Here is a 288358-nt window from a genome sequence, read left to right as displayed (position 1 = left end):
TTACTTCCTCAGAGAGACACTGGTGCATAATCAGCAGCTCATTTTGCTCCCTCTCAAATTTCAGTCACATTTAATATTAAGGTACACACAATCCCCATTAACTAGTTGCTTATTAGCATGCATATTAGTAGCATATATTTATCAATGCCTTATTGTGGGAGGTAGAGTTATTAAGGGTTAAGTTATTAAGATTGTAATTCATGTACAACAACTTCCTTCCTTCCAACTAGCAAGCAGGAACTTGGAGGTTATTGAGGGAAAACTTCATAGCTGTTGAATATATTCATGCAGAATAAGGCTTGATAAGTGCTTTATAAGGATTAATAAAGGGTCATTATGCTACTAATCTGCATGCTAATAAGATAATCATTAATGGTGAATATATTTTACTTTTTTTTTTCTTTTTAATTTTCTGTTACCAGACACAGTTTCTGATCTGTCAGCATTGCAAGACACCCTAGTTCACTGTAAACAGCCATAATCAGCTTCTGGATAAATAGGGACATAGAATCTCGACAAACATCTTCGTCAACATCATCAATACGCTAAAAAAAAACACTGTATGTTTTTTGTAGAAAAGGTGGCAGAAACTGAAAAAAATGACCTAGCATTAAACTTTAATTTCTGTGGCCACAGTCTGTGATGGTGTTGTACTGAACATTTCCTCCTCTTCGCCGATTTGCTGACCTTTTTCTGTCAGTTCCTAGCTTAAGTCAATATTTTAAGTCCGTTTTTTCAAAGATGAATGACAGGTGTTCTCATTCTGTCTTTTCCTCTGTAGATAAGGAGAGGACAGAGGAGCTGCTGAGGGCCATTCAGAGGAAGACTGTGACGTTAGACACACTCAGATATAATCCTTTACCTCCATGCAGCAGTCCTCCTGCTCCCTCAACTGGTGAGATACACACACCCACACACACACACACACACACACACACACACACACACACACACACACACACACACACACACACACCTTTATATGCCTAAAGTTGCAATAACTCTTTCTAAGGAGCTGTACCAATTTATTTTTAGGTGACTCCTCATCAGCCCCTCTGCCATGTCAATCAAATGGACATCCGTACCCAGACTCTCCCAGCCCCTCCCCTCCCTACCTACACAAACCTAAACATCTCCTCCATAACAACACGTTCAAACCCTCCATGGACACCCACGTGGCTCACATCCCTCCGCCCTTGGCCCTTCATCATGAACAGGCCGAATTCATGGAGGCTCAGCCAAACAGGAACCTCCCAGGCCTCCAGAACGACGTTGTCGCTTCTCCCCAGAAAAAGGAGCCCAGTCCCGTGCGGAATGGACGGAATCGGCCCCTTGAGAGGTTCACACCTGAGGCCTTTGCTCAGCACTTCCACCAGGCCGTGCTGCAGTCCACACAAAACACACTACAGAACAAAGGTTAGACGCTCATTGCGTTGGTGCATGACCATTAGACTTGATTGTGAAATTGAAAATGATTATTCTGCCCCCTAGTGGTGTTATAATGCAATAGCATATACAATCATTAACCATACTGGCTCTTTCTGAAATATTGTACTAAAAATGGCCTCAGAGACTGACATTACCTTTTTGTCTCTCACTCTTTTCTTCAAAGGAGTCTCGAATTGTGTCCCTGAGGCGGGCATGAAGGCTGACCGCTTGTTGCCTCACAGCATCTCTCAGCTGAAAAGTTCACATCTTAACCATGCCCCTCAGCATCCACACATCAACGGCCATCACTTCCATTTCCCTGTAGCCAGCAGGCACACTCCAGGAGCGCCGGAAAACCTGTCGGATGAGGACGAGGAAGAGTCTGGCCAGGAAGAGGAGGATGAGGAGGCGGAAATAGAAGAGGCTCCAAAGAAGTGGCAGGGTATTGAAGCTATTTTTGAGGCCTACCAGGAGTATGTGGATGGTGAGTCAGTCTTAAATTTTATGTATGTAGCCCAAAACTGTGACTGCATTTAATAATTAAAAGCCAGATAACAAGATATTGGCCAATGTTTTTTAATATAACATAAACATTTCTAGTAAGAATCCCTTAAATGTGGTTATCAAAGAACTGTGATGTCCAGTCTGGTTCAACAGTGGGTCCATTTATTCAGCATTGCTCACTGAGGTCCAACTCAGTTTCACAGACGCTGTGCAGGCATATATGGTGTCAGTGTTGTTGGTTAGAGTCTATTATTTTTGAGCATTTTGATTCTTGTAAGAGTAACAAGATGCAAATTTCTTGTTTTAGGACGCCAAATGAGTGCAGAAGTCATTTTTCTCTGTTGTTCAATTTGGACTAACAGTTGATAGTTAAGTCAAGTCAAGGTTGTTTGTGTGTAACATGTATTTGAATGGACATCACTTTCCCTCATCTGTGGTTTCTGTGTGTTTCTCTTTGTGCAGAATGGAGTATAGAAAGGCAGGTTCTTCACAGTCAGTGTAAAAGACTTGAAGCACAGAATTACAACCTGACCAGAACTGCAGAGCAGCTCTCTCTCACTATGGGGGTAAGTACCTGAGACCACACCTGCATGCCTGCAGATTTGTGTCTTGCAGATTTGTGCACTTTTCATCCTTTAATGTGTTCCCATTTGCACTCCTATTTGTGAGCGATGCAGCTTAGCGCAGAAAGTCTGGGTCCTGTAATGAGAGCCGTGTCCATCTTTCACTTCACAGGAGCTGGTGAGTCAGAGGCAGAAAGTGAGAGAGGAGAGGGAGAGACTGCAGGCCCAGCTGGAGCACTTCAGGAGGTGTTTGACACTACCTAACATCCACTGGGGCAGGGGGCAAGTCAACGGCCACACGCCGAGGTGACCTCTGACACCGACTCTCTGACAGATTCGCCTCTGACAGCGAAGGTAACAAGAACAAGACAGGCTGGAGCCACACCACTCTCTGCACTTGAAGCACTTGAAGGAGCCGGTCCTTGTCTTGCTACGCTTCTGGACAGTCAGTGATGTCACCTGACAGGGTCCAGATTTTCTGATTACCTGCCATGTTTGCCATGGCAACTGTAAACCATGTTGACCATATAGTCTGGGCATTCACACTCTCTCTCATTCTGCCCATGGATTGCAACAACACAGGGTACGTGAAACAGCATCTTCATCGGAGTAATGCTAAATACTCCCTCTACTAGTTCCTGAGACGGCTTTAAGGACTCTCCACCATTTAGCTCATATCATAGCATCTGTTGCATAAACTGTATTGATCCACGCTAACGAGATGTATCAGCACAAATCTGTAGCCTGTCTGGACAGCAATGAGAAGAGACTTAAAGGGACAGTTCATCCCACAGTCTGAAATGTTTTACTTTTAACTATTAGGGGAGTATATGCAGACTTCCTTCTGATACAGTCGGTTGGTGTAGTTCAGTAGAAAGAAAATATTTTTTTTTTGGTGCTTTGAGCAACACAAGCCGAGCGCCATCGAAATCTAGATGGATAAATAGCACTACAGCTAAGAGGAGAACCATATATTTTTGATGTGGGGTTGAACTGTCTCTTTAAAGTGGTCACTTGGTTAATACTCAGAGAATGAAAATCGAGGAAGGAGGAATCAAAGCACACCTCAGGCCTTAAACTTGACAGGATGCACTTGAAACAGAATAAGAGGAAATACTTGACCGTCCTCTGTGTCGCATGATGTTATAGTGTCTACTGAGCACCGTATCTGACGGATGATGCAGTCTGTGTGCTGGTAAAGGTTCTGCAGAGGATAGGAAACCTCAAAAAGATATTATCTATATAATGGCAAATGGGATCAGTGAGGTTTTTGAGGTTTAAGACATTTTCCATTGGTAAAGTCACTTGCGATAGACGAAGAATTTTGTATGTTTTGTCTTAACCATTTCTTGTGGGAAGCCATATGTTTTGTTTGAATTGCTGCTGGTCAGAATAAAAATGTTTAGAAAATGAAGGATGTTAGGACAGTTGTGTTTGAAAAATGTTATGTGATGTCAAAAATGTTTGGGAGGTGGGCCAAGATGCACTGGAGATAGATGACAACATGGCAAGTATCAGTCTTTGTCTCACATTGTCAAGATGTCATGATGATAGCTCAGATGGTTCATCCCAGACTCTGTGTCCGGAGGCCTCCACATGCCTATATTGACAAAACTTGAAGAGAATAAAAGTTGTGATTTTTTTTCTTTTCTTTTCTTTTCTTTTTTTCTTTTTTTTTTTTTTGGAAAAAGCCTTTTACTACATTTCTTAGATAACTGGCATCACTCGAGTGTAACCACAGTACTTTTAGAGATAATGTCCAAACAAATGTTTTCACCCGTCTGAAGGTGATTTATTGTGGCATTATTTTGAAAAACCAAGTTGTACTGATTTTATTTTATGTTGTTTTTTTTTTTTTTTTGAGGAAACGAAAAAGCCAAATTATTATTCAGTTCCATTTCAGGACAGTGTCAGAACTAATAAACGATATCATTTGTCTTGGTACTCTTGGAGCACTTCAAACAATTCTATAATTGTTTATAGGCGACATACAGACACTGTCCCTCTGTGGGTAACAATAAACTACACCCTCTCTCGTCTTTTGATGAGATTTATTTTTGTTCAAGCCAGACAAAACAGTGTCAGGAATTCATAATTTCTGCCTCTTTCTCTCTGAATAGTAAAATCCCAGGAGCCTGTTCCTATAAGTGCAAGCTACAGTAGCAATGTCCCACAATCTCCTGACTGTCCTGCGTCCCCTGTTCAGTCTCCTCTCCAAACTTTCTGTGAAATCCTGCATATTTGTTTCAATCAGTTGTTATGTAATGTATTATTTGGGATGTATAATTGTGATGAATTATTTATTAACATATATTGCTGTAAATTCGAATGGAAATTTACATTAAAATATTTGTAAAATGCCTTTTGTCTGTCATTGTCATGTACAGTATCTGTACATATCACAGTGGACTGTCTGCATTTACTCAGGATGAGATAAAAAACATTTAGCCATTTCTTCACCTGACATAAAAACAGGGTTATACATTACTGTATTCATGCAGATTCAACATAATTGGTTTCACGGCACCATGAAAAAGAATCATCTACAAGTAGATGAGTAGTAGTAGAAGTCCACTGGAGGAAAAAACACTGTTCCTCCTAAAGGTATTCTCCTCTTTTGGTGATATGACGATGGCAGTTGATGGTGCTAGCTGAGATGTCGCCCTAACATCTCTAATGGGTGTTTAATTGGGTTGAGATCCAGTGTCTGTGAAAGCCAGAGCATATGATTCACACCACTTTCACACTCATCAAATCATGCAGTGACCCCTCGAGTCATGTGGATGGGCATATTGTCATCCTGGAAAAGACTCACACGTTTCAACAAATGATAAAAGCAATGGTGGAAAGCCATTAGAACTTAAAGGCTTGAAAGAGTGGAGGCATTGTTAGGTTATCTGCCAGTAAACACAAAGGAGAGACAGACGAAGCCTCATCTGATTAGAGCATGACACTAGATGGGGTATGCTACATGTCTAAGGCTAAAAGTTGTGTGTGAGTTGTGCTATGTTTGTGTTGAACTATTAATAAAGAGCCCAGTAAGCAGAACAGGGTGAAACAAGGGTGAGGAAGATGTCAATCAAACAGCATGAATCAGACAGCAGAAATGAAATCACCTGAGTGAGTGGACCGTGTGCGTACAGGGCCTTTAAGATTTTACATGCAAATTAACGCCTCTATGAAATATGACACATTCCTATTGATACCAAACAGTATAAGCAGTTAGCATTAGCTCCATCTTGACCAGCTACAACATTAAAATACTGCTTATACTTGCATCAAGCAAATCAATTATATATAGTAATATTACACTGACAGGGTCCAGTGTGAATAAGAAGATCCTTTTCTTTTGATAATATGCAATTTTACTCAACTAATAAAATTAGAAAATTTGAATGCAGTACGTGATGATTTCACAGAGTTGAATGCAGACCCCCCCACTCTAGTCACTTTTCCAGGCACAAAGATTACTCAGCTTTGAAAGTCACTTAGATCTTTTCCTCTTGGCATCTTGATATAAAATCAAATCCAAATTAAGGCAAGTATGGCAGCATTTGTTATGTTCCCCCTCCCCCTTTATTCAGGTTTTTCATTTAATTTGTCACCCGTCTGCACATTAACAGAACGGAAAGGGATGATCGAGTAAATCCTGTACAATGACAAATGTATTCAATATTAACACAGAGACATAAAATGATCATGTAGATTAAGGATTAAGGCAACATGCTTGAGCTCTGAGAAGAAGAAAAGAGGGATTATGCAGCTCGTGGAGCAGTGTAACACAGTGGAAAAAGATGTTTTGCCTGGATAAAGAACCACCATGTGACAAAGCAAAGGCTGACTTGCATGGCGATGTCCAGAAGCTATTCACATGGGTTCTGGATGACTATCAGCAGAAAGTCATTCTCTGCAGGGACATAAAAGAAGACAGAGATACAGATGTAGTATAAATAGCAGAGCCAAAAGCATTCCTAATTTACAGCTGTGGGCTGGGATAATATTAAACATTTATCATCATAAAGTCAACAGTACTACATGCTCACCTGGTGCAACCAATATTTCGTGTTTCTTGGATCGGATGCGGAGGAAGGTGAGGTCATTCTGAGGGTCAATATCCCTCACTGTGCTCCGGGCCTTCATCGTGAGGTGGCGAAGAAGTCCTGAATACTGGACCGTTGTGGAGTTATCTAAAGTCGTTCTGATGGGAATGCCTGAAACGATAAAACCTTTACATTCAGCCTGTGAGCATGCTGTGTCAGAGAAAGCTGTTGTGCTGGATATTTATGCATGTCGGCTTTACCTTCTGCATTTACAACTATTGTTCCAATCACACCTTTATGGGCTTCGATCCTCTTCAGTGTTTCCTCAACTTCAGCCTGCAGGACAGAATGAAAAAAGACATAACAATAAAAAATATATATATATATATATATATGAAAGGTCTGTTATAGTAATAGCACACAAACAATGTTTGGTTTAATTTCAGTCAAGTCATGTTAGTTTGGGTTGCTGTCAGTAAAGTAAGTTACATGCCATGCCGAGAAAATATAATTGATGCACTTCCAGGGTTTCTGCTTATTTAACGTTAATATAAACATCAATAACTTTATCATTAAGTGACATAAAGGGACAAAATTTTTAGAAAACATTTCCTACACAAAACAACGTTAACTTACGTGCTCAGTTCCTACCATTTTGTCTTTGGACGGCTGTCTGCAACAACTCTTCTGCCTTCTCTCCGCGTCGCACTGTTGCCAAGAGAAACGGAAGAGACGTCAGGCGCAGGCGGAAGTGTAGCGTAGCCGTCATTGTGTGGAGTGGGCTTGCGAGCTGTGTATCTTTACTGAAAAAAATGCCGGAGTTAGCGGTGGAAAATGTTGTCGTTCATCCCCTGGTGTTGCTCAGCGTGGTTGACCATTTTAACAGGTCAGTAAATTCTATATTTGTTTTCTGTCTGTATAAAGGTTAGAAGTTAAAATGTCCAAAAGCGTAACGCTTAAGCTAAGCTAAGCTAATGTTAGCCCTGCTGAGTCAGAGCCCCGTTAAGAGTGAATGCAGACATGACCAGGCTAGTTAGCTCAGTGGAATCAGTTTAGTCCGTAATCTCGCCAGTGAAAACAATACGCGTTAAATTGTTAGATTAATCGCTAACACAGCAGGATTGATTAGTAATTGAACTCGCTAGTAGGCACGCTAATGACACAATCTTACCATACATTTCATTGGCCATGGAAAACATGAAGATCAGGGCATTAGCTTAGCTTAGCGTTCAGTGGCAACTTACTGAACGACTCGGAGGATGTTTATGAGTCATGGTGTTCAGTTTTGACAAACAACGATAAATTAACAAGATAATTTGTTCTGTATTTTTTATCTACAGGATAGGAAAAGTTGGCAATCAGAAACGAGTGGTTGGTGTCCTTCTGGGATCATGGCAGAAAAAAGTTCTTGACGTCTCAAACAGTTTTGCAGGTAAGTGTCATGTTTACAGTGTTTGGACAGTAAAAAGTTGAAAAAACCCACACACACACATTTTACAAAACTACAAAAGTATATCTTGTGTATACACACGTATATGTATACACAAGATATACTGAGTTTTTTTCCTGTGATATACAAGCTCTTAAAAGACTGGATCCTTCACTTCATAATAACACTAGTATCTTTCATTCGACCATCCCTGTCTGCTAAATACTCACCTTTCAAACTTCACATCCCATTTTGTAATTCAAGCTTTATGTTGCAAATTTGTAGTCTTCAATACTAAACCAAGTTAACCCAGATGACATCATCAGAGTTAGTTTTTTAGACTTAAGAAAGCTCCTTCCAGAGCACAGAAAACACTACACAACTTTGTGAACAGGGTGAGTAACTGGCTGATCATGTGCAGAATCAGGGCATTTATGCTGTTTATACTTGCATTAGACAGCATTTAAAGGACACAAAATTACTCTCAAAGTCAGTTTAAGTCTGTCACAGACAGATGCTGCCAGTACTTTAATGCATTGTCATTGTTCCTTTCCAGTGCCATTTGATGAGGATGACAGAGACGACTCAGTGTGGTTCCTGGATCATGATTACTTGGAGAACATGTATGGCATGTTCAAGAAAGTTAATGGTAAGGCATAGGTCTGAGTAATTCACTTGTGTTTTACATTGACTCTGTTAGCCTGATGTTATACTTGTGAATAACTATCTACCCTGGTTTGCAGCCAGAGAAAGGATAGTTGGATGGTACCACACGGGACCGAAGTTACATAAGAATGACATTGCTATCAATGAACTCATCAAGCAATACTGTACCAATTCGGTATGTAGCTACATTGCTTTTTTCCACTAATTAATGTGCATGTGTCTTGATATCACCTTGTTCTACTCAAATGTCTTTGTTATCCTGCCAGGTGTTAGTCATTATAGATGTGAAGCCCAAAGATCTTGGTCTACCCACAGAAGCATACATCTCTGTGGAGGAAATACACGACGTAAGTGAATCATGGATTGCACTGAAGCAGACAGAATACCAGCTGGTTCTGAAAGGGTTTGCACTGAACAGTGTTTCTGGGAAATATTTTTTTATTGCATTATAAATTACATAATAAATACATTTCCATGACTTTGGTGACAATGCATGCAGGGTTTCCTGGGCACCCTGCTGGTGATACGCAATTAAATTGATTTTTATGGCCACTCTTTATATTTAATATATCATAATGGTAAACTGGAAAGCACACTGAGTTGGAAGGCCTTTAAAGAGCTATAGTTTTTTCCCCTTTCATCTGATTTGTAAACATCTTTCAAACTGGACAAAAAAAACCCACAAACGCCCACTAACATCTGGCTTTTGTCCTTAGTGGGAAAGGGTACAATCAGCATTCATTCCCTGATCAAATGACTGCAATAGCTATGGGTATTTATCAGCTCCAGCTCCAATCAGCAGTGATAGGAACGTGTCACCCGTCAGGTTTCACCCCTTCTCTGGCACGATGATGATGCACCTTGAACTTCTGGATGTTTGGGTGTAAATATTGCGTGATATCAGAAAGAGTTGCCAACTCGTGATTATCTCATAAAAGATGAATAAAAGATAAACCATAACCACCATAATATTGTCACTGGCCTCCATACTGCTTTCTATTGTCTTTGTTCTCTGGTGTGTGTATTACGTTGAACGTGGCTCACCAGAAAGTAAACAGAAAGGCAATAGGATCAGGAGTGAATTGCCTATTTCTAGCGGGTTTACCCATGGATTAGGAAAAGCTGCATACATGGGCTAATTTAGATGTAAAGGTGGTGTTAGAAAGTCATTTTATGAAAGGTGGTGGCCTGTACAGCAGTGCTATCCTGTTACATCTGTTGGTTTCAAACAATGAGACTTTTCTTGTGAGCGGTTTTTGTATGTTTGTCAGTTTATACCTAACTTTGGTTTTGAGTACTGTTAGAGTTATTTTCATTGTTGTGATTTACCATTTCTAGGATGGCACTCCAACATCCAAGACATTTGAACACGTCACCAGTGAGATTGGAGCTGAGGAAGCAGAGGAAGTGGGTGTGGAGCACCTGCTCAGGTACTAAACAAAACTTCAGTTCACACACTTTGCTCTGCTGATAATTGCACAACAGCTGCTTTATACTGTATAAAAGGTGTAAAAACATTCATACCCATGCTCATTCACTATCTGCAGAGATATCAAGGATACCACAGTGGGCACGTTGTCGCAACGCATCACAAATCAGGTTCATGGCCTTAAGGGACTCAACTCGAAGCTGCTGGACATCCGCTCTTACCTGGAGAGAGTCACAGCAGGCAAACTTCCCATCAACCACCAGATCATCTACCAGCTGCAGGATGTCTTCAACTTGCTGCCAGATGTAAATCTACTGGTAAGTTGTTTGTGTTTGAGGCACAAAGACAAAGAAATCAACATATTTGTTTAAAATAATAATTGCAGGGAAATCTTTTGAATTGCAGTGAAGCTAATTTCACTTTCATTTTAAGTGAGATCTGCATTAAATTGCATTCTTTTACAATGAATTAAAGCTGCAGCAGTTAATTGTAACTATAATATTGGCACACTTACAATTACAGCAATTTTGAACTGAACCAAAGAAATGTGACGAGGAAAACAAAAGATTAAACTGAAAAAATAAACTCTTCATTTTTAGCTTTTGTGACTTACTGAGCTTCTCGTTTTATCCACTGGAGGGCAAACTGAGTCGCTTTAGAGCACATTGTGCTCATGTGTTGACCAGAGTGAACTGTGGTTCCTGACATAGAAACCTGTACTCAGTACTCCTCATTGGGGTTAGACTTAGGTTGAGATTTGCTGTAATGATTTTTTCCAAATTGAATTTTGTGAACAACTTTGAACTCTCAAAATCCATAAAAAATCAAATTCAGTCATCTGGAGTTGACTAATTGATAAAATATACCAAAATAATTCTTAATATTTTTTTTTAATATAATATGTACAAATGTACATATACATAGTTGCTTTTTCCATTCTGTATCTTGTATGCTTTTAGATTTTTACCGTGACCTCTTTAGGCCACTGCGCTTGCTCTTTGTAACTTGCTGCTTGTAGCTTGTAACGACTAAATTTCCCCGGTGTGAGATCAATTAAGTCTTATCTTATCTCTGTAACATAAACAAGACCTTGGAGATGAGTGCCTGCTCTTTGTTTAATCCATGGCTCAACTTTGATGGTTTCTTTTCATCTTTTCATATCACTTTTGGGTCCCTGCATAGAATTTGGTAACAGGAATCCGCTTGCTTCTAATCTCATTTATTATTATAGTTATTATTTAGCAACCCGACTCTTATTTATTTCATGCCATTTGAGCATGGCGTGTGCTGTATCGTTTAGACATGATTTGCGATGCTGAATGTTACATCTTTGTCTTTGCAGGAGTTCACAAAAGCCTTCTACCTTAAGACCAACGACCAGATGCTGGTGGTCTACCTGGCCTCACTCATTCGCTCTGTGGTGGCTCTGCACAACCTGATCAACAACAAGATTTCCAACCGAGATGCAGAAAAGAAGGAAGGACAGGAAAAGGAGGAAGGCAAGAAAGAGAAGAAAGATGAGAAAGAGAAAAAAGATGAGAAGGACAAAGACAAGGAGAAGGAGAAAGCGGATGGCGGCAAGAAAGACGAGAAGAAGAAAAAATGAGTGTTCTTCCTTTAAGGTCTTTTCTCAATTCACACCGTCTTCATCTGGATGGTGCTCTACTTTCTGCCCACACTCACAGCTCTGTATGTGGGTCTCAGGCTAAAAGTAGGACTCTATATGGGGAATGGTGTCATTTGAGATTTGGCCTCACTGTCACAAGTGGCACTCAGAAAGACTGTTATTATCGTGCAGAGATGATGATGTTTGCGTCTTTGGTGTTCTCCCGGTGTGGTACAACACCTGGTATCGTTTTTTTGTAATATGGAAAAATGTTTTGTTTCTGTATAACTCATTAAATTGGGATCACATTCAAAATTGGTTGTTCAGTTTTTACTGTTCTATCTTATCTTTCCAAATTTAAATTTAACGGTTGGTAAATTGGCATGTAATCAACATGCCTGCAGAAAGACGTACTGATAATGGTTGTGTCAAGATCACTGTGAGCGAGGAGTTGTGGAGAGAGGGTTAACTTGGGACACAAACATAGCAGTGAACTGTGTGTGTGAGTGTGTAAATATTCCCCACAGGATCGTATGAACTCAGTTATGCTCATTATACACTGAAGTGAAATTGAGGACGAGTTATGTTGCTAAGACCCTGCTGTAGATAGATCCTGTTAAAAGCAATGCACATCTGACACTGACAAAATGACATTCTAAATTGATGCTAAACAAACAACTCTGTGAAGTATTAGTACAGGATTGCTAAACATGCACTTGAAGGTAACAAGGATGAGATGTTTAAGAAGTTCAATAAATTAAATTGTAAAAAAGTGCCTACATGACAGCTGGACAGTCCACCTGCTGATGAAGAACACATTATATGATTGAAAGCTCCTGAATAGTTCCTCATTTGACCTTGAGGTGAGATTGTTGTCAACAAATTTTACAATACAATTATTTAGAAAATAAACACGTGCTGCACATTATACCACGATGGAAGTAAAAGAAATACTACAAAAATATAAGATTTTATTCAGCTGAATGTAATGTAGAAGTGAGTATATATCTCGGGACATTTGGGTTTTATACGTCTATAAAACTGAGTATAGTTCTTAACTGAGTCCACAGCACAGATGCAGTGAAACCACGCGCGCTGGGCTGCAGCGCTTCTGGTGAGGAGAGGCGTTAACTGTCCGTTTTATTTTTAAAACTGCGTCATCTGCAGCTTCTCCCAAACGCTCGCGGCACATCGCTGCCATACTCACCAAAACAAGCCGCAGCAGTAGTAGTAACCTCTATTGCGGGTTTTGAGCTCAGGTTGTGTCGCGTAAATCAGATTACTGGGAAGGTAAACTGGGTTCTGACGTAAGGTGCTTAAACCCCGGGCGACAGACAGAGGAGCATCGCATGTGCTGCTCGCGCGCGCTCACGGTCAGCAGCAGGAGGAAAACGGCTCGTGACACCTCCAGTCAACCCCCCCACCCACCCCCCTCTGGCTCTCTCTCTCTCTCTCTTTCTCTCTCTCTCTCTCTCTCTCTCTCTCTCTCTCTCTCTCTCTCTCTCTCAGGAACTGAGCATGACTCCTCAGACGTTTCACTGCAACTGAACAGGACGGACGACCGCTGGAAACATGGCTTCGTATTTGCAGGTGAGGCTGTAAACTGCCGTGCTTGCTGCTGCCTTGCTCGGGGGGGGCTTGTTTTGTATTATTGACAACTTGTTCACTTGTCAGGGTGTGGTTGTGCTCCGCGTCCTGTAGGCCTGCTCTCGCATACGGCAGGTGGCACGAGCTTTCCAATCAGTATTTGAGTGTTTGATGTCCGTTAACGTCCCTCCAAAATCTCAGTCACGTGTGTGCGGGTATAAACAGGTGGTTGAGAGGCTCGGTGTTGCCAGGGGCGAGAGGCGAGAATGGCTTCACTGTGAGCGGATACGTCTTTGGCGCACGTTATGTCAGTGCAGTGTGTTGTGCGCTGACTTGAAGAGATGGCTTCTTATGTTCCAGATCGCTGATGATGAGAAGGGCCACGAGCTGGACCTTTTCTGCGTCCCCAGACATTATGAGAACGATTTGGACAAGGTGATCATCCCCCATGGGCTCATCATGGACAGGTGAAGCAGTCAACAGCAGCAACAAACACTGTAATTTACTCGCCTGCATTTCTGTCAAGTCATCTGACAGGCTTACTTTCTGTTTCACTCTCGCACACATTCACCCTGGTTTAGGATCGCAGGAGTGCATTATACTGTATTTGTTTGACAAATCACTGAAGCCCACATCCTGAAGTGGATTTGAATGTGGATTTTGAAGGTAGTCCTTAAATGTCCAGTGCAGTGCTGTTGAATGGACTGTAAGCAATTATGTTTGAGTGCAATATCACATCAAGGTTCTCCTCCCCGCCCAGAAGAACTGGACTGTATCCACCATTGCGCTGTAATTTACGATGCCTCTATTTCCTCTCTCTCCCTCTCTTACCTCCTGTGTGTGTCCCACCTCTCTGGTCCAGGACAGAGCGTCTGGCCCGTGACATAATCCGGGACATGGGAGGACACCACATCGTAGCCCTGTGTGTGCTGAAAGGGGGCTACAAGTTCTTCGCAGACCTCCTGGACTACATTAAAGCGCTGAACCAGAACAGCGATAAATCAGTGCCGCTGACGGTGGATTTCATTAGGGTGAAGAGCTACTGCGTAAGCTGCCGCTTCTCACTTCGTTTCCAGGAATCCCTTGTGCTGATGTGAAGTGTGTGATATGGCGTTGACAAAATACGAATGAGAGCAGTCAGCAGTGGGCCGCTGTAGTGATCAAAGTGTGGAGAGTCTGGGTGCAACGTTCAGACATCTAATTTCTCTCGTGTTTCTAGCAAAACACATAAGACAAGGTTAATCCAAACTGAAAGTGTAACCGCGCTGGGATGGACAATGTCGTCTCCTCTTTGTGTCCCCTAGAATGACAAGTCAACCAACAGTGTCAAAGTCATCGGAGGGGATGAGCTGTCCAATCTCTCAGGCAAGGTTAGTCCGCTAGTGTTTGCCAGGCAGAAATGCATCAACCGCACGGTCTTTCACAGCTGCATTCTTCATCAAATATTCTTTCATTTCTCTCTGCAGAATGTTTTGATTGTTGAGGTAAGACTTTCTTTTTATTCTGCCTTATGTTTGTGCGATATGGATAAAGTCAGTATGTGTGAGTTTACGTTGTGATAATGATAGACATCATGATATTGTATGTTTTCTGGAAATTCACTTGAGAAACTGTTTCAGCAAATAAACTACCTGACAAATCAAGGTGCGTCATAACAATAAGGCAGAAATCCTCATTTCAGCCTGACCCAATAATGCCAACCACACTGACATCAGTCCTGCTCATTGATTTGCAATATTTATCACAGTGATATAAATACCTCAAAGGGATCACACCATTTTGTTCTAATCCTCAACCCTTGTTGTGATTTCCATGTTAATATTGCATGAGTCTGCACCAGGATTCATTCAGTTTGTTCATCTTTTTAAAATATCAAACATAATTTTTTAAATTTAAATCAAATTGGATATGAAACATCAAAGTTATCTGTGAGTTGAATAAATATATTTTTCTTTGTGTATGCCTCTACTCCATTATAAAAAGGACATTGTGGAGACGGGACGGACGATGCAGACGCTTCTTTCTCTGCTGAGCAAATGTAATCCCAAAATGGTTAAAGTTGTAAGGTAAGCACAGTCAGACATCTGTGTATAGTATGTGTGTATATACATTAGTCCTATCAATTCTGTATTCTCTACCAATCTTTACCTTTTTAACGTTCAGTATTTCTTGTCCCTGTTCTGAGCTGCATGTCTGTTCTATACAGTGAGAGTCAGATTGTACGTGTCTGCATGGTTGACCAATAAAGCCGATTCTGGGGAACATTTTACAATCCAGGAAACTTAATTGCAGACATTCCCTGTAACTGGGTATGTCACCAGGGAGAGGGAGAGTGCATATAACAGTGCTCTTAGCTAATGGACGCTCTCCTTTAGGACTGTATTAGAGATGTAATGTGATGGAGGGAGGGAGGGAGCAGCTTAAGAGTTAATCTGCCGTACTATTAACTGCACTGTGGAGGTAGAGGCGTTCTCTCTGAAGTATTTCAGAAAGCTGGTTGAAGCAGGAAATGAGCTGAAGCAATGTGTGTTTCCTCTCATGCTTGCATAACATACAGTAGTTTTTGTTTGACCCACTGTACATGGGTGGGGTCATTGCTATTGCTTTGATGTTGAGGCCATAAAGTAACTTGCTGCCAATATGTAAGCCTCCAGTGTGATTAACAATTCTTAACTGACCGATCTATTTAAATACAGTTATGACTTGAAGGACTGGTTTACCCAGTACACACACACACACACACACACACACACACACACACACACACACACACACACACACACACACACACATACAAACAAAACATTTTCTACTGCGTTATCAGGCTGTGCACAGAGTTCCTGTTCCTGCTGAGGTCTTGTGGTATCGACTGCTGACATTTCTGCTGCTACTTCAACACAACAGAACTGCATCTAATTTTACATGTGATGAACAAAGCATTAGAAAACTCAAAGCGCCCGTTGCTCAGATCAATTTGCAGACATTCTCATTTAGTTTTTTTTTTTTTTACATAAAGTAAGACAATTATAGTCTATACTGTATATAAAGGCACATCTTTATACAGCTCTTCATGCACAGTCTGTGGTAAAAAAGACAGACAGCGAGATTATTCTGAACAGTGTTTATAGAAAGTGATACGGCTGTTGAGGAAAATATTTTTGTCTGTAATTTCTCCAGAAGTGATATCAGCCCATCTGTTAGATGGAACCACTTATCCTTTAAAGGGTCACAGAGAGCTGGAGCCAATCCTGGCTGACACTGGGCAAGAGACCAACCATTCATGCTCACATTCACACATATGGGCAACTTAGAGTCGGCCGTTCAGCAAACCGAGGGGAACTAATCACTGCACCACTGTGCCATAACCAGACACAATGGTGGATGAATTGGTGAATTTGCCTGTAAGACAGTAGGCCTCAAAAGTGGACCTCAATTTACTGACACAAAGATTGATCTTGAACCATGAGTGAACATTTGTTTTGATCAAGGTGTTGTGCAGGTGTAACAGTACCAGAACAGCAGCATCAGTCAGAATTAAAACCTGCACTGAAAAGGTTGCGGTTACATTAGTGCTCTCTGTTTGGCATGTTTCTCTTTTGTTTCATATGTCCTGTATTGTCCTTGTTCGTCATTACAGCCTTCTGGTGAAGAGGACCCCAAGGAGTTCAGGGTACAGACCAGACTGTGAGCACCTCTTTACTCACTTTATACTAATGCTGCATTCACATGCATTCAAGCAGCAGATGGTAGACAGCAAACCAGAAAATGTCCAGTAAGGGTAAACAGCGTGAGTTAAAATGTTTTAACTTTGTACTGTCCTCCATGATGGAATTTACAACCGGCAGAGTTTACAAACTTAGTAACCAGGAATGATCTGGACAATGAGAAGTTAATAAATGATTTAACAATACATGTAATAATTAACAATTAAAATATCATCATGCGTGTTTCATTTTGCCGTCCTGACATTTGGTCCGTCTGCCTTCTACCATCTGCCTGAATCCATGTGAATGCAGCAGAAGACGCGTTGTGTATTAACATGCAGTAGTGCTCGTTTCATGCCAGTCACTCGCATGTGTGTCTGGCTCTTTGAAGGGTTGGCGAGCTGTTATTTAATAGAGCTGTGTTCTCCATGCACGATTAACATTCATTTCAGGTATATCTACTCCGAATGTAGCTGAGCCTGGCACTTACACACCAACCCATGCCTGATAACCCCCTGCTCACACCATCTCTGATTATGTAATGCTTTTAGGTTTGAGTTGGATAATCTCTTTAAGATTGTCCCTCAAGGACAGCTGTTACTGTAAGCGTTTTGACTTTCCACGACACAGCACTTACAGCTTAAGCACAGCCTCGCTCAGGCAGTAAAAGAGCAACATTTACTAGTTCACTACAGAGCCTCTGATAACAGTAAACGCTTCCTGATCTCCTTTCATGTCAGCCTGAGCGCTCTACTTTCACTGCACTTAGAAGTTGTTGTTTGGTTGCTTTATATGACTCACATTGATGGTGTCTGTGTATTCATTTCAGACATTGGTTTTGAGGTGCCTGATGCATTCCTGGTGGGTTATGCTTTGGACTACAATGAGTACTTCAGAGATCTCAGTGTAAGTTGGCTGCAGGTGATTGCTTCAGATGAAAAGTATGAGGACTGACATCTCATGAAACTATAGCTGTCTCCCAGTTGCATGCTACATTTGAATTGTCTGCAGTATACTGATATGATATATACATATTATGCAAATATAAACCATATCGAGGAAGTACATCACTGAACAGGAAATAATGCATTGCCTGCATTATGTCTGTCAGTCAAACTGTGACCTTGAAACTGAAAATTTCAGAATGAGAAAGTAAAATGTTTTCAATAATCTTCAGCCTTTTTCACAACCAGATGCAATTATTTTAGTATTTTGCCACTGTGACCATGTCCCCATTTTTGTTTTGCATTGTGTAAGAATAGTGCACATTAACTGCAGGCTCAGCAGTCAAGTGTTTTTTCAGAATGAATAGTGGCTGTTTTGAGTATACATTTTGTCACTGTTACAGTGTGAATACACTTAATTCACAAAAACCTGCCTACAGTTGCAGTTACAGAATTGGGACATGGCTCATATTTTGTAGCTTTTATATTTGACAAGAAATTGTTACTCAGATGCCTGTCAGCTCCCAAATTCTAATTAGATTCTGGGAAATGTTTAATATTTTTTTTATTATTTTTAACATTTTTAACAGCGACTGAATGAGAAGCTGCTTCAGTTTCAGGGTCATAATGTAATGTCATTAGTAACACCTGAGCATGATTACATGTCAAAATGTCTTTTCTGCCTATTCAGATGGACAAATGCTAAATTCGTCCTACTTTATTCAAATTAAACTTGTATTTTTCTTGTGATTTGTGCGTAATGAGCTCTGCAGGTTGTTAAAGCAGTCACATTTCCAGAACACAATACATGCCCTCAGTGTCTACAGTGATGGCTACAGCCCTGGAAAGAGCATATGCACTATAAAATGTCTAATTTAAACAGATGATAAAATTCCTGGACAATAGAAATGCATTAAACATCATTTCACTGTCCTCTCTTTATTTGTTTTTCACAGCACATCTGTATACTGAATGATCAAGCCAAGGAGAAGTACAAAGTGTGAGCAGGGGATGCGTTGCAGAGGCGAGGACTGAATCGATGAAGACTAGGACCACTGTGATGACCCTCCTTAGCTTTGCTGTGTTTTTGAATCTTATTTATTTTTCTACACATGAACCCACCAAATGTGACTTGTGGGTTGTAAATAACTTAAAGAAGAGCTTTCAATTTCTCCCCTGTTGAATAGGTGGGATCAATTCTGTATATTATGAATATTTTGGTTGTTAAATTTTAATTTATTTATTCACTTGTGTGTATGGACTTTACCTGTAAACTGCAGTTTTACCTTGGAGATAGAAAGATGCCATTCATTTATTCTTGCTCGTCCAATCACGTCTCAGGCTACTGCTTTATGTACAGTGAGCTGTCAGTCAGATTTAAGTAGCCTTTCGTACATGTTTCTTTTTGGAGTTACAGTACACATTTATTCCCTCATTATGCCATGAACTGACTGACTTGGAATGTACTGTGTGTTTTATTTAATATATTTTGTTTTCAGTAAGGACCTGTTTACAGCAATACAAATCCTGTTGAAACCCCTGAAATCCTGTTTTATTTTTTCTGTTGCACTTTTTTAACGTATCACGAGCTACTTTACGTCCATATTTAAGAAAATTCACCTTTTCCATTTCCTATCCTTTCATGTAATAACCTTCGCATTCCCATGTATGATACGTTGGGTCTTATTCTTGGGAAGCACACGCGTATTTGTCAATTCCGCGACTACTGCGCCTTGACAGCTAGCCGGCTAATTGTAGCTGACGCGGAAGCTCGTCGCTTAATGTGACGTCATATTTTCGCTTTGAGATTTTGTTGTCACGAAACCGCAGCCGAGCCGTCGTAGAAATTAACCATTCAAGTTACGTGAGTGATATTGGCCGCTAAAGCGAGTGACATGTTACGCTAGTTACCATACAAAGCTGCTAACATTAACATTAGCTTTGTGCTAAGGTTAGCTTGCCGTTGCACTTTGTGACGTCAATGCGTAGCTCCGTTACACTTTGTACTGGTTACCGAAAAGAAGTTAACACTCGGTGTACAAAAGACTTTGTCCGACCTGGAAATCTAGTTTTATTCTGAAGACAGGTTTTTTTTTTTTACTTGTATGACATAGGTTGGCTCCCAGTTTGATTATACTCGCTGCTATGCATATTAAAGAGAAGACGATAGCCACTTTAAAGCAGTTCGACATTGGAGACAAGCTGTCGTTTCTCCCGGTGCTGCCCAAAGCCTCAGTACTGATCTCACTGTTCGTGAGGGACGGAGAGCTGTTCACCTGGATGACCCTGCGCTCCAAACAGGTCACCCGAATGGATGATAACTGCGTGAAGGACTGAAATATCTTTGAGTCAACTTTTGATTGACTTGTGTGTCTGTAGCTGCGGACCAGCGGTGGTGAGGTGTGTTTCCCCGGTGGGAAGAGGGAGCCCAGTGACAGAGATGACGTGCACACAGCTCTGAGGGAGGCGGAGGAGGAGATAGGTCTACCTTCAGATGAGGTTCAGGTTGTCTGTAAACTCTTCCCTGTGATCAGTAAGGTAGGACAATACAAATCATTCTTGTCTTTCAGTGCATCAGCTGTGTTGGGTCCATCTCTTTCTCACGTTACCCCCTCCCACCTCCATCTCTTACCAGAATGGTCTGTTGGTGACCCCGGTGGTTGGCTTCATAGAGGAGTCATTTTGTCCCAGTCCAAACCCTGCAGAGGTCAGTTCTGTGTTCCCAGTCCCTCTGGATTTCTTCACCAGCGAGAGGGACCACTACGTTGCTCATGGTGCTGCTGGGATGGTGGGGCCTTTGCACTCTTTTCATTTTGAGGACCCTGATTCAGGAAGCCAGTATCACATATGGGGACTGACTGCCATGTTGGCCATTCTGGTTGCTGTCCTTGCTCTCAAGAAAAAACCCGAGTTTGATGTTGGTTTTAACTCCGAGGATCCATCAGCTTTCTTCCAACAAATTCTACACAGAATTAGTAAACTGTGATATTAGCAATCAATTTGTGCCAATATATTGTACTTGAAGCCAGATTTGTCATGTGATTACAGTGCATTGATTTACTACACTGATTGTGAGGAACACGCAGGATTTTTATTTGAAGAGATTAATATAAACACTTTTCAGGGCTTTTTGTAACTGGTGTATCTAGGACAAAAGAAGCAAATCAAGACGCTTAAGTTTTTATTAATTCATTTAATGTAGCAGCAGGATTACAGATATAAACAGAAGAGTATACAAATGTCCAGACCAAGGCAAAATACATGTTAATAATAGTTAAGATGTATGATAACACACTGGGGTTGACCTTTATCCCAACTGCAGGGTTTTAAGGCTAGATACTAAAGCTCAAGCTACACAGAACGGATACAACAGAACTGTTGGAGAATGTGAAATAGATAGCGAACTAGGAAAAGTGAGCAAACTGATTACACACAAGATACAGCTCACACTATTGGCAATTAACAGTTAATTTATCATGGTTGCTCCTTTTGATCAAGCATTTCACAGCAACAATAGTAATGTTGACAAGCACATCAACACAAGAAAGCTCTCCATAAAACAATCTCCACGGTCTCGTCCCTTTTACCTCACATGTACAAATCTCATGAGGCATGAAGAAAACATTTTCAACAGAAAATAACAAAGTTGACAATTCACTGGTGAAGCTGCACAATATTATGTTGAGAGTGCTCACTGATATTTCGCAATGGGTTTCCAAACAGAAAATGTTCAAAGTACGCTATGGACTGTGGTTTATGCTTGTGTTCAGAAATAAAAATTCAATCAATGAAAAGTGTCCTGATGTTAAACAGTCCTAGAGAATAAAAAGGACGTGGAGCCAAATAGCAGTGACACAAAAGGGACACCAGTAAACACAGCAGAGTAACAGTTAAGTTATCAAGGCACACAAAGTTCTGTTGAAAGCATCACAATTGAAATTCAAGATACCCCTGCAGTATATTTCACATTTAAATATACATGGATATTCATTTACATGACTGAAGGACAAAACCGATATTGTGTAAAGATTTGTGTGCTATCTTCACCGCCATCAAATTCCTGTTTCTCGTGGTTTCTTTCAGGTGGAAGTGGCTTTTCGAAGAGTCAGACTGAGCATCCTGGATTGCTCGAAATAAAAACAACTGGACGTGAAAACATGAAATTACACCTCAATCCAAGACAATCTGACAAACGTACAGTGATACAAATGACATTTGGTGCCACCCCACCCGCCCCCTCTGCCTCAAAATATATGTTCTCTAAAACTGTAATTGGTCCGATGTTAGATGTAGAGCAAGCTCTATGTCCACACCATGAGGTAAAACTTACATTCATGAAACTGAAGTCACAGGTTGGCTTTCTGTGTTGGTATGGCTTCAAGAGGCATTACTGTTCCGCACTTCTTCCACAAACATCGTGTGCTCTTAAACTCCCCTACCCAAGAGGAATGGAATGCTTGGAAACATCACTACTGCGCTCTAACCAGACCTACAGTTAATGGATGAGTCAAAGTGCCATTTGAGATGCATGACATTAAAAAAAAAAGAAAGAAAGAAGAAGAAGTAAAAATACACACAAGAAACCTAGCCCATGTATTATGTCATACAGGTTGGGTAAAGTCAACGTTAAAACAGTAGAATTAAGTTCTAACATATCTGCTTGATGTCCACTTAATTACATTTCTAAGTTCAAACACTTCACAATAAACCTGCACTTCATGTCAGGGAAGCATACCAGCAATGATATTCTGTGCTATGATGAACATCAACCAAAACGTTTAGTTTTACAAAAATACTCTACATTTTGATACATGGATACAAAAGTCTAAAAAAGATAAGTTACTTTAAAATGGATCACTAACAGCCGCAGGACAAAATAGTGTGACTATGAAAATGTAAACAAATGCATATGTGAGCAATGCTATTCTAACGTTTGAAATCTTCTCATAGGTTGGCGTTCTGATAATGCCAAATTGGCGACTGTTGTAGATATGGAAAGTACAGCAGTGTCATTTTGCATCAAAAAATAGAGCAATGTCATGAAAAATGTATCAAATTGGTGGAAATGTTAATGAGAGATTAACTGATCCATGAAACAAAGTACCTTTACGCGTCGTTTAGAAATGCTGTACTTGAACAAAGCAACGTGCTCAATTGCTATCCATGTAAGAGCTGCATAATTTAGACGACTAAATACAAATGAGTAAACATCATGTGGGCATTTGCAAGGACAAGTATGAGAAAAGATGACGACGGTTCACAACAGGAGCTTTGGTTATGCCTGGGTGCACTTCAGTCTGACCCCACAACAACAACAGCCCGCTCACTGGACTCCACTCCGCTTCAGAATGAACAGATAATGTCAGCGCGATTGATATAAGTATAAACTGTTACATACTGACCTCACACCAGAAGTGCCCATCACTCCTGCACATAGCACCATAGATAGAATCAAAATGGCGGCCTCTATGTAACAGAGATTTCATTTACCAGTGAGCCCCTGTTCACAACACAAGGGACGGGTACTGGATGCCAACTTCACATGGCACCAGCCTGCACACGGTACCAACACTGAGACAAAAACTTAAATATTTAACACAACACAAGGTAAAACAGTCTCAAGTGACAGACTGAACAGTAAAATAGTACAAATAGCATACAATGAAAATCCTTCATTTCAATGCACAAACTAAATGGATCAGTATTTTCGGTGTTTTGTCAGTGTGTCAAACACAAAAGGCCTTCTTACCACCCCAACACTGAAAAAATGACAATGCTTTAGTGGGAATGGCTTCTTTTTTTTTCTACTTTTGGACAGACTTGACTGGACCACTGAGACTGAATACAAAGAGGAATTCAACAGTGAGCAGACGTTCTATACAAAGTTGTCCTAGACCTCAAAAATATTCAGACATGACAAAATGTAAAAATGCTTGGTTAGGATGTATTTACCTTTACAAAGACAACTGCTTTATGTTTTTTTTTTTTTCCTTGTTTTTTAACTGGACTTTTCCGAGTACAAATTCAGCTGGGTCAGTAGAGAGCTGTGGACGGATATAAGGATTAGCTAGAGGTTATAAAGTGCTTGAGATAAAATGTTTATAAAACCACACGACACTCCATTTTCACTGGTGGAAAGTTTCTTTCTATCCACGTTAAATTGGTAAAGGTTACCAACTTCTTCAAAACATAAAGATACACACACTACATAGCTGAATGCTTCTTAAAATTTCACCAAGAAAAGCATCTGCAAACCCAGTAATGAGGCCTGAACGCATGAAAACACTTAGAGGTGCCAATGACGAAAGGCCGAGTCACATTATTCTCCAGGTTGAATCTCATTTGCGAGTGTTTAACGGTCCCTCCTCTGTCTGCACACGGGGGAATCCACTGCAATGCCAGAATGTACTGATACCCATTTTGGTGAGCGAGTTCATTTAATTTTTGTGGAGCTGATATCAATACTTAACTCTCCTCCTCCACACAAGAGTCTGCTCGGGTGCAGACGTCAGCCATGCCAACAGACACGATGGAGGCAAAACATTCTACAAATGTACTTCATTTAACGGTCTTTACTCTCAGAGTAGACTTAAGTCAGATTGTTGACATATGCAAACACATGGTTTAAATTAATTGCAAAAAAAACAAAAAAATTTACTTCGTCCAAGAAGTTTAAATTAAGTGGTTGAGACATTATGTCATCCCTGTTTGTATGCCAGCTTCCACTGTCGCTCCACGTGACGAACAGACAAAAACACATCTCACAGTCTCGGCCTCTCGGGATGAAGCGAAGGCTTGGAGTTCACACACTCACAAAATGAGATTCAGCCTATGTCTGACACTTATGTGCAATATGTTATTTACTCCATGGCTGGCTCTTTTATCTACTCTGCCTGCTCTTACAGACTCATCTCCATCACATTACTATTCCCCTGTTTCCCCGTCACTGACATTCTTTATCCCTTTCCAGTTTTTCCACCAAACCGGGTAGGTTTTCCTCATCATCATCTTTTAGGCTCACATTTTTAAAACACCAACAAAACACTGCATTTCTGAGACTGATGGATAAAGCAGTTATTACAGGCCTCTCTGATCCTGCAAGAGGGGTAATAACAAAGGCAGATTCATCAATTCAAGGACAATGAATGTATGATGACTAAAATTATTTATAAATATTCCATAAAAACAAGGAGTTATACGGGATTATAACTTGGGTTTTAGGTAAAAGGGGCATTTAATTCTTAATTGTTTGAAACTCTCTTAGTTTTGTGGAATTGGCACAAAAACACCACCTACCGCCACTGCTTGTTGGTGTAAGGACATATAACTTTCGGCTACATATCACTCCTTAGTGCCCACGTAGTCCACTCATTTATCACTGCTTTTGTAAGGTTTCCAGTAGGTCCTCAATTTTATCCATGTTGGATGATGCAGATATTGATGCCTGCAACTGATTCTGTAAGCTGCTCTGTATCTGTGTTTGTAAATTGGTCTGCATTGGAGTTGGCAGGCTTGTTTCTATGGTTGCCTGTAAACTGGATTGCAGAGCTGTTTGTGTGTTTGTCTGCAATGCATTCTGTAGGCTGGTCTGAATGGCGTTCTCTAAGCTGGACTGCATTTGTGCCTGAAGGGTGTTCTGTAAGCTGCTGTGCATGGAGGCTGGCATTGAGGGGGCAGCTTGGGCCATGGGCTGGTCCAACAGAGGCTGCATGTGGCTGGAGTTCTGGGGCTGGCTCTGAGCTGGCAGGGTGGGTCCAGAGGAATTGAGCAGCTGGGGCGAATCTGGAAGGAAGGAAAAATGGAAATAAATACTATAATCAAACAGTAGGTGAAGGCATTGGCAGCGACATTGGAGCAACTCAGGAAGCATTTGAACATGTACAAGAATTCAACAAATGATGACCAAAATCATCTTACCATTCTGGATGCCAAACACAAACAGGTTGGTCTGTCCTTGTGGAGCCACATTCCCACCCACAGTAGTCTGGAAAAGCTGCTCTGGAGGCTGCTGGCCAGGGTTGGCTACCACACCCACACCGCCCTGTACCACAAAGATGGTTGTGCCAGGGGCTGGAGCCTGGTTGTTCAGCTCCTGTGAGCCAATACTGCTCTGCAGGCTGGACAGAGATGTCTGTGGCAAGAACAGCTCCACGGGTTGACTGCTCGGGATGCTGCTCGAACTTGGGCCCACTTGCATTGGCTGCTGTTCCTGGAACAGGCTCTGCTGTTGGTTCTCAGTGGATGTCGAGTTGCTGCCTGAGGAGCTCTGGTCTTGGAAGGACATGGGCTCGGTTGGGTCTGGCTGGATTCCAACGCTAATGCTCCCCATAGGGGAAGGGCCTTGGGTCTGCGTGCTGAAGAGAATGGTAGGGGGAATAGCCTGTGGGTTTAAATCTGTAGTGCAGAGAAGCAGACCTGTCTGCTGGGGTTGGGAAAGCTGACTCTGGGGGACAGGGTTAGCCTGTGAGTGGTTTGGGATACTTTGGAACAAGGAGCCCTGCTGGCCCATTGGTAGCTGTGTTGTCTGTTGTTGGTTCTGCTGTGGAGACTGCTGCTGCTCCATGGGTGTGCTCTGCTGCTGTATTTGGGAAAGCTGAGCTTGGGGTTGGTTCTGAAACAGTGCAACAGACTGGGGCTGGTTGGATGTCTCCATGGAGGAGATGAATGCCAGCTGCTGTTGTTGCTGGGGCTGGGGCTGAGGATTTGGGGACAGGTAAAGAGTTGATCCCGTTGACTGCTGCTCTGAGTTGAGACTGCCACTAGTCAGGACTGTCAGTGTATTCTGGAGCAGGGCGGCCTGGACCTGCTGTTGGGAGCCCTGGGTCTCAGCCAGGGGCCTGGGTGATTGGAAGAGCTGCTGTGGGGGAGATGTGTGGGATGGGGGCTGTGTTGGGAAGCTGGTCTGAATGGTGAGCAGATCTCCAGCCTGTTGAAGGAGGGACACTGGCTGCTGTACCTGGGGGGAGGAGTGGATCTGGGGCTGAAGCAGCTCAGCCTGAAGGTGCTGCTGTAAATTCTCTAAGACCTGCTGCTCTTGCAGTTGTTGTTGCTGTTGTAAGTTGCTCAGTGCTTGATTTTGCTGCTGCTGTTGCTGCTGCTGCTGTTGTAGTTGATGTTGTTGTAAATTGGTGAGTATTTGATTTTGTTGTTGCTGATCCTGAAGTTGGATGTTGTTAAGGACTTGCTGTTGCTGATTTTGTTGCAACTGTTGCTGCTGCTGTTGAATATTCTCAATGATTTGCTGCTGCTGCTGTTGCTGCTGCAGTTGCTGTTGGTCTTGTGACTGTAATATAAGTTGTTGTTGGATCTGTATGGTGCCAAGAACTTGCTGTTGTTGTTGTTGTTGTTGTAAGTGTTGCTGTTGTTGATGTTGAAGATTACCAAGAATTTGCTGTTGTTGCTGCAGTTGTTGATGCTGTTGAAACTGTTGCTGTATTTGTTGTTGTTGTTGCTGCTGCTGCTGTTGTTGCTGCTGCTGCTGCTGTTGCTGTTGTATCTGTAGCTGTTGCTGTGTTGATAGTGAATTATCCGTGGTTCCCAATCTGAGGCTATTCATGTTCTCCTGGACGTGCTGTTGAAGGGAGTCTGCAGAGGGCGTGGGGCTGTACAGCACAGAGTTCAGCTGCTGCTGGGCTACAGCCGCCTCCAACACCTGCTGAAGCGTGGTGTTACCTCCAGCCTGTAGCTCCCTTACTGCCCTCTCCAGCTGGGCTACCCCTTCCTGTGGGAACATGGGAACCTGTGACTGTTGTGTCTGCGGCTGAGAGGGAGCTGCTATCTGGGGCATGGCCACGACCACGACTCCTCCACTATTACTGGTACTCTCAGAAGGCAAGCCGTCCTGAGGGTCTCTGAGGAACTGCTGAGGGACATCAGGGGTCACAGGGGGTATTGTAGTATCTCCTGGCACTGGGAAGGAGGGTGTGGGGGCAATGTCTTGCTTTTGTATGGTGCTGAGAGACTCTAGGCTAGGGAAGACAGGGGGCGCCTGAGGAAGCTCCACGTCTTCAGGTTGTAGGGGCATTGGGCTCTGAAAGGACTCTCCGCCTGGATGAGGACTAGAGCTGAGCTCCAGGGTCTGCTGCACTGAGACAAGAGGGTCAGGGGAAGGCTAGGAAAAGAGGGGAAACAAAAATGTTACTAACTGCAGTTCTGAAGTAGATATTTTGATTCCTCTGTCTTGAGAATGAACGTTATCTTACCTTAAAGACATCTGTGGGCGGTGGATTGCTGGACACTTCCATTGGTGTGTCCTCTTGCCGTTTGGAAGGCTGACTAGAGCAGTCAGTTTGCTCAGAAGATACAGATTTGACCTGGCCATCAAATATACATGTCTTGACCAGAGAAGGTCCCTCTGTTTTCACTGTCCGGGCATTTGAGTTATCACCTGAAGAGTGAAATGAAGTTTTCGCAATTTATTAACCGATGACGGTGTATTGTGATTTTGTTTCTGTGATTAGACAGTGAGACATTCTGGTATTTTAGCCCTGTTGAAACTTTTAAAATGCATCTGTTGTAACTACAGGTAGCATTTTCCTTCATATAACATGCCTGAAATTAAGTTATTTTTATGACAAGGCTTTCTCACTAAAATTTGTACTGGTTGGTGAATCAGAGACAAGCCAAATTAAACACTGACTCATAAAACAGTTCATTAACTGTGTAGTCTCAGGTTAAGAAATAGGTTGCATCCCCTGAACGCATCAATAGTGAATTTACTTTGTCCTTTCGGATTTTAACACAGGACGCATACCTATCAACATCACTGTTAATTGAAAATTAATGAATGCCGAATAAACTATATGTGCGTTCATAGTTAGCTATGCAGCAATGTGCTTATAAACTTTAGTACGTGCACTGCAGTATTTCGCTGCTTGTGCTTACAACTAGCTGTTAATGTTAAAACCTTGAGCTACAGTACTGTAGATATCCAGCGTGATGATGGAGACACTGGGAAACATGAGTTTGTTTATTTGCTGTGTCGCATGTAGTTTTAAGGGTACAGCGGCCAGTTCAAGACAGGATATGCTAAACTAGCCATGTCGTAGAAGGGGCATTACGGCCACACCCCAGGGCATCTAAGGCACTGGCCGTCTGGCTGTGGTATAATTCCCGCCCTGATATAATATGGTCACAGTGTCATAAAAATTGTATTACTATCTTAGCTATAATCATAAAGTCCTATCTACACCTCCTCATGTACCTGAGTCTGGAGTGTAGGTGAAGGTCTGGGCGTCATGTGATCTACCAGCATTGGTCATCACAAAGATTCCCACAGAAACTGGGGAAGTGATTGACTGGTTTTGGAACGGAGGAACTGTCACGATCAAATGGTTCTGGAAAAAAGAGATCCAAAAGGGCCATTTTAATAAAATCCCATGAAGAGTATAGTCAACAAAAGCAAGCAGGTTTAACACAGCAGATCATATTCAAGGAGAAACAGAAGGACATCATTCAACTGCATTTACCTGATGAAAAAGGTCCATGTCAATCTTTGCCTCGGCTTGCCAGGAATTATCATCTACAAATACAACAACAAATATTCTTTTATTCTTCCATCCATCAGAGGTTTATGCACAAACCCATATCCACATGAATTACACTGAGATACAACTAAAAACAACACAGATAACACAAATCTCGCTACATCACCTGCAATGTTCTCCTGAAAAATAACTTTGGTTCCTTTGAGGAAGTTCTTTCCAATGATAAAAACTTCCTCTCCTCCTCTTACTGAGCAGCTGTGAAGACTCTTCTTCAGGATCTCTGGGACTCCTGCTGGCTGGGCTGGAGAATGACAGAAGAGTCAAAGAATCAAAACTCACATTGACAGCTTGACTTGCGTTTGTCACAAAAATAAGGTCTGTTGAGATCAAAACAGAGCTCTACGGTCATCATCCTGAATGCTATGTTTGACGAAAGCCAAACACAACAGATCACTGGACACACCATCATTGTAGCTTTAAACTGATGTTGACTGTTTTTTTTAATTGATGTTGTGCCTGAACTACTCACTGCACAGGATGGGTGATGAAGGGACCTGCAGAGTAAGGACTGATCCATCAGGCTGGGGGATATTGACTCTGAAGGCCAGCCTGGCACGTGTGCTCTTCTTCTTGGACCCTGCCACACCGATACGGGCCTCCACATCTGCATTACGCAGCTTCAGAATTCCTACACAGTCTACCCTGTAGAAACACACAGGATGGGGAATAAATGACAAACATACTAAGTACTGAGACTACTAACTCATCCAAACTTATCAACAAAACACCATAACCCCTTACGCAAGTGTCATGTCGTTGCTGGGCTCCAAAGGGATCTCAATAACGGTGGTACCCTCTATGTCCACCTCCTTGCAGGCAGTGGTGTTGCGTCCCGTCACTCTGCACGCCTGGTAGAAGCCGTGAGGCTTCACTCTGCCTGCATCATTCGCTACGAACACCTGCAGCACAACTGGTTCACTCACACCCTCCAACTGGGGACAAGAAGAAATCATGCGTAAGTATCTTGACCTTCACCAATAATACAAAACATAACACTAGTAAATAATTAAGTTGTGTTAAGCTCAAAGTGCCCCGTTCATGGAGCAATTGTGTAATGCACACAGAGTGAGGTTTTCTTATTGAAGCATCCATGTTAGGCAATGAGAGTGCCACAAAAACTGAGAATACTGAGAAGTGCAATGTAATGTGTGGATGCTTGCCAGGGTTGCCAGAAAGAGTCAGATCTATTTTCTCTCCCTGCATGGATCTTACAAAAGCATACAAGGGAAATGCAATGCAGATGGCAAACCTTCGATTTCATCACAAAAAAAAGCACATGAATTTGTTCAAAAATGCACTAATATTTTTACTTTTGTTATTATACAATACACTGTGCACTTACGAATTTCAGGGTCATTTTGTTGAGTGCTTCACACTTTACTCGCAATAACAGCTGGAAGCTGCTCAGCATAGCCACAGTTTTATCTTCTGGCCACTAAGCAGCCCCAGTGGAGCAGTCGAGGGCTAAGCACCTTATTAATGAATGAAGGGAAGGCGCTGTTTCCTCAATTCCCTGCCCAAATTTATCAGTAAAAGGTAAAGTTGCTCTGGGATGATCTGGTTTTCAATTTTTTGCCCTTTGAAAATTGCTTCGGTTATTGATTTGTCAAAAAATGATGTGCTTATGGGTATTAGTTAACGAGTAAATGCTTCTGATGTGTCTGAACTGGTATGAGCATTCTCTTGTATTGCGCAGTACTCCGCACTGGCTGCCCTGCATATTTTGGCCTTATCGTCCAATTCCGCTTTGGTGTTATATTTTTCCTGTGTCAAACCTTGACGGTGGGGAATCCCTGCTGTGTGCGGTCTTTGACAGAGCCTCTGCTGCCCTCGGTCAGATAGCGAGCTCTGTGCTGGGTCTCTGGCTGCACCAGGATCTTTAGCTCCTTCCCATCACTCCTCTGGTGGAACTGAGCAGACAGTGACCCACCTTTCACTGCAGTCCCAGACTCAAGTGAGCTGCAGGGCAACAAAAATCACATGATTTTTATTTTCATTAATATGACTTCCAGAAATTCAATTACACCAAACAAATACAAATGAAACAGCCTTCAATGTATTCCTATAGAGGGATATGGGTGCTTGAGTTAAAATGTGGACAAAATGTATATTTGAAAAGGGTCACCCCACCTGGCTATGGGGCTGGTCTTGTCTGTGCTCAGCTGCGATAGGACAAAGTGCGGGGCCTTGGCGCTGTCAGCATCAAACACATCCATGCTGTCCTCCGGAGGAGCAGGCTTGGGGCCAGGCCGCTGGCGAGGGGTGCGTTTTCTTGACTTGCGCGGCACCTCTGTGTTGTCGTTGTAGGAGATGGAGCTGATCAAGCTGAAGTTGGAGACGGAGTCATCAGCCCACATGCTGCTGCTGTGTTCTGAGTCTGGACCCGTTGGAACTGATACGGCGGGCTCCTCCTGGCAAGACATCTGGCTGTCGTCAAATAGATCCTCAGGTGGCGGGGATATGCTCAACACAGGCCTTCGTTTTGATGGGGTGTTCTGAGGCTGCTGGACTCCTAGCCCTGACACCACTCCTGACCCTACGTCTCCTGTTGCAGTGTTTGCTCCACTGTTGCCTCTGCTGGGGGCAGATACAGCACCCTCCATGCTCTGCATCTCTGAAGCTCCAGCTCCATCCCCTCCGGTGGAGTGGACATGCTGGGGAACCTTGAGATGGTCTGAGGATGAGGTAGAGGAGCCAGTGGATGGGACTCCCATGGCCAGGGAGGAAGAGGCAGAGGGGCTGGAGGTGGAGGAGGTGGCATCTGTAGTAGTATATACAGATAAATACGTTATTACAAATGTTCAGCACAGAGCAGGCTAGCAGTCCCATTCAAGCAGCTGAATTTGTGCATGATTTGTATTGATTTCCCCTCTTCCCAACTCTAATTTCAACAGACTGTTGTGGGTTATATGCTCTCACTGTGCATGCGAGAGCCGTCAAGCATTGATCAAATATTCTGAAGTTAAAGTTGAGAAGGGTACTATAGGTCCCACAATGTTCTGATTCCTACAAAACCTTTCTCAATTAAAATCAATGTGACAAAACTGACATGCTTTGTTTACAAAAACAAAAGCAAGCTACAAATTGTTACATACACATTGCCAGAAAGAAACATAACAAAATCTGGTCAAACTTTCTTGTACAGCCAAATCTGCAAGCTGGTAATGTGGCGCCAAATTAAATTTGCCAGGGTTACAGTACAGTTTGTGCAATGTGCATTCAGTAGTAAACAGTAGTTTGCGCATGCCAATTGGAAGATTTGGTTGGGACTGAGCGTAGCCATGGAGACAGAATAAACAAGCCTCTGACCTATGGAGCAGTGAACTGCAGACCATTTTATATGCAGACACTCCCTGCCTCAGAGGGAACTTCCTGCAATAAAAACGAGACAGCCAATGAGCAACAAGAGAGCTGATCATTCAAGATTCAACTTCTGTCAATCAGTAAATTGGATGAGTTAATACACTGAAGGAAGGAGTAACTCTTGAAGTTGACCATTTATAGACACTTTGAAGCATGTGTATTTGGTTAATGATGATCTGAAGGACATCACAGTAGTCATGCTTTTGATCAGCACTGCTTAGGGCCAGCTGGGTCACACAGGACAGTTAACAGCGTTAACAAAAGCGCTCTCTTCAACATGACTGTTGACCAGTTAGTTTGCTGTCTGAATGAGACTCAAGACTAGCATCCTTCATAGTTAAAGCTGATGTTGGCTGCCCTGAACCATGATCCAAGATCAGAACATATTCGTTTGGTTTGCTAAATTATATTTAAAAGACAGTCCAACGATGTTAGGGGCAACTTCACTGTTTCGTAAAGAGACAGAACCTTCATAAATACTGAAAACCTCAGCTGCTTTGAAACATGGGAGTACATTAATCATTCAGCTGCAACCTCAAACATTTTGAAACGTCAATAAATTATCAGATGACCTACTGCTGTATGAGTGTGTAAAAGAGTATGCATCAGTGGCAAATGTACATAGGCTGTTGCTGCTTTAGGCACTTGTTAAGGCATTTAAAAACAAAACCAAAGTATACACCTTCAGAGAGAAAGTGCTAACACAGGCACAGGTACTGGAACACAATACAATGTCATTGCATAAGGGATGTCTGAGATGACTGCTTATGCCAAAGGACCATATCTGGATCAGCAGCACTAGTTATGCTGCATGGGGTTTTGCCGTAAATAGATTTCAAACTGTCTAAAAAGCCAAGTGGAAAAAAGCATGAAGCACAGGCATTACAGGGAAAAGAGCTGCTGAACAAATGTGTGAAATGAGAAAAAACAAGCTATGTTAGCATGCTGTTAATGCAAACTCAACATTACTTGGAACTGCTATTCAGAGTAAAGCTTTCCAGGAAAAGGGGACTGTGTATGACTTTCACTACACATAAGACATTGAGATTTCTTAATAACTGCCACTAGCATGGTATAGGTTAGGTAGATATTTATTATTATTATTACATTAGAAGAGGTCTAAAGCTATGTTTTTAACGATATACTATGCAGTTCTTTTGTAAAAACAATGTACAGGCTCACACAAAATCATCTTTTATGACCCACTGAAAGTGTGTGGTGGTGTGTTTATCTGCAGACATCCTGCCCGCTGCCCATATTATCTTATTATTTTGCTGTGTTCAGGGTGTTTCTGGGCAACAACCTTTGGGCGGTGAGTGTCTAGCCCACAGCCAATAAGTGCACAGGTCAAGGCAGGACTGCATAAAAAGGTAGTGACGAGGTGCCAGAACATAAGTAGTAAGCATCCTACAAAAATCGTGGTCACAGTGCTGAAAAACACAAATCTAGTGAGGCGAAACGCTGAGCAGACAGAGCCCGTTCCAAAGCGAGAGTGAATCTGGGGTTGGCTTTCACCTGCTGGTGAGCACTGAAGGAGACGATGGGGGTGAAGAGCAACACGGAGTTGGCCTGTTTTCTGTTGGACGGATGGGTGCCGGCGGTTAGCTTAATTTGCTTGCTAAAGTGTCGGCTTCATCATTAAGACAAATGTAACTTTCCTACTAGAGCAGCATGCAGTGTTCTGGTGTTGAGCTGGTAACCAGTAATAGTAACCATTTCCTCCTTAATATACCTTTAAATATCTCTTTTCAGTTAATTCGTTTTAGAAATTGTGACTATTAGGTGAAGAGCTGCAGGCACTTAATGCAGTCGCTGTGTGGGTGATTACTAAAGCCCAAACATCCTCTTCTCATTCTAACGCTGGGACTGCAATAAAGATGTTCATCACAAAAACATCTGAAGCGCCGAGCAGGTTCACCTAACACAGACAGGCCAGGTGGTTTCTTTAACACAGCACAATAATGGAAAAACCAATGCTCCCAAAATATATTTAAATATAAGTCCAACTGTAAATCAGCTTTAATACTCTGCCACCACCCCTCAACTGGTACCACCAAAGCTTTGTGGAACCCTGGAATACCCAAGTAAAATCTAAAATGACTCACCCTGCCATAAGTATTAGGTAAAATATAAATACTACACCAGCCCATAACAACTCAAACAGTCACAAATATTTATTGTCTCAGAAAATGGTGAAAGGGTGAAGTTGCCCCCAGACACTGATATAAGGCCATATTAGTTTCTTCACCCCTACTGTCTTGGGCAATATTTTATCGAGGGGAAACTGATCCCAGATCATGGTTTTCATGAACTGAGCAGGTAGCTCACCTGAGGCCAAAGCTGCAGAGGGGGGAGGTCCCGCCTCTCCCCCACTCTTCTGGCTCATGGTGGGTGGGTCTGTCTGGGTGGACGACGGCTGGAGCTGGAGCTCTTTGGGGAGGAGGTCATATACCGACTCTGTCATGAGGAATGAGCAGGAGAAGACATATTAGGTTCTGAGAAACACAAAGATTTATTGCTTATTACAGGAGCAAGTAACTAGAAAAGGTGGAAATTTTTTTAGAGCAGTTCTGCCATAAGTCTGTTCAGAAACGAGCAGAAACGAGCCCACGAAAATTATAAACCTTCATGGTAAAATTATTCAACATTTTTCTAGAAGAGGACAGAACAACATCTGCCTCCACTGTCAGTTAATTTGAAATGGTGCTTTCACAAGATAAACCCCTTAAGCACCAAGGATTCGTTATAATAGGAGGATACAAACATAATACCTCAACTGTTCCTTACCAAACAGCTATTATATCTTGGCCTAAAAAACCTAACCTAAAACTGAAGCTAATGCAGAATTGCCTTAAGATAAAGTACCACTACTGACAGCTAGACATGGGCTCCAAAATGTTCAGAGTAAACTAGCTGAATGTAAAAAGTCTCTTTTGAAATATGGTCAATACCTTTTCTTCCCAAAATGTAATGTGTGAATAGGTCATTCCACTTGCTCTAATGTAATCCTGAGGGTAATAACAAAACTGGAAACCTGTAATGGAACTGAAAGTAAACCCGAGGCTCAATTTCTTTCTACACATATGCAAAAAAAAATCTGCAGTCAACATTAACACAAGCTATCGTATGTTAAACTAAATTAGCCTCCCAAGGGGCTTAGCGTAATCAGACCCACTCAGACATTCCTTGATATTCGATGTTAAGGTGATTCCTAGAAGACTATAACCAACCACTGCAGCTACACTGGAGTAAACCACATTTGGTGGCAGATAAACACATGATTAGGGAGTCTGTTGCTAAGAAACAGGGATCCATCAACACCCTGACATAGATATTTCAGCTGTGCATCGGCAGCACCCAGCATGTGTAGTAGTCATCTGATACTCAGCTATGACTTTGCACCAGCAGAACGATGAAACTGTCAAGACACATGATCTCGCACTTCTGTGACGTCAGCGGCGCTGTTGAGGGAGTGACAACACAAAGTCACGACAGGTCACACAAAGAACTAACACAGTACTTTAGTTCAGACTGACAAGTTCAACTTAAAGCTCTGGGGCTTATCCACAGTGAATCTGTCTTTAAGGGACGGATCGCTCCGAAATACAATTGAACTTGTTTATCCATCCAGAGGGCTTCCAGATAAAGCCTTCAGCAAATCCCATTACAGCAGGGCTGAGTGGCAGTAGGTGCTCCAAGTGCCAAAAAATTACATTTGCCATCATCAGTGCTTCTTCTTAAATCCGACAGAGTTGTGATAGTTCACAGATCTTGTTGTGAACTGTGTCCTGTGCAGGTAAAAAACAGTGCCTCTCAGTTAAAGTGTTCACAATGACATTTGTAGACTACTGTCAGGAACCGTGTCATGTCGAGTGAGCCGTGCCTTTAAAACAGACAAACCATAACAGCGTATTTTACTCAACTTTTAAAATAGGATTCAAAACAAAATGAGGCTTGGACAATGGCTTGTATAATAAACTTTAATGAGTCTTGAAGCAAATAGCAAAGTCTGCATGATCCCCACTATAACCCTCCATCTGTGTCTGCTGTGCTTTGTTCATGGTGTGAAGAGAGAGGGTCTTTGTGTATGGATGTATTACAGATTGACTGGTAACCCTGCATGACCTCAGTCCTGACTATTACCCCTTTCACACAGGAGATGTGTGTATGATGTGAGTCCTCTGAATGTGTGTTCAATCCGCCTGGAACCCATTCATATGCGACGAAGAGCATTCACATATGAACCAATGTCATCACCATCCACAGACTCACACCACATCTGCAGCACTGGGCTATTACAACCCTGATTCCAAAAATGTTGGAGCACTGTCTTAAACACACTGTGGTCTGGTCTGTTGGTCTTGTCACTGTGATTTGATGGTAGCATTTAAATCTGTCGCAGCGCTGACAGACATGGCCACATGATGAATTTCCCATTTTTATGGAAATTTAATGGTCAATAAAGCAATCTGGATTTGAATGTGTGTTCTATGTTAACCAAATTCACTTTTATATTCTGTTTCAAATGAGGACAAGTGCCTCCTGATCATACAATATACAATCCTGTATAATTATATTACATAATAAAGATAACAGAAATGCCCATTCACTGAGCGGGGCATCTTCCGACTCAGCTTGGGTGGGGAGTCACATGATGTGCACTGATCAGGTCAAAATGAGTCAACGCTAAGTTAAAGCATGTCACTGTGCTGGCCTGAATAGGGAATAAGTCACTCGCTCTCCCCTGGTGCTTGCATGTCACAGAGTCCACCCCGTCAAAGGAATGAATACAGATCAGGGGCATGTTACAGTGTCAATATGGGAGTTATGTCAATAACTCCATGAAACTTATCAACCATCAAAGTCAATGACTGAGATGACTGTTTGCCTGCAACACATTCAGGATATTTGTTTAAACGGGCACTGACATATTTAGTTAAGTAATTAGTAACTCATAAGGCTGATAATCAGCACATGTACAAAGGTATTAACATAGATTGCTGCTGCATCATTCATGTTATTACGGTATGTAAACGCGCAGTCTGGATTTCATTCATTCTTGCATCCTATGGAGTGAACACTATGCAAATCAATGTCTGTGTATCAAAACAACACTCTTGGTAACATACTTTCCTGACTACAAACACATTTCCCAAAGTCAACCTTTTCAGCTTAGGAAAAAGCCAAAAATCTCATGCATGTGTGACTTGTCAAACAGCACTGGGACAGAATTGACAAAAGCACACAGGAAGAATCAGACTGTTGGGTGCTCACTCTGGCTGCTTGGTGGTTTTTGATGTTCCATCCTACCATCACATTTGTTTGGGACTCAAAAAGTGTTGAGCTTTGATCCAAAGCTCTATTCATCAACATGAAAACATCCAACGCTATCCAGGTCCTTTAATTTTCCTTAATTTGTGGACAGAGTAAGGTGCTTCCTCTCAGCAACCACACATCCTTGCATTACAACAGACCAAGCATCTGATAATTTGTGGTTACTGGAGAAATGGCCTTCCTGTGAACCATGTAAACACCTCAAACTGCTCAACGAACAGAGACCTTCAGAAAGCCTTACTTCACAGGAGAAAATAAAAGACTAGTCTTGACTCAGATAAACCTCTGCTGAAAAGAAACAAAAGTTTAACTTCCCGCTGTTCCCAGATGAATATTGGATACTGACAAAGTTCAGGGAGTGGACTTTGGTGTTGGTCTCCATTAGCGTTTATAGAAGTCAGATGACATCTGTATAAGTTTATGGGCACAGCTCTACAAGCATATGCCCAAAAGTAGGCTGCAACACACTAACCGACTAGGGAGCGGACTGGCTTTAACCTACACTTAGAACAATTAAATTACCTCATCTCATAGTTATGCACTGCTCACATTACACATGCCAAATGGCAAGGCCACCAGTCCATTTTTATTCTTTGCAGCTGGCTCGGGGCTAAGACGGGGGTTGACAGATGAATAGACAATTCACGAGGCAATGTTTTTGTTGCAAATGAAAAAATATGCATACCAAGAATGCATCTCAGTGCCCAATAACGACTGCTTTAATTACACTCTTGAACACATAACAATATGCTCATGCCAGCAAACAGACAAAGGACTCACTCACTGCACTCAAACCACAAAGAATGCCATTTTTGGCTATTCGCACCATCTTTGTTTACCTTGAAACTGAATTATACTGGCAAGGAATGGCTGGGTATTCTATTGGATTATTCATGCGCCTGCTTATGTAGATCAGATGAATAAACCAGGCCAGAGTTTTAACATAAGGTACCACCCAATTACTAGTATGTACATGTAGTTTACATATCCTTGACACTCTGATCTTTCCAAAACACAGGCTGTGTGGTAGTCATCCTGGCCTGAAATGATCAACTCTACTAGCTTACAAAGGTGCAATGGATAAACAAACACAAGCAGACATGGATGTGTCATTAAAAGTTATGAGGCAGGATGCTTTTAAAGGATTATTTCCAGAAGGGGGGCTTTCATTTCTTCTCATATGTCTCAGGTGATGGAAAGTAAACGAAGCCTAATGGATGCATGCACCAGCTTGGTGCATGCTGAACATATGAACGAATAATCAGTAAGTGCAACAACAACACATTAAGCACAATTTGGGTACTTCTTTGCACTAAAGATATGATCACCAAGCAACACTTATTGTACATGATATATTTTATGGTCTGACCAAATCTATGTGTGTCAGGCTACATCCACACTCACCCTTTTTAAAACACATAACTTTTGCTTCATTTACAGCTATCGTCCACATTCCTCCAGCATTTCAGAACCCTAAACTTGAGCCTTTTGGAAGTGCTGCTGACCATGTTTTAGTCTGAAAACTCTGGGATTTTGTTTGGTTCCAGATTAGATCTGGTCAGTCATGACGTGGCCTTCCCTGATTCATCATGTGACCCTTTTCTGGAAGAAATCATAAACGACAGAGATCATTAAACTGAAAATATATTTGTGTAGATGTAGCCTTAGTCTCACAAAACGGAATCTATCTAATCACTGATGCCACTGCTTAAGTTTCTCACACTGATAAGCTGAATTTTTTCCCCCCTCTGACTGAGACTAACCTGTCTTTTTGGATTCTTTCATCATCTAAATGAAAACACTTGAGAGTGGAAGCAGGGTAATATACAAGACAGAATGCAAAATCATATTACGGCTAAGACAAAAAAATACTAAAGATGTAAAACAAATAACTGTTTAGCAAGTGCCACAGCACATTTTTCACAACAAAGACAAGCTTATTTTCTCCCAAATACCTATGAGTTCTGTTGTGTTCAAAAGTTGTCATCTAAACAAAATAAACCAGACTCTCCCTAATGATGGATGTCAATAATTATGCTCCAGTGAATATGGCCGTATAGCAGGAAAAAGTTTGAAAATCCAAACTGAGATGCATTATGAATCTCTTGGTATTGAAATCTGCCATCTTGAATTAAAACTGAACGAGGCTCCCAGCATTTAAGTCTTTCAATTTGAAACCAGATTGTGCAAGCACTTATAATTTCCTTTCGACATGTATTTTAAGCACTGTAGCATAAAAAACATCTGATACAGATGCCATTTATGTGACGTAATACGTGATGACGTTGTAATCTATGTCTGTTGCCCTTGTATTCCCCTTTGTGAATTATCCTGACAAACAGTTAACACGAATACATTTGTTTCAGATACAGCACTGAATGACTATACAAATCCATGCTTCCTTGTGCATCTGCTAGAAGACCTGGCACAAATATTTATTACATTATTACTATTAATACTCATTTTCCACTTTACAGGGATCAGGCCTCAGTAGGTCACTATTGAGGTTTCACATTTGCCTCGTTCACAGCCAGAAAAACCATGAACTAAATGGTGCAATGTATTCTGGCAGGCCAAAATGCTACTTGGCCAGCTGACCCTTCTCTCACTTACAGTCTGATACACATGAGGTCTCCCAAAAGATCTTTGATGCGCACGTCTGATACCTTGAACTCAACATGAGTGCACACCCAATTACTGAGATATAAATAAACAGTCAACATGTGATACAGTGTGACCATATGGCAGACTCAACTGACCATTTCAGGGTCACGGAGCAACGCTCTCTGTTAGCTCATGAGCATCCTAAACAAATCAGCCAGTCTGATGTGGACCAGCAGGTCCAGCGCCAGGCAGGTACAGATTATACTGGGTCCAAATAGTCCAAATACTATTTGTTAATCACTAGTGATTACAGTGTGGACAACACTACAGAACAGGGGTAACATAACAGAGGAAACCTGCTGTCCATCATTGCCCCATCAAAATGCAAAATGCATAAATCCAAGCGTCTCAGGTTACCACTTTAAGAGCAGTACACAACAATACACCACGTACAAGGCCTGCTCATGAATAAGCAAAAGCATGAAAGCTGCCAGTGTTGAATAGCAGATTCACAGACTGGCAATTTCTTTCCACATGAAGTTGATCCACTTGCTAACAGGGAGGAAACTAAGCTACAAAGTACTGCTGAAAGCCACTACAGCTGCACTGACCCGGCTGACCACAGCGAGAGTTAACGGTGTAGTTCCTGGATAATGCACCAACACCCTCCTAATAATAACATAACAGTTGGCTGACACGTGTCCCAAGCATTAAACAGAGGGAATAAATGTTGGCACTGAATTAGTGACCGCGGCCCCAGTGACCCTTTATCCTAACGGGGAGAAAATCCTGAGCTTTCAAGTGCCAATAACTACATTCTTCCTGTGAAACTAGAGAATGTGAGAAGGACAACTGGCTCAATTCCACCCATAAACAAAAACAACAGAGGGACGGTCAACTACACAAGGAGGATAAACAAAATAACACACATGGACTTTATTTCGTGCTTCTCTCGCGATATAAACATGCATTCTCTCTCTCTCTCTCTCTCTCTCTCACTCACACACACACACACACACACACACACACACACACACACACACACACACACACACACACACACACACACACACACACACACCTCTGCAGAATCCGACCAAGACTTTAGACGTTAAACCCCTGAACAATGTGGTGGCTGGAAAACGACCTCACGTAGCTGGCTAATGGTATGCACCTAATATAATGCTAGCCATCAGTCCGCTAAATAATGCCAAATCTAATCACATTGAAATGATCTCACGTGCCACTGGTCTAATTAGACGAACAACCAAGCGTCCCATGGTCTTCCACGCACTGTGACACGGACAGCTAACCAGCCAGGTCGCCACTCGCCAATGCACAAGCCAAATGCAGCTAACTAACTAAGCTAGCTAGGCTGGCTAACAGCAGAAAAGAAGCTAACTACTGCTAGCTAGCAGCTTAACATGAGCTACTAAGACATTCATTTTGCTCCCGATTAAACCAGGACAAAACGAGCTAATGTCACCATAGCAACCTTTATTTAGCAAAATCTTACCTTTTGAGTATAGAGATTTGGGGGAATTGAGGTCGAGATCCGAGCTAAGGAGGGATATAAAATCAGAGGGCATCGCAGCGCTTCATCGAGGGGAGGGGAAGCGGACACTCTTTAGAAGAAACGAAGTCAGCGGCTTTTGGCCAATAAATATTGCGTTTACAGACGGAATGTTTTAATACACAGGGTATAACATCGAAACAATCTTAAGGCGACAAAAACAAAACTTTCAATATCAAAAAACCGTTAGCGAGCACGTCTCACGTTGGTCTGTGTGTCTTTGCTGAGAGGAGACACAAACACACACTTGCCTACAGTTGGTCGGCCCACCCCCTAGTCCCTCCCCCCTCCGCGCGCCCAGGGGCATGCGCTGTGGCCGAGTGAGATCCAGAAGAGCCCCGATCACAGAGGAAAGCAGTCACATCCCTCATTGAAAAGCAGAAATACCACGATTTAAAGATACAAAATTATGCATTCATTCATATTTTACTTGGCTACAAATACAGCAAATTATTCTGAAAGTATCAAAGTCCTGATTATGCAGCGGGTGGCCCCTGTAATATTGTATATTATTTGATTGCTATTACTGATTATTAGCTAATTTGAACTACTTGCAGACAATAACAATACACCATATTTTAGAAACTTGCATGTTTTGTATTCAAAATCTTAATTTTCAAAGTTATCAGTGAACACAGCAGTCAGATAAATGTATTGACATAACAAATAATTCCCCTCTGAAATGTAGTAGAGTAGAATATTTTATTAACTATGGTACAGTTAAGTACAAGTACCCCAAATCTGTACTTATGTGCAGTACTTGAGAATGTACAATACTTTGCACTTAAATTTTGAATACACTTTTTTTGTTAGCTTTAGCTAACATCTTTCATTGAGTGTGAGAGTTCATTCACAGCCTGAGAAATACTATTTTGATGCTCATTGCACCATTGTCTGAATGGTAAACTGGAGGAAGAGTCTGTTTGCCATAAACAAAATGAAAGTAATCATTGTTGCAGTTGCTTATACTAAACCTGGTGCCTTGTTGAAACAAGTGTCAGCAGATTCTTCAAATTTCACATGCAGACCAGCCTGCAAGTGTCACATTTCAAGTTTTCTTGGAAGCCATGAAATTACCAGAGCAGAGACCACTCTGCCTGTCCCTCGCAGTAATGTGTTCACTTAGGTGAATCACAAACACTTGCAAACAGGAGTGATGCAAGTGGAACTCAAGAAAGTAGCCTAGTGTGCGGAGGAGCCACTCTCTGAGCACATAACAATGCTGCCACTTGATCATTTTTGAGGGGGCAGGTAGCAAGCTATAAAGCAGAGACTGGATAAAGCTTCTTTGTATATTCTTATGTGGCCCTCGCCGCTGCAACTTTCTGCTTTTTACAACCACATAAACTCCAAAGAGGCATCAGATTTTTATACCATATGTCAGCTGTCAATGGTAAGGAGTTATGAACATCAGTGGTCTATCAGGCTGATTAATGGCAATTGATTTTACTGAGTTTATTGTTTTTGCCCTTTTTTTTTGTCTTCCCTCCCACTTTTAGTCCTGCTTTCTCTGTATTATTGTAGTTTTGCCTTCTATGTATGTTTTATTTCTTTAATTCTGCACAATGTATTGAGGCAGATTTGAACCTGTTGTTTTTAAATGTGCAATACAAATAAACTGACTTGACTAGACTTAGTTCAATTCAATGCAAAATATTCCTGTTCTCAAGGAGTAACTTAAGGAAAGCTGGTTTGCAGACACATGAAGACACAATCTGATAATCACATACATTAAATCTAAAAAGACAAAAAAATTGTATAAACATATGGAATAATAAATTAATAGGTCATTTTCACATAGCAGAAAAACCACAGGGTTTCTATTGACATTAATAATGGCTACTTCTCAATGGTCCCATGACAGTAAACCAGCATGATCAATGCCCAGGAGCCTGAAACCAAAGCAGATGAATTGAATTCGGCCATTATTAGTTTCACAGTTTATGCCTGTACTTTTCCCATCACATATCAGAATGCCTTCTGTGAGCAAGGCTGTGAAAACATTGTTTGAATGCAGGTTATCACAGCTTCAGTACATAGAAAAGAGTCAGACCAGTGGCTAATGGGGAAGTTGCTCATCTTCCCCTTCTTTCTTCTCTAGTCTTGGCTTTCAATAACATACTGGTAGTCTGGTAGGTTGCTGGCAGGGGGCATTAGTGTGCGATGTGTATAATGATCAAATTCAAATATTTTGCTTGAACCATGCTCCCTAATAATTAAGCAGCCACCATCTGCAAACATAGACTCAGCAGACAGGCAGACCACCTGCAACAGGTAGCTAAATGGGTTAACAGGCTGGAACAAGGGATCGCTGCTGACTTTGCATACAAAAGAGCTTGAATGCGTTGACAGGGAACAGCTGTTGCTGGACAATGTCAGGTCACACAGGCATCCATCAAACTTACAGGTCTGGAAAATAAACACAAACACACAGGTGCATGATGTGTATCTTCCAATTATGTTTTATGTTAATATGAAATATCATTATTAGGAATAAACAGATTAAGTAGATATGCAGTTATGTGACTTTTTGATAGCTTGAAGTCCATTGATTTTTTTTGTGTTTTTTGTGTTTCACTTTAGTCAATGACTACACTCATGTTGTATTCTTCTTCTTCTTCTTCTTCTTCTTCTTCTTCTTCTTCTTCTTCTTCTTCTTCTTGTATTACTGTTATTATTATTTGTTAATATTTTAATAGTCTACAAAGCATATAGTTGTACTTTGAAGATAGGCTTTGTTGTAGTTTGACCTCTTTGGTTGACATTAATAGTAAATTTGATGTAATAGCGAGAGTTTAAAAACGGAAGGACACTGACCTTGCAGTGGCAGCCATAGACATAATATACGTAGACGCCTCATTACGTGCTGGAGCGTAATCCAGCGTCGCCGCCATATTGGGTGGGTCTCCGCTAGCACCAGAGCCAACCAAAGTCAACGTAAAGAGCGCAACAATGCCTCTATTTTATTTATTTTATTTTATTTAGCTTCCCAGCCCCAGTTACAAGCTTAACAGGGTAGTGTAAGACACTGGAATGACCTGGACTTTTAAAGCTTACTTTTCCAGGCCTTAAAAAAAAAGAAAGAAGGAAAAAATGTACTGAGCAGGTATATATAGGAGCTTTGTATGTATATGTGTTAAAATCAGTGTATATCACAAACATCAGCAGTTTCAGTCCAGGCTATTATAGAATCTTTGTCATCCTCAAGCTGTGAACAGTTGTTTAAATTTAGACACGTCAGGCCAGACGGTGTGTGTGTGTGCGTGTGTGTGTGTGTGTGTGTGTGTGTGTGTGTGTGTGTGTGTGTGTGTGTGTGTGTGTGTTTGAAAGCAGCAGTGGACTGTGGGCCGACACACATGATGAGTTGGCCAAAAAGACAAAACCTTCCTCGTTTCGACAGTTTGTTTAATACGCATGTCAACAGGTTATGCGAGATGTCTGGTTTTTGTGTGTGTGTTGTGTGTGCGCGCACGCGTGCATGTGCCTGTGCTTAACTTTACATTAAATAAACTCAGCGCACAAAAACAGAAATGAAGAAATTCTTGTGTTATTGGTGTGTACAGAAGGGTCATGATTTTGTGTGTGTGTGTGTGTGTGTGTGTGTGTGTGTGTGTGTGTGTGTGTGTGTGAGAGAGAGAGAGAGAGAGAGAGAGAGAGAGAGAGAGAGAGAGAGAGAAATCAAATGAACAATCAAACTGTTTCTTTATTAAAATCTAAAATTAATTCATTACATTTATTAATATGCCATACCATATGTCTGTATTATGCTCTTTAACAAAGACAAAGTATTTCAGCATGAAAGCATTTGTTTTTAATGTGTGACAGCGTCCTGTATCATAACTACATTTCTGACGTTTGTAACAAACCAAACCGTGTGAAATCGGGTAAAAATTAGAGTTATGATGATAATTGTAGCTGGACATACGCTTTCCTCCGCAGAAATGAATGCACTGGGGACGCATAGGAGACCCATCCAAGATGGCGGCCGCGCTGAACGTCAGCTCCAATAGGAAGCGTCAGTCAATGAGGCGTCTACGTATGGTCCCATTTACCGATGGTTGAGGCGGCCCACGGAGGACCCTCCGCGTCCTCCGTGGGCCGCGTAGGAAGGGTCCTCCGAAGGATGCAGCCCCTGAATTGGGACACAGCCACAGACGCACGACCGGGGTACTGCGTGGATCCCCTCACGACAATTTTGCTGGCCTTAGTATTTCCTGTTTTAGGTTGTTTATTATTGTTAGATTTAGTGTTGATGTGTGTGTGACAAACATGTGTATTGGACATTTGTGAAAATACGGAACAAATCGCGTCCCGTATTAGTTCAATACGGGACGCAACATTTAATTGTCAATTAAATGACGACCTATAATTGACCTTGAACAGCCAATTATGTGGAGAGATTGCTGCCCCATACAAAATAAAACAAATATAGAACAGAAATATGTCAGCTAAGACGCTACATTGATGATCCGTTAATGTCAGGAAGCACCCAACAAGCCATAGCTTCGATGAGCCATAGACGGAGTTCAATTCACCTGATCCAATAAGCAATTGATGAAGCACTGAAAAAACACTTTAAAAACCTTCTCATGGTCAATTCTTTAAGCCGAATTACTCAGCAGAGCCTACTGATTACTTTCCCAGATCGAAACACGCGGACCGACGCAGATTTAGGAGAAAAAGCGAGATAACTTTAAATTTGTAGATTTTTGACTGCGGTTTGGCGAGCCCCGCAGCGTCCCGTTAGAGTCCTCACTTCGGGACGAAAGCGACTGCCACACTGTCAAAAACAGTTATATTTCTCCGTAGATTTTACAAAAAGATCATAAACTATCACTGAGTTTTAGGCGTGTTATTTAAATGTGTACTTTTTCCATAATGAATCTTACTTGGCCACAGTTTCATGCGATGTCCTCGTGCGCCTAAGGTGAACGGCAGAGTCCCGTGATCTTGCTGGGCAGGTGGAGGTCTGCTATCCTGAACGTTCACATACAACCAGATTGACTGTCTGTGTACATGTGTGAAAGAAGATTCATCGACCGGTATCGAGGAACACTTTTAGGTCAAATTTCAGGTTTCTGCGTGAGCTCAGAGCGGGACACAGTGGAACTACACTGTTAAAAGGGATTTGGGCTTTTAGTCAGAAGGACTATTGCTGTCAAACTGAGAGAACTCTGCCCATTACAACAAAGTAAGAAGAGTTCAAACAACTTCAACTTGAAAAAAGCGCGGAAACTCATTAAAAACCCATGATAATCCATTCAGTTAATTTCAGAAAATGCGTGTGGGCATTTCAACCAACACGCATGCGCCCGCAATGTGACGTCATGCGCAGTGTTGAACTTTAAATCCGAGCCGACCGTCATCTTTTTACCTCGGAGCTGAGCCGTCCAGTAAGTACATTTAAAATAATTTTCGCTTAGTTAGTTCATCTGTTGGTAATGTGCATTGGTCGTCTAATGTCTCTCCATCTCAGATGATCCGTCAAGATATTAAACCTGTGATGAATATTTCATGTTTGTTCTTTTTCGGAAATACTAGCTCTGGCTAGCTAGCTAGCGCCGCCAGAGTGAAACAGCAAGTTAATGTAGGGTTGAGCCTCATATTCGACTGTAACAAGTATTCGGCACCGACAGTGGACTCTTACAGGAGTGAAACAGTGCGAGACTTGTCTTTATTATTACGGAAAAATGTGTCAACTGTGGGAATATTATACCTGGATCAACCCGCTAATATACGTGACGTTGCGACTTGTACAAGAGGCTTTGCTCGCACTCAAACAACCTGGCACAGGATTGACAAGGCAGCGAAATAACAGAGCAACTTATGTTCCACCAGGAAGAGGAGTGGAAAAACACTGACCACCACCGTAGTGTATGGATATTTTTTTATGTAGAGTTAGGTGCTGTGTAAACACGTAGTGATAGGTGATTGTTTTCAGGTGTGCAGTTACACTCTGTATCCATGGCAACGCGCAGCAGTGGGGGTGAACGGCCCACCGGCTGCGTGTGGGTTTTTTGGCCAGTGGGAAAGGAGCCCTATGCCGTTTGAAAGCGGGTCGACCGTGTTTAAAGAAAAAAAAACAAACAAACAACTTGTCAGTGCATTTATTTCTACGGAGGAAGGTGTATGTCCAATTACAATAATCATAACTTTTTACCCGATTTTCACACGGTTTGGTTTGTTACAAATGGCAGAGATGTAGTTATGACACAGGACGCTGTCACAAATTAAAAACACGTGCTTGATGCTGAAATACTTTGTTAAAGAGCAGAATACAGACATATGGTATGGCATATGAATAAATGTATAAATTAATTAATTTTATATTTTAATAAAGAAACAGTTTGATTGTTCATTTGAATTTATTTCTCTCTCTCACTCACACACACACAAAATCATGACCCTTCTGTACACACCAATAACACAAGAATTTCTTTATTTTTGTTTTTGTGCGCTGAGTATATTTAATGTAAAGTTAGGCACATGCACGCCTGCGCGCACACACACACACACACACACACACACACACACACAAACACAAACCAGACATCTTACATAACCTGTTGACATGCGTATTAAACTTTGAGTAAGTTTTTTTACTCAGTTGTGTTGGAATAAAACTTCACCAAAACAAACTGTTAAAACGAGGAAGGTTTTTTCTTTTTAGCCAACACATCATGTGTCGGCCCATAGTCCACTGCTGTTTTCAAACACACACACGTACACAAACACACACCCTCTGGCCTGACATGTCTAAATTTAAACAACTGTTCACAGCTTGAGGATGACAAAGATTCCACAATAGCCTGAACTGAAACTGCTGATGTTTGTGATATACACTGATTTTAACACATATACATACAAAGCTCCCATATATACCTGCTCAGTACATTTTTTTCCTTCTTTAATTTTTTTTTTAAGGCCTGGAAAAGTAAGCTTTAAAATTCCAGGTCATTCCAGTGTCTTAAACTACCCTGTTAAGCTTGCAACTGGGGCTGGGAAGCTAAATAAAATAAAATAAATAAATAAAATAGGGGCATAGTTGCTCTCTTTACGTTGACTTTGGTTGGCTCTGGTGCTAGCAGAGACCCACCCAATATGTCGGTGATGCTGGATTACGCTCCAGCATGTAATGAGGCGTCTTCGTATATTATGTCTATGGCTGCCACCGCTGTGCGTTGCCATGGATACAAAATGTAACGGTACACACGTCACTCATGAGAAGCTCTTTTTTCTCACTGTCTTGTCAGTGCTGTGCCATGTGGCTTCTGTTTTTACAGTGTAATCACTTACCATTCAGATGAGTGACATGGCCAAGTGTGTCCACTTTATAATAAAGTCGTGTTTATTTCATGTTAGGATACATTAAAATCTGGAAGCTTTAAATTGTGAACTGTGCAATTTTTCAGAGATTTGTGGCGATGCACAGTATTTTGCACATCTAAAAATACACATACACATTAAGGAAACTGAACTTAGTGTGTTTTGTGCTGATAATGGTTGTATATCTTTCTTTCTTTCTTTCTTTCTTTCTTTCTTTCTTTCTTTCTTTCTTTCTTTCTTTCTTTCTTTCTTTCTTTCTGTACAGGGTTACTTCACTTCAGTGTAGGCTGTGCTGTTTGGGGCAACTGCCCCTCAATGAGGTGGTCCTGCAAGTGTTTCTCCTCACCGAACCAACGCACACTAATTGTCCATTATATGTCCACCTTGTTTTCATTTTCTGACTTATTTCTATTGCTCTGTTTGGAGGAACACTAATCCATGTGATGTTAGAGAGAAATTGTCAAGAGAGTGGACATTTCAGTAATGTTTGAATGTTTTCATTTTCAACATTTTGAGCAAGTTTCTCAGATACATTTTTTTGTTTGTTTTTATGACTCTTTGTAATTTGGGTGGGAGAGGAGGATGACAGCCAAGCTGTCCTCCATGACAGACAACGACTCCCACCCACTCCAACACACACTCACTGCACTGAGGAGCGCCATCAGTGATAGGATGCTACATCCAAAGTGTGTGAAGGAGCGGTATCGCAGGTCATTCCTTCCTGCAGCTGTCAGACTACACAACAAGAACTGCTGAAAGTAATTTTTTGATAATTTATCTGTAAATCATCTGTAAATTACCTGTGCAATAATCTGGGCAAAAACTGGTGCAATAATCTGTGCATTTATCTGTAAATCATTTGTAAATGATCTGTACAATAATCTGGGCGATAGCTGGTGCAATAATCTGCAATTCATCCTGTACCTAACAGTCGGCAAATACAATTTGGACATACTTGCTGTTTTTTACCTAATTCTATCTTTTACTGGTGCTGCTGTATATTGGAATTTCCCCTTGCGGGACAAATAAAGGTATATTGAATTGAATTGAACTGAATTTACTGCAGCAACCCTGAACATTCATTCAGAAAGGACTCTGTTGAACTCGGAGAGTTATTGTTTTTCCCCAAAGGATGGGTGCGCTTCTTTTTATGTGTTATATTATTATTATTATTATTATTATTATTATTATTATTATTTATGTGTGGTGGGACAGTGTAATTTCAGTCTGTGAGCAGTCCCAAGCAAAAGCGTGTTAGAGGGTGTAAGGGCTATTTTTTTAATATGTCCCAAGGAAGGTCTTTTTTGATGTCTTGACATCCATTGACACTTATTTTGAAGCAAGGCTGCTTGAAGTTGGACTTGTTGGGGGTTAAATAAAGGTCCTTCTTGAATTGTCTATTCAGCTATTTTTTCTTGGGTTAATATTTAGTTTGTCTAATTCTCATGGAGATTCTTTGTAGATATTATTTTGCTTAAAATTTTGAAATCTAGCAATTTCTGTAAACTCAAGTAACTTGGCAATAAGGCATGAGAAAAATTAATAATGTTGCCCTAACTTGATAAAATAAGTTCAACCAACATCTTTTTTAGTTCTCTTAAGTAATGTTTTCCAGTCCACATTACTTGATACAGAAAGTTGAGTCAATAAATCGCAAGTTGTATCAATTATGTATTCCATGTTGAGCCAACTTGATCCACAGTTGTAGGAACTTGATTAAATAAATTCAACCAACATCTCTTAAAGTTATCTCAAATAATATTTTTAAGTTCAGCTTACTTGATACAGGAAGTTGAGTCAACAGACTGTATGTTGCATGAACTCATGTTTTGAAGTGTAAAAAACTTGACACTATAAGTTGATTCAAATTAACTCAGTCAGAGCAACAAGATGACTTGACATAGTTCAGTCGGGTCACCTAATCTTTTTTTTTTTTTTTTTTTTTTTTTTTTTTTTTTTACAGTGCATGCTTCCCGTGAGATTATTTTCTCCGCATTTATCCCATCCTCGGTCTGTCGATCTTCCGCGGCAGACCAGGAGCGGTGGGCTGCCAGCTGCCAGCCGCCAGCCGACGCCGGCGCCCGGGGACCAGTTCTCCTTCGGTGCTTCGGTTCTCCTTCCTTTGGTGATCTTCTTGCATGATTTTAGTGGGACTTATTTAAGGAGGAAACCTTAGGTTCATGCAAACTCCACACAGAACATGCAAACTCCACACAGAAAGGCCCCCTTTTTTCCTCGAGCAGCAGGCACCGAAGGCGTGGTGGAGGACACGCCACCAGCGCCCACAGCGAGATTCCGGGGCCTTCTAGCTGTGAGGCGACAAGTGTGACCACGTGTGCCACCGTGCTACCCTACAAATAAGTGTCTGACATTATTATGGAAAGAATCCATACAGAGATACTTCTTTGTTGATGAGTAAGATCTGTTTTGCTTAAGCAGAAACAGCTGTTGTAGCGCTGTCACCAAAGCCACCAGACTCCATTCAAAAAAACAGTCATTTTAGCATTTTTAAAAAAACTTCTTCAAATGCATCAAAAACAAAATAAAACTCGACAAAAACCTTCTTGGATCACCTTTTTAATGTTTCGGCAACAATTACTAACTCTGGATTGGTTGAAATAAACTTTCAATTCACCGAATGGTTGAGAGGAGCGAGAGAGCTGGCTGACGTCAGAGAAGCAGCGGGGGAAACAGCACATTGAGTCGGAATGTTTAATATTTTTACACTTAGACTGACACTACTACGTAGACATAAACATGTTGGACTTGGTTCTTGGTAAAAATAAATAAATAAATAATAGTGAGGTACAGCACAATGGAAACTCTGATTGTGTGGCTCCTGTCCATCATGAAGTTCTTTCAGCAGGCATCAAAACAATGCTGCTTTTTCCCCACAATCCAGTATTCATTTTCACATTCGAATGTATGGATTTTTCAACAATTTGAATATAAATTATAATTTAGGATATGAATTGTTGACTCAAATTAACTCAGTCAAAGCAACAAGATGACTTGACATAGTTAAGTCGGGTCGGTAAATGCATGCTTCCCGTGAAATTATTTTCTCCGCATTTATCCCATCCTCGGTCTGTCGATCCTCCGCGGCAGACCAGGAGCGCTGGGCTGCCAGCTGCCAGTCGACACCGACGCCGGCGCCTGGTAGGGTTGCCACCTTTCAGAAATGAAAATAAGGGACGCCCACCTCAGCTCCTCGGGACCATGACCACCACGTTTTATTTTGGGCCACTGTTTGTAGTAAAGGGGTGATCAAGAAAGCAATTAGTCATACTTAAAGCTTGAAATGCTTTATTACCCGTGAACACATTCTTTATTGTGCAACATTGTTGCATATAAAGTGCTGTTAATTAGGCTACATAAAGCCGCAATTACATGCATTCCTATTTAACATACAACGAGGAAAATATATAAAAAAGAGCTATATGCACACAATTTAGTTAGTGCACAATCAATTAGCCTAGTTAATGAGATAGATCAGATGTCATCCAAACAGTTAAACCACACTAATAAAAGATTTTATGTAATGATCACTGAACACTGTATTCCTCAAAAATATAAACATTTTGACATAGATTACACAGAAAGCTCTACAAACATTTTTAGTCTAGGAAACGATCTGAGCAGCAGCAAAGGGCACTTTTCCCTGGTTAAACTCCAACAGACGCTTGAAGTTGAGGAAGATTCCCTGAGCTGTTTCAGGCCTCAGATAGCTGCAAATTTAGATTAAACCACTCAGTCGACGCTGATACTCATTATGAAAACATCAAGTGAAAGATTCTCCATGACGTTAGGCTTCATGTTACCCTGGCAAATTCCGCCCGGCTCCGATGGACGTCTGAAACATCAGGCTGAAGGAAATGAGAGGTGTGAGGTCATTTCCTGTGGCGGGCAACTTGACCTTGTATTTCCCAAAGAGATCAGTCAGCTCCTGCTCCTGCTGGGTGTGGTTGTCCAACTGAGGGTTGTATCAGAGGGAAAATGAGAGCAGTGAATTATTTAAAACTCCAAAACAGCTTTTGCTCATAGTGACTCAAAAAGAAGCATTTTAATCTTATTTTGCTCACACCGACCTGAGCGATGACTTCCTCCATCTCAGCCTTCTTCTCTGCTGCGCACTTCTTATCGGACATCAGCTTCTGGAGATGAGCTGCAGAAACAAACAGCTGTGATAGTACGTGACACACCGAAGAGTCAAATACAAGAGACGAACACTGATTTCATTCTACCCACATGTTCAACCCCGATTCCAAAAAAAGGAAAAACACAACACAATCATTTGCAAATGACCTGTGTTTACTGACATCAGTAGCACAAAGATCCCATGTAGTAATCTCCTTCATACAATCATGTGTTCACAAAGTGCTGAACCTCGCTCCATCCTTACTTGTGAACGACTGAGCCTTTCCAGGACGCCCCTTTCATACCCAGCCATGATACTCTCACCTGTTACCAATGAACCTGTTTACCTGTGGGGTGTTCCAAACAGGTGTTTTTGGAACATTCCACAGCTTTCCCAGTCTTTAGCTGCTCTTGTCCCAACTTGTTGAAACGTGTCGTCGCATCAAATTCGGATTCAAGCATATATTTACTAAAATCGATGAGGCTGAAGAGGTCAAAGCTCAAAACTGATCAGCAGGATGACTTAATCGTCGTTACAGAGTCAGCTAAAGATGTCATTTGACATTCATAATCCCAAAGCATTACATAACATGACTCGGCATATTTTAGCAGATCCATTCCATTTTCAAGTTTGGTCATGTCATTTCTTCTCAGCATCTGAGCCAATTAGTCTCGGAGTCTTTCAGGAACTGGCATTTGCTTCTTATATCTCAGATTTCCCTCCAGCTCTTTGAAAATGTATATATATTTTAAAAATAAACGTTTTCTCTTAACAATATTTATCTATTAACTGTTAATCCATTAGTGTGATTTGTTCTTTAAATGGCCATTTATATTGGCTGATACTGCTGTATATTAAATAAATGATCATTCATCCGACTCTAAAAACTCAACAACCTAAACAATCAATCACAGCGTTTTCGCTGTTGAGGTCGTGGTGGAGTATCGGGTGTAGTGGACATTTTTAAAAGGCGCGGGTGTTGTGAGCAGCGCCGGTGTGTGATGTCTGTCTCTAGGCAACCGTGACAACAACATACGCAGGCAGCGAGGGACAGACACACGACCGGGGTCCTGCGTAGATCCCCTCACAGATCCCCTCCTGCTGGCCTTAGTATTTCCTGTGTTTTATTTTGTTCATTATTGTTAGATTTAGTGTGTGTGTGTGTGTGTGTGTGTGTGTGTGTGTGTGTGTGTGTGTGTGTGTGTGTGTGTGTGTGTGTGTGTGTGTGACAGACATGTGTATTGGACATTTGTGAAAATACGGAACAAATCGCGTCCCAACATTTAATTGTCAATTAAAGGACGATTCCGTATAGGTAGGGTTGGCAATATTCCGATTGCCAACCCTACCTATAATTGAACAGCCAATTATGTGGCGAGATTGCTGCCCCGTACAAAATAAAACAAATATAGAACAGAAATATGTCAGATAAGACGCTACATTGATGATCCGTTAATGTCAGGAAGCACCCAACAAGCCATAGCTTCGATGAGCCACAGACGAACGGAGTTCGATTCACCTGATCTAACAAGCAATTGATGAAGCACTGAAAAAACACTTTAAAAACCTTCTCATGGTCAATTTTTTAAGCCGAATTACTCAGCAGAGCATACTGATTACTTTCCCAGATCGAAAACACGCGGACCGACGCAGATTTTGGAGAAAAAGCGAGATAACTTTAAATTTGTAGATTTTTGTCTGGGGTTTGGCGAGCCCCGCAGCGTCCCGTTAGAGTCCTCACTTCGGGACGAAAGCGACTGCCACACTGTCAAAAACAGTTATATTTCTCCGTAGATTTTACAAAAAGATCATAAACTATCGCTGAGTTTTAGTCATGTTATTCAAATGTGTACTTTTTCCATAATGAGTCTTACCTGGCCACAGTCACAACGGCAGAGTCCCGTGATCTTGCTGGGCAGGTGGAGGTCTGCTATCCTGCACGTTCACATACAACCAGATTGACTGTCCGTGTACATGTGTGAAAGAAGATTCATCGACCGGTATCGAGGAACACTTTTAGGTCAAATTTCAGGTTTCTGCGTGAGCTCAGAGCGGGACACAGTGGAACCACACTGCTAAAAGGGATTTGGGCTTTTAGTCAGAAGGACTATTGCTGTCAAACTGAGAGAACTCTGCCCATTACAACAAAATAAGAAGAGTTCAAACAACTTCAACTTGAAAAAAGCGCGGAAACTCATTAAAAACCCATGATAATCCATTCAGTTAACTTCAGAAAATACGTTGTGGGCATTTCAACCAACACGCATGCGCCCGCAATGTGACGTCACGCGCAGTGTTGAACTTTAAATCCGAGCCACCGTCATCTTTTTACCTCGGAGCCGAGCCGTCCAGTAAGTACATTTAAAATAATTTTCGCTTAGTTAGTTCATCTGTTGGTAATGTGCATTGGTCGTCTAATGTCTCTCCATCTCAAATGATCCGTCAAGATATTAAACCTGTGATGAATATTTCATGTTCGTTCTTTTTCGGAAATACTAGCTCTGGCTAGCTAGCGCCGCCAGAGTGAAACAGCAAGTTAATGTAGGGTTGAGCCTCATATTCGACTGTAACAAGTATTCGGCACCGACAGTGGACTCTTACAGGAGTGAAACAGTGCGAGACTTGTCTTTATTATTACGGAAAAATGTGTCAACTGTGGGAATATTATACCTGCATCAACCCGCTAATATACGTGACGTTGCGACTTGTACAAGAGGCTTTGCTCGCACTCAAACAACCTGGCACAGGATTGACAAGGCAGCGAAATAACAGAGCAACTTATGTTCCACCAGGAAGAGGAGTGGAAAAACACTGACCACCACCGTAGTGTATGGATATTTTTTTATGTAGAGTTAGGTGCTGTATAAACACGTAGTGATAGGTGATTGTTTTCAGGTGTGCAGTTACACTCTGTATCCATGGCAACGCGCAGCAGTGGGGGTGAACGGCCCACCGGCTGCGTGTGGGTTTTTTGGCCAGTGGGAAAGGAGCCCTATGCCGTTTGAAAGCGGGTCGACCGTGTTTAAAGAAAAAAAACAAACAAACAACTTGTCAGTGCATTTATTTCTACGGAGGAAGGTGTATGTCCAATTACAATAATCATAACTTTTTACCCGATTATCACACGGTTTGGTTTGTTACAAATGGCAGAGATGTAGTTATGACACAGGACGCTGTCACAAATTAAAAACACGTGCTTGATGCTGAAATACTTTGTTAAAGAGCAGAATACAGACATATGGTATGGCATATGAATAAATGTATACATTAATTAATTTCATATTTTAATAAAGAGCTTGATTGTTCATTTGAATTTATTTCTCTCTCTCACTCACACACCACACCTGCGCGCACACACACACAACACACACACACACACACACACACACACACACACACACCAAAACTAGACATCTCACATAACATGTTGACATGCATATTAAACTTTGAGTAAGTTTTTTTACTCAGTTGTGTTGGAATAAAACTTCACCAAAACAAACTGTCAAAACGAGGAAGGTTTTTTCCTTTTAGCCAACACATCATGTGTCGGCCCATAGTCCACTGCTGTTTTCAAACACACACACGTACACAAACACACACACCTTCTGGCCTGACATCTAAATTCTAAATTTAAACAACTGTTCACAGCTTTAGGATGACAAAGATTCCACAATAGCCTGAACTGAAACTGCTGATGTTTGTGACATACACTGATTTTAACACATATACATACAAAGCTCCCATATATACCTGCTCAGTTTTTTTTTTTTTTTTTTTTTTTTAAGGCCTGGAAAAGTAAGCTTTAAAATTCCAGGTCATTCCAGCGTCTTCTCGCTGTCTTGTCAGTGCTGTGCCATGTGGCTTCTGTTTTTACAATGTAATCACTTACCATTCAGATGAGTGACATGGCCAAGTGTGTCCACTTTATAATAAAGTCGTGTTTATTTCATGTTAGGATACATTAAAATCTGGAAGCTTTAAATTGTGAACTGTGCAATTTTTCAGAGACTTGTGGTGATGCACGTATTTTGCACATCTAACAATACACATACACAATAAGGAAACTGAACTTAGTGTGTTTTGTGCTGATAATGGTTGTATATCTTTCTTTCTTTCTTCACTTCAGTGTAGGCTGTGCTGTTTGGGGCAACTGCCCCTCAATGAGGTGGTCCTGCAAGTGTTTCTCCTCGCCAAACCAACGCACACTAATTGCCCATTATATGTCCACCTTGTTTTCATTTTCTGACTTATTTCTATTGCTCTGTTTGGAGGAACACTAATCCATGTGATGTTAGAGAGAAATTGTCAAGAGAGTGGACATTTCAGTAATGTATGAATGTTTTCATTTTCAACATTTTGAGCAAGTTTCTCAGATACATTTTTTTTGTTTGTTTTTATGACTCTTTGTAATTTGGGGGGGAGAGGAGGATGACAGCCAAGCTGTCCTCCATGACAGACAACGACTCCCACCCACTCCAACACACACTCACTGCACTGAGGAGCTCCATCAGTGATAGGATGCTACATCCAAAGTGTGTGAAGGAGCGGTATCGCAGGTCATTCCTTCCTTCAGCTGTCAGACTACACAACAAGAACTGCTGAAAGTAATTTTTTGATAATTTATCTGTAAATCATCTGTAAATTACTTGTGCAATAATCTGGGCAAAAACTGGTGCAGTAATCTGTGCATTTATCTGTAAATCATTTGTAAATGATCTGTACAATAATCTGGGCGATAGCTGGTGCAATAATCTGCAATTCATCCTGTACCTAACAGTCGGCAAATACAATTTGTATATACTTGCTGTTTTTTACCTAATTCTATCTTTTACTGGTGCTGCTGTATATTGGAATTTCCCCTTGTGGGACAAATAAAGGTATATTGAATTGAATTGAACTGAATTTACTGCAGCAACTCTGAACATTCACTCAGAAAGGACTCTGTTGAACTCGGAGAGTTATTGTTTTTCCCCAAAGGATGGGTGCGCTTCTTTTTATGTGTTATATTATTATTATTATTATTATTTATGTGTGGGACAGTGTAATTTCAGTCTGTGAGCAGTCCCAAGCAAAAGTGTGTTAGAGGGTGTAAGGGCTATTTTTTTAATATGTCCCAAGGAAGGTCTTTTTTGGTGTCTTGACATCCATTGACACTTATTTTGAAGCAAGGCTGCTTGAAGTTGGACTTGTTGGGGGTTAAATAAAGGTCCTTATTGAATTGTCTGTTCAGCTATTTTTTCTTGGGTTAATATTTAGTTTGTCTAATTCTCATGGAGATTCTTTGTAGATATTATTTTGCTTAAAATTTTGAAATCTAGCAATTTCTGTAAACTCAAGTAACTTGGCAATAAGGCATGAGAAAAATTAATAATGTTGCCCTAACTTGATAAAATAAGTTCAACCAACATCTTTTTTAGTTCTCTTAAGTAATGTTTTCCAGTCCACATTACTTGATACAGAAAGTTGAGTCAATAAATCGCAAGTTGTATCAATTATGTATTCCATGTTGAGCCAACTTGATCCACAGTTGTAGGAACTTGATAAAATAAATTCAACCAACATCTCTTAAAGTTATCTCAAATAATATTTTTAAGTTGAACTTACTTGATACAGGAAGTTGAGTCAACAGACTGTATGTTGCATGAACTCATGTTTTGAAGTGTAAAAAACTTGACACTATAAGTTGACTCAAATTAACTCAGTCAGAGCAACAAGATGACTTGACATAGTTAAGTCGGGTCACCTAATCTTTTTTTTTTTTTTTTTTTACAGTGCATGCTTCCCGTGAGATTATTTTCTCCGCATTTATCCCATCCTCGGTCTGTCGATCCTCCGCGGCAGACCAGGAGCGGTGGGCTGCCAGCTGCCAGCCGCCAGCCGACGCCGGCGCCCGGGGACCAGTTCTCCTTCGGTGCTTCGGTTCTCCTTCCTTTGGTGATCTTCTTGCATGTTTTTAGTGGGACTTATTTAAGGAGGAAACCTTAGATTCATGCAAACTCCACACAGAACATGCAAACTCCACACAGAAAGGCCCCCTTTTTTCCTCGAGCAGCAGGCACCGAAGCCGTGGTGGAGGACGCGCCACCAGCGCCCACAGCGAGATTCCGGGGCCTTCTAGCTGTGAGGCGACAAGTGTGACCACTTGTGCCACCGTGCTACCCTACAAATAAGTGTCTGACATTATTATGGAAAGAATCCATACAGAGATACTTCTTTGTTGATGAGTAAGATCTGTTTTGCTTAAGCAGAAACAGCTGTTGTAGCGCTGTCGCCAAAGTCACCAGACTCCATTCAAAAAAACAGTCATTTTAGCATTTTTAAAAAAACTTCTTCAAATGCATCAAAAACAAAATAAAACTCGACAAAAACCTTCTTGGATCACCTTTTTAATGTTTCGGCAATAATTACTAACTCTGGATTGGTGAAATAAACTTTCAATTCACCAAATGGTTGAGAGGAGCGAGAGAGCTGGCTGACGTCAGAGAAGCAGCGGGGGAAACAGCACATTGAGTCGGAATGTTTAATATTTTGTGTGTTTACCTTTTGTCATGCTTCACTCATGTTTAGAACAATCCTGCAGAAAATGGGATTGACAAAAAATGATTGACAGGTACTGATGGTTTGTTTGTTTTTTCTGTTTGATTACGTTCGGTGTTAGATTAAAATTGTTAATTAAAAATATTTTGTTCTAAATTAAAATTTTATAACCTCCTTACATTATCTATTCCATTTCTTATTTACAGTGTAAGTAAACTTTTGAACTACTTTTCAGTGACAACACAATTATCTTATTTATCTGTGATATTTACAGATATAGGGCTGCAAGGTGGCGCAGCAGGTAGTGCGCGTGCGTCACAGCAAGAAGGTCGCAGGTTCGATTCCCGGCAGCACCGCCAGGGACTCTGCTCAGCCTAAAATCTCGTCTGGTGTCATGATCGTTGAAAAATAATGGCAGAACAGGAACACTGATGTTTATGCAGCAGTACATCACCCTTGCCTGGATGGAGAGGGGAGGGTAAGAAAAGGAGGATTAAACAAGAGCAACTGATACAACAGCTCTAGTGACTGTTAAAGCTTAGACCAATAATGCTTCATTTCTCCATCTATTACACTTTGGCTCCTCAATATGGTTCTGATGTTTAATAACACAACATTTTAATAGGCTATTGAATTAAGTCAGGGTTATTTACAGGGTTCGTAACATTTAACTATACAATTCAAGCACTTTTCAGATCTTGAAAACATAGCATTAAAATGACAGCATACAGCAGTATCAAGACTCATGGTTAAATGACATATATGTCAGTCCATAGTTTATATGGCAAGCGTTTCTCACTAAACGGTATCGTTTATTAACGGGTAATGTATGAACATTAATATGGGTTAAAATAGCCGGTTAATGTTACCTCCCGACGGCGCTCTCCCAGCCAGAGATAAACGAGCCACCGATGTCGCAAAACCTCTGGTCCCATTGTCCAGGACGCCGGTCGTGTGTCTGTCCCTCGCTGCCTGCGTGTGTTGTTGTCACGGTTGCCTAGAGACGGACATCACACACCGGCGCTGCTCACAACACCCGCGCCTTTTAAAAATGTCCACTACACCCGATACTCCACCACGTCCTCAACAGCCAAAACGCTTGCAAAAGTACAGACGTGAGTGGGAAGAGGCACATCCTTGGCTGCACAGCGTCAGTGGAGATGATTACTATTAGACTATTGTGGTTTGATTGATTGTTTAGGATGTTGAGTTTTTAAAGTCGGATGAATGATCATTTATTTAATATACAGCAGTATCAGCCAATATAAATGGCCATTTAACGAACAAATCACACTAATGGATTAACAGTTAATAGATAAATATTGTTAAGCGAAAACGTTTATTTTTAAAATATATATACATTTCCAAAGAGCTGGAGGGAAATCTGAGATATAAGAAGCAAATGCCAGTTCCTGAAAGACTCCGAGACTAATTGGCTCAGATGCTGAAAAGAAATGACATGACCAAACTTGAAAATGGAATGGATCTGCTAAAATATGCCGAGTCATGTTATGTAATGCTTTGGGATTATGAATGTCAAATGACATCTTTAGCTGACTCTGTAACGACGATTAAGTCATCCTGCTGATCAGTTTTGAGCTTTGACCTCTTCAGCCTCATCGATTTTAGTAAATATATGCTTGAATCCGAATTTGATGCGACAACACGTTTCAACAAGTTGGGACAAGAGCAGCTAAAGACTGGGAAAGCTGTGGAATGCTCCAAAAACACCTGTTTGGAACACCCCACAGGTAAACAGGTTCATTGGTAACAGGTGAGAGTGTCATGGCTGGGTATGAAAGGGGCGTCCTGGAAAGGCTCAGTCGTTCACAAGCAAGGATGGAGCAAGGTTCAGCACTTTGTGAACACATGATTGTATGAAGGAGATTACTACATGGGATCTTTGTGCTACTGATGTCAGTAAACACAGGTCATTTGCAAATGATTGCGTTGTGTTTTTCCTTTTTTTGGAATCGGGGTTGAACATGTGGGTAGAATGAAATCAGTGTTCGTCTCTTGTATTTGACTCTTCGGTGTGTCACGTACTATCACAGCTGTTTGTTTCTGCAGCTCATCTCCAGAAGCTGATGTCCGATAAGAAGTGCGCAGCAGAGAAGAAGGCTGAGATGGAGGAAGTCATCGCTCAGGTCGGTGTGAGCAAAATAAGATTAAAATGCTTCTTTTTGAGTCACGATGAGCAAAAGCTGTTTTGGAGTTTTAAATAATTCACTGCTCCCATTTTCCCTCTGATACAACCTTCAGTTGGACAACCACACCCAGCAGGAGCAGGAGCTGACTGATCTCTTTGGGAAATACAAGGTCAAGTTGCCCGCCACAGGAAATGACCTCACACCTCCCATTTCCTTCAGCCTGATGTTTCAGATGTCCATCGGACCCGGGCGGAATATGCCAGGGTAACATGAAGCCTAACGTCGTGGAGAATCTTTCACTTGATGTTTTCATAATGAGTATCAGCGTCGACTGAGTGGTTTAATCTAAATTTGCAGCTATCTGAGGCCTGAAACAGCTCAGGGAATCTTCCTCAACTTCAAGCGTCTGTTGGAGTTTAACCAGGGAAAAGTGCCCTTTGCTGCTGCTCAGATCGTTTCCTAGACTAAAAATGTTTGTAGAGCTTTCTGTGTAATCTATGTCAAAATGTTTATATTTTTGAGGAATACAGTGTTCAGTGATCATTACATAAAATCTTTTATTAGTGTGGTTTAACTGTTTGGATGACATCTGATCTATCTCATTAACTAGGCTAATTGATTGTGCACTAACTAAATTGTGTGCATATAGCTCTTTTTTATATATTTTCCTCGTTGTATGTTAAATAGGAATGCATGTAATTGCGGCTTTATGTAGCCTAATTAACAGCACTTTATATGCAACAATGTTGCACAATAAAGAATGTGTTCACGGGTAATAAAGCATTTCAAGCTTTAAGTATGACTAATTGCTTTCTTGATCACCCCTTTACTACGAACAGTGGCCCAAAATAAAACGTGGTGGTCATGGTCCCGAGGAGCTGTGGTGGGCGTCCCTTATTTTCATTTCTGAAAGGTGGCAACCCTACCAGGCGCCGGCGTCGGTGTCGACTGGCAGCTGGCAGCCCAGCGCTCCTGGTCTGCCGCGGAGGATCGACAGACCGAGGATGGGATAAATGCGGAGAAAATAATTTCACGGGAAGCATGCATTTACCGACCCGACTTAACTATGTCAAGTCATCATGTTGCTTTGACTGAGTTAATTTGAGTCAACAATTCATATCCTAATTTATAATTTATATTCAAATTGTTGAAAAATCCATACATTCGAATGTGAAAATGAATACTGGATTGTGGGGAAAAAGCAGCATTGTTTTGATGCCTGCTGAAAGAACTTCATGATGGACAGGAGCCACACAATCAGAGTTTCCATTGTGCTGTACCTCACTATTATTTATTTATTTATTTATTTATTTATTTTTACCAAGAACCAAGTCCAACATGTTTATGTCTACGTAGTAGTGTCAGTCTAAGTGTAAAAATATTAAACATTCCGACTCAATGTGCTGTTTCCCCCGCTGCTTCTCTGACGTCAGCCAGCTCTCTCGCTCCTCTCAACCATTCGGTGAATTGAAAGTTTATTTCAACCAATCCAGAGTTAGTAATTGTTGCCGAAACATTAAAAAGGTGATCCAAGAAGGTTTTTGTCGAGTTTTATTTTGTTTTTGATGCATTTGAAGAAGTTTTTTTAAAAATGCTAAAATGACTGTTTTTTTGAATGGAGTCTGGTGGCTTTGGCGACAGCGCTACAACAGCTGTTTCTGCTTAAGCAAAAGAGATCTTACTCATTAACAAAGAAGTATCTCTGTATGGATTCTTTCCATAATAATGTCAGACACTTATTTGTAGGGTAGCATGGTGGCACAAGTGGTCACACTTGTCGCCTCACAGCTAGAAGGCCCCGGAATCTCGCTGTGGGCGCTGGTGGCGTGTCCTCCACCACGCCTTCGGTGCCTGCTGCTCGAGGAAAAAAGGGGGCCTTTCTGTGTGGAGTTTGCATGTTCTGTATGGAGTTTGCATGAACCTAAGGTTTCCTCCTTAAATAACTCCCACTAAAATCATGCAAGAAGATCACCAAAGGAAGGAGAACCGAAGCACCGAAGGAGAACTGGTCCCCGGGCGCCGGCGTCGGCTGGCAGCTGGCAGCCCACCGCTCCTGGTCTGCCGCGGAGGATCGACAGACCGAGGATGGGATAAATGCGGAGAAAATAATCTCACGGGAAGCATGCACTGTAAAAAAAAAAAAAAAAAAAAGATTAGGTGACCCGACTGAACTATGTCAAGTCATCTTGTTGCTCTGACTGAGTTAATTTGAGTCAACTTATAGTGTCAAGTTTTTTACACTTCAAAACATGAGTTCATGCAACATACAGTCTGTTGACTCAACTTCCTGTATCAAGTAAGTTCAACTTAAAAATATTATTTGAGATAACTTTAAGAGATGTTGGTTGAATTTATTTTATCAAGTTCCTACAACTGTGGATCAAGTTGGCTCAACATGGAATACATAATTGATACAACTTGCGATTTATTGACTCAACTTTCTGTATCAAGTAATGTGGACTGGAAAACATTACTTAAGAGAACTAAAAAAGATGTTGGTTGAACTTATTTTATCAAGTTAGGGCAACATTATTAATTTTTCTCATGCCTTATTGCCAAGTTACTTGAGTTTACAGAAATTGCTAGATTTCAAAATTTTAAGCAAAATAATATCTACAAAGAATCTCCATGAGAATTAGACAAACTAAATATTAACCCAAGAAAAAATAGCTGAACAGACAATTCAATAAGGACCTTTATTTAACCCCCAACAAGTCCAACTTCAAGCAGCCTTGCTTCAAAATAAGTGCCAATGGATGTCAAGACATCAAAAAAGACCTTCCTTGGGACATATTAAAAAAATAGCCCTTACACCCTCTAACACACTTTTGCTTGGGACTGCTCACAGACTGAAATTACACTGTCCCACACATAAATAATAATAATAATAATATAACACATAAAAAGAAGCGCACCCATCCTTTGGGGAAAAACAATAACTCTCCGAGTTCAACAGAGTCCTTTCTGAGTGAATGTTCAGAGTTGCTGCAGTAAATTCAGTTCAATTCAATTCAATATACCTTTATTTGTCCCACAAGGGGAAATTCCAATATACAGCAGCACCAGTAAAAGATAGAATTAGGTAAAAAACAGCAAGTATATACAAATTGTATTTGCCGACTGTTAGGTACAGGATGAATTGCAGATTATTGCACCAGCTATCGCCCAGATTATTGTACAGATCATTTACAAATGATTTACAGATAAATGCACAGATTACTGCACCAGTTTTTGCCCAGATTATTGCACAAGTAATTTACAGATGATTTACAGATAAATTATCAAAAAATTACTTTCAGCAGTTCTTGTTGTGTAGTCTGACAGCTGAAGGAAGGAATGACCTGCGATACCGCTCCTTCACACACTTTGGATGTAGCATCCTATCACTGATGGAGCTCCTCAGTGCAGTGAGTGTGTGTTGGAGTGGGTGGGAGTCGTTGTCTGTCATGGAGGACAGCTTGGCTGTCATCCTCCTCTCCCACCCAAATTACAAAGAGTCATAAAAACAAACAAAAAAAATGTATCTGAGAAACTTGCTCAAAATGTTGAAAATGAAAACATTCATACATTACTGAAATGTCCACTCTCTTGACAATTTCTCTCTAACATCACATGGATTAGTGTTCCTCCAAACAGAGCAATAGAAATAAGTCAGAAAATGAAAACAAGGTGGACATATAATGGGCAATTAGTGTGCGTTGGTTTGGCGAGGAGAAACACTTGCAGGACCACCTCATTGAGGGGCAGTTGCCCCAAACAGCACAGCCTACACTGAAGTGAAGAAAGAAAGAAAGATATACAACCATTATCAGCACAAAACACACTAAGTTCAGTTTCCTTATTGTGTATGTGTATTGTTAGATGTGCAAAATACGTGCATCACCACAAGTCTCTGAAAAATTGCACAGTTCACAATTTAAAGCTTCCAGATTTTAATGTATCCTAACATGAAATAAACACGACTTTATTATAAAGTGGACACACTTGGCCATGTCACTCATCTGAATGGTAAGTGATTACATTGTAAAAACAGAAGCCACATGGCACAGCACTGACAAGACAGCGAGAAGACGCTGGAATGACCTGGAATTTTAAAGCTTACTTTTCCAGGCCTTAAAAAACAAAAAAAAAACAAAAAACTGAGCAGGTATATATGGGAGCTTTGTATGTATATGTGTTAAAATCAGTGTATGTCACAAACATCAGCAGTTTCAGTTCAGGCTATTGTGGAATCTTTGTCATCCTAAAGCTGTGAACAGTTGTTTAAATTTAGAATTTAGATGTCAGGCCAGAGGGTGTGTGTTTGTGTACGTGTGTGTGTTTGAAAACAGCAGTGGACTATGGGCCGACACATGATGTGTTGGCTAAAAGGAAAAAACCTTCCTCGTTTTGACAGTTTGTTTTGGTGAAGTTTTATTCCAACACAACTGAGTAAAAAAACTTACTCAAAGTTTAATATGCATGTCAACATGTTATGTGAGATGTCTAGTTTTGGTGTGTGTGTGTGTGTGTGTGTGTGTGTGTGTGTGTGTGTGTGTGTTGTGTGTGTGTGCGCGCAGGTGTGGTGTGTGAGTGAGAGAGAGAAATAAATTCAAATGAACAATCAAGCTCTTTATTAAAATATGAAATTAATTAATGTATACATTTATTCATATGCCATACCATATGTCTGTATTCTGCTCTTTAACAAAGTATTTCAGCATCAAGCACGTGTTTTTAATTTGTGACAGCGTCCTGTGTCATAACTACATCTCTGCCATTTGTAACAAACCAAACCGTGTGATAATCGGGTAAAAAGTTATGATTATTGTAATTGGACATACACCTTCCTCCGTAGAAATAAATGCACTGACAAGTTGTTTGTTTGTTTTTTTTCTTTAAACACGGTCGACCCGCTTTCAAACGGCATAGGGCTCCTTTCCCACTGGCCAAAAAACCCACACGCAGCCGGTGGGCCGTTCACCCCCACTGCTGCGCGTTGCCATGGATACAGAGTGTAACTGCACACCTGAAAACAATCACCTATCACTACGTGTTTATACAGCACCTAACTCTACATAAAAAAATATCCATACACTACGGCGGTGGTCAGTGTTTTTCCACTCCTCTTCCTGGTGGAACATAAGTTGCTCTGTTATTTCGCTGCCTTGTCAATCCTGTGCCAGGTTGTTTGAGTGCGAGCAAAGCCTCTTGTACAAGTCGCAACGTCACGTATATTAGCGGGTTGATGCAGGTATAATATTCCCACAGTTGACACATTTTTCCGTAATAATAAAGACAAGTCTCGCACTGTTTCACTCCTGTAAGAGTCCACTGTCGGTGCCGAATACTTGTTACAGTCGAATATGAGGCTCAACCCTACATTAACTTGCTGTTTCACTCTGGCGGCGCTAGCTAGCCAGAGCTAGTATTTCCGAAAAAGAACGAACATGAAATATTCATCACAGGTTTAATATCTTGACGGATCATCTGAGATGGAGAGACATTAGACGACCAATGCACATTACCAACAGATGAACTAACTAAGCGAAAATTATTTTAAATGTACTTACTGGACGGCTCGGCTCCGAGGTAAAAAGATGACGGTGGCTCGGATTTAAAGTTCAACACTGCGCGTGACGTCACATTGCGGGCGCATGCGTGTTGGTTGAAATGCCCACAACGTATTTTCTGAAGTTAACTGAATGGATTATCATGGGTTTTTAATGAGTTTCCGCGCTTTTTTCAAGTTGAAGTTGTTTGAACTCTTCTTATTTTGTTGTAATGGGCAGAGTTCTCTCAGTTTGACAGCAATAGTCCTTCTGACTAAAAGCCCAAATCCCTTTTAGCAGTGTGGTTCCACTGTGTCCCGCTCTGAGCTCACGCAGAAACCTGAAATTTGACCTAAAAGTGTTCCTCGATACCGGTCGATGAATCTTCTTTCACACATGTACACGGACAGTCAATCTGGTTGTATGTGAACGTGCAGGATAGCAGACCTCCACCTGCCCAGCAAGATCACGGGACTCTGCCGTTGTGACTGTGGCCAGGTAAGACTCATTATGGAAAAAGTACACATTTGAATAACATGACTAAAACTCAGCGATAGTTTATGATCTTTTTGTAAAATCTACGGAGAAATATAACTGTTTTTGACAGTGTGGCAGTCGCTTTCGTCCCGAAGTGAGGACTCTAACGGGACGCTGCGGGGCTCGCCAAACCGCAGTCAAAAATCTACAAATTTAAAGTTATCTCGCTTTTTCTCCAAAATCTGCGTCGGTCCGCGTGTTTTCGATCTGGGAAAGTAATCAGTATGCTCTGCTGAGTAATTCGGCTTAAAAAATTGACCATGAGAAGGTTTTTAAAGTGTTTTTTCAGTGCTTCATCAATTGCTTGTTAGATCAGGTGAATCGAACTCCGTTCGTCTGTGGCTCATCGAAGCTATGGCTTGTTGGGTGCTTCCTGACATTAACGGATCATCAATGTAGCGTCTTATCTGACATATTTCTGTTCTATATTTGTTTTATTTTGTACGGGGCAGCAATCTCGCCACATAATTGGCTGTTCAATTATAGGTAGGGTTGGCACCCGTCCCGTAAAATACGGAATCGTCCTTTAATTGACAATTAAATGTTGCGTCCCGTATTGAACTAATACGGGACGCGATTTATTCCGACACAAATGTCCAATACACATGTCTGTCACACACACACACACACACACACACACACACACACACACACACACACACACACACACACACATACACACATCAACAGTTGTTTAAATTTAGACACGTCAGGCCAGACGGGGTGTGTGTGTGTGTGTGTGTGTGTGTGTGAGAGAGAGAGAGAGAGAGAAAGAGAGAAATCAAATGAACAATCAACTGTTTCTTTATTAAAATCTAAAATTAATTCATTAATACATTTATTAATATGCCATACCATATGTCTGTATTATGCTCTTTAACAAAGTATTTCAGCATGAAAGCATTTGTTTTTAATGTGTGACAGCGTCCTGTATCATAACTACATCTCTGACGTTTGTAACAAACCAAACCGTGTGAAAATCGGGTAAAAATTAGAGTTATGATGATAATTGTAGCTGGACATACACTTTCCTCCGCAGAAATGAATGCACTGGGGACTCATGGGAGACCCATCCAAGATGGCGGCCGCGCTGAACGTCAGCTCCAATAGGAAGCGTCAGTCAATGAGGCGTCTACGTATATTATGCCTATGGTGGCAACCGCCTCACGTTTCTTCAGCCTCAATCTCCCAAAAGGCTATTCGGCAAGCGTCACAGTGTTGTTGCGGAAGTGCTGGGAAACGCTGTGTTAGTAATTCTCTACTCTGACAGTTTATTTCATCCTTCAACAGATACTCCTCACTGTTTTTTGTCTGTGGGCCATCGTTTACGTGGAGAAAACAAACAAACAAACAAATAAACAAACGAACCCTCCCATAAATCAAAAAACGTGAGTTATGGCGGCTCTAAAATACGCAGGTATGGACGATACAGATAGTGACGATGAGTTGCCCCCTGGATGGGAAGAGAGATCTACGAAAGATGGTTGGGTCTACTATGCAAAGTAAGTGGAAAACCTCTACTAGCGTTAACTGTCGACACCAATATGTCTGTATTTAGGAGTTTAGATTTAGACCCGTTCACACCTAAAGAAGCATCAGTGTTATCAGTGTGCGGCTAACTCAGCTTGCTAGCTAACTGTTACACCGGTTTAAATGAGCTCTGGTATCTGAAGTGGCAGCGTGAATCATAAAGTCGACAGATCTCACGTTGCGGTAGGTTTCATGTGAAATGGTGCTTGAAAGACATTTAAATTTAATTTCATTTAATATGAAATGTCTTGTCTGTGACTGTGGTATCACGAGTCATACAGTAGTTGCAGTGCTCTGCAGTAGCTGCAGCACTTCGGCTTGAGAAATTTAGGTTGTATAATGAGAGACAAGCTTCATGACAAGTCACTCTTTTAATATAAAATCCTAAAACCCCATCAGTGATGGGACAGTGCACTAGGTTGGCTGTAGTGACACAGGAAGACCTGTGGTGAGAAAAAACAGTCTGCCAACATGATATATGCTTATTATTTCATTTTGCTCTTTCTATCAATGTCTATCATTGATATGTTGGACATGTTTGAAGTTAGATTGCATGCCATAGGCCTATGTGATGTGATCGTGGTTGTTTTGTCCTTGAATTTAATTTTTGTTGTCCTTTTGAATGTTTTGTCTCATCTGCAGATTGTGTGTGCCTCTTCCATAACAACTTGTATTATGTTACATTTCTTCTGTGTCTTATATGTAATTTAATGTGGTTGTGCTTGCCTTTTGTCTCTTGTTTGTTTCTTTCAATGTGTACCATCAGCCAAGCCAGAGACTGCAGATGAAAATGTGCCTGAATCTGGCACGTTGACATGACACTGATTCTGATCAATGTGTGCTGTTCTCAGCTCATACTGTAGATAAATAAATGATTTAAAGTAAGGCACAAGGCCATGTTAATTTTTCCGATCCTCATTTGTCCCTGTGTACCAACAGCCACGATGAGATGAAGACACAGTGGGAGCACCCCAAGACAGGAAAGAAAAAACGTTGTGCTGGAGGTTTGTTTCATTCACTTGTTTTCCAGTGTCTTAAATGTATTTTTGTCTGCTTGAGGGTCATTCAGAATGGCTTTGTGTGCTCTCTAATGCTGTTATAACCTTCACTTTGCACCCAGCAGATCTGCCTTGTTGAATTCCTTGTTTCTTGTTTTCAGTAACTTTGTTTGTGAAAGTGCTGCATACAGTAAAAATATTTAGAAATTATGTAGCTGTCACAGCAGAAGTATTTGTGTTTTTCCCTGTGCATTCTGGCTGTTAAAGGAAAATTATGTCTGCCTTTTCCCACAGATTTACCGTACGGTTGGGAGCAAGAAACTGATGAAAAAGGACAGATCATTTATGTTGAGTAAGTAGGCAGCTTATTTTGGCCTCACAGGAAGTGCTAGAGTGTACAAATTTGGGATCATGTCTCTTTTATAACATCCTATTTCCTGTCATTTGCAGTCACATTAACAAGCGGACCACATATTTTGACCCACGACAGGCATTTACAGTAGAGGATGTGATAGTGAAGCCAAAACGGTATGATGGGAATACTGCTGCTCTCGAGATCCTGCAGGGTCGTGACTTCTCTGACAAGGTTGTCCTCATTACTGGAGGCAACTCTGGTATTGGTGAGTTTGACGAAATGCTTAACAGTTTAAAAATGTCATAGTAGAAATCATTGGTGTGCATTAAAATGTATTTCCGTGATGATGCCACTAGGTGGTGCTGTGGGATTACACTGTAGTAGAAGGGTGATGAGCATGTCTGCACCCTGCAAGTCCCCATCTCCCCACAACCAGACATTCATCAACATTAGCCTCCAAAATGATACACTTAGACTCAACAAATCACTCCTTAATACCGAACATGATTGTATTGAAGTTCATTAGCTGGGCTGAATTGGATGTCATTGTTAACTGTAATGAATGGTGTCCATTTGTACCCAGCAAATGCATGGCTCACTATATAATGGTCTGGAAACAAATGTATTTCCTCTTTCCTTTAGTTTAAATTAGCACAAGTAGTGGCCATTTGTTCAGACTTGCTGCTTTGTTCGGGATAGATAATGACAGCATGAGGGAAATCAAATAAACATAAAATCGTTAATTGTCTTTATATTCAAATCCCTTGTCCCAAGGAAAGTCACAGCAGTGTAATTGCTGTGTGTGTATTACGAGATGCTGCAAAGCAGCACTGTAGTACATAGATTTACAGCAGCCTGGGGACCTTCACTGAACACAAAAGCGCGTGAACTTAAATGCCTTCCTGACCTTGATGTTCTTCCGTCTGTCTCTTCATAAACATTGGATAAGTTGGATGCATCATATAGAAACAATATAAATCAGAACGTTCTTGTTCTTGAGAAATGTTTGTATGATTTCAAAAAGTTAAATATGTCATTACTATTAATACTGACATAAAAGCACACACATATTGTATATTACTTGTTTCCAGATAACTTCTCAATTGACCTGAACTCCGATGATGGTGTGTTTTTGTTATGTGTGTGTGTGTGTGTGTGTGTGTGTGTGTGTGTGTGTGTGTTTTGCAGTGCACACATTAGACAAATAAGTCAAAATCACAGCACAGTCATGAATCAAGCTTGTACCTTATGGTTACACATGGGGTGCTTGTGCAGGGATGGCTGTGGGAAAGGTTGAAAGTGCACAAACTGTACATTTAATTCTGGATGTAATTCATTTGTTTAAAGTGTTCAAGTTGGTTAAGTAACCACAGGCATTCCCTCTGGCTCAAAGTGGTGAAAAAAGGAAATTCATCATCAACTTAAGCGAGGCCTGTGTTCTCTTTTAAGATAAAAAATGAATCCTAACCAGGAATGCTGACTTAAATGGCCTCTCTGCATCACTAGAACTCCATCATTATCTTAAAGAACTCTGAGAAGGCAAAAAGCGAGAGCGTACTGTCAACATCACAGGACACTCTCTGGGGAGCTCTCAAAGATTGCTTGAATACTGCGGATTCTGAAACAAAAGAAAAGTATTTGGCCCTTTGATTAAAGGTGGTGAGCAATGATTATGTAGGGGGAAAGGAGAAAATAGTTGTTACCACAAGAGGGCACAGGAGGTCCACGACGCTTTTGAGCTTTTATCACATTAACTACTTCACATGTGCCTGTTTTTGCCTTAGTTAAAAAACTATATAATGAAAAACATAATCCACATTTAAGATTTGCTGCAATGTGTTTAGGAAATGACAATTTGTTCATTTGAAAGAAGCAACTTTTAACAAAAGAATGCATCAAATGGCTACAACACAGACAGTTTTGTGTGTGAATGCCTAATAAACTCACATTAACATAACCTTTGTTTTACTTTACTACATATTAAATATGCAGCACCCATAATTAACTGTATTCTAATAGTAATTGCTACTACTCGTGTGCTCCTTTGACATTCTACTAGTGAAATGTGGTTATGCCAATTGCTTGGACCCACTTAGCATTTTAATGGCATCAATAGTGTTTTAATCCAAGTGTCAGGGCTATTTCCATTTTCTTCAGTGCTTATTTCCTCCACAGGAATTGTGACATTTTTATTAGTAATGGTGGGATATTATATAATTAGCAAATTTACATTTCAGCTCTTTGATTTAGTTCTTAATGCACATGAACATGAAAAGCACATACATGAGTTTATTTATGCGTGAAATGTCATAGTGTCTGGTTTTGTGACCAGCCTTGAAGCTCCATTGCAGTGATGCTGGGAGGCGAGGCAGTAATGCGGTTTGTCTTGCCGATGTGATCGCTGTGCTCGGTTCCCAGCATTAGTCTTCCTCTCTCTGCTTTCTTTTGTAAATTAAAAACCAGTACCAACCCGAATGGTGTTTTTAATTGTGATAATGGAAATGAATGATCGCAGTTTGTTTTCCCTCTATTTCTACTTCTCTCCCTCCCTCTCTCCCCTTCTCTTTAAAGGTTTTCTTACTCTTATAGACCTGTGCTTGTACACCTGTACCTCTGCATTGATTCCTAAGCGGCTTTGACCCAGGCCTGAGCCTCCTATCCATCCCCATTACACACTCCTGCTCTGGCTCTAATTCCCCTTCTATCAACTAACTCTCAGGTTATTTACTGGCCAGGGGTCCATGGAACAGTTGTCCTTAAAGGGCCATTGTCGTGATATCTCTGGCACCCACTGGGTTAAGAGAAAACATACTTCCTTTCCTCATATGAAATGAGTTCACAACACTGGCAAAAAATTAAAATCTCTGATTTTTATTCTTTATGTTCCCTCACTCATTTTTAAAGCGTAGGCACTTTCCTGAAATATTTAGACTATATTTGTATTGTGCTCACCTAGCACATACAGTCGTTGCCCTGTGACATCTCTTTTGGGACCTGTGTGTAACTACATGCATGTGTCCCCCTACCTGGGGAGCAGCGTCAGTCTCTGAGGCTCTTGCAGTGCATGCTATGTTGTCAGCAGAACATATGATGAGTAGCAGTCAGAAATAACACGTTGACCCTCTGACTCATTCATCTAAAACATTCAGGTAGGCACAGCTGCCTTCCATGTGCTATTTTAATCCCAGCGCAGTAGAAAAGCTCCATTTACGAGTGATTTCTCTTTTAGTAATGGATGTTTTTCTATTTCCAGACAAACTCATATAGAAATATTGATGAGTTTAGCTGAGTTTAACTTTTTAAAGTTTATATGTTCTCACAGCTTCTTCTACTCTACATTTGCAGGGCTTATTCTTTTGATGTCAACATGGTTAGAATTTTATCTTCACTTTATTTGGCCATTCTGCACAGTGGCTTGTTGTGGAGCAGTAGCAGCAGATGCAAAGCTCGACTCAGTCTCAATGCAAGTGCTAAATTCCACAAGGTACTGTTATTTAGGTGCAGGGTCAATGCTAGAATAAGAAGCAGAAAAGACTCAGGCAGTCCAGATGGGGAATGGCAAGGATTTGAAAAAGGAGCGCTCCATAATGTTTCGGTGTCTCCATGCATCGTCCCTGCAGTGTTTTAGGACTTTGGATGTTATTCTTATTCATGAAAGACTAACATTGTTCTATGTTTGTGTTGATCCCGGTGTTGTGTCGGGAGGATTAAGTGTCAGGCCGTTGCTCTCCTCTCTCTGGATGGAGAGATCCCTTAGCATATTCAGTGAGTCGCAGAGCTGGGGGAGCCTCTGTGTGCAGATTAAACCCACAGCCTAGCTTTGTGGCTGATCATTAGATTGAGGCAGATTTGTTAAGCATAACTGCCATTAAATTGGCTGCAAAGCTCTGGTATTTACTGCACTGCTGTTTATGAATAAGGACCCCCTTAAAGACCCGCGCAGTGATGCGTTAAACCCGAGCCTCCGTAAGGAGGGGAATGCATTATTCATAGTGGGAGGAATTAGATGGATAAAAAGATGTTCCTGGTGAGGGTGGCGTGCGGTGTCTGTGTCTCGGCGCGTGTGTGTCTCTGAGCATCTCTGAGTGGCTGCGTGTGGTTTAGATGACATCCAGAGTGCATCTGTGTTTATATTCAGGAGTCTGATAGTGTTTTGTGTGTGCGTATCCGCTGGGGAGGGGGTGGCCGGCCCGCGTCCTGCTCTGTCTCTCCTCTGTGTCAGCTTGTGAACTGAGCCACCGAGGAAATCGAAGGAGAGCTTTATTTTTTTTCAACGGGCATTTCATGTCCTCTCTGATGAATGTGTTTATTGGCTACGTAATGAGAACCAGTTATGGTTGGTTAGTCAAATTATTTAACTTTATTAACCTTGGATGAAATTTGCTATGCAGACTCAAACTGGTGTAACATGCAAAGAGTATTATGCTGGAGGCCAGAAGGGTTCAATAATGATTACAGCTCTAATATAATAGAACTGAAGTGGTTAGAGAGAGAGGATGGAATACATATATGTGCTTAAAGGCTGTAGGTAAAATAAAATGAAAGGGTACTGGGTTATTGTGTGTAGTCAAGTAGTTTATAGACCTATCGAGTTTACAGTCTGCAGATGATGAGGGGATGAAAGTTACATGATAAGGGGGGGGGGGGGGGGGGTGATGACAGTGATGAAAATAACTCCAGTGCTCAGGAGATAGGTGTGCATGAGCAGGGGTCTGGGGTCTGTGTTTATCCTTGTGTGTGTGTGTGTGTGTGTGTCTGTGTGTGTGTCTGTGTGTGTCTGTGTGTGTGTGTGTGTGTGTGTGTGTGTGTGTGTGAGAGGTAGTCAGGTAAGGCTGGCTGCAGGAGGAGCAGGGGTGACCAGTGCGATGTGAGGCCATGATGAGAGATTGTGTAGGGAGTTGGAGGTTGACACAGAGGGTCAGAGGAAGAGAAGGGGGGGTGGGTGGGCAATAGATAGGGCTGCATGGATGGTGAGACAGCAGTTGGGGGGGGTAGGAAGGAGGCAGAAGGGGACAGGGAGGGGTAATAGAACCACTCCAGTGCTCTCGCCTGGAACAGCTCAACCTTGGACTGTAATTACTAACCATACATCCCACTTTTGGGGTGACATCTCCCTCCTCTTGGACTAATGGAGGGGAATTAGAGGGGATCTTAAAAGTCAGAAGCAAGGGTGGGGGGTGGGGTGCTGTTCCTCACTTCTTGGGACAAGAAATGCACAGCAGCAGGAACAGGTGCACTCATCACTGAGGCAGTCAGGAGTTCGGCTGTCTTACTGTGTTCATTCATTCACTCTGTGTAAAAGACACGCGTTTACTCTATAGTGAGCTGTAAATACATATTTTGGACACTTATGAATCATCATCATTTTGTGTCATCTCTGACAAGTAAAGAACACCACAATTGGAATATTTGCATCGATAAAATGTGGGGATTCTAGTGATGATACAAAGAAAAGACGTTGAATGCATTCATTATGATAAACCTATGCACAAAGGCAAGCACTCGATGGCATTAAAACATGAGAACATGGAGCATGTGATCCAAGTCTGTGGATCACATGCTCCATGTTCTCAGTCAGTAGTGCAGGCATCCCATTATTACTTTATATTTACAGTTTCATCCTATAACAAATTCATCCCATCACTCGCTGCTTTTTACCTCTATTTCCTGAGACGGGTCAGAATTGACCTCTTGATGCATGAGGCAGAGCACCATGTTTGAAATGTGTTGCATTGCAGAGTAGCTGCCGATCAGAACCATTTTTCTGCACATCATCATCATTTTCTGCATTTGACAGCTTCCCTCCTTGTTTATTGTGGACTCCAGGATATCGCAGAAAGTAAAGCACATGTTTGAGGGCGCTGTATCGTGCATACGTTTCACATTCGGGATTACAGTAAATACAGTGCACTAAACATGGAGTAGGGAGGGATGTTGGATGTTGCCTGATGATTTTGGGGTAAAAGGGTGGAATTTAGGGAGTGATGGTGCAGCGGCATCATGGGACCAGATGGAGGGGGACCGCAGCTTGCTCGTGATCTGCATCACCCTCAATAAATCTATAAAGTTATAATCCACAAACTAACCGATGAATTTTGATGCATAAATCACTGCAGCAAATGAAACTCGTCAGACACACACACATATAAACAGTGTAATTAAAAATCACATATTTATCAGATATATTCTTTGCTTCAGAAATATAGCATGCCACATATTTTCACTTTCTGCATTCCAGTTAAAGTGCCTTTCATTTCGTCGGGCTGGGTTGATACGGAGTCTGTTCGTGATCTGCGCCGCTCGTGTGTTTTTCTGCTCTGTCGAGAGGGGATTGTGGGAACTGCACGTTTACCCACAGGTCTTGTAATGATCTGAATTGACTTCTGTTTGCTCAATTGTACTACGGAGCTTATTTTAGTTAAATGCCTCTTTGGATGCAGATCAAGAGAACGAGCAGGCAGCTCCGTTTGCCAAATAAACACGTTTACTGACGAGGCTGGTAATGATCTCATTACATTGAGCCAATACACCTGTGTACGATGGGGGATCCAGAGAGGGGCGGCGGGCCAAGGAGGACAAACAAAGCGTGAAATCACTAAATCACACTCATTATTGGGGGATATCAGAAGGGCCAGGATCCTAATGTACCATGAAGAGCATTCACTGCTTAATGGACATTTTGCACAATTTTTTATGCATTTTATACATTACAGTAAAACTAATTTTCAACAACAGCCGAGCCATTTACTGTATTTTTGTTACGTTGTGAATCATCAGATTGAACAAGCACACGATCAGAGCAGCTGCTTGAACCGGGCTGAATTGTCATCTTCATCTGCTGGCTTTTTACAAAAGACATGTCCTGACTGTGTTGACTCTTCTTACTGCATGCATCTGTTTTTACCACGATTACACAAAAGAACCTGAAAGATCATTACAGCCCAGCATAATAGTCAGGCCTCACGTGTTGTAAAACAGCTTATGGCGTCTGTTGATCCACCCAGAGCAAAAGAAACCCCTGTCTGACCTCTCGTCATGTTCCACCATCAGCGTACGCTGCTGAAACAGGCTCTTTTAGTTGTACACCTGACCAGGAACTCATTTCAGTGCGGCCCTCTCTACCGGCAACATGGGTGAGAGGGCGGGGAGTCTCTGTTACAGCAACGCCGCTCTCGTTATTTCACAATTAATGTCAAGCCCTTGTTATTTGTCATTGGAAATACATGGCTTCGGCACGGCTGCTGTTGTTGCTGCCATATTCTAATTTGTTCTCCATTATGGAAAACACTGGTGTCGATTAATTTCACTTTCATGGTTTGTACACACAACAAGTGAGTGTGAGGTGTTGTTGTTTACCAGCAGCTGGTACCCATGTCCAATTTAGAAAAAGCTTTTAGATTATGGCATGTTTGGAATCCTCTTTTTAACGTTTGCAAAGTTAGGTCGGTCTGCTGCTGCTCATGGGTTGTTTCTGTTATAGAAATTTGAATATTCTTTAATGTTAATTCTCCTCAGCATGTTCACTTTCAGTGCAGACATTTTGCATGACGCTGAGAAGCTTTTATGACACGTGTTTCCTAAAGCCTGCTGCTCCACCTGCAAATTCACACACTGCTCGTTTTTTTTTTCCCTGTCATATTGTTTTTATTTTCCTTTCCATTTCCTGTGAGCGAAATGATCTCTGCTCACCGCCACAGTCCCCTCCATTACACCTAATAAGGTGTCATATAATTTAATTCCATGCTTCAGTTGTCAGAGAGGGCTTCCAATCCGACTCCAATTTTGAGTTTTAATAGATATTAGTCCTTAACACTCTCCTCACAATTAGGCCTCCCAGTTTTGCTCTTAATGAAAATCAGATTAAGACGTATAATCTAATTACAGTTCATATTAATCCACCCTCTGATACACTCTGCCTCTCAGACCCTCTTTGCCACCATCAATTATTGCGCCTGTCAGTTTGTCAATCAGGACACTCGCACTGTTCAATGTACAGTATGTGCGCATCTGACTGTTTTGTATTTACTGAAGAACTGGGGCTGGAAGATGTGACGCTTCTCCGTGCTGTTAAACTTTTCTGTGACACTTCGAAAGATCGTAAATGTCAAAGGAAATAAAAATACGGTGAAGGGAAAAAAAAAAGAAGAAAATCTCATAAATGAATTCAACCTATGGGTTGAAATGACCCATTTAGACTTGTAATTTAGAAAATGAACTTCTCTCCCTCTATCTCCAGTTTTTGTCAGTTTTATCGTGACTACATGATTTGGATGGAGCCATGAAGTAGTCTCGGACTGATAAATTCTGTGTGTATCTGCGGACCTCCTTTCATGGGAGCTGTGTCCTTATCAGAGGCCCTTTGATGTGCTGAAATATCACACCGAGGTTCAGCTCGAATGTCATGTCTGTTCGATTGTTCATTTGAGTCCCTCTATTATGAGCCGTGTTTTCATAATTACCGCCATCGCTGTTTAATTGCCAACATAATGAACGGCCGACCTCCCTTCCTCTAACCCAGTATGCGCGGCGGCACCTTCTCGAGAGCCGGCGGTCAGATCCGAAACTTTATCTCAGAAGAGAGGAAGAAGTCTTGAACCACAATAATTCAATCAGTTTCATCACTTCAGAGAGAAATGATTAACTCTCTGTACGAGACCACTGGGTTACTCATTGAAAGAAATTATATGGAAAATTGATAGGGATTTTAGCTCGCACCCCCACCAGCACCACCCCCACCGCCCCAGTAGATTCAACCCCTGAGAATCAAAGTTATCTTCAGAAAAAACTAATCTTTTTGAAGCATTGCTCGCTTTCATTCATTTTTCTCTTCGTGTCTTTGTCTGTCTGTCTGTCTGTCTGTCTGTCTGTCTGTCTGTCTGTCTGTCTGTCTGTCTGTCTGTCTGTCTGTCTGTCTGTCTGTCTGTCCGTCCGTCCGTCTCCCCGCTCATGTCTCAGGCTTTGAGACAGCCAGGTCTTTTGCTCTGCATGGTGCCCGTGTGATCTTGGCCTGTCGAAACCTGTCCCGGGCCAGCAAGGCAGTTAGCGCCATACAGCAGGAGTGGGTAAGTGAGCTTGAAACTCTCTTTTTTTATCTTACAGTGTAAGCTTGGTAATGCGAGCATTCCCACGAAGAGACCTAAACCAACAAAGAACTGATCCTACTAACAAGTATGGTCTGTGTCGCCAAACCTGATGCACAGTACCTTACTTCTCTCTACTTTTTCTTGACATCTTGATTCAGTTTAGCCAAACTGCTCTGAGACATATCTGTGTTTTCATTAGTTCATGTGTCATGACATGAAATACATGTTAATGATCCACATATAAGGTCTCCCTTGTTTGAGAGATGCCTTTTTCTTAAATGAGAAAGTTAAATTATTCAGGTTTTGGCTCTCTGAACTGCCTGCACGCTTCCCAGGAGAGGTGAAGAAACTTCTGTATGGGTGTCTCTGTGTAAAGCACGAGAGAGAATTAAAGGGAAGGAAGGAGCGAGGGAGAAAGCGAGAGAGGGCATCTGATAATTACCTCAGATTATTGCTCTAATATCGCCGCGCTTGTGACGCGTCCCCAGATTTACGAGTGTGGGAAAATAAACAAGTGAAATGTGGGTGCTGGAGCAGAAAGAATAAGCCATTAGCGCTGGGTTGATTACAGAGAGCAGGACTTGAGGAAGAAGGAGAGTGAGTGCTCGGCGCAGATATGGAGAGAGAACGGCTGAGAGGGAGGAAAGGGGGGGGGGGCGAGAGAGGGAGACAAACGCCTCTGAGCGAGAGTAGATCTGCAGTGTTTAAACTCACCCAAGTCTCTAATTGAAGTATGCCCCTGGGGCTGTCAGTGCTGCTCCACAGTGTGAAATCCAGTGTACAGATCTATTAATGTAGCTGCTTTGTCTAAATGAGTGAGGAAAAGCTCAGATCCAAGTAGCAGATTTTGCAGTCAAATTGATTTTCAAGCTTCGCACCTGCCACAGAGTCATCCAAGATGTTGTTAAATGTTTGCAAATTGACAAATGGAGGCTGCTTAGAATTGCTCCAAAAGATCAAATGATTGGTGAACTCTGCAGTGTAAATGATAGTCCTTCCTGTTTGTGGCACATTGGCATGTGGCATGTGCGGATTGTCAGCGAATTAAACGATTAAATTAATGGAGTTCTGTGTAGTTCAAGCAGAGCACGAGTGGTGAATTAGCATTCCCTAAGCTCTCTCCATATTTCCTTCTCAAGGAATCCCCCCGTTATAGGCTAATGAATAAAAGTCACAATATCAGAATAAATCTTTGCTGCAAATTCTCCCCTCTGGCGACATTATTAATAGATTCAGGAGAAGAATAGAGGGGAGGATTAATCTTTAAGATGATGGATGGACTCCGCTTGCCTTCCCATGCTCCTGCGCTAAGGTCATTCTGATAAGAGGGTATATTTTGGGGTCCTCTGTACAAAAGGTCATCATATCTACTTCCAGGTCCCTCTCAGAGTTCCGCTCTGGCTGCCAGGAGTGGAACTGCTGTCCCGATTGCAGAGGACCCCTGACCTCTAACTACCTGCTTACTATTACTCTGAACTCTCTCTTTCTGTAACTCTGTCTGTGCGTCCCTGCCTGTGTGGGCTGGCGTTGCTGCTCAGAGGTGAGAGCGATGGCTCATCCGCAGCGCAGGGCGGTGGCCGCAGCGCAGCGCACTGCACCGACAGTGGGTATAATAGTGAGGTCGCCGATGGATAATGGGCAGGTCACAACAGCCACTGGCTGTTAGGAAGAGCTGTGTCAGAGGGCTTATCCTTCCCAGCCAATCGCACTGTGCTCTGCCAGGAACAGCATAAACAGAACAATACAATTTACCGAAGAAACAAATCTGACCTTTGCTTCTACTTAATCTTTAGCTATGACCCTGATTCCCAAAAACACTGGGATGCTGTGTGAAACAGAAATAAAACAGAATGTGATCGTTTTTGTTGCGTTGATAATAAATTGTAAAAACAGCACAAAGACAATATATTTAATATTTGACCTCATTAGCTTCATTGGTTTTTAGGTTAGGGTTATCTGCTTATTCTGAATTTGATGCAGTAACATGTATCAAACAAATTTGGACAGGAGCAACAAAAGACTGGGAAAGTTGTGGAATGCTCCAAAAACACCTGTTTGGAACATTCCACAGGTAAACAGGTTCATTGGTAACAGGAGATAGCATCATGATTGGGTATGAAAGGGGCATCCTGGAAAGGCTCAGTCGTTCACAAGCAAGGATGGAGAGAGGTTCGCCACTTTGTGAACACATGATTGTATAAAGGAGATTATAAAGGACTCAGAAACACTTTGTGAAACTTTTGTTGGTAAACACAGTTTGCATGCAAGTGACTGCATTCCATTTTCATTTATTTTCTACACAGCGTCCCAACTTTTTGGCAATCAGGGATGTAGTATGAAAGTATTCATGCCTGATGTTATCGAGCTCGTTTGCCCCTCAGAGTTTGTATTACCTGTTTGTGTTTTTTGCTGACTTTTTATCATCAAATTAGTTTCTTGCTGTGTTTATGCTACATACTGTTTTCATGATGGGACTTTAGCTGCATCCCCACCGCAGACCTAATCTGAGCAGAATGTGTTATTTTCTCTGCCTGCATTCGAGCTGTGAGGTGAAACCCCTCCAGCAGGCTCATTAGGGGAGTTTAAAGTGGCGGAGAGGGGATAAACATTTACCTTATGATTGTGTTTTACAATAAGCCTGATGCTGGTTGCCTTTATGGGGTTCAAAGGGGGCTGTTTTTACAGGCGGTGATGAAGCCACTGTAAAACCAGGAGGGGATTAAGCAGCAGATGGGTGCTGGGAGAGACAGGAAGACGGATGGAGGAAATGCTGAGAGTGAAGCGTGCTAACAGATTTACACCAAAAAGAGACAAGGCAAATAAATTTGCAGAGCCAAAATCTTGATTCATGCACCGTTCCAGATATAAATGTGTTTTGCATTTCACTATTGTCATATAGAGTCCTTCAGGTAGCTCTACTGTGCAAATGCATCTGCAGCTCTTGGCCTCTGCCTTAACTATGACTTAACGTAGCTGTTTTCCCACAGCCCCTCGCCTATCCATCTTCTATTCCGCTCACAGTGCAGGCAGGTTAAGTTGGTGGTTAACAACCAAAGTGTTGCCTGCGTGCCAGAGATTTATTTTTTCCTGATTGCCTTTAAAATTCTGCTTATCTTTGACTCCAATGTCTCCCTCCGAGAGCTGTAATGGATTCCCCTGAGATACAGCCCAGCGCACGGTGGGCCAACCAAGGCCCTTGGCCCCTGAGTGGAATACAATGCGCACACACACACGCACACACACACACACACACACACACACACACACACACACACACACACACACACACACACACAGCCATACATGGTCTTATTTTGTAATTTATTTCCCTTTTTTTTAATCCAAAATGCTTATTTCCCCCACTGCCCCTTTCTACAACACATGCTAATGAGATGCTTTGTAAGGGCGTTAATTAGCGAGCTAGTCACTGATTGCTGTGCTTGTTTTTGCTGTGTGTGTCTGTGTGTGCACGTGTGTGTGTGTGTGTTACGGGGGGGATATTAATATGGCTGTGTGCCGCTGAGGAGAGTTCTGTCAGGGTCTGCTCTGGAACCAATTAGGCTAAAGCTCAGTGTCCACTGAGGCTGCTGGGAGAAAAAAGCCTGCTGCTTGCAATGTCAAGCAGCAACATTAACACAGGCCAGAGAGGCACAGCAAGACAGGCGGACCAAGAGTCGATAAGCAGTGGTCACTCATACAGACAGACAGACAGACAGACCAGTCTGACAGACAGACAGCTCTTCTGCTAGATACAAAAACCAGACAAACAAAACCCTCATACCCTCTGCCACAAACCTCCACCTTCACCATTTCAAGCATTTACATCTATAGAAATTTATATATAGATAATCCAGCCATGCACTGTAGACTCAGAGGTTCTCAATGAGACACAATGTACCTTTGCAAGCGTCTGCTATTTCAGGTGAAATGACTGGATTGTGACAAAGCAGAGGTGGAAAAGGTCTTGAAAGACAGACGGAAAGAAGGCAGTTTCCTCTGGAGGATGTCAGTACATAAAGTTGTGTTTCCATGCCTTCCAGATGCACAACCTCACCGATCCACACCCGCTATTCTCTGCTCATCGCCTGCCATTTATAATGAGAAAGTCACATGTTTATGCGTCATGGCCTACATACAGCAGCGTGAGGTGGCAAAGTTCTGGATGAGTCTCTCATTTCTCACAGAAAACTAGTTTCTTGCATGACCATGTTCATTAGAGTACATGCATGCACTCGGACCTCTTTCCGTGTCACCCTCGCTCTACATTTAACCCGAATCACACTTGTTTGCGTAGGAAAAGTGGTGTATGTGTGTTGATGCATGTGTGCCTGCATTTGCCCGTCTGCCCGGTGCATAACCTCCTGTGTCAGTCTGACAGGCTTTGTGCCCCGCCGGCCACCATGCCATGGCACGCTCCTCCCGCTGAGGCCAACAGGAAGTGACACATGTGAAATGCTGACCTGGTCGGTTGCAGCCCCCTCCAGGGCCTCAGGATGCTGCTCTTTTAGTCACTCTTCCTCTCGCTTCCCTTGCTCCCTGGCTCTTTGTTGTTTTTTTTTTATCTTTCAGAAAGGCCTCAAAAGACTTTTGTCCCCCTCCGTTCACCCTTCGATTCCGCACCATTTTTTTCTTCTTCTTTTCTCTCCCAAAATGATTAAGGAAATTGCAGCCCATTTCCCAGGTCAGTGAGCAGGTCTGTAGCACTCTTCTCTGCTGCCAGAAAGCCCAGTAGATCATAGTTCATCATTTTTTAGGTCTTATGTCTTCCAGGGTTTAGAACTTTATCTTGTTTCAACAGCATATCATGACAAACTTACAATACCAAAACAACAATTTCTCTCAATCGCTTGCTTTAATTAAAACATGCATGCCTTTTCATGGTGCTTTAGAATGCCTCGCATGGTGCTCTTTCTTTCATTAAAGGCTTAAACAAAAGTAATTTTCTTTCATATATGGTTTTGCTGACACACCACTGTTAAAGCTCAGAGAAATCCAGTGGAGATTGTTGTTGGTGATGTTGAAGCTTGTACTTAAGCAGCCCAAGAGCCCCTTTTCAGATTGTCCCCAGACTACAGCGGCATTATACCTGCACTTCCCCCTCTCCCTTTTCTCCCAATCCTCTCCTCCAATCTCAGGTGCATCCACTGAATCATTGAGGGAGTGGCGGCTCTCCCTTATTTCCAGGATGAGGCATCGGGCAAATCGGTCTGTTTCCTCGCGTATTAGTAGCATGTGTTCGCCTCTCCGGGGAGACCTTCTCATCTCTCTTTATTTACTTGTTTATTTGTTTGCTTCCTACCTGCATTCTGTCTGTAGACTGGGAATAAAAAGGTCCCGCATCCCCAGCTAAGGTCTGCATCGGCTTGACGCTGAAGAGAGCAGAAAGGATGGATGGAATGAGGGTGCAATTGCGATATGTAAATTTGATGAGGAAACCCCCTTTCTCCTCGAATTTATCCAACTTCTTATTCCTCCAACAAGCAAGCGCCCAAAGCTTGGCAACTACAATAGGATTTACTGTAATATACCACTGAGGATTCCTTTGCATTGCACAGGTGACGGTTACAATGCAGCTTATGGGAATTCTAAAAGAGGCTTTGTGTAGTATAGACTGTTAGTATAAACGTGTAAGAGTACGTAAGAGTAATACCTTGAGGTTTTACACTCGTAAGCATTTTGTGTGTGTGTGTGTGTGCGTGTGTGTGTGTATGAGTGTGCATGTATGTAAGTCACTCCACAAGTATACTATGTGTGCACATGAAGGTGCACATTGCCCATTCACATGGTGTGTATTTAAATGCTTGATTATGCATTTTGCATAGCTTTGGGACATGCATCACTCTTCCCAGACTGCTAATAAAGTGACCAGGGAGATGGGGGAACCTAAATGAATCCTAAAGTGCCTGGCTTGCATTCCTCACTCCCTCACTGCTCTGCTTAGTTATTCCAGCCCATCGTGGAAAGCTGTGCGCCGTTCAGCTCTCCTCCTCCTTATGTCTGTCTGCTCTAGCCAGGTGCTCTGTCTCCTGAAGAGGTGTGGCCTGCTCCTAATTGCCTGGACCACAGTGAACTATGGGCGAAGGCTCTGTGTGAAGGAGCACCGCGGAGGAATAATTTTGAATAAATCACATAGTTAGCCGGGTGGTACTTTCTGCTAAATAAGCAGTTCCGCAGTCGTCTCACATGGAGGTGTGAGCGTTAGAATGACGGGTCACTTGCCATAGGTCATGTTGGGGAGGATTTAAATGATTTAAATGATGTCACTGCCACTGAAGGGGACAGGTTGAGGAAGGATGTGTAAGGCAGCACCTCTTTGTTGTTTGAACCTGACAGACTCTCATCCCTCACTCTTTCACTCACCCCTCTGAAGGAGGGCTCATAGCCCTGGGACTAGGGCTTCTTATGATGAGAGAGGTGAGAGGTTGCTTGGATCTCTTTCACTCTTCCTCTCCCTCTTTCTCTCTCCGCCAGCCGAGAATGTTTTTATTGAAGTCTGAGAAGTGCTGACCACAGGGAGACAAGTCCAGCACACGCTGTAATGTTTTAAATCAGGAGAGGAGCCAGTTGTAATAAGCTGCAGCCAAATAGTCTCAGGCTCAGTTGATGTCTGCCAAACAAGCAAACATAGTAACGTTAAATGCAAAAAACCATCTGGCAACTGGCTATAACATTTATCCGATATTACCTCGAGCTCTTTTAGCATCTTTAGCACAGTTTGAAATCAGCACAGGCTCTCTGATCCCATGATAAAGTTCATAGGGGATGCAAGAGGCTAATTAGATGTAATTCTGTGTTTGATGTCTCCGTGAGATTTCAATTGTCTGATGCTGTCTCTCGTCATCCTTCATAACGCACCAAGAGTACGTTCAGACGTGAGATGGGAACTTAATGAGTGTGTGTGCGTGTATGCACATGCGTGCATTTGGTGCCCCACATGTCCATGTCTGATTGTGTTTCACATGTGAGAGAGGGGAAAGTGTGCACGCTTGTACCCTGTTGTCAGTTTGCATTTGTTGTGAAGGACGGAGGGATTGTCTGCTAATGAACAGACGAGTGCGTCACAACAAGTCAACAGCTGCCACGTCTGACCACTCTGACGCTGTAAGTCACATATTTCAATGTCAGCCCGATCAAAAGTAACGGCCGCAAAGCTCCCAACAGTCTCTGAAAGAAACGTGTGGTATCGTTGTGATGCTGCTGTGGACGTGATAAGAATGGGCTGTTCGCTGTTTACGTGTTTATTAGCAAACAAGAAAAAAAAGAGCTGAAAATTGCTTTTTTTCAAACAAAGTTTTTAAAAAGCATAAAAAAACCTCTTACCAATCTTTCACTAGCATTCAAAAACTTGGAATCTACAACAATGGCAATTTTAACATAGATAAAATATATTGTAGTAATTCAGACACCAAATATGTTATTTATATTTAAGATGTTTTTGCCCCCAAAACACTTTTGTCACCATTTCCACCAAATACCAAACAAATAATTTGTTTCCCAGTCCTTAAAGCAATGACTGATGATTTCTTATATTCTTACTTAACTACTGCTTAAAGGTGTCTTTGTCTTTGTGCCCTTTTAGTTGTCAGTCTGGTTCATTCATCATTGTACAGCTTTTCCTTTTTTTTGTTTGTTGGAAACCCTTCATATAAAACCTAAAAGACGTTTCAAAAATACGGAGGAGAGTCCAAACTTTTGAACGTTACTGTATATATTTTGAATTTTGATTTATCTCTATTTATTCCCCCTTCAATACGTCGTATCTTGGTGCAGAACTTTGCAGATCATTCTTGACTCTGTAACTCTGTGGCTTTTGCTGATATGGCCGTGTCTCTGAGCCTTGTCTTGTGTTTATAGGACATCCTCTGCAGTCGGGTCTCATGGAATTGATATCAGTGAACCGCTCCAGGCATCCAAACAATCCTGCCCCAGGCACTGCTATCATTATTTTCTGGGAAGGTGTGTGTATGTATGTGTGTGTTTGTGTGCATGTGTGCGTGCACGTATGTACTGCATGTGTGTGTTTGTATGTGCTTTGACACAGAGTTAACACTGGTTTACAGCTTAATCAGTCTGTGTAACTGACTGCATATTTATCAGAGAGAAAATTCATGCTCAAAGAATCAGACCTTAGCCCATACATCACTATCAAACACATGCACGCATGCACACACACACAGACACACACATACACACACACGCACACAGATCCACATTTCATTAGAGGGGCAGATTCAGGCAGCAGTAGATTAAAAACAACGTGTGTTTTTACAGGTCCATAAATCAAGCATGGGACGAGGGGGATTCATTTAGAGAACATCAGAGTTGTGGCGTAGTTGCCCTCACGTGACTAATGCTTAACTGCGATACTTTGATACACTGCCTTTTTATTAGTTTCATTCTCTCCTGCCCCATATCAGTGATTATCTCTCAGCTCACATTTGACTTGCAGAGTAGGCTAGATGTTGTGTTCATTTTAGGTGAACATTTCGATGATGAAGCGACCTCCTCATCTAACCAGTGATTAAGCCTACACATTGGCAAATGACTAGGCCTACACAACAGTATTAGGAGCATAATGTATCCTAATCTTACACAACTTTGTTACACCAGATTGATCTTGTGTATAAGAAGGGAATAAATCACTGTTTTATTATGTTTTCAGGCCATGCGTGCTGTGTTTGGGTGGTAAAGTCAGGTCATAGTCTTGATTCTTTTCCATCTCGCCTGTGGGAGTGGCAGCAGGAGAGCAGGGCTGTTAATCTGTTATTGCTATTTGGGCTGCTCATACTTTCAAAACGGTACCAGTGTTTTAATGGTGTGTGAAGCACTCCTATAAAATGTTGTGTTGATCACCGATGTTGGGGTATCAACGCAGCATCACGCGTGCACACCCTCACGTGCTGCCTGATTTCAGAGTTCCTCTTAGGTTTACCTGTATGATCTTGTGTCTGCGTGTTTGTGAGCGTGTAATCCACAGCTCTCAGTGGTCTCTGTGTGTCAGTGCTGGTCTCAGGCGAGAGAGCAGGTGTAATTTCCCCTGCACTAAAACCACAACAAGTGGCACCAGGGGAGAGAAGAGCATATTACAGGTTCAAGCGGCTCTGCTCCCCTGGACCACGGAGAGCTACAGGCTCTCCTGACCTGTGACCAGGCACAGTCCCTGTGTGTGTTGATGTGTGCATGTGTGTGTGGATGTGTGCGTGCTGAGGGAGGCTCAGAGGTGTCGGAGCTGCCTCACTGTGTTTCTGTCATGGTATAAAGCCTTTATTAGGGTACATACCAGTTTGGGGGGCCGCAGGGCAATATTATTTCATGTGTTCCAGTTGAGAAATGAGTGTGTGTGTGTTTGCTGTACAACTTTTAGATAACCAGCTCTATATAGAGGCAGGTTAGAAGGTGAACAGGTTGGGTAAATATATCAAATAACTGTAATAACGCCTGCTGTAAACCAGTGCACACAGTTTGATCTTTAACCTTTAACTCCCTCAGTAACAGAACTATATGTAGAGACCACGGGGGTTCAGCTTATTCATTCTGCACAGGGCTGGATGATATGACGTCCCAGACTTTGGTGGGCTTTTTTTTTTTAATAAGTGCTGTGTGGTTTAGTAAACAACAACAACAACAACAACAACAACAACAACTATGACATTGGCATTGATGTTGTCAGATATCCAAATTCAAGTATGGGAATCAGACCAGAACTGAAAAAAAGTGGCTTAGTGCATCTCCACCTGTAGCATGAAAAGCAAAAGCATATTGTCAAAAATCTAAAACACACATAAGCACAATTCTGCCTTTCTTATTACACTTATAGTACTAGAATTCACCAGCTCCACACCACACCACAGGAACAATGCTGTTTCTTAACTAATGTTGTCTAAATGGATCCTGGACTGGTGCTAACTTTTGCTTTTGGACGTGAAGCTTTAGCCTCACTTTGTTAGCACAACATCACATATGTAGCAATATGCATATAGCATATGTAACATATGTAGCTAGGTACTCCGAACAAAATCGACTAGCAAGCTACCGCTAACAGTTTCTATTTCAGGTGGCCAAACTGAAGGTCGCCAGCTTGAAATTAGACATCTACTTTGTTTTGTGAAACTCTGTCAGACATCAATCTCACTGTTTCAGAAACTGATTTCAAATGATAAGTAAACTGCACATGTGCCATGTGAGAACAGAAAGCTTGACATTCGTAGGAAGGCGTAACCATTTTTTATTTTCTAGGTTTATTTGGCAGGATCACGCATATGAGGAGGCTTATTGGACCATCATGAGGAGGCTTATTGGACTGAAAAAAAGATTTTTAAATCCTACTGGGATTTTAGAGAGCAGGCGGAGAAGTACAAAACGTCTGTAAAAATGTTGGATCTAATTCAGCTCTATGCGATCGTACACTGAGCTTCTTCTCCCTTGTCATTTACCATGATGGTCTGCAATACAGGACAGAGTAATTTGACAGACCTTTGTCATTCCTACAGGTCTGTCTGTGGTGCTGAACAGTGAACAGAGTTAATTGGTGCCTCTCATCTCTCCTCTGAAGGGCACTGCTGCCTATTAATACAGTGTCATGATAAATTAGACCAAATAAAACCCTACACACAGCAATGAATGATGAGCTTATGCCTGCAGGAGTGTATGTTGGTGCATGTGCACTTGGATATTTCCTTGAGTGAGTCTGCCTCATTAATTTTTGGTAACCAAATCTCCATTAGGTTTAAATGAATGACCAAGACGAGCCAACTAGGGCAAGGGAGAGGACTGGACTGATGGGCAGAGGGGAGGAAAAATCATAAGAGATGAAGGGAGAGGTGCCGAGTATGGGTGAGGAGAGAGGTGGGGGTGGGGGGCGAGGATGCTCATCCATTACATCCCACAGCGGCCCAGGGGTCGGCTTCAGCAAGACTGATTCAGAGCGATCAGGTTTGGACTCCATCTCCCATAAATCCTGGCATGTGACGCTGATGGATGTGGGCCATAAAGCCTCCTGCTCTGACATGCGGAGAGCAACATGGAGAACCATGGGAAAATGCAAGTGCTCCAGGTTAATGTCAACGAGGCCTGGGAGTGAAGAGGGGATGATGGAGAGAAAAAAAAGACAGGGGACACCGAGAGATCAGAGGTGTGGAGAGGGGGGATTGAGAAGAATGAGCGGGCCGGGAGCAGAATGTGAAAAAGCACAGAGTTTGTGGGGACACTTTAACAGAATTTACTGTGACATTGCAATGATTCAGCTGTCATCGTGTGGGTTTAAACCCATGTAGCTTGGAGTGCACTGAGTGGCCCGGCGCCCGTTCGGAAGAGATGAAGACATCTAAATATCTTTCCTGACACACTTTGTAATTTATTTCCTCGCATCTCCAAAGGTTGACGATAAGCTGCGTGGCTGTATCACAATGTTTGGAAAGAGAGTTTCTGTAGTGTAATTAATCCTGCGTGTCTTTTCATTTATTCTGTTTTTGTATGCTTACATGGTGTTCGATGCATGACCAAGATGAATACAGCTCATTAAAAAAGCCTCGTGATTATAATAGGGCCAAATACAGGAACTGCCGACCTGGCTAGACAGGAAATGGAGACATGTACTTCCTCATTAACGGAGCCCCATTTGGGCCATAAAACACCATCCCAATGTGCACAAAGAAAATGCCCTGATTAGGGGGGTGCTGCCCTAATGAAGGCTTCCCCCACAGTCATTTATGATATTGGTATGGGTGGTATGGTGACTAGGCCTATGGGATGGGCTGACTTACGGAGATGTGGACGTGAGATAGCACAAGCTGTATATTTGTATGGATGGGAGAGGTGAGAGGGCCGGGGGAATGCATATCCACAACTCATTTGCCGGAGTCAGTTTTACTAGGTTGCGGCTAATGGAGATGAGCTTGTATTAAGAGCCAGGGGAGACGCTAATTTTACATAAAACCAAAAGAGGTTTGTGTGCGTGAGTGAGTGTGTGTGCTCAGGTTGTGCTCGCTTTATTCTGCCGGCTAAACAAGTGAACTCTCAAACGCTGACCATCCTTTCCCATAAAAGCTTTCTCTACCCAGCTGAAGATGAAATAACCGAGAGTAATGCCACTTAGCATTATCATGTTTGCTCTTTCAATTTACATTTTAATGAATTGATATCTGATAAAAAAAAACACTGTATTTGGTTTGATCTTGCACAGAGAGAGACTTCCGCCCAGATTGTAATCTGGGGGGGGTGGGGGGGGCTGGGTTGTTAAGAATGCAAACTTTAATTCCAACTCTCTGACAAATTCATGCAAATAACACAAAGTTTTTCTGCCACCTTTCAAATGATTTTACAGCACTGCAGTTATTTTTAAGAGAGCTGGAAAGTGTTAGCAGACAGTGTTTTATTTTTGCGGCCTTGTGTAGAAATAGCTGTTATGTCGGTGAGATAATGGAACTTACATCGAATTTATGAGGCTCTATTTTTTGACCAGCGGTGTTGTACGTGCCGTCCTCTCATCGGGGTGGTTCAGAAATAGCACGGCATTCCGACTTTGTCATTGTGATGATGTCGTGGTACACTTTCATCTGTTAAGTTTTAGGAAATGCCATCCTTAATATCTTAGAATGTGTAAGACTTTTGATTCAGATGTAAGCGAGAATGTGATGCTGAACCAAATTGTGCACTGAATTTGAAAAAGTTATGAGGGGAAAATAAACACATAAATAAAGATTTTAAGGCCTTGCACATGCCTCGGCCAATTCTTAGAGTAAATGAATCCCCTCTCCACGGCTGTCTCCTCCTCTCTCAGCTTCCTAATTTCTCCACTTTTTCTTGTCCCACCCTCCATCACTCCCCCCACCATCGCCACAGCAGCTACCTGAGGCCCTTGTGTCCACCTCATTCATCACTTGCATTTGATTCCTCTGCTTCGAGAGAGAGAGAGAGAAAGGAAGAAAGAACTGAGGAGGAAGAGTAAAGAGTCATAACAAACCCTCCTGTTCTCTCTCCTTCTTTTCTACCTCCCTTCCTTCAGTGTGTGAGGAAGAGATGAATGCAGCCAGTGGAATTAATTGCACCCCGTTACTGAAGATCAGCAAGTTTGCACTGTTGGCGTGCTGATCTGCCATATGGCTGCCCACTAGGTGAACACTTTGATTAATGTTGCCCACTCCCCAGTTTTTTCCCCCCACTAATATTTGATTCTGATAGCTGAAACTCAGCTCCTCATTCTGAGTCTCTCCCTCTTCGCTCCTCACTCTCATCCACTTTCCCTTTTGTTTCGTCTCTTCCTCTGCTCACCTGAGCCATCTGCGTTTGCAGCTTAAGTTTGGTTTCCAGTCTTGTCTGCTTTCTCGTTGCTGTTTTTCCTACAAGCTTTGCTTACAAAGCCTTTGTGCAGTACGGCATCAGTGGAGGCAGTGTGGAGTTTAGAGTATCAGTGAGATTAGAGGGAGGAAGAAAGGCCAGAGTGCGTTTGTGTTAGAGAGAGATTTGGAGCTATGGGTACGCGTCCTTCGCAGTTGATTAGGCCCCTGGTGTGTCGAGTGTGTCTCCATTAGCCTCCTCAGCCTCTCGCCTTCTACTGTGCACAGTGACTACTCTCTACCCCAGAGGTCTAGGATACACACACACAAACAAACAGATATGCACACACACACACACGGCATGCACACAGGCAGATAGGACGCTGTGCTGGGGTCCAGGCAGTAACAAGGAGGTGAACAGATGCTGGAGTCACAATATCAATAGGGCTGAGTGTAGGTAATAATACCTTAGCAGGGTTCAGCCATGAGACAGCGCTAACTAGAGAGGCAACTCTCAAGTGGAGCATTCACTATCTGCAAATCACACCATGTAGCCGTGTGCACGTGTGTGTGTTTGTGGGTGCACATACTCCCATTACATGCTAGAGAGAGGCCGCTTTTGCTGCAGGGGAGCAGTGGGATGGTGTCAGTGCCATCATCAACTCTGAGATAAAACGTTCTCACCTAAGGTCACAAGTTCAAGTTTGTTTTCTTTTTTTCTCCTGCTATAATGAGGCAGCAACATAGAACACTATGCAGACATCTTTGCTGGAACATCTATTACAATCACCCGGGTGCTTTGTTTTCCCTCTGTTTTATGGCTTGTTCCTGCTGCTCGTCTATTTTGGTCTTCCTCAGTCTTGTTAAGTGCTGCCATTCTCCTGTGTTTGGATGTGGCCCAGAGGGCCCTTAGCGAGACCAGGGGCTGGGAATGAGCCGCGAGCCCCAGCCAGGGGGTGCCCACAGTAGGCTGCCAGTCCCACTAAATCTCCCTGATTACCCGGGGTGGCTGTGGTGTGATGGGGGTGTTACCAAGGTGGTGGTCTCTCCAAAGAGGCTGATTGAGATGCAAATGGAGGCCATAACTCAGAGGTAATGCAGACCTGAGCACCCTTTGCCTTGTCCGTTCCTGTTCACCTCACTCTCTCATCGCTCCCCATTTACTCCAGCGCAGGAGGAGGGACTGTTATTGTCTCAGGATAAAGTTGGATATTTATCATAGTGTAAGATAGGAATAGAAAAATAAGGGCGTGGGCTGAGCAGAATAAGAAAGTATGAGCATGTAAATTGATTGCGGTTTTGATTGAGGTAAACAATAACCAGACTGCCAGATAAGTGCACACAGACACACTTGAAGATACCAAACTCTGTTTCTTAGGAAGAACAGATGGACACAATAAAGTGTGAGGGGCTTGGCTCGCCAGTGGAAAGGTGGAATGAACAGGGGAGGAGGAGGGGGAGGAGTAATTGCATAGTCCTTTGCTGAATTGTTCTGTGGATGCAAATTTAAATCCCTCCTATTATTTTAATAATCTGCCTTTTACTGCTTGTGCTCGGATCATTTGTTTGCAAACCAGGTTATTTGGAGAGGGAGGCTCGGGGGTAATTTCATGCTTTGGAGCATTTATATCTATAACTTAATGAGGAGAGGGCCTGTTGTTTCCTGGTAATACACTGCTAGAGGGGAGCAAACTTTTTATTCTCCGTTTAGGGTACTGTTAGAGGGCAATAATGTGGGATTACTCCGATGGAATTAAGGAGCAAACTGAGGAGAGACCTAATGCAGCTTTGGGTGATAGACCAAACTTAATACTGATGTTTCATTCAGGGTTTTCTAGGTTCATGGGCTGTACCATAGGAGATGCGCTTTCCCATTTGCCCATTACACTAAGCTTACACATATTTTTCGAAAAGATTTCCTCAGTTTTACGCACCCTCAGTCCCCAGGTGCTGCCTAATTGGGCTCAGTCTGTTTTTACCCCTATGCATACTTTCTTCTCAATTACCTAAACTTCTTAAAATGTTTATGCAACAGACAAACTGTCTGTGTCTGTGGGTGAGTTTATGAAATTCAGATCTGTCTCCTGCTTACTGTCACTCACTGCGTGCCGGGGCAGGCGGTCAGCCTCGTGGCCCAGCCCAACTCAATTTAACACAACCTTATTACATTTAGCTGAGAGACAAAGGGAAAGCAGTGCACAGTCTTGTGAGGTGATAGGGATTGTTAATGTATTTACTTTCCTTCAGTGGAGCCAAACATGTCGCGGGATGGAGTGATGGAGGGAGAAGGTGTGTGTCAACGTCCTGCCGTCCACCTCCTCTCCTTCTTTCCTTCCTCCTCGCTGCTGTTCCTTCGCTCCTCTGTTCCCTCGTGAAGGACTTTTCTTTCTGCAAATTTAATCAGACTGCATGAATTAAAGCAATAACTCAATTTGTTTACAAGGCATCATTTATTCTGTCAGGCCAGCGCTCCATTGACAATCTGTGACCCCCGACCTTTGCTGAGGTCACATGATGCATTTATTACGCTGTTCAGCGAGAGTCTTTCAGGCTATTATCAGGCGACGAGGGGCTAAAGATGCATGATGAAAATCCTATTATTCAAATCTGTGTAACACTGTGACAGAATGCAAAACCACATGACCTTATCAGCAGACAGAGTAGATCATGTAAACAGTGCTCAAACAACAGCAGTTGGTGGTCATGAACATGTTTGCGAACATGAAAAATACCCCCATATCTAATAATGATAATAATAATTCCCCTTCTAAAACATTTGATCCCATTCATTCATTCATTTGCTCCTCTTGCAACGCTCACTATCACTACTGTGTGATTTCATACCAGAGAAAACAAGAGACTTTATCCCAGAGAGAAGAGGAAAAAAAAGCCACAGTTTCTTACATTTCTAGGCTAAACTATTGTGACAGTGGAAAATGGTAAGCAGTTTAGAATATTGCCAAACAAAAGAGCTTTTAATCAAAGTGCATACCAGACCCTGCGGAGTGTAAAACACTCCCTCATCAAAAGGCCTATTATACACTTACTCACATCAAAGGCCTCCATGTTTCTTAATTGCCAGATTCTTTTCTTATTCAATTATGTTATGCTTATGTTTTTATAAAGCTGATACAAAAAGAGCTCGGGTAACCAAATCAAAGGGGCTTAATTTATCATCTCTGTTCACTACAGCAGTGTACACATGTGTAAATGCGTGCTGTTCCGCCGCGAGTGTGTTTGCTACTTTACCTCCGGATACCGAGATGGTACAAGGCACGAGCGTTTCAGGAGAAATTAAACAGTGTAAAACTAGCAGGTTTAGATAAAGCAATCACATTACTGCCACACACATTATTTTGTACTTGAGAGTGTTGAGCTTTATTGCTGACACCCCCAAATGGAAAGTTGTATGTAGGGGATAAGTGCACAGGGTCTAGGAGTTTTTCTCTGACTTTATTGTTATCTAACCACAACATAATCAGCATCTAAGTCTGCCTGTGCCGTTCAGCTAGACTCTAAAGTCCTGGTGCAGAATTGCAAAATAAGCTGGGTGTAAATATGTAATTGCCAGTGCTTTTTCTGAGATCTGAAATATTAGGGAGCAATATGGATCGCATTAAAATCCTGGTTGTTAGGGGTATCGGTTACACTGAAGACATGCAGGAAAATGTGCACTGTCTGCGAATCTGGCGGAGATGGAGTGGGTGAGATGAGGGGGGAGATAGGAGCAGGAGAGGGTGAGGAAATGGAGAGGAAGAGAGACAGAGAGGAAGAGGAGAGTAAGATGAAAATCTCTTAATGTCTTTCTGAGAACATAGACACATTATTTAAATCTCCATCACTTTTTAATGTAAATCTGATCAGGCTCTGAGCTGGACGGAAGGAGGGGAGACGTGAAGTAGAAATCACACACACACACACACACACACACACACACACACACACACACACACACACACACACACTGATAGACAGAAAGACACAGAGCAGGTTTATAAAATAACATTATTAGGATTGAAAGCTGGATGTTTCCCAATTCACACTTTATCCACTGAAGAACGCAAACACACACAAAACACTTTAAAAACACTTTAAAAACACTCTTTAATTGATCTCAGCCTTTGCCTTAATGAAAAAACACTTATGCAGGCTGGCTGTGCAGTATCTTGTGTGTGTGTTGGTATGTATGGGTGCGTGTGCAAGATTTTATGTGCGTGCCTATGTGTGTGTTTGTGTGGAATCTGATATCTGCCTCAGGCCCCATGGTCCTGGTCTGTCTGCATCCGAAAAGCAAACTCTGCAATTATGATGACCGCCCTGTCCTTTTCATTTCCCATCTCTCTCTCTCTCTCTCTCTCTCTCTCTCTCTCTCTCTCTCTCTCTCTCTCTCTCTCTCTCTCTCTCTCTCTCTCTCTCTCTTATGTGTGTGTGTGTTTCTCGGGCTCTCACACTCTCTATGACCTGTCTCTCCTCTAAAAGGTGAAGAAATCCTCAATAACAAGACAGTAACAGGCTTGATTACGCCTGAAGCCACAATATTGTGTGTAAACTCACATTCACACTCATTCACACTCACGCATCACTTTTCCCTAAAATGTTCTGCTTTGAAAAATTGTTGGATTTTTTGGCAAACGCTTTTATTGTTGCTCTCACTTTATCAGTGGAGGAGTTTTATGTATTTGCATGACTGTAGTTGATATGTAACAACAGCCACACACCACACGGTGAACACTCATGTACTCTGGAAATAAAGTTTATTAGAGTGAGAAAATAATTATTATTATCATGATTTTCACATGAAAATATTGTAGATGCAGTCCTTTTGTCAGTTTTTAATTCAGTCAGAAAAAGTTCAATATTCTAATTATATTTTTTGCAAGACTTTGGGATTTACTCTCTCCTCTAAAATATATTATATGCAGTGCTTGAAGTTACTCTACTGACTACTAGTTTGAGTATTTCCGTCTGACATTTGTGCCTTTCTACTCCACTGCATTACAGGGGAAATATTTCTTATTTCACTACATTTATTTGACAGTTAAAGTTAATAGTTACAATGCAGATTTAAAAAAAAGAAACTACAATGAACATATAAAATATAATGCATGACTATACAGTAAATTAAATTACTGAGCATTATAAAGTGCTTAAAGTCACTTCACCTCGACCAGCGATGACATAAAAATTCTGCTTACATGTTAATGCATCAGTACTAATAATTCTAAAGTAGAGTATTTTAGATTATTTAAAGTTCATATTGTAGCTGATATTTACTAATACATTTGCTGATGTTTGTTTTAATGTTTTTATATTGTGTTATTGCTTACTTTTACTGAAGGAAATAGATTAGAATAAAAACCGCAGGTCATCTTTTATTGTTCCCCCCTTTTTTCTGCTTTGTGTTTTTCTCAGCGTGCTCAGTGTCTCTGCAGCCTCGACATGACTCCTTGTCAGGTTTGACAGAGCGATTAACTGATTGAAGTGCTTACTAATTAATGTGTTTCATTAATTACAGTCATTAATGCTGTGTTTACCAACATGGCCTGCAGTAGCCTTAATACGTCACTGAACAGAAAAGTCAGCAATTAACCAAGGTCTGGCCTTTACTCTGTGTGTGTGTGTGTGTGTGTGTGTGTGTGTGTGTGTGTGTGTGTGTGTGTGTGTGTGTGTGTGTGTGTGTGTGTGTGTGTGTGTGTGTGTGTCAGAGAGAGAGAGAGAGAGAGAGAGAGAGAGAGAGAGAGAGAGAGAGAGAGAGAGAGAGAGAGAGAGAGAGAGAGAGAGAGAGAGAGAGAGAGAGAGAGAGAGGTGGCCCTGATGTCCGTGTTAAGAGTATCAGCACGTTTGTGCCTCATTCTCCATGTTTCTCATCTGGAAAATCATCCCATGTCCTTCCTTCACCTTTCCCATATCTGCCCCTGCAATTGCTTGATTTGTAACTTGATTTCAGGAAAGGGAAAACCTGTAGATTATCCAGCTTTCATTAGGGGGGAAAAACCCAGTCCGTGTCAGAGAAAGAAGAAATCAATTTAATACAGACTTAACTGGAGGAAATTGCATATTCTGCCTGTATGTGCTGAACAGGCACTTTCTCTTCCTCACCAGAGACCTGCCTCCCTATTAATTGCAGTGTGTGTGCACGTCAGTGAGTGGATGTGTATGAGCGCGTGCATTTGTTTGTTTGTGCGTGTTTGTCATGTGTAGAGCGTGTGCGTTCGTTCGTGTGTTAGGTGCTTGAATGCAAGTCTCTTTGTCTGCGTGTGGAGGTCAATTCTCAGACCCGTGGTAGGGTGCCCAGCCAGATGTGTCTGTTTCTTTATTTGTGACGTGCATGTGCGTTGGCCGCACGTGGTGTGTGTCCATATTTCTTTGTTGGTGTGTGGCGCGTGCATAAGCACAAGCGCATGTGACTTAGCCAGGTGGAGAGGAAATTGGTTGGTATTTATGAACAAACGTCATAATTGTGACAGGATGATATACGACCAGAACATTCACAGCCCCCCCACCCCCGTTGCTTTTCTCTTTTTCTTTTTGCTAAAAATATATATGTCTGTGATAAAATACAGTCTTAAAAGCTGATGACCAATTTAGTGTGGCGTGTTGGTGGACAAGGTCATACAGATCTGGGTTCCCTCCGAGGCCTGTTCTAATCTACAGAGCAAGAAGAGGGGCTCAAAGTCATTTCTCTAATTGCTTTTATAAGGTGCCCTTTTCACATGGTGTCTTCCCTGCTCATTCACTTTCACCACCATTACAACACCTTAGCTCCGCACCTGCCGGTTAAAATGCATTCATGTCCTGTAATATTGCCGCTGCTTTATAGTGATATCAGCTATCTCATATGCAGAGGGAGCAATTGAAACCACATCCAACTATGGAAGTAGTGCACTTTTTCGTCTCCCTTCCCCTCTTTTACCATCCCTCTCCATGCCTGGGGTGTTAACCGGGGTCTGCAGGGTAAGTGCTTTGTATATATGGGGGTGCTTTTGATTTCTTAAGTGTTGTGCCTGCATTGGTGATCTATAAGGGGAGCCGAGGTAGTGAGGGGGCAGCACGAGGTGAGGGAAGATGGAAACAGGGGTTAAAGTGTGAGAGGGAAGGCTGAGAAGGATAAGGGGAGAGGGGGGATGAGATTGAGCCTAGTGCATTAAGACAGTGTATTATTTGGCGGTTCCACTTGCTTGCGTCCATTAGGGGTGGCTGCTATGCTATTAAAGGGGTCAGCGAAGTGTGTGTACCTGTGCGTGCGTGTGTGAGTATGCCTACATGTGTGTGTTTTAAGAGTTAGTAGAGTGGTCCAGTGTCTTATTGAACAGGATGGGGCTCCCCTGCTCTAATACCTCTTCATTTTATTGGATTGGATGGCCCCAGTTATAATTGTATTAGTGCTCTTCCCCCCTCCATCCCCCCACTCTGTCTCCATCTTTCTCCACAGTAGTGACCACTTTACTCCCCAACACACGTGGAAAACACCGGGAGAGATGAGGAGAACCTCTGCAGAGGCCAACTTCCTCCTCTCACTCGCACTTTTTGTCTCCATCCTTGCTCTTGGTTCCTTGCTTCCTTCTTCCCTTTCTCATAGTGAAAGTTGTAAAGGTCGTTGTCATGTTACAGACAGCTGTTCTCTTGGGTTGATGGCTGAAGATGGGGGTCAAGAGGTGAGAGGTGGCGGCAGGAGTTGGAGGGCTGAGCGATCGTGGTGACCTTGCTGGTTGCTTTCCTCGATCGTGTGTCTCTTTTGCCGATGTGCAGTCATGTAGGCGGACATGCAGTTGGCGCAGTTACTTGTGTTCAAGCCATTAGAAGCTTATTTACATGTGTGTTTTGTTCATAATTAGCCTTTTGCATTTAGATGGAGCGATAGGTTGTGTGTAGCTGGGGGCGGTAAGCTCTGTCACCCCGAGCCGAGCTCTGCGGTGTTGCACACTCAGCGATTACTCCGGAGTTAACCAGAGAGGCTTCGCTGCCTCTCACTTTTCCTTCGTCCTTGAAGAGACCAGGAGTTGTCAGGGTCCTCATAAAAACCCTGAACGATTGCGTCTGTGCGTTCTTCCTCTCTTTTTCTACCCCTTTTTTCCTCTTCTCCTTCCAAAACCTGGCCATCTGTCTAATTGTTCACCTCCATCGCTTTAATGCTTTTTACATGCTTTTTCCCCCCTCTTTCCAGGCAATAAACTTTATTTTCTTCGCAAGACTTCAATCTGCAGGGGGAGGGTAGGCGGGCAGGCTGCTCACCTTCTCCCTGCTGGATTTGCTCCAGTGGCCCCCCTTCAACCCCCCCCCCATGCTCCCTCTGGTCTCCCATTACTCCAGTCCCCCCCCCACTCCTCCTTCTCTAGAGAAGGGGATATGTGTTCGTCAAGCTGACACCTGCTCTCATCTTCTCTGCTGGTCATACACACATGGAGGGCTACCCTGTTGAGGAGGCCTTTTACTGACCTGTTAATGATCACACTGCTGCCTGCTCTGACCTTGTTTGGAATAATGTCTCATTTTTCTTTCCTTAAAACTAAATTCCATTTCGTAACTGAAAGCTTACCCTGAAGTCTTCTCGTTGTATCATTCATCCCAATACTCCGAACACTTGGTGACTAGCTGACCCCTTTTCGCTTTACCTGCATTTCTGTGTATGTATACCGTGTAAAAGTGGCAGTCATTAAATTAGACAGTTGTCTCCTCTCACCTGTGATTACTGCTGTGTGCAGATCATATAAGCAGGTACCCTATAATCATATCTATAATAGCCATAATCAGCCCTTTAATGCTGTGTAATAGCATCCATATAATGGTATAGAGTAGCATCAAGAGAATAATTCAGGCATAGATAATGGTGTGATCGCGTGGTTTTACCCTTGAGTCACAACATTGAATTTGTTGTGTGTGTGTGTGTGTGCATGTGTGTGCGTGCGTGTGCCTGTGTATGCATGTATAAATATGCCCTGGGGCAGTTAAGGTGTCTGTAAAATGCCTGAAGAATCACATTTCCATCAGAAGGCGCTCTTAACCCTTTCTTGTTTTCTTTGTGCTCACTGCTCCATGGTGCGTCCTTGCTGCGAGTGTCATGTACGCTTGGCTCTGCAGAGACAGACACGCAGAGGGAGAGGCATTCCCATATCCCACCGACTGGAGATCAGATCAGTGGGAAAGTCTGACACGGGAGCAGCAGTGGCGGATGGGGAGCAGCACGCCGAACGCTCCTCCGGGGCGTAGCGTGAGCTGCCAGTGTTCCTCAGGGATGGTGGGCAGGATGAAGCGGCGAGGTGGCATCAGGAATACCTGGTGCTGCTGCACACAGAGCTCAGCTGGGAGCCCTGGGAGCAATATCTCACTCCTTTTCCCTCCCCAGCATGAGGGATGAGTCTAATGGACCGTTAGCCTGAACAGAACACGCTGCACCTCCGTTCACGCTGCACGCACTCGTCCACCAAGGTCCCATGTTAGCTCATATGTTGTAGGGAGATTGAACCTGGGTTGCCTGTTGAGAGGGCTTGTGCTGATAAAGATGTAGAGAAAGGCAGGAAGGGGGTGAGAGAAAAAGTCTAAAGTGACACACTTTGGTTGCGTGCTGTTAAAGAAGTGATATGCTCCTTCAGGCCAGCCTGCGTCTCTGCTGAGGCCTTTGCCCTGCAGCACAATGCTACAGTGGGAAGGAGAGGATGATGAATATTTAGCCTTCCTCAGTGTGTAAATGCAGCTATGCATTCAAGTCATTTATCTTTCTCCTCTCCTCTCCTATCCTCACCCTGTCGACCAACATATGGTGTAAGATGAGCCACACATACATACACACACATGCAATGAGAAGGTGCTGTCAAAAGCAGCAGTCTTTAGAAAGGACTGTGACTGCGTGTCAACGCCCTTGTGACGTAATGTTTTACCAGCCTGAATGAAAGTTCTGTATCCAACATCCTTTATCATTTTAGGACCTCTATTCCAATAAGGAAAAGCTCCACAAAAAAAACTTTAACTAGGAAAACAATGGAAGAAACTGTTTTCATAATTGTCTCTTTTTGCTGAAGGTGATGATAACAGTGGCAGTTGGCATAAATAACGCTGGTGACCCTGTTGTGCTGCTGGTTATTATAATCGTGCTTTTGTGTTTCCCTTCTCTACAGCACAAAGCAAGAGTAGAAGCCATGATGTGCGACCTGGCCTCTCTCCGCAGTGTTAGAGAGTTTGCTGACTCTTTCAAGGCCAAGAAACTGTAAGTATAAACCAAATTCGTAATTTTATATACTGGTTTTCCTGTTTCTCTGATTATTTACCTGCATTTACCTGCAGCACACGTTCAAGACAACAAATTATGACACAGTCTGGTCACAGTCGCAGTACTTTGTCAGTAAGAGAGAAAGAAAAGAAAACACAGAAATAAGTCAAAAAGAAATGAGTGCTAAACGTCATTCAGGCCGATCACTGTGTTCATCGCTGTTACTTCCCTCACACACCACACTTAAAGGACATCCAAACGGTTACTGATGGACACCATATGGACGAGATCCCCAGGAGTGAGTGTGTGTATTTGTGCCGATTTGCTTGACATTGGTCGAACAGACTACCAGACTTCGTGGCACTTATTTTGTTGTGGTCAGCTTTTACAGGATGCGTTTAGCGTCCCGTGGTCGGTCGCACAGTTGCTATTTTGGGGTCATTTATTCTGTCATCCATACTGCTCATCCACCCTCAGGTCTCTAGGCGAGGGGAGTGTGTGTGTGTGTGTGTGTGTGTGTGTGGGGGGTGTGTCAGGGGAGCCCCTTGGGGAGAGGCAGGGCAGTCATTGCCCGTAGCAGCCCCGGGGCAGGGTATGGCCATCCAGGACGCGTGTCTTGGGTCACAGCCAAACCTGACAGTGGCTTCCCTCACTCTGTGGCCTATAGTTCCCCCCTGTCTCTTACATGTGCCCCTGCCATCCACACTGAAGTATGCTGACCTGCCTTTAACCCTACTGTCCCCACAATTCCTCTCCTGGTTTTTGTTTTTTGCGTTTCACTTTTTGCAATTTGTCTCTCTTCCTCTCTCTCTCTCTCTCTCTCTCTCTATCTCTCTCTCTCTCTCTCTCTCATATTGTCTCTCAGTCTTCCCCTGTCTGTGTCGTTCGCTCTCTCCACCTCAGTATTTTGGCAAGGTTGTATTTCTTCATTAGCTGTGCTGTTGGGGGGAGGGGGGGGAGTGGGGAAGTCCCAGGGGACGTCAGAGTACATTAATTCTCATCAGAAGGCGAACAGAGCAGAGTGGAGGCTGGGAGCTCTGAGCTGTGAATGGCACTGGGCAGCTGTCTGAGTCTACCACCACTCTATTACTGCACGTATGTCTTCAGGCATAACACACACAGGAGTGCGCGCACACACGCACACACGCACACATGCACAACACGCATGTGCTTACATGCCCACAGACAATTCTGTGTCGCGTAAACGCACAGTTCTGTAAACACACAGAGACAAACACACGCCCGTACACACATGCACAATAATGCTGCTGCAGCGTGTCATTGACAGGTGAAATGTAATCAGAGTCTTTTTCTTTTCCTTCTCTCGTTTCTCACTCCCTTGCTTTTAAGTGCTTTAGTCAGTGGCTTTCACGCTGCTTTGTGTTCCATTGACCCCGATTCTGCTTTAATTGCCTGTCCTTTGAAATGAAATTACCTGGATATTGATATTGTTGAATGCAGTGCAATTTCATCGGGATGTAATTGATGGAGGACAGCGTTGACAGAATGCCCCTAATACAATTTCTACTGAATGGTCCGTAATTAACACATGTAATTTGTTTTCACTTGTGATTTTTTTTTTTTAAACTGTTGTAATTTCAAGCATATTGAGTGTAGTAGGTGGTCTGTGCAGATACAGGCAAACCAGATTGCATTAGTCTTCCATTCCTTTGCATTATGGGGACCGTTACACTCTCAGATTGTTGTGTGTCTTTGCACACTTTACAGGTAAGCAGCTCTGGGGTGTGAGTTCGAATATGGATCAGGGTGAACAGTGCACACATATCTATATGCCAGTGCCAGTTGCCAATAAAGTGCAGTGTTAATGACCAGTGGTCTTAGCCCAGCTCACACAGGCAATCTCTTCCTGCTGGCCCCCATTATCATAGAGGTCAGGGGTCATACCCAGGGGGGTTATTTAAAGTAAATATATAAACTGATGTCTCCCTGTTTGGTAGTTAACACCCTCGTTTGACCAGCGCTGAGATTGCACAGTGCACACAATGTTGTGTGAGGTCTTAATGTGGAAAGAGGGACTGTGGTACGCGGCAATAGGCCTATTAAAGACATTCATTAGACCTGCGCTTATGAGAGAGGGACTAACTGGTGGGCAGTTGAATTAACAGGCCTTTTACATTACAAGCAGACTCACCAGAGGCCCATCTGAGCTGCGTGGGGGAAATCGCTCGACTGGCCAGAGGAAAGTTGTTTATTGGAGTTTTTGATCACAAATTACTGATGTACAGAGTGACATGCTGAGTTTTTCCTGCTGTCTTTTACTGTGTAAGGTCACAAAAAATGGAGTCAAACCAAATTTAAATCCTGAGAGGTGTAACTGACATCCTGAAACGTGGATAAGTTAGGTCAAGAGTTTATGCCTGTGGTGTTACTGTGCAGCCCCTACTCAGTACCCCGCTGACAGACCCAAGAGTTTTGCTTTGTATAGCACAATGTTACTGTACTTCACACTCTATTAGACAGGGGAACACTGGGCCAAAACCAACCAACGCATTTTGTCTGCCTTTAAGCTGAGAGCAATTTCAGAGCAGAGCTTGACATCACTGTGTTTTTTTTTACCCCTGTGTCTTGTTCTGTCTGATTTCAGTGCAGGTCACAAAGGTCTTTTTTTTTCTACCAACCCATCAAGTTAAACATCTTTACTTTTTTTGTATCTTGGTTGGAAATTTGAATATCTGGCTGCTAGTGTGTGCTCTATTGATAATGTGCTTAGGTCGGCATTCCTTAAGTTGACTTGTGACTAGGTTTGTGCTCTTTAATGAACCTTGTGTGTTCGCAGGCCTGAAGGTGATCGTACAGTACACTCCTATGTAATAGCATGGGATGGCTCATTATAGAAAGGCATAACAATTCACACATTAATTTTCCAGCATCCAGTTTTTAATTAATCCAGTAGGCAGTCTTAAACACAGGGTACACAAATTGCCTTCGGCCTCATAATTAATTCTAATGGAAGAAATTAAAAATTGGTGGGGTGTGTTTGGATTGTTCGGCTGTGTTACTGTGGTTTCGAGCTCGCTGGAGCGACGCTGTCACCGACAAGGATCTCTCGCTGCCCTGACCAATCCAGCAATCTCCAGTCACTGGCACGCGAGCAGGGAGTGTTACTCGCTCGCCCACGCGAAGTCTGCAGGAATGGAAATGCATTACATGTCTGTGTGTGCTAAAGCTTTTTTTTTTTTTTTTTTTAAACAAGATCCTGAATAAAGTCAGTTGTTTTTTCTGTCATGACTTGTGTGTGTGTGTGTGTGTGTGTGTGTGTGTGTGTGTGTGTGTGTGTGTGTGTGTGTGTGTGTGTGTGTGTGTGTGTGTGTGTGTGTATCTCCTTTGATCTGCACTCTTCTGCTCTGCCCCTTCCCAGTCGATGTGTTCGTGGGTTTGGTTACTCAGAGTAGTTACACAGAGCCTGTATCAACACCCATTACTTCCACCACCCGCATGTGTTGAAACGGTTTGAGATTGCTTTTCAATGTGTTGTTGCTCTTGGATTCCCGCCAGCTGTATTCAGTATCTACGGTACCTGTCGAGCCATGGGGAGTTGCACTGGAAACCTCTGTATCATATCAGCATTACTGATGCTCTGTCTCTGTAGACCTCTAAAGTCTGCCACTCTCTGGAATACGACACCCTGTTTCCTCTCTCTGCATTCTCACCATTTCATCCTCTTTTTTTTATGTCTGCTCCCTGTCTCTCCTTACCTTTTCTTGAGCCTAATAATATATGAAAAGCCCCTTTTATGCTGCAGTGTCTTCTTTGTTTTCACTTATAATCAATAAGCAATCAAACATGTTTTTATTTTCTCCCCCCATAGCCCCCTGCACATTCTAGTGTGTAATGCAGCAGTGTGCACTCAGCCCTGGAGCTTGACGGAGGACGGCCTGGAGTCCACCTTCCAGATCTGCCATCTGGGTCACTTCCTGCTTGTCCAGTGCCTACAGGACGTGCTGCGTTGCTCGGCCCCCGCCCGCGTTGTGGTGGTGTCTTCTGAGTCCCACAGGTAAAGTCAACAAACTAGGCATGTGAAAAAGTGGATATTTATTTTCCAAGGCTGACTAGTTTGTTATTAGTGCATCTGCGCGGTCTCAGGAGAAGACTATTAAAATGAGGAACATTCAGTAGGATTTTGGTGGCTGCTTCATTGAAGAATAAGCATGACCTGTGCCTTCTTTCCTTGCCTTCTTCTGACCTGTGCCCTGTGGAGGGATCTTGTAAACAAATAAATTTTTGTTAACGTTCAGTGTTGCTAACAAAACTCTCTGTCTGTATCCTTGAGGTCTAACAAACATGTTGAATGCATTTTCTTCCTCACAAACCATTAGCGAAGGAGAGAAGCAAAACTGCTCCATAGCGCTACTAGAGGTAAAAAAACCCCTCCACAGGGTACCTTTAACTCCTGCAGATCTTGTTTTATGCAACATCTATGAAAAACATGATAATACCAGACAACCTCTAAGATGTAATTACGGGATCCTTGTGCCACATTCATGTTGTTACCTTGAATTATCTTCATTTACATCTGCACCTCTATCTGGGTTTATTACTATTTTATTTTGAAATTCCTAGTGATAGAAATCATTTCACCTAGTTAACCCTCCAGTCAACTGGTGTGGTCCATAAACACAGTAAACACATTTCTTACATTTCTGGCACAATGCGGTGCTCTGAGTGAGAGCGCAATGCTGTTGGTTGCACTGTAGTCCCAACTTTCACAGTTAAGCCATATTTAACTGACACTGATGGAGTTTCAGCAGTAATATCCCATAACTATCTTGTCTAGTCCAGCATCTCTTCAGCTCCAGTCATGCAGTCACAGGCCAGTTTTCACTACAAACTCAGATCAGTCTTAATGCATATTGTCAAACATGACAGCCTCACTCACTGAAAACTCATTTCCCTCCTCATGCTGTCACTACGAATTAAACGTATCATCAACATGATGGATGGACTTCTCAGCTAAAATTTACTTTGATCAAGTATCTGCTCCTTTCTGTCTGACCCCCTGACTCAGCCCTTTTCTGTCCTTCTGCCATTGTTTTTCAAGTCTTATCTTTTTGTCAAGCAGCTCCACTCCATAGGCATCTGTATTTCCTGTCATACAGTAGACAAGCATGATGTCTTGCAGTGATCTGTGAGCCCAAGCCCTGAGCCATGTGTTTCAGACTCAGTGAGTGTGTGTGGTGTGTGTGTGTGTGCGTGAGAGAGACATTGATCCTGGCCTCAGTGAGTCAGACGGCCAAGCAGAGTGATTGATTGGAGCTCGGCAGAGTGACCTGAGACAAGGAGAACATACGCAGAGTTATTCTAGCAGATCAAACAGCAGCACTATTACAGGGGCCCTCATATGAGTTATGTTATACAGACTGCCATGCATGAGAGGACTGGAGCAGTGGAGTGAGTGGTTTGACACCCAGATTCACTTGGGGTCACACTGCTATTGCATGCTGTAAGAGGAAGAGAGAGTAGGAAAAGCTTATTGAAAGGAAGCATGTCGTGAAGGGAGTATTGACAACATTTGATTGATGCAAGACTTGCCTACACAGTAAAAACAGTGAGTTCATACAAGTTTCGGTGGAAAAACCGCTTCAGGAGAAGGCAAAATGTGTACGATGTATACGTATACGCAAGGACAAGATGGTCATGTGTTCTCTTCACTCTTTGCCCTACAGCTCCCTCTCCCCTTCCCCTGCCTTCCCAACACATACACTCACCTTTCCTTCTCTCCTCTACAAGCAGCGATGGCTTTAACCCCTTCAAAGAGGGCTTAGGCAGGACCAGAGAGAGTCAGTTTCACACTGACACAGACTAGAGGGAGGGGAAGAAGGAGCGGAAATAGACAATATCTCATATTACATCTTCCATTCTGTCCACCTCATTCCAGACCTATATTACATCTATTGAAGTCGCTCCCTTTTTTGTTCAGTTTCCGCTGATTTCCTGTTTATTCACTTAGCCTCCCCTCACAAGCAGCGTGTGACCCCTGACCTGGCAGCATATTGTATTCCCTAAGCTCCTTGTCACTGGTGCAGCATTGACCTATAAGGGACATGGGTGGGAGAGATGGACACACGGGTAATGGCTGGACACTTTATCAGTTTCCACCACAGGGGCTTACTGTGGAATTGGCCCCATACAGGTTTACTTTGCCCTAGTACTGCATCAGATGTGGTCAAACAAGGGGAGATAATATCCTTAATGAAATTACCTCTGATGGATCGAAGCTGCAGCTCTGGCTCTGTAGAGAAGGCATATTTGTGAGCCAAAATCTCTATATTTTATTATGTAAGTTCATGTGAATCATCTGGCAAGGTAAACCATTTATTGCAATCATTCCTGAATTCATTCATTCTAACAAGGCACAACTTTCAGTTGAACACATTTTGAAAAACAAACTACATTTGATGCTCAGGCCTTTGATTTATCAACCTCTACTTGCTAAAGTAGTTATGAAGTTGCAGCACATGAAATGAAAAGCCTGCAGATGTTGTAATTTAGCCAAGCAAGGATGTTGCGGAAGGCGACAGTAAACAAGAGGCAGCGAGCTTGTAAAATCACAACAAGGAAACCAGGTGACATTTTGATTGGTTGTTTTCTAATGACTGGATTAATATGTAGGATGTGTTCCACCGGTTTGGAGCCCGTCGCTCTGTCTCCCTCACACACACACACACAGTCCCAGAACACACGAGGAGTGTAGTTTTTCATGTATTGTGATGTTATTGTGTGACTGCATAATAACACAACGAGTAGTGTAATGTTTAAGGGGCCTTGTCAAACATCTGGAGTTTAACAGCTCTGTCGCAGGCAATTAAAGAACATCATGTCACGTCTTTGATTTGTATGCAGCCAGCACCACACATCTGCCAGTAGAAAGCGCACACGCACGCACACACTCTAACTAATCTCAATCTTGGACTATGTTTCAGGTTCACAGACCTGTTAGACTCATGTGGCAAGGTGGACTTGGCCCTGCTGTCTCCCACGAAGAAGGAGTACTGGTCCATGCTGGCTTACAATCGGGCCAAACTCTGTAACATCCTCTTCAGCAACGAGCTCCACCGGCGCCTCTCACCTCACGGTGTCACCTCCAACGCGCTGCATCCTGGGAATATGATGTACACCTCCATTCACCAGAGCTGGTGGCTGATGACCTTTCTCTTCACACTGGCCAGACCTTTCACCAAGTCCATGGTAAGTGAGAAAACAGTTTGGAAAAATGTCACGAAACCTTGCGACCTCGCTAACTTTCGGACCAAATAGCCAGCAGAATGGATTGGTTAACATTTGGTAACTTCTCATTTCACCAGAGCAGCTCTGTAGACTGTGACGTGTCCCTTACTCAGCCTATATATTTGTCTTGGCACGTTCATGGGCGAGAGGAGAGGAAAAGGGGGGGGGGGGTTGATCTGCTGACTGCTGAGGACTCAGGGAGAGAGTCAGAGTTTCACAGATAGAGAGATATTCTGTGGTTTGTTTTCCTCTTCCTCCTGTCACTGTTTATTTAACTCTTAGAGGTGGTTCCCTATCCTCTCGCAAGAGTAGGCGATATTCCAGATCCTGTGTACTGCGACTATTAGGTTACAGTAAATGCACTGCACAAACTCAAGTCTCTACTCATGTGCAGTCATGACCTCTAGAATACTCAGATAATAAGCTCTCTGTCAAATATGTTTCTACCACATACCCGTTCCCATCAGGAGAACCTATTACCAGATATTTTCTGAAGAATTATCTTAAGTTCTGGGTAATATAGGCAAGCTGACTAAAGACCTGTCTGACAGCAGAAACACAGTTAGGACATTATGTCCTCACAGGCTGTCTTTAAGAGTTACAAAAAGAGGAGGCCAGGTGCCATGCCGCAGGGACCAGTGTGTTTTATCTGTTTACAAGTTTAATTTTGAAGCGACAATAAAACCAGATCCCCTCAGAGAATTGACGCTCCACTGTGATGTGATGTTAGTAGGTAGCGTGCCCCTGTGACCCTAGCAGCTTTATTTTGGGTTAACAGCTCCTGGTAGGGTCTTCCTCAGCAAACAGGTCCCAGGAAGAGGCTTGAGACATAGAACGTCTGTCTATGGTGGGCAAGGAGTGTGTACTTCGGCTACATACAACACTGGCTCTCAATCCAATCCAGCAGACACAGGCTGGTGGAGCGGACTTGAGAGTGTGCTTCAGTTACTGCGGCACACCCTCCAGTCCCTCACCTGGGCCCATGCTGCTGCTCAGCCTCCTCGGGAGGCTGCGGCCAATTGTTAAACCTCAGATTAAGGAGGAACTTTGCAAATTCCATTGTTGTCGTGGAACAGTGGACCAGCTTGCAAGGGTGCAGAAGGAGTCATTGGATGTTACCCATTCAGTCAGCATCTTTTTGATGGCTTTGGAAAAGGCTTATGGCCATGTCCCCTGGGCTGTCTTGTGGGAATATGGGGCGCCAAGACCAGTGGGCAGAATTTCTAGGTGCAGCTGGGGAATGGGCAGTGTCAATTTTGGTGATTCGGCATTGCGTGTCTTTTTTCCTTTTTTTCTGGTGATGTAATTTCTGTTGGCTTCATTAGACCGTGACGCGCATGCTGAGGCAATTTGCAAAGACTGGCCTTTTTGTCAATTGTACCTCAGTTTATAATAGAGAACAAATACACACCAAGGGTTGTACTGAGGTGCTGATCACTGAAAGCAGACTTGAGAGTAAAAAAAAAAAAGTGTTGCACACTCAGGCTCCACAAACATTTCTCTTTTATTGAGATGGCTCTCGGGCCTTTTTTATATTTCAGTTGTCACAGCCTTAAGAATTCCCACCCAAATCTGGACATACCGTTGAAGTTGGTGAAGTATTACATCTACAGTAACTATTGCTGCCAGTGACATCCAGTTAGATCATAAATATAAGACTGCTTACTGCTAAAGTTTCCTCTCAAGGCAATAACCTCTATAGCACAGCTCAGAGTGGCAACTGCATAAGTGTGTGAGGATGCATCTGCAGGGGGGTGTCCAATAAATCACTGCATGAGAGTGTTCATTGCATGTGTGTGTGCCTATAAGGTGATGTCAGGTGCCTGAGGTTAACGTCCTCCCTCACTTTGGGTATGAGCGATAAAATCCAACACTGTGATTAATTTTGGTATAAGTTGTGTCCTCTGCTCTGCGACGCTTTCCAATTGATAGCAGCACTCTACCCTTTAGGCTCCATAGTCTCCTAATATATGCTTTAGTTTGACTATTACATCTTTCCATTAGCTGCTCTTCATACTTTATCAATTTAGTATTTGCACTGAAGGGAAAATGTGATGTGTTGAAAGGCAGCGTGCTGGAGTTTTAGTGAAGCATGATTCTGATCCATCATGTCTGACAGACACAAGGCCTCAGGCCATCATTTGTCTCTCCTCCTTCTGACATACGATGAGAGATGAGAGGAACTGCTCCTCAGCACCTTTCACAAAATGGCAAGCTGAACATTTCCTCAATTTGACTATTTCTGTCACAAAACACTCTTTCCCCTCCCCTCCTTCTTTACCTGTGTAGCCTTTCTCTGCGCTCTCTCTCATCACTTCTTCTGTCGTTTCAATCTTTAAATCTGATCTGCGTCACTTTTAGCCGCACCAAAACTTGTTAAACATGCCTTTTAATCGGATGATTTGCAAGTGTACCCTTGATTGGATGATACTTCTGCCTCTTGTGTGTCCAAGGGAAGGGTGTTAATGTTTTGGATGTGAGCACACGGATGCAATTAGCCGAGCGGTTTCTCCCCCAGAATGAGGCTATGGCTTTTCTACACGTGGTTAATTAAAGGTAGTGTAGATGTTAGTAAATATTAAAGGACAAAGGTAGAGCTAGTAATTAAATTCTGGTGTGCTGACACAGCGATTAGCCAAAACTCATGTCTGATAAAGGCCACACACACAGACACACACAGAGGCACACCCTTAAGCTTAGCATTTGCTCTTATTTAAATCTGGGGTTGATAAGGCCCCTGAAAGTGTATCCTCTTTAAAATCCCACTCCTCACTCCTTCTGCCCCCACATTAAGGGCTTAATAAAACAGTGATATTATTTCAGTTATTGGTTGCAGGGATATGAAGATGGTATCGCTTTAATTGCTTGCGTACGCTTGCGGGATCCGTGGAGATTGTTCTGGGATGCAAACACAAGCAGAATGTCGACTCTAAAAAACAATCACAAAGCCCCCGTGTGTGTTCTTGCGCAAATAACCAGCCTCTCATTTAAAACACAGGTTTGATTTATAGGAGCACAGGTGGAGTGATATACAGTTGCGCTGCACGAGGAGACACACACACACGCACACACACAGATGAGCACACGCATGAATTCACAATATGGAGACTGCTGAAACACCTGGAGCTACATGTGGTCCTAAATCTTTAATTTGATTGTTGTAGTAAAGGCGAGGGAATGTCATGTCAGGCCATAAGCCCCGTACTTGGTCATCCAATCATGTTCATGCTTTCCTCCCTCATTAACTGCGCTTCATGCTCTCTTATTTTATCAGCTCTTCACTTTTCCCCTCCGCTTTCATCTCTTTGCTGCTGTATTTTGCTCGCGTATTTCCCAAATATATTTTGACTCAGTTTTGCATTCTTTGTGTTGTGTCTTCCACTTAAGTGGAAGAAACTTCTGTATTAGCAGGGAGCACAGCCCACTCTGCTATTGATGTACAGAGCTGATTCCATTTTGCTGAGTTGAGAAAGGCATCTATAAAGAGCCATGACATTTTAATCAGCCAAACTATCTCTCACTAACATCATGTTCCCCTCCCCGTGCCTTGATCTACTTATCAGAGATTGTGCGACCAGGCCTGTAACTCCTGTTTCTTTAATTCAGCGTGTTTGGAGTGGGAGTTTTCCCTGTGTCCTTTGGTGTGATTATCAGCGATGAATGATCTGGCCTGCAGTGGTGTGTGCACTGTTCGTGTATGTGTCTGGATGTAAATGTATGTTTGTCATAGCGAGAGGCCGCGGTTATCGCAGTTCTGTTTAATGCTCAAAAATTTGATCGACACAGATTTTGGTTGATTTATTTGAGTATTTCAGGATAGGATTTCAGGCCTTTGACAACCTACATATATGCTTATTAGACAGTACACTTTGAATCCAAACTGCATACATCTAAATAACACAGAATGAATTTCAGTGACTGTTGCAGTTATTAGTTGGGCTGTAACCTTTGAGAAGTTGTCACCATCCTGTCACACTGTAACGCTGACCCTGTGACATTTTGTTGACTGACTGATTGCTCCCTCAAGATCAGTGTACCCTCAGGCTCTGAGCAGCTGTGCTCAGCCTATACTCATCTAATCTATACCTTAACTATAGGCGCAGACAGTGCTGAGCTGAATGGAGATCAGTGTGGGCAGTAGCTCCAGTACCTCATCATCCACTGTAATGGATAGAAAGAGGGGAGGGAGGTGTTGTGGGCACAGGCCTAAGAGGCTCTGCCGGTCCAATCAGACACCTCAGTGGCCCCAGGGGCCGGTTTCATCAGCGCTCTCGCCTAGTCCCATGCTTCTTAGCGTTTTAGCGTGATTATTTTACCCAGGATCCTGCCTCGGGCACCAGGCCACCTTTTTACATATGCACAGGCTGAACTTTTGACCAGGCACCAGCAGTCAGGGCTGTATTAGAGAAATGGTTGTTCAGTCAGGAGTAGTGGGACTCCGCTGAGCCTTGTCTGCTGTGACCAGGAGCTCTCTTGCTGCACCTCTGGGGTTAACCCTGGAGACAGGTCCTGCACCGAACACATCAGCATTACCATATAACTGACGTATACTGAGGGTCGGTGGTTGGTGTTGTCTGTGAGCACGGCGGCCACTTTTGCTTCAGTGTCCTTTATCAGTGTCTCTCCTGCAGACAGACGTAAGGTCAGGTGCTCTATCTGCTACCTGGTGTAACACACAGACACAGTGGCTCTGCTGCACACCAAGGCACCTGTCTGTGTATGTGTGTGTGCGCACGCTCTGCTGTTGTGTGTGGTGCTTAACCATGTGGAAAGAAAGAGGAGCAGAGGTCCCAATCTACCCGCCAGCCCCCCTTCTCCTCTGTGGGGTTAGATGAGCTGCCAGGCCCTTGTAATAGAGTCCTCTTGGATGATTAGGAGCTACACAGGAGGGGGTCAGCTCCAGCCTGACTGGAGACACTGTGTAGGTTTCTCCTCAATGGTGTAGACATTAAACATTATACTAACTGGTATGAGGTTCACATACTCCTTTAGAGACTGTGTTTTAGATCATTTTTGAGGAGCAAGATATAATGAATGTGATATTCCTGTCAGACACTCCCTGCTGTGTTGCTGCAGTATGTATGTGAGAGAGAGAGAGAGAGAGAGAGAGAGAGAGAGAGAGACATAGAGGTGGGAGAGAGAGTGACACGGGGGAGAGAGAGAGACAAAGGGGGAGAGAGAGACAGAGGGAGAGAAAGATGTGTTGGTGTGGGGATGGATAAAAGCATACAATCCCATTTGGCTGTATTGACATGTGTGTTCCTGCCCAATCCTGTTACTGGGATTATTGTCCACGGAGATACCATTTCATTAAAGAAAACACACACACACAGACACACACACACACACACACACACACACACACACACACACACACACACACACACACACACACACACACACACACACACACACAGTGGGTGAACAGAGATGGCCTGAGGCCTGGTTATGTGGTCCATTGCACAGGGAAACTGTGTAAATGGTTTATTGTGGATGAGTTGATGTGATGGAGAGCGTGTCTGGATCAATAAAGAACCAATCAAATGCTGACAGTCTGCTACTGTATGCAGTCAGTCATTCACCCCTCCTGCCTGCGCACACTTACACAACATGAGTGTGAAGGAGGCATGAACAACATCCACGCTGAAAGCAGAAGAAGTTGAAGAACGCAGTCAAACTTTTAAAAATGGAATTTTGTGTCTCTCATGCTGAAATATTGTCTTATCTTATTGATAACGTTGCTTTTTTAAAATACAGTTCACACAGTGCGCATCAGTTGTACATGTGGCTCTTTATAAGATGTCTTTCTGTGACAGTTTTGCTTGGGAAGAAACGTTACTCAAAGCCTCCACCACATCCTCTCTGCTCCTCCAGCTCCAGACACCTCAGGGAGGCCATTAGGACGTCTCCTCAGCCCGGGTTGTCTCAGTCTGGGCTGAGTCTGAGTTGGCGCTGGGCTAAATTACCCCAGAGCCACAGGTCAGAGCCAGCTAGACCCTCATTGCCAAGGGACTCTCTCTCTCTAATAGACGGGATCAGAACAGGCCAAAGAGGCAGAAGCTGACCTGGCCAGAGAGACATCCTTTACTCACTTACCCTCTGCTCTTCCACACTGCCTCCTTCACTCCTCATCTCTCTTACCTTTAGAGCATCACAGCTTTTCTCCTGTGACCCTCAGACAGGAGAAAGATATAACCTATCACCCCCCCCCCCCAGCCATCCACTCCTACTGCTTTCTTGCAACTGCCCCCCACCCTTCCAGCACGCAAACACACACACCGCTCCCTCCCCTCTTTGTTGTGACATGGCGCTGATGGACTATTTTTCAAATTGATTTCAAAAATGTACATAAGCAGCCGATCCCCTAGCCCAGATTACCTATTGATTTTTAATATGAAAAGCTCATTATATAAGCAGGAACTGCAACACAAAAAGCTAGCCAACCTTTGCATAAATCCTTTAATTGAATTTCCAGAGCCCGTGGTTCTACATTTTTTAATTAAATCCATTTCTTTTTTTAAGGGTTGCTGTGTAATTTGCATGCTGTGAAGTGGGTGCTGTCCCAGATAAAGTGCCATTGATCCTTATTAAGGCTCACCTCTGGGCTCGCTGAAAACCAACCGCAGAAATTAAATGTGCTCATGGTGCATACACTTATTGCCCGCATGATAGGATTAGAGGCAGAGAGAGAGAGAGAGAGAGAGAGAGCGAGAGAGAGAGGGAGGGAGATAGAGATGGAGAGAGAAGGAGTGATGGGGTAAGAGGTGGGGAGAGAAGGGGGGGTTATTATTAATAGTTGTTCATATTAATGTAATATTTCACCTTTCCTCCTCTGGGGTGAGACTGTGAAGAGCTTGTTTATAAATACAGCCTGGTCTGGCTATTATTTGGGATTCTCACCGAGCACATTGTGGTCTGGTCTGTTGGTCTTGTCGCTGTGATTTCACAGTTTGATGGTGGCGTTTAAATCTGTCACAACGCTGACAGATATGGCTGCATGATGAATTTTCATTTCATGTAAATTTAATGGGCAATAAAGTAATCTGAATCTGAATCTGAATGTTCATGTGTTCCGCGTGTGAAACCCATTTTGCTGAAAAACATGCTACTCTTCTGTATTTTGTTTCAGATGAGGAAAGGTGCCTCCTGGTCAGACAACCTATTCCAGAAAAGTTCCAAAACAAAAACAAAAAAACAAAAAAAACCCAGAATGCAATCATTTGTAAACGATACAGTCATGTTTTCGCAAAGTTTTGAACCTCGCTCCATCCTCGCTTGTGAATGACTGAGTCTTTCCAGGACGCCCCTTTCATACCCAATCATGATACTTTCACCTGTTACCAATGAGCCTGTTTACCTGTGGAATGTTCCAAACAGGTGTTTTTGGAGCATTCCACCACTTTCCCAGTCTTTTTTTGATCCTGTACCAACTTGTTTGAAACATGTAAGCAGATATCTACAAAAACCAATGAAGCTGATGAGTTACAATATGTCTTTGCACTATTTTAATTTGAATGTATGATTAAAAAAGATCAGCAAATTATCACCTAAACTTTCATTTATGTTTTATGCAGTTTACAGACTTTTTCGGATTTGGGATTGTACAGAGAGCCTATCCAGTCTTTGACTTTTCAGCATTAAGAAGGTAGCGAAAATGTTTCCGTCATCTTGCACCTGAACATGCACAAGTGAGCCCAGTGACAGTGCAGTCAATCCCAGTGTTCCCACTCATGAACTATATTGAAAACGCTGTGATGAAGCCTCTGTGCACATAAAGGTTTTCTATTGTGATGTGACTGTAATATGAGTAATATTGATAATATGGATAACTTGAGATGTGCTGCCTTTTTATTTTTTTGGGAATATTCTCACTGGATTTTGGGTTTAGCTCTCTGCACTGAACTTTTCTAATTAGATATATTGTCTTTGTAATGTTGATAATTGAGTAAATGTCAGAAAGGATTATCAAAATGCATTTGTTTGATTTATGTTTCACACAGCGTCCTGACTTGTTTGGAATCGGGCTTGCATGATCATGTATAAATGAAGCCAATGATCATATCTCCCATTGATCTTTTAGGGGGTCATGCTCTGCAGTCTTTCTAAGTAGAACCTGTTTAACTACCAATTTAGATTAAATGATACATTTTCTTGTCCCTTACCCTACTTAGTGTGGTTAACCGGTAGTGTGCGCGTGTGTGTGAGTGAGCAGCAATCTTCTTTTTTTTTTTTTTTATTCTGCATTTGTGCTCTGTGATAGCCGGCAAAGCAGCCCTCTCCTTCCTTGTCTTCCTGTGTGGCTGTATGCAGACGGTGGAGTAAATCAATAGGGATTAACCTGTGACCCCAGCCACATACTTATAGCCCAGTCCTCGCTGCTCACACATCTCTCATCAGTTTCACTTAAACACTGGACCTCACTCAATAAGGCACCACACGCTAATTCATTTCAAAGATGGAGAGGCCCCTATCACAGACCTCTCTTTTCTCACACACATACACACACAGCCACACACTCACTCTCACACACACTTACATGCACACTTACATGCTCATAGACCCAAAATAGAAAAAATGAATTGCAAGGCTGCGGCATCACAGACATTACAACAATAGTCACCAGATTTTCCATGTTAGTCTGCATATACAGTAGACATCTCATCTCATTTCCAACCAACAGTCCAAAGATAAGTCAGTCTAGTATTGTAGAAGAGCAAGAAAAACACCAAATATTCACATTTTAAGATACTAGAACTAGTGAATTTTTTCCATTTTTGCTTAAAAATATGTAATAAAAAATGGAATTTGGGAACTCTGACCCTTTAAGTGTTCTTAAGATCTTCTTGTAACAGCTTTAATGTGGTCACTGGAGTCTTGTTCACCTGCCTGAAAATGGCAGTATGACAAGAAACGTCCAAAGGTGCAGTCTTAGTTTACATTAGTTCGTTTTTTTCCTTTCGGTAGAGGATAAGACAGGATTACCAGTATCACAAAGACCTTTTGCAGTCTGCAAATGTTCCTTAATTGTGGGATGTGTGTGTGTGAGATGTCTGGCTTCCTCTTATTCCCAAACCTACACTTGCATTCTCCCCTTTTCTCTGTCTTCCTCTTGAAATATTGACATTGGCTGACTGATGAGTCTGATGTCTCTCTATCTTTTGTGTACATGTCCATGTGAAAGTGTGTGTGTGTGTGTGTGTGTGTGTGTGTGTGTGTGTGTGTGTGTGTGTGTGTGTGTGTGTGTGTGTGTGTGTGTGTGTGTGTGTGTGTGTGTGTGTGTTGAGCGATGCAGTGTCAGCAGCATGTGCTGCAAGTATTGACCCAGGCCTGTCCTCTGCTCTGACTGGCTCTTGTCCCTAACTTGTCATCTCTCTCTCTCTCTCTCTCTCTCTCTCTCTCTCTCTCTCTCTCTCTCTCTCTCTCTCTCTCTCTCTCTCTCTTTGTGGTTGATTTACTTGTGAGCTGATCAATGCTTTGCCACCTTTTAATAGTCACTGAAATTTTCCAGCAACTTTCAAAAAATTCATTTGTCTCTTTCTGCCAGCTTTGTCCTTTTTTGAACAAATGTCAGTGCCTGATGTGTGTTTCTTTTGTCATAGCATTATTCTCCATTGCACACTCTGCATTAAAACACATTCATTGATGGGGGTTGGAGATGTGAGTGACCTCAGTAATGTACAGACTGGTACCTTGGAGCTCAGCAATGCTTTTAACCCACGAACAGGTTCACATAATGCTCGTCACTGAGTGATGGCGGAAGGTCAAATCACACACAGAGGAGGATTTCTTTTCTCCTGGGACAGACCTAAAAATGTCTCACCTCTCCTTCCCCTGATTGTGTAAACAGATGATTCATTTCCTGTATTTTGCATTTCATTGTAATCAACATTCTTCTCTTTGCATTCTAAAACGCACCCCATCAACTCGTACACTTTCTCTTTCGCTCTTTCTTTTAGTGCACGGCTCTCTGTTCGGAGGGCAGACACACACACACACACACACACACACACACACACACACACACACACACACACACACACACACACACACACACACACAGTAGTTACTCACTGAGGTGAAACAAAAGGCTTTGATTTCCCTCATTTCATTTCATAATCCAATCAATCAGACTAAAACAGCTCGGTTCCTTTTCTGTCCTCCCCTAACCAACCAACCATACATACATACATATTTACACACACGCGCATACGGAGCTCCTCCTAAATGCATTTGGAGCAGGTCGTTCCAGTCGTGGGGACCCCCCCCCCCCATGGGGTTAGACCACTCTATGTGTTATTGATTGCATTGCTGTTGCATGTTGTGCTCAATCATGTGTTCCATGCGTCTAGCGTTGTCCTCTCCCACCTGGCCCATTAGATTAGACTAATGCATTCGACCATTGATTAGTCATTACACTCAGACCTGATCAGCCAATGGCCTACCTGGTTTGACTCCACTTGACCTGTGAACCATGGCTCTCGTGTCATCTCGCAAGCTCTAATATGTTAAACACACACACGGGTGGCTTACAGCTCCGTCTCATACGCATCGTGTCGGGGGTTATGGAAGGTGCGGGTTCAGCTGGGTTCACTACCTGTATGAATTTCGATACTGATAGCGTTTCCACGCATTTCCTAATCACATGCAACAGAGAGCTATAGATTTTATCATCGAGCATGGAGCTGTTGAACCTGCCATTGATCTTGAAATTTGCCATGAATGAGCTTGTTGATTGGAGTGCATAGGAGCTCCTCACAGGAGTCACAGTGACACCACGATGTATGAAATGTTTCAGGGAGTTTTCATCTCTCTCTCAACACACCACTCCTCCGCTTACATGAACCTGTCTGTGCGGTAGTGGAACAAGTATATTTACTCAGGTACTGTACTTAAGTAACATTTTCAGATATTTTACTTGGGTTTTTCTACTTCATGCTACTTTATACTGAAGATAGAAGATGGATATTTTGCAGATTTTAAGTATAAACATGTGATCAGTAAATGATGAATTGTTATAGGTTGAAGGTACACAACTGTATATTAAAGTTGTTAAAAGAGTACTCCACCTTAGAAAGATCTAATTTTTTAACTTCTTCCGTATCAAAACCCGGTGGTTATGTTACCCACAATGCAGAGAGATTCTTGTATTATGCTAGTCGTGCCTAGTGTAGCCTTGAGCTGGCTGCAGAAGTACATCAGATTTTTTTCTTTTTCCAATTTGTACTCAGACTGTGATGTGTAAAATTGGTGCCCTTGCCCTTTAAATATAGCCTTATGTTAATCTACTGCAACATTTAAACGCTGCTTACGTTTTAATGCATCACTAATAATGATCCAATAATGTAATATATAATATTTTAACTCTGATTTGCTTGCAATGGAGTTTTCTTCTATTACAATTCTGCTACTTTTACTTTAATAGTCTGCATACGTCCTCCACTGCTGGTTCCCTACACCTGTATGAGCAAACCAGACTTTCCAGATGTGTACACAGTCGGCCAGACCAAGACATTGTGTCTGTTTCGGCTCTGGCTGACCACCCAATGTCAAGACTCTCACCTTGACAGTGGAGCTTAAGAAATAATACGTCCTCCTCTTCTACCACTCCCATCCTCCTTATTTGCTCTTTTCCTTCTTTACCCCCTCTCCACAGTATTGAGTCAGTCTGTGAGGAATTGCTGTTTTAGGGACAGTCCCATTGATGTGTGTGTGTGTGTGTGTGTGTGTGTGTGTGTGTGTTTGTGTACACGTGTACCTGTGTTTGTGTGTGTACAATGTGAAGCACAGAGCTGAGCGATTGGGGATAGATGTCCTCATTGGATATGAGCTGGCCACTCCGTGGCTCTGCATTAAATTTGTATTGAATAGGAAATTAATGATTGGATAATTTTATTGATGTTTCTGGTATTGAACATATAAACAAAATGTTCTTTTGAAGCATTGTGTGAGTGTTGCACCCTGGGGGGAGGGAGCAGTCCCAGTTGTGCTTAAGAAAGAATAAGTCCATGTTAAGTCCATAGTGTATTGGAAAAGAGAGCGACTGGATCGATGGGGACTCGGTGCTCGAGACACACTTTAATTGTATTATTTTCTTTCAGATTTCTGCCCTCCCACATCCATCTCAACACAGCAGTGACAGATTTGATATGTATTGCCGACATTGCCATGAAGACAGATTTGAATTTATTGAACAGTTTCAAAAAGGAATTTGTTCTGCTTTTATCAGTGGACCCACATGGACCGTAAGGGGTTGTCGTTATAGTTCAGTGTGTCACAAAGGAACTGTTTGGTTTAATGTTTTCAGGAATTTTATTTTTTTTTAAGCCTTTTTTTGTGTACTTTAAATCAATGCCACACCACTGCTGTTTGGAAGCCTTCAGACTCAAACATTTACAACTTTCTCAAAGATGGAGATTTGCTGTGAGTCGGATGGGAACAGATCAAAGAGATGAGAGATGGTGAGCCTCTGAGTGGAGGAAACTTGTTTAATTAAAATGAAGCGGTGAAGTGGGGATGGAGGGATGGTCTTTGATGCGTGCTCCGGATGCTCTGTGTACGTTACGCCGTTATTACACACGATTTTTGTTTAAGAGGTTCCAGCAGGGGGTGGGACAGTAGGAGGTGTTGCAGACTCAAGGAAGGAGAAAAGGAAGGAGTGAGCTTGATGAAGTTTCTGATTATCCCACCTCCTCTGGCACAGGGAAGAATTACTGAATGCCATTTGGGTCAGTGCTCTTTATGGAACTACATTTATGAAATACATCTCTCCCCCTCTTTCTTTCTCTTTCCGTCTCTCCCTCTCTGTATCTCTCCCTTCCTCCCTCCCTCTCCCCTAATTGGAGATGCAATAAAGGTGTGTGGGGTCAGTGGTTCTTCAAGGTGAGGCCGCATGTGTGTCTCACTCTAATGTTCTCCTCCAGACACACGTGCAAACTGACGGAGGAGCACCTGCCGCTCCAATTTCGCATTTTCTGCCTGGCTCACAAAAACCACGGGCCTAAAACCATTGTCTGCACCTCAAATAACTTAACTCATACTGCTCACCTAATCTGTGATAATGTTCCTTCAGTAATATATGGCTCTATCACTCTGTAGCTCCATGCTTCCTGCCCTCCTCTCTCAACTCTGCTCCATGTCCTTGTGCCAGCCTGTTAAGCCAGAGGGCACGCTGTGGGTGAATCAGAGACAGAGCTCTGCCAACACACCCAGCGGGAGAGGCCCTTCCAAGGGTGCCAAGGTCTCGAGAGAGAGGGAAAAAAGGAGAACGTGAGTGGGGGAGGAAAAGGATCTGGAGTGTGAAGATGGAAGTGGATCAAAGGTGAACAAAGAAACTCAAAACAACAAAAAACAAAACTCGACTGAGCGTTTTTGAGCGGATGAGAAAAGAACGCTTCTATTACAAGAAAAGAGGTCGTGACCTTTTCGTCTTTTCTGCACCCGATTGTGTTTTTTTCCGGGTTGAAAATCCAGAGCCACAAGTTCACAATGAAGTACAAGCTCTTTGTCTGAGGAGCACACCAACCTAGTACCATTTTAGGCCAGTAGGGGTCATTGTAGTTCAACTGACTGAGCGGAGAGAGCTGCTCAGTGAGCGTGGAGGCTGCGGGACAGACGGCTGCAGTTCATTTGCTCTTGAGTCACAACTCTGTTATCACAGGCTTCTCTGAATGTATGGAATTAAAATTTTAGCATTTATTTTAACAGCCACCCCCCCACACATATTTTTCTAATCTTTTTTCATTCTGTTGAACTTTTTGATAATAGAAAACGTTTAATAACTGGTGACCTCTGCAGGACGCCTCAGTTCATTTAGGTAGATGCACCGTGCACCACTCCCATAAAGTAAAGTTGCTAATGGCTCAGAGCTTAGTGGGTCTTTTGATTGAAATCCTTGTTATGCTTTAACACAAAGTACCAAAAGTGCAAGGAGAGTAAGATCAGGTTGACACACCACCCTCTGCTTCACCTGCCGGTTTAGCCTAATTGATTTCGCACTTGGGCTGGTAATTTAATGTCCAGGATGAGGAGGGCTTTGCAAAGTCCAGGTATTGTTTGAGACATCTTTGTTGAGGAAATAATTGCAGAGCCCGTTCTCTTTATAAGACTTCCTCTCTCACCAGGGCTTTTGGAGTGCTGAGGAGAGACAAACTCTCTCTGTTTTCTTTCTTTTGCACAACTGTTCATGTGTTTTTGCTTCAATTAAGTCATACAACTCTTACCTCTGACACTCTTTTTGTGTCAGGATAGAACTGTACACTCAAAGATAAAGTTATTTTTTGAACATTTTGTAAAGAGGGCAAGGTTTTTGAGATGTGAGAAACCTCTAAATTCTATATTTGCTCATCCTCAACAATAAGACTTTCAAATGAGTATATTACTCATTTGAAAGTCTTATTCTCTACCCTTAATTTGTGTATACAAATTAAGCATGCCACCAATGCCATTGACCTCCAGCAGATGAATATTAGATGAAGCAGCAGCCAATACGTGAATAGCTGAGTTCAGGACGGCAACGATTTTAATGGCAGCGAGCAGCCATTAACAGTATATCTGAAAATAGACAGAAGATTTTCCATAGATCATTAATGACGGGAAATCTATCCCTCTTTCCTTCCTCCATTCTTCGATATATATCTCTTCCTCCTCTCTGTATTTTTCTACCTTCGCTGTATTTCACCCGTGTCATTTTTTGTATTTGTGCACAGCATATTTCAGCTTCATCTCACTGCCGGTGCCCACACAGAGGCTTTCTTCAGAGCCAGAGGCCTTTCAGGGCTCACTATTAAACTGCACTAGATATTTGAATAGGGCCCACTAATGTCTGTTTAGTATATAATCCACGTCCCCTCCTCCCATATTCCTTGTTATTCTAGTTTAGTGCTGTAATCAAGCAGGGCTTGCCAATAAAGTTTATTGTACGGAGCTAAGTGTCAATATCACACACACAACCAGGGCAGAGAGGTCCCTTTAATTAGAATAGGAGAGAGGACGCTGCGTGTGTGTGTGTGTATACCTATGTGTATTTGTGCAAGTGTATGTTTTTGTTGATTTTTACCATCAGAGACTGTGAATGGCTTTCAGTGTTAATGACAGGCCTGTTCTTTGTTAAAGTGACAATGTGCGTATGAATAAAAAATGTGACGCCAGGAAAAAAAAGAAAATCATAAATGTTACACGACACAAAAATTTTGTTGCTTTTATGAACAAATCAATTCTAGCTTTACATGACTATCGAGCCAAGATGTGTTGAGCCTGAACAAACAATAATCCCCACTATATGAAGTATTGATTAGACCTACTCCCTCTCTGTGTGGCTTTATTAAAGGTACAATTGTAAAGGTCTTTATAATGATGGTATAATCTGATGGGAGAAAACTTTCACAACTACTGTGTGGTAGCTCCAGGTGAAAACAGCCGCTCTCTTTCCACTGATGAGCCACGTTCAACCTTATCTGCTTCAGAATATTAACATTTTTTAAAAATCTGAGTGGAAGCCAGTTTTCATTTTCCTCTCTGGCTCCACCTTTCTCTCCCCACTCTTTGCTATTTTCCTATTAGGCCACTTACAAACAGCCTGGTTAATATGTAGAATCATATTACTGATATGAATTCTTTGATAAAAGACAATTTGAGCGAGGGCAAAATTGAAAACACCTCCCTCTCCTAAACACCCAGAGTCCCACAGTGGTGAGGGGCGGGCTCGCAGCTTCAATCAAATAGTAAAACACAAAACCATTTCCCATTACAATGCAAAGAGATTAAAGACAGATTAAACGCACTGTATGGGAGCCGGGGCCTGTGCCAACCACAGATAGCTGCGCAGTCTGACGGGGATGATGGTGACAGAGGAGAGGAAAGGGGGAAGAGAGGAGAGGAGAGGAACGAAGGGAGCAGAGGGGTAAATGCACGATGCGGTGAGGGAGAGCAGATGGAGGAGTAATTTGCGTGGGATGTGGTAGATGGGGGAAACATGGCTGTGTGTCAGTGCTGAGCGATGCCTCCCGTTCTATAAGAAATCAATTTAGGGCGGGACGGGGACGCCGTGCATACAATAATTGAATATTACTGCTTACTATCTCCTTCGCATGCAGCTACTCTGCTCCGCACCGTGAACCATACGGAGCAGAGAATCAGGCGGTGGAGCGGGAGATAGAGGTTAGGGCAAAATATTGAAGAGGTTCAAGTACTGTACAGATAATAAGTTGATACTCCAAGTAATCTCTTCAAGTTAGTACATGATTGAGAAGAGGAACTGTATCAGTGTGTGTGTGTGTGTGTGTGTGTGTGTGTGTGTGTGTGTTTCTATCTGTCTGTCAGAGTCTCTGCCTGCCCACCCCTGTCCCTTCTCCCTCCCTGTCCTGTCCTGTCCCGTCCCATCCCGTCCGTCTGTCTGTCTCTGGGAATCTGGACCCTGACCTATCAGATCCGTCAATCCTGTCTGGGGCCACATGGCATGATCAATAATCACAACTGTTAATCAATGAGCTTTTAAATAAACATCGACCCTGCTTACAAGGTTAGCCTCGTTTATTGGTTTACATTAGGCTAAGTAACACAATCAGCTGATCATAAGAGCTGATATGTCTTCGGAGGATCAAAAGAAAACCTGTAGCTGTCGCAGTTTTGGCATCTCTGGACAAAAGTTTACTGATTGGGCAGCTTAGCCTCACACGAGCTCCCGTTCTCTCATTGAGAAAAACAGGGGGGAAAAATTTGAATAACAAGTACATATTGGCATGTATCTAACACTACAAGCAGTTTTTCTGCATTAGAGTCACTGTCTGCTAAAGTGCACTGTGTTTGATGAAGTGATTTTGTAAAAAGCCCTGCAGAAAGTCTGTTTGGCAGCCAGCGAGTTTGCACGGGGCGCACTTGATTGCATGGGCTTCTTCTTTGAGCGTTCTGCCTTGAACTGAGCATGCATCTGCACCTGTGATTAAATGGCAAAAAGTTTTCTCTCACCGCAGCTCACAATTAGTCCCGAATTGATTAAATCAAAGTTAATTCCATCTTTAATTTGCGCCTTATTTCCACTCAGTTCCTCTGTACAAACGCTCATTAATTCTTTGAAATGATATCCGACTGCTCTGTTATACTATCATTTAATCATCTCTGAACATAATAATCATCCATGTATCATAACGGATGATCAGGAAACATTTAATTAGGATAATTACTCATTAATCCACCGAAGGAGCTTTTTTGGAAGGTGCCTCGCAGATTGTTTGCGCAGTCCGTGTGCGGATGAGTGCGTGCACGTGTCTTTTGTCTGTGTGTGTAACGGCGTGTACATATGCATGCAGCGTGGTCTCAGTAATATTCGTCACTGTCTGATTTACTGTAGCAAGGTTGCCATAGCAGGCTGGGATCCACTGCATTTGTCTCCATTTCTTAATGGTATTTCAACAGCTTCTACACCAACGGCCGTTTCTCATTTTAATGACTGCAGAAATGTGTGAGTGAGTGAGTGAGTGTGTGTGTGTGTGCGTGTGTGTGTGTGTGTGTGAGTGAGTGTGTGAGTGTGTGTGTGTGTGTGTGTGTGTGTGTGTGTGTGTGTGTGTGTGTGTGTGTGTGTGTGTGTGTGTGTGTGTGTGTGTGTGTGAGTGAGTGTTTATACACATATGTTTTTTCCTATCAGTAGGATAGAAAGATAAAGCCACCTGGGCCGCTGTATGCAAAGACAAAACAAAATCAACAATATCTCTTTGCTCGAGTGGGAGTTCTGATTGATGTGTAAGCGACTGCTAGCTATTGAAGTGACTACTGTTACACTGGTTGACGTGATTGAAATTGGGTTTCTCCTCAACCCTGCTCACACAGATGACCCCCCCCACCCCCCACCCCTTTCCTTCTCACACACATACACACACTCAAACCCAGAAATGGTTCCTACAAGATCTGACAATTACAAGAGGGGCTTTTAATCAATCTGGAATGCAGCTCAGAGGGCCGAGTGATGGCAGGGGAGGAGGAAAAGGAGTGATTACTCCCTCTCAATCTCTCTTTCTCCTCTCCTCCTTCTGTCTCTCTCTCCTCCTCACTTGTGCTTTTTTACGTGGTCCATCCCCTGTGGTTTCAGCCATAGACTATTTAAACAACCCCCTTTCCTCACTTCCCTCTCTTTCTTCTTCTCCTGTTTTCCCCCCCCCTCCCTCCTAGCGCTTCATGTTTGACTATTAGCTGACATGCACACAGGGAGCATCGCTCATCTCCCCAATTTCTCCTCCTCTTGCCTCACTCCCACCCCTCTCCTCTCCTCCTCCTTCTCACTTCTTTCTCCTGCTCCATGTATAACTATTAGCAGACATGCTCTCGGGGAGTCTGATGAATATTTTAGCAGCTGCAGGGAGGGGCTCCGATCCTCCTCCTCAGCCTCCAACACAACTAATGGACCGGAGTCGGTGTTTTCCTTTGCACAACTTTACATCGCGCTCTGGGTTTCTGCACCGCACTTGAGCACCATCTGTGACTCCTGACAACCTGTCTGGTTTGTCCACGTTGTATTAGACTAGGCCAGCGGTGATGAGCTGGACTGGGAACACTGAGACTTACAACTGGGCTCAGTTGTACATGCTGATGTGCAAGATGACAGAAATTTTCACAAGCTTTTAATGTCTAAATCTCAAAGACTGAAAAGACTAAAATTTCAATTCCCCCCCACATTGGGACACTGTGTGAAACATAAATAAAACTGAATGTGATCATTTTATATTCTGAATTGCCAGCAACACATTTCAAACAAGTTAGGACAGGAGTTGCCCCTAAAAGACTGGGAAGGTTGTGGAATGCTCCAAAAACACCTGTTTGGAACATTCCACAGGTAAACAGGTTGATTGGTAACAGGTGATATTATCATGATTGGGTATGAAAGGGACATCATGGAAAGACTCAGTCATTCACAAGCAAGGATGGAGAGAGGTTCGCCACTTTGTGAACACATGACTGCATAAGGGATATTGATTTTTATTCTGATATATTTTATTATGTATTTATTCTTGTTTTTTTCATTATGTTTTACACAGCATCCCAACGTTTTTTGGAATCAGTGTTGTAGAATGGAAGTGGTATTTAAGCTCGTCACAAGTTTGTTTTTCTTATTTCCCTATTTATAACTTCCACTTTTTCGGCAGTATTGTCGGGAAAAGCAGTGGTCACAGTTTGCTTGTGGCTTTCTGTATGAGGTGAGAATGTGGGGAGAAGGACTTTCCACAGCATGCTTTCTCTATTTTCTTTTTTTTTAAATCCAGAGTCTTCTTTACTTTAACATGTACTGCTCTTTATTCCACTTCTTTTTGCTGTTTTATTAGATGGCTGTCTTACATGTTTTATGCATGTTGCTGTGGTGAAAACATTTTTTGATGCTGGTTGGACAAAACAAGACATGACCATGGACTCTTGGAAACTGGGACATTTGTCACTGTTTTCTGACATAGTATAGATCAGACATCACTGAGAAAATAATTGGCAGAGTCATCAATAATCAGAATTATTGTCAGTTGTGGCCCAACCCTTCAGCCTGTATTTCCTGCGTACCTTACTCTTACCACTGCAACATTCGCCTGCACTGTTTTCCCTGCACTCTCCAGCTCAAGGTGCACACAACGGCCAAGAAAATCACATTTTGGTGTAAATACAAACTCACTCCCAGAGTATGTGATGCTATGTGACTGTACTGGACATATCAGTCTCCTTATCTGACTCTTAGCGAGTTCAGTTTTTGAACAGCACATTTCTGCCGGTGAATATTCAGTTGAACCGACTCAACGCAGTCAAACAGTATCTCCTTGTGCACCCATTGACCTTTCACTTGTCTTTCTCACTGCTTCACGTCCTTTTCCTTCCTTCACACCTTCCATGTCTTGTCTCTCTGTGTGGTACAGTGTGTGTGTGTGTGTGTGTGTGTGTGTGTGTGTGTGGGTGCTTTTACAGTGTGTCTGTGTGTGTGTGCGTGCACGCTAATCTTTAGATGAGGGACTGGTGGTTAAATCATGATGCATAGTCCAGGGCTGCTCTGGCCACTGTCATTAATCAGTACAGGGGCGGGGGACGTATCTGCTTTTTATCCATCTCTTAAATCAGTCACTGCAGCTATCGGCAGCCCCCCCCCACCCCCCCGACTCTCCCCTCCATCTCCTCCCTCTCCCCCAGCCCCACCTCCCCCCACAGGCCGCTGATTGAAGTGGCATTGTTTGGGAGACAAGCGGCGCTCAATCAATAGGCAGTCTCACTAAATTACCGTTTGCATGAAAAATGAAGGGCCGCCCATCCTGACTCCATTCAGCTGGGGATGTGCTGTGTGTTTGTGTGTGTGCAGATCGGCGCGAGAGATAGAAATGCGTGCATGGGATGTACTGTAGGGAAGAGAAAGAGCGTGTGTGTGTTTGTCAGGGGACAGAGAAGACAAAGTGGGCAGGTAATAGAAGCAGGGTGTGTGTCTCTCTCTCTGCTACGGTGTAAAATCTTTGGGAGACCACCTACGGCTGCATTGGGATGCGGGAGAAACAGGAGCTCAGGGTTTCCTGGTCATTTATTGATCACAGCTTGTTAAGGACTTCTGCCGTGGGCCGACACCGTGACCCTCACCCTTCCCCTTCACCCTTCAACTTTACCTTTCACCCTCACCCCCGACTGACCTGCTCAGGCTACCTCTTTGTCTGTCTCCAGCCTGTCCTCTGCTCTGCTGAGAGGGATCTGGGATGGACGGATCTTTTTGGATTTCTACGTGTGAGTGTGAACACGTGTAGCGACCTGCTGTTGAAAACAGGACTTTCCTGGCATGCAGTGTGTGTGTGTTTGTGTGTAGATTTTGGAGGGCTGAGGTGGACTAGAGTGAGGTCTCAGCCTCTCTGCCTGTTTGTGCTCTGCCCTGACCCCTGGCTATTAATCATCTCTAGATCTGTGTTTACCCTCAGTTCAGCTCTCCAGCACACAGGCACCTAGAGGGGCAATTAGAGAAGGAACCGCCGCCCCAGTGCAGAGGATTGCCCCCCTCCTCCAGTCACAGACACACATACACAAACACATACACAGAGCCTCTGCAAAGCAGGACCTAGCCTCACCCAGAGAGCCAGCTATAATGTTTTTATTTACTTTAAAAGCATCCTGCTGTTAATACAAGTGACATATCACAGTACTGCCATTATATTTGTATGGGATGGAGTTTGCGCATCTCTTTGTTCAAGCGTGTCATGTGTGTGTGTGCGCGTACTTGTGCGTGTGTGCGCGTACTTGTGCGTGTGTGTCTCCCACCCCCACAGGGCATACCAAACATGCATTAGTATAAGTTGCGCAGGCTGAGTCTCATCCAGTGTACATATGGTAATGGATGGTGTGTGTGGAACATGTCAGCCACCTCATCATGTAAAAGCCTTCGTGTACAGGAGGGAGCATAGAGGGCTGGCAGGTAGGCATTAGGCAATATAATGGCCTCTATTTTTACACGGTGGAACACAGTTGAAGAGGCGACGCTTATGAAGCTTTCAAAAAAGCAGACACGGGTGGGGGGGTGTTATAAGTGGGTAAGTGAGAGAATAAAACTCCTTTTCAAAATCGCCTGACTGTTGGATCTGTTTGTCTGCGCCAGTGCGTCTGGGAACGTGTGTGTTTTTGTTTGTTTGTGTGTGCACATACTTGTGTCTTTTTTTTTTTTTATCAACGGAGCCAATAATGAGCAGTCCAGTGGTGATGTGTAATCTGTGTTGTTTTTATTGCTCAGCTTGATCAGAGGAGTGGAGTGAGAGGCTTTTTAATGACCCGCTCTGATCTCTCACCAGCTGGATTGTGGTGCTTCTAACTGAAACGCTGCCTCGTCTGCTTGAGAGCAAAATCCGCCTCTGTGATCTTAAGCAGACCAAGTTTTCGAGAAGAATGTTTCGTGAGAGTCTTAGTGTGTGAAGGCATCATCCATTGTTCTTCTCTTCAAACGCTCACTGCACGTTTCCTTGAACGTTTGCAATCAATTTCAGTGCCTACATGCATTCTCACACACTCACATACCTCCACCCATGTCTGCAGTTGGGGGGAGTGTGCCAGGGTCTTGTGCTGAGTGGATGTAGGCCTGCCCTGAGCCCAGGGAGGTAGTTAATCTCGGTGTGTATGACATGTGTGAGCTCAGGGTATTGTACTGTATGTTTCCCTCTCACTCAGCTGTACTTAATGTAGCCCATAAAGGCTACACAACAATAAGCTACGCCTGGCACTCAGGCCACCATTCTGCACTACACTAGCCCGCTGAGCAGGATAAATGACTCCTATAAACCTGTCACACACATACATACACACACACTGGAGCGTGCGCAGACTGTAGAAAGTCATCTCCCTGGCTGTGGAGGATCCGCTGTGGTTCTCCGTGCGGCTGTGTGAAGTTTGTTTCACTCTGTGCGGTGTACAGTAATAACCGGAGCGCCGCTCGTAAAAATCTGAGGTAAGAAATATGGACGGAAAAGGCTTCTTGTTATCTGGGATCCTCACCCTCAAAGGATATTAATGGAGGCATAGCATTCATGTGATGGTTCCATTATGCATTCGTGCATAAGTCCCAATTGATGCCATTCCTTTCTACTCCTTCACCTCAGCCCAGTGTTTAATCAGGGGCTGAAGACAGATCCAACTTCCCTAATGTCCTGGACCTCCCTCTGCATCACGCCCAAGAAGACTGATCTACATTAAGAGGGGATAAAATAGCCCCTCCATGTGATGGCTAGCCACAGTGTTCGTAAATGAATGCCATTTAAAATCCATAAAACTGTTATTCTGCATAATACCTTATGAATATATGTGTGTATGAGAAGTAGTTAAGTGTCGGTGGGTGTTGTGTGGCCAGCGATAGATGGCCCCGGGATATGTTTAGGTGTGTGCGCTGTGTTTGTGCGTGTATGTTTGCATCTCACACTGTGTCTGATATCGCACACCACTATTACGAGTCTCTGAGATTGAGAGGATTTTATCTATCATTTTTACAAAAACACCCACTAGCCGTCCTGACTGAGTGCATTGTAGTGGGAGCAGTGAAAGAGCTATTAGTCTATTTATGGATCCAGCGTGGTGTTTATCAGTCACAGACCGACTGTGGCACAGACAGCATCATCTGGCCCCTCATGTTGCTTTTAATGATTTTCCTGTTAAAGATGTCAGTGTCATGTTTCTCTTGTTATTTTCACAGTTGTCCTGGCAACCACAGATGAAAGTGGTGCATACAGTCAGGTTCGGTGGCGCCCAACTTGATTTTGATAAAAATGTAAATGTGATGTAAATCCTAATATTTATTCTTTCACTTAAAAAAGAAGAAAATGAAAACGGCTAAACACATTATCTCTGTATTTTTATGTCTTGCCTCTTTTGGCACCAGCCGTGGTACTCATAAATAAACCACATAGATAATAGTCGTCGACGAGAAATCCATTTTCATTCTTGATATTTATTCAAGCACTTCTCTCCCATGTTTATACAATCCAGAGTATTAAAAGATTGATTCAATTTTATGTTTTGGAATAAAATGCAAACAAAAACAGATGCTTGTGTCTTTCTTCCCCCCCTCCAAGCTGAGAAGGTATTGTGGTTTATGTAAACCGCAGATCTCTGAGCTCTATTCTCGGCCTGGAGCTTCCCAGAAAGACAGAAAGAGACGGCAGAGATGGTGAAGGTAGACTGCTGCGCTATACAGCAGGGATGCTGTGTGGGTGAGAGCAGAAGGCTTAAAGATGTTGTCTGTCTGAGGCTTGGTACAGCTGGTAGAGTATGACCTGATTTTAGTTACTATAATGGGTTTGTGTACCAACCTACAGGATAGACTATATATATCAATCAGGTTCTGAAATACTGTAGAAATATTATTTTACTCATTGCATCCTTATCAAAGACCTTGAAAGCCTTGAATCCAGGTGTTCTCGAAATGTTCATGCTAATATCTGTTCAGTCCTCTTTACTAAGATACCCAATCTGTTTATCCATAGTTGAGGTGGGAGTCAAAGGGGAACCCATCGTGTGATAATGTTACAGGATTCAGTTTTATTGTAAACGTGATTTATTCTTTGCTTGCTGGATTGGTCAGTTTTAGGTTACAAGTTTTGTGTGCAGTCCTTCAAATGGTAAAATGTCTGTGGTGAAAGTAGGGATGTGCATCTCAGACTCTGTAAGTAAAGAAATAAATGTAAAACTTTGAGGTTTCAATTTGTTTTAATGTAAGTTTGTCTGCAAATCCACAAGTGCAGGTGATGTTAAATGATGTGGTTATGCATTGTCATTGTTTCATGTTAGGTTAGGTTAGACTTTTGACTGATAATGAAAGGTCACAGCACCTCACCCACCTGGGCTGTCATTGTTTGTCATTATGGGCTTGATGAGGCATCCATACATTTAACAATGATAAAACACAGATGCTCGGTGCTACTGTCATGATAATAAATAAAGTCTGATTGTTATGACCTCTGTCAGGTGGTTTTATCCTGTGCAGGTCTGACTGCAGGATTTGCCTGGTTTGGTTTGCAGAGCCTGGCGTCTCTCACCTCGTGTGTTGGCTGCTCAGTTAACGGTCTCACTTGCCCAATCAGAGTTCCCATTGTGGGTCATTCTGGCTGCTATGCACTAATTTTGAAATGTACGGCTGCTGTGTTTGTTTGCGGCTTGTTTTTTGGCTTTGTAATTGTGTGTAGTTTAGTGTTTAATGCACTTGCTAAGTTACACTGGGGACAGGAGCAGCTTTGGCTTCCTTCTTTCATTCTTATGTACTTATTTGCATAAACACGGAGACCATTCTCTGTCTAGTTCAGGTGGAGAAATATTTTTAATCTGTATTGTTCATGGTGACACTTGCTGTTGTTCACTCATTAAAAGTTTTTTTTTAGTTGTATTTAGTTTTTGATTTGGCCACAGATCTTTATTTTCTTGTAGTTCACCTCTGTTTCTTCTGCTTGTTGCTTAATTTAATTAATGTAATCAATTCATTCATATTTGTTGTTGGTCAGCGACCTTTCAAAAATTTACTTTTCCATCTAGATTTTTACCAACCTTTTCCCCGAGAGCATCCAGTTTGAAATACGATATCTGGCCTTATCGAGCTCTTGTTCCACCTCATAGTGCTAACATACAGAGACACACTCATTACCGAACACTAATTAAGGGCATATTCTCTGTGTCCTGTGTTCCTGTATGCTCATGTGTGGGACGGGCATGGGGGCGTCCTTACTGAGTGTTGGGGGAGGGGAGCCAGAGAAGGTGGGATGGGTTGATTTTACATTGGTGCAAATATGCAGTGGGGAGTGGCAGCTAGACAAGGGGGTAGTCAAAGCACCCTTCATGTAATTTAAATGCAATTATGCGTTCCCCCCACCCTGTTCCTCCATGGCTTACGGTTCTGGGGTGAATAACATGGGCGTATCTTCATCTAGTCCTGCCCAGGGAACTAGTGTTTCTGTCCTGGCCAGCCTCGGCTTCAGTCACCTGCTTCTCTTATTATTGGACATTATTCCGCCGGCAGAGCAGAAAGGAAGAGAGGAGGGGAACTTTAATAGCACACCTGAATGGAGGGTGTCATATAATCAATGCATACAGGCCTGCATTACAGGCTGTCACTGAGACTCCATCACACACCAGCAGAGAGGAGGAGGGAGAATGGGATATTAACTCTTGTGAAAGGAGGGATGGGTATCAGCAGCCTGAAATTAAATGACTTGCTTGCTCTGAAGGAGATGAGGCCAGAAACGAGGCACCCGTTTGAGTTGGCCTTCGGCGTACGTGTTTTGCACAATATTTGCCTCTCTGCTCCAGATCTGTGCCTTCTGATCCGCTCTCTCTCTGTTACCTATCTCGCGTCTTGCATATGATCTCAGTGATGCATTGATATGATCAGAGTAATTGGTTTCCACTGTTTCCACACATCTGACATCCAGTTAGAACTTCCTCAAACAGAACTTCTCTTAAGAAGTTTTCTGTGTTTTTATGCCGCGGTGTGTGTATTCAGCTGCTGTCGTCAGCAGACTGTAATCCCTCTGAGCCTTCCCCGTGTGTGTGCGTGCGTGAGTGTGAATGTTTGTGTTCGTCCATTTTTTCCCGGTTTGGAAAATGCCGGACTGCATGTTTATGTGTGTCCATGTGTGTGTATGAGAGATGTTCAGCGGAATGCCCTTTGATACAGAGAGAGTTTTAGAAATGCAATTTCCTCCCTTTCTGTATATGGGTGTATTCATGTTGGGTTTATTAGAATATGAAAGTGTTGCGCCGCAGTGCCAGGGTTAGCCTCTCCCTCTGTCCGCTCTCGCTCCCTCGCTCTCCCTTTCGCTCGCTCTTTGGCCTCCGCGGTCTCTCTGGCTGGCTCATGCATTAGAGATGAGGGGCTGGAGAGAAGAGGGAGACCAACGCCAGGGGAGACCAACAGCTTACACCAGGAAGCTCGTCATTATAAACAGGATCAACACGCCTTGCATATCAGACACTTTCAAGTCTCTGTGTATGTGTGTGTGTATGTGTGTGTGTGTGTGTGGGGGGGGGGGGTAGTAATGAGCAATAGAGGAGTGTGTGTGAGCTTTTAAGTTTTTCTCCGTCTGCTCTTTTTTATTAATATTGTATAATAAGTTTTTACTTCCGTGTTTGAACCTGGGTTAAGAGGACACCCTTGCTTCTTGGCACTACACTGCGGTGCTCAAAGACTGACACAAACCACATGCAGTCATCATCATCATCATCACTGTCATTACGATCATCAACACCTCACTGTGAATATGAGATCGCAAGATGACAGCGTAGGAATGGGAAGGAGTGTAGAGTTGTGTGGACAGAAGAGGCTTTTCTGTTTTATGAAGTGTGTGTTGATGACCAGTCATCCTCTCCAAACTATACTGCCAAGTCCCATGTATGTGTATGTACGCTGATAGAAATGAGAGTCCTTTCTTCTGGCTCTTTTCCCTCTGCCTCACTCACTTTCTGTAACTTTTGTGTGTCCTGCCTGTTAATTGAGTTGTTTGATAATGCCAGGGGAAGAGTTGAGTCTCTGTTCTTGGTAGGTGATCCAGACAGAGGGGCTGCTTGTTCAGGGTCTTCCCCTGGAGAGGAGATGCGGAGCGTATAGGCACAAAAAGGCAGGCTCACTCCTGGGACCGGGTCTCTGTTCTCCCATCAGCAGGCTGGGATGAGGTCAGTTCTGGGGTGATCTGCAGCCTGAATCTGTAAGAGCCAAAAGCACGACTTCCCTGTCGCTGTTTGTGGAATGTTGCCACTCTATTCTCAAATTTTAATAGAGGTTTACTGTATACTAAGAGAGCAACTGTATTATGGCTGATTGGGAGAGGGGCCCAAAAAAGAAAGCATGGTCGTGACCTCTCAGTAAGACCAGTGCTTAGAGGACTGGTAGCTTCCACTAATCTTAAGGCATGGATTATGTCCGAAAATGGATGGAGACATGGACAGGAGATGCATATGCAGTTCTGTTTTACTACACTGGGTATTTGCACAGGTCGATGTGTTCAGACATGTTTGTTGGTGCATGTGGTCAGTGCACAAATACTGGGCTGGTCAAATTTATGTCATGTGGATTCGTGTGGGAACGGAAACCTTTCAATTGGATTTTACCCTGTATTCTACATTTTCTACACTGCACCCTGTTAATGGTGGTCTTTAAGGTATTCCTCTTCTGGAATGTCTGCTGATTCACTTTGTCCATGCGTCCATACTGCCTTCCACCTTTACTTTCTCTCAGAAATCACTTTTTCTAATCGCTGACCTCTCGCAGTCAGTATGGGGTGGTCCTTCCACCGCCTCCCACCCCACTGGCCAGGGGCTAATGTTCACGAGGCCCCCATCCAGACGGGGGCACTCCTCTAGCCTCTGACCCCAGCCTCCCTCTCCCTCACCTGGGTCAGCCCGCAGAGGACAGGGCCTGTGAGAAGATTAATGGAAGTCACTGCTGGAGCAGGTGTGTGTGTGTGTGTGTGTGTGTGTGTGTGTGTGTGTGTGTGTGTGTGTGTGTGTGTGTGTGTGTGTGTGTGTGTGTGTGTGTGTGTGTGTGTGTGTGTGTGTGTGTGTGTGTGTGTGTGTGTGCGCATGAGAAGTGAGAGGACATGCAAACTGGCCAGTGTGTGTGATAGAGAGACTGCATACTGGAAATGGGAAGAAAAATTATTTACTCATAGACAACAGTGAGACAAATCTAAATGAAAGCGGTTACATTTTTTTTCTGAACAGTGCTGCCTTGAGGAGAGATCTTGTCAGCTACTAATTGGATTTATAAACAAGTTTATTTATGTGATTTCTGTCTTTCTCAGGTAACAAGTATAACCCTTATTTAGCAGGTGATTATGCAGCCCCACGTGGCAAAAAAAAAAACCTATACACACTCTCTCTCTCTCTCTCTCTCTCTCTCTCTCTCTCTCTCTCTCTCTCTCTCTCTCTCTCTCTCTCCTGTGTGTGAAGAGTGCTGTTTCAGCAAGGTCTTCTGTTCATTCTCAAGGTGTCCTCCGCGCCGGCTCTTTTCTGAAGGCCCTTTTAATGGATTGGCCTGATATACCTTCCAAATGGAGCACTTTGAGCGTTAATTCGCTTTCTGATAAAGATCCCCCCTTTTTACCTTCCCTTTCTATAAGTCTTCTCCCCGATATGAAGTACACAAGGAAGGGCAGATGAGCACAAAATCCTCTCTCTGTGTCAGGCCGGGTGGGAAAATGGACTGTGGTGAAAAAGAATCAATTGGATCCCCATTCATGTGTTAGTGGGGTGGAATGAGGAGAGTGTATTGTGGAGAATGGCTGGAGGTTGTCTCTCCAGCCGACTCCCCCCCTCGTGCCTCCACAGACTGGCCCAGTGTCTGGGGGGGAAATTGGAGCCTTTCTGTCGGCTTTGTGGCGACAGCAGGGGTTATCGCTGGGATCTGGCCATTGGCAGGTATAGCTGTCAAAGCTGTCACTACCTCTGAACTCAGGAGCATGCCTGCACACATACAGTATGTGCACACACAGACGGGAACACACACGTGTACACACAGACAGGAGCGTGCTTAGCCCCTACAGACACACATGCAGACACAAACAAACGAAAACACACACACACCCACATGCAAACAGAATCTGAATTATGGAAGTATGCTATATAAGATAAGCGGTACATTTTTGGACAACCTATTACTGCTCCAAAGCTCATTCAGTCTGTTAACCCTCGGCGTGCTGGAGTCCCACGCTGCAGTTTGGCTGTTCTTGAAGAAGCACAATGGAGCTGGTTTGACCTGTTTGCCCACTCAAGTGTGACATTATTGTGCCGTATTTGCAGCCGGACTTGAAAACTTCTTTTGCTCAAACTACAAATTAAACATCATGTCTCTACACAAGTGCTTACATGGTCAGATTCTTATGAATAACTTCCCACCCGCCTTCATTACCCATCTCTGCAGGAAAGTACTCTATGTCTACTGGCCCTCTGATGCAATGTGGTGAGCTAGAAGCCTCTGACTCTTCAAACAGTCTCTCTTGCGCTCAATTATTTATTTATTTTTTTTCTGTCACTGACTGAGCGGGAGCAGCGCTCTGAGCCGTTTGTGTTCCTTTGTTCATCACTGGAAATAGAGGGTCGGAGTAAAGCCCCTTTTCTTGTCGTCTTGGTTGGTAGTTTATTTGTTTGATCAGTTCCCTTTATTGTGTTTTCTGTGTGTGTGTGTGTGTGTGTGTGTGTGTGTGTGTGTGTGAGGGAGAGAGAGTGAGCTTAGAGCAGCTCTCCCACCCAGAGAGACAGAGAGAGAGAGAGTAAACTCATGTTTACAGTGTTGTCCCAGTGGATGAGGGCTCCCTGCGGTTCAACCCAATTATGAGCGGAGAAATTAAAGCAACCCAAAACATATGCACATCTTGGCTCTGGAGAGGAAGAGGAAGAGAAAGAGAGAGCAGGAAGAGTGGAGGAAGAGGGCAAAAAGTGCAGAGCACAGGACCCAGTGGGCTCTCACTTGGACCATTTGGCAAACACACTAATTAACACGCTCTCTCTCTCTCTCTCTCTCTCTCTCTCTCTCTCTCTCTCTCTCTCTCTCTCTCTCTCTCTCTCTCTCTCTCTCTCTCTCTCTCTCTCTCTCTCTCTCTCTCTCTCTCTCTCTCTCTCTCTCTCTCTCTCTCTCTCACACACACACACACACACACACACACACACACACACACACACGTGCAGGCGCTTTGTCGCATTTTGCAGCGGGTTGACTTAGTTCAAATAATTCCTTTTCCATTCCTTTCATTATTTAGTGCGCTTTGACTTCTTCATTATCATATTTGCTCTCTGTCAAACGCACCAGCATTAGTCTCATTTCTGAGAGTTGACTCTGTCTTCTCTCCTCTCCTCCCCCTCTGCACAGCCCGGTCCTCCCGTCTCCTCCCCTCAGCAAGACACTGAAAGACAGAGACAGAGAGCTAATCCAACAGCATGTTTGATGCATTTTTAAACAGCTCTGGACTTTTTCAACTTTCCAGCCAACAGAAGATCTCATCTGCTATAATTTAATCAGCGGGTGGAATCACACTGCATATTTAAGCAACATTAAATATCTCCCGTTCTCCCTTTCCGGCCACTTAACTGAAAACAGAAAAAAAGAGGATTTTATTTTATTTCCTGCGTATTTCCCCCCATTTACACTCTTTCATCTGGCACTTAAAAGAGGCAGTGATTTGTCAAGTAATTACCATCTCTTTTTTGGAAAGAGAGAATGTTCAAGTGCTGTTAGGAGAGTCGTGGTTGTTCTGGCACATGGGGTGGAAAACTGTAGAAGGACTTTAAAAGCACCATGTGTGCTCAGAGGTCCGAAAGCTGTTTTTGCACACTATATCCAGTCTGTTTAAGGTAACACAGGTAAATCTGAATGAAAATCTAGTGTTGTTTATTCTCCATTACATGATCCATGTGAATCAGTCAGTCATCTGATTATTTGCAGTCTATCTTTAGCGCGTTCGCATGTTTGCGCGTGCATGCGTGTGCGTTTGCAGAAGGCTTTTTGTTGGGGATGCTCTCCTGTTTTGCCCATCACAGCTTTTCTCTGTAACATAAATATAAAAAATGAATATTTATCAGCGGTCCAGGGCTGTGTGCTGTGGGATGGGGAGAGCGGAGAGTAGGCTGTCTGTGTGGATGAGGGGAGGATCAGGGGAATTGATTTTTGACCAAATGTGTTTTGGATTTAATTCAGCTGCTGCATTTTTCTCTGCTGCTCTATTTGCATAGAAATCATTTGAGGTGAGTGAATTTTAGAGGACAGCCAAGTTGTGAGAAGCTACAGTCCTCCTTTGTGCATCCCGGCATTGAGCGTGTATGTTTGCGTGTGTTTGTTTGCGGTACACACATGTGTCGTAGGTGTTTGCGTGGGTGTGCGCTCTACGCGTGTGTTGTGGGCTCTCACCTGTGCTGTGACATGTGCTGCCCGTGTGAAGGCAGCACTCTGCATAGATGAGCGCTCTGATTCCCTCTCCCACACACACACACACACACACACACACACACACACACACACACAGCAGATCCTCACAGTTCCCTTTTACACTCGGCTGTGAAGGGGAGCGTTCTGATGACAGTCAATAGCCCAGACAACAGTGCTCTGTCAATATTTAGACAGTACTGTAGTGTTGTAAAATGAACCAATACACAACAGATGAGGCTCCTCGCTGGATTAATGATGCCTGACTGACTGGCTGCTGCAGACACGAGTGGAGATGAAGACGTTATTTACCCCTTTCTTACTCTCTCTCTCTCTTTCTTTCCCTCTGTCTCGCTTCTCTCTCTCTCGCTCTCACACCTTCCTTGATTTGGAAGCTGCTCTTGTGTAGTTTCGCGGTGATCAATAAGTCTATGTTCAGTTAAAGAGGAATCTGATTCCAATAGAATAACGCTAGGCTTTGTTCACTTCGCATTTGTGCCTCTCGACACTGTCTCAGACACTTTAGAGGGTTGTAGTTGTGCTGGTGGGGGTGAGAGGAAGTGCTGATAATGATCCCAAAGTGTCTTCAACCTGAATCAGAAGGAATACGGCTCAAACACTCAAATAATAATTGTGATCTTCCTCTTGCCAAGCCTCCGTCACCTCAAAGTCACTCTTTGGTTTGTGTCCCCCTTTTGCTCTGGTGACGCAACATCGGCCCTTGTGTGACTTCTTCCAAATGGGCATTAGAATCACCACGCTGCCATTGACTGTAATGGAATGTGGCGATTAGCGCTCTCGTCGCTGGGCTAATGGGCCTGACTTCTCTGTTGGAGCCTGTGGGAGGTGCATTGTGGGATAGCCTAAATGATAGCTGGCGCGCACAGGATGGGTGTGAAGACGGGGCTAAGAGCCTCTCTTCTCCTTTTAGCTTCTCCTGTCTTTTTCCTCATTTCTCATGGCGGAGCGGAGACTGTTAGAGAACAAAAAAACCCTGTGTTTCTAAATGTCAACTCCTTCTGGTGGCCAGTGGGATTGTGCTCTAACTGGTGTCTCAGAGAGGCAGATGCGAGTAAAATATAGCCCCGAGGGGAACTCGTAAGCACCGCTTTTCGCAGACAAAAAATGTCCAGGACTGATGGAATCAGTGTAGTCTGTACACAGATACATCAGACGGAGGGAAAAGGTTAAACAGAGCAGGAGCGACAATGTGTCAAATGCCATGTTTGGAAAAAGCCTCATGCCTGCACTTTGGATGCTGTTGTGACTGGAAGCTCTTTAATTCCTCCTCCTGCTTCTTGTTTTTTCCTACCTGTCTACTTCAAACACAAGTGAACTGAGAACAACTGTAACGTAGCTGGTTTGTACGTGTCTCCCCAAAGTCATGCCGTTCTTTGATTGCCACTTTGGTTGGTTTCAGCGCCTCTTGACGGCGGTGTAGGCCCCTGCCCCACCACTATCTCCCAGCTCCATACACCAGCTTCACTGGAACAGATTAAATGAACACAATGATTCTTTAATCAGATAACCCACGCTCCGAATAGATTAACCTTCCTAACGCAGGTCCCCTTCCCTCTCTCTTCGTCTCCTCTCCTGCTTCTCCTCAACCAGAGAGGGAATGGAGGTCCACAAACTTTAATCTTCATTACCTGCTTTGATTTCTCTGCTAAAGGAAGAAATGCATAATTTACATCCTTTGAAGTAGCTCCACTATTACTGACAACATGTTACCTTTAATCTTAAGAGCCCCGGAACATTAAATATTTAGTCATTTACCGAACAAAGGAGGACCGAGGCGATGCCTTCCTACCTCTTTGACTTTCACTGTCATGTGCACTCAATGTCCCCAGTAAGAAGCAATTAATTTTGGGGGGAGAAACAGCTTTTACTGAAGTACAGGTAACTTTAAGTTGTTTTCACACTTTTACCTTGTTATTTTATCCTGCTGAAAAGAGAGAGCTTTAAAGTAAAGTGCTACCGTTAGCAGAACAGGGAATGGGTGACCGGAAGGCTAACAAGTTAGTGCCAGTCTGTCTCTGTCTGAACGTCTGTCTGATCTGTCACTGTTAGGCCCACCCTGTTCCGTCCTTTCTATCCTTTCAGCAATAGTGGATTTAGTAGTAATGCCTCTGATCCGTGATGATAATTTCTTTTTCCTGCTGTTGTCTCACAGAGCTACACAGAATACACTGTGTCTTTGCTGCTTGTGCATTTGCATTGTTGTCCAAGAGTGCTTGTGTGCTTATATCTATACGACAGCTGGTGTGTGCACGCATACACATCTGCATGTTTGTGCAAAATGTCCCCTGGTGTGCGCACACACACGCACATTTAGGTGTGTGTGTGTGTGTGTGTGTGTGTGTGTGTGTGTGTGTGCGCGCCCTACTTGGGTCTCTTCCAGGAAGTGTATTCATCTCTCCATGAGCTTCGCCTGAGTGAGTTAACTGAAGGTTTTTTCTTTTTTATCACCAACAAAACAATGATACACTTGTCTGCACATCTCTCTCAGGTATTACGTCTGGCAGAAAACACTGAAGAATCGCAGGACGTCTCAGTCTTTTGCTTTTTTGTTCTTCCAGTGCTTTCGGGCAGTCGCAGACAGCCCTTTTTGGTGAGTTTAAACATGTAGTCATTTGCAACAAAATGGAGAACATTAAGTTTTCAACAAACATGTTTACTGGTTTTTGTTATTTTTCTATGCTTCCAGTGAATGGTGGATGCTTTGATAGCCTTCCTCATCTTTCAACAGAGCGACTGCACTAGCGCTTTATTTTCTAATTCCTCGTTGGGCTCTCTGAAGGGAAATTAGACAATTACCCAGACTCATAATGTTGTTCCACCCTCCAACTCCTCCCCCCCACCCCTCTTTCCTCATCTCCTCCCCCTCTCCGCCTTTTATGATTAATTACTCTGTGAACATCATATGCCGGTTGAACAGAAACATAAGTGTGAGACTACGTAATTGTGTATCTCTGTTAATGAATGTTGATACACGCTTACCGTAGTTGCTCAATCCCTCTCTGTTGTCTTTGTCTCCCTCCCTCTAGCACACGTATACACAAACCGTGTTGTTCTCAAGTATACACACACACACACACACACACACACACACACACACACACACACACACACACACACACACACACACACACACACACACACACACAGGCCTGCGGTATAGATTACCATAGTAATAGCCGCTGAGTAGCTTAGGGCTGGTGACTGATGGTCTTATGGAGCACCCCTGTCTGCCACTTGGTCAGTGAAATTAATATACCTCTCCAGTCTAAGCCGCGTTTCGAGTCCTGAAGTTGCGGATAGAAATCGTGAGATGTAGCCCAAGGCTAAGATCTGCCTAACTTCCCCTCTGAGCTCAGAGCTCCAGCAGGCACTGGAGACACCGCTGCGAATAAAGTCATTAAGATATTGGCCCACCACTTTCTCTCACTGTCTTTCTGTCTTTGCTTCCCTCCCTCGCTCAGCCCTTCAAACATCTCCATGAGGGCATGCTGGAATAGAAATGCTCTATTGATCAGAATAAACAGTGGAATAATCTTTAGTAATCAGCCTGGGCCCCGGCTTTATTAACAATTGATGTGGTTGGAGTGGAGATGAAGAGAAGTGCAGCTCAGATGGACTGCTGTGTATGTTTATGGGTGTATGTTAGTGTGAACAACATGGAGTATGGTTTGTGTGTGTGTTTTCTCTTGTGTGTGTGTCTTGACAATTCAGTCACCCGGTCCTTCTCCATCTATAAGGCCTTGTCTCTGGCCCTGTAAATTATTAAACACTTGCTCTTCTGGAGCCTGCTCTGTACTTTGTGCCTTTTGAAGTACAGAAGGCACAGATTCTCATCTGGAAACCTGTAGTCTGAAGTTTACTTGCACATTTAATAAGGCATCAACATTTAGATATAACTTGTAACCGAACTGGAGAAATAAGGCAGGATGCTTGTGGGAGTATCTGAAAGCCGCGACAGGCCGTTCTTGCCTTCCTCTCTCATTAGCATTGTGCTTGAACTTGACATATCACCAACTCATTTTTCAGTATCAAGCCTTTTGTCTTTTTTGCTCATAGCACATCACACTTTGCTTCATTGTTAAGCGCCTATGTGTGTTTGTGTGCAGGCCCGTGTGCAGCCACCCCTGGGCAGGGCATTTTTCTCCTTTCAATACAACATTGATTTCCTGTATGACTTCATCAGACTAATACCCGCTTTGCCTCCTTCTACACTCTCACACACACCCTCCCTCTCTTTCTCTCTTTTTCTCTCTCTCTCTCTCACACACACACACACACACACACACACACACACACACACACACACACACACACACACACACACACACACACACACACACACACACACACACAGATGCCCATAATGCCAGCGTTTCCTCCCAGCAATCAGTCAAGGTAGCTTGTCTTTGGATCAATGGCCTCTATGAGCAGGCTTCAACTCTGGAAATGGAAAATGGACCATTCAGAAAAGCTGAGCATATAACATAATGAGCAGTTAGGCTGTCACTCCGGAGAGAGCACCGTGAAGAAAACCTGACACATCTGGATTTCTATTTGCATTATGTGTAATCTCATGAGACATTGTTTGTTGCTTTGGCCTGTTTGTAATCTCTCTGCATGATATCAAAAAAGCCCACATAATCTCTGCAGATATTTCACTGCAGAGACCTTTAATAAGACACATTCCCTCCAAAATAACGTATGACTGCACAGAGCTATAAAGAACTGAAGGGAAAAAATGAACTATAGCCAATACAAAAGGGAAGCGGCAGTCATCGTATCAAGACTTTTTGGGCTGTTTAAAAGAGCTGGATACTCTGTTTATTAAGCTCACAAATACACCCCCATAAGGCGTGAGCTCGCAAAGGCACAGACAGCCAGTTACACATTTGATAGCACAGCCCATCCGCCGTGTGATAATACTCTCAGTGATCCCTATCAGCAGTACATGAAGTGTCAGACAGAAAAGAAAAGGGGGGAGATTGGACAGAGAAAGCTAGTTATCCTTACGCTAACATGCAGATTAGAGCCCTGCTGGGTTCACTACATATAATTGAAGTGAGGCGCTTATCTGTGGAGTCAAAGGACAATATAACTTTCCCAACATTGCAGGATGTTATGAATATGTTATGAAAGAATATCTTAAAAATGTAGTTTATGTCGTGCAGATATCTGCAGGTCTGTGTGTGCAGTACATGTTAGGGCATGTGCAGTACGTCTGTGTGTGTGTGTGTGTGTGTGTGTGTGTGTGTGTGTGTGTGTGTGTGTGTGTGTGTGTGTGTGTGTGTGTGTGTGTGTTGTGTGTGTGTGTATGTTGTGTGACAGTGATGCAAAGATGATTGTAAGCTCAAGAGGAGGCGCAGCAGTTTCTGGAGTCAGGAGTTCTGAAAGAGAGGGACACCTGGTGTTTTTGCCCCCCTCAGGCTCAGAGTGACAGGATACAGTGTCACAGTGTTATCGCAATGTTTGTTTCAAGCCTTCATGTTATTGCAGCGGGCGTGGAGGGAACACTTGTAGGATCAGACCAAAAAAGCCCCTTCAGGAATAACCCTCGTTTCTCTGCCTCTGATCGCTGTTTGTACACAGTCACTGCGCCTCGCCCTCTTCTGACGCTCTCCCTCCCTCTTTATGTCTGCCTTTCTTTTTCACTCACGCTGCCTCTTTGTCAGCAGTCCTCTGTCAGTCTCCTCCATGCCTCTCCACAAGCCAGGCCGCGGTGTTGGGTGTCCCCACTTTTAAGTTTACACTGCTCTCCTGACGCATGACCTAACTGGCCGAGAGCCAGTGAGGAAGGAACGATATTTTCAGATAAGAGAGAAAGAAAAACAGCTAAACCTTTTATCCTACGAGGTTTCCCCCTACAACTTTTGTTTTAAAGAAACTTATCAGAAATCACCGAAACATGCACTTCTTTACTAGCCTGAAACCGCCAACAGGAATGTGTAGAGCATCAGCCGTGTGCTTATCCATGTTCAACTGCATCTTTGTGTTGTGCATGACACAAGCAAAACAGGGACCCACTCATAAAAACATTGCTCCACAGCGCTACTTGTGTTGAAAAACTCCTTGGGGTACCTTTAACTTCTTAATTACAGCGCTCATTGTGGAAGGAAAATAAGTTCAGTTGAGGCTGCCTTGGTGCTGAGAAGAGACTCTTTTTTCCCTGTTTCTTCTTGTTCAGACAAAGCTGACCCATTTCCTACTGAGTCTACTGTAGACTCTTTGACCCGACAGCGCAGTGTGCGCAGAGTGTACATCGGCCCTTTATGACGCCGCCTGTGTTTCTGGCTATAAGTTCAGGTTGTAAAAGTTTATCCCCTTTATGTTCTTTAACAGCCTTTAATATCAGCCCATAAACTAGCACCAAACAGGCCATGGAGGCCCTCTCCCCATCAGATAGATAACACACTGATGAATGCTCTGCCAATTAAGGGTTCCACATCTCCAATACTCGACTGCCTCAACAGGGAGAAGTAGGGTGTGTGTGTGTGTGTGTGTGTGTGTGTGTGTGTGTGCGTGTGTGTGTGTGTGTGTGTGTGTGTTTGCAAACATATGAACACTGGCAGCAAATACACAGAAATGCATAAGGACTTTTCCTCTAAGGTAAAATAACCCTGCATGTGTGTGTGCGTGTGAGAAAATGTGTGTACAAGACGAGACGGTGTGTGTGTGCCCCAGCGGAGTGTGTAATCTCTGCTGTCTCTGTCTCCTGCCTGGCTGTGACGCAGAGGGAGGATGTGATGGAAATCTCCCTCTATTTAAATCCACCGCTGGCACATCAAAGCCTGCTGCTGCTGCTGCTGCTGCTGCTGGAATAACAGAAATAATTAGACACAAACGCCTCATTTGCATAAAAATGTTAATTAATCTCCTTTCCCTTAGCCCAATCAGGCTGAGATGGCCCTGTGTACTGTATATCTGTCTGTGTGATGTGTGTGTGTGGAGATGAAAGTACAGATTTTGGTCAGTCATGAATGAGGAGTCAGAGGCTTTGACTGAGGCCTTCACCCACTCGTCTCTCTGTTTGTGTCCTTTAGCTGTTAGCCAACCCGCTAACAGCTGTCCCACACAGTGCCATGTGTGTGAACGCTGTTGGTTTGCCTACATGTTTGATCTGACTAATGGGCCTCATTCTGGTCGGCCAGAATGTTTCATTGGTTTCCCTCCTCCTGTCTGAAGTGCTTCATCTTATGTAGACGAACTTTTCACAGCCATTACACAAACTGTTTATTTCAAACTGATACTGCAAATGAATGCTGCTGTTTGCGTTGTCTGGCTGTGCGAGCATTTGTGTGTGAACGTCTCTGCTGTAGCGAGGATGTAATTTGAGATAAGGCATTACAGCATGTGAGTGTGGATGTATTTGAGCAGTTGTTTGGATGGTTTTTCTGTGCTTTCAATGCATGCGCACAAAGGTTGTCAGAAATAGCAATACCTAGAGACTTTTTCAATACCACATGTTTAAAACGACATGATCTCACTTATTTATGCATTTTTAGTATAGAAGATACTGAAGCTATTAAAAAGGACAGATGAACAATCAGATTTTCAACACAAGGCTGCACAGAGAAAACGACGAGGAATAATTATTAGAATTATTATTAAAAAAAGATATTATTCCAGATGTTTTTGTGTTCAGCGGCTTCTTCTGTACCAGCACTGTGTGCAGGTTGTTCATTTAAAAAACACAGAACATCAATCCACACTACTTGTTTAATGTCTTTTTAATTTATTTTCATCTCTGTTTCATTTATTGCTTTTCTACAACCCTGATCCCAAAAAATGTTGGGACGCTGTGTAAAACATAAATGAAAACAGAATTCAAACCTTACTTGTGAATGACTATCATGACTATCATGATACCATCACCTGTTTCCAGTGAACCTGTTTACCTGTGGAATGTTCCAAACAGGTGTTTTTGGAGCATTCCACAACTTTCCCAGTCTTTACTTGCTCCTGTCCCAACTTGTTTGAAACATGTTGCATCAAATTCAGAATATTAACAAAAATCAATGAAGCTGATGAGGTCAGACATTAAACATAGTGAGTGTATGTCAGACCTTTTTGGAATCAGGGCTATATTTTATTTATTTCATGTCTTTGTTTTTCTTTTATTGGGATCTTTATAGTCTGGAAAGTTGCTAAAAAATAAGATTAATTAGGTAACATGTATAAATAAACGTACAACACGCTAGAATAAGAATTATTCTCAGCTGTGTTTGAGCTAAACAAGCCTTTTGATGGTTGTCCTTTTGTTTCAGCATTATATTTTCCATAGAAAAATCACATCTGCGTCTGTATGATCTCTGCTGCTTCAGTTTAGATTACAGTCTGTCTGTAGAGGTGACCTCCTCCTCCTTTCATCTCTGTCTGCTTAACCTGAGACAACACTCTCTGACTGGAGAGTACAGACACACCAAGTTGAGCCTGATTATAACAAGCACTTAAATCTGCTTCTGCACACCCCCTAACACCAGGGTTTTATTAGAACAAGCATTTACATCAGCCTCTACGCTGGCTTTATTAGATCTAAGACCTCTTACATCATTCAAGATACGTGCTCATGCACAAGCCTGCGCCCGCTCGTCTTTACTTACCGGGTCAGGGTTTATCGGTGCCTGTAGTTTTGTTTGAAGAACCAGTTCTGGAGAAGACTCATTTATAATAAGTAGATGAGAAAAAAAACATTGATAATAATATGTAAGTATAGAAATGAGTTAAACAGAATTCTAAAACAAACTTCATATATATGAAATAGATTGAATGACAATGTGATGTGTCTTGTTTTGTAAGTGATGTGCTTGTGTTGTTTTTCCAGAATTTCAGATTTATTAAAAATATAAAACAGCTGAAGTTAGAAAGGCTGTAGAAAAGTGCTGTGACTCCCTCATCAGTCTTTCTGTGTTTGCTTTAGAGGGCAGGAGTTTCTTTAACACTTTTTTGCCTCTGGCCTCATGCTCTATTTCTATTTCATCATCATCTCTTAATTGTTATTATTTTTTTTCAAATAATGTTTTCACTGTTACTCTTTGCTGTGACCTTTTTCCCCTCCTTTCTTTAAACTGCTCTGTCTGTACTGCTCGTCAGTTACCAGAATACATGTAGACATTTTGTTTTGTGAAGCAGCCCTCTCCTGCTCCTAAATCGAGGAGTCTCTGAGCAGTTCAGTATGACTCTCCAGTAGCTCTATCGACTGGCTCTCTGCTCCTCCGGTCCGGTCTCGGCTGCTCCTTTCATTTACACAGCCAGCGCACAGCGGCTCGGCTCCGGGGAGAGCCGCTGAAACAAGACTTCATCAATTCCAGATGAAACACCAACATTTCCTCCCATTACACCAAAGCACCGCTCCCGCTCGCTCTCCGCGATCTCTCACTGCTCTGTTCTCGGTGTGTGTAATGAGGAATGGGACTGTGTGTGTGTGTGTGTGTGTGTGTGTGTGTGTGTGTGTGTGTGTGTGTGTGCATGCCTGCGTTTATGTGGTTTGTGTGTGCTTGTGTGTAATGAGGAATGGGAGTGTGTGAGTCTACGGCGGAGGCAGGGAGAGTTGGGGCAGTGCTGAGGGGATTGGTCCGGGGAGCAGGTGTGTTTGTTTGATCTCTTCCTGCAAAGAGAGCGAGAGAGAGAGATTTTCAGCAGACTTTCTCCCCTCAAACCTCATCACTCTCTCTCTCTCTCTCTCTCTCCCCTCTTGCCTCCTACACACCAATGCATTAAGAGACAACTCCTTTTTTCTCTGTATGTTGCTCTCAAGGCATTCAAGAATTCAAACTTGTACTCAAAGCTTCTGAAATTAAAATTCAGATTTGCTTCATTGCCGTCACCATCACATCTAAGATCTGGCTGTGAAATGAAACATTGACCTCTATGGACGAAGAGAAAATACACTTTCTCACACACCACATACCATAGAGGGTAGTTATTGAGTATAGTTATTGTAGTTGTCACCCACAAGCAAAATTAATTGAAAGACCAGACGTATCTAGATCTAGGTGGCTTGCCATTGCCTGACGTGATCATTTGGGATGTAAGATAAACAGAATCACATCACAACGCTGTATGTGACAGAGACAGAGGGAGCTCAGCACACTGCATGTAGGAAAACAAGCAAATGGGCTCTTTACCACTTTGGCAATGCATCGGTAACATCCATCCATTTTCTATACCGCCTATCCCTTTCAGGGTCGCGGGGGGGCTGGAGGCAGAGTACACCGTGGACCGGTCACCAGTTGATCGCAGGGCAACACACAAGACAAACAACCATTCACACTCACACTCACACAAGGACAATTTAGAGTCACCAATTAACCTAATGAGCATGTTTTTGGTCTGTGGGAGGAAGCCACACAGAAAGGCCCGACCCGGGAATCGAACCGGCAACCTTCTTGTTGTGAGGCACGCACACTACCTGCTGTTCCACCGTGCAGCCGCATCGGTAACATTAAGAAAAAAATCTAATGTGTAAATACAACACGAGCAGGTTAAGAAACACATTCACCAATCTGATCGTGCATATCAGTCAAAAAGAAACATACAGAAATAATGCAAGTCCGCCACAATGGAAATTTCCGGGGGACACTCAAAACTGATCATTATTTTAATTTTGATATTGTGTTGCCAGACAAAATGTGGACATACTGTACTGCATACTGTAGTGCACTATAGTGAAAAAAAAATACAAATAAAAAATGTTGAAACAAATTATAAGTTTTCTAGTTTGTTAAAATACTTTTTCAACGTTTCATGAAATGACATTAAATGTCTTAAAAAAGACATAAAAGATGATCCAGTTTAACAACTGAGTCTTTTCTCAATGGTCAGAATCATAGAAGGAAAGTCAAATAAATCAAAAGGAGGGAGGCGGATTTCGATTGAGTTCGGTACAGTTTCATGTCTTCTGCTGGTTTTCACTCAGGCTGTAACGTGCTCTGACTCTTTTCACTGCTTCTTTGGCAAAATCTGATTTTTTTTTTCTCTTTCTAACAATACAGACACTTGTCTGGGCCTGTGCTTGTTTAGAATTCTTGGTGTTTGAGGTTCACTGCGATAAAGAACGTAGTTGTTCTGACTCTTGATGTTGTCCTTGCAGCACTAAATTGAATAGAAAATAGCGCAGCCACTCTCTCTTTCCCGTCTAAAGGCAGCACCATCACAGCTGTTGATAATGCCTTTGACATGTTTTCTTATTCTTCCGATCTGGAGCCAGTCAACCCTGCCACAGGAGCAGGGTCGGGGTGGGGGGGAGTGGGGCTACATTTCATATCAACACGCTCACCTCTCTGCCTGTGTGTCACCCCACCTAACTGACTCACTGTGTGACTGACTGCTCAGGACCCTCACCTCTGCAGAGCAAACAAAGTCCAACCTGCTGTCTTCATCGAGCCTGGCCGTAAAAGGAGAGCAACGAGCCTGGCTCGGCCGCAGGAAGGGGAGGATGTGATGGAGGAGGGAAGAGGCTGATACTGGGGAGTAAACGGGCAGCAGGGGGGAAGGGGAGAGTTGGGCTTCTTGTTTGTTTAATATCTTTATCTTAATCTCTGCCCTCGGGACACAAAGGCGAATTCATCCGGAAAACTGGATTATCTCACTTAGATGAGTCACACACACACATACGGCTGCACTCTGTGTGTGTGCGAGTGTGTGGTGGTGTGTGAGAGCAGGAGTGGGAGAGGGAAAGAGATGTATCACAGCGAGTGCTTTTTTATTTCGAGGTTAGGCGGATCCTGTTTTCTTTAAGGCGTCAGATTTTCACACTTGAGGTTATTAACGAATAATAAAGCTTTTCCATCTGTAGATTCGTGACCAATCAAAGCCTTCGAACTGTCATTCAGTGAAATTTGTTGCTGACATTGTCAGTTTGTGTCTGGATTGGACGTAACACCTTTAATGTCACCGATCTGACAGGATGTTTGGAGGCCAAGAGTTGAATTTGTCCACTGTTTAGAGGAGCACTGCGTTGATTTTCCACGTGAAGCTGTGTTTACTCATTACGAGGAGCACTACAGCGCTTCGCCGGTGAGAGCAGTTGTTTAATGTCTTTTGTGGCTCTGGAGGGAGACATCTAAAGTCAGAGAAAGTAACCCTGATGGAATCATCAGGTGGCCATTTGAGGGAGAGGAGAGGAGAGTCTAATGAGAGACTCGATTGCATTGCATTATGGGATTGCTTGAGCTAGTGAGTCCCACCATTTTATGGAAGTACAGTACTAAATCGGTTGAGTGCTCCGTCAGACCTTTGGAAAACCCTCTGAATTTCACGGACGATCGAGCGCTTACTTCTTTCACTAACCTGCCGACCACTTGTGGAATATACTTGTCTTTTTGTAAAGTTTCTTCTGATTCAGGTTTTGAATTTTGTGGCCCTTAACACTTCTGGCCTGACTTCAACACTCAGCTGCGGTGCTCTAATTGGAAATCCAGCTCAATGGCTGAAGGTGGTGAGGAGTATCACTCGAGCTTGAATTGATGTCGATCTTCTCTTTTCTCCTCGTCCTGAGAGAGTGATTCCTACCTTGATTGTGAAATCCCGGTGGTAGTCATTCAGCAGTGAATTTGTGGCATGAGGGCCGCACAGCTGAAAGTGTTCATGCGGGGGAGGCTGAGAGGTCTTTGCGTGGAGGCTTCTTACTCTATCTTTAGTTACTCCTGTAGGATTACACTGATCTTGACATTACATTCGATAGATGTGTGCTTTACATAGATATGTGCGTGTCCCCATGTGTGTTTTAGCACTAAATCATTTATATTTCCCCTCGCTTTCACTTTAATTGGCCCTCTTTCCACATTTGCCAGGATGCCACCCCCTAGTCCTCGTCCCTCTCTGCTGCCTCCCATTTTCCTTCCCCCTTCTCACCACCCGGCTCTGCTCTCAACTTGACCCTAATTGATTATAATGAGCACAAGCTCTTTCCCCCTCCTCCCAATATCCCATCCTCTCTGTCGTTCTTCCTGATTCGTTTATTGTGTGTGTGTAGCGGTGCAGGAGACAGGAATTCCTCCTGTGTCCATATGAGTATTGAGTAGCTGTAGAAATCTGTATTAGTCAGGACATGCCTACTAGCCTTTGAAAGGCTCAAGTGTTGTACAATTAGCACAGCGTCACTGTTGGGAAACCTCTTAAAAGTGAGAGACTTGTGTCCAGTTCTCCTCTGCGAGGTCACTTGGACATTTTTCCACCAGTTAGTCTTGTTAGAACCCAACAGTAACATTAGGACGGGGGTATGCTTGTGCGATGTGTCCTCCCACCACATCGGAAAGCAAGAGTTTATATCGACTGGAAAGACTTGAAGGGCCTTGAACAGCTGATTGAAGACAGTCATTTAATTGAGGGTTTCCGTTATCTGGAAAATGTTTCGAAGTCTGACATTTTTTTATGTGTCCAGTCATAATGTCCTCTGAATGTAATTCTCAAATTGGACGTGAAAATATTGTTGGCACACACTCTGTTTTCCCCCGCTGTCTCTCTGGTGTCTTCCCTCCGTCTCACTCCTCTCTTGATATTTTCACATCTAACTCTGTGAATTTAGGATTTGTTTTAAACAAACAGTAGTTGGTTGTTGTTGGAAAAGTAAAAGATGAACCGAGGCAGTTTTATTTTGTTTCTGTTGAGTTTCAATGAAGCGTGTTTTACATTGCTAAAATGACCGTTTCTGTAAATAAAGAGGTGCCTTTGGCGAGAGCGATCTAGCAGCTGTTTCTGGATGAACAAAAATGATCTTACTGTTTAACAAAAAGGTTGTCTCTGTTGAGATCATTTCCATTTTGTTGTCAGGCACTTAGCATGACACACATCGGAACACTTTTGAGTGGACGTACACTGACGAAGCGCAAATGCCCGGAGGATTGCGCTGCAGCCGCAAAATAGGCTGCAGCGCTCTCACTCAATACTAGACCAATTTCAAAAATTGTTGTCCCCATTAGTCATTTGGACACAAAAGCATGGAAAAATAGGGTCCATAAACAGATAACATTTGACAGGAGATTCTCTTTTTCCCACTTTCCTACACCTGGCCAGTCACTGCGTGGAGTGAGTGCGAATGTTGGTGTGTGGTTACAGAAAGTGGTGAGATGCAGCCCTGACATTGGAGATGTGTGGAGGAAGATGGTGTCAGACTTCTGACAAGCACTTCCGTTAAAGTATACTATACTGAGTGGGTTAGTGGGTGAGCGGTTCGATCTGACTTGCAGAGCAGTAGCTTGGGGTGGGTCAGAGCTGTGTAGGTCAGACCCTAGAGGATGTCTTTACTGCCCGTGTCCAGATGTGAACCTGTCATACAACGTGATGTATCTGTCCAACAGCTCTGCACCTTTCCAGCAGGATATCCACAGTGTGACGTGTGGCAGGTTTCTACAACCTAGTTCGGTCTTGACAATAAACTCCTTTTTGGCCCTTCATGTTATCCGAATACCATCCCTTCAGTTCCTCGGTCTTGTACCTCCTCTCAGTTTCTGAGCCCCTGCTAATGAATGACCCCTACATGATGTCACCATGCTAATTCATAACAACTGACATTTTTCTTTGCTTTGGAATGCCAATATGATTAAACACTGTGTTGAGGCCTACTATCAATCTACACCTTCATAATCAGCACTAAAGGGATTGAGCGATATATGCTATGGACACACATACAGTGTGCATGCACAGCACACACGTGCATGCACACTCACGTAGATATTAGTGTGCTGTAGAATTAGCATTGGGTGGTAGAGTTATGGGGGTGTTTTAACAGTGTAATGTATGAGCTTTGACATCCCAGAGATGACAAAGTGCAGGATCGTTTACAGTAGAAGGCCCTTGCACTCTGTTAATGCCACACCATTTACATGCATGACAATGTACCCACATTTACTCACTTGCAAGATCAATAGCCTCACAGTATGGCATGCATGTAGCTCTGATATGAAGTCCTTGCACGTTTGAACCCAGCAAGCACCAAAACACAGGTCAAAATAGTAATCTTTGAAATTTAAGTTGCAGGTTCCTCCTCCATAACGGGGATAGATGCGGTACCATATATAAATGGAAATTGTTAGTTTGGCTGATGTTAAGGTAGCATTTACATGAAAGTCTAGTGATCATCAGGGTTTCAAATGACAGGTCAATACGGCTGAGAGCTTTCAGCCTCAGTTGCAGCCCAACATTGATCCATTGACTTATGGATTGATGGGAACACTGATGATAGCCCACAGAGAATGTGGAAATGCCAAACAGTACAAACACACACGTACTACACATTACTCATGCAGCCAGTCCCAGACAGGCAGGTTTAGGTGACCTCTAAGCTTCTAAGGTGAGCCCATCCGGTCAGAGAGGACTTCAGGGGGAGACTTCATGGTGTGAGACAGTCTGACATCGACCTGTCTGTCAGATGTCTTATCCCCATCTATTGTGTGGCAGCTTATGCTGAACATCGACAGGAAGCTTTTTTTAGTTTGCTTTCACACATGTAAACTACATTGTGTGTATCACAGTTACTGCAGTTTACTCATAGAAATAGATCCCAAGCCACCCCTGACACACTGGAGCGAAATTCTATTGCTTTTAATGTAAAAAGGTCAGGTTTTATCCATGAACACACCTATTGGAGTTAATGTATTCGTACATTACAGCTTTACTGGTGGACAAAAATCTTTCTAATTATCATAATTAATTAACTCTGCACATTTTGTTGTACACCCACAAATTCCCCTGAACATGTTTTAAAAATGATTACAAATTACTAAAGATTACACTGTAGCCGCACACAGATCATTATCAAAGGTGTATTTTGGGTACTTCTGTGTTGGATTCTTATTATAGATTTAAACATAGGTGTTTTGTGTGGAAAGGTACATATAAAGCAAGAAACATCTCATTTTAAACAAAAACAAACATATAATGGTGCACAAAGTGAGTCTGAAGTGTTTTTACACCGTTCACTTTCTCAGAACAGAACCAGTGTTTAATATACAGCTGCAGCTGAGGGTGATGGCAGGTTGATGTCACAGTCCTGCACTCAACGCTCATCTGCACAGCAACAAACACACACACACAAACACGAACACACACACACACACACACACACACACAAACACGAACACACACACACACACACACACACACACACACACTCTGTGCGTATATACGTTACAGCATGGTCCTGGTGAGAGGTGGGTAAGATCGATAAAGCTCAAAGAGATGCGTACGTTTGTACCCTCCCCTATTACAAACACACACACGCACACATTGATACACACACATGCATAGACACACACAGAGTCCGTCACCCACCCTTCCCCCTGTCTTCACCTGTCTGCAGAGGTAAACACATGCATTTAAATCAGTTGTGGGGTGCCGTGGTAACAAAGACAAATGATGTTGTATGTAATATTTTTCTATTAACATAAAGTAATATAAAGTGAAGGGCAGCGGTGTATGGATGGAGTTAGGGGCTAATGTCCCGTATCAGATGTGGACAATGTCAGGGCTGCATACTGAGCAGTCCGTGTCCTTCTCTCCTGCTGTGTGTGTGTGTGTGTGTGTGTGTGTGTGTGTGTGTGTGTGTGTGTGTGTGTGTGGGTGTGTGTGTGGGTGGGTGTGTGGGTGTGTGGGTGTGTGGGTGTGTGGGTGTCCTGCTCTTTCAGGGGGCTTGAAGGCAGTGACACGCTGAGCTGCCAACGCGTGTATTATTCCCACTGCCTTATTAACCCCTCTGCCCTCACCCTATCTCCTCCCTCTCTCTCCTGCACTCTCAGATGAACTGAATGTATATCTAAACTGACCTGAGCTCCTCTTCACACGCTTCTTGTTGTCCCATCACACGAAGCAACACATACTTAATATCTGTCAAAAAATAAGGCGTCAAAGTTTTGCCCTCTCTCTGACTCTCTTTTGCCTTGGATGTGTTTTATGCCCAAATTTAAGAGGTAGCTCACTTCACTTTTTAAAGATGGTTCTTGTCAGGGTTAGAGTGGTAATACACAAGGCAACACTGGCAACAGGCAGCTATGATAGATGAAGTAAAACAAAAAAAAGGGAAAATCTAAATCTCAAATTGGCAACCAGTGATAGTTATGATCTTCAATCAATTATCAATCTTATGTGTTTGCTCAACCAGTTTCCTTAATACATTACCAGACAATCAATCAAATATAGAAATGAAAAAATATATTAATTATTTAGTGATGTCAAAAATATCGCGTTATCAAGGCGTTAATGCAAATCAATTTTAACGGCGTCATTTTTTTTTATCGCGCGATTAACGTTCTTTGTGACCTAGTGAACTTGTAGTTTTTTATAAGCTGTGGCCACTGCTAGTAACGTTACAAAAACTACAGGATCCGATTGTAAACCGGAAACAAAACAATAGACACGCCCCACGCGTTTTGGTCTCACTGCTCGCTAGCTGTGAAAGTGTAGGCGGATGTTGAAATGGATGCGAACAGGATTCTGAATAGAAAGTTTAGTTTCAAAAAGTTGCCAGATGGGTCGACTGACAAGACCAAAGTTTGGACAGAGGCATATGGATACCGCAACTAAAAACAAGCTTACTGCAGCCATAGCCAAGTAATGTTCATTCTTTCTGGAGAGAAATAAGAGGCTGGGTTGATAAGCCTCTGGTGAATAAACAGAAGAGCATCATAGTCTGACTGCTTGTATGTTCAGAGGAAACTTAAGAAAGGAAAGTTTAGGCCATGGTTTAACTGCACTATAGGCTGAATCCTAGTTTGCAATGATGTGCACTTTGTAACTTTATCTTGTATCACCCTGTTTTGATCCCTTTAGAAAGGGTTGTTGAAGGGGCTTTTTTGTAACCAAGCATTTATTTATTTTTTTTGTCATCTGTTTATTGACAGTGTTAAATTGTGTGAGATTTTATCCATTAATTTGTGAACGACTGCTCAAAACGAGAATGTTAGTATGAAATATAACACTACACATTGTTTTCAATAAAAAAACATTTGCACAGAGCAAGCCTATCCACTTTTCCATGTTGATAACAGTATTAAAATGATAATTAATGGGACATTTAGAATAGATACAAATGTGTGATTAATTTGCGATTAATCGCGAGTTAGCTATGACATTTATGCGATTAATCGTGATTAAATATTTTAATCGATTGACAGCACTATAATTATTATAAGAAACAGAAAAGCAAGAAAATCAATGAAGCTGTTTCATATTACTATATGATAAACTGATAAAGTAGGCAATTATTCATTTAATTCTGATCATTTAACTTTCTGTTGACGCACAAGTAACGAGTTAAAGTTTTTTGTAACTTGTGTCTGAATGACTCCGATGGCCATACTGAAGCAAACACTGTTGCTCGTCACAGCTGCCCAAAACAGCTGCTCTGTGTATTGTTGTGACTCCACTTTTTGCTCAGGACATATCATTGATATCCTCGCAGTGTGAGGAAGAGAGAAGTGTGATGACTTTATGTGTGTGTGATGAAGTTTTCCACCCCTCTATCAGTGTGTGAGCCCCCATGATGAATACAGCACACATTTAAACTGACAGCCACAACACTGAAATCTGATATGATATTCATCTCTTTATATGCAGTAACTGGTGTGGTATCACTCCAGTTGTTTTTTTTTTTTTTTGAGTGTGTGTGTCTGTTTTCATGCTGCGTGTGTGTGCGTGTCTCTCCCCCCATTATTATCCTCCTTATGCTGTGGGACAGACAGGAATAGAGAGCTGGTCTCGTTGAGCCTGGTGGGCGTATGGATCGGATCCACTGTAATCTACTGTAAGACACTGCTATCTCTTAGAGGCTCACAGAACGCCAACTCAGCCCTTATTCACACACACACACGCACACGCACTCACACGTTCCACTAACGCAGGGGGATTTCAGGGGAAGTGAGCGAATAGTTTCAGGTCACCAGCTAGATTCCAGCAGCAGGATGCTGTGTCAGCGGGAACAGCGGTGAGGATGTGATCAGAGCAGCCTTCACTGTCCTTAACTCCATGGTCTGTCCCACGCAGATTCACTCGCATGAGCACATGTGCAGGGGAATGCATAAAAACATATGGCTCATAGCAAAACCTGTTTTCCTGCGCATATCAGTGGTTCATCACCTTATCCACCGGCTGAGACGTCAACAGACACAGCAGCGATGCAGGATAAATATTAGCCTGATCTCCACTAAAGGGTAGAAAGGCTCTCTGAGTGGTGTTGCTACATCAGAAGTGCAGCGATATGTGTTTTAGGGCTTTCCCTGCCTTTGTTGAGCAGCAGTGTCTGGATCAAACATGAATATTCATTTGTCAGACTGAGGAGATGTTAGCACAGGGAAGGAAAAATGTCTAGAGGGCTCATTCTTTATCGTTTCTCTTTCTCTATCACACTCTCTCGCTTCTCTCCTCACATCTAATACTTCAAGTACGGCAGTTAATTTAAGATCTATTATAAATGATTAATTCAATATTTATGAATATTTTAAACTTCCTATTAAATTACTTTGTATCTGTTTAGCATTACATCTTTCCGGATTTTTTTATGTATATTCTCTCAAAGAGACAAAACTGTTACCATTACTGCATTCTTTCATCCTCTGAGATGCCTCATGCAAAATGTGTTTTTCCTTTGATGTGTTTCACAATTAAACCAATGTTATTTCTGCCATCATCCTGCAGCAGATATACAGTTTGTGTGCGTGCGTGCGTGCGTGCGTGCGTGCGTGCGTGCGTGCGTGCGTGCGTGCGTGCGTGCGTGCGTGCGTGCGTGCGTGCATAAGGATGCCTCTGACTCTGTGTGTGTGCGAGTTTGCTCCACTGACTGTTGGTGTTTAGAGATAAGAGTGGAGAAAAGTCTCCTTTCTTCCTCTTTCAGGACCATTACCTTTCATTCCAATCACAGAGGAGAACCCAGGGGAGGAGGAGGAAGGAGGAGGAGGTGTACTGTATATGACTCTGTCCTGCATGATGCATATGAGAAGGGTGGGGGAGTAATATAGGTAACTGGTACTGCCATGTAGCAGTGGGTCGTGTACTGATCTCCGTTCTTTTTAATGGCCACGTTAATGACTCTTTATTCACTGGCTTTGATTTGTTTCCATTTTAAAAACAATTGGTTAGAATGGAATTAATGTTCAGTACGAATCACAGAACATACACACTACATTTTAGCTGCATTTCAGACAGCATGTTGCTTTAATGTGATTAGCCATGCATGTTTTATTGATTTTAAGTGCCATATCAGTTGATAGAATTGGAGTTGCTCGGTTTATTTTTGCACTGGTTTTAAGTGCTTATATACTTTGTAGCTTCACAAAAAAAAAAAACCCTCTGCAAAGCTTTTGTTGTGGCTAATCTTAGATACATTCATGCACACATACTTAGCATAAACCGTAATAATGATTATTATTATACTAGATTATAGTATTTTTTAGATAGTCTTCATTGTCCTGGGAGGACGTTTGCCATTTTGAGAAAAATACAGATACACACAGTAGTTTTTAACAAGGTGACAAAGGACTTAAAAGGTGCATATCAAAATGTAAAAATCAGCATTTCAATACTGAAACAAAACAAAGCAACAAAGTATAAGAAGAGGCATGGTGTCAAAATATAAGAATAAAACAAGTAACTGAAAAATTACAATAGAATCAAAATAATCAAATAGATCAGATCAGATCAAACATGATTAATGACTAAAAAAATCTGCTGTTCATGAAAGGCTTTTATTTATTTATTTTTTTTTAAATGCTCAATAAGATGAATGAATAAATCTAAAAGAAGTTACTGAACCTGCAAGCGTTAAATTCTCTGGCCCTGGCAGCCAAAGTCAGGTCACCTTTATGGCTGTGTGTCTCTGAGGCCTGTGCCTGCTGCGCTCTGCCTACAGCGCGACATCCAATCAAAGTTTCCCACAGTACAAACATTATCTGAACTGAATGGAAATGATGAAAACATTCACATGGATGGAACCAGTGTTGCATGTGAAAAAAAAATCTTATGATTAAATTCATTACAGTAACAAAGTTGATTTTCTATTAATGTGCCAAAAAGAGAAACTACTCACCTACTGCGCTTATGGTGATGTAATAATGTGATGAGAGGAAGCTGGGCCAATATCAGCCTTATTATTACTCTTTCACCTCTGGTTCGAGACTGCAGGACCATCGCACAGGAAATATGGGTGATCTCAGAGAGGCTGATCAGAGTGAGAAATCAATCAGAAAGCAATAGATCTTGTGAGAGAGTTCTATTGATCCCTCCTCTTCCTCCCATCGTCGTGATTATCTGCAGCATGGATAGATTACTGATGTCTGAGGAGCACTTATAGAAATAATGGCGTCTCTGCAGTTACTGTAGCTCAGATATTTAAAACTTTTGAGTGTGTCTGATTTTAGTCATTTTTTAGTCTCATAAAAAATGAGGGATTTCATCAGTGCCCTGTAAGTGAAAAGCACTAAAAAATTACACATTTTTCAGTTGCAGTATTCATCCTTCAAAATGTTTTTGCTTTCACTGTTTTCTGTAAAAGATTCTGTTGGAAAAGCAGAACAAAACAACCTCCTGTTTGTTGTATTTTCTCCAGATTTATTTAGATTGGACCTCAAGATGATCTGCACCAGATTACATGTTAGGAGATAAATTTTCCTCTTTAATTAAAAACCAACAACCGTTTTAGAAATGAAATATAAAAGTGTCTCTCTGCACAGTGCCGAGGATCATCCAGGTGGTGTTTTTATTCATGGCTCATGCTGTTGAATACACCTTCTGTTAAGGTTAAGTGGAAGGCAAGAGGACATTTTTCAGAGCGAAACATTACTGGAGAAATATTGCTGCACACCTCAACACTCAGCCTCCATGTTGGAAGACCAGCAGTCATTCATTTGCTCTGTGGTTTCTTCACTTTGGTTCGTTTGCCCTCATGCCAATGCCTTAAATAAGGCAAACGATACGATCTGGATGTGGTGTGTGTGTGTGTGTGTGTGTGTGTGTGTGTGTGTGTGTGTGTGTGTGTGTGTGTGTGTGTGTGTGTGTGTGTGTGTGTGTGTGTGTGTGTGTGTGTGTGTGTGTGTGTGTGTGTGTAGTGTTTGTGGGTGTTGGGGGGGTGGGGTTTGACATCATGTAAGGGTGACACCAGTGATGTGTGACCATGGGTCGGCCAGGTGACAACTGTGAAGGCTGATTTACTAAAAGGACAGGAGCATCAGAGTAGAACCTGACCACACATCCTTCACTCTGTCAGAGAGATAAACCCCTTCTCTCCATCTCCGTGAGAGAGAGGGAGAGCGAGGGAGAGACAGAGAGCGAGAGGCCTCATCTGTCCATTTTTAGGACAAGGCTCAGCTCTCTTAGTCTGTCTTTATCTCCATGTCAACATGTCCTTCCTTCCATGTCATCCTCTTGCACAGTTTTCAGCCACCTCTATGCCACACTCTGCCTCACGTTGGACACTTTCTGCGAGCGTGTGCATGAGCGTGTGTTCACTCACACTTGGGTATTTGTGTGTTTTTGTGGGTGCGCAGACGTGCGTCCACTTCAGATAGATTTGGATTCCTTCTCCCGAGCTCATCTGGAATGTAAGGCTGTGTGCACGTATGTGTTATCAATACGCCCTTGTGCTGTAAGTATCTTAATCAATAGCCATATGATTATCCATGTAGGGAAGGTATAAATGATTTAAAACAGGGCGTGGGTGACAGATGTTTGCTTTTCATATTGAAGTTACTGTCAATAATTAATGCATGTGATTAATCTGTCAACAACTTCACATGTGGGAAAGGATCAGAAGGGCGTCATTGTGTGTGTGTGTGTGTGTGTGTGTGTGTGGCCATGACCCCCTTGATTCCCCACCAGAGAACACAGCTCTGGGACTTTATGACAGTCATACTTTTATGTAGTGTTGGCACTGATCTGACTGATCAAATCAAATCTGACTGATTTGAGGTTTTACATTTAAGACATTCATCAATAGTCAAGAAGATGGACACATGCTGTCCATACCAAGTTGATGACACAGTCAGTCAACAGTAAATTCATTACAAATAATGTCAAATGCAAGGCTGGTTATCAGGCTTCAATACTTTTTTGGTGCTGACCAGAAGGCTGGAATCAAATGTTTAATGAGATTCATCTTACTCTTAAATGCCTTAAAGTCATGTTGGCCAATCAGAAGCCTGAAAAAAAGCTATTATTGGTAGGCTACCTGCATTCTGATGCCTCTGCTCCTCCATGAAGGTGGAAGAGGAACTGTACATTTATGTGTAAGCATGTAAAAAGTCCTGTTAGCATGGTTAGCACTATTTTGGCATCCAATAGCTCTGTTTCAGTGACCTTAAACCCTTTGTCTGTGGGTGGGAGGCCAAAACGCACAGATATATATTATTATATATTGGTGTACATGTGGACTAGGCATGAGTTGTTGAGAGAAGAGTTGGAGGAGCCTTGTGCAATAGGCGGAGAGTGTGATTTAACCAGCTAGAGTGGAGACAGATAATTCAGTTAAGTCACTAAAAATAACACCTTTTGAGAGAGTAACTTTGAAAAAGAAGCTCAGAGTTAAAGAGCTTTGACTTGATCAACCTGACATCATAATTCAACAATGATCCAAAGGCAGAGAACGACAGTATACTCACTCATTTTTAAGAGGCTGGTTTGTTAAGAAGTCTGGGCTAACTGCATGTAGTGACACCAGTGCTTTACTTTGCTTTCCCTGCCTCCTTTTTGAAATGACAGGATCAGACCCAGCATGGATTCAGACAGGAATGAATGACTTAAAGCAAAAACGCATGAATAAACAAGGATCCAGATGAAAAATCTCAGCAAACACAAATAAAAGCCTTTTCACTTATTTAAATACACCTGTATGATACCTTAGTAAATGTTTTGGGAGCTTTGGTATAGCCCCTCCCCAGAGAAAAATGCACCGGCCGCCACTGGACTCCACATGCTAAGTACACAACTTCCTTCAGCTTCTTCTTACCCTCTCTAACTTGCCAAAGTCAAAGAGTAAAATGGGAGAAAGGTTTTGCGATTCAAGGATCCTGCGCCCCCCCACGTTTCTGTATCCTCCTTCCACGCTCTCTCTGTCCGTTTGTGTGCGTGTGTGCACATGGAGGAGAAGCCTATCTTGCCTGCTATCATTTCCTGAATGACCTCTGCTTTCAGCCTATGATGGATTGTATTGCGCTCGTAGACATTAATTTTCCTGAACCAGGCAAAAAAAATAGAAAAAAAAGCTTTACTCACAGGAAGAGCATGTTGGTACAAGGGTAATTCCATAAAACAACAACTAAGATACAGCAGAGACTCAGTGGTATCAACAGCAAGTCTGGGAGACTTTACACACACCTCCCTCCTTTCTCCCCCTTCCACTTTCCTCACTCGGAGTCTTTCTCTCTCTGAGGTATAATCAAGCGCATTTGCTCGTCTCGGTAGTTAGTAGCAGGTATTTACATGCGTTCTCCTGTGGGTGTGTGTGTGTGTGTGTTTGGCAGTGTGCAGGTAAGTTGCAGCTGCTGTCTCAGTGGTGCTGTCTTCTCATTAAGGCAGGTAATGAGCTCAGTCACATCCACCTCTGCAGGTCACCCCATGAGAGAGACGGAGGGAGGATTAGAGGCAACACAGGGAGTGTAACAGGGAAGAGGGAGAGGTAGTCTGTGCGCGCTTGAGGGAAAAAGAGGATGTCTTAATCATGTCACCTGCGTGCCGTTCCACCTGACTGCAGCACCTCTGGGTTACTCCCTGTTTATACGGCCATCCTCTGTGCTCCGTGTGCTGCAGAAGAGACTGGAACAGGATGATGGGATAGCAGGAGTGGAGTTGAGAGGAATCAGGGTGCAGCAGCACAGAGAGCTGTGGAGGTGGAGGACGGACAGAGACAGAATGAGGTTGTAGAAGGGAAAAGGAGAAAAGGGTTAAAAACAAGCAGGAGACTGGAGGGAGAGGGAAGTGTTAAGGAAGAAGGCGAAGGAGTGGAGGAGTGAGGAATAGAGGGAGTGTGTCTTCCCAGGAGTGAGCAGGTTGTCTTGTCGAGTAGTTCATCATTGTGTCCCCGGTGACTGTGTCTGTGGCCTGGCCCCGCTGTAGCTATAATAAGACATAAATAAGGAACAAGACTGCCTTATCTACACTGTGGCCCCCATCTCTTTCTCTCTCTCTCCCCCATTTTTTTCTCCTCTCGCTTCTTCACACCCACTCGTGCTACAGCAGATGTAGAGTTGCGCTTTTAAAAAGTGTGTTCCCACCATGTTCTCACCATCGCCGCTATCTGATGACCCACGGTGAAGAGTCTAGAGCTTACACACACACACATACACACACACACACACACACACACACACACACACACACACACACACACACACACACACACACACACTGTGGTGGTGGCTACCTGTTTTAACTTCAGCAACACAAGCAATGTGTCCGTCACTCTTTGCAGCAGTTTTAAACGACACAGTAAAATCCCAGCTAACCGCATGATTCACACACCTGGAGACGGTGTGTAAATCGGACCTTACAGCGCCCCGTGTGACTATACTATGTGTTGAACAATTCAGCTAAACTGCATATCAGTATGTTTAGGAGTTCTGAGTTCTTATTGTTACAGTTTCTGTTTATAGTGCACTTTTTACCAATACATATACGTTTGTCTGATGACTGGCAATGTTGTCTATATTGAGTATTTTGTAGATTTACAGTAATATTATAAACCGTAAAGAGCCAAAGTGAAACAGAAACCTCCAGGTTCAGCTCCACAAGTAAGAAGACCTCATTCAAATTAACGCTGACATTTGTAACAATGCAAATCACTAAGGATAAAACAATCTAATATCACCGTTTATTCAATATTTCTGTTTTTAGCGACATTTGACACTTTTTCCCAGAAGCCAGAGACAGTTGCAGGTTGAATGTCACCAGCCATTTTTCTGTTCCACCATTTTTTATAAAAAGTAAAACCAGATGTAACTGTACTTCTGCTTTTTAAGCTGTTTATTATTCCCAATCTTCTTATCTTATATATACAACTTTATTGTTTTTCTAACCCAGTGTTTTTTTCCCTTCCGTGTGTGTGTGTGTGTGTGTGTGTGTGTGTGTGTGTGTGTGTGTGTGTGTGTGTGTGTGTGTGTGTTGATAAAGGTGCTATATCAAGTCGTGTTATTAATGTGTGTGTTTAATAGTTGGATGTGCAGCTTCATTGGGGAGTTGGATCTCAGCTGATGTCTCACTTTTGTTTACACAACTTAGCGCTGCTTGACTCTTTGTCAGGCATGCTCGTACGTGTGTGTGCATGAGTGTGTGTGTGTGCATTTGCGAGTGGGGGGAGCAGGGAGAGGGAAGAGTCAGAGCCAGAGAGAGAGACCCCAGGAGAATGGGGTTTTTGCACGGGCTTTGGTTGTGCCTGCATCATTACCCCGACTGCAGACAAAGCCTACTTATGTGTCTCTTTCCCCTCCCCATCCATACACTCACTCACTCATACACACACATACATACACACATACGTAGAGTATATGGCGTATGTGTCAACAGAGGCTGAGGGAGTCCTGCACAGGGGAGAAAAGAGGAAATAAGAGAGGCGGCGACGGAGGGGATGCAGAGAAATGAGAATGGAGAATAGATTTATGAAATGAAGCATTCCAAACAGGACTATCTGCCTGCTGAGAGAAACACCTTTCATAAATCACCACACAGCGGCAGAAAATAGAGCATTTGGTGGGGTTCTTCTCTGTGTGTATGTGTGTGCGTCTGTTTGTGAGTGTACACGCTTGTGCGTATGTGGGGGTGTGTGAGAAAGAGGGAGTGAGTGGGAGAATCTTTTATTCCCATCACTGGTCTCAGTAAAAACTATAGTGAAAGGTAGTGTTGCAGGTGATGCACACACATGCACGTCAATGTCAGTGCGAGCGCGCACAGTCGGTGTGTGCAGTTGTGTTTGTTAGATACTGCCCTCCCACAGGGGATCTTTACAGAGAGCATGATATAAAAAGAGACAGATAGGGTTAGAGAACGAAAACCGAAAAAGAAAAGGGGAGAGGGAGAGCTGAGTACAGTAGCTCAGGGGGATCTCTGTCTCGGTCAGAGACAGAGGAGTCAGAGAGAGAGAAGGAGCGAAGGAGTAGAAAGGCAGACAGAGAAAAGGGCGACGTGCTGAGAGGAGAGTTTTTCCTCAGGTGAGTTGTTCTGTAAGTGAACGCTGATCTGCCCCGATCCTGTTATTGGGAAGAACGCCGGGTCGACTGCACCGAGAATACAAACAGCACCATACTGAAAACACGCGCAAAGACGCACACACACACACACACACACACACACACACACACACACACACACACACACACACACACACACACACACACACACACACACACACACACACACACACACACACACTGTGCAGCATGTTTCAGAGCTATTCAGATTCAACAGTGCAGCCAGTGAACTATTCACCTAGCTGTTGAACACATTGAGAGCTTATTAAGTGTCTTTGCCAAACCATAGAAAGGCCAAGGATGTAATTTGCCAGTCACACACTGGTTTCACAGTCTGTCTCTTTAACGCATCTAGCGCCCATCGAGCATCCGTAAGTCCTCCGAATGAGACAATTAGCGCTCAGAGACAAGGCCGGTGCAGTCAATGGACGAGGAATGGCAATGTGGGGAGAGACAGTTTAGCAGAGGAATATATTGTGACGGAGGAAGAAAGAGAGAAAAAAAATGAAGGAGAGGCAGACAGATAATTGGGGAATGGTCTTTTTAGATCCTCAAAGAAGCTAGGGGAGATACAGGAAGAGCAGAGTGATAGACTTTTATGAGTCTGACAATGAAAGGCAATCAGACGGGAGTGAAGTGAAATCCAGAGCACGTGTTGAACAGCGGACTAATTTCATGAACCTCTCTCAACTGATTGCTGGTGAAGCGGTGGAGAGAAAGGAGTGACGGATTTTGAAGGAGCAGAGGAAGAAAAGTGATTCATGCATGTGGGGGAAACATCAGCGATGATTTTGTCGTTTAACCCTGCCTGGTCTGTGACCTACAGAACGAACTCATCCCTCTGCTATGAATATAATACAACCAATAAATCAGTAGCAGTCAAGTTAGTGTCACTTGCTGTAAGGACAATATGACTTTAAAACTCCAAACATGTTAATGCCTGTTGTGTGACTTCATCCTGTCCTGTAACTGGTGTACAGGGCTTTGGGCAGAGGGTGGTAATGTAGCATGCAGCTGAATTAAAGGGGTTGGTATTTAATTGTGGCCCACAGATGGCCTCATACATCTTTAGATCATTTAAAGGGGCGGTGGGCTGAGTAATGTGTGTGTGACACGGTGCTGTGTTTTATAAGAGAGCCCCTATTACACAGACTGCTCTATAAAGAGACACAGTCAGCAGGGGAGAGGTGTGGTTAAAGGCCCGGTTTGTAATTGTAGCGCGACACCCTCCTTTTAAACTCTGTCACCCCATCGCCGGCTTTGTTTACATGGAGATTTATTAAAGAGATCAAAGTAATTTTTCACTCTGGACTAGACTTCAGCCAGAACTGAGCGGTGTTATCGAGGAAACACTTTTTTTTTTTTTTTTTAAGATATGCCAGTTAAGCCACAATTAAAGAAAAAAACCCATCTATTAACATGTTTGAATTTCAGTGTCTTTACATACTCAAGGCAAACATGATAAATTGGGGTGAAAAAGAGATGCAGTCAAAAAGCAGCTAGCAGAGTTTTTGACTGATTATGGAACAATCTCAGTCTAATACTGATGCGGCATCAGTGATGCCTCTACATGAGCTAATATAAGCAAACAAAACCATCGGTGGGAAGATTGACTGTTTCTGTATAGCTATTCCTAATGCCTGTCTCCAGGTCTGATTCCCCGCCAAATCAGACGAAACGATTGTTTTTTGGTTATGCCCGATACTGTGACAGGCGCTAGCCAGATCAAGATTGAGGTGATGGTGCTCATGGGAAATGCAGTCTTCATTCAAGGAAACACCACCGCTTTTGTCCACAGGGGCCGCCAAAATCAAGACAAAATGAAAATTCCTCGTAGCGGCTTTAAGTGAATGAAAACAGGAGCTGGAGCAAAAGATGAGGCCAGGGATGGAGGGATATGGAGATTGTTAAGGAGAGATGAAGTGAGGGATATGTTAAGGTGTGTGTGTGTGTGCGTGCGTGCGTGCGTGCGCGTGCGTGCGTGCGTGCGTGCGTGCGTGCGTGCGTGCGTGTGTGGTGGAGCCCCAGCTGTTATCTCCCTTGGGGTTCAAACAGCTGGCATGCACTGTAATAACACACACATTCACACACTTGCTTTGTTCTCTTTCCCCGTATCTTCACACCGCCTTTTATCCCCAGTTTCCCTCTTTTTATTAGCAGAGTTTTTTTTTTCTTTTAACCCCATCTTGGCTCCAGCCTCCTCTGTATATGTTCATTTTTCTCTGTACACATTTCTCTCCTTCCTTCTTCTCCACCCCCTCCCTTCCTTGGAGAGATAGGGAAGAGAGAGTGGGAATGATGGTAAGGAAGGGTGAAGGAAAGAGAAAAGAGGCATGGGAAGCAGGAGGACAGCCCTTTCATGTGCCCGTATCCTCCAGTCTGCATAGTCCAGATTACATTCCCTCTCCTTGGCTAGACAGCTTTTCCAATTTCTCCCAACCGAGGGAAGACAGGTTGAGAAGAAGCAGCTGGTTAACTGCATTAACTCATTTTGGCCTCCTCAATACGCCTGGTACCCTAATCCCTCTCTGTTGACATGGCAAGACGAGGGAGTGTGGTGCTGGTTGATAGGGAGGTCCTCCTGCTGCTCCCGAAGACACTTGCCCTCCCATCTTCCTCTCATCATGTTACCCCTCTTCTCTTCCTTCAGTGTTAAACAGCTCCAGCTCGCAAAATTCAAATGGACAAATTGGAAATTTGTCTTTAGCTGCAGCTTTGGCTCTTCAGCTCAAGCACAACAGTGTCAGACAAGGAGAGAAATTGGATTGGAGTTTACGAAGAGGAGAGGCAAAGGGGGCTCCTGGCTACATGCACTCAGACAGAGGAGAGAGTATAGAGGCGGATCGAGTCGGTGCAGCTTGGATTGAGGCAGGTAGAGGTTGGATAGGCATGTACATGCTCCACCACATAGACTTTGGTGTTGGGGGCTGGAGAGCATTGTTGTAGGGGTGGATACAGGGGAGATCTAGAGGGATAGAGGGGAATCAGCGGAGGAAAAGGAGGAGGGGTAAGAGAAGAGTGATTATGGTGGGTCTGGGCTGCCAGGCCTGATAAATGACTAATCAGGAGAACAGGGCCTTAGGTCCCTCACAGGACCACTACTACTACAGGCTTATCACATGCAGGGGCTGCAGATGCACACACACACACACACACACACACACACACACACACACACACACACACACACACACACACACACACACACACACACACACACACACACACACCTCGCTAACAGGCTGCACACATGCAGCCTTACACACTTGGACACAAAAGGAGAGTAAGAGAAAAGAGAGGGATGGGTTGAATCCATAGCTGCCGCTCTTGGAGCAGCACTCTGCTTGGAGAGCTGTTATAGATCCACCTCTGCCTCCCCCTCACGCCTGTCTCACCTCTCTGACTCCTTGCTCCATGTCTAATAGTCTGCCAAGGCTGGGACAAAGAGCAGGTCACACAACCGACAAACTGTGGGTTTGTTTCCAGATGACATATCCACCATTTTTAAATGACAGCTCACATAATAGTTAACAGCCATTATGACGAGTCCTCTATGATTTTTTTTTACTTTTTAGTCTCAGGAAGTTTTTGTTTGAATGCGTATGCAGTGATATGCTGAACTGCTGCAGAGGAAAGCACCGTTGAAAAAATACAGTTAGTCTGGCTAGGCAAATCCAATCTGGCTGCATTCCAAGCTAATGATCAGGAAGGGATGGGAAAAGGCGGGAGAGAGAATTATTGGGAGGAGGGAGCAGGAGGAGGCAGTGGCGATGGGGGTATATGGACGTCTTTGTGTGCCACGCTCCATTGACTCGGCCTCCATACCTCAGCAGCTGCGTGATCCCAGTGTGATGCTGCTAATAGTGACACCAGTGGGGTCGAGAGCAAGTGCGAGGGCGAGACAATCGGGGGGGTGGGGGTGGTTGGGCTGGGGAGGAGGGATGGCGGAGGGCAGATTGCATGAAGCAGACAGAGAGGACGGGAAGAAGGAACAGGAGAGTTGGTGGAGGAGGACAGAGGAGAACAGTAGGAGCAGAAATGGAGAAGGAGAGACGGATGGGACCGTGGTCTCTGTGGGATTGTGTGCAAGGACGGCCAAGTTGGTCTCTCTGTCCCCTTGTACCTTTATGTGCCTTTATGTCCGGCCCTGTCCCTGGACGCAAAGTCGCTCGCACAGGCAGATCACCTCTGTAGTTTATATACCAGAATGAGCAAACTGTGTGTTTTTACTCCTGTGGATGCTGTTGCACTGGTGTTATGGCTGTGTGTATGTATGTGTGCTGAAAGTGAGACATTAACCTACACAAGCAAGGTTTCTCTGCCTCCCTCTGGGGCTGAAGGACATATACATCAGTTCTTATACCCATTCATTTGTTTTATGCCATGCCTTTTGTGTGTGTTTGCAGTGTCTGTTTTTCTTTTTTTTTTTTTTAAGGATTTACCTTAACTTTCTTTGCCATTGTTTAGCTTACCTTTATGTGTGTGCTGCTAGACCTGAAATACACCATCAAAAAGACATGTCGTAAAACGCGCTTTTTTTATTTTTCTTCTTAAGTCTTGGCATTTATGTACTGTTCATACAGCACGCATCCCCCTCACTCTGTGCTCAACAGTAGATAAAGATGAAATCCTACCGGTCTAATTCATATTTCACACCCAATATGTATCTGTGCCGTTCCTGGGGCAGCCGTCATAACAGGGGAAGCGTTGGTTAAGCCTTCCCTGCTCTCTAACTGTCACTCCTGGCTAACTCGGAGCCGTGTTGAAGCCTTGTGATGCGTACTTCCTTCTGACTCTCTGTCTCCACCAATCACAACCAGCAGCCCCACGATGCCCTGTGATGTGGTTCCCACAGATGCCGGTGTCCGTGGCGATAAGGCCTCACAGATGAGCAATCTGATTGGATTAGCAGGCCCTTTGAACAAGCCCTGACTGGCTGCTTGCCGGCGGGATGCAAATGAGCTCCTTAAGAGGAAGGCAGGGGCTTGACCTTTATTGGGCCTGGCAGGATGGACGGTGGCACGGAGAGAGCAGGGAGGGGTAGAGTGCAGCCTCTGAAAGCTGAATTGTGGGAAGTGAAGAGGTAAAAGTATATCACTGGCAGACAATACCACTTCTCTCTCTCTTTCCCTCTTTCTCTCTCAGTCTTGCTAAGTGTCTTCATGGTGCCACTGTCCTGCCTGGCTGGCCGGCCTTCTGACTGGCTAGCTTTGCTCATTTGTGTCTGTATGTCAGAGCCATTTGCCGCTCTGTTTCACCCTTTCTGACAGCCACTTAACCTCTAGGCCTGGCAGCATCCACAGTTAAGATTCTTGACCCTGCAGACTGCAGCTCAGCACCGTTAACACCAGTGTTGTAGCCAAGACTTGATCACTTTAGACTGAGACAAGACTGAGACCCAAAACAACCAAGACTGTTAGTGTTAATGCTTCAGACTAAGGTCAGAGTCATGCAGGCAGGAATGCTGTGGGAAGAAAAATCAGCCCCCGCGTTCATTTCAATTTGAAAGCTGCACTGGTACAGCTGGGGTGCCAACAACAACAACAAAACAATGGGATGTCATCCAGGAGGGCATTACTTTGACCAATCAAATATGTGCAAATGCATATTTCTAGTGGAACATGAACTTAATAATACTAATACTTTCTACCTGATGATTTCAATGACACACAAAATGATCGTTCTCTGATAGTGTTACTGTATAAACCACTGTGGATGTTTTCTTGTGTGATAAACCTTGTGGATTTATTGCACAAGCTGGCCATTCTGCATCACATGTCATCACTTCACAGGTACCTGAAACAACACACCCTCACCTCTGCAGCCCCTTACATTTAATGCAATGCAATTTTCCTGTGTGAAACCCAGTTAGACATGACAGTAGAAGAGCAGCATTCTAAGACTGAGACCGCTTAAAATTCTAAGGATGTGGAGTAGATGTAGTGGAGTTCAATGTATAGATGTTGGTCTTTGTTTCCCCCACAAGATCCTCAATACCAAAGAATAAATGTATGTATAGGCCCTCTTGAGGCAGTACTTAATCTTGTTGCTTTGTTAAGAGATCATCAAGTGATGGCTTCAGCTTATTTAAATTTAAGCATTTTGATTTTTAGATTAACCTGTCGTTAATTTTTTCTATCATCAGTTGCTTAATCTGTAAAAAGGTACCAAATGAAAAATGCACATTTAGTCCAAAACTATTTAAAGTCATATGAAGTTTTACAAAATCAGCTAAACCAGTGATTGTTTGGTGTTTTTATTTGGTACAATAAATGGCAGAAAAACATGTTTATTAGTCTTTGAAAATTAGAAAAAAAAAGACAAAATGGGTTCAAGACCAACGGAAAAACAGTGTCGGGGCCCACTGGTCTGATGACTGGTCTTGGAAACAACAGCTCTTGTTGCTTTCGTGTTAACCGTGCTTTGGTGTCCCAGAGGTATAGTACTGTGTGTATTAAATGTTTAAGAGTTACTGTACAGTAGGGGCTTGGAGGAATCTTTCACTATTTTATGTGAGCGCGTGCACGCGCGCACACACACACACACACACTCACTCATGTGCACTCACACATACTATATGACCTCATACTGCCAACAGAGGAAGAAAGTCAGGTTGGGGCTGTAAGTCATGCTAGATAAATCCTGCTTTTGTTCCACGGAGACAAGGTTGTTTTGGGTGTGGAGGGATGGAGGACTGAATGGATGGAGTGGTGCCTATACAGTTTTAAGAGCAGGTCCCACTCTTAAAGACTTTAGGCAGTGTGGCCCTTCTCTCACCCCCTCCTCTCCTCTGGGGGGTTTTATCTGCCCATTTCCTCCTCTCGTGCCGGGCCCTCGGGACGCCTTAATGGCGCCATGTTCCCTGTCAGTCAGATATTTAAATGGAAACCGACCATGAAAGTATGGCTGCTCAGGGCTGGCTCGCTGTGCCACGTCCTTGCTCTCAGCAGCCAGAGTCAAATGTAGAGGCCCAAACCCCAGCCTCGAGCTCCAGACAAGCCCGGGGAGGGGGAGTTGGGCTCAATCTGCAAGTTTAATATCCCCCATCAGGTTTTAAACCTGTTTACCTTGCAGATTTGATCAAGGATACTGATGCAAATGGAGGCAAAGGCTCCTTGCACTGGAAACCTTCTGTCCAGAGGTTCATTGATTCATGCTAAATGGGTTCAAGCATCATTCTTAATCGCTCACTTGACTCAATTGATATTGTCCTAAAAAAAAGAATATTGGTTTCTCTTCACGAGCCTGCATATATAAGAATGCACTTGTGTGTTTGTGTAGCTTGTGTTGGGTCACTGCTGTCTTTCTCTGCAGTTATAATAATCTCTGTGACAACTGACAGCTGCAGGTGGCCTCACCAACCCTCACCAGACAACCTAATTTAACCCAGTAATAAATCTCTGTGCCCAGTTGGCCATTTTAGCTGTTTGGCACAGGGCACTGTAAATTCACCCTAATTAGATCCTCCCTCTACTCCTCCCACTCTCTTCCCCCATCTTCCCTCTCTCCTCTGACTTCCTCCCTCTCCCCCGTTTCCTCCCCTGCTCATTGGTACATATGCTCATACACCTGGCCTGCATCGTTACCTGTTTACAAATGACCAGGCTGGTTCTGCTGGCTTCAGCATCCACTCCACCACACAGTACTGCATCTCTCTCTCTCGCTCTCTAACCTCCCCTGTGTCATAATTAGACCTCAGAGCTCATGTTTGCTTAATATTATAATCCAGTACACCTGCATTTCTCTCTCTATAGTGCTTAGGTGTACCAGCTGCCCCACCTACACCCCCACTCCCCCACCCTTGACCTCATACAGATAGAGTTTTAGAATTGATGTTACCAGAAACTGTTAGCAAGAATATGTATTTTGTTTTCACATTTTCTCCCGACCAATGCAGCAACACTGAAAGGCCAACAGCACGCCCTTCTTTCTAGCAGTTCCTCGTCAAGGTATGAGTACAGTGTGTGTGCGTGTGTGTGTGTGTGTCAGAGGTGTCAGTGTCAGGGCTAATGGTCTCTAGCAGGGGCGCCAGCCTGAAGATTTATGCCACAAATTAGTCAAATGTGATCAAACAGCAACCCAGTTAATCATGCAGGACCCACGTTTGTCCCTGCTTTATCTACAGGCATAATTATAGACACCCATTCCTGTGACAGGCCAACGGCAGGCCCCTGTGGAGTGATATTGGGGGGCCGCCACGCAGCGTTGTCACAGTGATGAATGTCTAAGGGGTGCGGGGAGTGTTTTAAACACGTATATACTTAACACCCCCTTGTGAATGCTGTGAGTGAAGGCATGGGCCCTGCAGAACTGTTCTAACTGCTAGATGAGGACCAGCTTCCTAAATGAATATTAGTGTGAATGAGTCGGGTCCCCCTTCCCTCCCCAGTCTCACAATTTGGAGCACTTCAGCCATTAAGAACAAGCATTGCCATAAATCCAATTCTTCATATGACTCCCAATTCATTATGTGTTAAGTGTTGACTGGTTAAAGCGAGCTCTATCACTCATCCCCTCCCATTTCAGCTGCCTCCCCTGCAGCCGTGCACAACTTGGAATGTGGGAATGGGAATCATCCGGCAGTATTCTGTTATTCCAGGCCATTACCATGTGCCAAGCTGGGAAAGAGATCCAGTGATGTGTGCTGCAGTTTGTGATTGGAGTGGATCCTCTCTCTCTCCCCCTCTGACAGCCATTTTAAACACTCGTTTATGCAGCGCTTTTAATATCAATAAGAGAAGCAGGCAGGCAGGCGGACAGGCAGCAGTTTCTTATACACACACACACATACACACACACACACACACACACACACACACACACACACACACACACACACACACACACACACTCGCACACACACACTTACACACAGAGTGACACACACGGCCTGGCTGGAAATCAGCAGCCTCCATCTCCCTGGTATGACAGGGTGTGGTAATTATGTCTCTGTGAGAGTGTGTGCTGTTTGCTGGGTGAAAAATGATAATGGGGTGATTTTTAAGTGCCATATCTCCCGCACGGGTAATGAAAAGTACTTTTAATCCAGTTCGGAGGAACGGAGGGGTGGAGGAGAGGAGTGGCTGGGGAGAGGAAGCAGAAGGGTCTGTTGTGATGGGAGGAGAGGAGGAGGAGTGGAGGAATAAGAGGGGTGCTCTGAGGGCGGAGGGATGCTGATAGAGGGAGCTGAGGAAAAGAGGGAGATGGGGGAGTTCTGTATGGAGATGAGGGGAGAGGACGAGACGAGGAGCAAGGAGAGGTTTCAAGGCAATGCAGTGGCTGAATTGTGCGTGTGTGTGCGCGCGTGTGTGTGTATGTGTGTGTGTGTGTATGTATGTGTGTGTAATAAGGGGGCTTGTGTTGTTGTGCCAGGGGAATGCCTAAGCCTTGGCATGACGCTTGAGCTCAGCAATTAGAATAATTAAGAGGGACTGACAAGCTTTTAGAGTCTCTCTCCCTTCCCCTTTCCTTCTCTTCCCATGCCTCTCTCTCTCATTCCCGTGCCAGCTGTAAATGTGGAGTATGTCAAACAAGATTTTGTCAGTTATGTCAAGCTGACACACACATGCGTTTGTTAGAAGTCGGCGAGTGTCAGGTGCATGAGCACCGGTAAATGGGGAAACCCTGCAACTGTGTCAACTTCCATTTCCCACACATTCACCTTAATTCATGCACACAGTAAAGCTTGCCGTGTGCATGAATTACAACCAATGTATGATACATTCATGCTGTAGAAACGTATTTTGGAGGGACTGTTCTGTAAAACTTACAGTTCACTAATATTACCCTGGAGTCAGGATCGCCTAAAGAGCTCATCACAATCACACCTTCCAAGTAAAGACTGAAATAATAGGTGTGTTTTTATGCACACACAAGACTGTGTCTGTGTGTTGGTGTGTGTGTATGTGTGTGAGAGAGAGTTCACTAATGACTTCACACCCCATTAGCACCTATGCTTGATATGTCACACTTCATTATGTACTTAGATCAGTGGTGCATAAACTTGGAAAAGAGTGTGTGCACGTATGAAGTATGTTTGCACGGGGGAGTGTGGGGCTATACCAACTTTTGGCCACCACTTTTTAATTTTCTATATTTCATTTAATCCAAAATATTGATTCAAGACTACAATGATGGATGATACAATAATTTGCCTCTTTGCTGTCCCTACAGTGTATATTAAGTTGTCTAAAATGCTACTATGTGTTCGGCAATTTATATAAATCTTATGTGCTAATAAACTACATTTGACAGTAACTTTACATAACATTATTATTATTATGTTGTCCAGTGAAGGCTCTTTCACCTGCAGTTACTCCAGAATAATTTTGAGGCCAGTTTAATTTTCCTCTGACCCAAGCTTGGCTCTGAACTCAGACTGTCGCTGGGTTTGTCTGTGTAATCTGTATGCAGGACACCTCAGAGCAAGAAAGAAATGTCCTTGTCTAAGCAGATGCATTTCTATCTGTTTGAATCTGCTTAATATTTTATAATAGGGGCCTGATATATGGAGAGTTTATTTGTCTTCATAATTTACAAGATCTCTTGTGTGTGATTCATAGATCAATTACTCAAAGAGCCACCACTGTCCAAACATTTATTCCACTGTTTAAGCATGCCTTTGTATATAAATCCATCATAAAATCCTAAGTGTAAACTGTGTGTGTGTGTGTGTGTGTGTGTGTGTGTGTGTGTGTGTGTGTGTGTGTGTGTGTGTGTGTGTGTGTGTGTGCGTGTGTGTGTGTGTGTGTGCGTGTGCGTGTGCGTGTGCATGTGCATCTGTGTGCACCTGTGCAGGTATCAGAGATCGTGTGCACGTGCTCGCGTGCTTGTATGTGCAGCATATGTGATATGTTTTAATTCGTTGTAAACAGACAGCGGTGCGGCCAGGCAGGTTAGTTTTATCAGGGTGTGTTTATCTTAATTCCCCTCAGTCTCTTTTAGGCCTACCATCCATTACCTGTCTGAGGAGGCAGCGTGCTCTCCTGGGCCCCACACACAAACATGCACTGTTACCTTGGCGCTTAAAATATGATGATATGACTGTGTGAGAATATGTACTGTATGTATTGCTCACCGCGTGTGACTAACTGCCTGTGTCTTTGTCAGTTTCGTATGCATTGTTGCCTTGGCTTATGGAGAAGATGATGTTTTCAGAGCGGGCCGTTGTGACCTTGGCTGTGTAAACGGTTTTGTAATGTAATCATGAGTGGAGGAGAGGAGCTGCTCTGACAAGGAACCATAAACAGTCTAATAGATGCATGCCATGCTAACATGACACATCTCACACATCACATCACATCGTAGGCCACACACACACATACACACACCGACACCTGGTACGTTGAGGTCAGGTGTGAATATATGCAAAAGAGAGAGGGCATTGACATGTAAGTATGAGCCGTCCAAACACTTCCATGCACACACTGTATGTGTGCTCCCACTACATTACCCCCTGTGTGGAGAATGACAGGCCCTTTCGTGAATAAGACCCTCTCGCCATGCTGTTTGTTTTTAGGGTCACATGCTGCCCTCTAACTCCTGACCCCTGACCCTTGACCTTAGTCCGTCAGCCAGCAGACACCAGCACTGAGCTGACAGCTCCCAAAGCCCACTGACCCCAAAAGCAGAGAGACAGAGAGAGAGAGACGGAGACAAAGCTCTGACCGCCGACCTCTCTTGGAGGGGGAACAGTGTACGCTCGCCAAGAGTGACAGTTTACCTGTTTAAAGAGGTCAAGGAGTGAGAAGGAAACACAGATCTCATATATGAAATGTGAAAAGCAAAGTTAGAAGAGATGAAAAAAGAAAGGGGTCTGAGGATTGAGGAGAAGGAGGAGAGGAAAAGGGGGAGGAGGTGAGGAATGGGATGGGAGGACAAACATGGGTGAACCTGGCTAGTGGAGGTCACACTCTGCCTGAGGAGACAGGTGCCTCAAGATTAGCCTCCACATTAATGGGCTTTACTTACACACACACACACACACACACACACACACACACACACACACACACACACACACACACACACACACACACACACACACACACACACACACACACACACACACACACGTTGCAAGCCAGTCCGAGAGCACTCCTATACCACAGGGACGTGGAACTAGTGAGAACACAGCTCTGACTCTCATATCCTATTTATACATCCTTTCCTGTACATTACAATCCTATTTAGCTCGCCCTGCTTCCTACACAATCCTATTTATGGACTCACCCCCACCACACGCCCTCCCTTCCACTCTCGAATCCTATTTGTGCCCCCTCCTCCTGTATGCAGGTGCCATCTATCCAAAAGGCTGCCTACTGGGTGTGTGAGCTGTGATTCAGATGAGTGTGCGTATGTGTGTGCGTGCACAGCCGTGATTTGTGTGTTAATGTAACGCTGAAATTGGAGTGTTCCACCCAGGAATAAGTAAAACACCGTTCTTGGACTTTGGTGTTTGGAAACATCAGTCAGGTGTTCTGTGGCTAACTAAGAAGGTTTTCTGTTCTCTAAAGGCATGCGAGCTCGAAGATTTGGTTGCAGCTCACATCATTATGCACTGAGAGTCTGTCTCTTAGAGGTGAAAGGGACCAGGGGTGCTTGCAACCTACTGCACCCTCTGCTATCTGATGTAATACATTGCACATCCTCGTCTCTGCATTCACAAATCGTCCATAAGCAAAGATGAGTGTCTGTGTCTTCTGTCCCGTCCCATCTTCACCTGTCCCCCTGACAGGCCTCTTATCCTCCATTAGTGTATTTAAACTGGACAAAGTGCCCGTCCATATCACGGGCCTGACTCCCCTACCTGTCACTCACCTAGCGTTATGAAAGAGTCCTCATTCTGTTTGAAGGTGGGAGATGAAAGGGGAACAGCAGTCAGGGACCTGGTCGGCCTGACAGACCGGATTAGAGTAGCTGATCCTGGAGAAAGAGGTACAAGGGAGGAGAGTGCAGGGTGAGGATGTTCCTGTCTAACTAGATTAGGGGAAGGGGTGAAGGAAAAGGTGTACATAGAGCAAGGGTCTGTGCCCGTCTTTATTAGGGGACGGAAGGTGTAGCAAAGTGGGCGTGGAGGCTCATGTGCCTGTTCATATTAGATAGACAGTTTGGCTGTCCAGGTGCACTTTAGTTTGAGCTGAAGGACGCATGTCTCACTGGTAATGATGAGCCAGCAACAAAAAAAACTTCACATGCCTGAAACACAATCTTCTCCTGATGAAACTGAGAGGAAGACAGACAGGCGCAAGGTTAAAAACTCGCCGCGCTGCTGCCGCTGCACATGTATCTCCCCTGCTTTGTATACACAGCTGGACTAGTTCAAATTATATTGATGCTCAGCACCAGTCTTAGGCAAAGGGTTTCAAACAAGTGATATATGACGTCTCCCATTTGGCAGACATTTTTATCCAAAGCCAACACCGGAGTGAAATAGTGTGACTGAGCTGAATTTATTAATCATTCAATTAACTAAATGTTCCTTCTTGGTATGGTTCAGATGAATGGACTGTCAGTCTTTAATGCAATCTAATTCTCAGCACACCTCGAGAGAGATGCTGAGAACTTAACTGCTCTGCAACTCTTTCATTTCTCTCACCCTCTCACTGCCTCTCACCTGCATTACTCATTCCTCGCTAAGCTTTTGTCACACTCATTTATGCTTTATTATTTCTCTGCATCTCATAGTCTTCCTCCTGTAGCAGCAGTTTAAGCTGTTTTCTCTTCATCTCTCCCTTTGTGTCTCTTTCTTGCCTCCTCAGATAGAGTCTTCCTCTGTGTCTTTGGGGCCGGCTGGTAAAGACAGTCGGGGCAGTCGATCGTATCAGACTATCAGGCCGGTTCAACCATAAATTACCTGCAGCTAACAAAGCGTGCGGCTGTAACTATTACACAGGCAGTCAAAGTCACCCCGGCCCCACGCAGCCGGGCCAAACACTCTTGCACGCTGAAAGATAGCAGACCAGAGAGAGTGCAGGGAGAGTGTTTGTGCAAATTCTGGTCAGTCGCACACTGAGATTTCAATATTCACAGCATATAACTTCAAACGCAGGCGGTAAAGGTGATGATACAGTCCAGTCAGAGAGGCACATGATGCCTTAAAATCAGCACGATAGCTCAGTAACAAGCAGCAAATTCTTAAAATTGCAGAAATGATAGATTAATGCATTAATTTAATAATAATGCTTTTTATTTAACTGTACAAATGACAACTCACAAGTGAGTAAAGCAGATTTAGAAAGAGCTGAAGAAAACAAAAACAGAAATAATGAGAGAAAGATGAAACCATTACATTGTAACTTCATTCAATTTTATTCATATAGCAGCGAGTTGAAACAAAAGTGATCTCACGACAGTTTCCATATAGAGCAGGTGAAGACCGCGCTGGTGATGGCGGTGAGGAAAGAACGTCCTTTAAACAGGCAGAAACCTCGAACAGAAGCAGGCTCTGAGTGAGTGGCCATCTGCCTCGACTGGTTTGGTTTAGATGTTTACATGTTTGCAAATGGCCGATCAGTCACATAAAGCATGATTGGTATACCTGAAAGCACATAAGCTACCGCCTACTGTTTTAAGCTAATCTGATGCTGTTTGAGAACAGTTGTTTCATGTGGGGCTTCTTCGCTCAGCCGGTCGCGTGGCCGTGTCCACTGTCCCTGTATGTTTGACTTGCTGTGTGGAGACAGAGCAGTGCCTTTCGCTCTCCCAGCTGTGTGTGCAGGTCTGTGTTATTGCCTAATTGAGAGCGTGTTCTGTGCTGCAGCTCTGCCCTGGAGGTTAGTGTAAGCACACACACACTGTAGCAGGACAAATGAGAATACACCCCGCCATCTGCCCAAGAGAGACACTCCCTCGCCCTCTCCTTGTCCCTCTACCCTTGTCCCCCTCTCTCTTTTTACTCTTTTCCTCTCATTTTTATTCCTTCCTTCATGCCCCCCCCTCTTTTCACCCTTCCCACCCCCCCACCACATTTTCTATTCTGCCTTCCCATTTTAACAGTTTCGATCCACCTCTCTCTCTCTTTGTACCACCTCTTCATTTCTACCTCTCTTGATTCCTCCCTCCCCCTTTCTGCCACCTGCCTCTCTCTGTCCAGAGTAAGTCAGTGAGGTGTGTGTGTGTGTGTGTGTGTGTGTGTATTTGTGTGTGTGTGTGTTTGTGTTGTGACGTGGGGGGTTCAGGCTGTCGTGTTAAGGTGTTACCGTACTCCAACTGCAGACTTTCCGAATGTTCCGTGGGTGCGATCCATAGGGGCTGACACCGAAGGTGACCCCCGGCCGGTAACCTTGGAGACCAACTTTATTAAAATGAATTTGAGTAGAGGGGCCGTCGTGACAGCAGCATAATTACATCGCAGAGCATCAGCACTAATTTATGCAGCCCGCATTCAACCGGTCAGGAGTGCCGAGATGGGGTCAGCGTGGACACACACACACACACACACACACACACACACACACACACACACACACACACACACACACACACACACACACACACGGATCAGCATAGCAATAACAATAGGTAAACGCATTCAGGTTCTTCTTATACAGCACAATGCTGTGGCACATCCCTCTGCAGTGTGTTTACTGCTTTGAGGCTCAGTGTGTGTCTGAGTGTATTTAAGTGTGCATATGTGACCCGTGTGTGTGTGTGTGTGTGTGTGTGTGTGTGTGTGTGTGTGTGTGTGTGTGTGTGTGTGTGTGTGCATGTGTGTGTGTGTGTGTATCAGTGCTATAGAGAAGCTATACAGATCTTATTAGTGTCACATACAGATAAGTGCAGCAGTGTGACTCCTCACAGATAAAACACTGCATGTTTGATCATGTTCAAGTTTTACATGTTTAATCAACAAGCACAAAAACATTTTGCAAGTGAATACACTTTCACTGCAGTGGTCTAAAGAAAATATAACAGAAACACTTCTAAAATACGTTATCTACTCGAGGTTTAATGCAGAATTTCTTAATCTCAGCACCCTTTTCCTCTAAGCAAGGCGTTGTTTCTTTGAGTCAAGCGGTGTATCTGTCCCCTTTCTCTGCCGTTTCCTCTCATCTGCAGGTTTTCTGTCTTGAAGGTGAACAAACCTTCAAACAAACATTCACACACTTTGACCCATTCAGATTTCAATAAGAAGCTGGTGCTCTAGAAGCATGACCAAAGCCAAACTTCTAGATGTGAACGGAAATGAAAAACATGTGGATAATAACTTATAATCTATTAAAAAGAAATGCTGCCAACACTAAAAAGACAAGAGCAAATGAGAACATTCTTGTTCAATCTTTTTGATTGTGACAGCTTTTCACTCAGCATACAACAAACACTTTGTGACTGCCATCACTTTTATTTGATTAGGAACGTCCTTTGTGCTCATTAGGCTCCATTACCAAAGATCCATAATGAGAAAAAAACCCTAACTCTGATAATGTGTCACTGCTTTGCATTCTGACTGCAACACAAACACTTCTGTCATCATTTCCCTGATCTTAGCTCGGCATCCATCCTGATGACGTTTCCAGCACCCAGTCATAAACCTGGTGATGACAAGTCAATTTTATTTATATAGTCCAATATCACAAATCCTAATTTGCCTCAGGGAGGCTTTACAATCTGTACAGCATACGACACCCTCTATCCTTCAACCCTCGATTCAGACCAGAAAAAACTCCCCCTAAAAAAACCCTTCACAGAGAAAATAAGGAAGAAAGCGCGTGAAAAGCGACAGAGGAGGGATCCCTCTGTCAGGACTGACAGACATGCAGTAGATGTGTGGACAGAATAGACCAACGAAAAGACAGTTTTTATATAGATCAATGTTGCGCAGATATTCATATTAGTCCTTAGATAGCAGTTGTATCAGAATGTGCAGTGTAATTTTCTTTCTGTTAAAACCAATTTCATAAAATTGTATGGAAAAAAATATTGATCAGATAACAAAACTGAAGTCAAGGTATTGGTACCAGGATCGAACATTTTTTAATGACACTCAGGCCCAATACAGGAGGACACTGAGCAGCTTCAGGTGTTGCCAAATAAATAGGACCTGAGTGACATGACCTCCTCTCCGCCATGGAGACCTGGAAAGACAACAGGCCACACAGACGCATAAGATGCAAGCAGAGCATTCACAGGAGAGACAGACAAACACACAGAGGGAGAGAGACAGCACGCAAACTTGGGAGAGAAGAGGAACGGCTCAATCTTCTCCCTAAAGCGATGGGACAAAATGAGAGGGTGTGGAGGATCAGAAGGGAGAGAGGAAGAGGGGGTCAGAGGAAGAGGAAGCAGCAGAGAGTGCTGTAGAGGAGAGTAAAACGGGGTGAAGAGGTGGGACATGGATATAACTCACAGCTCCAGTCACTCCATTGTAGCCGTTGTGACCAAGGGCACACTAATCTATCCCATTAGCAGATCTCTCCAACTCTCTCATAATGTTACCGCTAGCTGCTCTCCTGTGACATATTCCTGCTTGGTGTGTGTGAGAGAGAGGAAGAAAGCGAGAGAGAGAGAGGGAGAGAGAGAGAGAGAGAGGGAGAGAGAGAGGGAGAGAGAGAGGGAGAGAGAGAGAGAGAGGGGGAGAGAGAGAGAGAGAGAGAGAGGGAGAAGCATTTATGTGAGTGTGTGCAAGAGACAGTGTGAATGAGACAGAATGCCTCGCCTGTGTGTGTGTGTGTGTGTGTGTGTGTGTGTGTGTGTGTGTGTGTGTGTGTGTGTGTGTGTGTGTGTGTGTGTGAGTGCGTAATGACAGTTCAGCTAGTTGCTCTCTTGTGAAAATGACACGTTCCTGCCAAATTAATATCATTACTATCAGAGTTTAATGGGCCAGTGCTGCCTTCTTATTTAAAACAGAACATCCCTCTCTCGACCTCCACCATGAGGCAAGGTGGGGGGGGGGTTAGAGGGAATGGATAAATGAGCAGGGTAGACAATGTGAGCAGTCTCTCTCTCCTAGTACAGCCAAAGAGGCGGATGAACTTAAGACAGGGTTAAGACGAGCTGGAAAGCAAACAAATGGAATATTTAGGTTGAAAAATGGAAGCAAACGTTTTCATTTGAACTCTGTGAGCATTCAGTGGGACTCTGCTGATCATTCACTGTTTTCTTTCCAGCCATGTCAGTCATTTCCCTTTCTGCTCTGTGTGGCAGCTTTAAAATGTATCTCCGCTCTGTTGAATGACGCGGCTTCCTTCCCAATTGTAATGTTAAATTTTGTGATTGTATTCCCAGTGACTGTTACAGCTGGCTGCTGTCATCACCAGTTTTTAACATAACGGAAACGCTCGTGATTTCTGCATCGTGTTTCATGTGTTTTCTTTGGTGGAGTAAACCACTTTGGAGGCAGCTTAGAGATGTTTGGCTTTTGGGTACATTTTCTTTCATGGCTTGTGTTTTACACTTTGCCTTTCTGGTCGCTGGTTTTTATTTCTTTTACAGTACTGTACTGTACAGTAGGTGTGTGTACAGTATGAACAGGGTGTCATTCTTCACTTGGAGTCAGCACTGTGATAATGAGTTCATTTGGAAATACACTCTGCGGGCTGCCTGTGCGTGTGCGTGCATGGTTGTGTTTGCACATCTGTGCTTATTTGTGCACCCTGTATGTGGAAATAACTATCGCACACTACATTGTTATGTGTGTTTTTTGGTACGTGCACACCCGAAAGTGTGTGTCCATGTGTGTGTGTGTGTGTGTGTGTGTGTGTGTGTGTGTGTGTGTGTGTGTGTGTGTGTGTGTGTGTGTGTGTGTGTGTGTGTGTGTGTGTGTGTGTGTGTGTGTGTGTGTGTGTGCAAGAGAGAGATTGTGAGTGTGTGAATATGTCAGGTTGCCGCAGGAGACCAATTAGCTGGTGCATCAGTGAGGAGGTGAACATACACACACCTGTGTGTGGCCCTATTACACCAGCTCATCACACACTCACATACCGACACACAGACAGCATTGCTCTGCTCATAATAGAAACATAGTGACACTTACAGTACATTGACCATATGGAATAATGACTTCACTGTGTCAAACTGTCAGATGTGAGTCACCAGCATGCGTCATTTCAACCAGGTGTTACAAACTTAACCAACTTTTGTGAATTATGGCTTATATTACTGTTGCTGAATGCTTGTCGTTTCCAATATGTACTTTACATTTGAACAAGTCTTCGTTCAGAACTGCACGCCCTGTAGCGTTCAAACACAGCGAGTTGTTGAGACATGAGAGTGATTCGGTCCAAACTTTGAGGTATCATGCACCGACGCAATCAGGTGAGAGTGAAAAAGCAGATCACAGCCAATAAAGCAGCCAGGCCTCTTCATGTATAATTCAGAACTTTTATGGTGGGCTATGCACCCATATGGGCATGCTAAAGGAAGACTAAGGCCATTTCCAGCCAGAGAAAAGCCCTTTTAAAAGCTAATCCCTGTGCCAGAGTCCTGCTCCTTTTACTGCTCCTCTTTAATGAATAGGTGTCCAATAAGGCCTTTTATTGTCTTAGCATATGTTGCTTTTATTAGGGGAAAATAATTAGGTTGTGCGGATCACTTCGGAAGTCCTCTCGCAAGATAAAAATGAGATAGTTTCACAGTCGTTGCGCAAGTCCTTCTGACTCCTCGTCGTTTTCCCCTTGGATGCCTTGTGTCCTTGCCCCCTCATCTCCTCTCCTTCGCTTCCTTCCCCGTTCTCCTTGTCCCTCCTCTCGTCTTTATGCCTCCCCTCCTCCTCTCCCTCTTGTCCTTTGCATTCCCTCCACCTCGTTCCTCACTTCCTCTTCTATTGTTCCCTCGAACATGTGGGCATTAAATGTATGCAGTGATGTCGCATTGGTCTGCCCATTTACACACACATACACACACACGTACACAAACACAACAGATGAACAATCACAGTGTGACAGGAGGCTGTTGATGACTGACACTCGGTTGATCTTATCTGGCGCAAACGGAGTAAAGAGAGGGCCGTGGAGAGAAAGAGAGAGAACCAGTGCAGGGGGGGTTTCTGCTGTGCTTTGTGTTGGGTTCTTGTCACTCCGACATAGTTTATTCCTCTGCTCCTTTCTCTCTCTGCCCTCTCATCTTTTACTACATCACTCTGCTCGCTTACATAGAAAGAGAGAATGTCAACAGGGCTCATCTGTGATCAGGGGCTCCAGGGAAAGAGATCCATTTACCTCCAAGAGGTCCTACTATGACTATTTACCCATGAGACCTCAGCCACAGTAGCACTGAATGCCCGGTCCTGTAAGTTATGAGGCCAGAGGGGGGATGGGGCTGCAGGGGAATAGGCATCTGCAGAGGGTTGATGGAAAAGAAGGGGCCGAGGAAGGAGCAGGGGGCAAGGATGACAGACTGAGAGAGATTGAGCAGGCATGATGAAGGAACGGAAAGAGAAGCAGGGAGGGAGGAGGCTGGACCTTCCATCCTGTCCTTAATGCCCCTCAGGGGAGCACACTGCCAGTAGGTGAGTATTAGCCATCAGCCTGTGGGCTAATGGAGGGTATGAAATAGAGTTTAGTACAGTACAGATGACCATGGGTAGACTAATCACTTGGGAGACTCATGATGAGGAGTGCTGGTCATTCTCTGGGGATCTAAACAAGCTCTGAGTCAGATTATGGACGTGACTCCCACTCGAATAAAGGCTGCAGCCTGTATTCAGATGTATAGAAGTGAAGCATTTGCAGAGCGCGTACGTATATTCAATCGCGCTGGAACTGACAAAATTCACAGCACCTTTACTTGCTTACGTCTGATGTGACATTTGGCCTTCCTCGGTCAGGGTGACAGAGGTCATGGGGGCGAGTGTCAGGGTGCTTTCTGAAGAGTGCGCTGAGGTGTTTGAGGTGCTAATCTCCTCCTCTCTTGGTTGAATGGTCAAGCTGAATGGAGGTACAGCTTGTTTATCTGAGGGGACCGCGTTACCCAGGATTCCCTCTACAGCTGGGCCAGGCACGCTCAGCTGAGCTGTCAGCTCGCAGAGGTTACCGCGACTGAGGGCAAAGGTAGCTCTGCACACACACACACACACACACACACACACACACACACACACACACCCACACACACACACACGCACACACACACACACACGTATATATATTCACACATAAACTGGACACAAACACAGAGGAAGCTCTTGATTTCAATGGTTATTTATTAAATGTAAAATATCTTTAGCACAGATTAAAAATCAGACACCTCCATCTATTTTAAACATCACAGGCTGAAAAAAAAAACATTCCTGAAACAGAATCACAATCCCTTTGGAATCACACTTTCAGGATAGCTAGTCCACGAGGCTGGGCAGAGGGCTGAGGCAAAAACTGCACTCCTCCTGATCCCTTTACTGGGGCTACAAGCCAGGAAACACTTTCCAAATGCATGCTGTAGCCTTATTACATTGGATTGTATGAAATCATTTTTATTCATCAAGTACCTTTAGAATTCAGGTATTTTACTGTTTATAGATGAGAAAGAAAATCTGTAGTTGACACATTTTCCTCAAATATGACTAAAACAGGGTAAAATAGTATTTGCAAGAAATTATCAGCACTTGCTCTCGACATATGGGTGCATCAAATGCCGCTTACTAAACTTCAAGCAGCCTGACAAAAATGATAAAAGAAGAAAGAAAATGTTGTTTTGTCCGACTGAAACCTGACCTGCTGCATGTCCAGAGGGCCTCCACATGACAAGCATGGACGTATGCTGTAATGATCTGTGGCTCATGCCAGGAGCTGAACTTCTCAAATTGTGTCCCAGGCATGAGTAGCTTTGCCAACACAAAGCGCTGCTGCTGAACTGGAGTGCCATCACAGAGGTCAGCCTCTCTTTTCTGCTCTGCCTCAACCCTCGCTGCTGTACAAATGCCAACTGACAACAACTGACACAGATGGTGAGCAGAAACACAGAAGGGACAGGCAAAGGAAGAGAACCACCCACAGGAGTAAGAAAACAGGAAGACTCTACACACACTGTCCAAGAGAGGATATTGCCTGACAATATTATCAACTCATTTATTTTAAACTTTTTTTTTTTTTTTTCATTTTTCATCTTTTCTTTTTTCTACTTTTTTAAATTATTCATTTTTTTTCAGCACATGCCATATGAGAATTTGGGGATTATAAAAGTACCTGAAAGAATTGCTAGGTTTTTCAGCATGCATAGCTGTTTGTATTTACAGGTTTGTATGTACAGGGATGGGCCAAAAACAGACTGCTCTACAGTACTGGGTTTATTTACAATCCAGGTCAGAGGGAGAGGTCAATGTCATAACTACAGATGTGGGGGTGAAGGGTCACATGCATAGGGTCAGAGAAAGCTCATACGGCTGAGTACAACTTGGATGATGGAAGACACAGAACAGAACACGGCAAAGTAACATTACTGATAATTCAACAACATCACATCTCCCCCACATAAACCTTTTTGCTTTTGAATACGCTCAATAAGGAGTTTTCAGCAACGGGTTATTGCGTAACACTATACAAGGACACGTCTATTGCTAGTCCATGAGGTCCTTGGGTATTGAGTTGATAGTTAGATTGGAAGACTTGGATCTGATCCCAGAGCAGTTCCAGAGCCATAGTAGTGGTTCCCAGGCTGACTGCAGGTTCACTGCTGCTTATCTACAGTCATCTTATTGCAGGGTGTTTTGTGAGTATTCTCTCAGTATCTAGGTGTGTTTTTATTACCCACAAAGTCAGATATACACAGAAGTAAGTAAATTCAGCTCTCACATGGTCCTGTCCTGCTCCTTTGGCTTGTTGTATTGCTATGGTGTTGTGATCTTTATGTTTTATTTTTAGCATAGTGGATCAATTTGGATTTAGGTTTGTTTTGGTGCGCCCCATCTGTCCCATCTTCTCCCCTCCCTAAATCAGTGTGGTAGTAGCAGAGCTGGTTTTCTTTTAGGGAATGTCCAAGTGAAGTCAAAAGTCCTGGTCGAGTCTTTATTGGAGTCTCTCAGTGCTGACTGCGCCCCTTAAAGACATGAAATGAGTCAAAACTGTTTTTACAAAGTCTCCACAATGCCATTTCTGAGATCATTTAAAGAATCATAATGAATAGCCTTGAAATCTGTGGTCATGTCATTTTCTTTTACAGAGACGACTTATAGAGCCCAGAATTCGATGTTTGAAGTGGATTCCTGTGACTGTGGCTTTCTGAATTGCACAGCAATAGGCAAGGCTACCGGACACCCATCAGTTCAATCGCAATGATTAAGCAAATAGTTGAAGCTGGATTTACTACAGCTGCAAAAGCTTTGCAATCACCTTCAACTCTGCACATTTGCTGCATACTATTGTCATATTATCACTGAGAATGTATCCAAACTGTCGTCATGTCACGTCAAGCTGTCAGGCCAGTCAAAGTCCACAGCTCTGGGTTGTAGAGAACAAGTCACAGATGTTTCTCTGAAAACTACTGTACACAAGGTAATGAGTCACATTTAGTTGCAGAAGATAGAAAGACACACAGCAAAATCCATCAGTTTGTAGACAGGTAAAATTTACAGGCATAATCTACAGTTTCATATGGGTTAGAAATGGCTGTTACACTGGAGATGTGTATGATGCACACTGGTTCGGTGACATTACCTTTCGTGACGATTGTTCTGAGTGCGTATTTGCGTATCTGTTCGTGCTCGTGTGCAGGCGCATGCTTGTGTTCCGGCATGCACGTGTGAATACTGTACGTGTTTATGTGTAACTGTGTAACATAAGTGCGTCGAGGTTGTTGCGAACTCCCCTCTTGTTCTCTTTCTCACTGCCTCACACACCCCTCGCCTTATATCTGCAAACACACACACACACACACACACACACACACACACACACACACACACACACACACAATGATAGATGGCTGTGGTGGGTGGTTGAGCATGTTAATGCCTAATCTCATCAGCCTTATCTTCTACAGAGGTCACAAGGTCAAGTGGTGAGGGGGATGAGCTAAACACCAATAAGATAGCACAGTTCATGTACTGATCTGTGCGCTGCTAACTAGACTGTTGCAGTCCATAAAGAAACAGTTGTACAGACTTGCATTTCGAGGAAAAACATGTAAAAAATGGAAGCACTTTTGGAAAAAATACTGAAGACTTCATTCTGAAGTCAGCCACATGTGTTTGGATTACGAACATGAAAGTTTATTTTATCAATATTCCAACTTATGGCAGGACCTGTGTTTGGTAACTAGACACAAACAAACTGCTTTGAAAGTCAGCCAAGTTCAAGGGGGCGTCAGCGAGCCAGAGCCGGCAGCACTGAAATCTTCAGTGGAGTTTAAAAGGCATTTAGCTTTCAGACGAGCTAAATCAGATGCCCTAAGCGAGGGAGATGAGTTAAACTGAGCGTGTGTGAACCTGCAACTCGGAGACACTGCTTGGCATTTGTCTGTCTTTGATATGGCGACATGTGATGTGGATGAAGTTATCGCCCCACTGGCAGGTGAGACAGACGGCGGCGCACACAGAGATGCTGCCTTTTCATCTGCTGTTTACCAGCTCTCTCATCACACTGCGCTTCAAACACACTCAATCTGCTGCTGCGACGTTACCAACCCAGGGCTCCTCCTGGCGGAAGTTTACTTGGAGCTTAGAGGGGGTTGTGTGTAAGTGTGTGTGCGTTAATGAGAAAAACATTTCTTGGAATCTGGTTCGTGTGTGTATTTCGTTCATTGCATTTGCATTTCTGCGCATATTTTTGTACTTGCTTGTGGAAGTACAAGTGCTTTAGACCTCAATGGATCTTTCCACTTCATGTGTGTTTGTCTCACAGCTGCTTTAGGAAGCTGTTCAAACAGTTGGCATGTAATGTGGCTCCATTATGCATGTGTGTGTGTTTGTGTGTCTTGCCCATGTTTGACTACTGCGTATATGGGGTTGTCTCACTGTGCGCCAGTGCTCTGTGCTAAACATTAGTCCTCAGCCCCCACCCCCCCATCTCACTCTCCCTGCCTCTCATTGGGAGATAAAGAGGCAAACCATTTCATGTGGCCACATAGAAGTCGTCTCCAGCCCTGGAGTTTGCGGGGAAGCTGTCACAGCAGCTTTTAGCCGGAGCTGCAACATGAAAGATCCCTCTTTGAGCAGTTGGGTTATGTGTGTAATTCCCCCTGACGTGTTTATTCTGCTGCAGTTTCAACTTTCATTTTCAAATGTCACAGAAATCCAAGAATATCCCTACTAATTACTGACTGATGGTATAGGGTGTATTAGTAGAACTTAGCAGGTTGCCTCCAAATACTGCAATGTAACTTTTACAGTGCGTCACGGCTTGAGACGACATGAAACGGAGTCAATTTCTGGGTTGAGACTTGAGTGATTTTAAGATTTAAACCTCTAAAAATGAGAGAAGACTTGGTGAGAAAGAGCCGGAGGGAAAGCCTTGTGGTTTGTGTGTGTGTGTGTTTTGTGTGTGTTTGTGTATTGTATGTGAAAATATTGCTTATCTATAACTGACCAACTTCAGATTTTAACACTGAGGTACAGAATTGTACTTGCATCATTTCCAGTTCTTATTCTCAACGTTGAAAGCGTGGCTGAACCCAAATACACATCATGTGAAAATATACATATTCATAACCATGGCGTTAAAACCTGCTCTTTTACAATATACATAAAAGCTGTGGTTTCCCTGGTGATTCCCATCCAGACAGGAGCTGGTGTAATTTTCTTGTCCATGTTCTCACCTTCTCCACTGTGAGTCTATACATCTGTAGCATTCACATATAGCCAGAGGTCCTGTACACACCGGGTAGAGAAATAAATAAATAAATAAATATATGTATATAAATATATGTACAGTATGGGGTTATGCTGTTCCCATGGTAATATGACCCAGTCATCATGGGTTGCAAGGACAGGGGAGAGACAGCGTGTGGAGTCTTTTTTTTCTTTTTTTTTTTCCTGTGGACACTCTGTCCTGCTGTCTCATTTTTTGTCTGCATGTGTCTGTGTGTATGTGCGTGTAGATGTATGTGTCTCACAGAGGACACAGAGGACTTTTTCTCTGGACAGGACACGTCCTAATGTCTGTGTGTTAGTAAGCGAGTTCTCTGTATTTTGTCTCCTCCTGCAAGCTGATGCCGTCGCTTTGTCTCAGTCTCGTGATTCGCCCACCGAACTCTGATCTCTCTGTGTGTGTGTCTCTCTGTCCACAGCAACAAGGGGCGGCCACCACCGTGTACTGTGCTGTGGCTCCGGAGCTGGAGGGGTTAGGCGGCATGTACTTCAACAACTGCTTCCGCTGCCTGCCGTCCATCCAGGCCCAAGACCAGAGCAGCGCCGCCAGCCTGTGGGAGCTGAGCGAGCGCCTGGTTGCAGAGAGGTCTGCAGGCATACAGGCCCTCTGATGGACAGAGGAGGAGGAGGAGGAGGAAGATTAGGAGGAGGGGGACTAGCCAAACAGGAATCAAAGCAGAAGGACGGCAGGTCACGGTGATGTCCTGTTAGGTATGAACTGATTAAAAGGTAACTGTACTCTGACTGCACTATACAAGAGAGCTGCCAAACCACAGAAGTCCATCTGGATATGTCACATCACTACAGGGGCTAAAACACACTACATATACAGCACAGGAGTGGGCTTCATATACACTCTATTGAATAACTTAAAGTTCAGGCTGTGTTCAGCTCTGCTGTGGTAGTTTACAATGGGAGGTGGGGGACGGGAGAAGATTTTGGACGAATTCAGGCATCTCTTAAAGTCTCTCTGTTTCTAACTCTCCATTTTGCGACTGTTTTTTTAAAAAGGGCAAAGAAGCTAATGACATGTCTCGCTAAAAATACAGGTTACCTAATAAAGCATATACTCTGTGGCATATGCACCTGTTTCCAGCAATAGTGCACTATATGGCAAATATTGCGTCTTCCCAGTTAATATCTGTATATTCAGTATTGTCTTGTCTAATTCTACGTAGATGTTGATGTTTCCTATTGAGATACAGAGAGCGTTAGTTCATCTTTGTGCTGAATCTTTTTGGGCATCGAAGAAATAAGGAATAATGGGCATGTGACACTCTGGATATACAGTATAAACACACTAGAGGTATGATTCTTATGGCTATATACATTATTCTGCAATAGTTTTATTTCTTAACAATGTCCCTATTTGTCTTCTGTACATATATTTACAATATCCTGATTTCTGGGCATGTGCTAAAGGGGTGTGGACATCATATTTTTTTCTCTTTGCTATTTGACTCAACCTACGTATTAATAATCTAAACTCTGGTAAGTCTAAATTACAATTTGGAGGCATTTCTGGGATGATCCTTGTCCATTTGAATAGCAAATACAGATGGTGGAGAATCTTATTTCCAGGAGTCCAGGATCTTTAATTTCTGTTTCTTCCCTTGTTGTTGGAGCAGAAGAACGTGACGGTTTTCAGTATCCTGTTCTTATTTTTTCATTGTTGTTTTAACATTGAACTCTCGGCTTTGGGTTTGCTCTGGATTGGTTGCCCTGAAGCCGCTGTTGGGACGCTTTTGAGACATTGTGCTTTATGGCAGTCTGGGTGCCGTAGGTCGCTCTTGAAACATCAGCATTCCAGTGTCATGATATCTGTAAAAACAAAAAAACAAATGAAAGAGAAGGTTTAATAAAAATCTGTTTTACAGTAACGTTCGTGACATCCTTTTCGACACAGACAGTCCATTCATTTGCAGGCCATTAGGGGGAGATATTTGTGTAGGGAACTGACAAGTGAGCAACACTGAAGTCTCACTAAGTAGGACTGAGGAGAGGAAAGTGTGTTCAGTGTGAATCATCAGCAGCACAATGCATTTAATGAAAACTAAACATTTCTCTCTGCGTACCTTGTGCATACGCTGCATGTCAGACCTGTGAAGGAGAACAGCTCAACCAGCCGATCCCATGATCGTGTCACTCGTCCAATCAGAAGAGCTGCGGAGTAACTCCGCTGTTCTGTTTGGCCCACACACAAACACATACACACAGTCTCTGAGTCACACCACAATTCATGGCATGTCTCTCTCCTTTTACTCCCTTTTCGCTCCTTCTGCAGACGGGCTGACACAACACGCACTCACACCCTCAGTCAGAAACATGCCTTTACGCAGACGTGGCCTGTGCAGAAACTGATACTGGATGTCCTGCCCTATTATAATCTGTACTGCAGCATGAGTACAGGTGTCTTATCGCTGTCCTTTCACAGCACAGGACACATTTGGAACAGAGATACAGCACAAACACACACACAGACACACACACTGGGAGAGCTGTCGGTGCCTCATATATTCCCAGCGAGGAATCCAGTGAGAAAACAAGCCATTTTATAAAAGCATCCAGAGCGTGTCCCTCCTCTAAATCAACACATCTGTGTTTAGCTGCAGGATGCTGTGACCCCTGAAGACAATTACTATCACATACTGAGGGTTTATCCCATAGCTGTACGTACAGTAATAGAACTCAACAGCACTGCTAGCAATGCTACCGCTCCAATGTTAAAAATCTTAACGATAAAGGATTCCTGTGTCGCTGTCCGTGGTGCTGATGAGGCTCTGGCTCAGTCATGGCACAATGCTTCTATCCCTGGTGAACTATCAGTGGAAAAGTTTGGCACATCTGAGAGTTTGCCTGCTTGTTAATCAATTAAAGAGTGTATTTTCTCCATGTGTGTTCACTCTGCTGAGCCTCTGTGAGAGACTGGTTCAGCTTTGAAAAAACGCATTTCCCAGCGTGTCAGTGCGTCGGCAGTTTGCTTCTGTCTGTTTTTAGACCCCAGTGATTTAGTTAGTCTGCCCTGCTGGGTTTGTAGTTTCCAAATGTAGACTTCCTGTTTGGCTGGGCTGCCACTGGATATATTAAAAGACAGTTCCTGCGTTGTCTGGTCTCTCCAGTTGGGTCTGGCCCCTGCATTGTGTCACACTCCACTGCTATGGAAATACCATTTTATTCAAAGTAATTCCAGACGAAATAACTTCTTAAGATGGTTATTTTATTGCAGAGTCTCACAACCTGCCTCGGTGATGATCCTAAAGAGAGTAGTTCCACACATTAATTTCTGACTTATATAATGTTTGCATTCTCCTCCACCTCTCTGCAGAAGGAGGAAACCTGAATCTGGGAATAAAATAACCACAAGATTAATGTTGAATGTTTTCAACTGTATGTCAGGAGACTGACTAAATAATGATGTTTCATGCTGGAAACACGTCAGTTTTACCCATTAATCTTTCTTCTCAGTACAGAATTGCACGTACACCCATGTAAATTTGTGTGACATCATCACGCTCAGCTAAGCATGCAGGTTTAGCTTGTCAATGACAACTCTATGAAAGTGCTGCTCAAGACCACAGCGTCTGAGGAGACCTTCGATTGGAGGGGAGGACTCGAGGCACAAAGGAAAATCTTCAGAAGAACAACAAACAACAAGCCGTCTGTGCAGCTGTGCACTGCAGTGGCCGATCCAAGGGTGTGTGCCTGAGAGAGGAGGGAGGGTCCTGCCTGGCTTTCATACAAAGTCCAATCGATTAGGCCCTATCGGAATCATCTGATAGCTAATCAATAAGCTACACTTCCTCTCAGCAAGCAGGGAGGAGAGAGAGGCACGGCTCTCACAAGAGCAGGACCTTGATCCTTTGACCCTCACAAGGCCCACACACACACACACACACACACACACACACACACACACACACACACACACACACACACACACACACACACACACACTTTATCTGACTGTCTTCATGTCTCTGTCTCTTTATCACTCTCTTATAATAACAGTACAAGACAATATAATAACTGAAAGCTGGTGTAAACCAAATAACCAATATACATTAGATTGTTATTTTAAATGCTTGAATTTACAGTTGATTTTTCTCCCCTCCACTGAGTTTATTTCAATTTAGGCAGTAATTGTTTACGACTGACCATTTCATTTTCCATTATTGTTTTTATTTCTTCTTGTGATTAATTTCACCTCTCAAAGAATAATTATGAGAGGATTGATTTGATTATGCCTTTGTTCTCCTCCTATTGGCTCCATTGACTGAGGGAATGCCATGTTGCCATTTCGAGCGGATATATTTAATGATCACAATCAATGTTAAAGCTCTCTCTAGACTCAACTAACTCAATAAATATCTGCCAGGAGGAAATTTACCATCTAACTACAGCAGGCAATAAAGTCTTTCTCTCTGTTCTCCTCCCTCCCCCTGCTCTCCTTCTATCTCTCTTGTTTGAGGATGACATTGTGATTAAAACTGTTGATCAATTTTCATAAAGTACCACTGTAGAGTCGATGAAAATAGCATTTCTTTTCCATGTCTGCACGTGTGCTTTTCTTGCCGACTGCTATTTTGGACAGAGCCCGAGATGATATGTTTTTTAATAAGAAGAAAAATTAGCTGATCATTCCCCCAGACTCCTTTGTACTTAATTAGTATGTTTTAATAAAAAAGAAATGTCTGCTTGTCAGAATAAAATCTCTTTGTTGTAAGTCTTGCTTTGCAGATTTTTTTCAATGTAATTTTAATTCACTTATAGGATGGCGAAACTACTACAGTTTGTGTGTGTGTGTGTGTGTGTGTGCGCGTGCGTGCGTGCGTGCGTGCGTGCGTGCGTGCGTGCGTGCGTGCGTGTGTGTGTGTGTGCGGCTACCCCATCTTGCGGTGCTGGCTGCATTTCTCTCTGAGATGCAATGAACCAGTAGCACTAAAATAGACATCCTTTACTGTTTGGCATGCTATTAAAACAACATGCTGCTCAGGAACACACTGCAAATAAGATGTGAATGTTTTGTATGACAGGAAGTATCACATTTTAAGTAGTTTTCTCTTTGCAAATGATGAAAGTTGTGTAATATGAAGATGCTGGAGTTGTTGGCACGTGCACAAGTCGACTGTTTCTCTCCATTCCAGTCTCCGTGTGCGCCTTTATGAAGAATCTTTGAAGCAGCATTGATAACATTTGGATCCAGATAGCTGTGATTCAGTGAGCCTCTTCACTATCAAATGCACTTATTTCCCCCCGTAGATCTGCTTGTGCAATCTATAACTTTCTCTGTTTTTATTGAAGTCTCAACACGGCACCTTTGAGGAAATCCTTCCAGCCCCAAATCCCCAGCGTGTCCTCACCGCTAGACAGCATGACCTTGTAAACCCTGAGTTATTTTACTCACCCATTGTGTGAGGATAGAAAGAAAAGAGAGAGGGAGAAAGAGGAGGAACGGGGGGGCAGAGAAAAAAGAGCTCCTGCCTGTCACAGCTTTCAAACACAAAGAAAAATGAGCACTTGGGCTGAAGTACAATTATTAGCCCCTGTCTACAGATTCATCACACTATAGAGAGGGAGGGAGAGGGGGGAGAGATAGAGGAAGGGAGCAAGAGGTGGAGTTGAGGAAGGTAGAAAAAAGAGAGCTGTGTAGGTATGAGAAGAGCGGGATGGAGGATGGAAAGACAATGTGGAGGGAAAAAACTGAGGAAATAGAAAATAGGGCTGTTAGACTGTGAGAGAAAACTGAGAGCGAGTGGGGGGTGGGGGGGGGGTGCAAGGTGAAGCATGCAAAGCTACCACAGAGTTGGGAGAAAAAAGAGGGAGGGAGGTTTTAGGGAAATAAAAGAGTGAGGTAAAGAGAGCAAGGCAGAGGTAAAGGAAGGTAAAATGAAATAAGAGGATTTGTCAGGCCAGTGGTTGGTGGCAGTAATAAAGCCTGCTAATCTGGGGGCGAACGCTTGGCTGCTCTCACACTGACTCTCTTGACGCCCCACTTTACCACCGGGCCAAGCCAAGGTCACACACACACACACACACACACACACACACACACACACACACACACACACACACACACACACACACACACACACACACACACACACACACACACACACACACACACACACACGTGATCATGTCAGTCCACACACAGGTACTCAGCATGCATTCCATCTGAGCTTCTTCCTCTAGATGTTTAGCTGTTACTGCTGACCTCTCTCCTCTCTCGACACACAAACACACACACACGTCTCTCTCTCACACACCTTTTCGCTCTCACTCATCTTCTTGTTAGGCATCATGTCCACCACACACCCGCCCTAAGCCATGTTGATTTTGAAATCTCATTTTTCTCTGTTTCTTAACTGGCTCCGCCGTGTGAATCAATACCTATCAAAACCATTACATAAATACATCTGTCACAAGCAGATAGCAGAGTGGGGATGTAATGTGTCTGGTTAAGGCCACCGTAGGGTGAAAGGAGGTGTGTGTGTTCTCAGAGGACAGCGAGTGTCATTTTGTGTGACCAGGTGTGTCGGGCGGAGAGAAAGGTTGTTATTGAGCTGCGGTAAATGACGCATAACCTGGTGCACCGCTTACTTAGCCCCAGAACCCTGTTCTCTCTGTCTCTTTTGTGTCAGTCAGTGTGTGTGTGTGTGTGTGTGTGTGTGTGTGTGTGTGTGTGTGTGTGTGTGTGTGTCTCGTCATTGGCATGTCTGTATGATTTCTTGAAGGCTGCAGCAAGAGAGGCACCTGGCTGTAAGTATTTTAGGTTTGTTTACACGGCTGGGAGCTGGTTAATAGTCCAAACAGTGTTTTTTGAAAGTTTTCAATACTTCAATACTGTTTCAGTACCAACATGATGATAACTTACCAAAGAAGATTCTTTTCTACTTTCCTTTAGAAAATTTATCACAAAGAAACCAAAACTATCTGATCAGACAATAAGTAAACAACATCACAAATCTGACCAGACTTGACAGTTTTGATTATTCCGTGTCACTTTGGCCTTTTTGTCAGGACCTAAAAAGAAGTGAGGCTCATTATCCAGCCCTGCTTACAACACCTTCAAACATCTGTGCAGCTCAAATATACGCAGTGGATTCATTTACTCAACTATACTGCATATTCTGAAAACAAAACAAACAAAAAAAAACAAAAAAACGGGCTTCTACATTGACAGAAAGAACAAGGAAACAAAGGAGGGAAGGGATGATTGACAGAGTGGGAAAGATGGAGGGAAATTACAAGTTTCTCATGTTGCATAACTGAGGCCATCTGCAGCTGTTAAGATTGCATTTTCCTGAAAAAGAAAACATAATCTTTCTTTCTGTCAAACACAAATACAGAGCATTTCTCTTTTTTTTCTTTCTGATCTCTTCTTCTATTCTTTTCCCTCATCACCCTTTAGTGTTGTCATTCTCACGCCACGCGGCTCTGACAGCGGAGACTGTGATTGACGGTGTGATGCAGATTTACTTGTCGCTGTGAAATGGCACAATAACCTGCACGCAGATAATCACCTCATTGAGAAACGCTCCGGCCTCTCTCCACTCACAATTACTATTGTGTATTTGATCATATAACCACTCTCCAACAATGCACTTAATGGGCTTATTGGCAGTGGACCAGAACTTGCTTGTAAATAAGCCTGATGGTGTTTGATTCTAATAAATTAGGCTCATATATGCAAACACGGTAAAATCATAACAATATCCAAATGTGTGTAGGCAGAGGTGGGGTGGTGACAGGTGGAGATTTATGCTGCTCCCAATTGGCTGGCCTCATCACTCACTCGGCTATCTTCAACTTTTTTATTTGTTTAATTTCCAAATGTGATTGCTCCACCACTCACGCTCATGCTGATAAATGCAAAGGATGATGGGTAGAGGAGGCTAAGATTAATACGCATAATTTTTCAACTGTACCAATCCAAAAAAAAAAAAAAAAAAAAGAAAGGAATGTGCTAAGAGCTCCGAGGAGGAATAAAAGCCTTTTCTGCAGGGACATGATGTAAGCGAGTACTATAAGGTAAATAAATGTGAGATCACACGGTGCATTTTCTCTCTGTCTCTCTCCCTAATTGGGGCTCTCTGGGTGAAAAACCTTTTAACCAAATAAAAAACAAAGCCAAAATACGCACCGCTGAAATGGCTCGATGACCTCATACCTTCATTTCTGTCATATTATTTACCTGCATAATTTGACTTCCCACTGTTTTACTGTCTATTCTGTGAGATACAGCTCCCCTGTGGGCACTGAAGGTTACACACACACACTGTGTCTTTCAACGTGTTTAAAATATATTCATCTGCGTTTCATTCAACCTTTATTTACTGTAAAGTTCTTCACTCTCTTGCACGGGCACACAGGAGACACACGGTAGAAGAGCTGCGTAAAATAAAAGGCAAACAGTGAAGCATACACAGTTGCATCTGACGTAAAAGATAACACTCAATAAATGAAGTTGGAGTAAATGGTAATAAATTTAATGAGCAATAAACAAGCTGAAGAAAAGAACATTGGGTAAAAGCCTAATTAACCTGACAAGACTGACAATAACAACAACAATGACCTGGTTAATAAGAAAATCCTGCATGTGGTGATGCAGAACTGAGAAACACTAGTTTGTAACTCTGGAAGAATAGAAATGTGTGTGTTCATGTGAAAAGCAACTCTTTCTGTGTGTGTGTGTGCGTGCGTGTGTGCATGTGTGTGTGTGCATGTGTGCGTGTGTATTACAAATGGAAGGTAGAAGAGTCACCTCTCAAAAACACACTCACATACCTACGAGATTAATTACAAGTACCATGAATCACTGTGCAATTAATTAACTCATCCTTAGTAATGAGTGAGTGTGTGTGTGTGTGTGTGTGTGTGTGTGTGTGTGTGTGTGTGTGTGTGTGTGTGTGTGTGTGTGTGTGTGTGTGTGTGTGTGTGTGTGTGTGTGTGTGTGTGTGCGCGTCACAGAGAGAGAGAGAGAGCTGTGCGCACTGTGTGTCACACAGACAGCCCCTCCATCTCACCACCTCTCGCCCTGTCCCCTCTCTAATTGCTTCCCTCTCTATTAAAATGCAGTCTGCTGTGACATCACTCAACCCTCTGTTAGAGCAGGCCAGGGCACCGGGCAAACCACACATACACACACACACACACACACACACACACACACACACACACACGCTGGCACATACATACACATAGATTTTAGTGAGGAATATGAGAGAAAATGGGAGATTTGTTCTCTCTAAAGGTAAAATCAAGTGTTAGCAAGAGTCAGCCCACAGAGTGAAGCTTAGGGGTCTCTCCCAGAGAGCCAGGGAACACACACACTGGACTTTAGCCCATTCTAGACTGTCCTGTTACTGCATTTATGTCATTGTATTGATAAGATGATGAGACCATGTGCTGTTTCTGAATTAAATACCGTTTCTAATAAGAAACTAACAAAATGAGTGATTGAGGTCTGTTTCTTTCTGAAGCAGTTGGATGCAGTTCTTAGCACTGAACATCAAATTGATTATTTAATTTTATTTCTACAGTATATATATTTTATACATTTGACAAATAAATACTTATTTTGCTGACATTATTATTATTCCTTCTATTCAATCAATCTTGAGAAAAGTGCCTCACAAGTAAGTACAAAAATCAATAGAGTACAAAAAAAAATGTCGAATTTAACTAATAAAGTTTATCTGATATGAACTTTAATGTCTGAAATGAAGTGAAGGCGAATAAGGAGAATTCAACTTTACATATCAGAAAAATGTGTCGGTGTGAAAACATTCACGTCTGCTTCGTCCTGCAGTGTTGTTCGGCAGGTGGCGTAAGCTACAGCAGGGGAAGACTCTCTTCAAGGCGCCATGTGTTCATTCTGTCTGGAGTCAATACAAACTACTCTAACACATACCAGTGCACGTATTGGGTCAAGTACGAAACTGCATCAATTGAAGTGGTACTTATTTATCTTTCGACTCTGATTCAACCAAATGCAAGATGAAAAACACGACAATAAACCAGCAAGCAATGTCTGATGCCCCCTCCCCACTCTCTTTCTCTCATTCTCTCTCTCAGAGCTAATCTGATTGGTGCATAAATCATGCTGACATCAGCACGGGTGGAAGTTGGCCTACTCCTGCACACACAAACTCATGCACACACACACACACACACACACACACACACACACACACACACACACACACACACACAGACTGAGGCTCTTCGTTGAGGTGAGAGCAGCAGCACGCTCCGTGGTGATCATGAGGACAGTGGATAACAGATCTCTCCTTTATCATTCCCTGACTTTCCCTGACATTTAAAAAGCCATTAACACCACTGAGATTCACCCTCGTGTACATTTCATATGGAAGCACCCCTCCCAACACACACACACACACATACATGCTTGCTTGCCACTCACTCACAGGGCGTCTGCACACTCGTGTCGGTGTGTGTGTGGGAATGATCTCAGTGATAACACAAAGCCCAAATGACACAGACAGAGCAGTGAATTATACCTTAATAAGCTTTTCACACCTCCGTTTCTCTCAGATTAAAGAAAAGAGATCCAGCCTGCCGCTCGTGGATTTTAATAGTGGCAAGACGCAGCTAGTGATACACTTATTGATCTCTTGTTCAAATCAATGAGGATTTGGGGCATTGATATCCTTGATCAGAATGCAGGCCTTCCCCTCTGTCGCCCCCCCGACATGGTGACAAATGGACAGTAAGTGGCTGTTGTGTGACGGCCTTTGTGAATGGTAATTATCCGCCAATTCGGTCATATATACATGGGTATACTGTAAACACTAACAGCATAATAGAATTTGCTGCTGAGCACTGTATTAATTTATGGCCCATTATTGTAAAGCCCATCGTTACAATGCGAGGGAGCATTTATTGTAATCAGAGGACTGATACAGAATGGAAGCACTGCTAATGTATGTAATGTACTCACGAGCAGTCTGCCTGACAAAACTGTACAGTAGCTAATGCAGCGAATGACATACGGCCTCACTCTTTGTTGTTAGCATTTATTAGCAGCGAACGGAGGCCTGAGCGCGTAACAGCTATCGGCTAATTATATTCCATTGTGTCTGCGTGGAAGACAAGGAGCTAACATGCTCTGCAGTGATACAGTGGTCACCCCACCACTTAATCTGCAGGATATTAACATGAAACTGAAACTGGGCCCGGCTGGGCTCATATGACTCATGACCAGCAGTGATATACAGCAGATACAGATATGGAGCTCAGTCATTTAAATGCATGTTATTGTAACTCTGCAGATGGCCTAGGCACTTTTGGTGATTATGGATCGGACCTTTTTTAAACATCCTTTGAAAGCGGCTTTAAATCTCACGCTCCCCGGGGGCGAGCAGAGACGTTTAGAATACAGGAGAGATGTTTGCATTTGGAAAATAATGAGAGCAGTAAAGGAGAGGAGAGACAAAGTCAGAGAGGGCTTTAGGGAAGGGATGACTCTTGGTTTCAGGCAGTGGGGGTCACGGGTGTGAAATAACTGGTGTATTCAAAGATGTAAGGGTGAAGAATTACATGTGGGAAGAGACTGGTCTTAGAAATATTCAGGCAGATCTAAAAATGCTGGACGTTTGAAGGCAGAACATGCAGTACTCCTCGAGCAGTGTTTGTGTTTTTTATTCTGTGTATGTGCGTCTGCTCCTGAGAAGGTATTGCAGATTTTATTTTTTTTTTTTCCTACTTTGGGGCAACTCAGGCTGTGGAGCATGTGTTCGAAACAACAGCTAGATTCTGGGTAAATACTTTACTGAGTGAAAGAGGGGACGAGGAGAAGGAGGAGGAGGAGGAGGAAAGGATCTAAACAAAGAAGGTCCCATTCTCTCTATCATCTCCTATGAAGGTCTGCTCAGCTGAAGATAGGGCGCTGACAGAGTTTGACTCGCTCTTAGCTGCACTTTTAATGCTGCAGGGCTGCGACTCTAGATAGTAGGTGTACTCTGTTTTCATCATGCGTGAGAAAGTTTGGTATTAATTCACATCTCTGTTATTAGAGTTTCCACTCACGCTGATGCGCAGCTGCGTTTATCTTCGCTCATGAACATAATGAGCTCAAAGACTGAAGATGCTCCCAGAGAGTGGCGCGTTGTTTATCGCTCCCTCTCCACTTGACTTCCATTTTGTCTATCATCCTCCTCTGTGCGTCGTTTTGTATTCAGCGCAGTGTTATACAGTAGTGTCTGCTCTCTGTTGTGCTGTGTTGCAGAGGAGTGTAATGCACTGGGTCTCACCCCGTGTCCATCACTCTGCCTGCTGTAAGTCAGGCAGGCAGCCAGACAACCTCCCACCAGAGAGAAATAGATGAATAGTGGGATTTGGAAGAGATGCACAACAAGGGGAGGGGGCTCAGAGCACTGATGCTACGTCAAAAGTAAATTTGAAAATTGTTTCGAGAAAGAAAAAGAGATGAAAGAGTGAAAGAGCAGAGAGGCGGGGTAGAGGAAGTAAGAGAGAAGGAGGAGTGTTACAAAGATGTAATCATGAATGGCTATGAGAGAGGAGTGAGCGAATATGGTGAGAGACCCCGTGAGTTATGGGAGAGGAAGAGTGAGTGAGATGGTGGAGAGAGAGAGAGAAGGAAGCGATACAGACAGGAAGAGTTATAGACCCAGAGAGGGAGAGAGAGAGCTTTCACACATGGAGACAACCTGGTGATTTAGGGCTAAAGGACATTGAGACAAGCTCTGCTGCGAAAGGTGATAGACCTAAAGACTAGAAACAGATCCACTGCAACACTAGAGCGTCGACTGTGTCAACACCAGAGCATCTGTGCCCCCTCTCTTATCTTATCTGCGCAAGCATTCATGCGCCACATGTTACATAGACGAAAGCATCACAAGAGCACTTCACTACGCCAAAGAGACGCTTTCAAATGAGAGCTGTAGGCTGACGTTTATCTTGTGTATCAGGATGAAATGATAATGTTCACACACAGTCCTGAGGAAAAAAAGAAAAAAACACAAAGAAAAAACCAACTGCCACTAAAAACACCAACAAGCCCTTCAAGCTAAATAGCAAAAATAACCAGTAAGTCATTTGTTTTTCCTTGCAAAATGATCCACATCGTCTGACCTCCTGCTGATTTGTTTGTCCGTGCCTTCTGACATGCATACGACCATTAGAGAAGTTATTCTTAAATTAAAGGTTTGCATGGCTTTAGGCACAAAAACAGCTGGGTTAAGATTAGGGATTCAAAGAGGTACTGCTTGATCAAAGCAGTGCTGCAGCAATCTCTTATTGTACTTCAAGTTCAAGATGGGGGACTTGCAAAAGACACCTAAAACACATGTAAAAATGAAGCAGCCTGAAATATCATTAATTTTGGTCTGTCGCAAATGTCAAGCTTCAAACCTCAGTTAACTTCCTGTTTCCTGTTATACTCATACTACCCTGACAGGCTGGAAGGCCTCACTCCTGTCCCAAAAATAAAAACTAATTTTGTCAGATGTTAAGTTGCACCATCGCCAAGGACACAAACATCTGTTCTAAGGTAACATTAACTTTCTAAAGTCATGTGACATTGGTGTCACAATCCTCACAGACAAATGACATTGTATTCAGTCACATTTCAAGTTAAATAACATTGACAAAACGTATGGCTACATGTAACACACACAGTGGCACCGGTCTAAACAGAAGCGCCGTCACCAGGTGACTTTTTTTTTTTTTTTTTTAAATTTAAAGCGTATTGTGAGCTGTAGACCAAAGCAAAGGAGAGAGATCATAGTTATGGTTGAAAACAACAATGTTGACAAGGAAACAAGATGCTTTGTATGACTGCCCATAGCAACCCTACCTAAGGTGGTTTTGCAACCAATGACCAATATTTACATTTTTTTGAGGAGGACAGCCCCCTCACCCCCTAAAACAAAACAGAGAATTTGTCAGTAACCTGACAACCCTGGTACTACAAACAGTAATGCTGTTTATCTACAAACACTGTTAGTAAACAATAAGCCTGTCATATTTGCATCACTGCGCAGGGGTGTGTGTGGGTATAGAGGCGGCACTTTCTCAGATGCAGGTATTTGTATGGCAGCACGGTCGTGTCCATATTTGGGCGATGTGAGGCGGTCACTAATCCATCTGACCTTCTGGCTCATTTGCATGCACCGGCCCCCCCCTGACTGAGAGGTGCCATGACCTTTATTAGCTAATTAAGAAACATAACAGAAATAAACCTGACAGGATGGGAATGGACATGCACACACACACACACACACACACACACACACACACACACACACACACACACACACACACACACACACACACACACACACACACACACATACACACACACACACACACACACACACACACACACACACACACACACACACAGTCTCAGCGTGGCTGCCGACAGAATGAGGATGGGAAGAAAAGGGAGCAGACAGGAGGCAGACTGGGAAAAAAAGAGACATGAGTGGAGAGAAATTTGGCATTCATCAAATGGAAACAACCAAAGCTACATTTCCACATAGAGCTGTGTGCAGATTCCCTGTAATATTCTCTGTAACGGCGAGTCCTCTTGGAGGAAGTGTTAACGCACGCACGCACGCACGCACGCACGCACGCACGCACGCACACTCTTAATCGTTACATTTGCCAGCATACATTCAAGCATTATAGCATTATAGAAGTAGTTTCTCTTAATCACATGCTGAGCTCCTTTAAATCTCTGTGTGCTCGAATAAGAGAGGTAAATCTCTCTGTCTCTGCTGTCTGCTGCCACTTAAGTGTAGCCAGCCTCTTGTTCTCCCCTCCCTTTCCTACTAAGGACTCATAATAAGCTGCTAGACCCCCCAGGCTATAGAAGGAGGTGTGTGTGTGTCCCCTCACACCACAGACAGTAGCAAGACCAACAAGAGTGTATGAATACAAACCCATGCACAAAACATACCCACACATTTCTGCACACATTTGCACTGAGGCGAATATTGTAGCTCATATACACAGGGACACACATACAGGTGAACACACAATGGGATATACACACAGAGATGCACAAATTGGGGGTGTTATCTCTCACACCTCTCCAGTGTTCATTGTGTGTTAATCTGAGCAGTAATCTGCAGAGTGGGCAGATTATCATCTGACAAGCACCGTTTTGAGGTTTGTAGGATTACGCAATCAACTCCCCTCCCACAGAACGTCACAGCACTGAAGATACAGTGTAAACACACACACACACACACACACACACACACACACACACACACACACACACTGATGCTACTAAAACAGTTAGGGGTCGACATGATATTTTTTGTGTGTAGTTTCTGCGGCACTAACTTTTGCATAATGTTGCGTAACTCTCAGCTCTTGTGATGCTTTTTGCACAAGGATTAAAAAAATCTGATTGAGAATTAAGGGATCTAAGGAGCTAAAATAATCAATAACACGCATTATTAATTTCAAAACACCCACCCACGTCTGTTTCCATGAGGGCTTCGGAGAAGAAGAGCGAGACGAAGGCAGAAAGGTGATAGACTATGACAGGGTGAATGAGAGAAACTGAGAAACATGAATGGACGAATAGGAAAAAAAAAAGAGAGACAGATTGAAGGCTGCGACCTCTCAGTGCTACAGTGTGTCAGTCTGTCTCTGTCACTGTGACAGGTCTGCAACAGTGGGGAACCCTGAACAGCTCGGTCCACACTGCTGCACACAGGGGCTTCACACGCTGACAGACAGAGCCAAGGGCTGCCCTGTCTGCCGCACATCACAGTCTGCAGTGAAACTACAATCTGACTGCCTGTCGAACTCGGGCAGCCCACCCTCCAGTTTTCGTCGCCTACATGTACACAGAAAACATTTTGGAACGGAATAAGTGTGGATACGACGGCCTGCACCTCAGGAAAATCTGAAAACGAAGGTTGAGATGCTTGTACTCGTTATGAGAAATCAGAAGCTGAGCTGCTTAAATTAGATTCCCGACCGTCGAGCGGGACACCAGAGGATTCTCTATGTCTGTAACTGACTGATTCCTCATTTTTTAAACATGGATGCGCCAGAGGTGTGCAGTGAAATCAATGCAAGAAAGTGCAACAAATTGTCCTGTTACAGTTTGCTGTCCAAGAGGAGGGGCTCACACACCTTTACTCCGGCTTTCCCTCTGGATGTCTGTAAGGGGTCCATTTATTTTTGAAGCCTGCCAATGATATTGTTACAGTGAGTTACCATTTTATTAGGCACATCTGTCCAATCTAATAGAATCCAACATAGCAGCTCTGCAGCAAATTCTTTGTTAAGCCTATAATGTTCAGTTTTGTTGACACTGTTTTTGATTCAAATCCATGACTCTTTGCTTCTGCTGCTGTATAAGTTTGTATTAAGAGGTGTTTGTAGTCCCTAAATTGTGCATTTTAAACTTCACAAATATAGGAGTGTGTTGTACAGGAGCATCAAAGTAACTGGTTGAAGTGTGTATTGACTTTCTGCTGCCTTTCAGTGCAGATTTCTCTCCGTACTTTTTAGTGTTTTCAGTGTCCTCTAGAGTCTGATCCTGAGAGATGTGGCACGGAGGTGTGCAGTGATTGTGTGGTTTTTCACCTACACCAAAGCTGTAGAAGACAAACATTGCTGACCTGATTTTCATCAGCTTTCTCAAATGTAGAGACAACAGAGAGGGTGACACAGACAAAGAGGAGGAAGAGGGAGGGAAGGCAGGAGGTTCTGAAAGGTCAACTATCATTTGTTGCCAAAATGTTTAGTTTAGACATTTTTCTTTTGTTTGTTTGTTACTGAAATTAGCTGACCTTGCATTCTGACAGGGGGAGCACACATCACCAGACGTTTGAAGTCAAGCTAAAGTTGAAGTGTACTTTCTCACACAGGTGTCACCAGTGACATCACTGATTGCTGCTTTACAATGTACGATCGCTGAAGCACAGCCTCGTTGGAGTCGTTAGTTGCACCTGTGCTCCTCCTGCCAAGACTAGTCAAAATGTCTGCTGTGAAACAAAAGCTCTGTGAATTGAACTCTTCTGGGAATGATTAAGAAACCAGAGTGCTCACATGCTAACAAGGCTATTCAAGATTCAGGTTAGTCAGATTTTTTTGACAGAAAAAGTTTATGAACAATTGGTTGAAATAAAGATGCACTGAATTGTATTGATACCGGAGAGGAAACGGGCTCATTGCAGCAGCACATGTACAGAAAACATATGGTTTTAACAAATGTATTTGTCTATGCATTGCTTCTGTTTGTGATACTGTATGTCTGCGTCTTTGTGCTGCATGTACTCCTCTGTCTCTCCCTCTGTGTCCCCATTTGTCTGTCTGTGTGGGCTTCCTCTGCCTTTCTTTTTGTTTGTATTTGCCACTCTGCCTCTGTAGTGCAATGGCTGAGGCTGTGATTTTTATCCTCCCAACATTCCAGTAAATACTCAGACAAAACGCAGCGCGCTCTGAGGAGCCTCAGGCCAGGGCAATCAATCAGGGAGAAAACAACACAGAGATCAGGCTGTTTCTGCTCCATAAAACAGCCTTCAGAACAACAGCAGCCATTCAGTGTCTGGGATGGAGAATTAATACTCGCTCGCCTTCTCTTTCTGTATTTTTCCGCCATCCTCCCTCTCAATCACTATATCAAAAACTGCCACAAATCCTGCAGCGAGAGTTGTAAACTGTATTTGTGACGCTGCGTCTTCTCTGCTATATAATTTACCCAGTGTATTGTCGGCACAACCAGTTGAGTTTTCCTGGTGGGGGATGAGAGGTGGTGAATCTGTAACAACTTCAAACAAAAACCAGAACTTGAATCCTGAACCGCTGTAATGCAACGCAAGTCAGCAGAGTGTTTTCTTTACTTACAGGCTATAGGACCAGGGATAATGTTGTATAAATATTTGATGGTTTCCTAGCAGGGTCTTATATGGCTGAGAGAGTGCAGCATTAAGCTTGATGATCAGGGAGAACTTCAAGGCATGCTTTCACACACAATCACAAAGACACATGCACATGCGAACAGCAAGGCATGCACACAGTCAGGTATGGCCAACATGCACGTAAACGACCATGCACACGCAAAGATCCATGTGCACGCACACACACGCAGCACAGACTGCTCTGTCTGTCTGTTTCTCTTTGTACTGCATTGGGTTTCACTTTCTCTGTGTGCTTGGCTTACAGATGTTGATCATGTCTCGCTGAGCTTGCAGTGAAAAGACAGATTCTTTACATCTTTGAGACCACTGCTACTCTCGCGCAGCAACTTGTTATGCTTTGATAAAAAAAAAAAAAAAAAATGTAGAAAAGCTTTGAATATCTGCAGCGGCTGCTAACATTAGAAGGCCGCTGTGAAGTTTTGTCTGGAAGACAAGACGAGCATTTTTGTTTCAACGCTGCCAAAATTGGTTATTAGAAACAACGTTAACAAATGTCTCAAATATCACAATGTGTTTCTTCTAGGATAGAGAGAGATTAGCAGCGCTGCCAGAGAGACTGTGTTAAATTGCTGAGCGGTTATGGCTGCCCCCTCTACACCTCTAAAAGTAAGTGTCCAAATTTTTCTCCATCTAGCAAGTGTGAAATGTCAGCCGGTGTATAATCTTCCAACGATCAACCCCACTGAGAGCACAGAGACAAAGTGTTTTTCTTCACATATGCAGATGGCAGCTGATGTATGATATTAACCTTTGCTATCCTAACTCCTGTCTATACCCCGCCCCCGACACACACACACACACACACACACACACACACACACACACACACACACACACACACACACACACACACACACATGCATGGCATACTAATTATATTGATCCACCTTTAGAAAGACAGCCCTGTTGTTTTTTTTCTCCCTCCAGGACAAAATCTGTGCGTGAGTCAATAGAGGATGATGCAAAATCATTTTGCATTTTATTTTGGAATTTAAGATCTATTATAGACAGGTAATAACTCCTGAGCATCCCAAAGTAAGTGAAACTGCCATACAGTATGTGCAGCATATTTTGCAAATTAAACTGATAAATGTGTCAGTCCTGGAGTATTTTCCTCAGTTTGTCTGACTTATCAGTGGCAATGTTTCTGTCAGACAAATGGGCTCCTCGGTTTTAGTGTCGCTCCTCTTTGTTTTAGTGAGGAGAGAAAACAGAGCTGAGGGAGGATGAGAGAGGAGGCAAAGTATAAAAACAAATTGGCGCGGAGGGATGAGAGTGAGATATCAAAAGAGTGGTTGGTGAGGGATGAATGAAGTAGAGTATCAGACGTGCTGTGGTCTCTGAGGTCAAGGTCTATATCACTGTGTGCTACTGAAACAACAACCACCACAACGAGCACCAGGGAGCCAGCCAATCTGGGCTACTGCATTGTTCACTATCTGCTGAAGAAAACAGCTCAGTCTCTCTCTTCCTCCTCTCTCTTTCTTACACACACACACACACACACACACACACACACACACACACACACACACACACACACAATTGCTCCTTACTTCATATCTGGAGAGAGAGAGAATAGAGCGTGTTCCTTATTGTCCCCTTAGTGGTGATGTGGGGGTGTGTGTTAGGGCTTGATTGTTACTGGTTTACATAAGGGTATTAAACTCTCGCATAGCCCTATCTATCTGAGCCAGGCAGATATATTTGTATTGTGGCTCCTTTATGCATTTGTTATTTCCAAAGAGGATTGGGATGCACCAGTGGAAGAGAGGATAGATAGCCTGCTGATATTACCCTCTTCCTCTCTCCATCGCTTCCTCCTTTTTCCTCTAAAAACCAAATTCTTGTGCATTTGTGAGTGTGTGTACGTGTGTGTGATTATCTGTGTGTGTTTGTGTGTTGCCTCCAGAAACAAAAGCGGGTAATTAATTAAAGAGAAGTGCACTTTGGCGCCATTGTCCTGTTCAACAACTCTAACAGCATTCAGCAAAACAGCATTCAGTGATATTGCTTGTAATAATAGCTGTTGTTTCAATCTGGAATGGTCTGAAATTAGGGATGTATTAGCTAAACATTGTGTAGATGCATTTAGCCAAACCAACATAATGTGCAAGGTTTACTGTCAGATTTACATGTTAAACAAGAACATAGTGTACAGTGTATGAATGCAAGAGGTGAAATACATTTACACATTCACACAAATACAATATTCTTTTCTTTACTTGAGTATTAGCATTTCTGTTTCTTTCCGCTCCTTCTTCACTGCCTTTAAGAGGAAAATATTGTACTTTTTAACACCCCTATGTTCTAGAAACTACTGACTTTAGGTGGATTGAGATTTTACATGCAAATGCATGCGTCATTGTTGCAGATTAAACTCAGTTGTGCAGAAACTAGTAAAAATTAACCTAATCTTAATCAGACACAAGATTGAAATGCTGTGTGCATGATAATGCATCACTTACTTAATTACATGTTCTAGTACTCAATACTTTTCAGCAATGAGTAGTGTAAACTAGCATTGTCACTAACATTTGATTACTCTCATATTTGAGGGCTGGCTTGTTTGCTTTTTGATGGAGGTTTAACAGTTCCTGTGGGTTCTGTGGACAGACTGGTCCAGGAAGTGTAACTTCAAAGTTGTCGTTACACATTGTGAGCTCTGTTTTGTTCAGATCTGAGGATGTGTGAATCCTGTGGCTGTGAGGATGGAACTTCATGAGTCCTGTCATCACCAGAGCTGAGTGAGCTGTTGATAGTCAGTAACTACCTTCACTAACGTAGGCTGCTGCTTCTGAAACTCAACGTCTTGTTTTCTGCTCGTGTTAAATACAGAAGATGCTTTGTCTGGGTGTGACTAATGATGACTAATTCATTGCTTTGCTCAACACTGCTAGGAGTATAATGAATATAATAAAATAGCATCCTGAAGGGGCCATTCAAGTCCTCCTCATTATCGCGGTTAAGATTTGGTTTGGTTTTGACTCAGAAAAACTCAAAGTTCAGGGTTTGGGTCAAAATTATGTCATTAAGACATTTATAATAAACACTTTTTTAACGCTTGGTTATGGTTAAAAGAAACCAACGTTGACTGCTGGGAGGAAGCAAGAAAAGACAGATAGCGTTGACACATCCTCCCCTCCACCATCTTCCCTCTGTGGACTTTGTGGCTGCATCATATCGTCACATTACTTCTTCCTTTGCTCCTTACAGACAAGAGTTATAGTTATTACAGCTGCTTGAGGGCTTTGTCACTTGAATGTGTGCGTCTGTTGTTTTGGGGCATTTGCTGAATGGATGATGCTCTTGTTTTCTTGGAAAATCAGTCCCATTCTGCATCAGAAGTACTTTTTATTTTTAATTCTTAAGTTCAAATGTCTGTAATTTCAATGTTGAATGCGGGAGCTTTACTTGTAGTTCAGTATTTCTACATTTTGCTATGATACTGATATCGCTTCTTTCACTGAAGGAAAGGATCTTGATAGCATTTCCACCACTGATTTATCCAAATATATCCAGAATTGCAAGAAATAAATTCTGAAATGCATCCTCAACATGCACATCCATACCATAAGAGGACAGCTGTTACTTTGAGAATTCCCCAATCTGCATGTGTCTGTGCACTTCGAAGGATCAGGCAGGAGAGGTTAAATCAAAGTGGAGTCAATAACTTCGTCCCTCCCTCCTGGTCTGCTCTGCTGTGCTGCTGAGAACGCCTGCTGCTCGTTCTCTGGCTCGTGAAAGAGGACAGGATGGGGTTCAACACTTTCACAAACGCTAAAGCAGGGAAGAGTCGTGCTGCTAATACAGAGGATGATCTAAGACTCTGGCACACACAGATATAGAGACACACATTTATCCACACACACACACACACACACACACACACACACACACACACACACACATACACACACACACTCGGTGAGAGAAAGGCTTCCTCACTGTGTCTGAGAATGATAATGAGCTAAATTCTCTTTTCTCCCAACCTGAGAGCCTGAGTCCAGTCATGGCCACAGCCCCGGCTAAATCAATATCATCATCCATAATCTTTATTGTGGGATGAAACACAGCATAAATCAGCACAAAGCCCTTCACACATCCCTCTCTTTAGCAGCCTCCAATTGCATGCAGCACTCTCCTGGGCCGACCGCACTTTCTTTTCAGTACAGAAAGGTTGTCTCCCAGTGTCTCCAGCCTCTGCAGCACCTGCTTGTGCATCATATCGGATATTTGTTCAGTGCTTTTGACTGTGCCCAGTCTGCAGCAGGTGTGAAAGGTGAGCTGAGTTTGTGGAGAATGAATTGTCCCTCTACCTGCAGGCGATTGGTGGAGTGGGATGATTTTTAAGTTGTTCAGTCTTTATGGGAAAGTGTGAGTTTAAGCAGGACAGAAGTGTGTGTGTGTGTGTGTGTGTGTGTGTGTGTGTGTGTGTGTGTGTGTGTGTGTGTGTGTGTGTGTGTGTGTGTGTGTGTGTGTGTGTGTGTGTGTGTCCGCTCTCTTTGAGTGTGAGTGTGAGTAATGAGGTTTGGAGAAGAAAGCTTAGCCAAATCCTCTCATCAGTCTTCACTCCTTCAATACCCAATCAGCAGGCTAATTCAATACCCAATCACAGGGCTAATAGCATCCAGCCAAGAGGAGAACCAATGAGAACTTGGCTAATGGACCTTGGGGAGTAACTAGCTGCACAAAAAGTTAGTGCAAAAAGAAGGCACAATTTCTTTTTCTGTAAAGAAAATGTACTGTCTAACGATCTCAGTCTGCTGTCCAATCGCCTGCCACTGCAGCTGTGAAGCAGAGGAAAATCTCTCATTAAACTGTTTCAGACATTTGTGTCTACTCAAGCGCGTCAAAGGGATGAGTGTGATGTTACATTCAAATCAGCAGCCAAAACTTAAAAAAAATCATTTTTTTTTGTGTCAATTCTTCCAGTATCTGGCTTTAGTACTGGTTAAATTCTAAAATAACAGCCTTGTTTCAGTGTTACATGAGGCCAGCTCTATGACATTTAACATGCAAACGCATTCACATCTCCCTCACTCATTTTTCCCTCCGGAGGTGTGAATGGTGGATGCATAAGTGCACGTGGCTGCAGGAGTGTCCCCGCCATTGTAGTGTCACAAATCCCCCCTTCCTGACATGCACTGAATAAACTGTCACAGGCGTTATATAGTGTCTCCATAAAGCCTACCATCAAACAGTTACTACCTCCATCGCTTCAGTCCACTGCACCAACAACACAAACAAATCACACAGCGGTGCGTCCCGGGGTTTTCAGGTGAGTGTTTGCGTGTGATGTGCTGTAAAGTGGGGTTCATACATGACTGTGTTTTCTGATATGATCATACACCATATAACCTTCTATATCCTGCATGGCTGCAATCCATATTGACCTCCCTTCCTCAGCCTCCCTTACTAAAAGCTTTTCAGTATGTTTTCATGTCACATGCACAGTTCTGTTTTGCAGAGTTTTGTGCTCGGTCATTAAAAGGGTGCATCAGCATTCGGCATGTTTATTTTCATGGTGTGATTCCAAGGCTGATTTAATATAAGCACTAGAAGGCAGAAAAATGGGAAATCTACATTAAAACACTGCAGGAGCAGAGAAAATGTTCTCATGTGTGGGCTTTTTATTTGTTGTTGTGGTGTATTTACCTAGCAAGCACCTTGAAAACTTGGATATGACTTCAGGTCAGTATAGCTACCGTGGAGTTAAATAATACAAAATGTAATCCTTTTCAACATATGAATTTTTAATGTTGAGGTTAAGGTTTAGGTGTGAACTCCTCACCATGTTTCATTGCCATGAGAAAAGCAGAGGCGACATCTCCTCAGTTATCCTCAAAAGACCAGAGTGCAATGCAGCGACAAGAGATTTGACTGAAAATGCAGCGTGTTGTGACAGGATTATTAGAGCAGGCTTCTGACATCTGTAGGAAAGCAGCGGACAAGGCAAGTGTGCAGCTACACCATGAAAACAAATTTCAAAAACTAACCACAGCAGCCTCAAAGGCACTCAACATCCTACGCTAATGATACAGTATACTGTACAACAGTGTGAGAGTACGTGAGGAGGAAATTTCCCTTTAATCTTCTTCATGGCTACATCATCTTTTATTGGTGGACAAAGTGAATCTCGGCCTCCAGCCTCGGCCCCGTAGAAATGACAATTGATTTGCAGGTTATTTCCTGCTTCCTGTGAGCTAATTGAAATAAAGTGGGACGGTGGACTCGGCCTCTGCAGCATCTATCAATACTGCAGTCGTACAGTCGAGAGAACCTCGTGCTCACTGCTGTGCTTTAACCAGCCCCACACAATATTTGTTTCGTCGTTTAGCTCATCACCATGCATATATTTCACATGCATTTGTACAACCTGGTGTGTAAGCCCCCTTTTAATGATCGTAAGTAAGCAAAATAAGGCAGAATGTATACGCTCTGTATGTGTGCTTTGGCTAGTTGTGTCATATAAAGTCTATAGTAGACTCCGCAGTCACGTCCAGTAAGAGGAGTTTAGCAATAAACCAAAAAAATGCTTCTCCTGCAGAATGTTGCATTTGAAACCTACTGGGGTTACATTAGATTTACATTAGGGATTACAATTGGGTGCACCCCACCGAGGAGAATTATGGGTATTTGAGTACACACATAAGAATCCAGATGCCTTTGCAACCATGAGTATCTTGTCTCAAATGCTATCCTGCACCGGCTTTATCCTCCAACACACACATACACACTGATTAGTGCATAACGCCTTTTCCCATCAATTTAATTATGGTAAACGTACTATACATAAATATACAGCATCCAGCAGTGCACATCTGTCCAGGCGTATGTACAGCGGGAGATAGGGAAGGAAACAACTCGTTCCTCATGTATGGAAGGCAACAGAAGAATAAGTGTTGACGTGTGTGCATGCATGTATGTGCAAGCTCAGGAGCCGCGCTTTATTCACTTATAATGTCCCAGCTGTCGTGAGCAGCTGGATTTTACACGGAATAAACCGGTGAGTGTGTGGAATCGCATGTACAGTACAGTGTCCTCACAGGCTCCAAAGACTTTTTAAAAACAATGCTTTCATTTTGCAGATGCTTCTGCCCAAAGAGACTTACGGTATGTTCAAATTTAGGATTTGATTTCAACTTTGCATCATAGCATAGATTCTACAAACGCTGACTTTTTTTTGGTTTTAGCACGACATATGTAAGAACAAAGCATGGATTTCACACGTGAATTTAAAATTACAATCTGAGAAAAGTCTGATTTAAAAAACTTTCCTTTTATTTACCTTTAAACAACATCTCCTCCTCCCGCTGCTTTTCTTTCAAACCACAGTAATGATTTCAGCCAGTGTCTTCCAATGGTCTAATCAAACTCTCATTAGACTGCAAGATACACTGAATCATCATTAAAATCTATCTGCATATTACCTGTGCTGCTACAATTAGCTATGAATCTCATTTGAATCTCATTTAAATTCCTCCTATGAATCTCAATTAAACATAGAGATTCAAACAAACAGGAATAGCACTGCAAATGTGGATGTGTACACACACTCGCGCACACACACACACACACGCTCTGCACCTGCTGTTATCATTGCTGTTGTTTTAAATGCGTTCACGTTAATTAATTTGTTTTGATACTCAAGACAAATCCTTTACAAATCCTCATGTGGTAATTAACAATTATCGTACATTTAATAAGCACACTGAGATAATGAAACAATTAGAGAGAAACAAGCTGTTTAAAGATTGAAGCAGTGCTTTGAACTAGTGTATATGCTTTAATTGTCTTTCAGTGGCTTCCGACTTCAATGAGCGAGCAGATCATAATAAATGTCCTCACAGCTTACAAATCAAACACCCTTCAAAGCAGAATTACAAACCAATAAATTATTACTTGTAGAAAATATAAGCTTTCAACAGTGCTGCAATACCGAAACACACACACACACACACACACACACACACACACACACACACACACACACACACACACACACACATTGCCTTTCTCTCTGGTGTTATCACAGGGGCCAATTAGTGGGCCCCAGCTTTCTGCTCCGGCATGTGTCAGGGGACCTATAGGGAGCCCTCGAGGCTGCGAGAGGCCTCAGGGTAGTAGGAGAATTATCACTCTTTTCATCTCTCCGTCTCTTACGCATCCTTGCATACACACATCCACTCTCTGCTCGCAGCCAGCACGCTCCCTTTCTTTTCTCTCCGTCTCTCTCTCCCTCTCTCTCGTTTTCCTGCTACTCGGGCCTCCAAAGCAGCCAACAAAGGACGACCCTGAACATTACAGCATGCAAATACTTCAAGCTAATTTACTCAGGTAAGGTGGCCACCAAGGTTCAATAAACATATGCATAACCTCCACGTACAGATGAATCAGTCGATGGAGTTTAGTCATAACCTTTGATCCCTCGGAGCTGTAAAAGCAGGACAACTTTGTGTGTGTGTGTGTGCGTTTGTGTGCGTGTGTGCACTTTGAGGTAAGAAAAAGACAAGGTCATCACAATACATGCTGATCAAAATCTGCATCTATGTTGCACTCTGTAACGTGACTATTAGTGATGGAGTGTTCAGGGAGACCAAGTAGATTGTATGTGTGTGCGTGTGTGTGGGAGTGTGTTGGTTACTCTGTGTTAATTCTTGCTGAGAGTTTTATCCCAATCACACTCCTTCCCACCCCCTCATCCTTCTTTCCTTCCTCTCATCCCTCTGTGGCCTCCTGCTGAGTGCCTGGTAGGTGGCACACACACACACACACACGCACACACACATGCACAGATGCACAACACAGAAAGACAAAACACACAGTAAGCCCTCCGCTGGCTGCAGAGAGCTGTACATCCTTCTCTCTTCTCCACACCACAGGGAGGACAGAAGAATGGGCTGACAGGAGAAGACGATGAGAAAGAGGAGGAAGAGTGGGGTGTGGGGGGTGGCAGAAAAGCATAAGTGGACAGCTGTCCTCTGTCAAGTCTCCGTCTACATGTCTGTCTGCTACACTGTGGACTGGTGTGTGACTTTGAGTCAGGACGACAAGCTGAGATGTTGTTGAACATTTGAGAGGAATAATTATGATGCAAGCGAGAGAAAAAGGAGTCGAAAGGTTTTGGTTATGGGTTAGAAAAGCAATTATGACCAATGAAAGTTCTAATAAAAGATACAAGTCCGGAAGTGTAATGTTGTTGTTTTCTCTTCTTCGTGTGTGTGTTTTGTGTGCGTGACGTTGGCGGGGACAGAGACAGCAGAGTGGAGGCAGTAGATAAGATAAGTGCTCTTTATTTCTGACAGAGTCATTTAGCTGTGGATGAAGAGAAGAGAGGAGGAGAGGACAGGGAGGAGAGAGTTATAGTTATGGAGCTGTCGGAGGTTTGGGAGTGTTGAATGAAATGAGGTCCGGAGGAGCACAGGGAAACAAAGGTGGAGAGGGAGCGAGGGGGAGGCGACTACGTGACCTTGCAGTCACAGAAACAGACGGATGAGGGAGGAGAACCTGTTTCCTCTAAATCATGTGATGTGCTTTTTTTTTTTTCTCCCTCTCACTGTAACTCAGTTAACATGTCAGCCTGCAGGCCACTTGTTCTATCTCCCCTTGGCCTCAGCCAGCACCTCAGAATCACAGCCTTCCTCACTCTTATTCCCCACAGTGACTGAGGATGGACCTGTGTTTTAGCACCAGTTTGTAGCATGCATGCACACACACACACACACACACACACACACACACACACACACACACACACACACACACACACACACACACACACACACACACACACACAGAGTTTTAGAAGGTGTTTCTTTGTCATATATTTGCTTGTATTGAGGCATCAAACTGTCAGAGACCTCCTGTCACTTCTACCATTTTCCTCTCTCCCCTTCTGTTCCTTCTATGAAGAAAAAGTATTTATTTTCATTTATCAAAGCCTTACACCCCTGAGAGATAGAAAAATTGCAGTGTTTGCAATACTCCGCTTGTGTGTGTGTGTGTGTATGTGTGTGTGTGTCAAGGGAATGTGGAGCAATGCTGGGGGTTATTATGAAGAGACTCAGATGCGACAGGAGATTCCTCTGATTGGGAATAAAACACCATCTTATCTATTTAAATAAACCCCACTGCAACTTCAACACACACACAAATAGGCACGCACACACACACACACACACACACACACACACACACACACACACACACACACACACTATAAATAAGAAGGCATATACAGAGTGACACAAGAAAGCAAACACGTTCACTGAATCGCACAAAAAAAACTGCAGAAGCCGGCAAATCTATGCATGTAAACAAACACAAGAGCAAATTCACAAAGGGATTTGTAGTAATTAAATTGCAATGATCGCCCTGTTTTAGCTTTCACTTTGAAGATGAAAAAATAGTGTTCGAGCAGAGGCATGAGGAAAAACAGTCCTAATAGAACATGAAAAGAACATCTAATTATTCAAAGGAGAGTAGTTACTGTAGGAATGAAAAATCCAATAAACAAATAAAAAGGTTTCATGCAAAACTCAGCAGAATAATGCAGAGGAGTCATTCAAAGCTCCAAATCTAAAGTTTTGATTGTGGTTTACTGGTGAGCTGCACTGTGATCATCCTGACCTCTGACATTAACCTGCTGACCTTTGACCTCTGGGTATTCAGAAGAGCAGAACCTGTACTTGACCTGCGACCTCGTCGCATCTTTAATAACCAGCTCGACCCCCTACAGGAATGCACAACTGCACATATGTCAATAAGACAAGAGGCATGCAAAAGATGGATGCAGCTGAGCCGTGTGTGTGTGTGTGTGTGTGTGTGTGTGTGTGTGTGTGTGTGTGTGTGTGTGTGTGTGTGTGTGTGTGTGTGACAGTAAATAGTGAGAAGAGAAACAGTGATGTATGTTGGGTCTGCAGTCTGAGGCTGCAGATGTTCACCCCAGGTGGTCTGACGCTAATAACATTCCTCTTTTTACAGGCCCGTTAATTCACTCGAGATAAAGCCACATAAAATATACAGTACAGAACACTGCGATGCACCTATTGACGAAGCCTGTGGCCAAATTCAGTGTTCACACAATTACCGCAGTGTGACGTTAAACGTGGAGTATCAGCAGTGTAGACAAGCATCCTTGTGTGTGATGAACTTCTTTGACTTATTGCTCTGAGCAAGAAAAGGTTTGCGTTTTTTGACAATGACCATAAAACATGTGCTGTTACAGCCTCTTTTAGAAACAACTACTAACACTACTGCTTTTAAAAAGTCATGCTGTGTGTGTGTTTGAAACAAGAAAGTGACAGAGAGAAGGTGTACATAGAACCCATATGGCCCTTTTGTCTCCTCAATTTGTAAAGGCAGGATGTTCACACATGCCAAAAGATGAGCATGCTGGTGCCCCTCTCTCCTGCTTGCTCCTCCTTCCCTGGTGTCCCCTCCCTCTCTCCCCATTTTCTGTCCCCGAATGCGAATCAACCTTGAACCAGAGCAGACGAGAGAGAGAGAGGGAGAAAGGTGGATGAGGGTGGTGCAGTACCCTTCTTACATCACATGTGTGTGGTAGAAAAAACAAAACAAAACAAAACAGATGGTGGGTAGCTTCTTCAGGGAAAACAAATTCACTACACAAGCTCTCAGGCGCTACTACTGTACTCCCATCTGTTACATTTTATGAATAAAAATAATCAATAATAAAATTCCAATCTCGAATACAAATGTTTTACTCTCGTTTTCTGTGACCTTGTTGGCCATAAAGTAACGAGATAAAACACAAGAATAACACAGAGAATTAATTTGTGTAGTGTTTGACAAGAATTAAAAGCGAAACCCCCTGAAAACATATAAAACTTACATTACTCATGTTACTAGAAAGCAAGCAGGCAGCAAAGATCAGAGAGAATGTGGAGACTCACTCTGTCTGTCCTCCCCTCTGGAAAAATGAGAGATTTTCCCATGCTAGACAGTCTTTGGCAATACTTCACAAACCACACAAAACACACACTCACAGTGTTGACTTTGTGTTCTATAGTGCAGTTAATGTGTACAGAATTTATTTCTCTCGCCAGAATAGCTGCTCCAGTCGCCGGCTGCAGACACAGACAGCAGGGTACTGCTGCTGTTGAATACAGCATTAATATACACACACACACACACACACATACACACACACACACACACACACACACACACACACACACACACACACACACACACACACACACGCGTCACTTTTGGGGATATATATATATATATATAGACTTACATTCATTTCCTGGAGACTTACCCGAGCCATAACATAAACCTAACCTTAACCCAAGTCTTCATCCTAAAATGTTATGATTTACATTATGGGGACCAGCTTTTTTTCCCCACAAGTCAGAGACTGTGTAAATAGATTTATGTCCCCACAATGTGAGGAATACATGGGCACACACACACATCGTTATAAGATGTCTTTCTGTCCAGTGGAAGTTAGCAGTTAATGTAAAATATAATAACTGTTTGAACAACAAACACCCCTTCAAACACATGCAAAGTAAGAGCTGATTCCTGATCTTTTGTTAACGTTTTGCCTCTGCAGCAGGAAACCTGACTGACTCAACTTCCCCCAGTGGTCTCATTGTAAAGACACCTTTAGTCAGTTAGCGACCGCTGTCTTTGGTGAATGAGGGTTCACAGTGTCGGAAAAAACCCACAGCTTGTCTTCTTCCCACTCTTCTCGTCTTCTTCTCCCCTCGTCTTCTTTCAGCCCATTAGAAGTGGTGCTTTTTTTCCTCCTTTTTTTTTGTCATAAATCTTTAATCAGCCTTTTCAAGTGAGTGGGCAGGCTGAGGCTCTGCAGAGCACTGACCTGAGCTGCTGAAGCACACATTCTGATGTAACTTATACAGACGCTGCACAGGTTCAACCCTGTTCACATCCCAGGAACTCTCTAAGACTTGTGTCAGCAGAGAATGCTCATAGCTACTGTATGTGCTCTGTCTCAATTTCTATGCCAGCAGGTCAAAGAGACAAGAAAAGACAAAGCCTGTGTGATAACACCGTATCCATCTGCACACTCACAAAAATAAAGGATACTGTAGTTAGATTCTGGAGCAGCTGCTTGCAGAACCATCAGTGTGTTTGCTCTCCTGTTTAGCCTGAGAGGAAATCCATCAGCAGGAACCCATGAGAGAGACGGAGAAGTGACGGTCGTGTTTGTATGGTCACTGCATCTCTTTCTCCGTCATGACACAAATGCATTTGCTTGTGCAGGCATGCACTCGGCTGCATACGTGAACACACACTCACACACACCTCCAACAGTAAATAAAGCAGTGCAGTCAGGTCACAATCACAGTAAACCACACAAATGACTACCATCTGTCTCTTTGTCTCTGCCTGTAGGAGTCAATGAGCCTCACTGGCAACAGTTCATACTACACTGCCCAAACACAATAACGTTCAACATCATGGTTAAAAAAATGAAAGAATAAAATATCAGTGATGGTACATGCTATTCATTATTCCCCTCCCTCTCTCTTATCACTCTCTCGTTTCCTCTTTGCCCAACTCCGTCCCTCCTTCTCTTCCTGTAAATGAGTGATTTATCAGCCTTAATTGCTGGCAGTGGTTCATGTGGTCATGTGACCGCAACATGACAGCATGTGATAAATACACCCTGAAAATTAAACCCTGCTTTGCAAACAGAAACACACATTGCTTACATTGCATCTGCACAGCCAGAGTGTATTCGGATATTGACAAGAAGAGAATTGGTCTAATAAAAGCATTGCTTTAAAAACCAAATTTCAGCTCACGATGTGCTTTAAAAGCAAAATATTGCCGGAATAAAAGACATTTATCAACGTGAGACAAAGGGCAAAAGGGAAAAATGTACAATCAATAATGATAGACCAAGTAAATCTATTGTTGTAAGGTGTTTCACAGTGATGCCCCCATAAACACTGAATGGACAGACACACACATGCTCACACTCAAACACACACTGCCTACAGTAGAATCTATCACTCCAGCTCACATGTTTCCTCCTCACAGCGTTCAGCTGCAGGATGCTGACTGAAGGGCCTGCAGCGCTCAGTTCATGCATCTTATTGTTACATGGAGCCAGTTCTCAACCACTGACCTTTTTATTCAGCACACTATACATTGTTAAAATAATGTATGAGGTGTCTCAGCCAAAGCCACCTCATTGTGTTGTGTTATACACAACAGAGGTGCCTGCGTGTGTGTCTGTGTGTGCGCATGCGTGTGCAGCTTGCATGGATTGTGTGCAAAAACACTGAATGTGAATGCATAGGAACAACGATGCTATGTTTGATGTTAAGAGACGAAACAAAAGCATTTAGAAAAAAAATTAAAAACTATCAGTAATAGTTTTGTGTGTGTGTAGGTGTGTAGCGACATGCTGATAGTCATACATTTACACATAATTTTGCATGTTGTGAATGATAAATGTAGATTCACACCATCTGCGCTGTGGACGTCCTGTTTGTTCATTATTGTGTTTGTGCTTTGTTGAAAAGTCTCCAATTAAAACACTTTTTTTATGTACTGTCATTTGACAAACACTTTATCTAAATGTTAAGTCATCTTCGGGTGTTCTTGTTTCAAAATTTTGACACAAGAAAAACAATATAAAATGAAATAAAAAACAAAAAAGGACAGTAATAAAAGTGTGGATGCCACAAGATGAAAATAAAAAGCAAAATATAACAAAATTTGATGTCACTTTAATTTTGTATTCTAATAGTCAGATTTTATTCTATTTCGCTCCACAGCAGCTTGTTTGCTGAGGAAGCTTAGAGTCCGATTTTGAATACAAGAAGACACAATCTTTTCTAAATGGTTATGAAAAACATGATGGAGATTAACCTGCACTCAGGCTGACACAGCACAGACATAAACAATTATGGCACTTACACACACACACACACACACACACACACACACACACACACACACACACGCAGCAACAAAGATGCAAAAATAATTTAATTCACCCTGTTTAAACACCACTTTAATGTAAGTGTTTTACCTAAAAAAAAAAAACAAAAACAAAAACAAAACAAAACCCAACTTGTTTCTTTTCTTTTGTGCAACAATAATTAAGATCTAAATTGCAATCCACAAATGAGCCACTCAGACTCAAACTCGCTCTCTTTTTTTGTCTCTGCAAGCTCAAATAAATACACTTTATCCATAGTGTTGAGCACGGTGATCCACCACCACATCACTGCCACACTAATCTCTTTTTCTGATGAAAGACATAATTCAGGAAGACAGAATGAGACAGACAGAGAGGAGGAAGGGACGCAGACAGTAGATAGAGAAGCATGGAGCCAATCTTAACTGTCTACCTGACAGACTGTCTGTCTACCTGCAACATAGTAAACACTTGACCTCTGCAGGAGTCCTGACAATAGCAGGACAAGATGATTCCACAGTTCGGACAACAACAGAAGCATCTATTGAGAAATTAAGTGTGTGCGCGTGCTTGTGTATTGTGTATTTATTTATTTATTTTTTTGCAGGTTTGCATATTGCATATATAGTACGAAGGCTTGATTATAAAAAGGTAATGGGGGGGGGGGGTTGGGGGGACAGCAGAGTGACTCCAACACCTCTGCACCTTCCCTTCCTCCTCCTTATTTATTTGTCTGTATTAGTTAGCTCCTTCTCAGCACTTAAAATTAATGTCATCCAGCAGAAAATAGAGGCTGAAAGCTAAAATTCAGCACTTTCCCAGCAGCCTGGTTATTTATCAAGCTAACAAGGAGAAGATGCATCCCATTTCAGCCGGGCCCAGGAAATATGTGCCATTAAAGCCCAGAGCCAGTGTTTGAGAGCCAGGGAATAAAAGTGAGGGTGTCAGGTAGAGGGGATGGACGGCATCGCCAGCAATATGGATGCAGAGAGCCCAGCAGACACATTTATATAAGAGACAATAGATACACAAGTTGGAGCATGAGATGCGAAAGGAAACACACATTTTGTCCACCAGCAGAGTCGCCACAATGCATATTCTGCATGTGCTGCATGTAGGTATATGAAGTGCTGATTCGCTCATGGCTATAAAAGACGATCCTTTAGGGGATACAGAAGACATAGTTTGGAGCTTTGAATAAATCATGTGCTGCCAGAATGAGCTTAGCACTAATTTTCTCTTTAGGAGGGGGGTGTTGAAACACGTCCCGGGGACTGTTAGTATTGTGCCGTGTTAACATCTCTATAGCATCAGGAGCTAACGCCGGAGTGTTGGAATTCAATTAGACACTGGGTGCAACACTAAGCAGCTAGCATTGGGCAGTCACCGCAGGGAAGGGAGAAGAGGGGATGGTGATGCGAGGAGAGCGAGGAAGGAGTGTGTGTGAGGAGAAGGAGGCTGTGGGCGAGAGGAAGGCCCTGGGCTGCTGGCTGCGGTGATGCAGGGGAATACATTATATCACACTAACCTGCGGCTGATCACCAGTTCCTCTCTCAATCACGCTGTGAACACACAGTCGCAACCTGAGGACAGCAGTGACTCTGAGGCACGCACACTCACACACGGTGGTAGCAGCTTTACAACTAATTATGTTTGAATAAAACAACACAATCCAGGCTTAAACAACTGAAACATCGGAGAGAAAATTGTATATTAACATAAGTTGAAAAGAGGAGCAGGTTGATGTTCAGAGGCTTGGCTCCGGGGTGCAGCTCTATAATCTATTCTGTGGTTTAGAACAAAGTAAAAAACACACAACACATTTTTGAAAACAATCCAAATCTAAACACAGTTGCTCTGTGTTCAGTTTGTGTATCTTTGCAAGTGCAGACAGCGAAATCTTTTTTTTTTTTTTTTTTCCCTTTTTGTTATTTCTAATCCAGACCCAATTCTTCCCGCTCCCTCTCTTTTTAGACCAGGCTTAATAATGAGCATACATCCTGTTCATATCCTCCCTGTCATTTGGATTTTCTGGAGTGAGGGATGACGTCTGTGTCTCTATCAAGACTGTAACAGTATAACGAGACTCACACTGAGCAGCTAGTAGTTATATATATCCCAGGCAGTAAATGGATAGTGAAGTGTGCCAATGTGTGGATGGAGCAAATCCTTGTCGCTGCAGAATACAAAAGGCCTCAGCACAGCTGCAGTGTTTCTTACGTGACAATTCAATGTTTGAAATAAGGGTGGACCCTAAATTGATATTTATCGTTTATCATCTGAAATCATTCTGTGGAATTTTGCCTCAGTATCAGAAATTACTGTAACTTTATTGATCCTATACTCAGTCAGACCCCCACCCCCCAACCTGAGAATTTTCTGGGAAGTTCAAAATGCTACAATGTAGTCCAATGTGATGAATATTAAGAAGCCTAAACAGATATCATGATACACATCAGTATCAATCTTCTGCCTAGTTGATATTTAGATTTTTTCCCATACAGTCAGCCGTATTTGGAGCTTTTTAGGTCTTTCCTTATGCAGCCCGTATGTCCACGCATGCCCTTAAATACATGCTCTCCTTCTTCCTCTCTCTTACACACTCACGCACCTTGATGTGTCTGCATGCCTGTGCGCATGTGTCCTTTCTGCTCTGCCATGTCTACAAAAACCTGACCTGCCTGCTGTCAGCCACAGAGGCACCTTGCCTCCCTGTGCCCCCTCCCCCCAAGTGGCTGAATCACCCCGTCATCACGAGGGGAAGACGAGGAGGAGGATGTAGTGGAAGGATGATGGGGATAAAGGGGGAAAGAGGGAAAAGTGGGGGATGGGTTGGTGGGAGGTGTCGGGGGAAGGATCGCAGAGGCGTGGTGGGTGGGTGGGGTCTCTGAAGCTCCCTCTAATGTGCCCTCTCCACTCCCCTGCCTGTGACCTCAGAGCTCCTGACAGCCAGAAAGTGCTGAAGCATGCAGGTGCCCTCACGCTGCAGCCACACACATGCGAGCGCACGAACATGTGCTCCACTCACACACACACACACACACACACACACACACACACACACACACACACACACACACACACACACACACACACAGATGCAGGTGTCCTACCTTAGCGGCCTGCATCCTGTCACTTTTTAACTCTCTCACCACCTCCATCCTCACTGTGTCAATACATCACATATAAACCTGTGCATTATGCTCTCTATTAGCGTCTATTTAGAATTGGTCAGTGCTAAATTTGAAAAAAAGGACAGTGATGGACAAGCAAACAAGCATGTGCTCCACAATGCTGAGCACATGAGGAAAGTGGAGTATACTGTCTGCTGCACAGTAAAATTAGCCGATGCTGATGCTGTAGTTTCCTCTGTCCAGCCTCTCTGAGGTGTCCAGAGAGTGTCCTGTCCTGTCCTGTCTATGTGTGTGTGTGTGTGTGTGTGTGTGTGTGTGTGTGTGCGTGTGTGTGTGCGTGTGTGTGTGTGTGTGTGTGTGTGTGTGTGTGGGCATGCGCGTGTGTGTCTGTGTGTGTCTGTATGGGAGGGGGTTAGGGTTAGAGAGTTGTATTACAGTGGTGATGAGTCGCCTGGCTGCGAGGCTGATACCTCAGCAGCCAGCATTGACCAGGCCTTTAAATAAAGCCTTCGATCCTCCAGCAGCAGAGAAGGTCACCGCCTGCGTCTGGTTACCCTGCCTGTCTGTCTGCATCCACGGCCAGGAGCCCTCCTACCATCCCTTCCTCCCTTCCTTTGACTCCTCACCCACTGTTCTTTCAACCTGGCGTGCACATCTGCATTCAAATCCAGGTGCCCTCCTTCGCTCAATCTCTTAATCCCTTCCCTAAATTTGCCTTGCTTCCTTCCATCGCCCTTCCTCTCGTGAGAATGCAAAAAAACCTCACTTTCCCTCATTCACTCCACCATCCTCTGCAATCCCACCATCCGTCCATCTGCGTGTCAGCCAGAAATCTAAAATTATGTACAGTGTTTGTCTCCTCAGAGAGGGCACAGAGAGTGAAGGAGGTCAAAGGGTCAGGACAAAGGTTTTGGCCTCATCCCATGAGCACTGCACATGTCACCCTCCTGTCAATCAAGCAGCACTGTCAGAGCCCCAAAGCAGAGAACTGCACAACATTGCACACAACAAATGTTGAGGGAGACTTTGATGCTCATAGAGCTAAATATGAAGCGAGAAATGAATTGATCTATTAATGAAACCCTCCCAGGTGTCCACTGCTGGAATTGAGTGCTTCCTTGTTCAATGAAATTAAGAGAAGTGAGCGGTTTATGGTTTTGATTTCATTCCAGAGAAAGATACAATAATCTCACTTCATGTCTGAGGCATTACACACATTTTGTCACATTTATACAAACAGTGAAAATATCAAGATGTCGTAGGGCTGCAGATTTGAGGCTCCTGTTTGACTTGCTTCACAGTGTAAAGACAGATTGTGTTCAAACTGTTAGAACTATGGAATCAAACATAAACTATAGTTTTAAAGATTAAAAAGTAGTGCAGCAATTGTGTTCAGCATTTACAGCATGCTGTATATTTTGTATTGTAGTCCATCTCCAATGCAACCCTTTTTTTTGGTTTTTAAATGTAAGGTGGGCTTCTTTTGTCTATCAGAGTAGGAGATTGACAGAGTCTCTAAGATAAACATAAAATGTTGAACATGTAAGTAAAATAAATATTATAAAATATACAAATTAATTCCGGATCACTTACTTAACACAGTATTATTAAAAACTCATTGTGAACATTATGTGCTGTATTTTGATGAATATGCAGCAGACATGAAATAAAGATCGGCAGATTTCTGCAACACTAAACCTCTTTATGTTCTATTCTACTTTGGCGTTAGTGTGAAATATTTGAACAGTGTTTAAATGTATTGAATGAATTTGTGTTGTAAAGTAAAGGAGTGTGTAAAGTTACCTCAGATTCCCGGGTGGTGGGGCAGAGAGGTCACAGCTCTCTATCACAGATGGAGGAATTTTCTCGATGTCCTGCAAAAACAGGAAACAGAAATGTGTCATAAAACCCACACTCTCATCCCACAGCACAGGAAACTCTGCTGTAGACATGACTTACTTTGAATGTCAAGTAATGAGTGTTTGTGGCTACAAAATGGACCATGAATGTAAAAAAAAATGTGGCTCGCTGGGGAGAACAAAGATAAAGGCGCGAACCACAAAGTAATATTTTTAGAAAACCAATAAACTTTAACAGAATAATACCTTTGTGGCATTCATATTTTTTCTAAAATTGACTGAATGCTTTAAACTATTTGGAATTAAATTAATCAAAGACTTAAATTCAAGGCAAACAGTTTAGATAAAACAGTTTAAACAATTCAGAATAAACACACATGAAGTAGAGGCAGAGCTGTAGAATAAGAGGCAGGCAGCACCAAACAGACACAGACAACACAAAAACAGAACCTCTAACGTAACGCTCGGTCAAATAAAATCCATCTGATATTTAAATCGGTCGGACGTCTGGTTTGAATGGAGGGTTTGGATTTGTTTCTCTAATTTTGCTGCAACTCATAAACACATTTTTAGTTGCTCATTTTCCGAGACATCGATCCAGATACACATGCACGCATCCGAACACACTCACTCACACACACACACAAAATCAATACATATGAAAAGTATATGTGAAATAAATTTCAGTTTAGAACATATTTGTTAATGTCTGATAATACGCAATAATTTGATAACAACTCCATCCTTCATTAAAAAACTTCAGAAGTGCATTAGTTGAAACAATTTAACAAAAATCTAGATTAAATGATTAGCTCATAAATAACAGCAGCATATTCGCATGTTTATGAGTGAACATAACATATGAACATGTGTGAGCGCTGTACGAACACACGTGAGCGAGAGCGATGATATTGAAAACCTGCTTTAAAAAGCGAGTAACGAATCATCCTGAAAAACTTTCTGCTGGCCTTCAGTGGAGAGAAATGAGGCGAAGGAGCGGCAAAATATATTAATACCCCTCAATCCATCTTTAGGCAACAATGAGAGCCATTCATTTCCCTGTAATCCGATTCACACTGTGGCCAAATGGACTCTGACCCATTCAGCCACAGAGGAGTGTCAGACCAGCAGCAGAGAGAGGGCTGCCGCCACCTGAGAAATACTCTGACACATCAACACGGACAGACCGGACTCTCAGATGTACCTAAACTCTGTTGAAAATTTACAGTTTCAGCCCCATAGAGATAAATCTGCACATATTCACACACACCATACGGTTCAACACAAACAAAGAGCTTGATAAACACTCACACTCAGAGCCTTACACAGAGGAACATTCACACACACGTGTGCATGGATACATACAGTGTGCACATATACTTGCTCACATGTGTCTGCGCTGTGTGCTAACTCAAAAAAGCACACACACACACTGGGCTTTATACAGGGGAAATGAGGCCCACGTACAGGGGGCTGCTACATGGCAGCAGTGTGTGGGGTCAAGGCCTTTCCCAGGTACAAATGAAAGGGAGAGGAGAGACTTTGGAAGAGCTAAACAACACTGTGGGTCACCTTGCGTGGCAAAGAGATCAATGTCTGTTTGACTGGCTGGGGGGGGGGGGGCTGAATGCAGGGTAAATCACCTCTCTCGCTTCATTGAGATGCAGGTAAAACACACAGGGGTCGGGCTCTGCTCCAGCTCCACCCTGCATAACACAAACTCGTGCATGCGCAGACTTAAACGCGCACACATAGACAAAAATACACTCGCACACAGTCGCATAATGCACTCAGTTTTCAAACAGCACCCCCCCCCGCCGCCGCCACCGTGCTGCAGTCCAAAACACACCACTCCACTGACTCTGTGCCCTGCAACTCAACTCACTGTTGAAAACATCAACACAGCCTCAGCTATGTTTATCTGTGAGTCAGAATATTGTGATCACATGTAATTAAATCATAATTAGCTTTCATCTATTGCCCTTTAGTTATGCATTCTGAGGAGAGCTCCTTAAACAAGAAAATGCAAATCTGGTGTTAGAATTCTGCTGCGACACACGCAAAACATTGCATGTGCCTATATGCACATTCTTTTACGGCTGAGCATTTACAGTAATCTCAATTCAACACAAGAGTATAAGGATTGGATTCAGACAATCACATTACCTCCACCCTGCCCATGCTTCTATTTGCTGGAGAAAATCACCATGTAAAGGCAACGCAGACAGATACACACACAGAGGCAGCAGCACGGACCTTCTTTACAGCTGCTGCTTTCTTACCACATGCACCGCTGCGACAGGAGGGGTACAAGTTAAATTATTAGGGTTTCAAATAAATGACACATAACTCAGGACTCTGCGAGACAGAGAAGGAGGAGAGAGGGAGAGAAGCTCTGGCTCTGCAGGTCTGGATGATGGACGGACCACAGAGGAACATAAATGCAGCTGATTTAAATCACTTTAAATGTAAATGTTTATCGCGTGGAGTGATGCAGATGCGGATTGAGTGGAAGAGATTGAAATTGTTTCCTCTTTTGAATGCAAATATGTTTTTAACCCGTTGGGGGGGTTTTGTCGTGGGGAAGGTCGCGCTCGCAGGGAAGAAATGAAAATGAACATGGCCACAAAAAGGAAGGCATTGTGTCACAAAATGAGATATGTGACTCCAATTTTTAGTAATACAACAAGACAAATTCTTTTTTACTCAGCGATAGATGGCTTTTGATAAAATGGTAACAGTATATATTGCGAGGTATTGACACTTAAGGTATGACTACTAAGAAATAAGTCATTTGCTTGCTGCTCAACTGATTATAAAAAACAGACACTTCCAATTATAACAGCTATAAATTCAAATAGCTGCTGGAGCAACTTGAGCTGATGTTCAGCTGCTCCTGCATGAATTACTGTAAAAAATAAATATTCTGCCTGATTTTTTCACGCCTCATTTTGAGTTTTTCTGTGTAACATGAGATTATACGAACATTATTTATATTACTTACATTTATTCCAATTTTCTTTTGACTGATATAAGAAGCCACAAGCATCACAATGTCATAATAGAAATGAGTCATTCCAATAGATCTAATGCACTCAGTTGAAGCATATATACACCCTTCTACCACAAGGTCAAATAAAAGACAATGCTGGCTGGTTATTGAGCACTCACACAAATAGACACTAAAAAGTGCACACATCCTTTGTCCTATTAATTTTGACGCATTAAAGTGGAGTACATGATGATGATTCAATTGTCAATACTGATAAATTTCAAAGTGATTTCCCATAGTTGACCTGAAAGAGGGAGTCCAATATTGTGACAGCAGACAACTACATTATCTTTAATAACCTAATCATCGGACAGACTGCAAATGATCACAGCGCAAAAGTCAATATAGTGGGCCGGACAATAGAATTACAGTTCATACTAATGAGATTAATAATGTGGTGTGTCTGCATACTACATGTGCGTACTTTTTCATACTGTACGAATGAAAGAGAGGATGCAAAAGACAGAGGAGGGAGCAGTGAATCTTGTAGAGTGCTGAGAAATGAGGAGGAAGCGCAGAAATATTGTTTCCTGTGCCTTCTGTCCTCCTTCAACACAGGAAGTGAATCAATGCTACTGAATCCTCCTGCCCCTCGGTGTGTCTAGAAGTCAAAACACACACACACACACACACACACACACACACACACACACACACACACACACACACACACACACACACACACACACACACACACACACACACACACTCAAGCAAAAAGCATCCCACACAGTTTCTACACCCCCACAATGATCAGCACTTTTCCACTTCATCATTCTTACGCATTGAATAACAGAGCACACGGTCACACAAAGCAGACTGCCTGCCTGTCTGTCACACAGCGCTGTTGATAGCAGGTTCAGGTTAAGACTGTCCCGGGCACAAAATCCTGAGACTCCAGAGAAAACTCAACTAACCCTATCTGCCTCACAGAAGAAAGAGGTGCCACGAAAGAAGAATAGCATCTCCAGTTCTAGGTTATAACACAAATGTAATTAAAAAGCACACTATATTGACCTAATCAGATAGGAGGGCCATAAATTAGTGGACACATGCTCACTAAAAGGCCCTCTCCTCTCAGCTAGGACGCATCTCTGATCGTTTATCATCTGAAAGGAGCAGGAAGGCAGCCAGCATCTCTCTCTCTCTCTCTCTCTCTCTCTCTCTCTCTCTCTCTCTCTCTCTCTCTCTCTCTCTCTCTCTCTCTCTCTTGCTCTATCTCTGTCTCTCACTCACTTTTAATCACAGAGAAAATCATTCCTCCAGGCACGAGAGGATCATGCTCTCCCATCTTGTCCCTCACTCTGGGCTTTCATGGGAGCCAGGTGACTGTGTGTGTGTGAAAGAGACATTGTTGTACAGGTGAGACACACAGAGCTAATACTCTGCATGCAAACATGTCACCGCTGTGGTACATTTGAAAGTTTCCCTGAGCTACACACACATTTGAAAAAAGCAGTTCCTCCTTATGTGCATACACACAGATCATGCAAGCGGTCAGACTGTCAAAGGTCCTGCAGTGGGAAAAGATAACATCCCTCCTGCACACACACACACTCACGCACGCACGCACGCACGCACGCATAAGGACATATACCCAGCAGCATGCACTGTGGTGACCTTGCATGGCAGCCTACCCCGGATCTTGTGCAGCTTTTATCTCAGCCATGCTGCTCTTTAGGGTGCACTGACTTCACCAGGCTGCTTTCAGGAGCAGAAACACTCTGCAGGCCACATTCAGTCCAGAGCAGAGGCAGGTAACAGGCGACTGGCCCCGTCAGCCGCTTCAAAACCAACTGACTGCGAGTGCCTGCTGTGGCTTTTCTTTCCACCCTTATCAGCATTTTCACATCAAGAGGCAAACAAAGAATCTTTCCACTGAAGCGAAAGTGGTGGATCGTCATGACCGTGGCGAACATTTTGTCAGCTAAATACGTCTGTCAGGATCCTTCAGTCTGATTAGAAATCTCTCCCTTTGATCATATCGCCACAGTTTTATTTTTCAAGCGTTTGACTGCATAAAGTTTATTTTCTGGCGGACTTATTTGCAGGATATCAAAATACGTATTTTGAAAATTAGAAAAAAAAAAATGCGTCATCGTTTCCAGACAACGCGTTTCGTGATTTTTTTTTCTTTTTTTTTGTCGTCCAGACCTTTGTCTTTGGTGCATTTTAAATGAAACTTTCCGCAGACAATATTCAACAAGTGGACAGCCACCGAGTAAAAAGTGCAAGTTTACTCTAAAATCAATCATTAACTCAGCCTTTTCTAGGACACCTGCAGCACGATTGTTAGGCCCTGACGCACAAATGAAATTATATTGGAAATACTCAGTACTGTGGTCTGATTTTCTGCACGTTTTTAAAGCTAAATTAAAGAGTTTATGTCTTTAATTACGCAACAGGTGAAGATCGTCGCTTTTAATTCCTGATATGCAAAAGCCATGAAAAGAAAATACTTTGAAATAATTCGCGTTGTATTTTTCACAGGAAAAAAAAAAAGATGGAAAAACGCGCATTGAATCAAAATAGAAAATGACTTCAGTCAGAGCTGGACTTGATCTTGGAGCTGTTCTAATTGCTCGCCTTGTGCGCCTCATCGCGCCTTAATCAAAACCAGATGTTTATGAACAGATGTTCGTATTATCTCGATGACATTTGTAATTAGGGTTTCCCATTCTGTTTATATTTCAGTTTAACTCCAGAGAAGATGCTAAGACTGAGAGTGTGTGCTGGCGCCTCAAAGACACAGTGACAAACATGCACAACTAACAGAACAAAAATAATCAACATTTTCAGGAGAATATATTTGTTTCCATTCATGAAGGTTTATTGACGAATGGTGTATTTGTTCAACTCCACACGGTGCCCGCTTGTTAGCTGTACTGTCCAGACAATACATTTTACTGTATAGAAATCCAGGGCATCACAAAAGATATATGGCTGCATGATGCTTTGCTTAATTATTCTACAACACTGGGAGAACATTAAATTTCCATTTCCAAACAGTTCACAGTTTATTTACCGAATCACACCCATAGGGTTCTGAGTAAACTTAATTAAGTTCCTTAAATGAAAGGAAAGCACATTAACAACGAAGTGCAGAAAGAATAGATCATTTGTTGCAACAATTTAGCGTGACAAAGTAACCTGTTTCTCATTTATTTCAGGACATGCATCATAATCTGCTTCTGTTCTGCTCAGAGCATTTTATCCTCAGCTCCACTTGTTGATCGCAATATTTAGTCTGCAAAAATGTGAATTGTTTCTACAAGATATCCCGATGCTGCTCACCTTATGTTGCCTGTCAGTATAAATCAGTATTGAGTACAAAGTTGCTTTATTCCACATTGTCATTTTTCTCACAAAGCTCAAAAGGAAGCCTATAAAATGTTGAAGGGTCCATGTTCGCGGGAACTTTTATGAAGCAAAGTGACGGATGAATGCACTTGTTCACACTCTTTTCTTTTTCTTGTCTTTTTTTTTCTTTAACAAAGAAATCCCAAAAAGTGATGAGGCTGAACAATGCAGTCATGGTAGATTACAATCATTATAACTACACAAGTTCACAAAAATAAGAAAAAAGAAAAAAGTCAAAACACAACCCGTACATGACCAGCATGCATGGCTTCACAGAACTGGCACAGGCTCACATCCATTTCCCAAACTTCTGCTTCAACTGAGTTTGGATGAATTTTTTCACAAGACAAATAGGATGGATGATATGAAAATGAGATCATTCATATCCAAATAAATTGACTTTCACCACAAAAATAAATTCACATCAAAATAAAGCTGTTGCTGCCTGAGGATTCTTAGATTTCACAAAACAGATTTGGGGGTAAAGGGAACAGGATGGACGAGGCGCAGGATGAGGCTGGAAGGGCGCACCTACTCAGCAAAGGGTTTAGTAATTTTTATGCAGTGTGTCTAAAGACAAACATCACGAGTTGGAAAGAAATCCTTTCAAATATTTGTGGACATTTGTGGTCATTTAAACAGGCCTGTTTATGTATCCTTTAAAAGTGATAAACATAAACAAGATCCTCACGCCGAAACAAAACACTCCTGAAATACAGAAAAGAGGAAAACTCTTTTGTCCTTACTACTTAACAGCTTTAACAACTTCAACACAAGCACGCAAAAACCGAATTTGAGCTGCGCGCAAATTTAAAGTGTTTTTTTTTTTTCTGTTTCTTTGTGAGGGTCGGTTATTAAAACTTTTCAGCGCCGAGACTCACATGAAAAACTCCGGGGATGAGGGGTTGTTGTCGCTGCTGGATCCTCCGTTTTCTCTGAAGCCGGTGCTGATCAGCTTCTCGTATTTCTCCTTGTAGGCGTCCCTCTCCCTGGCCAGCCGGGAGATCTCCTGCTTGAGGTGGTCCACCTGCTGTATGAGTTGCGTCTTCTCTCCCTCCAGGACGTGCCGCTGCTGGACCCGCTTGTACCGGCAGGACTGGGCATAACCTCTGTTCTTTAGCGTCCTCCTCTTCTGTTTCAGCCGGATCACCTCTTCCTTGCTGACCCCCCGGAGCTGCCGGTTCAATTCCCGCACCGACATGGTCACCAGCTGCTCGTCCGAGAACCGATCTTCCAAGCGCAAGTGCTGGTGGTTTCCCCCCGCGACGCCGCCGGACTGAGACCCGGAGGAGGGGTGGTGTGCCCCTGTGTGGTGGTGGTGGTGATGATGGTGGTGGTGGTGGGGAGTCCCGTTCTGAGCTGCGGCTGCAGCGATAACCGCGGACACCACGGCGGCCGCTGATCCCATCTCCTCCCCGGCCATGGCGCCTCCTGCCCCCGCTGCGCCGCCGTACTGCTGCCCTCTGGTATAGCCATCGAAGGTCTGGAGCTGGTGACTGCTGCTGATCAGCGCCTCTACGGCGTCCTCCGGGCTAAAGCCCAGAGCCTCGGGGTTCAGCTGCTGTTGGTATCCGGTCATCCAGTAGAAATCCTCCAAGTGAGCCTTCTGCTCGCTCCCTGATCCCGGACTGGGCGCCGAGAAGCTTGGAGAGGGGGGAACCGAGCTGCAAGGCGTGCTCATCGGGGTGGAAGACAGGGATCCCCCGGCGACCAGGCGGCTGCACTGGCTGATGCTGCGATCGGGCTCCACCGGCTCCTTTTTCACTTCAAACTTCATCAGATCGAAGTCATTAACATATTCCATGGCCAGGGGACTGGTGGGCAGGTCGGAGTTGCTCATTGCCAGCTCTGATGCCATCCTCTTGCTGTTGACAGTCCTCCAAAGGGGGTGAGGAGCACCTGTCAAAGTGGGCTGCTGAGACACGCACTGAGCCAGCTTGATTTCTTTATTTATTTTCTTCAAAACCGAAGGAAAAAGTGGATTTTCTCGCACTAATTGCGCAGCGCAGGTTTTGGTTTTGTGAGTCGATAAGTTTTTTTCTTCAGTCTGTGTTGCTCACAGGAGCGCTGTTTCCTCCCTCTCTCCCAGCGTGCGGGTGTCTGAGCGCCGCTCTCTCTGTTTCTACCATTTAACACTTCATGGCTCCTTTTAGGATTAGTGCGCCAAATTGAGGAGGTTCACGTACGTGTCCCGGGCAAACAGTTGCTTTGTGGAGAATGAAAAAAAAAAAAAAAAAAACCCTCCACCCAAGGATTGATAGATTTTTTTCTAAGGGATCAGTCAGCCGACGAGTTAAAAAAGCATTGCTTAGTTTTATAGGCGCCCTGACGTCAGACTGTAATATGAAATTGACTGAGACTCAGCCAATGAGGAGCGCAGCCCGGGGACCTTATTAGCATAATAGTATAGAAACCAAAGTTTTCTGAACTGTCCGAGCCCATCAGCAGATTGACACACGAGACTTAATATTCATTCTCTTGTCACTTTAGATGGAAACGAACGAAAGCAAATAAAGGAAAACAGATTCCGGCATTAACAGAAGATGTCAGATGGTAAATATGCACGTCTATCTCTCTTTAGATTATCAAGTCGTCATAGTTTTAACACAAGTTTAACGTTTTTCCATCACCACAGTAACCGTTTAAATTGATTTTTAGAGTCATATTTGTCAACGATATGGTTTGTTTCAGCATTATCTGTCCATTCGTTCGGCTTTCCTCTTTCCTCTCGTTTCTTGTGTTGATAGAGAAATATTCTTCTCAGGTGTGTTTGATTAATTATGTAGGCAGCTTTCTAATTAGAGCGTCAAAACCGTTTTAGTCACTCTACCCAAACGTCTCGGAATGAAATCCATCATTTCAGTGATTTTCAGTGAGCGGTGGAGAAATGGTCTGTTTACCGCATCAAATCGCAGAAATGGATTAGTACAGATGAAGCGGACCGCTGTGCGTTTGAGAGGAGCATGGCTGGGTCTGGGTGAATGACAGCGTTTGGAAACCCAACGTCGCCACCTTTCGGTACAAAAGAATACTTCAAGTGGCTCTTCAAAGGGTCCCGCGTGTGTTCGACACCTGACGACGTGCAAATATTTTTCCGCTTAAAAAACAAACAAACAAACAAAAAAAACCCCAAAACAAGAAAACCTCTCTTTTCCAGCACGTTATTCTCTTAGAGTCTCATCTGCTCTCTGTTTGTCTTACTGCTGCATACATTTATTCCATGGCTTCTTATGATAAACACGTGAAAAGAAAGCATCATTTACACACACACACACACACACACACACACACACACACACACACACACACACACACACACACACACAAAAGTCACTTTTCTGTCAGGACAAAAAAATGTAAACCAATTTTCTTACACATCTATAATATATTCATATTAAATTCAAGGCCTTGTCAACATAAAATCCCTTTTCTAATGGAATACTCTGTAGTGACAACACCTCCATCTGTGTCCTTCTGGAATCTGTAGTCTCAATCCCATGTAATGATCACAGCATCAGTGTCCCCCTCCTCTCTCTCTCTCTCTCTCTCTCTCTCTCTCTCTCTCTCTCTCTCTCTCTCTCTCTCTCTCTCCTGGAGCATATTCCTCAGGAGTGGTGGCACATAAGAACAAACAATAAGGAGGGCTATACACAGAGGACCGGAGAGTAAATAAGAGCACTCTCCCTGGAACACGTCACACGGGGAAGCTTCAGAAAACTACAAAGCCGCCAGCAGATAATCCAACTCCCTGGTGTCCCAACGCAAGTAAATATTCTCTTGGTCCCTGTGACTGTTCATGGGGACTTAACGTTAAACAGGAAGGATAAACATCGTGTTTTATTCATTAGAACACACAACAGAAGCCCCTCTGATGCTTTTGAATAAATATTAAACAGACGAGGTGTCCCATCTCATGCTACTGTACGTTGCTGCTGTTGTAGAGTAAATTCAGACTGGTAGTAAGAGATACTGCAGAGTGTGGTGGTGTCGCTGTTTATGCAGGCATTTGTACGTCTTTTAAAGCCATCGTGACGTTATGTTTAGTGACAGGAAAATTATGTCATAATGAGGGAATGAATAAACACTAGACAAACAATAAAAAAAACAACTCTGTTGTATGCAAAATGTCATTTATTAATCCTGTAAAACTGGAAAAATAACCCCAAATTCCCCCCAAAAAACCCCAATTCTCAATCCCTTATAGTATATGCAACCTTGTTTGGACACACAGAGAGGAGTTTAAGTTTATTCATGTGTCCACTGACAGTTATTTGCTGCAGCGGTGGACATTAGCCGCTGTGTAAGCACTGGGTTTGCCATATCTCTTAAACCAGGATTTATCTGCATGGGATTCTCAAGGGTTAAAAAGCAGAGTACAGAACCAATGCATCAGCTGTGTTACTGAGGGCTAATAGTCCTGTATGCTCCTCATTCTGTCTCCCTTTGGACTTTCATGTAGGCAGCTCACTGCCAAGAAGTTTACTACTGTCTTTATTTTATTGGGGATGTTTTTTTTTCCCTTCTCGATACAGGGGTTGCTCTTAGGCATATATAAGCTTATACAGCAGGAGGAGGACCACTTATCCAGTGTTAGCACAGAGGAAAGTTAAGAGCATTTGCACACCTATGACATATCAAAGTGTATTAAAACGAGCATCACACACCTGTATGGAAAGCAACCATATTTGCTCAAACATGAGGTTTTCTCCAAATAAGTTACACTTGGATATAAATCATATTATAAGTGGATTGAATAGCTGCTTTAATAGCATAGATAAATACTTGTAAAACTAATATTTGTATCAGTTTGTGAACCCAGAGTCATGCAGTCAAATCCTTTGTGAGTGAAAACTGTTTGAGGCCGGATTTGTAACACTGCTGACACCCCGGCCTTACGTGTGCAAACTAGCTGTGTGTTAATAGACTGGCCCCTACACGTGGAGCCCAGCTACAGTATGTGTTAATGAGACACGGTCTGACCTTTCAGAGTTCACCCCAGGAGAACACTGATGCATCCTGGGTAAAGGATAACCAGTGCTCCTGGACTTCCCCATGATTTACTGGTACAGTGACTTTACTAATTGTTACATCTATTAAAAACATCCTCGTTACAGTATGACTTATGTGCCATGTTGCCGTAGACCTCACTTTTATTTTCAGCATGCTAACCTTTTGTTTGCCTCTGGGGTTCCCTGAAGTTGTGCACTTAGGGAGGATGTGCATGTTGTTTGCTTTGTTATCCACCTTTAAAGCAGAAAGTGTTTTGCTTACAGGTTTGTTCAGCTGTATCTATTTGTAGAAGCAGGAGCTACTTGTGAGGTCTGTAAAAATAAATACCATGCAGAAATACAATTTATTTAAGACAAATATGGCGACTTAGACACCGTGACATGATCCTAATACTTAGAAAATGTTATCACAATGTTTTGGCAAAGAAAGAAAATGGTGGATTAAGAGAGTTGGAAAGAAAGAACTCATTAAAGCTCACTTTATGCATCTGCAAGATATGCATTTTATAACCCACTCACACTATTCCAGATCTTACGTGTGCCAAAAATAGCTGAAGACATTACCATATTTAACAGACAGTAACTTAAATAAAACGACAGAAACTAAACTAAAGGATTTCTGCATTACCAAGATTATGCCTTATAATCATTCATTACATTCCCATTGGGAGGTAGGCTTCATATTCCCTCTCAATCCCCTGTTTAATGCCATATATTAAACTCTGGTGGCACTCCAAATGGGGGGACAACCAGACGAGTGGGCTCAGTGGGCTCATCTGAGACACATTTAATTAGCAGGACTGAAAATGAAATGTTTCGTGAGGTCTTAACTAACTGTTGTATCTTTTGTAATAGAATGAGGGGCTGTGAGAAGCTATTACAAGGGGGAGCATGAAGAACGGTGCCACGCTTCCCTCTGCCAGTGTTTTATAGGGGGAATAAAAGAATGCATATTAAGATAATAAGCTTCCACCTCACGGAAACAAAGTGCCATATTTGCAAAGTGCTACGTTTGAGAGAACAGGCTTAGTTGCTCTCTCTCTCTCACTCTCTCACTGTCCTGTTCTGCGATCCTGCATTAATCAGACTTTTACAACCTTTTTCCATTCATTTACCTGCTCAGGAAGCAGGCAGCAGCTCAGAGTTTGATCTGTCTGTTTATGTATGGACCTGAGAAGCTGAAAAATGTCTGCATGGTTAATGGGGGAGAAATGGGCCTTCAACAAGTGAGTTTGATCATTGCCTTGTAGTGTACCTCTGCACATACACACAGGGAGATAGTGTAAGTGTGTCCAGACAAAAACAGGACACAGATTTGCTATTAATATGTTCATATAAAGGACTAAAAATGTTGTTTTTGCTCTGATCTTGTTCTGCTTTACATTGGCAGAAATGTCCAGGCCACCACTGTCAATCACACCCGTAAAGCCTTAAAATGGAGTTAATATATTCGGACTAAAACACAGGAGCAGTGTACGATCCTCATTCAAATGATTGGATTCTCTTGATTAGAAAACCAGGCTGTGACACGCTCTCTCTCTCTGGCTCTGTGCCTGCCAGAAGGATGCTTCAACCTGGTAATTGGCCACAATGAGCAGACTTGCATGTGTCAAACTCTCCCTCTTCACATCTGGTTATTGTCTCTCACAGCAGGTGGACATCACAGCCATCGTCTGAGCAGACTCATCTGCTCTCTGCCTCCTGGTAACACGGGATGCACTGCTGTTACACTTTATAAACCAGCAAACCTGCATGTGCAGTTTAAAATATGATATCTCCAGTGTGAGCGGTTAATGTGATGAAGAAGATGTGCGTCGTCCACGAGTCAGTGCAGTCCGTGAGTTGATGATTTTCAAGGGCTTTATGAATACACAAATATGTGAAATTGGAAGCACTGCAAGCTCATTGAGGATTCAACAGTCCAGGTTCATGAATTTAATCATGTTTACACGCAAACACACTAAAATGTGAATCGTATGGAACCTGAGCTCATCTTCTCTCATTAGACACACACTGCCACATTATTGGCTTCATTAGCTATCCCCGCCGTGCATCACCCGGCATGTGGAGGAGCAAGTAGAAGGAGTCAACACTCAAAAATAACAACAGCAATGTATGCAAAAGTGCACAAGCTATGGATAACTTAAGCTTTTCATGGCAAATGACTGTGATTGTCTATATTTAGGTGTACACAGAGGTTAGCATGTGTGGCTTCTAGCGTATGCGTAGCGTGATGATTCATGTTGCAGTTGGAGGTTATGAGTTGTTATTGATGCAGCTGCTATATGTACTGTGCTATATGCTCTCTGCAACTGTACACTGTTATTAATGTCCACAGTGTCCACTCTGTGCTGTTATTAATGTGACTCATATACATAAAGAGTTTCCCCATTAGTCAGAGTCGAACTGTGCCGTCATACAGGGAGGAGGCGCAGGGAGTCCTCCTCCTCTTCCTCTTTACCCTCCTTCACCTGCCCCACATTGTCATCACTATCATCCCATGTTTGAGTGATAATTCAAAATACCACATAAGCAAATACAGCAAGCTAATAAACTCCTCTTGAGTCCCATATTTGCTCACAAGAACTGAAACTCCCTCTATGATCCGGTCACTCAGAAACTCAGTCAGAATTTAATTCTCTTATGATGTCATATAAAAAGCTCTGTTAATGCAGCTGAAACCACCAGGGTTAAACTTTATCAACATTAGTGCCAAAAAGAATTAACCAAGTAATCAACTCATCAATTGACAGAAAATTAATCAAAAACTATTTTGATACTTAATACTTAAGCAATTTATAGCCGAAATTGTAAGTTTTATATCTTTATAAAAAAAAAAATAGAATAACAAGTGTAAGGAAGATGTTACTTTAGGCTCATAGGAACTTGTGATTTACAGATTACATTTTACAGATTAAATGATTGATTAATAGAAAAAAGTTATTTGAAAATAAAAATAGTTGTCATTAGGGGTAGGGTTATTAACGGTTAGGGTTCGGTTATTAAGATCATAATTCATGTACAACAACTTCCTTACTTACAATCAATAAACAATAATTAGGAGGCCGTTGAGGGAAAACTCTTCGTTAATGGCCTAATAGTTGCAGAATATGGTCACGTGGTATAAAGCAATAATAGTGCTTTATAATGGCTAATAAATAGCCAATGTGCTACTGATATGCATGCTGATGAACCTCTAGTAGATGATGAACAGGTGCTCCCAAATATAAAGTGTTTCTGTTAGTTGCACCCCAAGCAGTGGTTGAATATGTATATGTGTGTGTGTGTGTGTGTGTGTGTGTGTGTGTGTGTGTGTGTGTGTGTGTGTGTGTGTGTGTGTATATTTGATTTGTAGAACTTCATATACTATGGATATTTTCATATACTTTGCAACTTGAACCACAAAGCAGATGACTACACGCTGCTGGTTCAGAGACACACTCACACTCTGAGTCCTTGTGTGTGTTTCCAGGGGCCTGAAGAGGCCTCTGTCTCTGTGGAGATAGTGGAAACCAGACAATAGTGAAGTGGTACCACATTAAAGATAACATGATGATACAAAAGTCCACATGACCAAAGTTGCTTCTCCCAGCCCAGAGCTCCTCTGAAGTCTTCCCACACATCATGCTCTCCTCCCTTTGGACACTAAGAGATTCAGCCAACAGAGAGATGGGAATGTAAACACCTCTGCATGCAGTGTGATTTAAGATTATTGCAGATGAATGTAAATATTAATTTCAACCTCCCTGTGATAATCCCCTCATCTGTTCCTCAGAAATTGAAGAATCATTTGCCTATAGCTCTTAGCAAGCAGAGGAGTGTGTGAGGGAGCAGGCAAACTAAAGTCACATCTCTCTGTGTTATTCTGCACTCTGTCAGAGAGGAAGATGCAGAGACAATACAGCCCACAGGACACCACAGCCTCGTACAACAATCCTCTATATCTCCAATAGATTAATGCCAAGAGACAAATGCACTTCCACTGGGATATTCACTTCTCTGGGAGAGAGCGAGGGAGGAGAGTGGAGGGAAAATGGAGGTTGATCATTGCTGGACTGAAGCGTGAGGGAAGGCGGATGATGAACAGGCTTCATGTAATGGGTGGACTTTTGATTATGGCAACATTGAGTGTGGAAATTAGATGTTTTATCAGATGTGGTTTTGAGGGAGAGACAGGAGGAGCGAGGGAGCAGAGGGAGGCTTTGGATGAGCGTTAATCTGGCTGCTAAATGGAGGGTTTGACATGTTGTGTCTGTGTGAAGAAGCCAGCGGGGCACGGCTCCTCTTCATCTCCTCGCTGCACACTTTGATCAAGCTCGCAAACACTCACAATTAACACCTCATGATGCGGGAGCATTTGGGGAGTGATATATACATTTCCCGCTCTAACTAAAGAAAGAGATCCAAAAGGGAGGTTATGACAGTAAGAGGGAGTGAGATGAAGAAGAGAGGAAAGTATCTTTAAGCTTTTCCTAAAAACGCACAAACAGACTTAGTAAGAGTTAGTCATGGTTCTTTGCGCACTCACAGTAGATTTGGATGCTTACACAGGAGCAGAGACACCCTTCCTGTTGCTTATCCGCTTCCTGAGCCTCAATTTGTATTGAAATCCCTCACAGGCAATTATCCATATGCGAATGGTGTACTTACTCTGAGCTTATATAAGTTTCTTTCTCGGTAAGCCGCACCATTTTCATTTTAAAACTCTGATTACAATTTCAGAGTTTATTCCTATGAGAAAATGGCAAAAATGGGTGTTCATAGTTAACACAGAGCATAAAATCCTGCTGGACCTCTCGCTGGCTGTGTAATTTGAAAGATTGAATAATCTTTCTCTGGCATGATGTTGAAAATCCCTTTGCAGGAGGAGAGACGTGGGCAGCAGTTGGCATCTGTGTGGTCAGGAAGACATTTTGTTGAGTAAAGTGTTGGCAGGAAGGCAGGAGGAACACCCCGCCACCACTCAACCCCCGCCTTCTCACCCACCTCTCAGGCTGTCAGGAGTGTCATATATCTGGGGGATATCTGAGGGCGAGGGAGATCGTAGCCCAATTACGGGCTGATAACTAATCAATAGGCCACTTATTCCTACAGCAGGAAGTAAAGGAATGGGCCCCTGGGACACGTAGTTCAGATTACTCTCCCCTCAACATGGGACAGCCACTAATGACGAGACAGAAAAAGAGGTGGAGAAGGACAGACAGTGGTAGGAAAGTAAAGAAAAAAACATGGTGGAGTGAGCTACTGTACATCAAAAGTGAATGTGGAAAGAGAGAAAATGGAGCGTTCATATGACAGAGTCTCAACAAGGGCTGTTTGCTGTATGAAGCTGCTGATGTACAGTCGAACTGGATCACCTTATTTCACCCAAATTACCACCGCAACCAAAAGAAAAACAACACCAACTTACCCCTTACTCTAGGCAGTATCAAGTCACACAAACAGCTTTCAGTGGAACTACTTTCTACTGAAGAAATAGTCCCTATTTCACACAAATATTTCCACCCCGATAATTAAACCTCTGCTCTCGTCAAAGTTGGGTGGAGCTATGCTGGAAATTATATGAGATCATCAAACATCATGAACCAATAAGAAAGGATGTAGCTTCTCCCACTCAAACCAAAGAGATGCACAGTCTTGCAGTCAGACCAGCATTCACCAGGCAAAATGTACTCGCACGGTGTGGCCTGATGCACGGAGACAGGAAATAGCATCAGGTTGTAAACATGGGCTAGCATAACTAGCATGCTAGCAACAGCAGTCCGCAAGGTTGTAAATTATACAGCCTTTCATCAAACATTTTGCTGTCATTTACCTACGTCCCTTTACATGCATTCTTCTCTTCTCGCTGCTTGTATAATTTCCCCTTGCAGTTAAAAATCCCCGATCCCCAATCTAGCTTCACTATTTTACGATTCCGATTCAGATAACGAAAACTTTATTATCCACAGAGTGGAAATTCCTCTTTGGTTTGCACACCAAAGTTAAATCAGATTTAACTGTGCAAAGCGGCAGAGGTGGGTCAGTTCAGGGCCACAGGCCCATGTGTCTCGCCCTGTTCCATAAAGAAATACATGTGAAGCGATCATCGCTCTGACTGCCATAAGAAGGAATCTAGTTTGTCAAAATAAGTGAAAGCCTTCAGTTCTGATTCTGTGATGTTTTGCACATATTAGTGAGCCTTTTCGGATTCTGCTTCCTCCCATATTAGTGTTGATCATCCACATATTCTATGCCTCTACTCAGACTCAGGGTTCACAGTAGGTAGCAGTCATGCTAACTGCAGACTCGGTCCTGGTTTCTGCCTCCAAAGGAACCGCCCCTTGATGCTTGAAGGGTCCTCTTTCCATGGAACGCAGAAACTATTCGTTCTCATTTCTTTTGACAGGCCATTCGTTTTGTCGCTCCTCTGTCACTGTCACCCTCATGAAGAAATATGGCAGCAGCCTCTGCCCCTGTCCCCCACACCTTGTGCCCTTAGCTGACAACCTGCCCAGACCCAGGCCAGGCCCCCCTTCATCCTTGGGCTCCTCATCCAAGGCCCCTGTCACTCCCACCACTATTTCACTAATATCAAGCAAATGATCAACAGTTTCTGGTTCAGACTCTGCCATTTCAGCACAATCAAGCCCAGGCTAAGGAGGTGGACTCCTGATGATTTTACACGTGTTTGTGTGTTTTATGCAGGATCTGTCCACACAGAGCTAAACTGTGATTTTTTCATCAGGCTATAGAGGAGGAATGGAAACTATGAGCATGGTTAGTCAGTAGCTCCATCTTCCTCTTTCAGCAGCGCTGTCTAATCAGTAGAATGGTGTTTTTGGCTGTCAGGCAGAAGGCATCAGTGAAAGGCGAGAGCCTAAACCATCACCATTAACACTGATCAGGTTTCTCCCAATCTGCTTGTTTATCCTCCTTTCTCCCCAGATCAGTACAAAGCTACTTTACAGCCTCTTAAACCCGACATGTTCCTCCAAGACAATACAGACGAACCACAAAACAGTCCTCAGTGACTTCAGTGATTAAATGCAAGCAGTAGTTTTGGATGAAATGAGACAGGAGAGAGCAATAGAGACAGAGAGTGGGAGTCACTCCTGCAGCTGCATTTGGCATCGGCACATTGGCCATATCCAAAGTTTTCCACTCAGAAGAACAATGCCACTCTCCCTCCAAATCGATTGGTAATACGTCTCATCCCATTGATGCCATCTCTAATCCATTCTGGGCTCCTTTGCAAGACGGAGATGGAGAGGCAGAGGGAGAGGTATGGCAAGGCATGTGGAGAGAGAGGGAGGAAGCATAAATACTGGCTGAGCGGCCATGTATTCTGAGGAATTTGTGTTGTGCCATTTTTTTCCCTCTCTCCCTCTCTACTGCGATGGGGCTGTGTCGTTAAGCTCTTTAGTCCGCGTGGCTAATGAAATAGGGTTGGCAGGATTACACAGGGCTAAAGCACTGTGCCTGGTGAGCCTTGGAGAAACTGCTGTAGCTCCGCCAAGTGAAAGGGAGGGAAGGATGGAAAAGGAGGAGGGGGGTTGTAGCGCAGAGGAGGGCAAGGAAGGGATTTTTGGTAGAAGGGAGATGGTAGGTTAACTGCAGAAAGAAAAGCACATAGCAGCACGAGACCATTATCGCAACCGTCAGGTCTCATTCTGGATTGTTTTTTAGATGTTTGTCGCAATGATCCAGAAGCAGTTGGCCTCTGAGCCTGTTGAACCCTGTGATCCCTGGAGGCTCTTAATATTTAGGATGGCCAACCGCTGGTGGAGAGAGAAAATAGAGTGAAGTAGAAGATAGCTCACGCTAGGCTTCTAATAGCCATAAAAGCAGCAGAAGGTTTTTAACTCGTCGTAAAATCAGTGGCAGGAACAGGAGGATATTAATTAGATTAGTGCATTCATGGTCCTGTGATCACCTCTTCTGCTTCCATGATCATTTCACAGAGATGGAATTAGATCAGTTCATCATGTGATATGCTGTATTTTGGGAATCGAATGAACACATTGACTTACAGTGATCGTGTCAAAAACAGCTACTAGAGGCCTAAAAATAAACGCAAATATGGGTCAGAATAAGATGGTACAGCTTTTTTCCTGAAGCGGGATGTCTGAAATATGTTGGTGAATGTTCCTGAAACTTTTGCTTCTATGCCACAACTATAGAAACACTTTCAAATACAGTTTACAGTCCGCTGTATAAAAGGGGCATTCCACCAGTTTTGCATGTGAAGTTGAGTTTTACTCATGTCAAGCACTACACAGCTTGAATAATGTCTTCTGAGGCTTCAAAAAAATAATTAAATTCAATTCAATTTAATTTTATTCATATAGCGCCAAATCACAACACAAATTGACTCAAGACACTTTCCATATAGAGCTGGTACAGACCATTCCCAAATGTGTCAAGTAAGTTGCAAAATGTTGCACTGCACATATTTACAATTCACTCAAAGTCAGGACATCTTGGCCTCTGCTGCTGCAGGTTTGTCTGCTCTATTTAAAAATGTACTTTTTTGTGGCTCCCCCAACTTTATGGAAGTGCAATTCTTAATCACTGCAGGACCCTTTTGAAGAGACGTTCAGTTTAACTCTTCGTTTATTGCAGGGAGTCGTCTCTCTCTCTGCCCTTTCTTCACTCTTCTTCCTCTCCCTCCTCATCTCCCCTCCTCTTGTCACATGCAGGAATAAATCTGTTTCCAAACATAATGGAGCCCTCCAGGGGGGAGGGGCCTCAGTTTAGTATGCTACCGTCTGATTGGCTGCTTGGCTTGATGTCGTATATGATGATAAATCTGGCCCAGGTGTCACCTCCTCGGCAGCAGGTGAGGATTGATGGGATACAGGAGGACTATCCATCATCCTGGGCAGGTGGCACGCTATCGGAATTTGGGAAATCTGTTCCCAATCAGGGTCCCGCAGTGCTCGGCGGGGTTCGCAACGCTGTTTGGGAGGCGTTACTGGAAATCAATGGCAAGCACTCAAGGTCAATGTACTGTTAGAAAACTCCTTAAGCTCTGACGGATAGATCCCTCTACTCTTTCTCTGCCTCTCTAGCTCTCTCTCACTTCCTCCACGGGTGAATGCGAGGAGACACTGACATCTTCTATCCTCCACCACCGCAGGGCTGTTAAAGGAAAGGTGGTTTTTAGGTGGATGTCATAGTGGCTGTCTGGAGTAATTTGCAACATAGCCCTTCTCTAGGTGGAGCCAGCGAGTGCCAATCTGAGGCCGAGGCTGGGACTGGGGTTGGGGCCGGGGAGTATCGGAGATCTAATAAAAGCCCAGGGCGCCTGCCTGGCTCCTTATTCTTATAGATTACCTGTAAGTCACCTTGTCCCTGCTACTGTAAGGGTTGGGAGTTAAGCTGCATAAAGGCAGACATTCACCCTCACCTCCTTGGCTGGCTCAAAGTCAGTTCAAACTGCAGATCAGAAGAGGGAGAAAGTTTGTTACAACTCTGCTGCAAGTCAGTGATTCAGCATCCAGTCAGACTGGTTTCAGGTTCAGGCCAAAAAAAGTCTTCAAAAAGTCATTGGTACACACAAAGTAGAGTTTAGACATAGCTCGTAAAATCAATATCATGCAGCACAACACGTGTAGCCAGTGTTTGAAACAGTGTTGAACATGAAATATTTGTTCAACCAAAAGCAGAGGGGAAATACAGAAATGCAAAATTTATATGTATTAAAATACATTAATTCTTTCTTAGGTAGAATTAGAAACCTCAAAAACATCTAAATTGTCTTTGCTTTAAAGCAGCTATAATCACTTTATAATTAGCAATGACATGTAATTGTTTGTGAAAAGTGCTGTTATGTTGGTGAGTGAAGCACAAGAGATGCTGCAACTTCAGCAACCACTAACAGTGATAGCATACGTAGTTTAGCATACTGAACTCACTCTATTATTTTAACGCTGTACATCCTTCCTGTAAGTCCATATGTGCCTGTGAACGCAACATTTCTCCTTCTACCAAAGGAAATTCTTCCAGCTCAGTCTAAACTGCAAGTTTTCTCTTTTGACTCAATCACACAGCTCTCATCAGCGTTGTTTTTAGCTGCTGTATGACAGACACTGAACTTTTCCTTCAAACTAGGCTGCATTAAAAGTGTTTAGTATTTATGTATAGACCTAACTAATTTCAGCCAGAAGAGTTGTTTAGGTCTTACTTGCTTTCTTATATAATAATCATCAGTAAACATGCTGAAGGAATCAGATTTATTCCCTTTGAACCAGACTCACACCACTATGAAGAGTGGGACTGACAACACCTTGATCCTTTGTCCAGATTGAATGTATCACTGTGCCTGTCACTAATTTCCAACATTTTTTTATGTCTTTGACTGTGGTTGTTTTATACATTCATTTTGACAATACAATAATAACTCAATTAGTTTAAGACAATTAGAATCAGCTAATTATGATTAGAAAATAAGGCTTCTTTCTCTCATCTACATCTCTTATGAGTAAGATAATGGGGAAATGGATGTAGATTTTTATCACTGTCATTGAGTTAATCGCCTCTCATTATATAAAGAAAAGAGTACTAAAAGAATACAAAAATCAGGTTCCTGCTGCACACAGATAAACTGTATTTTAAAATTAAATGGTTTAGGTGCTTGAGACCACCTAAAACTGTTCCTGAAAGGGTGTATAACATGTTAAATCGACCAGGTGTACATTTACACAAGTGCAACCCACCCCGATCCCTCCACACACATAGCAGCTATCTGTCTCTGTACGCTGACCTCATTACCTGTCTGGAGGTCAGCTGCAGGGAAGGTCGCAGACCTCCAACATCTGTTTCTGTTCCTGTACACTCTAAGCTCGTATCTTTTTCTCTCACCTTTTACCTTTCGTGCTCATTCTTCTTTTATCAACATTCAACTGTACAGTACTGTATTTCATATGTCTGTCTTGTATGTCAAAGCCCATCTTACCTTTTCCTCAAGTAGTCTTCATATTTGCCACCCTGCCCCTCTATCCCAAGGTGACCCTGCCTCCCAATCCCCACTATCGGTCAGGCCCGGGCCCCTATTAATCCTACTTCATTTGTCCTGCCTCTTCCCTCCACTTTGGGTGGAATTTATGACAGTACCTTAAATGCTAATGGAGTCTAATCTGTGGAGAGCTTCGCTCTTTTCTAAAGACTCCTATCACTCTTTGTGCCACATGCATACAATGAGTCCACACATATAGGGACAGAGCCAGACTGGTATTAAGAGAAAGTTCCCTCGGTGAATAGACAGCACATGTCCATTCAAATGTATTTCCACCCAGGAAATCATGTACTCTTTGTGGAGTAGTGAAAATAATATATTTTTTTGTCAAAATGCCTTAGTCTTGGTTCAAAAGATGAATCCTCTATCAAAGTTCAATAGCTCAGGGTAAGAGTCACTGCAGTGAACTGGAGAGATTAATTTTGGCCCGGGTTACTTCACTGTGACTGAGAGTGCGTCTGTTGGGCTGTCTGTCTGACTCCCTCTGTCCGTCAGTCACTGTGACAATTAACATGGAAACTCCTCGAGAATGTTTAGCCTCACTCAAGGATAAAACCTGTCAAAAATAAGTGCTTCCTTTCGAAAATGTGTGTTTATAAGGGAGAGGATAAAACTGGACAATTTTCTGCCTCACTAGTTTATTCAATGCAGGGGTAAAATAATGCACATTTTAAATGGATGTAATTACTAGTTATCACTGGCAGTTACTCCAAGTCACTTTGTGCTGGAATAGAGTGAAGGGACCAGTGATTTCTCTTCAACACTGGGAGCTATATACCAAACACACAATGGTCCTGTGAGGGGAACAATTGTGACACTTCAGTTCAGCACATAGATCCTCTCCACAGGACCAAAGGAGAAACACAGTGAGGGATGATATTTGTGAAAACAAACAGAAAAGAACACAGAAAAACTGTGAGGATGCTGCGCTGGAGACACTGGAGAGACTGAACAAATTGTAAACTGCGATCTCGATATAATGAGGCGTTAATTAGTGAAGCATTAATCTCTTATATATCTATATAATGTCCTAATCTGTTCTAATCCAAATGGCTTCATAATGAAGTGCTGTCTGTCTACAAAGACCCCACTTCTGTCAGGTGATATGTCAGGTAATAGAGAGACTGCTTTGCACGCACACACACACACACACACACACACACACACACACACACACACACACACACACACACACACACACCTCATTATTACACCAGTAATACACAGCATTAATAGTTCTACATTGAATATGAAATTTATAAACTTAATTGTCTCTTTTTACAGAGATGATGAAATAACGATAATAATACAACTATTACTACTACTTACACTAATAGATATTTAAGGAACGCTAAATAACAGTTCTCAGTTAAATTAACTGAAACACCATTGTCACTCTTGAAACACATCTTAACATATGTTTTTGACTTATTCTGTAATTATTATTCTGTGTCTTGCATTGAATGTCACATACTAAACAATTTTATATATTTAGGAGGGATTCCACAGACAAATCGGCCTTAATAATCACCTCAGTATAATTACATCCATAATATCAATGGAGACACATCATATTGGAATGCACTGAGGCGTGTGTGTGGGACTGCGTGTGCAGGTATAAGTGTGTGCGTGCGAGTGTGTGTGACTGAGTGGGTGAGTGAGTGCACGTCCATGCACATGTTAATTCTATGATGGTCACTGGAGTAAGCTACGCTAGAGAAGGCAAAGCTATGATTGCGCTGAGTGCTGCGCTGCGACCGACAGACTTAATACCAGCCCCACTGGGCTGAGATCAGCTATTAAGATAAACCAGGCCAACTTAGTTTAATTCCTGGGCAGAATTACGCTCAGACCTGGCCTGCATTTGCATTCATGGAAATTTCATTAAAAGACTAATTTTGGCAAAGATTTAGGTTCTCTTGTTATTTCTGAAGGCCGAACATTGTCATTTGCATGAATGCATTATGTATGAGAAGCACTGTGACATAAAGCACTTTAGGAAAAGACACACCTTTTATTTCAAGCCCTTTTTTATTTATATGAGAGAGCAAAGAGTGGGTGTATGATCCAGTATCATGTACAGGCCACATCTATTACAAACCTTGTCAGCTGTGCTCTCTTTGTGGTCGTGACCGCTTTGAAAATGCCTGTGTGTGGTACAATTGTTGGTTCATTTATCTGAATATAAATTGAAGCAGGTCATTGACTGATCCAGCGGTTCAGTGAAGCAACCAGAATAACGATGGCTGGTGAGACCTCAGTGAGGCTTCAATAATCAGACCGTAATAAAGCTGGTCATCCTACGGTTAAAACACAGCCTGACAGTGAGCTATTGTTTCCTGGAACTGTGGCTACCCATAAGGCAGTTCTATTCTCATAATCACCACACATAATGGATGATATGGGTCAACGTGGAGGTGGGGTATTTTTCATGCTCACTTTTAGCCAGCCAGCCTATTCTTTTATAGAACCTCTTCATGAGCGAGTTGGTACATCGCTGAATCTCACAGTGCATTTCTTCCTGTTTTAACCTTGGTTTGACTTGTTTACCTCAAAACGTCAGGGGGAGGTCACACTCCAGGGTCTTTGGAGGAAAAGAAACACTGAAAACAGCGTGTGGTGATGGTGGTAACAAGCTTTACAAGACTGTTTTCTCACTGCCCGATGCTACAGTGTGCTAAATTGATTTTCTAAATTGAATTCAAAGGAGAAACAGATTTTAAAACAGATGAACATCACAAATTTCACTGAGCTGTTTGTTTAAATTCTGCTGAGTGTGATTAAGAACATGACGCAAAACCCTTGTTATATCTTCATATATGTTTTCATATTAAGCCTTGTATTTATAACTGTGTATTGAATGTAAAACACAATAAACCATATGGCGTTTTTATTTGTTTTCTAGTGCAGGTTTACAGCAACAAATAAAAGTAAATGTATAGGAGTTTTATGACAAAGGAAATTACACAAGACTTTTCACTGCACCCTGATGACTGAGGACAATAAATGTGACATTCAACAGCCGAGAAATGCAGCTTCACAACATGGCCTTTGCACACCACATCTATTAATTTGTATTATAAGACATATGCATGTTGTTCATGTTGGGCGCTCTCAGCAATGGTTGGTCGATTCCCAGCAATGCATTCCTTCACTTGTCATGCTAAAACTTTTCATATTTCCATATAAACAGACTAATGTTTGTGCAGAAATAAGTGCATTTATCAGATTCAGTGTCTTTGGCTCCCATTCTGTCCGTCTACACCCAGAACAACTGTAGCCTCATGCACTGCTGCCTCCCGCTCCCTAAATCCACACTGTAACAGTGTCAGGGGCTTTAGTGAACGTGTTTACAGTGCTGTACGGCCAGTGATCATGAAGTAGCCTCTTTTCCCCCCAGCTCCATCTCAACCGCCTTAAACTTTAATAGTGGACAGTTAAATATTAATAACTGATATCTGTGGGGGCTGCTTTACTGTTTTTGGCAGCAGTACAACATTAGCCCGCCTGAGCTCCATAACTGCTGTGCTGGTCCCGCTCCAGAGAACGCACACACACACTCACACACACACACACTGGCCACAATGGCCACAATGGCCACAAGCTCATACACTGCACACACACATTAACACACTATAGGAACAGGCAGAGATACGCACAAGAAAAGGCAATTTATGGAAGCAAAGAGTATCACTACAGTTATTACTGATGCTAGCATGACTGCTTCTATTAATAAAATTAACATTACTGGTGAGAAAATTCAAAAAATATTGGAGGTTGCATTGTACAAAAGACTGCTGACGAAAACTGGGGCAGACAGTATAGGTATGCACACACTGCAAGGAACTTTACATTGGAGGGAGTTTTGTGGTTTTTTAAAGGAAAAAGTGTGACTCTTTCTCTCTTTCCTGAGCATGAAATGAAATATAAATAGAGTTTTGTTCAGGGCGATTCCTGTTTCTGCCGATGTAACACACACAAGAGAATGTCTTAGTAAAGAGTGGTAGTGGAGGAAGTATTCAAATCCTTTACTTAAGTAAATGTACTAATACCACACAGTAAAAATACTGTGTTACAAGTCCTGCAATGAAATTACTACTCATGTAAAAGTATGTAAGTATAATCAAGATAATGAACTTAAGGTATTGAAATGTAAATGCTCTAAATGAAGGAAAAGCAGCAAATTTGCTTAATTGTGAGGCTGGAACCATGAAAATGAAAATTACTTGACTATCAGAATCAATACATTTTCCTTCAGTCAACCAACTGCTTTATAGTCTAATCATTTCAGCTGTACTTGTTTAAACTTAATTTATAAGAAAATATTGTTTGGAAACTCGTCATATGTTTTGTGTGCAAATATCTCAGTATTTAAAGTAAATCTTAACTAAAGCTGTTAGATAATTCCAGTGGAGTAAAAAGTACAATACTTTCCTTTGAGATGTAGTTGAGCAGAAGTATAAAGCTGCATGAAAAGAAAAGACTCAAGTAAAGTACAAGTACCTCAAATTTGTAATTACATGCAGTACTTGAGTAACTGTATTTACTTTAATTCCATCACTGGTAAAACATGAGATAATAATGTAAAATAAAGCATAAAAAGAGATAGATGTGTTTTACTATACAGCAATAAGCAATAGTGGTTATATTTAAACAGTAAACTGCTCTTTTTGGGTAGTGTAGGACAAATATATGGAATACTTGCTTGATGCATAGTGTTTGGTCTCGCCCCTACAAAGTCCACAGCCCTTTATGTCTGTGTTTTCACATGAGCGTCTCAGTCCCTAAAAAAGCTTTCAGACGCTCTGTCACGTCCCATCTTCACCTCTGGCACTCAGGTACACTGGTTTGTCATCACAGATGTCTCTGTACATCTTTACCTAAACGTGCAGGGTCTTCACAGGTCAGCAGGCATCTCTCTCTCACTCACACACACACACACACACACACACACACACACACACACACACACACACACACACACACACACACACTCACACACACACACACACCCTGTCTCCTGGTGCCTGGAGGTGCCTCAGGTTTGAGTACAGCCCAACTAGCTCTGCAAAAACAACCTTTTCTGCCTCAAGGCTGCACTTAAACAGGCCACTCTTCAATCACAATTACCTTAATTAAGAGAGAAACTGAAGCTCAGCATTCACAGGAGCAACAGACAATGCTGGAGAGAGTCAGCACAGGTTTAAATCAAAATTTCAGCTATATGCTCAAACTTGTGGTGCATGACACCGTCAGCAAAAACAAAGTAGTGAAGAAGACCTTGACATGAGTCCTGCCTTTGCGGGTACATTCGCTCATGAAGCTTGAAACTGTTACGAGGCCAAATCACGGAAACTAAATCATCGTGATGCATTTTGAAAGTTGAAATAAACAGAGTTTGGGATGAAACTGTTCTGCAGTAACATTTCACACATTTCAAAGTAAAAGCAAAGAAAAAGCATAAATAGATGTTTCTCAGTTAAACATGTATTCCCAGTGAGCGTTTGCCTGTTTATGTTTTATCTTCGGAAACGACTCATCCAGCGGCCTCAGAAGAGCGGCAGTCAGCAGTTTTGGCCCGTTCTCTGCGTTCTTGTTTTCTCTGTTTCTCTCCTTCTCGCTCACCCTCTCGCCTTATGTTGTGCTTTGCATTTCCCAGATGAATCAGACGGGTTAAGGAGTGAAGTGAGCATATACACGGTAATCCTTTATTTGCTTGATGAACATATTTGTTTACTCCAGGGTACTCACTCTTAGAGGTAATTACATCCCACTATCTCAACCTCTAATTACAGGTTTTGTAGTACAATCAAGGTCTTCAAAGTCGAGTGAACTAAAACACCTTTCTTTATTTAATTCCCTGCCACTGTCTTTGTATAAGTGTGTTCGTTGAATATGTCAGAGACACCTGAAGAACATTTGTTTTTGCAAATGTAATTGAACTGAATTTCAGGTCAATCCAGCTCTCTCAAACGTCCTCAAACCCTCCCACATCCTGTGAATGTCCCATATAACTGTTCATCCGGTGAAACTTTGTTGACTAGCAGCGGCTGTGATGAAGCTCAAACTTGCGGCTTGTAAGCCCATTCTCATCCAGAGGTCATTGTGGAGGAGAGCTCAACGGGCCGGCACCGGCCCCTACTGCGCTGCCAAGACGTGAAAGAGAGGGAGCGCTGCTAATCTGAGAATTGGGGGGGGGGGGGATTAGGCTGCACTGTTATTGTCTGTTTGATGAGGGATTAAATTTGGTTAATCCAGACCTTCATATGGGATTCCTCATTTAAGATAGCAGCACAGTTCCATCACACAGCTTAACCAAGCCTCTCTCGCTCAATCACTCTCTCTGTCTCTCGCCCTTCTTTCTTATACCAATCAATATTTATTTTGCTCCCTCCTCGTGCGTCTTTCTGTGTCTGCGTCTTCGTCTACCTGTGATTGTCATCGCTTCTGACAAGATAAATAACTGACAACACGAAATAAAAATAAACATTTGGAAATCACATCCCCTGTGTGTGAGAAACTAGCTGGACATTAGTATGTGGTGTTTGCAATAAAGAACGGCATGAGAGAAATATTTTACAGATTAATTTTGAACACAGGTATGTCAGGGTAAAAATCATTAATGACGTTCTCACATTGATCCAACATCCTTCAACCAACAAGTTATTTATTTACTATTATTCTGATTTATTTAGACAAGGTCACAGGGTCCAGTATTTTCAAGTTAGTCACATCAAACCTGCTTGAAAGAGGTAAAAAATCATATCCTGTTAATTACCTCCAGGTATTGCAACTCTTGTGTTTCTCCCCCAAAGACTTTATTTTCTTAAAAAAAAAAAAAAAAAATCAGTTTAAGGAAAATATCCAGATTATAAACATGCAGATTCAGCTTCTTTAGTTTGTGTCTTTGCATAATTTCTCACGGATGAAATATTGACGTCGTTTCTCCTGTTCATAACGCCAATTGATGCATGTGAATAAATTATTTCTCAACTTCAAATATTCATGATTCGAATGAGATTTTCTATGTGTTTCTGTAGGTAAAGCTGCTCTCGGGAGAACACATAAAAGGACAATAACAATATTCTAAGTGCTATTTTGCTGCGTCATCACCGTCCTCGCTGATGTATTCAGTTTTATTGTACTTTTCATTCAGTCAATACAAAAAGAAAGTGGTTTTTAGATAGCTCGCCACTTGCCAATACAAAGGCATGACCGTAAAAGTATATGATCTCATTGATTCGTAGTGAAAATATATTCCAGAGTTTTATGCATCCGAGTAGACCCTGCACAGGAAACAGATGTAGGTATATTTCTTAATCTCCCAAAATATGCTTACTAGTGACAGGCAAATAAAGCCACATATGTACATTTAAACAGTTAATAAAACAAAGCCTGTTCAACAATCAGAGCGTGTGGGAGGGCAGGAGAGGGAGATGGGTGAAAGTCAGTATATCATCCATTTATATCTGCACAGCAGCTTGTAAAATCCAGAGCATTGTCTTTGCCACACGTGCACCGCTTCCCTCTCGCTGACATCTCCCCCCATCCTCCCCCCTTCTCCTTCGCTCTCTCAGCTCCGACACCATTTAGAACAGTTGGCATCATTAATGGGAGGGATTGCCTCTAAATTGGCAACAATGAAAAGACAAATTATGAGTGGCAGAGTGCTGGAAAGAGAGAGAGGGAGGAAGAGAGAGAGGGCGGGTGGGAGGAAGAAGGGAAGAATTAGAGTATTTGAATAATTTAGCCCCCTGTGGCTGGGATGACAGGAGTGTTATTCTGAAGGAAGGCCCCGCTGCTCGAGAAATGAGAGCTTGTAATGAAACGTAAGCGTGCCTGTCTCTGTGAGAGTGTGTGTACGTGGGCGAATGTGTGTGTTGCTCTTCCTCGGCGGCTCAGTACATTTGATTTGGCAAGTATTTTCTCACTTAGCAATCAGGCTGGTAATAGAGAGGGCTGGTGTGACATGAGCCCTGTGTGTTTTTCTCTTTGTCAGAAACAGAGAGGCACTTCGGCATGTCAGCAGTGAGGGTTTTGTTTTGTGAGCTCTGTACACACTTTTCTCCAAGCCGCTGCTCTATTTACCCCGCAACTATACATACGGCAGACCAGAGCTTTCAAAACTTTTGTGTAACTTTTCTAAAATAATAATGAGGGGGAAAAAAAAGACTCCACAAACTGTTACCCCCCTAAAATGTGGTGCAATCCGTGGAGCATTTGTACTGGACCAGTCAAACAGCCTCTCTTCCAAATGTGTGTGAATATGGGCCCGGTGACAGCTCCGTCCCTCACCTGTCCCCCACAGCGCTATCTAGGGACCCCCTCCCAGGCCGTCTCTGTGGGGAAGAGGGGAGACACCCCAGACACCTCCCCACACTCAACTCCACTTCTGCCTTTGAACACTTCCTCTACTTCAATGGCAACTTGTCTAAAAAAGCTCCTGCACTCCGTTCCTCACACAGCCACTTATAAGAAAGAATTCTCTCTTTCTCTCCTCTCTCACTAGCTCTCCTTCTCCCTGCCTCCTCTCTCTTTCTCTGCTGGCACTTGTAATTATCTTATGCCTGGGAGACAGGTTTTAAGCAGAGGTGTCAGGCCAGGTGCTTCCTGACAGCTCGGGATGATTAGGAGAATTCTGGAGTTCTGTCACTGGTCTCCATGGTGCTCCCCACGGCGGCCGGGATGCCTTGTTGTCACAGCAACAATAGCAGCTCTTAATTTGTTGACGGGGAGAAATTCATCAAGGCCGAGGCGGCTCTGCAACCCTAAACAACAGGCCCTCTGGGGGATACGAAGGCGCACCCAGGGACCAGGGACGGGGCTACTGACGGAGAGACAAAACTTCTGCAGCTCCTCCTGACTTTGCTCATCACACATTATATACACTGCTACTCCTCACTTTTTATTCACTGCCTCCTCTTTCTCTCCTTTTCTCCTTCTCGCTGTCTCCTGATTCTCCCTCATTGCTTTTTGTAAAACTATCAAATGTACCTCCACCCATTTACTTCTCTCTCTGTACACACACACAAACAGGCAGACACACAGACTGAGAGACTTAACTTTCATAGTTCATTAGAGCTCAGCTCAGTGTCCTTGGCATTTCCCCACTGTCTGTCTGTATCTGTTTGTTTGCTTGTGTGAATGCTGTAATGCACGCCTGCTAATGTTTCCTGTCGAGAGTACTAACAGCCATGTGTGTAACTCCTCCTGTGTTATAACCTGTGCTTGGAGGACGACGAGAGGCCAGAGACTTACACACAGACACACAGGCCTCATAAATGTTGGATTGGAGTCCCTCTGCTGTGACACACACACACACACACACACACACACACACTCAGCCTAACGATTGAACCACAGGGCTGCTGGGATACATTACAGCCCCAAACCACACATGCACAGTCTGCACAGGTAGAGCATGTGGCCTCCAATGTCTTTCAACACAACTGTCTTGTTAATATTACAAACTCAACAATAACATTTATTGTATACTCTAACATGTTAAAAAAATGGCGTTTTTGGAATACTGAAAATGGTCTAGTGTGATTGGCTATGTGGATTGACATTTAGTAACCAGACTGGATGCATAGAATGAAGAAGTCATGGGTGCAACTAGCTAGTTAGTCTGTGGCAGAGCATGAATTATCCCTTATTTTTGAAGAATAATTCTGCGAAGCAATTTCTGTCATATTTCCTTAGTTTTGGCCATTATTTCTATCAGTAATGATAATGGTGGAACACAGCAGCACTGCTACAATTAAGCCACACAAGACAGAAACACAAGCGGTCAAACAAACTACAAAACTGTTACCCACATTATCTGAACTACTTTTTTTGTGGGGTAAAATTGAAAGTGAGCTTGGCCTGAAAACTGTGATGTTTTTTTTTTTTATAGTAAACTGTTTAGGTCATAAAACCTTTTTTTTTTTTTTAATGATTGATAGGAATGATGGACAAAACTGCAAAAATAAGACCCGGGTGACTCGGGTTGCCCTTTAAATCCAACTTGTGTGCACCACTGCCCTCTGCAACCTCAGCTCTGTCCTTTGTGCATTTGTCAAACAAACCCTATAGAGAGCCGCATATCACTATTCATTAAGCACACACACACACACACACACACACACACACACACACACAGAGGGAGGACAAAAAGAGAGAGAGATGGCCTGTCCAATTACATCCAAGTGATCAGTGAGAGAGATTTTCAGTGGAAACACTCTTCAGTTGCCTGTATGATGAACTCAGCAGGGTGAAAATAGCAAATAGAAACACACACACACACACACACACACACACACACACACACACACACACACACACACACACACACACACACACACACACACACTTTGTGGAGGCCCAGGGTGGCGAAGTGAGAGGGTCTAATTGAGGGGAGATAATGAGTGGGTTTGGGCCTCCCCGCTGGCACCGCCATGGATGCTCTCTCACCTCTCATCACATCTCCGTTCACTGGCAGAGACAAGGTGCTCAACATGCAAAGGAGCCTCTTAATGTTGCTGCTATTGATTTGCCATCATGAAAGGCCTGAAATTAATATTGATTCAAAAACATCTACATGATGAATATATCATGCGTTTGGTATATTGGATACATTTTAAAGGCATCTATAGAGTGAGTGAGATGAGGCAGACGTGGAGCGAAGCAGCATGCGTGAGCTCTCCTTTGCTGCTCCTTTACGTGGTGACATTTTGGGAGGGGAGAGGGTGCACTTTGAGAAGTAAAGAGGGAAAAAACACAAGTTAAGAGGGAAAGTTAAGTAAAATGCTGATATCGGCAGAAGAGGCTTCGTTGTGAGCATTGTTCATACGCTTTCTTGCAAATACAGAAAAGAGGAATACTAGAGGGGAATAGGAGCTAATTAAAACTAGATCAAAGCCTCCCTCTAAGTGTTTTTCCTCGACACATCCGGGAAAACTCAAAACACTGCTTTTATTTTTCTGCCACCTCAGATATTTCATTTTGGGAAAAAAAGACAAATACAGTGAACTTTCTTTGAGTACATATTGTTAACTAATTATCCCATTCTGTTTGCTAACATGACCTGCTAACAAAAACAGAGGGTGTCAGCCGCGGTTTGTTGGCTGTGATGATCAGCGCTCATTTATGACCTTCCCTCACACGCCTGGAACCTTTTTACAACCAAGATCGCCCTGGATCCTGATTTAATTTCTCTTCATAAACGATCTTGTCTTAATCCAGCACCAAGCAATTAAGAATGGAGTCCTCGCCTCCATTAACATTTCAATTAATTTCCAGCGCAATGAGTGTGTGTGTGTGTTTCTGGAGCCCAGGGTACTGATAGATCCCCTGTAGCTCTGCAAGGATTACACCCCTAATCTACACTGTCACTCTGAATGAGCCCATAGACACACACTGCACTGAGGGGTGTGGGAGCTGTCAGGTCCTGTTATTGCAGATGGTATAGCTTCTCACACACACACACACACACACACACACACACACACACACACACACACACACACACACACACACACACACACACACACACGTGCACGCATACCCTTCACCCACAATGGATTCTGACACAGTTTACATACTGTAAGTATGGCTCCTATATGGTTTCCTGTCCTCAGAGAGTTTTTACCTCATCAGTAACTCCTGGTTACTGTCCCAGATTTTGGATCTTGGTTGTTTGTCTCGCTAACAGTATTATGTAAGTAAATGAGGCTAGGAGTCGAGTCCATGTGTGGTATTATTATATCAATGTGAATGACAAAAGTGACTGTTTTCACTGTTTTCACTCACACCATAACAGAGATTTTATGTCAGCCCGTTCATTTCGTGTTGGTTCACTGTGGCTGACAGCAGCTGCAGTCCAGCAAAAGTAAAGGCTCAGCATGCTGCATCCTTCAATTATCTTCCTGCAACTTCATCATAGATTTATCTATCAAATTTTTTTTTCTATTAATTGATTAATTGCTTTCTCTATTACATGTCAGAAAAAAAGTGAAAAACAAATCAAAACCAAAAATCTAATGATTGCTATGAAAGTTAGAAAAGCGGCAAATCATGAGATTTGAGAAACTGAAGCAGTGAACATTTGGTAATAAATAACTTAAATGACTGAAAATTGTATGCTAGCAATTTCATTTTGCACTTCTATAAATCTGAGGGACAGATAAGACTCATAATCTCTGCTTTGGTAGAGATGCAAGGTTACAAAAACACTGGATCTTTTTTCCCAGAATGCATCCATGTTGTTAGATCTTCCTGCCTGCTAACAGCCAACATTTTTCAAGCTCTCCAGTTTGTAATTCAGGCAGATATTTTGACAAAAGCTTGACAAAGCTCCTCCAAAGCCACAGAAGACATGACACCACTGTGATCACGGTCCTCCCTATGATCATTAGGATAACCTTTATGTGTGAAACAGGTGGAGCTCTCCTTTAGCCAATTATCAAAATTTGTGCTGATTAATTAATGTATTGTTTCAGATATTGCAATGGGTATAGTAAAATATAAACATATTACAACCTCAAACTATAATCTAGCAATTATACTTTGATCATTTGGTGACTCTTTACTTCAGAATTATAAATGACAACTTCATCTCATGCTCAGAAAAAGCTCCACTGTCACTGTGAAAACTGTGAGCTGTGACAATGTACTGTGCCCTGTGTTTAATGGGTTCTGCACAATACACAAAATGAAACATAGTTTCTCTATTTTATGATTTATGTCAAGCTCTTGGAAAGGAGCAGTATTTCTGTGTTCTGTCACTGCTTCCATAATATTGGATTCCAAGCTGCTTCCTTCTACAGACTCAGAATAACAAATTCTGGTCTGGAAGTCTGTCCAGAGAGTCAGATTAAGTAAAAGTTCCCCAGATCCTTTGGTCCCCCTATGATGTGAAACTGCTGGACCACATGTAGGATCCAACATTGCTATCACTCTATAGGGTTGTAGAGGTCACATTCATCATGTGATGTTCTCTGGTCCAATGGGATGCGACATTATTACCTGGTCCACTCAGGATTGTAAGTGATTGAGCTGTGCTGTAATGTGACACTGTATTGAGTTAGACCAAGATAGGTCACACCAACCCTTCCCTCCTCATCAGCATCACCAGGCCTTAAAAACGGCCTTCTCACCCCAATCAATGACCCTAATATGCATACATTTGCATATTAACTTAATGGATCTTTACCTTGATCAGACCGGACCAGCACATGAACATTGGCTGTGTATCAACCACTTACTTCATCACAGACAGCAGCAGCAGATCACACGTCATGGCACGCCATGAAGTAAGACTCAGTTTGGTTTCACACAATTTGCAATATGTAATAAATATGAACTGGACTTTTATTATGAAGTACACCTGTAGTCACAGGAATTTGTTTGTCAGTGAGTTTTGCACTTACAGCTATCCTTCATCAAAAATGTGTCTTCAAAACCAGATTTTTGACAGTGGATCAGTTCGAAATATTGCAGGGACTAACGAAACAAGAAGACGCAGCTACAGTGAGCTATTAGGCGAAGAGTTTCAGGCTGCAACCCTCCAACTTCTCAGTGAGCTAACAGACCTGCTGTCTGCAGACTCATGCCGTGTGCAGCATCAAATCAAATCAAGGTTGCTAACAGAATGATAGAAAAGGGCAGATTACAGTGTGTTACCTGACTTCTTTATTAATATGACAATAGCTTGTTTTGTTGCCCCAGAATTCTCTGGCCTATTAAACAACATTAACTATCACCACCAGTAACTACAAGTGTGTTTAAATCAACCAGGACTGAAATCTTCATAATTGCAACTTAAAAGAAACCAAATAGACATTCCATGTGTCTTTTTATTGCTTTTTTTGTTGCTTTTTTCAAGGCATGTTGTGGTTCTTCAACAGAAAAGAATGAGGACTTAGGGTTTCAATATGACAAATAATGACCAAAATTATGTAGAGCAAATTGAAAAAGACCTTAGGTCACATAAACACCTCAAGCAACCAACCTTATACAGGTGTGTGTAAGTGTGAGGCCAGGATAAAGGTCATCTAATGACTGGCAGAGATTATCTGGTGGGTAAAAAAATATTATATATAGATTTCAGAGTGTAGCATCCCTTGGACTGGAAGGGATGAATGAATGGAGTATGAATTGGGTGCGCCCATGCCAGCTCCATGGGTGCTGTCACTGCTGACCCTCCAGTCTCTTCCTGTACCCATCCAAGTCTACCAACCTAAAAGGCTTATCGTAACAATATGTACATGTGAGCATATTGCGAGAAGCAGGATTAATTCCACTCTGAGGTTGGACACATTGACAGTGAAGCAGGCTTAAAATCAGAATACCTGCAGAGATACGGAAAACAGGCCTTTTTTGACATCTCACAGTAGGAAACGCACAGGCATTAAAAACACACTGAATGACTCCATTTGGCTGCTTCAGTTTCCGGATCCTGGTTTGTGCATGCTGGCTCACTGTCATACTGTCACAGCTTACTGGGACTCTAGCAGCTACCGTTAATGTTATTAGTAAGACCTGTGCTTTTTCTACAATCACAGCTTGAATTGAATGCTGAAAAGAAGGCTTTTTACAGGATTGTTTGCCTGAGAATAAGAAGCTGTTTTAACTCATTGTAACAGTCGAGCTGTGCTATAAAAAAATAGTTTGCTGGCCCTGTTGTTGAACCTCACCAGAAGGCGCAGGCGATTATAATATTGTTTAAATGTAAATGATGAAAAACGGGGAAGAAGTTCAAACCTTGCTTATTGTTACAGGAATTGTAATTCCGAAATCAGATATGTGTGGAGGGAGGGGTGTGTTTCTGAAGCTGTTCAACCACCCAACAGGCAGTCCTGATAGAGTATACTGATGTGTTTTGCTTTAACAAAAGAATTTAGTCTGAGTCCAGATTCAGATTTCCATCCATCAGTTCATTTTCTGTACTTACTGATGTCCCTTTGAAAATTGTCTCTCCATTTATCTCTGTAGTCTTTACTGCTGCAAAAAATCTGATACTTTCGAAGATTGTTTTCGCATGCATCCAGGATTTTGTACTTCACTGCCTTTCTCCATATTTCTCAATATCCCTCTGTCTTTCTCTGATCTCACAAAATCACTAACACAAGAGAGAGAAAAAGTGAGAAAGAAGGCCAACTGTGTAAACTGCTGCCAAGTATCGTCCTCAGGGCAGGCTTAAACGGGTCTGTGGCAGTCCATTTATTTATCAGTGGCTTAATTCAATAAAACGGTCCATTTATGAAAGAGGAGAAATAGCTGCACTGTCTGACCAGAGGATATATCACAGGTGGGAAACACCTTGTTGCTCTTATCTTTCCTATACTGAACTATTCTTTCACTGCTGATGACATGTGACACATGACAATTTGAATTTTGTAATCTGTAGTATGAAGTAGCATAATGGGCACAATTATTTCAAAGCTTAATATCAAGTTACAGAAACTGAAATATTTAAAGTGTAGCTAGGCTGAAGTACTCTCCACCCACCTGACGCAAGCAGGCTTAATTCACAGACAGCAGGGCAATTAATACAGAACATTTGTTATTGCTTGTTTGTTTCCACCACTCAGCTCAGTATGAACTGTTTTGTCTTGTATCAAATTTTTCTATGCCTATGCCCGCCAAAATTGTAAGTTAGTACTGTGGGGTTGTGTGAAAGTAATACTAAACAACTGTAGATATTTGTATGTGCACACAGATGAGCATGTGTCACGCACTGACACACACACCCACCATCACCAAGGTTAAGCTCTCTATGAAACTCGAAGTTTGAACACCATAACCTCAACTCAGAGCCATTATGACACTACTTGAGCTGTTACACACACACACACACACGCACGCACGCACGCACGCACGCATACACACACACACACACACACACACACACACACACACACACACACACACAATTGACCCTCACTGAGTGGAAACCTGGAGATGTTTACAGCTAACAATGTGGGAAGCCTCATTGGACACTCTGTGATTAAATGAGCAGGTCAGGGCAACAGCGCATTCCCCTGTCACTCAACTGATGGCAGATTAGTCGTCTGAGTGGCAGCCATCAACTGCCATTTCTGCAGGTGTGTGCACATGCACACGCACACACACACGCTCGCTGGTGTCAGCAGGTCTATCTCTTTTGACAGGTCTGGCCACAGGTCTGGCTGTTCCAGTCCTTTCTCTCCATCCATCTTGTCCTCAGGACCTATCAAACACGCCACACACCAAATTCTGAGTCCTGGTTGTCTGTGTTGCAGTTGGTGCCATGTACATACACCATTTCTCCTCTTGCCTCAGACAGACAGACAGACAGATGGACAGACTGAATGACACATGGACAGATCCAAGTCCCCAAAGGGCAGCTGCAGTCAGTCTGATTAGGCACACATAGCCCCATGCAGCCACACACACACACACACACACACACACACACACACACACACACACACACACACACACACACCTCACATTTAGTCCCCCCCCCACGCACACTTTCCAACATGAGATTTCTCAATTGACAACATAGATGTAATTAGACTGAGTTGATGATTAAGGTCAATTTGTCTGTGAATGCCTAATTTAAAAAATAATTATTTTATTTATATATATATATATTTTACTTTTTAGCATTTTATCTTTTTTTCTACATATTCAAACTGTTAAGCATGTCATTCAATGCAAGCCACATTTTGTACATATTATTATAGAGTAAGTTGCAACAAATGCAAATAAAGGTTTATAGAGTGACAACAGGAATCCAGACAATTGAAGTGAGAACTGTTATTTAGTGTATTTTATCTCATTATTTTATGTTCTAAAAATGTCAGTGAAGAATGAGAAGTCAGACATCATATAGACATGTAGAAGATGTAGAATGAGACTTTTCTCATTAACGCACCATTGTATCAAGATCATAGTAGCTTGTGGTCTATGATGTTGTGTGTGTGTGTGTGTGTGTGTGTGTGTGTGTGTGTGTGTGTGTGTGTGTGTGTGTGCATTCACTGAGTCTGCGTTACCTTAAATTGACCTGCAGTGACCATGCAGTGGGCTCGCACACGGTCTCTGTTTTGTCAACCCAGACTTATTTGAACGTTTTGGGAAAAGGACCATTGGGACTGAAATGGTCCAAGTTCCTAATAGCCTGGTGCCAGCCATCATGTCATCTGTGTCAAATTACCAGATATTAATTCAATGGGAGCTGTTACAGCCATCAAACTGTGCTCTCTTTTAGTCTTTAAATGTTCCACTGTGCAGTTGATTTTTGGTGAATGATATGAAGTTATATGAGGTAGCAGATGGAGCAGTCTTCATGCCTGGAGATGGGTCTGATGAATGTTTATTGATAGACAGTTAACTCAGGTTAAGGTTACTTCCTGCTCAAATAATTCATCCGATCGGCTTAAAGATGAGGCTACAGAATGTGTCAGTGAGTTCAAAGGTCTATCTCAGTCTGAGAGGAGGGTGGATTATCCTACTGAATATATTTTTTTTACAGAGTTCATCAGCAGGTAAGCAAGATGTACTAATTACTTTGTTAGATATGTGTATTTTTATTTATTTGGTAAATGGTTAGTAAAATGATGTATTCATACACTGAGATTATCTGATAGTGACTGGTTGTGATAAGTATTTATCACATCTCAATCTACTTCAAATGAAAATCTGCACAGAAAAGATACAAAAGTGAGCCTGAAAATTAAGAAATAAATGTCCCCGATGTCAGTTCAGCATCAACAACCTGCCAGAAACACATTCATTCATTTTGTAGACCTTAACACCTGTGCAACAAGTGTTCCTTATGTCATCATTGTGCAGCCATAGCATGATTTAGAACTGGGCATTTCATGTTGCTTCTTTTAGCACTGTACAGGATATACCTGCTGTCATACTTGGTGGAGTATTGTATCTGTGATCTGAACATCTTTTCAGACTTCTGCATGTGTGTCAGAGCTGTGCAGCAATACTATTCTGATATTATACATACTAAAAGCTAAAAAATCCTCCTGGCATTTTATTCCAAGTAAAAAAACGGCAAAACACACACACATTGCAAAAGTTCCCTTTCTCTGTGGTTGCATTCCCATGGCAGTTTGCACAAGCCCCTCAGGCAAAGCATTATCCCCGAGCTAACATGCTGGAAAGCCTCTGAGTACCCCAATGATCAAAGTCGCCCATTTGTTTGAACACACTGAGACAGAGTCATTAGAAATGCATATTACACGACAGCTATTGCATATTAACACAGTCAGGCAGCCAATTAATCATTAGCTCATCAATATCTCATTTGCATGAAATTATTCTCTTTTAAGAGCCTGTGTCTGAGGTGACGGGGTGAGCTCATCGATAATGCTAATGTCCCTGTGGACCTGGGAGAGAAGGGAGAAGGGGGAGAGATGGGGGAGAAATGGAAAGGGGGAGACCTTGTTCAAGTGCTCAACTCCCACTTTAAATACCATATGGAGAGAATTAGCATGTACAACAGCAAGAAGAGTTTTATATCAATGAGTGGAGGAGAGTTTCTGCAAACATGCTCAGGCAAAATGAATGTGGGGGGGTGAGACTTGTTTGACACATACACATATATGCATACATGCACACAGACACGCACACTTATGCTATTGGCAAGGCCAGAGTGAGTGGAGTGTCTCAAGGTCACCAAAGGCTCAGGGCTCTTATAGATCGCAGCTACGGTGTGTATGTGCCCTGGCCACACCTCAGTGTGTCAGCGTGTGTTGTGGGGCTGGTAGGGCTGGAAATGGCAGCACTGGGAGTGATTCTGTCAGCTTTCCCTAAAGAGGAAGGTGAGATGTGCCATGCTTGTTATCCATCAGACATCGATTCTTCAGATGGAATCTAGGAAAAGGGAAAGAGGAGAAAATGCAGCAAGAGAAGACTTCAGAATTACTTGTTGGCCCGTTTGTATAAAGGAGAGGCAGACAGTAACTCAAATGAACATCTGTATCATGAAGCGCGCCCTCACAGGTTTGTGTCATGTTTAATTCAATATACTTCTTTGTCCATGCCCTCCAAGATTTAGTTATCTTCCAATTAAGCATGGAAGTTCATTCTGGTCCTTAGAAATATCAGTTTGAGGGGGGAAAAAAACCCAAATCTTGGTCCACTGACTAGAATTCATTTACTGATGAAGACCATGTGATACAGCTCAAAGCTCTGGAAAAAGCTAGTAAGTGGACTTTGAGTTGTTTTGTCAGATACTATTTCAAAGGTCAGGAATGAGCATTCGTGCTCAACTGTTGAGCTGACACAGATGCACAGTAAAAATAAGATCATAAGAGCTACTGAGCTTTCCATGACAGCTCCACCTGCTGATGAAGACAGTGTGATGTGGTTGAAAACTCTAGAAAAAGAGAGTAAAGGGACCTTGAAATGGGATTGTTTTGTCAATCTAGTCTACTTAAAAGTTGTTCTACAATCAAAGTTTCAAGAAAAACTTTGGTTGTCACAACTACAGATGCAAGAACTTTGAAAATAACCTGAACAAAGTGGTGACCGAAGGTTTACAGGGCAGCTAAAGGAAAATTGTTTTAACCATTAAATTTTGCACTGTGACGCCTCTGATTGTTAAAATACGTTCATGTCAATCTCGTCTCTTGTCCTTTTTCAGCAGGCTCCACTTTTTTCTCCTCCTTTCTCCTTTCCGTCCTCATGTCCTCTCTAGCTCGGGGAGGTGATACAGGTACTCCTAGCTGATTACCAAACATGAAAAGGTTTTCCTAAGTTCAGGACTTTTCATTGATTACCGGCCCCCTCCTCTTTCTGCTCACTCTCTGACTCTCCTCTCCCCCTCATTGTCAATCCTCCAGCCTCTCCCCAGCCTTACCTTTGTCTCTTACCCATTCGCCATTTACCAGCATCAGAACCTGCCCATGACACCCATGTTAAGTGCGGTTAACACAACGCAACGCTGCCAATTGCTGTAATTGTGCGCGTGTGTGCGTCTGTGTGTGAGCACGTCTCTGGGTCTGTCTGTTCAAGTGTTTGTGTTTGAGGATACACTTGAGGCCTAATTAGAACCGTTATAGCTGCGATGGGAGTGGTATAATGGCACATAATGAAAAATGACAAATTTCCTCTCCAATAAAAGCAAAATTGATTAATGAAAAGCACTTTGAGATAGAAGAGGTAAAGCGTTGTTGGATATAAAAGATGATGTATTAATCCTCCGCCGTTACAGATGGTTCAACCCTCCTGACAACTGCTATTCTGTCGAGACACTGTTAGCATGCATAATTATGCTAATTAAGACCTAATTAAGTGCTAATTCTTTAGAGAGTCTCTTTCTTTGGTTGTAATTTAACACGACTCAGCATTTAACACTTCTTAAAGAATTTCACACCCCCTGTGATTCATTTGTAGTCCTCATTTCGTTTGTTATACGCTGTAGACACATGTAGGCCTCCGCACTGGTCAAACAATGATGTAAAAAAAGGCCACGGTTGAGAGAGAAATGGGCCTGGAGCAAGAGAGAAAAAGAGGGAGAATTCAGCGCACTGCCATGGACATACAGATAATGGAAATGAAATTATGATAGGTTGTGTTAGAAACTGAGGTATATTAGATAGGCTGCAGAATTTTGACATAGCTAATTAGTGAAAGGTTGCATCACTCAGTGGATTTCTCTTCTTTTTTTTTCAAAACGGGGTATGACAGGAGATCTCCCTCCATTCACTCTCCATTAATGATCACAATGTGCAGCGGTTACACACTTTGGTTTTTTGTTCACCGTGTTTTCACGAATTAGCTCTGCAGCAGGCCGACAGGACATTGTTATGTTGAGTGACGGACAGATCACAAGTTGTTACAGTGTATTGCGTCAGAGAAGAAGGAAGATTGTGTGACAGTGATCCAGTATGTGTTCAACACTGACCCCGCGTATACATGAGCGGTGACTCACTCCGTCATTAAAACAAAGCCATTACAAAGTTGACATGACATCTGTCACCCCAGCCATCATCACAGGTCAGGACTCTTGACCTCTCCCTGTCATGTGCATGTAGCGATCAGGCTTAACGCAGCTCACTGATTGGAGCCCAGGAGCAAAAGCTGTTTCATAATGCTGTCCATTGTATCAGACAGTAAGGGCTTTTCAGTTGCTGCAAATTGCCTGCTGTATTTTTCTTCAAGAGGAAAGCTAAAGTCTGACAGTCATGTTTTTGGAGCCCTGGTCTGCAATTTCAACATGCCTCCTCTTGATGAAAGCCACAAAAAAAGCCATTTTATGTTTCATCAGACGTTGTGTCATAAGGTTTTTGGTAACATACGAGACTATATCCACAAGTTTAGATGGTTAAATAAATCCCAGATTGTATCTTTAAATTTAAACTCGCTGAAACCAAACGTTACATAAACTTCAGACAGAAAAATGTTTCAAGAGGAGAAACAGATGCAATCCAGCGTGGAGAATTTCTGCCTTACCTTTAAATCAACGATGGGCTCGTAGCGTCGGAGCAGGAGTATGTGCAGATAATGAAGTGTGGCACTAAGTAACTGTGGAGTCCCTGCCAAAGCTTAATTAGAGATTCATCCACCAGTATATATCACTGTTAGTGTGTGTCAACAGGGTGCCGTGCATCAGCCACTGGCAGAAAGGGGTTTATGGCTCAAAGCGTGTGTGTGTGTGTGTGTGTGTTTTGTAACAGCCACATCTAGGCCTGTGAAATTAAAGACCGATAATTAATGGGAGGTGGGAAGTTTAGCACCTGTTTCGGACTATTGTTAATGGAGTTCTTGTAAGAAATCAACTGTGTAGGGCCAGTGGGTGACTTTAAGATAAACAAGGGCTCCGAATGTTAACCTCTGATTTTTCTTTTTTTGTTTTTTTACCCGTGTAGTGTGGTCCTGCATTGTCTGATGATTTGCCCTCAAAATGTACTAAATGAAATTTGAGAAAGTGTTGAAATATTAATATCCAGTAGTATAATGATTTACAGGATATAAAATACAAATAAAAAATAGAAAAATGAAATGTAATAATGCAAATATAAACAAACAAAAAATTCACCTCACGCTACATCTCGCTTGATTGAAGTGGAATAAATAATTGCAGAAATCCACCAATCAAGTCAGTGCGCGAGTTTCACTGAATAAACCCTCCAAATAAAGATCAGACTCACTGCTCAAATTTAAACACAGCAGTTCTTTAAAAAAAACATAAAACCCTCTGACTGGAGTTAGTGGATGGCTCCAACTGTGAAGTTGTGCCATGTTCTACCATAGAAAAAATTTTTCACATTTTCACTCTTTTGCGTGACTGTCAGTCAAACACTTGTTTCAGCAGCCATTGTTGAGAGCCACAAAACTTCATTTTTTTGGTTAAGTACATCTTTAAAATGAATATTTCAAACAGTGGAAATGTGTGCCAACCTACATATTCATTTTATGTACAGAAGCCATAAAAATGCAGCTTAGGTTAGTACATTTCACCAAGAATATGCACAGTACAGCTCAATTAATAAAGCAGAAAAACGGGCAGATACAGTATCCTCCATGGAAAGAACAAATTCAATGTATGTCAGAGGAATTTTCAGCAGGATGTGAGAATCACAGGTCTAATCAAATAACAGACAATTTCTTTCATATGTTGTAGATGTGGCTTAATTAATAGTACAAACACAGCCAGTTAAACTCTGTCAGGAACCACCAGTAACACATACATACAGTAACAAGCACAAATACATGCAAGTGGATGTCACATGCCACTTATCTTATAGCATGGTTTGTCTGTGCGCGCACGTGTGTGTGCATGTGTGTGTGTGTGTGTGTGTGTGTGTGTGTGTGTGTACTGGACGGGAGAGGGCCCCTGAGGTTTGATTATGAGCCGGTGACCATAGTGCTCAGAATATTTGGTGAAGGAGGAAGCACAGAGGCGCCAGTCCAGTGACACAGTAACATAGCCCCTGGGACTTGAGCTTATACAGGCTCTGTGATGTTGCTGGCTGAGGTTGCACACACGTGCACACACACACACACACACACACACACACACACACACACACACACACACACACTGAATAATGGTCCTACTGCAGACAGCACACTACTCAGACAACACTAAGGACTTGTAAGGGGCTGACAACTGAGGGCTTCACCACTCCAGGGGCTGTGAACTTTTATTTCAAAGAAAATATTTAGATTGTATGTAAATAATTCTCTCTCTCTCTCTCTCTCTCTCTCTCTCTCTCTCTCTCTCTCTCTCTCTCTCTGTGTGTGTGTGTGTGTGTGTGTGTGTGTGTGTGTGTGTGTGTGTGTGTGTGTGTGTGTGTGTGTTTCTAGCTGTATTGGGTCAATGAGATGATTTGCTACTGCTGTGCTTGCTCTCCATTACGTTCTGTAACAACTTGTTTTCAGCAGCACTTGTCTACTGTCCTGAGCCTACACACACACACACACACACACACACACACACACGCACACACACACACAAGCAGAAAATCTTATAGACGGTTTACAAAATAGGGTGGATGGTGAGCAGTAAACCAGAGAGTCGGGGAGAAGATTGAGGGAAAAGTAAAGAAAGCAGACTATTGGCAGTGAGACAGCAAGCCAGAGACAGCAGCCGAGCAGCTCTGAATTAGCAACATGTTTCTTGGCTGTGTCGTTTAATCTGGCTAATTGAATGCTCCAATAATTCTAAAGAGATTATAGTCCGACAAGGCGTCACACTGGGGTCAGAGGTAAAGCGGGCCAATGATCTATTTGTCAAATACATCAAGCTCTCCTCTAATTTCTTTTGATTGAAATTGATCATTTTCTAAATGCACAGTCCAGATGGCTGATAAGATTTATTCCCTTTGTGTTGGGGGAGCTTGAGCTAATATTATGTTAAGAAGTGTGGATAACTCTGGATTAACTGAAGATCCACGTTGAAGAAAGATGGTTTTAAGGCTTTATCTGCCACAAGACGGTGACTCCACGTAAAGCCATCATGGATGTAGTTAAGTCTGTTTTTTTTAACTTATTAATTACAAGCAACCTCTCTTAACTTTGTATTGTAATTCTGACTATTAGTATATGATTTGGTATTAGCAGTGACCTGAGAAATGTTGTCAAATGCTTAACAACTAATTACTGAAAAGAAGCTCTTCAAGGCCTGTTTACACCAGCATTTAAAACAGCATCGTGGTGAAATCAATTTATTTCAGTAGTCTCTGTGCAATCAGTGCATTCTTGCAAGGACAAAATAAATCTTGGAATTATTTATTTATTATTTGCACCAAGTACAACTTTTGTGACACTCTTGTGGCACTGTGGATCAGTAGCAGTCCTGACAGTGTTGAGTTTTGAGGGAAAGGAGAGCCAGAGATTTCAAAGCTGTTGTATCTTATTAGCTGTGTTATACCATCTGCTTTTGTTTAACCTTCCTGAACTGCTCTAAGAGAGAGGCATGCTTTGCAGACTGGAATGAGAAAAGAGTCAGTGGCATATGTCTTTTAAATAACTTATCTATGAACTCATCGTCTCATTAGCTTGGAGAGATTTTTTCCTTCTTCACCAACACTTAATTAATGGAACTGATGCATAATCCTGAGAGTAAAATGGCAGAAGAGGGGAGCAGACAGCACAGTACAGAGAAAATAGAAGGAAGCTTGAGGAGCTGTTGACAGGTGTTAGCATTTTTCCAGCTGGTCAACATGTTAGCGGTTAGCTCACCAAATACAGTTGTCCGTGCAACACCAATCTTCTAAAGAACGTGACGATGAATTTCTAAATTTTGCTGTGCCACTGGCTGGTGTGACCAGAGCAAAAACAAAGAATATATCTCCTTTATTTGACACATATTAATCCCTTATAAAATAAATAAATAAAGGTTTATCACAACCGGTGTACTTTAAAGGTGACCGATACAAAGAAACACATCATGTGTTTCTGTTTTCAGACAAAGATCACAACTAAACAAAGACTTTTTATATACTTTTCCCCCTTGGTCTGCCTGAGAGTGCCTTACTGATGACCAGGTTTTTCATCTTCAAAAGCACCATACAGTAATGCTCCTTGAATTTACTGCATGTGAAATTGAGCACTTGGCCTCTGCATTTCCTCCAGTTCCCCACGATCAGTCTTTGATAAACCATCTGAGGGCTGGTTCTGCTTAATGTAGCACAAGCCTACCCACATACAGCAAACACAATGTTGTAGAAAACTGATCCAGTGAGACAGAGACGGAGAGGAGGAGGAAGAAAGATGACAGTTTGAACCATGGAAAATTCGTGATTGGCCTGTCATTTCAGATGCGACGTGCATGGCTCCATAGTGCAGCTATGAACTGCTGAAGTGCATTTCTCTTCTGACATTCCACAATATGAGGAGGAGGAGCGTCCAGATTATCCCAAAGTCATTCCAAGTTTACCAAAGCAGGTTGTTTCTCCCCTAAAAAGTCACAGTCCATGTTACTCAACATGATTCCAACTCAGCATTTTGGAGAGTTTTCTGTCAGCCTTGCAAAATAAACAGCTCTCTCTAATGCCCCCTTCTTTCGCCCCCTCCCCTCTTGCCTTTCTGTCTCCCTCTGTCTCTCTCTTCCCCCTGTCACAGTTGCTCATTCGCAGGTTGATGGGAGGCATCAGAAGGGATGAGTAGGAGGCATTTGAGACAAGTGTGTGAGAGACACAGCGTGATATCGGTGGAGAGGGACGTCTCTCTCAGAGCCTGTCTCCGGTCATATCCACAACTGGGAGACAACAGATGATGCAGAAGAAAGGATAACCCGGGCGATCACCCAGGGGCAGGATGGCAATGTGGAGAGGTTACCACAGAGGGAGAGTACACAGGGGCAGAGGGGTCACGGGGTCGAGTGTGAGCTGGCTCTCCTGCTCATGTCCCATCGTTTAAACTGTGTTTTTGTCTGCCTGATGCTCCCCAGCCCCCACCTCCCCTCCCACCACTTGCCATTCTCTTCCTCCCCAATCATCCCCTACATGTAGAGCCTCGTCAACCAGATCTGCACTGACAGGCCGTAGCTGCATGCGTGCACCCTGACCGACTGCTCTTTTTGACTTTGTGTTTGTGTTTGTGTGTGCGTACGTTAGTGAGCAAAGAGAGGCGGGGGAGTAAGTCTCTTTTCCTGGCGTCTGAAGGCTCTGATTTTTGTGGCAGGGCTGTCAGATCTCTGTTCCCTCCACGCCAGATCAATGCCAGCATCAAGCAAGTGGCAGCGCCTGATGAGAGCCACCCGCCCTCTGACGGGTGCCCGCTACGACAGGGAATATGTTCTTCCAAATAGCAAGCTGGTAGCAACTGAGTGACGCACACACAGAGTGGCACTACAGAGGGAAATTGGTTCCCTCGCTGCACAGGAATGCTTTTTTGCTGAAAGTAGAGGCAAAACGAAAGACGGCAGGTACACAGGCCTTGAGGATGTAATACTTGTGTGCGCAGTGTGGTTTGGGGGTGTTAATTATAAAAAAATAGATTACTGATTACTTTTTTTACTTCTTAAATCTGTGATCACATTTTTTTTTTAATCTTCTTTAAAAGCTGATTCCTTCACCTGAATATGATTTTTCCACAGACTATTCCAATCTATCAATACAAACTGTGCCTTCATTTTTAAAGAATATTTTCACTATAATGAAAAAAATATAATCACTTTAAATGAGAATCAGCTAAGTCGTTTGTGTTTTCCACAAATCCCAGCTACATTTTTCGCTTGAATTTATTGCTGTGCTTCAGCTACATTTAATATGTTGCTTCCAAATATGCTGATGTTTAGATTATACAGTGTATTATTTCAAAGTGATTTAGAAAATACTGTTCTGATTCATTGTCAGTAATAAAACACTTTTTACATGTGATGAAGAGGAGTAAACTCCAGGCCTGGAAGTCTGGTGAATGATGGATTTGACTAATGCACGGCATGCTGCTGCTGCAAAAGGTGACCCACCACTAAAGCCTCATAAAGACGACTGAAAAACGAAAACACAGCAAATATTCTTATTGAACAGCACCTCAAGTGCTTTCACATTTCTACTTCATCATCGTGGTTAACATGAGAATACCTTCATGCAAGCGGAATGCTAACAGAAGAGTCAAAGTAGTTCAGTCTGACGGAATGAACTCACATAAATTTCACCAAACACATTCTTCACCAAAAGCCAGATGCAGAAGACAGCGTAAAGGGACAGCAACAGAGCGAGGCATTTAATGCACGGCACCAAAGCCATAACACTAAGTAGATGCTGCCCACTTAAATCTTTACATTCTTCATTCACTTTAGCTCACCAAACACGACAGTCCCCATAGGCGAGTAATGAATAATCATTAGCAAAAGGTCCACAAATTATTGATGTAAAATAAGCAATGATTCTTTTTTTTTTTGTTTCGCAATTTATTGCCATTAACAAGTAACTTGCAATCCAATAAATGTCAGCATGGCTTTCAGTTAATTAAAGGCAAAGATATTATACAGTAATGCAGGGTGGCGTTTATATCTCGATTTCCACAGACTGCAATTTACTGCTGAGCCTTTATTTGAAGGGACCCACAAATAATGGCTATTAAGCCGTCAGGGGATGGACAGGGGATCACATTAATGAAATTAGATAAGGTGGAATGGTGATCTACACAGCCTGGACTCTGGAGACACACGCAGACACGCAAAGCCACAGACATGTGTGCAAGCTGCACACAGGCTCCGCATATTAGGACTGGATGCTGTTTAGTTTCCTCTTTCCACCTATTTTTATTTTCCTGAACTGCTTGGCTTCATTTTCTTCTTTCTTGCTTTGGCCTCTTCTGCACTTTGTCCGAGCACCAACCGGAGCCCAGTTAGGTGTTCATCATGAGGGCCTGTCAGCTCATCAGGGAAAGTTTCCCTGTTTGTCCTGAGCACTGTAGGCAGCCAGTCAGTCCATCAACCCCGCCATCAACACTGCCAACACACACACACACACACACACACACACACACACACACACACACACACGCGCACACACACACTGATACACGTGTCCACATCTCCCCCACTAACAGGGAGGTGTCACTCGAGGAGGCAGCTGCAGTCGCTGGTGTGACTGCTCTCCTCAAATCAGAGACCCTCGTCCCTGTCAACAGCAACCTGGCCCTGAGGCTACCACTGTCACACAGCGTACACCCCTCCGAACACACGCATACACACACGCACACACACACACACACACACACACACACACACACACACACCGACTTGAGGGAGGAAGAGGAGGAGATGGAGGAGGAGGTGGCTGTGTTCTATCTGGAGAGTTGATTTCCACTGTATTAGGGGAGCATGGTGATGGAGAAGGGAAGATGAGAGGGAGAGAGAAAAGGGGGGAGCAGGAAGGATAAAGGGAGGGGGTGAGGGATGTGTGTTTTAGTTAGAACAGCGGGCCTGATTTGCTTCCTGACAGAGAGGCCCAATTATTAGCTGTGACAGTTTAGGGAAATTGGGCGTGAGTGTGATGGGACAGATAGGAGCCGAACAGATCGAGGAACTGATTATTGTTCGACAGACGTAAAAGTCAGGTAGAAATCCGTCTGCGGGATTCACCTCTGCCTGTTTCATGTACACAAACGCAAAGAAGATTTTATATTCATCAATAAGACATTAAGTGAAACACCCCCAAAAAGTCTGTTGTTCTGGCTTTGTTTTCATCCGCTCACCCTCTTTCTCTCTCTCTCTTGGTGTGTGTATGTGTGTGTGTATGAAAGACTTGGCCTGTATTTGTGCTGGCAGCATGCATAAGAGGCCCTGTGTGCAATCGGACAAGGTGCCGATATCTCAGTCATGTGACAGTGACTTCCTGTCTGTATGTCAGACAGCAACTGAAGGCTTGTCAATACAAGCTCGTGCTCACATCCTTTCCCATCTCCTCAAACACAAACGGCCAGTAGAGAACTGCGAAAACCACTTTCTTCTTTGTGCTGCACAGCATGTCAAGCTCGTCCTGTGGGAAGGAAAGCTTCAGACTATGACAACTGCTATTTTTACACATCGAAACCATAATTGTTCAGTTGATGTCATTTGAAAATCAGAGGAATGTCATAGAGTGACTAGCTGCATTCAATGTGACACATTATCCCACCACATAATTCTGTAGTATATCTGCTTCTATCAAAATAATTCATCTATTTTACAGGACACAACAGCCATACATCCATCCCATGTACAATCGTTCAAGTTCCTCTTCCAGTTTTGCTTTTTGGCTCCGCAGCCTGATGAACTCAAAGAGACCCTGGACGCTATTTCAAAGGACAACACTGCCCTCGTATGGCTGGATGATGCTATTAAAATAAGACATCCCATCTGGCTTTACTCTTGAATTGTTTATGTTGCAATTTGGCACAACTGAAATCATCTATAAAAAAAGGTGTGAAATGTACCTCGTGATCAGAGGTATACATACAAATGTCCTTTACAACTGTCACTAAATTAACAGACAATGAAAAGTGACTTTAGTTTGTGTGCCTATACCACACACACACACACACACACACACACACACACACACACACACACAGATGTTGATCAGTAATCCAGCTAAATCTCAGTCTATGCCTGCAGCATCAAATATTCCTGTTTGGGCTGATAGATGCCCGTTGCTGTGGCTACGACCCATCCACTCTCTGCTTAACATTTGTCATTGATTGCAGCCGAGCCCCCACTGGCAGGTCTAATTCATTTACGAACTTGTCATTCCACATCATTGATTAAGTTGTCCTTCATCCCAGCTTTAATTATATGCAAAGATAAAAGATTTTCTCATTATTGTGTTTAATCTAATGAAAGGCCTTGTGCTACAGCAGCGGCCGGTTCAGAGGTCCAGACTATTGACCTTGGAGGGCACAGCTTGAGGATGAATGTTTTTAATTAGACAGAGCAAACGGCTTTGGGAGGGCGAGCCTTAAGTTGTCTGTTGAGCCAGAGGGTGGGCCAGGTTTGCACAGAGCTACTAAATAGATCTCAGCGGGTCAGTGTCTCTCACCTATATTGTCTGCTGCTCGAGACTTATAACTGTTTAGCACGCTGCACCACATTTGTCTTCACATCAGTCTTTTCAAATTTTGATACTCATCCAGTGATTTGTTTGTGTTATAGAGAGACTGCTTTAAAGAAAGCAGACATCCAGTTCACTGTACAGCTGGTATCTGCTTTTCCCTGAGAAATAAATGAAAATAAGCAAAATATTATCTTTGCATGCAGTGTATTTTAAGTCAGTTTTCAATTGTAGATATATTATTGAAGTTTCATTAGTGTGAGGCAAGACAAATGTTCATATCACTGCATTTCAGTATAAAGAGACTGGTTCTTATGTTTTCCTGCAGGTGCTACTGCACTGAATGAGATCCTTGAAAAATAAAGAATCACAAAACAACATTTACAAACATTTACAGACATTCTGGCCTCACCGAAACATCCAATATGAATGATCACAGTATTGTTTTCAACATGTAAATAACCCCATTAGCTTCAGATTTTAGAAATGTTTCTTTTATTTGCAGGTCTGTTTGGCATTCTTACAAATTTGACTTCATGCAATGAAAAAGTTTTGGTCAGCTAAAGTTGGTGGAGACATTATTTGAAACATTTGGTACTATTATGTAAGATTAGGGACACATATGTTCCCAGTTATTGTGTAGTGTAGAATCTTACTCTACTCACACAATTTTCACATGGACACAATTTGCAGAACTATACAATAAGACATTAATAGCACAAATTCAGGTTGAACCGGTTCATGTTGATGGCTGTACTTCACATGTTGTCTAGTGTAATGATGCGTTGAAAGAATATATTTACTTCATCACAAGTTGTGTTGTGTAATGTCATGTTTTGTGAGTGTTGGAGACTAGTGACTAGTTTAAGCATGTGTGTTTTGTAAATGTAGCTTCTGAATGGACAAATGAGTTCAAGTTAATGATAAAAATGTAAAGCAGCTGAATGGAACATAAGCCAGTTCAGAGTGCACAGGTGGCACAGGTGAGCTGAATGTTAGTATTAACAATGGATCCAAACAATCTGAGAGGCAGAGGAGGAAAAGTATGTACAGATGATGGACGAGGAGGAAGAAGAACAAGAACAAAAAGAGCAATTTCACTTGAAATTCAAGAGACTGTGATCGAGCATGTTGTTGTTCATAGACTGACATGGAAAGTGCACAACCAAATTTGAGTAGAATCTCTGTGGCCTCCATAATCAGCACGTTCAGAGAACAGTTTTTTTTAAAGGAAAAAGAAAACCTGTCTTACTTTACAATATTCAACTGAAGTAAAGTCCTCTACTCTTTTTACTGCATGGATATTTTGATAACTGCATCTTCCCTTTTTGTAGAATTACAAGACTGAGGGAGGAGGGACTTCATCCAACAGCTGCTCCCATTGTTGATGTGGTCCTTCAAAACAATAGCATTTGACTGTGTCCTCTAAAGCAACAGGCTAAGTATGAAGCAAATGTATGGAGTACACTTTGAGTGCAACTAACAAAAAGGTCAAAGGTCAGTGATTTCAGTATGCACAAGTAAGCACACACTCAAACAGGCACATTCAGCACTGATGCTTGTGGTACAATACTGCAGTACGAATGCAGTCAACCTGTACTATGTTGCATTATTTTAAATCAATCGCTTACAAAACTACTTTTTACTTCGTGGGTGACGCTGGGTTCAATCTGATGAAGAGAGGAAGGAAAAGCAGGAATGATGTGTCATTGTGCGTGTTCCTGGTCAGTGTGGTGACAATGTGACTCTTTGTGCAACATCGAGCATCTTCTCACATTCTAGGTGGTCTTGGTCAGGGTGCTGTTTGTTTGAGGGTGAGCAGCAGGATCGTGAGCAGGCGGATCATACTGTCTATGTCATGGTCATTTTTCACCATGGGGTGCAGATATGGGAGTGATGCCATATCAACCAGTGATTCATAAATGCTTGTTTTCAAACATACTCCCCTTTCCTCAACCCAGTAGAAGAGTTTTCCTCTGCATTGCAGCAGAAGCTCTATTACTCAAACTCCTAAACCAGGGAAAATCTTGGCCTGTGGTGACATAGGTGTGAATCCAGAAAAAGGAGGATGTTGCCTGTGATATAGACAAAGTCCTCTGGCCTGAACTAGCAAAAAGATGTGATGCTGAGGAAGAATGAATTCCTTGTCTGTGTCTCTGTATTATTTGCAGTGCAAACAGCATACAATGTGCTAAATTGTGAATAATGTTGTCACATCAGCAGAATTTTAAACTTTGATAGAATGATAATATAAAAATACTTGATACTTCTTTCGATAACATGGCAGGAAGAACTAAAAGTCTGAGGCACGCAAAACAGGATCATTTTTGACCACAGATTGAAAAAAAAAACTGAGGCATTTATTTGACTTTGGTAGATGACTTAGAGGTTTTTTGAATCTAATTCAAAAAATTTGTTTTGTGTTCAGTTTTGAGAAAAGAGAGGTTTCAGTAAATGTGTCTTCACAAATGTGCAAAACTGTAATGGCAGTCTGACATCTCTCATATTCAATTCCCACATCAGCCAGTTCCCAAGTGTGCTCATTATTGATATTTCCAGAAGATTATCATTTTATACAGCATTCTCTAAAAGAT

The 288358-nt window shown here is 43.0% G+C and overlaps 8 protein-coding genes across 12 annotated transcripts in view; 5 read left to right on the top strand and 3 right to left on the bottom strand.

Moving 5' to 3' along the window:
* Positions 1-4603, top strand: part of LOC139337089 (genetic suppressor element 1-like) — a 38462-nt gene extending 33859 nt beyond the window's left edge. For all 3 annotated transcript variants that reach the window (XM_070971454.1, XM_070971456.1, XM_070971455.1), the window contains exons 12-16: positions 782-895; positions 1036-1416; positions 1613-1912; positions 2395-2498; positions 2668-4603. In XM_070971454.1, the coding sequence (XP_070827555.1) occupies positions 782-895; positions 1036-1416; positions 1613-1912; positions 2395-2498; positions 2668-2805 (1037 nt within the window). In that variant the 3' untranslated portion in view covers positions 2806-4603. The remainder of the gene's footprint in view (positions 1-781; positions 896-1035; positions 1417-1612; positions 1913-2394; positions 2499-2667) is intronic.
* Positions 4604-4776: 173 nt separating this feature from the next.
* LOC139337092 (dynein light chain roadblock-type 2) lies at positions 4777-7226 on the bottom strand. 2 transcript variants are annotated; one of them, XM_070971459.1, is made up of 4 exons: positions 7172-7226; positions 6796-6871; positions 6539-6706; positions 4777-6402 (listed from the first exon to the last, which is right to left on the bottom strand). In XM_070971459.1, the coding sequence occupies exons 1-4, from the start codon at positions 7187-7189 to the stop codon at positions 6359-6361; spliced, it is 306 nt and encodes a 101-aa protein (XP_070827560.1). In that variant the 5' UTR covers positions 7190-7226; the 3' UTR covers positions 4777-6358. The 2 variants fall into 2 exon arrangements, with proteins under 2 accessions (XP_070827560.1, XP_070827562.1); XM_070971461.1 differs by having other exon boundaries at positions 6240-6402; positions 7187-7225.
* Positions 7227-7286: 60 nt separating this feature from the next.
* psmd7 (proteasome 26S subunit, non-ATPase 7) lies at positions 7287-11983 on the top strand. Its single transcript, XM_070971457.1, has 8 exons — positions 7287-7421; positions 7876-7967; positions 8521-8613; positions 8708-8805; positions 8897-8977; positions 9969-10060; positions 10178-10376; positions 11402-11983. Exons 1-8 carry the CDS (start codon positions 7348-7350, stop codon positions 11663-11665), a joined length of 993 nt encoding a protein of 330 aa, XP_070827558.1. The 5' UTR covers positions 7287-7347; the 3' UTR covers positions 11666-11983.
* An 824-nt stretch (positions 11984-12807) lies between these two features.
* On the top strand, positions 12808-19436 carry hprt1l (hypoxanthine phosphoribosyltransferase 1, like). The gene is made up of 9 exons (XM_070971458.1): positions 12808-13255; positions 13613-13719; positions 14115-14298; positions 14557-14622; positions 14719-14736; positions 15236-15318; positions 16890-16936; positions 17786-17862; positions 18857-19436. The coding sequence occupies exons 1-9, from the start codon at positions 13238-13240 to the stop codon at positions 18902-18904; spliced, it is 648 nt and encodes a 215-aa protein (XP_070827559.1). The 5' UTR covers positions 12808-13237; the 3' UTR covers positions 18905-19436.
* A 247-nt stretch (positions 19437-19683) lies between these two features.
* nudt7 (nudix (nucleoside diphosphate linked moiety X)-type motif 7) lies at positions 19684-22435 on the top strand. Its single transcript, XM_070971490.1, has 3 exons — positions 19684-20201; positions 20280-20438; positions 20536-22435. The coding sequence occupies exons 1-3, from the start codon at positions 20046-20048 to the stop codon at positions 20884-20886; spliced, it is 666 nt and encodes a 221-aa protein (XP_070827591.1). The 5' UTR covers positions 19684-20045; the 3' UTR covers positions 20887-22435.
* Positions 22436-23870: 1435 nt separating this feature from the next.
* LOC139337103 (nuclear factor of activated T-cells 5-like) lies at positions 23871-42595 on the bottom strand. Of its 2 annotated transcripts, none has more exons than XM_070971488.1 (12): positions 42264-42595; positions 35138-35266; positions 31577-32207; positions 31222-31405; positions 30188-30378; positions 29916-30088; positions 29553-29687; positions 29369-29421; positions 29104-29236; positions 28103-28287; positions 25818-28011; positions 23871-25682 (listed from the first exon to the last, which is right to left on the bottom strand). In XM_070971488.1, exons 1-12 carry the CDS (start codon positions 42334-42336, stop codon positions 25276-25278), a joined length of 4488 nt encoding a protein of 1495 aa, XP_070827589.1. In that variant the 5' UTR covers positions 42337-42595; the 3' UTR covers positions 23871-25275. The 2 variants fall into 2 exon arrangements, with proteins under 2 accessions (XP_070827589.1, XP_070827590.1); XM_070971489.1 differs by lacking the exon at positions 42264-42595 and adding an exon at positions 32756-32818 and having other exon boundaries at positions 35138-35215.
* A 27142-nt stretch (positions 42596-69737) lies between these two features.
* Positions 69738-197383, top strand: wwox (WW domain containing oxidoreductase). Its single transcript, XM_070972114.1, has 9 exons — positions 69738-70041; positions 71009-71073; positions 71362-71419; positions 71518-71687; positions 80378-80484; positions 103892-103980; positions 107813-107998; positions 110925-111189; positions 195925-197383. Exons 1-9 carry the CDS (start codon positions 69935-69937, stop codon positions 196114-196116), a joined length of 1239 nt encoding a protein of 412 aa, XP_070828215.1. The 5' UTR covers positions 69738-69934; the 3' UTR covers positions 196117-197383.
* Positions 195670-242065, bottom strand: LOC139337506 (transcription factor Maf-like). Its single transcript, XM_070972115.1, has 3 exons — positions 240660-242065; positions 233311-233381; positions 195670-197326 (listed from the first exon to the last, which is right to left on the bottom strand). The coding sequence occupies exons 1-2, from the start codon at positions 241634-241636 to the stop codon at positions 233354-233356; spliced, it is 1005 nt and encodes a 334-aa protein (XP_070828216.1). The 5' UTR covers positions 241637-242065; the 3' UTR covers positions 195670-197326; positions 233311-233353.
* Between the last annotated feature and the right edge of the window lie 46293 nt (positions 242066-288358).

This window comes from Chaetodon trifascialis, chromosome 10, assembly GCF_039877785.1.
Source record: "Chaetodon trifascialis isolate fChaTrf1 chromosome 10, fChaTrf1.hap1, whole genome shotgun sequence".
Classification (NCBI taxonomy): Eukaryota; Metazoa; Chordata; class Actinopteri; order Chaetodontiformes; family Chaetodontidae; genus Chaetodon; species Chaetodon trifascialis.
The sequence above is the reverse complement of the archived record's forward strand: the minus strand, read 5'-3'. Positions and strand labels throughout refer to the sequence as shown.

Coding starts and splice junctions, on each gene's coding strand:
- LOC139337092 (XM_070971459.1), bottom strand. Junction 6,707..6,795: donor AATAGTTGTAAATGCAGAAG/GTAAAGCCGACA, acceptor TTATCGTTTCAG/GCATTCCCATCAGAACGACT. Junction 6,403..6,538: donor CGAAATATTGGTTGCACCAG/GTGAGCATGTAG, acceptor ATGTCCCTGCAG/AGAATGACTTTCTGCTGATA.
- psmd7 (XM_070971457.1), top strand. CDS start 7,348: ATGCCGGAGTTAGCGGTGGAAAATGTTGTCGTTCATCCCCTGGTGTTG. Junction 8,978..9,968: donor CTGTGGAGGAAATACACGAC/GTAAGTGAATCA, acceptor TACCATTTCTAG/GATGGCACTCCAACATCCAA. Junction 10,377..11,401: donor TGCCAGATGTAAATCTACTG/GTAAGTTGTTTG, acceptor TTGTCTTTGCAG/GAGTTCACAAAAGCCTTCTA.
- hprt1l (XM_070971458.1), top strand. Junction 16,937..17,785: donor TTCAGGGTACAGACCAGACT/GTGAGCACCTCT, acceptor TATTCATTTCAG/ACATTGGTTTTGAGGTGCCT. Junction 17,863..18,856: donor AGTACTTCAGAGATCTCAGT/GTAAGTTGGCTG, acceptor TGTTTTTCACAG/CACATCTGTATACTGAATGA.
- nudt7 (XM_070971490.1), top strand. CDS start 20,046: ATGCATATTAAAGAGAAGACGATAGCCACTTTAAAGCAGTTCGACATT. Junction 20,202..20,279: donor TGACCCTGCGCTCCAAACAG/GTCACCCGAATG, acceptor GTGTGTCTGTAG/CTGCGGACCAGCGGTGGTGA. Junction 20,439..20,535: donor TCTTCCCTGTGATCAGTAAG/GTAGGACAATAC, acceptor ATCTCTTACCAG/AATGGTCTGTTGGTGACCCC.
- LOC139337103 (XM_070971488.1), bottom strand. CDS start 42,336: ATGCCCTCTGATTTTATATCCCTCCTTAGCTCGGATCTCGACCTCAAT. Junction 28,012..28,102: donor CGCCCACAGATGTCTTTAAG/GTAAGATAACGT, acceptor CTCTTTTCCTAG/CCTTCCCCTGACCCTCTTGT. Junction 25,683..25,817: donor TGTGTTTGGCATCCAGAATG/GTAAGATGATTT, acceptor CCTTCCTTCCAG/ATTCGCCCCAGCTGCTCAAT.
- wwox (XM_070972114.1), top strand. CDS start 69,935: ATGGCGGCTCTAAAATACGCAGGTATGGACGATACAGATAGTGACGAT. Junction 71,688..80,377: donor TGGAGGCAACTCTGGTATTG/GTGAGTTTGACG, acceptor CTCATGTCTCAG/GCTTTGAGACAGCCAGGTCT. Junction 103,981..107,812: donor TCTTTCAAGGCCAAGAAACT/GTAAGTATAAAC, acceptor CTCCCCCCATAG/CCCCCTGCACATTCTAGTGT.
- LOC139337506 (XM_070972115.1), bottom strand. CDS start 241,636: ATGGCATCAGAGCTGGCAATGAGCAACTCCGACCTGCCCACCAGTCCC. Junction 233,382..240,659: donor TCATCCCCGGAGTTTTTCAT/GTGAGTCTCGGC, acceptor CTGTTTTTGCAG/GACATCGAGAAAATTCCTCC.